At 42.2% G+C, this 251699-nt stretch overlaps 18 protein-coding genes, 1 long non-coding RNA gene and 1 other non-coding gene across 24 annotated transcripts; 11 read left to right on the top strand and 9 right to left on the bottom strand.

Moving 5' to 3' along the window:
- The first annotated feature begins 12266 nt into the window (after positions 1-12266).
- On the top strand, positions 12267-24359 carry mapk6 (mitogen-activated protein kinase 6). The gene is made up of 8 exons (XM_076077747.1): positions 12267-12400; positions 13172-14031; positions 14149-14466; positions 20277-20421; positions 20827-20991; positions 21136-21331; positions 21604-21721; positions 22006-24359. The coding sequence occupies exons 2-8, from the start codon at positions 13795-13797 to the stop codon at positions 23092-23094; spliced, it is 2268 nt and encodes a 755-aa protein (XP_075933862.1). The 5' UTR covers positions 12267-12400; positions 13172-13794; the 3' UTR covers positions 23095-24359.
- On the bottom strand, positions 23548-26800 carry LOC142933599 (uncharacterized). The gene is made up of 2 exons (XR_012947609.1): positions 26759-26800; positions 23548-26007 (listed from the first exon to the last, which is right to left on the bottom strand). It is a non-coding gene; the product is annotated as an uncharacterized LOC142933599 (long non-coding RNA).
- A 5182-nt stretch (positions 26801-31982) lies between these two features.
- LOC142933575 (ubiquitin carboxyl-terminal hydrolase 50-like) lies at positions 31983-35705 on the top strand. Its single transcript, XM_076077712.1, has 6 exons — positions 31983-32245; positions 32335-32530; positions 32620-32847; positions 32974-33116; positions 33660-33795; positions 33935-35705. Exons 1-6 carry the CDS (start codon positions 31983-31985, stop codon positions 34121-34123), a joined length of 1155 nt encoding a protein of 384 aa, XP_075933827.1. The 3' UTR covers positions 34124-35705.
- On the bottom strand, positions 34343-44890 carry usp8 (ubiquitin specific peptidase 8). Its single transcript, XM_076077711.1, has 19 exons — positions 44781-44890; positions 43913-44088; positions 43575-43719; positions 43373-43458; positions 43123-43264; positions 42823-42865; positions 42471-42642; positions 42071-42233; positions 41807-41948; positions 40955-41241; positions 40343-40840; positions 39715-39789; positions 39297-39595; positions 38880-39098; positions 38577-38787; positions 37259-37495; positions 36818-36960; positions 36516-36648; positions 34343-35929 (listed from the first exon to the last, which is right to left on the bottom strand). Exons 2-19 carry the CDS (start codon positions 44014-44016, stop codon positions 35771-35773), a joined length of 3258 nt encoding a protein of 1085 aa, XP_075933826.1. The 5' UTR covers positions 44017-44088; positions 44781-44890; the 3' UTR covers positions 34343-35770.
- Positions 44891-48337: 3447 nt separating this feature from the next.
- On the top strand, positions 48338-52199 carry hdc (histidine decarboxylase). Its single transcript, XM_076077609.1, has 12 exons — positions 48338-48365; positions 48522-48694; positions 48779-48892; positions 49023-49145; positions 49229-49366; positions 49451-49594; positions 50161-50227; positions 50350-50512; positions 50611-50701; positions 50793-50891; positions 51059-51160; positions 51417-52199. Exons 1-12 carry the CDS (start codon positions 48338-48340, stop codon positions 52197-52199), a joined length of 2025 nt encoding a protein of 674 aa, XP_075933724.1.
- A 360-nt stretch (positions 52200-52559) lies between these two features.
- On the bottom strand, positions 52560-56534 carry LOC142933646 (long-chain fatty acid transport protein 2-like). Its single transcript, XM_076077811.1, has 10 exons — positions 56054-56534; positions 55278-55487; positions 55002-55160; positions 54690-54814; positions 54261-54455; positions 53984-54074; positions 53696-53894; positions 53210-53307; positions 52844-52974; positions 52560-52733 (listed from the first exon to the last, which is right to left on the bottom strand). Exons 1-10 carry the CDS (start codon positions 56532-56534, stop codon positions 52560-52562), a joined length of 1863 nt encoding a protein of 620 aa, XP_075933926.1.
- A 4887-nt stretch (positions 56535-61421) lies between these two features.
- LOC142933647 (long-chain fatty acid transport protein 2-like) lies at positions 61422-65379 on the bottom strand. The gene is made up of 10 exons (XM_076077813.1): positions 64899-65379; positions 64123-64332; positions 63846-64004; positions 63534-63658; positions 63124-63318; positions 62847-62937; positions 62558-62756; positions 62072-62169; positions 61706-61836; positions 61422-61595 (listed from the first exon to the last, which is right to left on the bottom strand). Exons 1-10 carry the CDS (start codon positions 65377-65379, stop codon positions 61422-61424), a joined length of 1863 nt encoding a protein of 620 aa, XP_075933928.1.
- Positions 65380-68884: 3505 nt separating this feature from the next.
- On the bottom strand, positions 68885-105497 carry LOC142933543 (long-chain fatty acid transport protein 2). 2 transcript variants are annotated; one of them, XM_076077669.1, is made up of 10 exons: positions 104844-105497; positions 103061-103270; positions 102798-102956; positions 77618-77742; positions 70788-70982; positions 70469-70559; positions 70076-70274; positions 69561-69658; positions 69301-69431; positions 68885-69061 (listed from the first exon to the last, which is right to left on the bottom strand). In XM_076077669.1, the coding sequence occupies exons 1-10, from the start codon at positions 105325-105327 to the stop codon at positions 68885-68887; spliced, it is 1869 nt and encodes a 622-aa protein (XP_075933784.1). In that variant the 5' UTR covers positions 105328-105497. The 2 variants fall into 2 exon arrangements, with proteins under 2 accessions (XP_075933784.1, XP_075933785.1); XM_076077670.1 differs by lacking the exon at positions 102798-102956.
- Positions 105498-107473: 1976 nt separating this feature from the next.
- gatm (glycine amidinotransferase (L-arginine:glycine amidinotransferase)) lies at positions 107474-112099 on the top strand. The gene is made up of 9 exons (XM_076077671.1): positions 107474-107542; positions 108412-108624; positions 108773-108968; positions 109343-109533; positions 109759-109896; positions 110219-110383; positions 110506-110569; positions 110659-110775; positions 110887-112099. The coding sequence occupies exons 1-9, from the start codon at positions 107474-107476 to the stop codon at positions 110997-110999; spliced, it is 1266 nt and encodes a 421-aa protein (XP_075933786.1). The 3' UTR covers positions 111000-112099.
- A 7343-nt stretch (positions 112100-119442) lies between these two features.
- pde8a (phosphodiesterase 8A) lies at positions 119443-160859 on the top strand. Its single transcript, XM_076077965.1, is given in 23 exon segments — positions 119443-120979; positions 139808-139864; positions 142961-143151; positions 144282-144338; positions 144544-144598; positions 144921-145009; positions 145249-145327; positions 145737-145877; positions 146563-146651; positions 146798-146849; positions 146945-146987; positions 148405-148482; positions 148673-148743; positions 149642-149806; positions 153346-153394; positions 153503-153638; positions 153737-153935; positions 155529-155746; positions 156723-156771; positions 156773-156856; positions 157813-157977; positions 158117-158246; positions 158698-160859. Coding segments are annotated over 23 exon segments (2457 nt in total). The 5' UTR covers positions 119443-120826; the 3' UTR covers positions 158805-160859.
- Positions 160860-162457: 1598 nt separating this feature from the next.
- Positions 162458-170488, top strand: LOC142933787 (KH homology domain-containing protein 4-like). The gene is made up of 14 exons (XM_076078008.1): positions 162458-162755; positions 163694-163958; positions 164061-164180; positions 164350-164423; positions 165050-165102; positions 165219-165415; positions 165913-166121; positions 166513-166573; positions 166864-166921; positions 167134-167357; positions 167813-167917; positions 168578-168663; positions 168746-168864; positions 169279-170488. The coding sequence occupies exons 1-14, from the start codon at positions 162727-162729 to the stop codon at positions 169407-169409; spliced, it is 1731 nt and encodes a 576-aa protein (XP_075934123.1). The 5' UTR covers positions 162458-162726; the 3' UTR covers positions 169410-170488.
- Positions 165688-165809, top strand: LOC142933846 (small nucleolar RNA SNORA47). The gene has a single exon (XR_012947627.1). It is a non-coding gene; the product is annotated as a small nucleolar RNA SNORA47 (small nucleolar RNA).
- fsd2 (fibronectin type III and SPRY domain containing 2) lies at positions 170260-178791 on the bottom strand. Of its 3 annotated transcripts, none has more exons than XM_076078005.1 (13): positions 177409-178791; positions 176903-177165; positions 176406-176501; positions 175909-176142; positions 175704-175726; positions 175204-175325; positions 174311-174475; positions 174018-174152; positions 173670-173823; positions 172888-173021; positions 172251-172386; positions 171979-172155; positions 170260-170908 (listed from the first exon to the last, which is right to left on the bottom strand). In XM_076078005.1, the coding sequence occupies exons 2-13, from the start codon at positions 177152-177154 to the stop codon at positions 170659-170661; spliced, it is 1878 nt and encodes a 625-aa protein (XP_075934120.1). In that variant the 5' UTR covers positions 177155-177165; positions 177409-178791; the 3' UTR covers positions 170260-170658. The 3 variants fall into 3 exon arrangements, with proteins under 3 accessions (XP_075934120.1, XP_075934121.1, XP_075934122.1); XM_076078006.1 differs by having other exon boundaries at positions 178116-178791; XM_076078007.1 differs by lacking the exon at positions 177409-178791 and having other exon boundaries at positions 176903-177169.
- whamm (WASP homolog associated with actin, golgi membranes and microtubules) lies at positions 178149-192385 on the top strand. Its single transcript, XM_076078004.1, has 11 exons — positions 178149-178801; positions 180149-180322; positions 182374-182524; positions 183245-183414; positions 185909-186116; positions 187869-188056; positions 188507-188593; positions 188697-188792; positions 189524-189923; positions 190588-190730; positions 191200-192385. Exons 1-11 carry the CDS (start codon positions 178226-178228, stop codon positions 191353-191355), a joined length of 2349 nt encoding a protein of 782 aa, XP_075934119.1. The 5' UTR covers positions 178149-178225; the 3' UTR covers positions 191356-192385.
- A 2186-nt stretch (positions 192386-194571) lies between these two features.
- Positions 194572-215909, bottom strand: homer2 (homer scaffold protein 2). The gene is made up of 9 exons (XM_076077608.1): positions 215836-215909; positions 212312-212468; positions 204244-204375; positions 203871-203963; positions 202938-203077; positions 201424-201580; positions 200721-200831; positions 197872-197952; positions 194572-196381 (listed from the first exon to the last, which is right to left on the bottom strand). The coding sequence occupies exons 1-9, from the start codon at positions 215907-215909 to the stop codon at positions 196193-196195; spliced, it is 1134 nt and encodes a 377-aa protein (XP_075933723.1). The 3' UTR covers positions 194572-196192.
- A 7171-nt stretch (positions 215910-223080) lies between these two features.
- Positions 223081-224722, top strand: LOC142933588 (RNA guanine-N7 methyltransferase activating subunit-like). Its single transcript, XM_076077731.1, has 3 exons — positions 223081-223193; positions 223435-223599; positions 223959-224722. The coding sequence occupies exons 2-3, from the start codon at positions 223436-223438 to the stop codon at positions 224176-224178; spliced, it is 384 nt and encodes a 127-aa protein (XP_075933846.1). The 5' UTR covers positions 223081-223193; position 223435; the 3' UTR covers positions 224179-224722.
- A 5083-nt stretch (positions 224723-229805) lies between these two features.
- LOC142933602 (BTB/POZ domain-containing protein 1-like) lies at positions 229806-235441 on the bottom strand. 2 transcript variants are annotated; one of them, XM_076077749.1, is made up of 8 exons: positions 234823-235441; positions 233853-234009; positions 232614-232719; positions 232330-232527; positions 231975-232167; positions 231791-231878; positions 230802-230948; positions 229806-230681 (listed from the first exon to the last, which is right to left on the bottom strand). In XM_076077749.1, the coding sequence occupies exons 1-8, from the start codon at positions 235248-235250 to the stop codon at positions 230523-230525; spliced, it is 1476 nt and encodes a 491-aa protein (XP_075933864.1). In that variant the 5' UTR covers positions 235251-235441; the 3' UTR covers positions 229806-230522. The 2 variants fall into 2 exon arrangements, with proteins under 2 accessions (XP_075933864.1, XP_075933865.1); XM_076077750.1 differs by having other exon boundaries at positions 231975-232104; positions 234823-235440.
- Positions 235442-236133: 692 nt separating this feature from the next.
- Positions 236134-241403, top strand: LOC142933603 (transmembrane 6 superfamily member 1-like). The gene is made up of 10 exons (XM_076077751.1): positions 236134-236664; positions 236807-236910; positions 237107-237208; positions 237283-237382; positions 237523-237605; positions 237800-237918; positions 238051-238155; positions 238236-238328; positions 238421-238540; positions 240763-241403. Exons 1-10 carry the CDS (start codon positions 236573-236575, stop codon positions 240952-240954), a joined length of 1110 nt encoding a protein of 369 aa, XP_075933866.1. The 5' UTR covers positions 236134-236572; the 3' UTR covers positions 240955-241403.
- A 198-nt stretch (positions 241404-241601) lies between these two features.
- Positions 241602-246092, top strand: zrsr2 (zinc finger (CCCH type), RNA-binding motif and serine/arginine rich 2). Its single transcript, XM_076077661.1, has 11 exons — positions 241602-241857; positions 242293-242366; positions 242458-242548; positions 242694-242802; positions 243109-243195; positions 243629-243667; positions 243831-243961; positions 244115-244328; positions 244673-244728; positions 244829-244938; positions 245035-246092. Exons 1-11 carry the CDS (start codon positions 241817-241819, stop codon positions 245865-245867), a joined length of 1785 nt encoding a protein of 594 aa, XP_075933776.1. The 5' UTR covers positions 241602-241816; the 3' UTR covers positions 245868-246092.
- Positions 246093-246165: 73 nt separating this feature from the next.
- On the bottom strand, positions 246166-251227 carry LOC142933537 (AP-1 complex subunit sigma-2). Its single transcript, XM_076077662.1, has 5 exons — positions 251051-251227; positions 250424-250602; positions 248945-249053; positions 248709-248846; positions 246166-247931 (listed from the first exon to the last, which is right to left on the bottom strand). Exons 2-5 carry the CDS (start codon positions 250600-250602, stop codon positions 247884-247886), a joined length of 474 nt encoding a protein of 157 aa, XP_075933777.1. The 5' UTR covers positions 251051-251227; the 3' UTR covers positions 246166-247883.
- Between the last annotated feature and the right edge of the window lie 472 nt (positions 251228-251699).

Here is a 251699-nt window from a genome sequence, read left to right as displayed (position 1 = left end):
GTTTTGTTGTTGGTCTGATGAAGCTGAGAGGATTACAGCGGGTCTTCACTGAAAATATATAGTTTACCACATTAAAAGAGCAGTGACTGTTGGACACATAGTGAACATACTATGTTCTCGGTGTGAAAATGTGTTGCATCTTTTTGCCTCTGTCCTGTGACAACCACGTATATCTCCCAACAGTTAACCTTTCATGAGATGAGAGAAACAGCCATGACTTTTCAGATCATTTCAAGAAAGATGATTTTCTAAAGTTAAGAAGGAGAACGTAATCCTTGAGTTTATCAAAAACATTTTAAAAATCACCAAATTTGGAGATACATGATTTTCACACGATTTTCACTTTTTTGTTTATAAAACGACAACAACTTCTTTAAACTTGAACAAAATCCAAACCAAACTTTACAAACCGCTGACAGCAAAATACCTGCCTTGGCAGGTATGAGAAAAACACACATTGGTGCAAAAACAGTGTGGGCTGTTTATTTATCTGAAGAAGTTTGACTTGTGTGTCTCATTTATATCAATGTCAGTACACTTTTATAGCTGCAAGCTCGGTGCAGAATATTAGATGTGCACATTTGGGAATATGCCTTGCTCAAAGGCACTATATCTGTTGCCGCTTCTGTTGTTTTGCTCAATTTGACGAGATTACATAAAACATCAGATATGGTGCTGCACCAATAACACAAGGATTGTTCCAGTGAAACCCTCTTTGTGGAAGTCAAACAAGTCGACCAGTCGGCTCTTCAGAAACCTATGGGTGACGTCACGGAGACTACGTTAATTGTTTATACAGTCTATGGTTTTGACCTGCATGATCCCGTCCACGGCCATTGCGACGCCCCGTGATGCCACATTTGAAACAAATTGACACGCAAACGCTGCATGCTGCAGCCATGGGAGCAAGTGAGCTGACTGGATTAATAGAGATAACATTAGCAAAAAAGATTCCCTTTGTAGGATTAATAAAGTACCTATCTATCTTTCTATCTATCTAGATTCTACCCGACCTAAAAGGTCTCTGTATCTTTCTAAAAAGCTACCTGACCAGAGACGTGGTAAAACATGGGTTGGCTGGCTCCAAAATCGAGTTAAGTAAGTAAGTAAGTCAGTGAGATTTAAGTCATTTTAACATTTGAGTACTCATAGTGGAGTAATGTTCTGTCTGTGTTGTTATCTGAGCTTCTCCTTAACATAGCCACTCCGGGCCGCATGTGCTTTTAGTGCATGTTAGTGCATACAATAGTTCCCCACTGGTTAGCTCACGGCCGCCGCTCTGCAATGCTCTCATACGGCTGCAAAAGTCGTCCAGATCAACAGCGTTGTCGCACAAGTGGAGCACCCACCCTCCGGTTCCCCCTCAGGTAAACTCTGTTAGCTCAGTTCACGCTGTTGCCGTGGTTTAAGAGGCAAAAGCAATGCTCCCAATCTCGTATTAAGCACATTTAACGATTTTTCAGTTATCAAGCCATGTCTCCAATGTATACTGTACATGTCAGACAGTTGGTACAGTAGGCCCTGGGAAATGTGCCTGTGGTATGCAGTAAGATGTTGTTGGCCTATCAGAGAACATGACCAAACATATTCACGAGAGAAAAAAAAAGCTATGAAATGATCTGATATTTAATGATACAATGGTACATAAGCCATGTATATGATAGTTTGAGAGGTTGTGTTTCTTTTTAACTACACTTTAAAAGACCTAAACCCGCACAGCATAAATGCATGGATTTATGAAATGCGAGTCTGTGCTGTGTGCTTTGTTTTGATGCTGTTACATTATGTAACTGACCTCTGAGGCATTCAGCACATCTTCAGGACATCACTAAAGGTTTGTCTGTATTGCGTTAAAGGCAGTGTGGATACACGATTGTCTTGTGAGTGTCTGTGTTATGTTTGCGGAGGCCAGTGAGTAGGCACATGTGGATAATACGCAGGCCTACTGTTCTGTCATGCGTGCAGCCTGTTTTTCTATATGTGAGTAACATGTGGGAGATGCTCTGCTTGGTCGCACACACAGACCTGATGAGCATGGAGGATGGCGAGGGCTTATAGAAGCAGATGTTCGACCACTGATGCACACTTTGTGGCTCTGCTTCCTTATCAGTAAGTAGGGCACATTCACTAACTCACTCCCAGTGTGTCTACCTGTAAAGTCCAAAGCCCCACAGCAGAAAGCAAATCAACACACAGGCCAGCCTGGAGGGAGGACTCTGTGTGTCTGCAACACAGACGAGGAAGAAGAAGAAGAAGACGAAAACAGTAGCTGTTGGACCCTCTGTGCTCACCTCAGTCTCTGTTGTCTGTTTCCTCTGTTGGGCCCTTGGGTCTTCATTACATAACAATCATAACACACAAGATCCTGGAGACAACACATTGATGCATGCTGATCCATGTGGACACGTTGCTTGGTCTGTATTTGTGTTATAGTGGAATATAGTACGTTAAAGCACTACCACCATACACAGACAATCTGTGTTAAGCAGGGGTGAAAGCAGCAGAGAAGAAAACTTTTGAACACGTTGTAAACAGATTTCAGTGCACCCTGTAAACACTTCTTTTGCAAACGTATTGTTAGTGATGAGGAGTACATATTGAGATGTGTCCTCCATCAAGTGTGTAAGCAAAACAAGCTGTAAACAAACTATTCAAGTTAAAATGGCAAATGTGTTAGCTAACATTTGCCTTTGCACACGGCCAGCAGGCGGAGGCGCCTTGATATTACTTGAGGCCCTGGGTATACGGACGTTTTGGAGGCCCTTTCCTCTGTTCACAATATGTCACGGCAACTTCAATTCAATTGGACAACAACACATATTAAGTAGAGTGCCCTCCTAATCAGCATATATGTCTTTGTAAGGCATAGATTTGCATATTCTGCATAAAAAAAGTGGATCCATTAAGCCTTTCTAGGCCATTGATGTTCTCTTCTCTCACAAAAAGGATTACTGTGAGGTAATATTTGCTCATGCACAGTCTGCGAGAACAGTGCACACACAGAAGCAGTAGGCTTGCTAACAAAGCCTCCGGCCCTCTCCCAGAAAAGGATCAAAATAGAGTGAGTTTGTGCAGCCTTCAAATTTGAATGCATAAAGACAGCATAACATAGTAGTCTCCTTCTGCAGGGTTTGACGACGCTGTAAGCGCCTGGAAATTTGGATAAGACAAGTATTATCCTGAGATGTCAACAATCTCAGAAACAAAGGGAGAAATAGAGACGAGACACATAGAGAGACAGAGGTCTTCACCGGCCTTATGATGAAACACTGCATCTCAAAGCATCATCCTGTGCCATTTGCACCTGCACCTCAATGTGTAGCAAGTAACCGTCATTCTAGACTTTGAATATTCTCCGTCTGTTTGTGCTTTCTACGTGAAACTCAGCTGCCACTCCACATCCGACACTTGCTCTGCTCCTCTCTGTTGTTTGAAAATGAGTACAGAGTGCAGCTGTTCATGCATGACTAAGACCAGTTATGCAATTAAACAAAACCAGCCATTGATTTCACTCTTATCTTCCCTAATTGGATTCTTAGTAGCTAATCAAGTCTCTTTATTTTGTCATAGGAATCAATGTTGCACCACGTTTTTTTTTCTTCCTAGAAATTAAGTTTATGCAATACTAATTTGCAACTGCAAATACACTTTGATGGAAACATAATGCCAGCCGGATTATGTTTTTTGTCAACACAATGAGAAAACCTGCATTCTCTGCTGGTTGGCTGACTCCCTGTAAAACCACAACTTGATATAGATTAAACAAACATTTGTGAGTTTAAGAGGTCGTAGTCGGATTTTGTTTGGACAGAGCTAGCTGTTTCCCCTTGTTTCCAGAGTTTATGCTAAGCTAAGCTAACCTGTGGCCTTATATGGAATGGACAGTGGTATCTTCTTTTTTTTCTTTGTGAAACTACCTCAGCTGAGCACTACTACAGGTGTGCATACAATAGTTTATGTAGCTGTGATAAAAAAGACAAATCCTTGATTTAAATGCAGAGAAGAAGAAGAGGCAAAACATTTGCATTCTCTCTCATTTAGACGAGATCTTTCATGACATTCCTGAGTGTCTCAGTCTGAGTGGGGATTTAACGGAGGTGTAAAAACAAAACAAAAATCAGTCCTGGCTGCTTTGTCTTGACCTGTCTGTGGCATTGGATTTATCTGAAAGCACACACTCATCCATTCATTACCAACTATAATTAGAACATGCATGTCCACGCGAACACACACCGCACACACTCGTGGCAACGCTGTGACATCACAGGTGGCGTGTTCATTTAGACAGAAAGAGAAATGGTTCAGCGGGATATAGAGGGCTGAGCAGAGGTGGATGCTCCTCTGTCATCTTATGTAACGATTGGAGTATGATACAATCCCTCTATCCTAAATTGTGATGCATTTTTAATGGGATTTTGGGTAAACTCTGCCTCGCCTCAATCTAATCCATCACGATAAGAGGCAGGCTGCAAAGAAGTGTTCCAACAGATGCAAAGGAGAACCCTAATCGCATTTCATTTGCAATTTTTGATTTGATTTTTTAAAATTATGCAAAATATTTATCAGCACTGCAGAGGAGCAGAGTTGAAATGAACTGCAGTGACCCATCCACCAAAAAAGCTCAGATTTATCATCCCACACTAGGGTGTACTGTGGAGCATCTAGTGCAGCTGGAAAAACACACACGCATATAAGCACACACACACACGTCTCCAGATTACCCAATAAACCCACTCCTCAGTTGGTCCGAGGGCTGTAGCGTTCCGTGGTACAGGATTACATGTTGTTGCAAAACAAACCCCAGTTCAGTGTCAGGACGGATGCAGTGCAGCCAACCTGCAATAACAGCAATGTCTTTTTCCACTTCCAGTCCTATCACACCATGCCATAGTAGCACAGGTTAATGATTGATGGTTGACACAGGCCAATCAATAGTCCGGCACAGACCTGCTTGTCGCGTGACTGGAAAAATCCCATTTTAAAAGACATGTTATCTGGTCCCTGGAAAGGAAGCCATATTGACTTTCAAAACCCTGCCATGTCTTTGAAAGATTTGTCTCAGATAAGGATCCTTTTGCGGCAGGTGGCCCGTGATGTCAGCCCAGAGATGTCTAGGTAGCCAATCCAAGCAGAGCATTGTCAATCCCTGTTATCCGATAATTTGTATGCAGGGGTGGGCAGATCGCAGTGACAGCTTGGCTAGGTCAGGCCAAGATTGGCCAGACAGGCTCCCCATTAGACCTGCCACTCTGCAGACACAACTGAACATTGTGTGCTTTTGCCCGCTCTAGTGCTGCATCGATCCAGACACACAGAGCCACTGCAGGGAGGCCAAGGAGGCGGCTGCAGCGCGGTTCACCGACTACTGCCACATTTAAAAGACAGGCCTGAAACCCATGCTGGTAACCTTGATGCCGTTGGCTGGCTGTGTCTTACACGAGCCCATCAATGATACGCATCAATGCACCGTCCACCGCGTGGTCCTCCTGAGTTTAGCTGAAGGGAAACTGCAGAGGGACGGAGGCCAACACGCTGAGCATATCAGTGTGAGTTTCAGGTTTCAGCTGTGATCGGCCTGTGATTAATGGAGAGCGCTGCTGGTCACCGCTTGTGACACACACTCTGAGAGGAGAGGCCGATCAATCCTATACGTACCACTGGTGTGCCCTGACGTGAGATGAGAGGCTGAAGGGGTACCGGAGAGAGAGCTGCTAGAAGTCAAATGGAAATTTGTCTGGGAGGAGAGATAACAGAACTGTTATGCAATTGTTGAATATCTAAGTCACAGGTCCTCTAGATGGGAACGGAGTCATGACCTTGACTCGAATATATACTGTATAAACACAGGTCCACACAGATGTACTATTTGTGTATTTCACAAATAAAACGCCAGTGTTTACAGGCAAACACATGTCATTCACTGACACAACACACATGTAGATCATTAACGCAGGAACATGCACAAAACAGAGACAAAAGTAAAAGCCATGATATATATTCAGACAGCAGAGCGCTGATAATGATGACACAGATCCTTGATCTTATTTGAAACCCAAATATTGTGAGTAATAAGACCTTGTAGACGGTAAGAAGAGAGTGAGAGGGCAGAGGTGCTGCAGTCACATTACCACACATCTAGATAGTAGACATTATACACAGCGTTTTAACCGCTGTTATCAATCTGTCTACCTCTCTCTCTCTCCGTTGTAATGCTTTGGACAGTATGCTCTCTGTCATCAGAGTTTTATGGTCTCTTTCAGGCATTGAGCTGCTTGGGGATTTCCGTCACTACTTTGGAAGATATCACAGGCAGCTTCTGACTTTGACCTTGTTTTTTAATCTTTATGGTTTTTTATTGCCAAAAAAAGAAAAGGTTTCTAGTCAAGTGTGTCATCAAACGTTTGGGAAGTGACTTACCTGGGACTGTAAAAATGTTTTTGTGGAAATTAACCTTGGCTCAGGGTTGCTTACATGTTCGAAACAATAAAAGTTGCTCTTTTGTCTTGGTAATACCTGTCCTGGAGATGATAGCATTTATGGAAGTTAGTTGCCACGATGCATAACAGTCTGTTGCATTTAAGGAATGGTGAGTTAGAAGCACAATATTATACCTGCAGTTATCTAAATGTGTGCGGGCTAAGCTTCTTCTAATTAAGGCAACATGTAAATTTACACCAGATTAATCAATGGCTATGTCATCGAGAAAAAAGAAAAAAAAAAGTCACGGTCTGGAAAACATGACTTTGATAACATGTTTGTTATCTGAACCTGTTGAGTCGTTTTAAACACATGAGCACTTACAGGTGAAAGGTATCCGTTTTCGTCCTGTTAAGAAACCTCCAGATTCCAAAGCTTCTGATCCTCTTACATCACCACCAAACACCCAGTTTTATCTCTGACCCCATACAAACAAATTCAATCACATCAAACGCACAGCACACGCAACACACACAATGTCCCTGCCAGATCACTAAATCATTTCAGAATAACCCTGAAAATGTATGGTGTGTTTTATCATTTGTCTGAGGGCGAGGAGCGGGCACAACAGGTTACATCACATCATTGAGAGGATGGCTCATACACCCAACACACACCCACATACACAGATACACAAACAGAGCCCTGTAGATCCGAGGATGCTCCATTCACATATGGTGAGAGGACAGCAAAGGCAGATGGTCCTCTCCTCTCCTCTCCTCTCCTCTTCTCATTTCGTCTCGTCTCGTCTCCTCTCGTCTCCTCTCCTCTGTTTCCTTAAGTGCTATAATTCAGGAATGCTAGTAAAACGGGTCAAAAATCCAAAATCTGCCGCCATGCTGATAATCAGATTCTTCTTGTTCAAAATATCCCTTTAATGCAAAAACATTTAATTTCGACTTGTTTGCCATATGAAGAGGCTTCATGAACATGACCCTCCCCAATGATGATTCTGAAGTTTCTGTTGTGTTCTTTGCATTACAATGTTCAATTGATAAACCTTTTAACTCTGTAGCTGCTGGTTTCATCTCAGATCTGAAACAAAGTCGTCAACCTGTACTGTCACCCTGAAAAAGAGAAAAAAAAGGCTAATCCCAGGCCAGTGATGGTGGCACTATTGTGCGTTACGTAATCACGTCCCACTAACACTGTACCCTCGGAGTAAATCATTCAAACAGCAGAGTGAGATTCCACCAGGAACCTTGCCTTACCTTTCAGCAGCGTTGTGTGGACATTCTCGGTGCTGACGCAGGAAGAGAAAAACTTCCTGAACAGAAAACAGTGAGATGGGACAGCCAGTTCTCTCCGAGTTAATGGGTACAAGGAGGAGGTTTTCTCCAAAATATTTCCGGCAAAGACCAGAGAGGTTTAGAAATGAAGCGATCATACATGAGTAGGGCAAAAGCAGTTGACTATCTGAGCATTTAACATTTACTTATCAACTTTACTTAACACCAAACCACAAAAAGATGGCATTATGTAAACATTGCTCCCTGCAATGGAGACACAATCACAGTGGTCAATGTGTACCAACGCTTTCTCTGGTGCGGGCCTCTTTCACAATGCTGTGAAATTCCTGAGTTGCGTGGTATCTGACATGAGCGGTGTGTGTGTGGCTAACACAGCTGCTGTGAGGGTCAAACGGCTATTGAAGTTATCCTGGGTGCAAGAACTCATGCCCGCTCTTGATCCGTTCTGCACCTTTGCTTCAGGTCCAGTGAGACAGCCCGTTATACAACAGCAGACAGACACTGCATGGAAAACAGCAGAGATCAGTATGAATCGTTCTGAGTGCCAGTGTTGTAGTGCTTCTGTAAATTGTGTTATGTAATGGTATCTGCCTGCACTTATTCAGGGTAATCAGTGATTCATTAATTAAGGGTGTTGATGAACTGAGTCCATGCAGCGTTGCCCATACAGGCTATTCTTTGAGTTCATTACAGTAGATTCACACATACATACAGATTTACGCTGCAGGCGTCACAGATCGTGAATTAATCTCTTAGCTAGAAGTAAAAAATAAGAGCGTGGTCAGAAAAAAACACATGCAAACAACGTGAAACCCACGGCTTTGCCCTCATTTCCTCACACGTCCATTCAGATATTTTGATAACACACAGCTGGTCCAGACCCCTCAGCAGTCTGGTTTAAATATCAAACAAATACACGCATTTCCTTCCACAGTCCAAACATGCCAGTTTACCAAGACACCCGCATCCTGCCATATGACAAGCAGATGAAGACGGAGGGAGGGAGTGCTTGCCAGCAGCGCCAGTCTCGCAGGCAGAGAGTGGCAGACACCATGTGATGTTGTGAGTAAAGAAAGCAGGGGAAAAAAATGTGATTTGTGAAGCAGGAGGAAAACAGGCAACCATCGTTCTGCAGAGGAGAGATCATCACTCAGCAAAGCAATTAAACACAAACACTTCACTTCAGAGGATGAACTGCAAACACATGAAAGTGCCTTCTGGTACAGACATATATCGCAGGCTCTGTTCTTTGCAAAACGGGGGGAGTAAAGTGACAAAAATCCGCATGAGCATGTATTTTTCATTTAATTCAAAAGTGTTTTGGAGGCTTTTCCTAATCCGAAGAGATGCAGAGCATTCACAGCCCATCAGGAGCATGTAATCCTTTGATTTAAGCTGACAGATAAAAATCATGAATCCCCAAAACTGGATTTGCAAAGGTCTCACCCAGAAAGAGGAATACATTTTTAAAGCAGACCACAAAATATTTGTTTGGTTTCTGCTTAGACTGGACCACAACATGAAGACATGGAATTTAGGAGCACATCTGAAAAAGAGGAAAGGGAAAGAGAGAAGAGTAAGAAAGTAGCAGTGAAAGAGAGAGACAGAGAGAGGTGGTGGCAAACGGACTCTCATGGTGGTGGATCTGACACACTGACAGGCCAAGCCATACACAGAGCAGTCTCCTCCCCTCTCTGGCCTGGCCTATATTAACTCTCCATGGAGCTCCACCTCACAACCAGAGGCACATGGAGTAGGATAACACATCGGCAAAAGCTCTGACAAAAGAGTCACGTACACAGGGAGGCACTAGACTGCGCTCTTCACCTGTCTGCTGGTCAAACTGGCAGTGTTGGATATACAGTTTAAACTCTCCCGGATGGACTGTTAACTTCTGTACCATGTTGCTCGGGTCGTCTCAGGAGAATGTCAGCTCTGGTAAGTGGCAGGAAGGTTGCATACGAAATAAGCGACGTTGAGGAAATTAGTGATGTTGAGGATATTTCTGTTTTTGCCTGGATTCTAAGCAAAAAAACCTCTTCAACAAAGAGAACAGGTGGTGATGTGTTTTGTTATGGTGAGCTAGAGGAGTTATGCAGGAGTTGGGCTTAGACACACTCAGATGCAAGTGAAAGTGTGATTAACAGCAGATTAACGTAGACGGCAACTTCGTCCGTCACACAAGCGATACTCAACAAACAAGTTTGCAACAGTTCAGTGTTTGTTTTGTCTAATGACCACAAAGCATTGTAGCAACATGGCAGCAGCAGTAAGTGGCATTGATAGCCTATGTCATCCCAACTAACTTACAAAGTCAAAGACTTGATGTCAACTCTTTGTCTCATGAACAAGGGGAGTCCTGCTGCAGACTTTGCACTGACTGCGATACAAATAACAGAGGAGGAAGATTATTTTTTGAATCTGTCTTCTCCAAAACAATCAAAAAGTGAGGAAATTATCTTTTGACACCAACAGATAGGGTCAGCTTTACCCTGACCTCTGCTCATTCATCTACCACGGAGGGTAAAGAGCACTCATATGGGCACACAAGTGCCAACACCTTATCTAAAAATCAGAGTTTTAATGACTAATGTAACTTCAATCAGAAGCAATGCAACCATGGTGCCAGAGGCCAGTGGGACGTAATCATATTAGCAAGAAAGATGGTCTGATGAAAGGAAAATGTACGCTGTCTCTCTTTCTGACATGTGGAAGATGTAAAGTGTCTCCTTTACTGAAGTGCCTTCGAGCAAAGACATTGCATTAACTTGACCTCTGACCTTCCAATAGAGGAGGGGCATCAAAACTTGGATCAATAAAGTATCATCTTAGCAGGATTTACTAAATATTCATTGTAAACCTACAATGAAGGAATGAAAAATAGAAACTTCTTCAAACTATCCTTTCTTTTAAAAAATAAATAAATAAAGAGAGATAAACTCAGAGTGGCCTAACTTAGACACATATACTGTATATCAGCAAACCAAATAAGGCTCTAAATTGCATTAATTATACATCCCAATTCTCATCGCTCTTTAAGATCTAGCTAATCTTGTGAGATATTATAATTATATATTATTACTGTATGCCTTTGGGAATGATGCACGAGACAAAGCATCGTTATAAACCACGATCTCACTATCAGCCAAAAATGCAAGAGTAGCTAATAAAAGGTATATAGTGTCTTCTCTCAACATGTCTCTCAGCTGGTCCGACTAATAACCGAAACAAGTCGCTCTCCGAGTCTGTCGCATCCCGCTCAGTCCGCATGCAGTTTCTGTTCTCCATCGCAGAGCCCATCCCGGCCTGTGAGAGGGATCTGCATTCTCGGGCACATGGGTTCCCACATGGTCTGCCTGCGGATGCTGATGCTGCGGCTGTGATGCTGCTTGCTGCCTGCACGCCCATCCGTCTGCCAGTCACAGCATCCACAGTGAGAGAGGACCAGACGCGGTAGACTAGTACAGGACACCAACCGCAGTCGGAATGAGGGATCTGAACGGAGAAAAGTAGCGCCTTCCTTGATCTCCTGACTCTGTTGTGCTCGGGATGTGTAAACTTCGTGGAGATTAGATGTGAGGGCGGACTAACTGACGGAGAAACACCCTGCGCTTCTCGGTGCCAGATGGACTTTTTAAATCCGCAAGCCGCAGTGAGTGAACCGTCGATTTTTCTCACTGACACCATTAATGCATTACGTGCCCTAATCCGAAAACAACGTTAATACCCACCGACGGCAAAAACAAGTAGGGAAAACAATTCGTGGATCACTCCGGAAAACAGCACCATATTTGCAAAGGATTAAAATAGAAAGCAAATAGAAAGAAGGGACAGGTCAGACACGCGATTGTCAGCGTCTGGTCTGCAGCATTTTGTGCACCCACCAGTTTTGGATTTTTTTCATCTCTCCTTTTCGGTAGTAAAATAGGATACAATTATTTATCCTCATCCCTTATCATTGGCCAGTTTGTTCACATTTTACGGAGCGGTAAAAAAATCAAGCAAGCATCTTTCTGTCTTTCTTCATATGTTTGTTTCTACTAGGACCATGCCTATTATAAACAGGACTATGATATATGTTTTTACAGCAGTGGTTTAACTTTATTTTTAATGTGCTATGATGATATGCTACATAGAGATGATCATAGCACTCTTGTTTACTGCAGAATATTATTGGAGTTAGATTTTGAATCCGCCGCTGTCACGTGATCTCACACAAACACATGTTGTTAATGACTCCTGCTGCATTCAAGTACTGCTCGAAGCTCCAATGTGTAATGTAAAAACGACCGTTTAGGCTTGTGTTACTAATATACTCAACAATATCTGATATGTTAAGGTATCTAAGACTTCCACAAATATGCACTGCTACTTACTATGCGCTGCAATTTGCTTTTTGTAACTGTATATTTTTCATATAATAACAAAAATCGGCCAACAATCCTTTAACATTGCCGCAAAATACCACTTCAACTATCACATTGATACTTCACGGTAGTTGAGGTATATCCGACTGTCCTTGAAGGCAGCGTCGTGACGTCACGCTGTCTTCCATCGCTCTGCCCAGCCTCAATGGCGATTGCAATAGATCCGCAGAGCGGCAGCGGAGCTCGGTCAAGCCTCGTCTGGGTTTGATTAAGCACATAACGAATCTAATGCTACGAATACGGACTGTAAGTAATGTACTATATGTCTATTATTGTCACTATTACTTACATTAAATTCCATTTAAATGTAGGTTTGGGTCGTTTTTAACGATTTAAGCGAGGTCGGCTTTGTGCTGCTTAGCGCGAGGAGAGCCGTACCACGTAGTCAGAAGCCTCCGCCAACAACGACTCCTTTGTTCGCTTTGTCGGAGGATTTCTCTTTAACCTCACGTTTACATGTTAATGAAACGGGCATGGTTCGTTGAAATCGTAGTTTCCCGTATAATATGGTGTATGTGGTCATGTTGTGACATATTAAGACCCAGTAGACGGGATGTGTCTCGGTAGCTAGCTTGTCAGCTCGCGTTATGCTTCCATTCCTGACTTTTTCCGCCTGCCAGTCACAGACCCCGTGAAGACCAAGCACATTTAAAGCTCAGAATTAAGACCGTTTTCCTTCAATGTGTGATATGTAATCTTAGCTAATGATCTGTTTGATCTCTTTATATTTCATCGATACCCAGAAACCGGACTAGCAAGCGCCTAAACCGGGCGGGGGAGGTCTAGTTTCCAGTAATGACACCACGTTGAACCTAAAGCCGGTGAACGAGTCGGCTTGTTGTTTGTTGGCTCTTGTGAAATCCCCAACATATTTAGTAAGAGCTAGGTTTGACTACGTTTTCGTGCAATGGTGGAGAAGTACTATTGCAAAACTATGGACTTGTAACCCTTCTATCCTGGCACAACATTGCGTTTTGTTCCTAACCTTCTTTTTGTTGTTGTTCTCTTGTCTTTTAGGTTATACCCAAGTAAAATGGAGGATAGTTTTGATTGCGACTGTGGCGAACTTGAGCCACCTGATCATTGAGAGTAAAACATTATTTTGAAGACTTAAAGGCCAGACTCATTTCAGTTTTATAGATCAGGTGACTTGACTAGTTATAAACAAAAAAAGAAGAAAAAACAACAACACATGAAGCTGCTCAGGACCAGTCAAACACTGAATGTATCCTCACTGTAAGGATGCAACTACATGCTTTTATAGTTTACTTTAGTCTCGGTGCTTTTTAATTGGCCTTAAAGACCATTCCATTGCAGTCTGTCATCATTAGTTTATTTAAACTGTTCACTTAAAGATATCTACACATCCAGGATCGGAAGAGAAATTATATTTCTAATATTATCCCCTTACTCAAGATGGAACAAAGATTGCACCACACATCAGTGCCCCGAATCTGACAGTGACAGATAGACGGGGGGACTCAGTAGTCGTCTATACAGGGGTCAGTCAGCTCAGCCGCTGAAGCAGTGGAGGGATTGTCGGATAAATTCCTCTGTCGGTGATACATTTGGAAACGGGCCAAAGAGACCATACATTAAGAGACAGCAGAAGCTTGGCGTAAAAGCCGAAAACAGTCGTCATGGCAGAGAAGTTTGAGTCACTGATGAACATCCACGGTTTCGACCTGGGTTCTCGCTACATGGACCTGAAGCCGCTGGGCTATGGAGGGAACGGCCTGGTGTTCTCAGCCGTGGACACAGACTGTGACAAGCGTGTAGCCGTGAAGAAAATCATCTTGACGGACCCCCAGAGTGTGAAGCACGCCCTGCGAGAAATCAAGATTATTAGACGCCTTGACCACGACAACATTGTCAAGGTACGTTTGCTCAAAAAAAGCAAAGAGAATTCATCTGATTTTCTGGGGTTGTAAAAAGAGCTTATGTCCAAATTAAAAACTGACTTTCAACACTGACACGTGTTCTTATGTCACCAGGTGTTTGAGACATTGGGCCCCAACGGTCGCAGGTTAACGGAGGATGTGGTGTCCCTGACGGAGGTCAACTCTGTCTACATTGTGCAGGAGTACATGGAGACGGACCTGTGTCAGCTGCTGGAGAGGGGCCTTCTGTCTGAGGACCATGCCAGGCTCTTCATGTACCAGCTCCTCAGGGGCCTTAAGTACATCCACTCTGCCAATGTGCTGCACCGTGACCTCAAGCCTGCCAACCTGTTTGTCAACACAGAGGACCTGGTACTGAAGATCGGGGACTTTGGGCTGGCCCGTATCATGGACCCACACTATTCTCATAAGGTATGGTCAGTCTCTGGGTAGCTGTTGTGTTTCAGGAGAGAATGTTATTTTTTTATTTAATATTTTTAATGGGGCTTTGTGATGACTGTGTGTTGAAATGCTGTTCAAATGAGAGCTTTAAGAAGAGCAGATATAGCAAATGTTTTCCTAAAGATGAGTGCTTTGTTGCTCTGACACATGATGTTTGCTTTATTGCCCAGTAACGTGGTTCCCACCCCCACGGTGACAGTTTCACAGCAGGAAGTAAACAAGACGGGATGTGGTTCCTTGAGGTAACGCCTCTATTTCCTTTGTCAGGAGAAGTGAGGCTGTGGAAAACCCAGCCATGGGAACTTTTTAGGTGAATAAAGTTTGAAGTGAAAAAGGGCTCCATTACATGTCTAAATATACAGATGAGTGAGTTCATGATTTTGTGGTTTAACAAAGATTAAGATAATCCTCGTTCTTAGGTGAGAAAAATACAGCAAATATTCAAATGTAGCATTCCCAAAACGGGCAGGTTCAGCCTTGAGTCTTTGTTAGTTTCTAATGGGAATGTTGAATGCTTGAGGCTGCAGCGGATCAGTTATGGACATTCTGCTTTACAATATATACAGATTTATTTGTATCAGCGTCATTACTTCATTTCCACACCTGTGAGTCAAGCATATTGGGTCTCAGAGAAGGCTGTTTTCTTTGTGTTACCGACCCTTTCCTTATCTCTCATCAGATGCAAACGTAATGTAAACCAGGGCATTAAAAGCCAGATGTTGACACACCCAATCCTAGATGTACATATTTTAATGCTCTCTCTAAACCCAGAGTTGTGTTTGTGAGGCAGTGTAATGGTAGCAGTAGGTTGTGGTTCTCTTTAGTGTGAGAAGAGTGTGGATCATCCTGTCTACTTGTAGACAGGTGGAAGGCCTGCATTGCCCTTGTGTGTTTCTGTCACCTTATGTAGGATGGGGAAATTCCAGTCAAAGGCCATATGGTGGTGTGATGTGAGGAAATGCCCCCCCCCCCCCCCCCCCCCCCCCTCTCTCTCTCTCTAGCTGCTGGATCTCTTTCCGAGCACAGAGGCAGTCAGATACTCACGTGTGTCTCAGATTAGTCATTGGAGGGTCTGAAGTGGGCTCACGTGATGAGATCCCTCTGGCTGGGTCTGCCTCAATCATATCCCTTACACAGCCTGGATTCCTGCTACAGCATACATCACTCTGAGACAATCTTACACACACTTGTTTATCAGAACTGTTCATTTCCAGCACACCACCACCACCACCATGTTTTTGTAGTCTAGTCACATTTTCAGCTCCGATTTCTATATTTCCACATGAGTCATATGTTAAGTGGAGGCAATATCTATCTCTGCAATAGAAAGAGGAAGGCGAGGTCTTGTAGTTGCCGGGAAGAAGTAAGTTTCTCACACAGTTAAGTCACTATAGCCACCCACCCAGCATTACTGCACTTCTCCCTTACAGCAGAGTTTGCCATGTGGGCTGTTTTCCCTCTATACAAGCAGTTTTTCCTGATGCGATTCAATGAAAAGCTGCCTGACTGGGGTCAGCTCTCTTGTGTTTGACTATTGTCTGCCGTAGCACTGCGGCAGACTACCGCTGCTCCGTTTTTGTCAAGAATACAAATGCTGTAGTCATGTAGTCAGACTGACTTTAACGGGCTTTGACCCGGCTCTCGTTTCCAAACCGTGTTGCTGTGTTTCGTCTGTCTCTGCTATGATAACAATGGTGGTGGGGGGAGGGAGAACTGTGAAGTCTCGACCAGCCGCTTTTTCAGGCCACCTATATTCATCTGATTGAGTGTGCGTGTTTGGAGTTTCAGACGAAAATGAGGCTTGTTTGGAAATTAAGCCATCACCCCCAAATGACACTATGGTGCCCAGTGGAGTGTGGAGACGTTGGTTTCAGTGTTGGTAGAACATTATGGCGGAATCACTGGAGGCAAATCTGCTTTCACAACCACCCTCTACTTCTAGTAGACGGGTGAGTCGGGGCAGCTGGGTGACAAGAGTGCATGTTATTTGAAATACGTTGTTTCTAAATAAAGAAGGGTTCGTTGCCAGTGAACCTCACTTTGTGTAGTATCAGTAATGTGTTGTATGGATTTATGCACCAGTGCTATAGGCACAAGGCATTTGTTCCACCTTTATCTCCCACTTTACTATTTTATTTGTATCATTTGGGTTAATAGAAAAACCTCCTCATGATTTCCATCAGCTTTTTATGATCCTTAATGGTTCTGTTCTAAGTATACTGTATGAAGCTTGCCAAGAGTACCTGTGTTTCTGGGATGTCTTTCCTTTGAGAAAGCAGGCTGTTCCTGCCTCTGTGAACCTTAAGGCCAGCCCTCGTGGTGGCCCAGGATCAAGAATGGAAAGAATTCACGTGCCCTCATCCAACTTTCCAACCCTGATTCCCCTCCTTTTCCCAGCCAGCCCTTTGTGCTGCTGTGGGAGCCTTTCTCAAGGCCTTATTTGAAGCTGCCTGTGTTTCCAGTTGTAACCGCCTTTTTTAACAAGAGAAAGAGAGCACTGTGGATATAACACTCACCCATTTAGGTTTAGCATTGGTTGTATTTAAGCAAGACGTTTTGCTTTTACACAAGGTTACTCCAGGATAGTGCAACGCATTTAATATGTACCATAGTTAAGTGATATAACATCTGCTCAGTGTGGCAACATGTGTTTTCGAGGGGACAGCCAGTCTAGTTTTCACAGGTTACATCAGAATGTCTTTATTCGATCTGTTGTAAAGAGATAATAACAGGGACACTTTCAGGAATTTTATAAGAAGAAGGCGGTGGAAGCTTCACAGAGGTATTTTACAAAACCACAGCTGCAAGAACACACACACACACACACACATTTGACCTAAATATTCAGCCAGCAACAGGCCTGTCTGGCACCAGACTTCACAGGATCTAACCGGAAAAATGCTGGGAGGTCGACGAATGGCTTAATGAATATCAGAGACGTGGTTTCACTTATTTTCTCAAGCTTTAAACATATCCTGCAGTTTCTTGCAACTAATGGTTGTTTTTATCAGGGAACCAAAAATAGCAAGAATTATGGTGATCAGACATGGGACAGATCGGACACATGGACCTAATGAATTGATAAACAATGTGGTGAGATGCAGTGAAGCTCCACTTAACCTGCTATTTAGTGCTGGGCGGTATGACCAAAAATGTGTATCACGGTATTTTTTTAAGATTCTGGCGGTTTCACGGTATATATATATATATATATATTTTTTTTTTTTTCCTTGACTGTGTTTTTATATAGGTTTATAGTGGCTTACTCTGTCAGAAGTACATATAATATAAAAACATTTGAATGTCATCATGTATAAAGGCTTTGATTACTATAGGGTTTGCTCGTTTGTTCCTATAATGTTGGGAAAGCAGTTTGGCTGAAGTATTGTCGCCCCGGTAAGACGTACCGTGACTCCAGTGTTTTAATCATTGCTCTGAGCCCGTCTTTCTCGACTGTCTGTAGCGGGACCATGTCCTTGCATAGCTGGATTGTTATTGCGTTCGTAATGTTGCTCCACCGCTTGTTTTTCTTGTCATATGCAGCGCCTCGAGCAAATGCCTCTTCAAGCGATGTCTGACCCTTTGGCGTCACTGTTTCACTCGCGTTAACGTTACTGGTTGACGGCCTCGAATCAGACGGCCGTCATCACACTCTTCGTATTCCAACGCGTGTTTTCTGCTGAGGTGCTGGAGTAAGATGCTCATGTTACCACCAGATGCAACAACAGTGGCTCGACAAACTCGCAAAACGTTGGATTTTTTAAAAACCAAAACACTTCCAAACAGCAGACCCAGCTCCTCTCTTGGGCACAGACTATCGGTGCATCTCTGGTCTGTCTTTGTTCATCCTGCATCGCTCCTTTCTGTTCGTTAATGTAACGTTACTGGAGCGACGGAGCCTCTCGCTGTTAACAGACTGTTGTGCTAGCTGGCTAGCTAGCGAGCTGTACCCAGCATGTGGTTCGGCGGTGACATTTTATAAATGTACAATTATTAGTGTTACAAATTGTTAATTTGTCACAAACTGTTGTGTGGTGGTGTTTTGCCCTGTTAAAGAGCGTTAGTTGTGGGTTATTAATTGTTGTTATAACCGTGATTAGAGGTCTCTCAATACACGTAAGACAAGTAGCTCCGACTGTAGCGCTCATAGCGGCGAACAATATATTTAGCTGCCTGTTGAAGAGTTACAGCAGTTGTTTCGGCTGTGCACCGGCATGACAGTGTGAAAAATTCATATCATACGGGAAATTACAACCGGTATACCGCCCAGCGCTACTGCTATTTAGAGTGGTTTGCCTGTGAAATTATTCACGTGTGGGTGGGTTAAGACTAAAATACATTCAGTGCCAGCAAGGAAATCTTCAGTCACTGGCTTCTGTGAAGCAGCACAGCTTCATCCTGCAATTGGAGGCTGGGCTGGTGGTGATCTCACTGACTCATCACCAACCACCGTTGCTGACATCTGGTCAGACCTGCTGAGGGTTTCTGTGATACACCGCAGCCAGAAACACCGAGGGAGCCTTTTATGAGTCACTAAATGTCAGCCCGGTCTGATCTAGATCAGGCGGTTAAGTTATTCACCAACTGTTGCCAGAGGTATTGAGATGACTGACGCTTTAACTCCTGCCTCCGTGTAGTTGTGGTTAGTGGCTCACTTTCAGATCAGTAAAAGTAAGGGGCGAGCTGGAGTGTTCAGCCAATGCACTGTAATGCCCTCAGCTGGTAGGCAAACTCTAATCTGCTCCTTTTTTTTAGTTCAGAGTTCATCTGACAAAGAATTGTCCTGATGCAGTGACCCAACACTCTCAAGATAACCTAATCTAAATCTGTTGCAATGCTCTGCTAAGCTGGTTGCAGATATTTCTCCACTGTGACCACATTCATGCAGTTTATTGGCTGTTTCTCAGACTGGGTGCTGGACTGCTTTGCAAGTTTCAGTCTTAGGTGTTACCTGCCCTGTAATTCCCCATAAGCTTCATTGTTAAAGCCACTGCTGGACTCTGACATACAGATTAGCTGCTTACCCAAAGACGGGAGTCACATATACAGTCTACATGGCGAGTCATTTATAGCCACATCAAAACAGGAGTGATGCACTCGAGTATAGTGTGACGTAAAGTATTTGCGGCTAACTTAGGGCAGAAACTAAAGCCTGGCTCGGTGGTGAGCCGACCATTTTAGTCTGACCATGGACTGCCACTGCATGGGGGGGGGCAGCACGGGTGTTGTTTTACCTCCTCCCATCCCCCAATGTCCCCGTGTGTGTGGGCACACAGGTCAGTTTCCTTTGTGTTCAGTGTCCTGCTCTGTGTGAGAGTGGAGTGCAGATTGGTGTCACTGGTCAGTGGAGAGTGTGGCAGCGGGGGATTATCCCGCTCTCTCTGACTGCTGACATGTCTGATCTCCCCCCTTTCATCTGTCTTTTCTCTCTGGGGTCTTTGTCTCCATGCTGTGTTGCGTACGTGACCAGCAGAGAGCAGGTCCGCCAAGGAGACTGCACGAGGGGTTATCAAGTTTAGCACGGACCAGCAGGCGTGTTTTGTTCTGGGACTCGTGTTGGCAGCAGTGTTGTGTGGCATACCCGGAGGCACAGGGAAGTCATGTCAACCACATTTTATCTACTACTGAGAGAAATTAGTTTTTAGAGCCTCATTAGCTGTGAACGAACCAGTGGTTTTGGGGGGAAAATCTGTCTGTTATGCTTTCTTGTAACTTAAAAAAAAAAAGTTATTTTCCTCATAAGAGTCCCACTAAATATGCCATGTCCCCTTCTATCACAGGGCCATCTCTCTGAAGGTCTGGTCACCAAGTGGTACAGGTCTCCTCGCCTGCTGCTGTCTCCTAACAACTACACCAAAGCCATCGACATGTGGGCGGCTGGCTGCATCTTTGCAGAGATGCTCACAGGGAAAACCCTCTTTGCAGGTAAATGTCGACTTGGTTTCCTGCCTCTGACTCACTAACGCCTCACACAAACATACCAGCAAGTAGTCTTTAAAACCAGACAGGGTGACTCTGAGGTAAATATGGAGCACAGGTCTGAGGCATATGTTAAGGTCTTTGTTCAGAACTAACGAGAGATTGGCCCAAAGTCGGTTTGCTTTTACTTTCCCTATTGCAGTCTTTTGCACATCCAGCTGGAGCTGTGAGACCGACTCTTCTCATTTGTTCGAAATTGCCTTGAGCTGAACACAAGACAAATAACATCTCTGTTCTCGTGATCTGCTGCGCTCGGCCTAACCCAAAATACACTCACTCAGTCACGCAGTTGTTCAGTGTTGTGTGACCCTTCAGAGAGAGTGTCTCACGTTTGTCTGCCTGGTGTTTCAGGAGCCCACGAGTTGGAGCAGATGCAGCTGATCCTGGAGTCCATCCCTGTGCTGCGGGAGGAAGACCGACAGGAGCTCCACAGCGTCATCCCCGTTTTCATCCGCAACGACATGTCCAAGCCTCACACGCCACTGGCCAAGCTGCTGCCTGACATTAGTCCCCAGGGTGCGTACCACTTCCTTATTCATTCACAGTTGCTCACAAGCTCAACATATTGTCGTGAACACAGACCACAGGCAGGGGTCAGGATCTCATGTCTCATAATTCACATTTCTTACTTGATGATCTCAACGGCCTCCCTCTCTGCAGCCCTGGATTTCCTGGAGAAGATCCTGACCTTTAACCCCATGGATCGTCTCACTGCGGAGGAGGCCCTGGCCCACCCCTATATGGCTGACTACTCCTTCCCCCTCGACGAGCCCGTCTCTCTGCACCCCTTCCACATTGAGGACGAAGTAGATGATATCCTGCTCATGGACCAGAGCCACAGCCACACCTGGGACAGGTATGCTCGCTCTCTCAAACACCTGCTCTCTGTGACCAGGCTCACACATGCAAAGTTGTATATTTCCCATGGTCTGACATTTTGAGCTTTCGTTTCAGTGGGGAATATTTTGCTTTGCTCTCTGCTAACTAAGCAGTAAATATATGAATATGCAGATCACGTGGCCAGAAAAAAAGAACATGCTGTGCTTGCATAGTTGGATCTTGTAATGGAGTTTTGTCATTTTGTGCACGTGTTTGGTTACTGAAGTCTCTCTTTGATACTCTTATCAGGTATCATGAGAGCCAGCTGTCGGAGGCGGACTGGCACTTGCACAGCACCCACGACCCAGATGAAGTCCAGGTCGACCCGAGGGCTCTCTCTGATGTGACGGACGAGGAGGAGGTCCAGGTGTGTTTGAATCTTCATACTCCTGTTAGAACAAGTCCTTTTTATTTCTCTTTACTTTATAAACTTTTAAGAACACATTTGAATGCTTTAGATAACCGTTAGTATGCAAATGTGCTTCCCAAATGTGAGGATGCATAGTGTTGTTCTAAAAAAAGAATACCTACAAAACTGAAAATCCTTTCCAGTGTTGCAATCCAAAGCTTTACAGGGATAACATGGCTGATTTTAAATGGACTTTCTGCTGAGTTTGCTGAGGCTAACTGGTGGCTGTTGTCCGTTTCCAGGTGGATCCTCGTAAATATGCTGATGGAGATCGGGAGAAGTTCTTGGATGAGCCGTCCTTTGACTACTCCACCATGTTCCAGCCAGAGCGATCCTGGCAGGAAGACCACCACGAGAATAAATACTGTGACTTGCAGTGTAGCCACACCTGTAACTACAAGGCCGTGTCGCCCTCTTACCTGGACAACCTCATCTGGAGGGACAGTGAAGTCAACCACTACTACGAGCCCAAGCTCATCATCGACCTCTCCAACTGGAAGGAGCAGCAGAGCAAGGAGAAGGGCAAGGCCAAGAGCAAGTGTGAGAAGAACGGGCTGGTGAAGGCCCAGATCGCGCTGCAGGAGGCCGAGAAGACCCAGAGTCCGGTGGAGAAGGACAGCGAGCAGGAGAAACACCAGACGGAGAAGCCCCAAGGCCAGCAGAACCAAGGCTTTGACTTTGACTCCTTCATTGCCAGCACCATTAAACTGAGCCTGCAGCCAGAGCCCTGTCAGGAGGTGGCCCTCCTCCACGAGGTGGGCCTCCTGAACGAGCTCAACTCTTCCGTTTCCCAGCTGGAGGCTCCACGCTCGGGCTCCATGTCCAAGTCCATAAGTCAGGAGAAGGAGGAGAAGTGCCTGGTCAACCTCGCCCAGTTGGGCGGAGGAGGGTCGGGTGTCGTCGGCGGGGACGGGGCCTGGCCCGCTCAGCCCTGGGAGAGCTTCGGCTGTGGGGAGCGAGTCGGGGAGAACGGCTGTTTGATAGACGAAGCATGCTGGGACATTCACAAAGAGGAGCAGCTCCAGAAGGACAGCACGTACACCAGCTACCTGGACCGCCTGTTCAGCCGGAAGGAAGAGGGGGCCGGAGAGACCGTGGCCAGCTCGGAGACGGAGCCCTCGGAGGGGAGAGAGCTGGACGAGAGCTTCCTCGGTAGGAACACGGAGATTGTCCTTAATGTTCAGCTGGACTCTCTGGCCCTGCCTGGCTTTGACAGCACCGATGACTTGCCTCTAAAATCCATCCAGGCGTCCCTCACCCCCTGCGCTGTCAAATGCTCCCCACAGGTCGCCCACAAAACATACAGCAGCATCTTCAAGCATCTTAATTAAAGAAATATATATCCTCCGACACAAAATCTAGGCAGTTTTTGTTTTTATGTTGTTGTTTTTTTTTTAATAATACGGTATATTATTGAACTTGAATCATTTCATACCTTTTTTTATTATGGTTACTTTTAATTATTGTTTTTTTTTTTTTTAAGAGTTGAGGGGTGATTTATTATATTTAAAGAGTTTGGGTTGTCACTCTGAGCCTTGGTCACCAGGCCTTCATGGGTTAATGTCTGCGTCCTCATTGCTAAACTGGCATGTCACTTGCACACTTAAGTACTGTAGAAGACCGGAAAGCAGGAGAGAAGCAACTAGAAGAAAGATGGATGGTGGTGTGACGTAAGGAAAGGTGCTAGACACCAACATTGCCTTTCCTGGGTGGAGATACCGAGGAAAAAAAGGGGGATTTGGATGTCTTTTTTTTTTATTTTGTTTTCGTTTGACTTCATGACATTTTTCCCTGAAGAAAGCTTCCAAAATATCCCTTTCATACTGTAAATCTGACACATGATGCCAGCAGCAACCATTATCGTAGGCGTTAATGTAAATGTGTTATCTACCTCAAGGTAACAGCCGCGAGAGACACTCGAAGCCGCACTAGTGCTTTACACACATGACCATCGGGGTCGCGTAGATGAAATCTGTCTCACTTTAGCATTTAACATAGTGAGGTGTTTCAGTAATCATTATTTATTTCTAGCAGATGTGCGATATTTATTTTATCAAAATGTGTTATTTCAATGTGATTATTGAAGATCGATGAGTTGGACAGACTTCCATTTTCATTTCGGCACTATATGGGCGTCTAAGTGTTCTTTTGTTTTATGGTAGGATGCAAATTCATCAGTTATGTTCTAAACGAAGTCGAGGCTTTCCATTTTCCACCAATATTATCCAAACGGATATCATTATTCTTGTTCATTTTGTTTTTTTTATTTATAGGTGCGCTCTGTCTTTAATGGAAAAACTGCTTTATGGTTTAAAGAAGCGCCTAAAAGTCTTAATTTTTTTTTTTTTATCTAAATGTAATGTTTAAAAAGAAATGCGTGCATGGAGGCAAGAGAAAGGTACATTAAAGTTAATGGTGAGTATAAAGTATGTCAGTTTTAACTGTACGTTTTTTGTTAAATTTCTATGTACTTTTTCCAGACAAGCATGATAAATTAGGTTAAGGTGTAGCATGTAGAACACTTATGGACTTTCTTTTGTAATCATTGGTTCCCCTGTTCTACAAAATATCTCCAAATAAACTTACTGGCAAAGAGTTTAGCTTGTCTGTCTCCTTTCTGACCCTCTGACCTCACACACTCAGTTAAGTGGTGTTTTTGTAACTTTAATATTGTATGGCCACAAGAGCCTTGTTGGTGGAGAGGAAATGCTGACACCTCTGGACTCAATTTTAATGTCAAAGCAGGCAGACTAAATTACACCGCAAGCGCTCTGGACACGAGCTCTGACTCGGCAGCTAAATGCAGCTCTGGCTCAGTCCGCCATATTTCAGAGCCGTCGACTTGGGACACGGATTCCCACCTGCTCTTAGGTGTGAAGCACTGCAGAGAAACGAGCAGGATTACAGAGCAACGTGTTCACTTTCTGTTATTCAATAGTGACGCATTACCTTACAGTATGACGCCATGTAATGTCCCGTCACAGGCAGCTTTACTTTATGTGTTTCCAAACATCTCTAAAGCTTGAACTGCCTCAGAGAGAACTGACGATCGGACTGCGTGGGAATGACGGGTTCCTGCAGGTTGAGGTGACCTCGTCGAAGTCACCCGATGGTCAGTTCAGGGATCACATGATGGACATTTTTTGAGGGTCATGTTGGTGTCTCTTGGATATTGAGAGTGCTTGATATTTTGGGGTGGAGGTGAATTGTTTCTTCAAAATGTGGCGTATAGGGGGGGTAATAAGTAACGTGTGTCTTTAATAATAGATAAATGTTTAACAAGAGTCAAAACAGGGTGAACGCACAAGAAGTAATTCCAGGCTGTTAACATTCTCAGTAAAATGCGCTGCATTCAAATACTTGAGTATAAAGGTACAAGTACTCTTTATGTAGAACAGCCCCTGTCACTATATTATTGAAATATTCCTATTGGTGCATCAACATGTAAGAAGCCTTAAGATAAGAGAGTCCTTTATTAGTCTCACAAAAAGGGAAACTTTAACCTTTTGTCCACATGATTCAAACAGTTTGAAAACTGGTTCATCATGTGAATAGTTCTCTGACCAGACTCTGGTCATTTAAACAACATCTAACGAGGGAAAAGCTGCAGTCCAAAGGTTGGAGCTGCTTGTCTCAACATAATCAGCTACAGCTGGGCTTGAGTTTTTTTGAGTCGTTCATTCCTGCTGGGAAGAATGAGGCCGGCTCTTTGTTGTTTATCTGCTCTCCTGGTAACGATAGAATCCTCAGAAGAGATTAAACCCTCCCGGAAAACTCTGATGGCAGCTAAAGGTACCTGATTTGTGCCAAGTGACGGAATAAGAGGAGCGCCTTAAGACTAAATGTAGGTCAAAATCAAAATGTGTGCTTTAAACTCCCACCACCTCACATGTCCTCCGTAAACATCTCTTTCCTGCAGCTTCTCAGTCTTTGCTCTCTTTCACAGAACGATGTGATGCTTCTGATTTAATTGTCAGCTGTTCTGCTCAGATGACAACACTCCCATCGACATCAGTCAGGCTTCCTCCTTACCGGCGCCATGAGACAAGCTCCTCCATCCTCCCACTCTGCCGCCACTTCGTCTGCACACTCTTCGTCTGCACACTCTTCGTCTGCACACTCTTCTGCAAGCTGCGACTGTATTCCTCCTCAGTCTTGCACCTACATACCTCACTTTCTCATGTTCCCATCTCCTGACTGCCACTCATCCCTCACCAGCTGAGGTCTCCCCCAGGTCCCCGGGCCTGTCGAGTGTGGTCAGGTTAAAAATGAAATCCAGGAACATCCGGATAAGCAGCGTAACCCCCCCCCCCATCAGATGGCAGAGGTGTAACGCTTTGCCTACTAATTCAAGGTCATGGTCGCTATTCTCTTTTCCTGAAAAGGCCAATTACAACTCAATGTTGGAGATTTCGTCAAGGACCAATGGAGGGAACTGAAATAACCTAGAGGTGATGAGCTGCTTGGCGTACGTCTTGCAGTGAGGTAGAATTCATGTGGAGACAAAGCCTCCGATATTTATCTGCTACGACTTGAGGCTGCTCATACTGCTCATACTGGCACCTCATACTGGCACCTCGGTGCCAGTATGAGGTGCAGCAGTATGCAGCAGCAGCAGCAGCAGCAGTATGTGTGTCCATATTCAGACCAGAGTTGTGCAGAGAGCTGGATACTAAAGCTAGAACACAAAGTACCTTTATAAATAGACATCACCTCTCAGGGCACTTTGAAAGCTTTATTTACTGCCAAACTCACAGTCCAGACCATCAACATCAGATCAGTGCATCATTTTATACCACTTCTAAGCTACGTGCGGTTATGACGTGGGATTTGTTTTTTTTGGCTGCAGCAGGCAGCTGTTCTGTGCAAAACAAGCTCGACAAACTGCTACCTGCTCAGCACCAAACAGACACAGTCTAGCATCAACATGATAATTCCCCCGTGAGTTGATGGAAACCAAAAACAGAGTTGAAAGAGAGTGAAAATTGGACTTACATTCGCCATGTGGCCAGAAACACAAAACCAAGTGAATGAAAATGTTGCTCTGTAACGGCTGGACGTGTGTGTGTGTGGGTGTGTCAATCAGCAAATGGTTTCCTAAGAAGTTTGACATATCACCATAAAAGGAGAGGATTTGTCAATGCTGTGTTCACAACAACTTGTTTCTGCTGCCTTTAAATGGCCAAATATGTTATAGCAGGTTAAAGGATACGTTCACAGCCAGTATAGACTGATCGTCTTCGTAAAGAATATCCTTCTGAAAGCTTATTCGTAGCATAAGGAGTTCCTCGTAAACATTCATTAAGCACACAAGACAAGAAGTTTAGGTGAAGAGTTTCCGCAATAAACATTTCTTCTTTTGTGTGCAAACAAATGGAAGGCCCAAAATATGGTGTTTTTAATTTAGTGCAGTCAAAATATCTTGTGCGTAGAAGTTATCTTCTGTAATATACTGTGACTTTTTTGTGACCTTCAACATTGTATAATATGACTATTTTAGTCATGCTATTTTATTTAAACATACTAAACTTTGACTTCATGATTTTTTTTTTCAACAAACAAAAAATGTTGACGTGCTATACTATGCCTTTTTCTTTTTTTTACTTTTTTAGACAAAGTATACTGTGATTTATTTTGACTTACAATATATTTACTTTTTTTGACAGACTATACTATACTATGACCTTCTGGGGATTCTTCTCAACATACTATACAAGTACTATACTATGACATTTTTACGACATGTGACATACTGTTCTACTGCCATTTTATGATTTGTTTTACTTTTTTAATTTTTAATTTTAATGTTTTTTTCTAAATACTATATAATTACATTTGTATGGATTTTTTGACACCCTACTGTGTCTTTTCATGTATATGTTGTGACAGACTATTTTAATAACAAATTGTTCACTACTTTGACTTTTTAATGACTTTTTACAACATACATTTCAGCATACTATATTATGACTTTTTATATATATTTTCTGACATACTATTAGGCCGTTTAACTGTTTAACCCAAATACTACAGTAAAAAATTTTTCCAACATATTATACTTTGACATTTTAATGACTTTTTGTGACATACTATACTATTACTTTTGTAATACTTGCTATAATATACTATGACTTTAATGGCTTTTTCCACTTACTTTATTATGACATTCATCGACAAACTATGCTGTGATTTTTTTAGTTTATTTTTCGACATTCTAAACTCAAACTGTCTTCTTTCAACATACTATATATACTAAGGCTATTTATTGACTTTTTAACAAAACGTATTATTAAATGTTTTTTGAAATACTATGAAATTACGTTTTTTAACTAAACTATACTATGAATTTTTATAATTTCTTTGACATACTATACACCTCCTTTCTAGTGACCCCCAGTTCTACCAGTACAAGGCCCTGCAGTGCCAAGAGTTGAATCCCGGAGCTATGCCCACACACCCACACACACACACACACACACACACACACACACACACTTGTTTGACCTTTTCCGACATGCTATACTCTGACCACACTCTGTCAAATATTGGGACGAAAATACCAAAGTAACTTACAATTCCATTTGACCCTAAACAGAGGAGTACCTGATCACTGTGACTGATGAAACTGAGGAAAACGTTTCGACAATGACAATGTCCAGCCATAGAAACTGGCCGTCACAGGCAGAACAGACTAATCAGGGAAGTCGGGCTGTTCTCAGGTAAAATATAGTTATTCTGGAATTTGTCATTTAGCTTCGGCAATAATGTAACCTGAACAGCCAATAAAGCTTATTTGAATTGAATTAGAGATAGAGCTATAGAGAGCTAGACAGCTAAAGGTGTGAACACGGCATAAGAAGGAAGGAAGGAAGGAAAGAAAGAAGGAGGGAAGAAAGAAAGAGTGAGGCCAGGTGCTGGAATTGTGTTTTCAGAAGATCATTTGAGTGGTGTTTCACTGCAAAATATCGCCTACATATGTATTACTTGAGACTCCTACATGAAATTAAATCATCACTTGTGTACTTTCTTATCCATTGTGTGGGTGACATGAACTGGCCACTTCACATAAAAGCACATCCAGTAACTGGATATGTTTTCTGTGTGTAAATGACTGGGTCTTAAATTAGGAGGCGCAGAAAGCTCAAAGGGCGTAGTGAAGGAAAGAAGATGGCCTTTGATATTAATGGATTAACATATTTTGAGCTTGAGAGTGGAATTGATTTATGCACAAGAGCTTACAGAACCCTCGAGGTAATTGTGTGATTCTTCCACCCCCGATGACAGAAGGCAGGGTATTGTGCTGCAGCATACCGTGAAAAAAAAAACACTTTCCAAAGACAGCTACCGAGAAACTGTTATTGCTTGTTTATCTACTTGTTTAGTCATTCTTGTGCAGGTCAGAAATGCACAGGGTTAGTGTCATATATCATCTTGAAATGTTACTTCTCTTACGGGTAAAAATAGAAGAGCAGGGTCGTTTTGAAATGAACCTGGACACTTTGTGGACCTGAACTCATTTTGAAACTAATTAAGCAAAACAATGCTGAGAAATACCTTTTGTTTTTGTGTCTTGCATTTCACAGACAACCAGCTAGGAATATTGCAACTGTGCTGAAGCCAAAGCAAAGGCTTACAACAGACCCGTCTGGTCCCGTATGGGGAATTTTAAGAGCTAATCTAGCAGCATAAATGTGTTTTGTCAAAACACAGAATGTTAGCCCAATAACTCGGCTGAAATTGTCCAGACTTAATAAGTTGAACTGATCCTGCCCCAATGGAAAGAGTTCTGTAAAACAAGAACACTATCATTGACTGTAATGCCCATAAAACCAGGAAATTCAAAGCCACAAATAAAACATCTGCACCTCTAGTCCAACCTGCAACACCTATTGAGAAAATAGTAGCAGCAGCAGCGATTTAGACCAACAATTGTAGACATGCTGGTGTGTGTGTGTGTGTGTGTGTGTGCCTTCCACATTCAAGCAAAGTAATAGCTTCTACAATTGTTACACGTGTATTAATGCAGCATTGTTGTTTTTTCTCAAAATATATTCTACAGAGTCCCATCTGAAGGAGTGTATGAAAGTTTAGACCTCAAATAATGACTGACTGTTACACTATGAAGCAAACTGATAACATACAGGGTTCCTATTAGCTTCCCAATGGTCTGCTGAGGACAAGAACATGTCACGAAAGGTGCACTGCGCTTCAAGTGTTGCATTTCCAGGTCGCTAAGACACAGTTGTCTGGCTACAGTGGATCTCTGGGGATTTACCTCAACAGCAGATTCTCCTGAGTGTCACTCATCAACACACACACACTTACATGTACAGCTTGTTCCTCAGGCAGCCTATAGGATAAGAGAAGCACCGCGTTCTGTGTCCTGGATATCTGCTCATTTTGTCATCAAACTAAAACGGGCTACAGGGAGGACTTCAGGCGACAGGTCATAGTGGCTTCAGATCAGAGGTCTCTATTGTGACCAAGCAGAGAGGCTAAGATGAAGGCCAAGGCTTTGTCCGTGAGGGAGTGCACCTGGACGTCAGAGGAGTGCCACCTAGTGGATGAGCTGCATGGAGACTCCCAGAGGGACAGCTTTTGTTTACCAAATATATTCAGGTCCAAAAAAGTGAAGCCGCTCACAAGGATTCAGACTGGACCCACTTACCAGGTGTACCATACAGCCAGAGAGCTCCTGCTTGAAGTGCTGGACAGAGGAGCCATTCGGGAGCTGATCAGGAGAGCCGCTGGAGTGAAGCCAGGGGCGAGACGTCCGTCGTACAACCAGAGCAGAGAGCAGAGTGCAGATCTCTCTGAGGAGGAGTATGCCGAGGCGTTAACATGGTTCTCCATAGTCCTGCGGAGCGGTCTGTCTGTAGGGGAGAACTGCAGCTTTGGCTCCGAGTTGACCCTGAGACTGGATGGATGGCAGGGCGTCCTGAAGAGGAACAGCTTCCAGAACAACCTCCTGTCTCTGACCAGACTGGAGGATGGAGACAAGTTGGAAGCCCTCTCTGCGTTCTGTAGCCACTTAACCAGGCGCTACCAGGCCTTATACACACCTGGCCACAAACTGGCGGTGAAGAAATACAGACTTTCCTACCAGCAGGGTCCTTGCGCTCTCCATCTTGCCCTCCTCTGTGACACCAGCTCCGGGTTCATCTGTAACATGTATCTGTATTGTCCAGAGCGACTCCAGAGGCAGAGCAGGACAACTGTAGTTGAGCAGGTGGTCAGACACCTGCTGAGACCTTTCTGCAGCCACAGACACCTGGTTCAGCTGGACAGCTCTGCTTGGGGGCTCAAAGACATTTTCTCTGGCTTAGGGGTGGATATTAATTTTGCCCCGACTGTTGAAAGATCATCTTCATCTCCACCACTCGTGCCCGATCGGCTCCGATCTGAGGACTCACCGTCTCCACTAGTGGCCCACCTGCAGGGTTGGACTGGACCTGCTCTGTTTCCTTCGTCAGACCTGAAGGGATCAGATGTGTTTCTCCCAGGCCTTTGGGTGACGCTACACGTCATCTGCATCAACACATTTATGCTCCACACTCTGCAGAGGCAGGGCTCAGACAAGCAGGTCCACCTGACAGAGTTCACCAGAACTCTGGCCTCCAAGCTGGCCGTGGACAGCAGCGTCACTGTGCCTGTTCTGCAACGACTAAGCAGCAGCTCATGCCAAGAGACAGGCTTCACAAATCATTCTAAGCAAAGGTCAGTCTTACTCTTACGTTTCTATTCAAGCTAATAATAGCCTTCACAGTATTACATGTTTGAAACAACAAAGAAAAAAGGCAAGCGAGTGATAACTTCTATTTTTGAAAGCATTTGAAGCCTAAAAATATATTTGCATCGAGGCGAGCTGTGGAAGTCTCGGTTATTCTGAATTCAATTCAATTGATTTCAGTGCAACTTCAGCTGAGAATGACTCAATATGACATCGACAACAAACAAAATGTGGAATTACATTTTCTCAGGATAGTGCACAATTTGGGTCATTTAATTAAGACACAGTTGTGCAAGACGTAATGTTTGTGCTATTAGTGTAAACTGGGTTGATCGTTTTAATATGAGGGTGGTGACTTATAATTATTATCAATATTTAAAAATATGCTGGTTGTTTTTTTCAATTAACTGATTATGTTATGAGTTATACATTTCTTCAGTCCAAAATGCAAATATATGAAATTTACAATTATTGAGACTACATCAAATGATGTGCAACGTTGAGGATAATGTTTTGATTTCTGTTCCCTGGTCTTGCAGGACAAATAGCATCAGTCGTGGTCAGGTGGTGGAAAATGAGCAACAAGGCTGCAGCTCTGCAGTGCGGCTGCACGGGTGGAACAGAGCAGGAGTGTGCGGTTTGGACAACTCGGGCAACTCCTGCTACTTAAATGCTGTGTTACAGTGTTTGTGTTCCACTGTGCCCCTCGTGGAGCACCTCCTTAATCAGGACACTCGCAAAGAGCTGGGAAGGTAAGACCCCCCCCCTCTGTCGTCTCTCTCTCTGACTCTCTGACAGAGACTGTCGTGTTTTCCCAGCGGTTTAACCTCTGTCCAAGCAGGTCGAAGTGCCGTGTGGCCGAGATGTTTGTCCGCCTGCTGGAGGAGATGTGGCTGGGAAGCAGCTCCAGCTGTGCCCCTGTGGAGGCTAGGTCTGTGATGTGCTCCATACTCCCCCAGTTCAACAACTACTCCCAACAAGACGCCCAGGAATTGCTGCTCTTTCTCCTCAACGCACTCCACGACGACCTCAAAAAGGTGCGGCGGCACGTCCACGACGCGTACCTCTCTGTGGCCAATCACCACACCTTACAGAATGAGTAGATCTGTGTCTGTTTGTTTACAAGGTTGCAAAGCGCCCGATGCGCTCCTCAATACGACAGTCGAGGCGAGACCAGAACAGAAACTGTGCCACCGCAGCGATGGAGTCCACCACCGTTGTCTCGCGTTTGTTCGAGGGCCAGCTCGGCTACAGGACCCTCTGCATGCACTGCGACCTCCAGACACACAGCACTCAGACCTTCACTGTACTGTCACTACCGATTCCAACAGACATCATTAAGTGCTCCATTCAGGTACCCTTTAACACCTGCAGGTGCCACTTTGCACCAAACGTCCACCAGACTGTATGCATGTCACGTTTTTTAAGATATTGGTGGTCTTGGTGCTTCCCCACTCATGTCTGCCTCTTCGTTGTGCAGGATTGCCTGTCACTGTTCTTCGAGCAGACTATCCTGACCGAGGGAGAGCAGATGCAGTGTTCGGTGTGCGGGGAGAGGAGAGAAACGGCAGTCCTCACTTGTTTGGACAAACCTCCTGAAATCCTCATGTTGCACCTGAAACGGTGGGTGGACACAAAGCACAACCTGTTAAAGGTGGCACTTAACAGTAAGGGCACAAGTTAAATTCATGAACCTTTAGTTATTGTGAAATGCATGAGAATTAAAACTTAAAGTCATCACTGATAAAATAATCTCACCTTAAAGGTCTGCATGATCTTCACAAGCAGATGTTCTTTGCCTAGTTGCCATTTAAGGACTTTTAGTCCATGTTGGTTTAGAAGTTCAGTTTCAAACTTCATTCTTGAGCTTTGACGAACTGGCAAACATGTGGAAGCTGAGAGAAAGACTCCAGATACTAACTTAAGATTTTAAATTCTGGATGATTTAACTGCGAGTGAACATTCCTAACGTTATGGGGCCTGTATCCATATTGAGCAACAGACCATCACAATCAACCGTGTGCATTAGTGAATTGTCTGCATAAAAATGCACTAATTTGAGTAATTATGAAGGGCTACTATGTCTAAATACCCTGGAGATACTGGAGAGATACTGCTGTGGGTATTATTAGCTGTTAATCAATGTGATCCTCATCTCCTCTGCAGGTTTGGTTGTAAGGGGAAGAACCAGGTGAAACTGAGGACTAACGTCGTTTTCTCCTCGAGACTCGATCTCTCCCCGTTTCTATCCAGCTCAGAACAGAACACCTTATACTCTTCATACCGCCTCTATGCTATTGTGGTCAGTGTGTACACACACACACAGAAACCAGAGTATAGTAATATTAGCGTGAAATGATGCATTACGGACAAATGGAGTTTTGACTTTGTCCAAAACTTTTGTCTGTCATATAATTTTCATGTAAATTTCCCTTTTCTAGAACCACACAGGTCACCTGAACATGGGTCACTACACAGCTCTGTGTCACAACGCCTTGACTAGATCCTGGCACTGTTTTGACGACTCAGCGGTCAGAGAGGTACGGGACAGCCTCGTTCAATCTCCGAATGCCTATGTGCTGCTCTACAGCCGCAAGCCCTTTCAAAAGCCAAAGATCCACGGACTCTGAGCTCTCCAACCAGCAGGCCAAATCCACGAGGGGACCGAGTTTCAACTTCCTTGGTCTTGTTTTATCCAAGCTTTTGTTTTTTTAAACTGTTGTTTTTTTCTAATGATCATACACGGTATCGGTATAGCCTCAGGAACGACGAGACTAGAACAGAACAGGAGGGTTTCATTCAGCCGTTAGCCGATTTATCCTAAAAGAAAAGTCACTCGGACACAAACAGTAATTTGAAGCAGTTTTAATAAATAGTCATGAGTTGTAGGAGGTTAATATAATTGTTACATCTGAAAGACCATTAAGAAATAAAATCAACATGTACAAGTAAAAAGAAAACAGATTATGATCTTATGCTTGGCAATAAAACTTTACTCAAGAAGTCAAATCCTGTCGCCTCAGATCTCTGGTCCGTTCAGAAGATACATCGGTACACTTTGTGCTTGCTCATGTCAGTCAGTCAGTCAGTCAGTCAGGCAGTCAGGCAGCAAATGTTGACGCTTCTGTAAGCGAATAAGGTCAATTTCTCAAGTCTTCATATTCTCCCGGGTCAGTACTGAACACAGAAACAAAATAAATCAGATAAATCTAAATTACAGCCTCCTGGAAACTTTCACAACCAGCAGCACTGATGTAAGCCGAGAAGGATGCCAAGTTATCCCAGTAGTTTGTCCTCTAAATAGTTTTTGTGTTTGAATATAATAATGTAAAGAGTTAAGTATGTTTAACAGAGAACACATTTTACAACAACCTTTATAGAAGCAGGTAACAGCAAGACAGCAGAGCTCTCAGCATCAGTATAGTTTTAAAGCGTTCCGAGTGGAGTATTAATGTCTGCTGTTCAACAAAGTGCTCTACATAAACAACTTAAATTGATTGCATAATGTGTGAGTGCAACAATGTGGCTAATATGAACACGCAACACTCTCCGGTCCCTCCTCTCTTAAGGAAGAATGCAAAAGTCAACGCTCACGGTCTCCTCCATCCCCTTTAACATCATGTTAAACACCAGAAGTCTATCGAGTTCAACCCCTAAAACACAGTCTGTCGTTATGAATGTGGTGATACTATGATGGCTGCTACGTTCAAAGAAAAAAACAAAAACTCTAATTTGGTCACTTAACACCTTGCCCTCCAGTATTTACATTTTTGAATGTGCAACATCAGCATCGGTAAGTATGTACATGCCGTCTAACGGTTGACCCCGGTGTAGACACGGTACAAGGAAGCTGATCAAGTTCTGCGATACGGCCGTCCCCGCCGAGTGCAACAGAAATGAGAGCGAAGAGCATCTGAACCAGCTGTCAGCCCTACAACACAACCACCGAGAAGTCAGAGTAAAAGGAGCATCCGTTTAGTCGCTAGATGATCAGTAATATGAACAGACGGCATGTTTTAACAGGTATAAGGTCCTCTAGTAGCTGAAGCATTGTGCTGTCTGCACATTCCTCCGATCTGCCACAGACGGGATCTCGTCGCCACTCGCTCGAGTGCGTCCTCGTGTGCTCATACACGACTATTGAACCTGCAACTACGTGCACCAGGTCCTCAGAGCTGTGATTAAAAAAAGAAGAAAAAAAAAAAAAAAGAATCAACCTCTAGGATTGAGCTCCGCTGCTCTGGTGTAGTTTTCTCTCTTCGTGTCCGACGGCTCCATCACAGGGCGGAGTAAAACAGGATGTAGGCTGCGGAGGACTTGACGGTGGTGGTGGAGATGTCGGTCACCTCGTGGTCATCAAACTTGTACCAGCGCTGTTTGGGCGCGTTCTTACAGTAGGCTGTGTAGTGGCCACCGTCTAAACCCCCGTAGTGGTTCTGGTAGTGGAAAAGAAGAGGGTTAACAGCACATCATTATTAGGATGTGATTGTTTCTCATTTGAATATGAGCTGAAAAGATAAGGTTGGTGATGTTCCTCAGAAACAGCTTTTGTTGTATTTGATGAAATTCTATTTACATCCCGATAGCAACAGATAAATGAAATGCTCTGACAAAGAAAGAGAAAAGGATCCGGTATCTGTGGCAGGACCCGATAAGCCCGCTCAATCATTTTATTTGTCCCGGATGTAATGATGGGAGAGGCGACCATGGTCTCTCAGGATTAACAAACCCTAATGTCACTTTGTCTTGCCGTCACGGGGCCAAAACATTGGTACACAAATTTGTTATTGGCTTTTTTTCAAACTATTTATGGGCTCTACCAACAAGGACTGACCGCTTTATAGGAGATGAACAAGATAACACAATAATACTACATTGCTCTCTGGTGTGCATCTCTTAACCTCTTCTGTAACATATTCATTTTGTTTTACCGTTTGTCCAAATAAAAAACACAAATACATAATTATTAATATTTTTTTTTTAGAAATACACTTCACAACAACCAATTTCACTTTTACTTACAGAAACTCCATAAAGGCAGTATCTCTTCGGTGTCTGATTTGGTCCAATGACGTACTGGGTCAGGTCCAGAGTGTCTAGAGGGAAGTCGACATGAGTCTGCAGCTTCTGCTTCCACCTCCCCTCGTAGGAGAACCTGCAGAAATTACACCCATTAGAGAAAAAGAGTGTCAATGTGGGAACAGTGAGAAAAATGCTGATCTGATTTCCTAAACAGTGAACGTGTGTATTTAGTTGTACTAAGGCAGGGGACAAAGAATTTGGTCTTTGTCTACATTATTTTGAACGCAAACACGACTACGGACCGTTTTAAGTGCACCAGGACGATGGGCGGGACCTTCCAGATCTCCAGTTTCTTGGTGGAATCTCTGTGGGCCTTGCAGTGTCTGCAGAACACCTTGTTGTTGTCGGTCAGCTTCTCTTCCTTGGAGAACAGCCTCAGACAATCCTGCCAAGAAACAGAGAACAAAATCAGTCAAGCACAACAAAGTAGCTTTTATTTTTTTTTGATACATAGAAACTCAGGGAACATTCTAAGCCTCGAAGATGTAGTCAGAAAATGTCTTGTGCGTTTGTCAAGAAAAATACTGTGAAACTCAATAGCACAGCGTAAACAGCTGAAAATGTTGTGTGAAGATGAAACTAACGTGTTTTTACTTTGAGTAGCTATGTGCCTCAATAAAAAGGACAAGCTCTGACAAGCTCCCGACACATGCTGTGATTCACATGTTTAATGTCTGACCGACCTGCAGGGAGCACTTGCTGGTGGAGGCCAGAGGCAGCGACAGGTACATAAAGGTCTCAAATGTCCGTGACTTGCGGTGGCAGGTCAGACACTGCACAGTGGACTTGAACTGCCCCTGGAACAGTGCTACAATGATGGACTCATTGAGCAGCTTGTGTTTGCTCCAGGCCAAGTCGGCTGCCGTCTGATCATCCAGATGGTCGTTTTCCTCCTCCTTGTACCGCTTCCTGTTGTCCGCCTGACACCAGAGAGGGAAACGTGTTGGTACACAAGCACAGCTGCTGCTGTAGGTGTTAGCAAAACCTACCTTCATGACTCATGGCAGATACATGATATACTGGTAATGACTACGATACAGTAAGCGTTGAGAAAACAGAACTAAATATCTAAACGATAAACTTTGTATTCAACACCTATCTAATCTCTTTCAGCTTCATTAGCATGCGTTTCAGCCAAATCACTTAAATTATGACATGTAGGAAGATATGAGAGGCGGGTAAACCCTTTCTAATTAACATCTCATTAATTAGACTGACTGATTTATCATTTAGTGCGGAGAGACACAGTGGACTGAGACGGGGCCAGCCTGATGGCAGACGGGTCTGAACATCACACAAAAGGGGGATGTGATGAAATAGAGTGCGTTGCATGAGAAATGCACATTATCAGCCTTCACCACCTAAATGGCACTTCATCCTTCAAATTTTAAAAGAGTGAATAGCTCGATATTAAATTGTGGTGAATGCATTACTTCAACTCAACCCCAGGTGGAGACAGTTGTCAAAGTATCTCAAAGCTGCCTGTTCTTCTAAGAACCATCTCCGACAGCATGTGGCCTTCACTAGGAAAAAGGAGAATTCACCTCGTCCTTTCCCCATTCAAGTGCACATGAAGCCAGTAAAATCAGTCGATACAGGCAATGAGGCATGTCTTGGGTCTACATGCACAGAGGTTCTGACAGAGCATCAGACCAGACAGATGCAGACACGCCACACACACACACACTGCTGCAGGAGGAGGACCAAGGACACACAGCTATTTACTTACTCTCTAATTTGCCATCAAAATGAAACCAGGTGAAAAAAAAAACAGAAAGAAGGAAAATGACAAAATACTAGTTTTATCGTTAACAGGCATATGTGCAACAACATACAGGGGTTGAAAAAGACAAGCCATAGAAAGCCATGGTTAAAATGAATAAATTACTTATTATTTATTCACTCAAGATTTAATTCAGGGCGAGCACGTTTAGATGCAAGAGCTTTTTAAGACTTTATTAATGCCACACTGATGTTGCATGAAACAGGTGTGTGCGCTACCTTGTTGAGGTCCTCGTGGAGCCCATCCATGAGGAACAGCAGCAGCTCCTGGGAGTCTTGCTGGTCATAGCCCGCAAATTGGTCATTGATCTTGCCTATGGTGATCTTGAAGTCCCGCGGACTGATGCACTTGTACAGACCAGCCCACAGGGCCTTCATGATCACACCAAACTCCTCCGCCACCTCCCCTTTATGGCCCAGTATGTTGTACCTGTCAGAGGAAGAGATCGGAGGTAGAGGTGTTAAATGATTGCCTTTGCATGAATCTTTATGGTCAGTGATTGCACCTATCTGGGCCCCGACCTGTTGATGTCCTCCAGGTAGTAATTGTTGTTGAAGTACTCAGCCATGCCCGTAGTGTTACACAGACACTGCAAGATGGAGTTCATGTAGCAGGTGTTGCCCATGTTACGAAGGCCAGTCAGTGATGGACCCAGACCTCCAAATGAAGGATTCAGGTTGCGAATTTTGGCAGCTGATGGCCGAACAATCTCCACTTTAGAGTAGACTTTACTAGGAGGTCTGAAAGGCAGAGGAGCACAATGAGAGGAAGCCAGACTAGTTTCTGCAGAGATAAGACTAAAGGAAATATAAGTAATATAGTCTAACGAGATACACTGCAGATTAGATTACGACAACTGATACTAGATGCAGGACATTGTCCATTTATCACAGTTCCTGGACTTCCTGGAATTGAATTGAAACATCCGTGTGCCTTACTTTGTCTCTCTGTTGATGGTGGGTATGACAGCAGCAGTGATCGGGGCGGCAGCCTTCTTCTGGGCCTCCTCTCTCAAGTCCTGGCTGATATCAGGGGAGGAGTAGGAGCGTTTCAGTTTAGACTGTTCCCGCTCTTGTTCACTGCTGGTGTCTGGCTCAGCTGCTCGCGGTGGTTTCTGTTTGACTGTTGGCGGCGTGGAGGGTGGGGTCTGGGGAACAGTGACCTCAGGAGGGTAGAGGTGGACACGGTTGGTTGGGGAATGGTAGTATCGGTAGGTCCCTGTCACCGTGTCAAGGAACTAGCCAATAAATGGAGGGGTGAACATAAAAAGAGATAGAACATTAGGGAGAAGAATAATTATTTCATCTCCGACTACTCCAAAAGACTCAACATATTTCAGATTTAAACATCTGGTACCTTCATCCAACCGACTGGAAGGCCTGGTACACTCCTACCCATCTCCTCACTCCTTGCTCGGGTCAGGGGCTCCCTCTGTGGGATAAATACACACACACACACACACACACACACACACACACACACACACACACACACACACACCATCTTCACCTAAAGGTTCTCTACAAAAATAATCACGAGGGACTTTCATGGTGAGGACAAGAGAAATAATAGGTAATTCTGAAGCCCAATGTCACGGACACGTCAGCGTTGTTCAGCATAAAACAATTGACCAAACATTCTTGTTATTGTCTTTTTAAACAAAACAAATTTGAGAATATCTACAACACCAACTTGTGTCTACAGTATTTCTTCTCAACTGACCTAATTGCACATGTATTTGTTTTGTTTTTTATCTATTTACAATCTCCACATCAAACAAACGTCGGCGGTCAGTCTGAATGGAAAGAGCTGGACAGCACGAGCTAGTGGCTGAGCCCGAGAGAGAAACCATACAAATGGAACTAAAAGTGAAACGTAACAGTATTTGGTCATTCTGTCATGTCATTCTGGGTAACTATATAATGTCCAGTCTCTTTCTCAATACTGTCACAAAGAGGCAATAAATGCAAATAAAACAACTCACCTTAATTTCACTAACGATATGGTTGGGAGCAGGAGAGTCCAGAGACATACTCTTGGAGGGAGTGTCAGAGTTCTGCTCCTTACCCCTCCTCTCCTTCCCGACCTGCCCCCTGTTCTCTTCATCTTCCTCTTCTTCAGCCTTCTGCCTTTCCAGTTTCTTTTTCTCCTGAGGTCCAGTCTCCTCATCTTCCGTCTTCCTCTTTTCACTTTGCTCCCTTTCTAGCCTTTCCTTCTGGTCCTTCTCCCGTCTCTCTTCCTCTACACGACGCTCCTGGTTGCGTTTCTCCTGCTCTTGCTTCGCCTTCTCCATCCCTGCCACCGCCTCAGAGTGTATCTGGCTTTGTTCTTCTTTAGACAGAGAAGTGTTGGGGATGAGGGGTGGTTTGACTGAGCGGTCAGGGGCAAGTGGGCCGTTCTGCAAGGAGTCCTTTGCTGACCCGTTCTGGCTGGGCTTGGGATCGTTCGACACCCGGACAGAGGGTTTCTTGGTACGGTCAAACTGGAACAGCAGGATAAGAGAATAAAACAAAGCATGAGCGATGCTTACCACACTAGAGTTCTTAATATTTAGCACTCTCCCAAAGTTTATTAGTTATCAGGGCCGTTACAATACCTGGGGGAAGGCCTTGGTTGTTGCAGGCGACTGACTGGATGTGCCTGCCGCAGGGCCCTTCTGACTAAGGTCTTGCCCAGAATTTGTGGAGCCTGCGACGGCGGAATCGACAGCATCTGGCAGCCTGTCGGTAACCATGGAAGTTTCAGATGTGGGGGGTTCTGCTGGTGGAACCCCGTTCACCAGCACAGGAGCAGAGGGTTCCTGAGGCTTGGGTGTAACCTCAGGCTCTGGTGGAGGTGGGGTCGGAGGCTTTGGTTCCTCGAGGGATGGGTAGCTAAAGTTCACTGTTCAAAACATCAAGAAAGTAAATAAAAAGAGAATCATTTTCTTAGAAAGAGCATCCTTATCTCACTGTATAATGCAATCTCCTCACCGCCAATGTATGTCCACTAAAAGTGCTTGCATTTGTCACCGACAGGTTGAGGTTATTACAAGTGTCTGACAAGTTTGTGGGGAAAAAAACCCGACAGAGATATAAAACATTTTTCTTCCACAACATCACAGCCTGTTTAGCGGTTGCCGTCTGCAGCTTTCTCGCTCAATACCGGACCGATTGTCAATGTGTTGTCCCCATTAGTCAAGGATCAAGTCCAGCAAACACAAGCATAACGTGGGATGCAACGCTCAGAAATGGATTTTGTGGACTCAATAATAATTTTGATTAAAAAAAATAATAAAATCTGAAACAAAATTAAACCTATTTTATTTTACTAATCTTATCAATTTGCTGCTATAATTTCTTTTTTTTAAAAAGCTGCTGCATCAACACAAACAATAAATCAAACCACGTGGTGTGATAAACACAAAGAGCCAAAGCTGTGACTTGCATGCTGTGCTGGTAATACTCACACTGAGGGGTGGTGCTGATGATATTCTGTCTAGGGGCGCGAACTTTAGCGTTGGTCGTGTACATGGGGTAAAACAACAGCCAGTTCTCGTAACCTCCCTCCAGCACCAGCGGCTCACTACGCAGGATGGTGATGCTGTCCCACTGGGCAGTGTGCAAACATATTATTATACTTCACAGGAAAGCTCTGCTGTTGTTATTCACACTTTAGGAGTCACACATAAGCCTGTGCACAAATGGCCACAACCACACACACACTCAGTTACCTTGAAGAGGGCATCTTTGAGGCTCTGCAAGGTGGTGCCAAGAGTCAGGTCAGTGACAGAACTGAACCAATCCAGGAGGACTATATAATCCACAAATCCCCGCCTTCTCCAATGCTCTTTAGACACCTCCGGCAGCTTCGCCTCAATCTGATTCACAGTGATTCTAAAAAGTCATGACATACCAGTTCAGGAGGTCAGGTTTAAGGAATTTGACTTTTTTTAAATCTATCATTGTTTGACGGTTAATGACAAAAAGCAGAGGGAATAAAATAACAAGTTAGCAAAAATAAATAACATAATAGATTCCTTCATATTATGCCTCCAAAACCAGATTACAAATGACACATTCAGTGTCAGATCAAATCAGGTATGAAGCCTGGTCTCATAACCCCTTTCTCACCCTGGACTAATGGCCTCCTCAGGCACACTGACGCAGGTCTGGCCTGGGACCTGAATGCGAGACTCCTCAAAGTTCCTGTGGCTGCGGGCATCCATGACAATTATGGTTATCGTCTGGTCCTTCATCATGTGGAAAAGCCTCTCAGCTGAGATCCCACCAGCTGGCACCACAGCTACCAGATAAAGTCATTCCATCAACACAAAATAAAAAGTAATAACGGACTAAAATTTGCACAAAACTTCATGGGTTTAAGACTAAACATAATGTCAGTAAATGTCTCAGTTCCTAGAATGATTCTCCCCTCAGAAAGGACTACATAGGTTTATCAGACCTCGTTGTGTTAACTGCTTACCTTTTGAGGTTGTGCTCTTGAGTTCATTCTGTTCTCCTTTCACCTGACATACAGACACAACAATCATCTTGTTAATATTTTAATGTTGATTTCCTCTTCCATGAAATAACTCCATTATAAACATACTATTATTTACAACGAGGACATTTATATATTTGTTAATGAAAATAGCAGAGTTGCTGTTATTACTGGTATGATGTGAACTGTAGACGTAAAACTACGTAAATTCAGTGAGTGTATAATTTCCATTGGAATCAAGTGTCTCATGCGAGTATGTTTTAATATGCAGCACATCTCTACCTTTTTGCTGTCCTTCTTGTTTGCTGATGACACTTTTGGAGAGCTTCGAACGCCATCTTTCTCTGTTATTTCCTCCCTCCTTTTCTTCTCCTCTTGTCTCTCCTTCTCCTCAAGTATTTTTCGAACCTCAACTTCCTCATACCTGTTAAAATGTGAAGATTAGCCGAGTAAAATAGAAAAACATTCCTCATATGCTACCTTGCAGCTTATGCATAAATAGCATGTGTACAATCCAAGACAAGTCTCTAACCTGAGTTTAAGGCTTTCAGAGAGCTTCTCGGCTTCTTCGATGGCTTTCTTGAAGCTGTTTGGCCCAAGCATGGTCATGTAATACTCCTTGGACAATGGAATAGAGAAGAATTACATAGAAATACCCAATTCTTGATACATTTCCACAGCAACATCAAAAATACACAGAAAAAAAGACGCAGTTTTACAATTATTAACTATACCGGTTGCTGCATGAAGTCTGGTCTTTTCTTGATAATGTCATATACTGTTAGATACTTCATGTACAGCACATACGCCTTCTCCTCATCTCTGTCCAGACGACACTCCTCTGCCACCTTGAAGAGTTTGCAGGCACTCTGAACATAGCTGCAACACAGCAAATTACAAAAATAATTTAATTAATATCATTGCAATATCCTTGATTTGACTAGGGGCCTTTTTTGGTATGTTATCCCCATCTGGCTGCCCTCACTTAAAGACAGTTACTCTGTGTTATGAGTGTGTTCTTACTGTATGCCATACTGGGTTGACACCAGTAAACAAAAAAGCGTAACGTTACCTTCTGGTGCTCGTCTTGTCTGGCTTAATTTCAGCCTTTTTATTGAGTTCACCCAGAGATGTGGACAGATACAGCTCTCTGACCCCGGTGGAGACTGCAGGCATCTTCGCGGTCGTGTTCAGTCAGAGCTCACAGGCAGGAAAAGAGTGAGTGCTGCACACACGAGCCGAACATACCTGGAATACACGTGAAACTAAATAAACAAAACATCCAACTAGCTAGCCCTGTCCAAATCTATTTTTGAATAGCGTTTGCTCAGAGATAAGTTGCTGTTGGCTTCCAATAGTATCAGTCTCAGCGAGATTACAGTTAAGTTAAACGAATTGAGTTAAAGTCATGAAGCATTTAAAAATGGCCACAATTAGACCGGCTGAAAACATGACATGTCGATGATATTTAACGTTACATCTGACCTCAGCTACCCCAGGCTGTTGTTCTCACTGTTAGCGCATTAGCCAATATTATCTAGCTTGTGGTGTTATTTAGCTGGCTCGGGATATGTCAACATTGACAACAACAAGTAGCTAGCAGTTTCCTGGCTAACATTAGCCTTGACCGGTTGCCCGTTGGACAGCTAACGGGAAACAACATTGGTGTTGTTCAACCTAGATTATACACCAACCATTGCTTTAATACAAACACAATTTAGCTCGCTAATTAAATGTTAACTTAGCGTTGTTACCTTCTCAGCTAGCTACGTTAGTTAGCGAGCTACGCTCAAAGCTCACGCAGCTTGGTCAGCAAAAGTTGTTTAGCTATTTAACTAGCTAGTGTTGCTGCACAGGTATGGTCACATTCAGCAGTAAAAAGACACCCTCTAGTAATAACTGACTGTCTGTTAATAAGATGCTGTTCATTTTAAAATTACCTCTTTCTGATCCGTTGCTTACACTTCAGCTACTTTTTTTTGACAGCTGATTCCTGATTTCTTGTTCCGCCTCCTCCTCTTCTTCTTCTTCTCTGACGTTTTGCGGCAGCTGGTGTCTTTAATGTTGCCGTACTGCCACCTCCTGGAGCAAACTTTCTGCTTCACTGACCACTTTCTCTTGTCCTGTCCCAACTTCTCGGTACTTCAAACTCTCAAATCTCCAAGATCCTTTTCATTCGTGTATAATAGCCCTGTTTTTTGTCAGGGAACATGCCCCCTGTGCCTCTATTGTCACATGAATGTTACAGATTCTTTACATTGTTCACAAAACCAGTCCGATGTGTCCCTGCAATGTGTCCTGTTAAACGTGTTATGTCCTATTGTTAATCATTGCCTTGTACTCTACCCTAAAGTCTACAGTGTCAAACTGAACTGTACATACATTAGCCTAATATGTTTTTTTTTGTATTCTTTTCTATATCTTCCAGTGAATCGATTATCGTTCCCTGCTCAGTGATTATCTAACTTTCAGTTTATTTCCCTTCTTCTACACCCATACTCCTCCTACATATACTTTACCAATCTCAAGTGCCATTGAGCAATACCAGCCGCACTTCTGCATGGCTAAATATGACAAGTCAGGCCTGAGTTTTGTGTAATTAGGTCAGCCTTTTGTGATCACGCCTGGCAAAGCAACGATACAAGCACATACAGTGGCCACCAACCCGTCCAAAGGCCTTCTCACAGGCCACTCAGTAATGAGGGAAGAGCAAGTCTTGCTCTGTCAATATCCACTCTCAGATTTATACTGCTGGTCATAAGAAAAACTATAAAACCTAAGGTGTGTCAGTCATAACTTAACAAAATTGCTGTCACTGTGAAGCAACATTTCTAAACCCACTCTTAGTTTTTCCCCCCTTCATTCACAGATTATTAGCCAGCATGTCTTTTATGCTCCTACTCATTTCAAACTAAATCCTATCTATATGAATTGTTTCTGACTTTTGGTTTGAAATATCAAGCCCAAGGTTTTTTTTTCTTTTTATTTGAATAAAAGCAAAAGAATATGATCCATCAGGATGCACTTTGACTTTGATGTCATGCCAATTGCGCAATTATGGTTAAGCCTGCTTTCATCAGGGTCAGACGTCCAGACGTAAAGGCACACAAAGAGCACAATAGTCACAGTGTGCTCTGCTCTATATCACATAACACTTATTTTTGTGTATTGCACCTCACACACACACACACACACACACACACACACACACACACACACACACACACACACACTTTCCATTACTCTAGTCATTGCCTGCTACCGGGCTTCCTGCCTTCAGTGGGATCAAAAGTCTGTGCAGCAGTTATTGCTCAGATTCAAAGAAGTTGTGAGTCAACTGTCATTCACAGGACTTGTATGAATAAACAGACAAACTTCCATGTTGAAAGTGTCTGTGAAACTGTCCAATGGTAAATCAAAGAGTGACAGAACAGATAACATTAGATATTAAACAAACGGTATTTACAGATGTTGATAGTGACAATGGATCCAGATCTTATTCCAGCAGGATCTTACACATATAGAACCACATGAGAGCTACCACATGTGACCACAATGCACAGTCAACAGCACAGTGTGTGAACAGTCCAGGTGCGACAGAGTTTAACAAGCGCGACTCCTCATCATCTCATCTCATCTTTTTATGTGTGTTCATTCATTGTTCATTTGTTTGTAATGTCCCTATTTTACCTTTCTGTTTGCTCATGAAGAGGCATCATTTAATACAAATATTGATTTGCTCTTACACTCATCTACTGTAATGCGTCCAGGGCGGATGAGAAGAGGAAATGGGAGAGATTACTGTATGAAAGGGCACAATAGTTTTAGAAATGTATGGTGCCAATGTATATATAATCAATCTCTTGAGGAAAAGAAAATAACGTACACGTATTTCTCAAAATATGGAATTGCTCGTTCTACCAAAGAGCGATTTCCCCTCTAAACTTTTCAAACAAGTTCATATAAACAGTTTGAGGCCCAGTGAGGTCATATTATTAACATGTAATATTTCACCAAAAAAGTTTAAAAAAAGAAAAAGAAATTCAAGTCTTTCTTTCCTGCTCCTCAGATTAATCTCCTAACCTCTTGAAGGGGGGCTGAACTCCAGGTTGTTAACTATGTACTGGACTAAACTACCAAACTGTGAATAAAACCAGCTTCACCTCAACCAGCTCCAGCAGTAAAACGATACATGAACATTGATGCATTGGTGGGACTTTTTAAAATCTAAGGGATCGACATATTCTTTGCAAAACATAACCATTTTTTTGTATTATTGTTTACTATATTACAACTAACTAAAAATTATAAATACAAATAAATATTCGATTCAAGTTTATATGGTAAAAATATGGCAATAAACTGAAAGAAATCTGTAACATATATATTATAAAATTGTTTTTAGATGTATGGTTAGATAATATATTTCAGATATATGAAGTATATGTGTATAATATATATATTTGGTATAGCATGTAAAATAATTACACTGTCTAGAAATATGCTAACGGTATTTACAGGCATCAAACGTATAAGTATTATGTGTGTGTGTGTGCTCATTTGCAATAGTGTTGCGTGTGTCATAGAGCAAAGGTTTGAATCTCCGGGTGAGGCACTCACGCGCTCCCCGTACAAAGAGGAAGCTCTGACACGCAGGTGGTTTAGCTTAAAACTTATAACTAGTTGTGTTGTGAATCGGGTTAGTCAGTGGGATATTGTGTAGCAACCTGCAGGAACAGCACCTTCGCTATCCCTGAGACTCCAGGACTCCCACACACACAGTGGCCTCACCCTGGCGTGTCCCTGTGCAAGGTCAAAATAAAGGAGGAGGGAAAGGTTAGAAACAGGGCTCACAAAACACCGAGAGGAGAGATACGTATACGGAGCCCTGACTTTGTGTCTATTGCTAGGGACTTAATCAATTCTTGTGTTTTGTGAAACCATAGATCTATGTTTTTTATGCTTTGATGCTTGACTTAATAAATTGTTAATACTTATAGATCGTCTACCGTCTTCTGTTCATCGAATGTAATTCCAATCAAACGATCTGCGCGGGGTCCTTCTGAAGGTGTAGTCTTTTGGAGTCAGATTATACGGTGGGCTTTTAGCCCGAGGGTAAATCCCCAACAACTGTGACATTTTTCCTCTGGGTAAAGATTATTTGTTCCAGGTGCAGAGGGATTGATGTAAGTTGCAAAATGTTATCTTGACGAACAATTCTACCATTGTTGATATTGTCCCATCACGTTATATACAGTATTGTGTCACTGAGATGTGAATAAATGAATCACTACATGCAGAGGAGGGTAAATATTTAGTGCAAATGTGAACATGTGATGGGCGGTTTGGTGGCTCAAATGCGTCACCAATTTTGGGCGTGTTCTTCACAACAGGGTCTTTATAGTCCTGTGATCTCTGCTTCAGAATAGACAAAGCATCATTGCAGCCACCTGTTACACACAACAAAATAACCCAAAGAGCTCTCATCTGAAAAAAAATGCAGGCTGAGGAATACAATCGCAGAGGTAATGGTAGCTTCCATTTGACTGCATTGACTCATTTTGTCTGTGTTGTTATATTCACTGAAATTAATGATTTGTAAAGAATAGACAAAATAAAGGTGAATTATGAATTTCAATAGGAATATCATTCCAGCTTTGACAGTGTCTGTTACTGCTCAGGTAAGGAGCTGGTGGACTACATCACACAGTACCTGAGCTCCATCAGAGAGAGGAGGGTGATTCCAGACGTGAAGCCAGGTTACATGAAGGAGCTTCTCCCTGACACTGCGCCTATAGAGCCGGAGGACTGGGAGAGTATCTTTCAGGACATCGAGAAAGTCATCATGCCAGGGGTGAGTTCTTAATGTCACCCATTATCATACCAGGGATTTGAAACTACGGCAAGGAAACAAGTATTTCCTCATCTTATCCCCCAGGTGGTTCACTGGCAGAGCCCTCATATGCACGCCTACTACCCCAGTCTGACTTCATGGCCCTCTATGCTTGGGGACATGCTGGCCGATGCCATCAACTGTGTTGGATTCACCTGGGTAAGAGGACAACCTACACTTTTTTTCTCTACTACATTTTCGAGAAACAGCAAAAACAAAAGAAAAACATCACTGAAGCAATGAAGTCATATCCTGATAAATGATGATTGTTCGTGCTGGTTTTGAACAGGCCTCCAGCCCAGCGTGTACAGAATTGGAAATGAATGTGATGGACTGGTTGTGTAAAGCACTGGGGCTCCCATCCTTCTTCCTGCATCATCATCCAGACAGGAGAGGTGGAGGCATCCTGCAGGTTTGCATCAACCTTGATTCGTTTATTTTAAAACCCCAACCTTTCTGTGATCATCGTTCTTTTCCACCTTACTCTTGTGTTAGAGCACAGTCAGTGAGAGTACACTGGTGGCTCTGCTGGCAGCCAGGAAAGACAAAATGTTGCAGCTGCGGCCTGAGCTCGACCAGGACGTGGACGACTCGGTCCTAAATTCAAGACTGGTGGCCTACGCTTCAGATCAGGTCAGTGTCACCACTTCTTCTACAGTGACTTCCTGTCAATCAGATGAATTCAACTGATCATTTTGATCTGATGTGCTTTCACAGGCTCATTCCTCGGTAGAGAAGGCAGGTCTGATCTCTCTGGTGAAGATCAGGTTTCTGCCCACTGATGAGCAGTTGTCTCTGAGAGGAGACACATTAATACAAGCCATACAAGAAGACAGGAGGAGGGGACTGGTCCCTTTCATGGTAGGTACCTGGCACTGAAGTGTTTAGGTGGAGAACTTACAAATCATACCAGTGTTTTTTTGTGTGTTTTAGCTGACTGGTAACTATTTTTGAAAGCATATTGTACAGTAAGATATCCGAGTGATTTTCCACGAATCGCATTGTCTTTTTAGATCATGTCATGTCTTATAAATATATATATATATTGTATAATATATTATAATAAATAATTGCTTGGGGCCAAAGAGGGAAATTCTTCTAATATTTAAAAAATATTCTTTTGTATGACAACTTTGAATTGCTGTTTTTTTGCTGATGATACTTGTGTGATTATTTAAATTGGATTTTGAATGCTTGTAACAGAAACTTATTGACATTAATTGTATTGGTTAAGAAACAACGGTAAAAAATATTTTTTTAAATCAGTGTTATTATTAAGATTTAATTTTACAATACGGCACAATTTGTAGGGCTGAAACATGAACAAATAATGGAAATTTATTTTAAAAGTAAAAAAGAATTACAACAAAATACGGACATTAGATGTCAAATCTCACATGATGTAATTTTGTTTCTCCCCTGTTCAGCTGTGCGCAACGCTGGGAACAACAGGAGTGTGTGCCTTTGACAATCTGCCTGAACTGGGACCAGTCTGTACGTCTTCAAATTCCCTCCCAATGATGTCTGTTTGAACGTCTGTAAAGTCAAAATATTGTGTTGTTCCATTGAGATGCATTCAGAGAATTACCGTACTTGTATTCAAATCTGTTTTTCAGGTGCAGAAGAGGGACTCTGGCTCCATGTCGATGCTGCGTACGCTGGCTCAGCCTACTTCTGTCCTGAGCTGCGCTGGTCCCTGGAGGGCATTGAATTTGCTCACTCTTTTGTTTTCAACCCCTCAAAGTGGATGATGGTCCATTTTGATTGCACAGCTTTCTGGTGAGTAAGAAGACTGAAGCCCGATCTCCCCTGTATAGAAATTAACATTATCAATGAAGCTTGTTGGTTGGTAATATGGTTTTACTTTGTTTTCTCAGGGTTAAGGATAAATATAAGCTCCAACAGACGTTCACTGTTGATCCTGTTTACCTCAGACATGAAAACTCACAGGCAGCCACAGACTTTATGGTATCATACCGTCACGTCTTCACCCAATTAAAGAATCATTTATCATAGTAAATCATTTCAAGCAATGAATCTGCTTTTTTCTGTTGTTCAGCATTGGCAAATTCCCCTCAGCCGGCGCTTCCGTTCTCTAAAGCTCTGGTTTGTTATGCGTTCCTTTGGGCTGAAAAACATCCAGGCTCATATCAGACATGTAAGTGGCACTCAGTTCTCTTCATGCAAATGATCTAAAGAATAAATATCTAATATCATCAGATATGGGACTTGTAAGTGCATCCACGGAAGTCCATGACAAACAACGGAATTGATTCGTTTTTATGTTTCAGAATTTACATGTATATTTCTTTTGTCTTTTTTTAGGGGATTGAGATGGCAAAGCTCTTGGAGTCTCACATAAAAAGTGACCCAAATTTTGAGGTTCCTGCTGAGAGGCACCTCGGCCTGGTGGTGTTCTGTCTGAAAGTATGTGGCACACATTTGTACTACACAGCAACATATCTTTTATTGACTAATCATTGTTGAGATACCTCGTTCAAAGGTGAATTACTGAATAACTTGTTTTCATCAAACACAGGTGAGGCAAGAGCAATACCACAGATCATAAAGAAGAGCTGAAACATTGACTCTGTCGCTGAAAATGCTTACGTTTAGTTTGGAAGCTGATTTTTGGCTCAGCAACGTTTATGAAGATTTAATGTCATTTGTTTTTTTATTCTAGGAAGGAAATGCTTTGACCCAGGAGCTGCTGAGGAGACTGACCCGGTCGGGCACCATGTACCTCATCCCTGCAGACATTCACACAAAGCGCATCATCCGCTTCACGGTGACCTCGCAGTTCAGCACCGCGGAGGACATCCTTAAGGACTGGAGCATCATCTCCAAAACGGCTTCCACTCTGCTGGCTGAGACAAAGGCTCTGAATAACGCAGACCAACCACAATCAGGGAAGGATGAGGTGATACAAGAAAACCAAGACGGCGACTCAGACACCAAGTCTGAGGAGAGAGAGGATGCTGCCTCCAGGCTGGACAAGAATGAAGTGGAGCTGTGGATTGACAAGGCTTGGAATCGATCTCGGAGACCGATGCGATCTCTTAGCTGCAGCAGCGAGCCTCTGCCTTACACTTGTGTCGGTCCACTGTCCTGCTATGACTTTGAAACAAGGCCTAGTCTGAAAGATGCTGCAGGAGCACACCCCAACGTGCCATCAATGGCAGGATCTGGTCCCATGTATAAGATCAGAGAGATGCCTTCAAATCTTCTGGTTAAACATGACCTGAAAAAGCTGACAAAGTTCTACAGCGTACCCATTTTCTGCAACCAGTTGTTGCAGTGTGGCCGCCACCAGCTGTGCTGCCCTGTGAAGGTTTCACAGGCAACTCAAAAACACTTGTCCTCCACCTGCAGACGAATGAACTGTATGTGTTCTTCCCCTGTAGCCAACACAGCTCCCTCTCCTACTCCACTGGAAACTGCCACTGATCCTAAGCTCCTGGAATGATCCTGAAGCAGTGTACAGTAGTTCATAAACGCTCAGTATGATAATTAACCAATTTACTGCGATAGCTGTGTTGGTGCTGAGCAAGCACATTAAGTTCTTGGTAATTTGAAGATCCCTACTGAAGCGTGCCAATGATTTGGGATTGCTTAGCTCATTTACAATCATGTTTTAAGAATATTTTTTATTAAAGTGTTTCAAACAAAATATTTCAGTACACAATATTCCCCAGAAGTAGCTCATGAAATGTGCTGTACATAAATGCTCAATGTGCAGGTCATTAATTAATTTGGCATCTTGTGTCATTTAAATCAAATGTATTATTTTAAGAGTGACAATCCAATAATAAACACTGAATCTCATTCAGAGCCTGAGTCTTCCTTCTGCGATGGAGCTGAATATCTCCTGAGTCATGGGTACGTAGCCCTTGTTGTCCTCCAGGTAGAACAAAGGGTCCCTGATGACGGCGGGGTTGAAGCCCTCCTCTGCCAGCTTCGCCTTCATTTGCTTAAACGTCCCAGTTACTACCAGTACTTCCTGTCAGAGCAACATAAAAGGTTATATCATGGTTGACATTTTTAGTTAAATTCCCGATTTCTTTTTGTTTTTTTATGTGTTATAATATTAATCAGCAAGGCTTTGTTCACCTGTATGCGAATGAAGCGTGGCCGTGCGTAACTGGGGAGGTAGTTCTCGACGTGCTGATACACAACTTTGCCGTCAAAGTCCATGTTTTCTTTGAGCGTCAGTGCTGCCATTCCTATTCTTCCCTCGTTGCCTAATCAGCCATGGTGAAAGTACAAAGAGGACTTATTTCAGAACGTGAGTATGAACAGCCCTTCATATGTTTCAAACTGATCACGATTCATAAGTACAGTGTTAATGATTAATGGGCAGGTGAAAACAAATATAGTGGTCAGATGAAAGGCGTTTACAAAAAAAAAAGTCACATTTTCACCGACGCTATCTAATGTTGACTGTACATATCAAAACATTGCTAACAATGTAATTACCTGGCACCTTCACACCGTAGACATTGGCCTCTTCAACACAGTCCACCGTGAGTAAATGATCAGCCACCTCTGTAGTCGCCACATTTTCTCCTTTCCACCTGTATTGGATGACGAAAGAAAAAACAGAACGTGCCCAACTGAGCTACAATGTTTTCTTTAAGCACTGGGAACAGTTTTGTTACAATTTACATATAAACATAGTCAGGGTAAAGCTTGTTTCTTATTTGCAGGAAACGCTGAAATAACAATTAAAATGAAATGAAGTCAAATGTAATGTTGTGTCCTACACCTAGAATTGTGATGAAATGTATCAGTCATCATCGTATCGTTATTTTGCAATTAACTGACTTCAAAAGTCAAACGTAGCCTGAGTTAATCAAGCAATCATCTAAAAAGGTCAAACCACCTTTACAGTTCAGGCTTTGACATTGTTATCTAACCACTGTGTCTAGATGTGGACTCGTCAGATGTGTTTCACCCACTCACCTGAAAGTGTCTCCAATGCGGTCTTGAAAGAAAATAAATCCCTCGTTGTCCATCTTTAGAAGGTCGCCACTGTTAAAGTAGAGGTCTCCCTTCACAAACACGTCTCTCACCTTCTTCTTCTCTGTCTGCTGATTGTTCTTGGCGTAGCCGGTGAAAGGTGTTCTTTCTCCAATTTTTGTCACGAGCAAACCGGTCTCTCCTGCGGGTGAAAGCAGTGAGCACGGGATACGTGTTAGTAAGAGCGAGAAGGTCAAGCGGGGGCTTTAGTTTTGGAGGAGATGGGCTCACCTCTGGGGACTTCAATACAAAATCCTCTGGAGTCTTTGACTGGCTCCTCTTTCTCTGTGTCGTACCTTATGAGGGCATACGGACATCCCATCTGAAACACAGTTTAAGAATAAATCATAGAAAAGAATTTAGTTATAAATCCAACACTTTGTAATTGTGATAAAGCGAAGTTGTAAAGGTTGCACTAAATAGTCCAGCCAACCCTGCAAGGTTATCCCATGGTGTTAAATGTTACCGTACAAAAAAAACCAACTTATTTGCAAAAGGGAGCTCTTACTTTGTGGAGAAAATGCTCTTTGCCAATAGCTCCAACTTTGCCACAGTAGTTGACAAAGCCAACATTTCCTTCAGTCGCTCCGTAGCATTCACAGATACTAATGTCCCCAAATCGTTGCACGAAATCGGCCCAGATGTCGGCCCTTATCCCGTTCCCTACAGCCAATCGGACTTTATGATCTCGGTCATTGTCTCTCTGGAGGAAAGTGAAGGAGAGGTGAGACCAGGATAAACATCACATCATGCTTATCTTTGGTTTTGAATACAAAGTAGTGTGTCTGACTGCTGCAGGTGTTCGCTGCCCACGCAAATGTCATTAGAACTATTAAAGCTTTGCTTTGTATTCAACAATCAATAATGGTAAAAAAAAAAAAATATATATATATATATATATATATTTAAACATGTTTGTTATGACACTAAGGTTTACCTTTGGGGTGTTGCAGAGGTAGCGCATAATCTCTCCTATGTACTGAAAAACAGTCACGTTGTACTTTCGACAGTCATTCCAAAAGTGGGAGGCAGAGAATTTACGTCTTAAAACAACAGTGATGCCTGAAATGAAGACGCACAGATCTCAGCAACTCAAAATATCACACTGAGAGCACAGTAAGTGTTAGGACTTTGAAATACAAATAGTGGAAATCCGGATCAAACTGTGATCTGAGGTCATATACCTGTTTGTTTAACTTTTAGTAAACTTGTCAAAGTTGTTTTGTAGTACTATGATGCCACGAACTACCTTTTTCTATGGCTCCACAGAGTCCCATCAGAAAGCCAGAACTGTGGTAAAGAGGCAGGTACACGTAGATGATATCATCTGAGCGTACGGCAGCAAGAGACTGGAAAAAAGATGCCATCCATAGTCTCTCATGGTTGATTACAGCGGCCTTGGGAAGCCCTAAAAGGAAATAAAGGTAGCGTTTGTTCTTACAGTCCTAGTTCTGCAGCTCAAGGCCTCATGCGATAAACAGCAACGCAGAATAGAGGCAAAAGTCACATTAGCCCGTAAGTTTACCCGTGGTTCCTGAGGTGTAGATGTACAGCGCCGGACTCTTCATGGTAACGTTGGCCCTCAGCTGAGGTGACAGAGGCTGGTCTGAGGCCTGCCGAATTTTATCAGAGAGGCTTTCAATGCCCTCCACACCGGAGTCCTCGCTGAGGATGAACACACGGACGCCCTGCTGGCTCAAGGTGGGCAACACCTCCTCGACAGCCCCTCGCAGGTCTGAGAGAGACAAAAGAGAGCAAGCAGTGCAGTGACAATAAAAAATGTGAAAACAATCAAAACAGATGTGGAGAATCATGGGAATTAAGCCCATTAAGACCAAACCCTGGGCAGCTCATCTGCTTTGAGGTCATTTAGAAACCGTGTGTCCATCACATGGTTAGTCTGCCAGAGAAAAGTGATTTTTTAAATTGTAAATGTGGTCACATATGTTTTTAAATGTCAGGGTTCCATATCCAGATTGCTTGCTCATGTTTAAAGTAATTCTTTAATTTTTGGTCCGAATATCAGCACTATAAAAAACCCAGTATCGATCAGGCTAGACTTTAAACGCTATGCAAAAAACATATTCACAGCAGGGTACTATATTAAAAAAGAGAGGACAATGTCATTCATTCATTCAAGACTCCTGACAGTTGTTTTGAATGAAACGGCATCTGACATTTAAATGCAGATTATGTGACAATAATAATAATTTGGAATGGGAGGTGTGAATAAATAGTGCAGAAAACCCTGAAAATCATAATCACATAGAGGATGAACTCAGTCTCCTTTCCCCAGCTTACCAGCACCAGCGACCAGAACCTTGGCTTCGCAGCAGGAGAAGCAGTGCAGCAAAGATTTGGATCTGATGTTGTTGTTCAGTAAAGAAGCGGTGCATCCCAGCTTGGTCAGAGCGAGCCAGATCCACACGAACTGAGGCTCGTTGCCCAGGAAGAGGGCCACCGTGTCCCCCTCCTTCAGCTGGGCACACGAGGAGAGAGCTCTGGCCACTTTGCTGCTTTCTTTGTCTGCCTGGCTGTAAGTGTACGAGCTTTCCTCGAAAAGTATGAACTTCTTATGCGGCTGCCTCGCCACTTGATCCAGAAAACGATCCAAAATACTGTAAAAGGGTTTCTGCTTCTTGAATTTACTCATCCATACACCAATTTGAATCATAGAAATCGTGTAACGTAAATCTTGAAAAAAATAAGGGTTTCTCAAGTAAAGCAGTAACGGCAAAATCGCCAAACCTGTCAGAGCGGTGTATATAATGAGTGCAATCATTGTTAATCAGAAGAGCAGTGTCGGTCCGGGCTGCAGAATGAGTGCTGAAACTTTCTAGAGCACACAAAAGCTGAATATACTGCTGACGAATTAGCTTTACGCCTCTTGAACTTTGAGCGTGTGTCCTCCTCAGTGAAGTGCGGTGAGGTTCGTGGCTGGTGAGGCACTGACTCTTTCAGAGTCCGATATATGAACCCAATATAGAGTAGCTTAAATCACCATTCAATTGGGTGGCAGCTTGCACATTGACTACTGGTTGTTTTTCACATGTCATATCAGCATTCTTTAAACACATAGGCAGTGGTGGCTGGTCAATAGAGGGCGCTAGGGCTCCGCCCCACCTTGAGCCACAACAAATAAAATACAATTAATAATAATAAACTATACAAATTGTCAATATTTGTGTTTTTGAAATATGGAATCACACAGTAATATGTGTAAAATATGATATCTGCGCTAAATATCTGCTTTTCCTGCACGTCCTCTCCGCGTGTGCACGTCTCAGCTGGCTGGGGCGCTGGCGAATCTGCCCCAAAGAGGCGGGTCTATGAAGCAGTTTAGCCAATTGCTGGTTAAAGATATAAATGTGTGACATACAATTTAGCCAATCAGCGTCCTCAAATAGATTTCAAAAAGCTGCGCGTTCCCGTCCGGACCAGTCTCTACAGGCCAGCACGAGCGCCAGCGCGAGCACTTCTCCTCCAAGACACGTTTGAGAGGAGAACTTTGAGGTGCAGCCAGGGCCAAGATCCTTCTTGTGGCACTGGCACCTCTGTGGCACTCTGTGGCACTCAGCGGCAGTCAGTGGCATTTCAGCGGCAAGCGTCAGTCAGGTGCCACAACTGTGGCAGGCGAGCGGTACTAGTTAAAAGTATATATATATAAAAAAACGTTTTAAAATTAAAACCCATAAAATGTCCAATCCAAAAATACATGTCTGAAAATATCTTCACTCTTCCTCTGCTTATATGTAGGTGTCAGTAGGTGCCACAAGCTGCCAGTGCCAATAGTTGTCACAGGAGTGCCACCACTAGTCAGAGGGGTGCAGTCAGAGGGTGCCGCAGGGTGCCAGAGAGTGCTGCAGGGTGCCAGAGAGTGCTGCAGGGTGCCAGAGAGTGCCGCAGGGTGCAGAGAGTGCCGCAGGGTGCCAGAGAGTGCTGCAGGGTGCCAGAGGGTGCCGCAGGGTGCAGAGAGTGCCGCAGGGTGCCAGAGGGTGCCGCAGGGTGCAGAGAGTGCCGCAGGGTGCCAGAGAGTGCTGCAGGGTGCCAGAGGGTGCCGCCAGCAGTCAGAGGGATTAGGAATTTTTTGAATATTCTAGAGTCAAACTTTCTATATCTCAATGGCAATAAAACTGAAGTAATTTTATTTGGACCACAGTATTTGACCAACATTATATCTTCTCATCTTGGCCTTTTAACTTCTTCTGTTTTACCAGTCAATTCAGGATTTAAGTGTGACAATTAAATCAATGAAGTAGGTAAATTAGGCTTAGTGTTTGAAAAGAATGAACCAAACGTCTCTTTATTTTTCAATTGTCATTATTTATTGCTTCATGAACTACACATGCTCACTTTTCTATTACATAAAAATAACAAGTAAATACATGATGTATACAACTAGGTTGCAAATTAACCATCAACATCAAATATCAGATGAAATAACCTGCATTAAATACATCTGTATCAATAACCTAGACAATTCTGTCAGATCAGCAACACTGAATATGTTCTACACATACGTGAAATACATTACATATTCTATGGAAAGAAAGGACATATAATACAAGTGTCTACAAATATTACAGTGGTGACAAACAATGAGAAAGCAAAAGGCACGCGCTCAACCCAGTTTGTTAGGGATTGCGCCAGGGGCGTCGTTAGGCCTATTTTAGGGGGGCTGAAGCCCCCTAAAATGTTCTTCAACCCCCCAAATAATTTGCCATTATTGGCTTTAAAAAAAAAAAAATCTTTTTTAAAATTTTTATTTTGGTGATGTCATTAAATTAAACTATTGTTTCTCACATGGACAAGTTATTTATAACTATAACATGCTACATATGTGCGTGCGTTCTGGTTTGTATGTTTTCTCCCCCTTTAAATTACAATCCAATAGCCTATCATCATACTTAACGATATAATCCCCAGGCACTAGGACCTTGGGGAGGCTGCTGCGCTGGCTTTCTCACTCGGCCAAGTAACGTCTCTCGTCAACGACAGCCAGGATTATAGCCAAGGAGTTTAGCTCAAAGTAAATGATGCACGGAGTGAAATTGTGAGTACAGGTAGTTACAGAATGTGGCTATCTGTAGTTGTTAACGATTGTTACCTGCTTAAATTTAGGTTTATTGAGGCAAATTAAAGGGAATATTGTAGTGGGCAGTTAGAAACTGTCTCCAGTGAGCAAGAGTGTGAACGAGCGAATTCGAAATACAAGAAATAACTATCGACATCTCTCTATTCTTTGCATCAATATATCTTTCTAGTATTTCGAAACAATAATATCAGTCCCTATAGAATGTTGTTGTTCATCATCAGTTAATGCTAGTGAAAACTAAATGTTATAGTGTCCCTCATAACGCTATTGTACCGGTATATCATCCAATTCATTGACCAGATTTCTTATTTTTGTTATTCATGTTTTTTTCCCCATTGAATGGTATATTTGACACTGAACTAGTTCATCTTTATCTCAGTGATAGTGTCCAAATGAGCATAAAATATCACTGATATGTAAAAACTACACAGACAACAAAATAGATGTAAATGTTGATCAAAATAGTATTCCCTTCTACTCATAATAAAACAAGTAAACAACTCAAAAGTTCTCTTCATGCAAATGATCTAAAGAATAAATATCTAATATCATCAGATATGGGACTTGTAAGTGCATCCACGGAAGTCCATGACAAACAACGGAATTGATTCGTTTTTATGTTTCAGAATTTACATGTATATTTCTTTTGTCTTTTTTTAGGGGATTGAGATGGCAAAGCTCTTGGAGTCTCACATAAAAAGTGACCCAAATTTTGAGGTTCCTGCCGAGAGGCACCTCGGCCTGGTGGTGTTCTGTCTGAAAGTATGTGGCACACATTTGTACTACACAGCAACATATCTTTTATTGACTAATCATTGTTGAGATACCTCGTTCAAAGGTGAATTACTGAATAACTTGTTTTCATCAAACACGGGTGAGGCAAGAGCAATACCACAGATCATAAAGAAGAGCTGAAACATTGACTCTGTCGCTGAAAATGCTTACGTTTAGTTTGGAAGCTGTTTTTTGGCTCAGCAACGTTTATGAAGATTTAATGTCATTTGTTTTTTTATTCTAGGAAGGAAATGCTTTGACCCAGGAGCTGCTGAGGAGACTGACCCGGTCGGGCACCATGTACCTCATCCCTGCAGACATTCACACAAAGCGCATCATCCGCTTCACGGTGACCTCGCAGTTCAGCACCGCGGAGGACATCCTTAAGGACTGGAGCATCATCTCCAAAACGGCTTCCACTCTGCTGGCTGAGACACAGGCTCTGAATAACGCAGACCAACCACAATCAGGGAAGGATGAGGTGATACAAGAAAACCAAGACGGCGACTCAGACACCAAGTCTGAGGAGAGAGAGGATGCTGCCTCCAGGCTGGACAAGAATGAAGTGGAGCTGTGGATTGACAAGGCTTGGAATCGATCTCGGAGACCCATGCGATCTCTTAGCTGCAGCAGCGAGCCTCTGCCTTACACTTGTGTCGCTCCACTGTCCTGCTATGACTTTGAAACAAGGCCTAGTCTGAAAGATGCTGCAGGCGCACACCCCAACGTGCCATCAATGGCAGGATCTGGTCCCATGTATAAGATCAGAGAGATGCCTTCAAATCTTCTGGTTAAACATGACCTGAAAAAGCTGACAAAGTTCTACAGCGTACCCATTTTCTGCAACCAGTTGTTGCAGTGCGGCCGCCACCAGCTGTGCTGCCCTGTGAAGGTTTCACAGGCAACTCAAAAACACTTGTCCTCCACCTGCAGACGAATGAACTGTATGTGTTCTTCCCCTGTAGCCAACACAGCTCCCTCTCCTACTCCACTGGAAACTGCCACTGATCCTAAGCTCCTGGAATGACACTGAAGCAGTGTACAGTAGTTCATACACGCTCAGTATGATAATTAACCAATTTACTGCGATAGCTGTGTTGGTGCTGAGCAAGCACATTCAGTTCTTGGTAATCAGAATCAGAATCAGAACCGTTTATTGCCAATGTATGTAACATACAAGGAATTTGTCATGGCAGGTGGTGCATAACATTAGACAATCAACAACAATCAACAGTGCAAGGAATAGAAACATATTAAAATGTACAATAGAATTTAAAAGAATATAAAATAAAGTGCACAACAAACAGATAACAGGACCGTAAACAAGTGTAATGTAAAAGTGACAAGTGTATTTAAATATGAAGGGATGTGCAGGGGAGTAGTAGGGAGGGAAGGAATTGTCCTGGGGATGACAGAGTCAGTGGGGGACCCGGGCTCTGTTAATGAGCCCGACTGCGGACGGGAAGAAGCTGTTCGTGTGGCGTGAGGTCTTGGTCCTGATGGACCTCAGCCTCCTGCCAGATGGAAGGGGCACGAACAGTTTTTTTGAAGATCCCTACCGAAGCGTGCCAATGATTTGGGATTGCTTAGCTCATTTACAATCATGTTTTAAGAATATTTTTTATTAAAGTGTTTCAAACAAAATATTTCAGTACACAATATTCCCCAGAAGTAGCTCATGAAATGTGCTGTACATAAATGCTCAATGTGCAGGTCATTAATTAATTTGGCATCTTGTGTCATTTAAATCAAATGTATTATTTTAAGAGTGACAATCCAATAATAAACACTGAATCTCATTCAGAGCCTGAGTCTTCCTTCTGCGATGGAGCTGAATATCTCCTGAGTCATGGGTACGTAGCCCTTGTTGTCCTCCAGGTAGAACAAAGGGTCCCTGATGACGGCGGGGTTGAAGCCCTCCTCTGCCAGCTTCGCCTTCATTTGCTTAAACGTCCCAGTTACTACCAGTACTTCCTGTCAGAGCAACATAAAAGGTTATATCATGGTTGACATTTTTAGTTAAATTCCCGATTTCTTTTTGTTTTTTTATGTGTTATAATATTAATCAGCAAGGCTTTGTTCACCTGTATGCGAATGAAGCGTGGCCGTGCGTAACTGGGGAGGTAGTTCTCGACGTGCTGATACACAGCTTTGCCGTCAAAGTCCATGTTTTCTTTGAGCGTCAGTGCTGCCATTCCTATTCTTCCCTCGTTGCCTAATCAGCCATGGTGAAAGTACAAAGAGGACTTATTTCAGAACGTGAGTATGAACAGCCCTTCATATGTTTCAAACTGATCACGATTCATAAGTACAGTGTTAATGATTAATGGGCAGGTGAAAACAAATATAGTGGTCAGATGAAAGGCGTTTACAAAAAAAAAAGTCACATTTTCACCGACGCTATCTAATGTTGACTGTACATATCAAAACATTGCTAACAATGTAATTACCTGGCACCTTCACACCGTAGACATTGGCCTCTTCAACACAGTCCACCGTGAGTAAATGATCAGCCACCTCTGTAGTCGCCACATTTTCTCCTTTCCACCTGTATTGGATGACGAAAGAAAAAACAGAACGTGCCCAACTGAGCTACAATGTTTTCTTTAAGCACTGGGAACAGTTTTGTTACAATTTACATATAAACATAGTCAGGGTAAAGCTTGTTTCTTATTTGCAGGAAACGCTGAAATAACAATTAAAATGAAATGAAGTCAAATGTAATGTTGTGTCCTACACCTAGAATTGTGATGAAATGTATCAGTCATCATCGTATCGTTATTTTGCAATTAACTGACTTCAAAAGTCAAACGTAGCCTGAGTTAATCAAGCAATCATCTAAAAAGGTCAAACCACCTTTACAGTTCAGGCTTTGACATTGTTATCTAACCACTGTGTCTAGATGTGGACTCGTCAGATGTGTTTCACCCACTCACCTGAAAGTGTCTCCAATGCGGTCTTGAAAGAAAATAAATCCCTCGTTGTCCATCTTTAGAAGGTCGCCACTGTTAAAGTAGAGGTCTCCCTTCACAAACACGTCTCTCACCTTCTTCTTCTCTGTCTGCTGATTGTTCTTGGCGTAGCCGGTGAAAGGTGTTCTTTCTCCAATTTTTGTCACGAGCAAACCGGTCTCTCCTGCGGGTGAAAGCAGTGAGCACGGGATACGTGTTAGTAAGAGCGAGAAGGTCAAGCGGGGGGCTTTAGTTTTGGAGGAGATGGGCTCACCTCTGGGGACTTCAATACAAAATCCTCTGGAGTCTTTGACTGGCTCCTCTTTCTCTGTGTCGTACCTTATGAGGGCATACGGACATCCCATCTGAAACACAGTTTAAGAATAAATCATAGAAAAGAATTTAGTTATAAATCCAACACTTTGTAATTGTGATAAAGCTAAGTTGTAAAGGTTGCACTAAATAGTCCAGCCAACCCTGCAAGGTTATCCCATGGTGTTAAATGTTACCGTACAAAAAAAACCAACTTATTTGCAAAAGGGAGCTCTTACTTTGTGGAGAAAAAGCTCTTTGCCAATAGCTCCAACTTTGCCACAGTAGTTGACAAAGCCAACATTTCCTTCAGTCGCTCCGTAGCATTCACAGATACTAATGTCCCCAAATCGTTGCACGAAATCGGCCCAGATGTCGGCCCTTATCCCGTTCCCTACAGCCAATCGGACTTTATGATCTCGGTCATTGTCTCTCTGGAGGAAAGTGAAGGAGAGGTGAGACCAGGATAAACATCACATCATGCTTATCTTTGGTTTTGAATACAAAGCAGTGTGTCTGACTGCTGCAGGTGTTCGCTGCCCACGCAAATGTCATTAGAACTATTAAAGCTTTGCTTTGTATTCAACAATCAATAATGGTAAAAAATATATATATATATAAACATGTTTGTTATGACACTAAGGTTTACCTTTGGGGTGTTGCAGAGGTAGCGCATAATCTCTCCTATGTACTGAAAAACAGTCACGTTGTACTTTCGACAGTCATTCCAAAAGTGGGAGGCAGAGAATTTACGTCTTAAAACAACAGTGATGCCTGAAATGAAGACGCACAGATCTCAGCAACTCAAAATATCACACTGAGAGCACAGTAAGTGTTAGGACTTTGAAATACAAATAGTGGAAATCCGGATCAAACTGTGATCTGAGGTCATATACCTGTTAGTTTAACTTTTAGTAAACTTGTCAAAGTTGTTTTGTAGTACTATGATGCCACGAACTACCTTTTTCTATGGCTCCACAGAGTCCCATCAGCATGCCAGAACTGTGGTAAAGAGGCAGGTACACGTAGATGATATCATCTGAGCGTACGGCAGCAAGAGACTGGACAAAAGATGCCATCCATAGTCTCTCATGGTTGATTACAGCAGCCTTGGGAAGCCCTTTAAAGGAAATAAAGGTAGCGTTTGTTCTTACAGTCCTAGTTCTGCAGCTCAAGGCCTCATGCGATAAACAGCAATGCAGAATAGAGGCAAAAGTCACATTAGCCCGTAAGTTTACCCGTGGTTCCTGAGGTGTAGATGTACAGCGCAGGACTCTTCATGGTAACGTTGGCCCTCAGCTGAGGTGACAGAGGCTGGTCTGAGGCCTGCCGAATTTTATCAGAGAGGCTTTCAATGCCCTCCACACCGGAGTCCTCGCTGAGGATGAACACACGGACGCCCTGCTGGCTCAAGGTGGGCAACACCTCCTCGACAGCCCCTCGCAGGTCTGAGAGAGACAAAAGAGAGCAAGCAGTGCAGTGACAATAAAAAATGTGAAAACAATCAAAACAGATGTGGAGAATCATGGGAATTAAGCCCATTAAGACCAAACCCTGGGCAGCTCATCTGCTTTGAGGTCATTTAGAAACCGTGTGTCCATCACATGGTTAGTCTGCCAGAGAAAAGTGATTTTTTAAATTGTAAATGTGGTCACATATGTTTTTAAATGTCAGGGTTCCATATCCAGATTGCTTGCTCATGTTTAAAGTAATTCTTTAATTTTTGGTCCGAATATCAGCACTATAAAAAACCCAGTATCGATCAGGCTAGACTTTAAACGCTATGCAAAAAACATATTCACAGCAGGGTACTATATTAAAAAAGAGAGGACAATGTCATTCATTCATTCAAGACTCCTGACAGTTGTTTTGAATGAAACGGCATCTGACATTTAAATGCAGATTATGTGACAATAATAATAATTTGGAATGGGAGGTGTGAATAAATAGTGCAGAAAACCCTGAAAATCATAATCACATAGAGGATGAACTCAGTCTCCTTTCCCCAGCTTACCAGCACCAGCGACCAGAACCTTGGCTTCGCAGCAGGAGAAGCAGTGCAGCAAAGATTTGGATCTGATGTTGTTGTTCAGTAAAGAAGCGGTGCATCCCAGCTTGGTCAGAGCGAGCCAGATCCACACGAACTGAGGCTCGTTGCCCAGGAAGAGGGCCACCGTGTCCCCCTCCTTCAGCTGGGCACACGAGGAGAGAGCTCTGGCCACTTTGCTGCTTTCTTTGTCTGCCTGGCTGTAAGTGTACGAGCTTTCCTCGAAAAGTATGAACTTCTTATGCGGCTGCCTCGCCACTTGATCCAGAAAACGATCCAAAATACTGTAAAAGGGTTTCTGCTTCTTGAATTTACTCATCCATACACCAATTTGAATCATAGAAATCGTGTAACGTAAATCTTGAAAAAAATAAGGGTTTCTCAAGTAAAGCAGTAACGGCAAAATCGCCAAACCTGTCAGAGCGGTGTATATAATGAGTGCAATCATTGTTAATCAGAAGAGCAGTGTCGGTCCGGGCTGCAGAATGAGTGCTGAAACTTTCTAGAGCACACAAAAGCTGAATATACTGCTGACGAATTAGCTTTACGCATCTTGAACTTTGAGCGTGTGTCCTCCTCCTCTGTGGGAGTATACACAAACTCCTCACTCACGGGCGCACGGACTTTGAGGCCCGCGAAGTCCGTGAGGGTTTAGTTCTGTCCCACTGTCAAATCATGGAGTGTTTGAGGGCTCTCTCGCAGACATCTTGAGCCCTTTATGAACCCTTTCCGTAATGGGAATTACCCACAAATCATTGCAATGTGACGTTAAACACGGGGTAACCAGTGGAGGCATGGAGATGTAAAAAAAAGGTAAACAAAGAGGACGGCTCACGTGTGTTCAGCCTGGAATATTAAATGTACACAGAAACATTAAGGGTTAAATATGGAACAAAAAAAAACATGAAATCAGAAGATATTTATTTATTTATTCATCAAATATTTGATTTTGTCATTGAAGCTGTTTTGACAAAAAACGAGTAAATAGATCATCTGAAGTTACCTCTCATCTTGTGAGGAAAGAGCCTGGAAGACGTTCAAATCAGTGAGTAAAAAATATAAAATAAATACCCACAATATTTTTTGACGTTCTTATGTTAACGTGATATGTTGCAGCAAAGTGCTGTCCCATTCGTATTTACACCGTTTCAAGCCCTTCTCTCACACTCAACCATTTACCAGGTGATGTCAGTAAGTCCCTGAGGGTTCAGGGTTTGAGGCCTTCCGGGGGACATTGGGATTGGGCCTAACAAAGTAAATTGTGCAAAGTGGCAATAATGACAAGTAACCTTTAATATTAAACATTAAAAATGTTCACAAAAGTGATTGATACGAAGACTGGTTAAAAATGCAGTTGCATAATAAATGAAAATGGACTCATTGCAACACATCAGTACATTTTTCATTATGCCTGTTACTGACCCCATTGTGACACCAAGAAAGGGCTCCGACAATCATTCCTCATCAATAAGAAATGTAATTTAGACACACATATAGATGATAGAATGATGGCAAACATCAGTATGACCTACAGCCTAAAAGTATTTTTTGTGACAAGGCAGTAACAGTAAAAAAAAAAGAAGCTTGTTGACCTTTACTGAGTTATCAAATCAAAGATCAACTTGCTGTGAATGTCTCCACCTTTTTCCATCTAAAGCAGCAAACTGGTCATAAAAGAATAACAAATGAACATACCAAAAGGCAGCGAGGACGGTAAAGACCCGGTCAAGTTCATGTCGGAGCTGCTGCTGCAGGTGATGGGTCCCGATGTCTTCCCTGCGCCGCCTGAGCTGGAGAGAGCCCACCGGTCCACAACCTTCAGATCTGGCCAAGGAAAATTCCCTCGCACGTTCCTTGTTTGTTTCCACCTGATTTACCCCGCCCGACTACGCGTGATACACGGGGACGACGTGCTCACCTTTGATTCACCTGATGAAGCCCAGAAGTTTTACGATCAGAGGATTGATAAAGAGTAAAATACAAATACGTTTGCCTTGTTCTAGCTTGGAGATGGCAAATTACATGTAAACTGACTTGAAAATGTGAATTATTGCCTTTAAAATCATCCTGCCAACAGCCCTAGGACTCAAGGTATGGTTACTCTCACTAATGTTATTAATGGGCTATTCTTTGTAAAGAAAGTTGTTTTTTTGCCCTGTATTATTATTATTATTGTATCTTGAAGGTGTTAAGCTTGTTATATTCTGTGAATCACTGGGAGCCTTCTTGGCTAGAAGTATATCAAGAGGATGTACTACCAGAAATCTTTAGAAATAGTGTTCAGCCTGCAGCTTGCCTCAGAGAGGAACAATATAGGTTTAGTGGTAGTTTTGTTTGAGTGGGATAGGGTTATGGGATGGTACACCCCTAGATCTTTGCAGCTTGTATCTGCTTTTGCTCTCATTAGAGAGGTCACCCATGGAGCTGTACACTTTGTTGCAACGATTTTTGATTAAAAAAATGACTCTACCTTTTTTGATTAAACATGGAAAAATAACTAATGTGAGAAAGGCTGATGTGCGTTTCATTAGCTGGAATGTAAAAGTCCTTGGGTGGGACATGTGTTCCACTCAAATTTAAATTTAAAAACACATGGGACAGCTATACTGATACACAAAATAATTCAGTTCAGTTATTTAGTTATTAGTTAATATATAGTTAATCTGTTATTTCGGATCCACAGGGACGCTTTGTCATTGTATCAGGGCTCCTTTTCCACAAACCTGCCTACGTAGACACCCCTATCTACATTCATCTGTGTAGTTGGTGTGATTTTTCATTCGTTCCACTTAAAATAAATCTTAGTGCTTATATGGGATGTTGATGTAGGGTACAGTATATCAGTAAACAACTTAACTACTCTGAGGAAAATAATCTCTGGTTGCATGTGCATTTGTCTCCACCTTGTGGTTTTTGCACATCTGTCACTCTCGATATTTAAAAATCAATAAAATCAGAGCAGATGTGCACATGAAAACTAATCCTGGTTTTTCAGTAAGAATCACTTTAATTTTTAGGAAAGCAATTTACATATACAGATATTGGCACAAAAATATAAAATCTGTCATAAATCCTGTATTACATGTATTTTGTAACTTGTGGTGGGAAAAATCCCATACCCGCTTTGCGTGAGTCTTTTACTGGTGAAATAAAGAATCCCGAAAAAAACCAGAGGTTGCCTTTTGAGTATTTATTCTTTGCGCAGAGAAGATTCAATCATCACAACAGAATGCAAACAGTCTCAGTGAGGAAGAACCCCATGTAAAGTGAACGCACTTTCTTTATACAGAAGGAGCAACGGTGGGGGCAATGGTACAGACATTTTGGTCTCAAACTGATAGAAACAACAATGAAAAACAAACGTCCAGCAATCAAAAACAAGCGGTGGGACGACCTTGGTGCTGGAACATTCTCATACAACACAGTTACAGTTATCTTTGTGCGCCGGCAAGGTTGAATTCTTCTTTTGCGCACCAATCAGAAAGATACATCTGGGCATGTACGCCAACACAATGAAGGTCAACTGAGTTCAGAGAAAACTAAGTAGAAATATACACTCAGTAAAAATGTACCATTACAAACTCTCAAACCATTTTACATAATACTCGTGTCTTTCCTATAAGCAAAGTATTCGTTAGTACATCAGATACTACCTGAGAAAAAGTCCAATAGCCGCTGTCTTAAAGTTTGTTCTCCGGAAACATCTCATTAAACACTACATCTGTTTATCGATATATAAAGCAACACTTATAATAACACCATTATTAGACGGAATTAAGCAACAGCAGCATCTCCCGTCTACTACGTGTTATTTATCCATATTACTTTACTACACTCAAATAATATGAGTATTAGTAAAAAATATTTGTTTAGTCGCTGAGCTGAAGGTTTATTATCAAAAGTATTAATGCAGCTGGACTGAAAGCACAGTTTTTTGTACTCTAAGTTCCTACTCATAGTTTGATGTTTCCTGATACGATGGAGCAGTAGACCTGAGCCGTCAGCGGTAGGTAGCTCTTCTCTTTACCATCAAGGATGTAAATAGGGTCCTGGATACGCCCTGGATCGAAACTCTCCTCCACTAACTTCACTTTCATCTGCTTGAAAGTCCCTGTCACCTCCACTGCATTCTAGACAGACGACAGGCACAAAATACTCAGTCAAGTACAGTATCAAAATATCACTACTGCTTCTCATCACATGCTGCAGACACTGTGAGAAACATGCATCGTCCAATATTGACAAGTGATAGAAACATTCCTTTACAACAGAACAATGTTTGTTTTTCAAATATTTTGTATTATTTCAATTTAATATACAGTTTCTACCAAAAGTGAAATGCAGTAAAGTGTGTATGAGATAAACATACCTGTATTCTTATAAAGCGAGGTCGGGCATATGAAGGCAGGTAGTTAACCACATGGTTATATATTCTACTTCCATCAAACTGGGCACCTTCATTCACAGTGACAGCTGCCATCCCTATCCGGCCCTCATGTCCTACATTGCCAGACAAAATTGAAACAGAGAAAGCCTTTCTTTACCAATTCCTTAACAAATCAATGTCTCTCTTCAATGTTCTGCCATTTGTAATGACATGACAAAATGTACAGAGGAAATGACCGCTACCTGGCACTTGGACTCCATAAACGTTGGCCTCTTTGAGACAATCACTGAGCGTCAGGATGTCAGACACCTCGTTTGTGGCCACATTCTCACCTTTCCACCTGTTGAACAAACAAGTTGCAACTCATATCGATTTTGATTTGGTTTATAAAAAGTACAATTGACAAAATACTCGCGTGAGAAACAAACCATAACAATAAGGTTGTACATTAAGTGTTGCAGGACTGTCTCGTAAAAATTCTCCAGTTTAGATAGTTGTGGTAGAAAGAGAGTTGTAATAATAATGGATTGCATCTCAAACGGGAAGTAGATCATCATTTCAATACAAAAGAAAAACAAAAGCACATTTTGGAGAAAAAAAAACGAATAAACCTTGTGTTTTTTTTTATTTAATAATTTTTTTTTTTTCTAAATTTATACAAAAAGTGGCAGAATTTCTCTTAAACCTGCTGCAGCTATATTAACGAGTAAAGAGATTCTACTCTACATTAAAATCACTGTGTACATGAGTTCTGTACCTGAATGTGTCACCTACACGATCCTGAAAGTAAATGAAGTTGTCTTTATCAATCTTCATTAGGTCTCCACTGTTGAAGTAAAGATCTCCCTTCTTGAGAACATTGCGAAGTCTTTTCCTTTCCGTTTGTTCCTCGTTCTGGGCGTATCCCACGAAAGGAGCGATGTCTGTGATCTTCGACACCAGCAGTCCTGTCTCACCTTAAGGAAAAAGACAGCCAGACATGTCTTTTACAGCCGTTGTCTATCAATGGAATACTTTCCCCATCTTCGGGGTCCTAATTTAGTTGGTAAAAAGCCCCTGCTGTCTACAAGATCCAGATGTTATATCGAGGGTCATGGTGCATAAAATAAGCATATGCATATATATCAAGTTTAGGCTGGAGTTTCTTCACCTTTGAGCGACTCCACACAGAGGCCGTTAGCATCTCGAATCGGTTCATCCCGCTCCGTGTCGTACTTAATAAGAGTGAAGGGAAACAGCTTCTACAGGAGTAAAGAAGTAAAGACATTAGAGTTGCTTTATATGCATTATACAGTTGAATAAAAATAATCTATTGACAGACATCACATTCTAATAAATGACATATGTGTGATTCCAACAAATGTATATATATATATACTTACCTACTTTTACACACACACTTATTAATTGGCTGTAATTGATAGCAGGACGAATGTTGACAGAATATTTTTTTATTTTTCCATTCTTACCTGATGAAAAAAGTTAACTCGCCCAATAGCTCCAATTTTCCCGGCGTAGTTGACAAATCCCACATTTCCCTCTGTGGAGGCGTAAAACTCTCGGACCTGAATGTTTCCAAAGCGATTGAGAAACTCCCTCCATATCTCTGCTCTGATCCCGTTGCCAATGGCCATTCTTACTTTATGTTCCTTGTCATTTTCTTTCTGCATTGTCACATAAAAAAAAGAAAATTAATAGATCAAGCATTTTGCAAATATTACAAAAATACATGATTAATAGTTGCTGATAATTGACTGACTGTAAAAATCTTATCAAACATAGAAGAAATAGTGGAGGTGGGGCCAAAAAACACCTGTCAGCAGTTTTTAAGGGGGTTTGTAAAATGTGAGAATGCACTGCTTTTAAACACCAGGGGTGCAAACTCATCAGGGGTGAAAAGGTGGCTAAGAGGCGACCACCCAGAAATATTTTGAACATTGAAGAGAGACATTGATTTGTTAAGGAATTGGTAAAGAAATGCTTTGTTTGTTTCAATTTTGTCTGGCAATGTAGGACATGAGGGCCGGATAGGGATGGCAGCTGTCACTGTGAATGAAGGTGCACTACTGGGCACCTTCATTCACAGTGACAGCTGCCATCCCCATCCCTATGGAAGTAGGATATATAACCATGTGGTTAACTACCTGCCTTCATATGCCCGACCTCGCTTTATAAGAATACAGGTATGTTTATCTCATACACACTTTACTGCATTTCACTTTTGGTAGAAACTGTATATTAAATTGAAATAATACAAAATATTTGAAAAACAAACATTGTTCTGTTGTAAAGGAATGTTTCTATCACTTGTCAATATTGGACGATGCATGTTTCTCACAGTGTCTGCAGCATGTGATGAGAAGCAGTAGTGATATTTTGATACTGTACTTGACTGAGTATTTTGTGCCTGTCGTCTGTCTAGAATGCAGTGGAGGTGACAGGGACTTTCAAGCAGATGAAAGTGAAGTTAGTGGAGGAGAGTTTCGATCCAGGGCGTATCCAGGACCCTATTTACATCCTTGATGGTAAAGAGAAGAGCTACCTACCGCTGACGGCTCAGGTCTACTGCTCCATCGTATCAGGAAACATCAAACTATGAGTAGGAACTTAGAGTACAAAAAACTGTGCTTTCAGTCCAGCTGCATTAATACTTTTGATAATAAACCTTCAGCTCAGCGACTAAACAAATATTTTTTACTAATACTCATATTATTTGAGTGTAGTAAAGTAATATGGATAAATAACACGTAGTAGACGGGAGATGCTGCTGTTGCTTAATTCCGTCTAATAATGGTGTTATTATAAGTGTTGCTTTATATATCGATAAACAGATGTAGTGTTTAATGAGATGTTTCCGGAGAACAAACTTTAAGACATTGGACTTTTTCTCAGGTAGTATCTGATGTACTAACGAATACTTTGCTTATAGGAAAGACACGAGTATCATGTAAAATGGTTTGAGAGTTTGTAATGGTACATTTTTACTGAGTGCATATTTCTACTTAGTTTTCTCTGAACTCAGTTGACCTTCATTGTGTTGGCGTACATGCCCAGATGTATCTTTCTGATTGTTGCGCGAAAGAAGAATTCAACCTTGCCGGCGCGCAAAGATAACTGTAACTGTGTTGTATGAGAATGTTCCAGCACCAAGGTCGTCCCACCGCTTGTTTTTGATTGCTGGACGTTTGTTTTTCATTGTTGTTTCTATCAGTTTGAGACCAAAATGTCTGTACCATTGCCCCCACCGTTGCTCCTTCTGTATAAAGAAAGTGCGTTCACTTTACACGGGGTTCTTCCTCACTGAGACTGTTTGCATTCTGTTGTGATGATTGAATCTTCTCTGCGCAAAGAATAAATACTCAAAAGGCAACCTCTGGTTTTTTTCAGTATTCTATATTTCAGCATTAAAAGACTCACGCAAAGCGGGTATGGGATTTTTCCCACCACAAACTTGGCGTCACAAACAGGATCCCGTGAAAGATCGTCAAGAGCCAACAGAGGTCGGTGAACTGGCCCTTCAGAAGGAGACTCCTTCTGCCTCTACCTCCAAACAAAATTAAGAGAGAGAGGCCCGAACCGGCTCCTGATCGTCTTCACTGGGATCCTGATGGACCTGTTGAGTCCAAATAACTACAAATTCTAATTTGGTGAGTTGCTGAAACTTTGATAATTGATCAAGGAAGACCATATCGTGAGAATGTAAGCAAATCTGTCCGTTATTATTCACATTGGGGTTTTATTTCGTTTTGTGGGTTTATTGTGGATGTTGGTTAACCTCGTATCTTAGCGTTTTTCTGAGCAGTGGCGATTGGGTTACTGGAAAACAGGGGTGAGTGTTTGACAGTCACGTTGAATACCTTAAAGGTTAAATATCTTCTGGGTAGACGTTAAACATTGAAGTCCTTTGACCTAAGAGACTAAAAGTCCGTAGGGATAAATGTTGTCTGGAGAAGGAGGACTGGAAAACGAGGATGAGTGCTTAGTGTTGCATGTTGTAGACCTTAGAGGGAGGTAGACGTTAAGCATTGAAGTCCTTTGGCCTAAGACTGTAACACTAGGGGTGAGTGTTTGGTGTCTTTTTTAAGGGGGTTTGTAAAATGTGAGAATGCACTGCTTTTAAACACCAGGGGTGCAAACTCATCTGGGGTGAAAAGGTGGCAAAGAGGCGACCACCCAGAAATATTTTTCTTTTTAAAATCAGCTTAAAAATATTGATTTTAACATGAAGAAACTGTAATCATTTTACATTAATAAACTTATCGTAGATTACAGTAGGTACACTGTAAAATAGCAGTTTCATGCTGGCAACCAGGACCTCGTAGGCCCCAAATAACTCTACACGTTGATCTACACGACTTACACATTACCTTTTTTGGATTTAAAACGGCGATTTTTGACAAAAGGTGACAAGTTGAAGCCTGAAACACACATACGATAGTGCTTCATAATACAGACATCAGTCATCTAATTAGGCTATTAATTAGGATCATCTCTGATCAAGTGGCTAATCCCTGTCTATGTGTGAGAATTTCCTCTGTACATTTTGTCATGTCATTACAAATGGCAGAACATTGAAGAGAGACATTGATTTGTTAAGGAATTGGTAAAGAAATGCTTTGTTTGTTTCAATTTTGTCTGGCAATGTAGGACATGAGGGCCGGATAGGGATGGCAGCTGTCACTGTGAATGAAGGTGCCCAGTAGTGGAAGTAGGATATATAACCATGTGGTTAACTACCTGCCTTCATATGCCCGACCTCGCTTTATAAGAATACAGGTATGTTTATCTCATACACACTTTACTGCATTTCACTTTTGGTAGAAACTGTATATTAAATTGAAATAATACAAAATATTTGAAAAACAAACATTGTTCTGTTGTAAAGGAATGTTTCTATCACTTGTCAATATTGGACGATGCATGTTTCTCACAGTGTCTGCAGCATGTGATGAGAAGCAGTAGTGATATTTTGATACTGTACTTGACTGAGTATTTTGTGCCTGTCGTCTGTCTAGAATGCAGTGGAGGTGACAGGGACTTTCAAGCAGATGAAAGTGAAGTTAGTGGAGGAGAGTTTCGATCCAGGGCGTATCCAGGACCCTATTTACATCCTTGATGGTAAAGAGAAGAGCTACCTACCGCTGACGGCTCAGGTCTACTGCTCCATCGTATCAGGAAACATCAAACTATGAGTAGGAACTTAGAGTACAAAAAACTGTGCTTTCAGTCCAGCTGCATTAATACTTTTGATAATGAACCTTCAGCTCAGCGACTAAACAAATATTTTTTACTAATACTCATATTATTTGAGTGTAGTAAAGTAATATGGATAAATAACACGTAGTAGACGGGAGATGCTGCTGTTGCTTAATTCCGTCTAATAATGGTGTTATTATAAGTGTTGCTTTATATATCGATAAACAGATGTAGTGTTTAATGAGATGTTTCCGGAGAACAAACTTTAAGACATTGGACTTTTTCTCAGGTAGTATCTGATGTACTAACGAATACTTTGCTTTTAGGAAAGACACGAGTATCATGTAAAATGGTTTGAGAGTTTGTAATGGTACATTTTTACTGAGTGTATATTTCTACTTAGTTTTCTCTGAACTCAGTTGAACTTCATTGTGTTGGCGTACATAAAGGTGCATCAATGTCTGGTACATGTCCTCTGCAATACGGGAAGGCGCCTCATTCTCTGCCGCTGCCCTATATGGCAGGCAGATTCCTTGTCTTATGTTATTGCCCTATATGGAATCGTTTTATGTCACAGCGGGCGCTTTCCTCTTACAGAGACATGTTAGAATATTTTTTACCGTTACATTTGATATGGTCTTCCTAAATTAAGGCCAGCATCTATTCCTAGTGGTGACCAGATACAGACAGGCCCCTCTTCTGACTCGAGGTCAAACGGTAAATCGAGACTGCACTTCATGTGATGCAATTAGATACTCTGAATGGCCATACATGTAGGCAGAATGTGTACAGTTCTCCTAAATACAGTAGATACATCTTTGAGTGATATGAAAAGTATGCAATGCTACTTGAAAAATGTCAGTTTATCATATTAGCACGATGTTAGCATGATATTGACATGCATGCATAGTGTTTCATGCTGTTCAAACCCCTTACACATAATGACGTAGAAGGCTGTAACCCAGGGGTTTCAAACTCAAGGCCCGCGGGCCGAAGACGGCCCGCCACGTCATTTTATGTGGCCCGCGAATCCACCAGCAAAAAAATTTTAAAAAGTTTAAAAAATAAATAAAAATAATAATAATTCTAACAGTTTCAATTGGGCCTTCGCGGCCCGACGTTGTCGGTTGCTCGGGCCCTAATAAAATAACAATTAAAAGTTAGACTTGATAATAAAAATATCCCCATAGTCGGCATTATGAGATAGAAAGTCAAAATGATGATAGAAAGTCATAATTCTGAGATAGAAAGTCGAAGTTATGAGATACTTAAACACACAGTCATAGAAGCAGCTCTTTGGTTACTGTACATTTGACATGGAATGTATTGTGAGTACATTGAAGACTACTTTAAACGTGGCTTTACAACACATGAAATACTTCACGTGAGATTGTGCAAACGCACCCTTGAAAGGATTTTGAGCATTGAACAAAGTTATTATAATAACTTGTTTGATATTTGTCTTTGATATTTTCTTTAATAGTTTGATCTTTGATAGAGTAATGTGGGTTTCTTAACCCTAAATTAAAAGGATTTAAGTTATAATAACGGAAATGTGCTTAAATATATTTTTACATTTATATAACTGCATGTACAATATTTTTACACTTGAATAAACAATAATCAAATGCAGAGACAGTTATTTACCAACATGTTAGGAGTAGTTACATTTAGACCGTCTTACATTTACAACCAGCCCTTTGAGGGCGACCGTGACGCTGATGTGGCCCCAGAGTAAAGATGAGTTTGAGACCCCTGCTGTAACCCGATAGTTGAGATTTAACGATTTCTATTTTTGTAAGCCAGCTGTGCGGCGCTGTGGGAATGTACTGATTTGGAAAGTTATCTCTGACTGGATGTGTCTCAGTGGCAGCTTGCTGCAGCCGGTTCACAGTACTCTGTCTCAGCAGCTGTCTCTATTGAAAGGAGTTTTCCACTAAGACGGAAGAGAGGAGGCATGGTTCTACAGTGCCATGCCAAAGATCTTATGTGGGCTTGTTTGCCTTGCAATCACTCTACTAAATGAAAAACTGGCATTTAATTAAGAGATACATGGTAATTAACAATGGGGCCGGACCAATATTATCAATCCGTCAGCATACGATATATCAAATATGAGACATCAGGTACGACAGTTTACTTATGACATTATGACAGCTCCGTCACAACCACAGATGACTAAAACTGCAATTATATCAATTTTAATCGTCCCTTAAATTGTACATTCTGTCCCACAAATATGTTCCTTTGAAGGCATTTTCTATTTGTCCCTGATTAAGAGGGAGGGAGACCTTTACCTCCTGCCAGCCCTAGAGGAATGCCAGTGGTTTAGGTTTCAGATGACACCTAAACCAGTGTCACATGATCAACTGTCACATGATCAAGACACTGCTGCAGAGGCTTTTCAACATAGAATGACTTATACTTAGAGGCATAAAGAAAACTAAAGGGCAACTTAAAATAGTTACAAAATACTACTATCAGTCTTCAAAATCTGCAAAACAAATATTATTCCTACTTAACCAATGCTGAAACATTGTAACGCTGCTTAGTTTTGCAGTTCTGAGCTCTGCGTGGCTGCAGCAACACTATGTAAAAGGCTGAGAACAGTGAAAATCATTTTATAAAAGGAGTGGACTCCGTTAGCCCTCTCCGGCTGCCTTCCGGGCTACACTGAAGCCCTTACTATCATTGATTTATTTAATCAATTCTCTTTACTATTATTATTATTATTTATTTTGTTTGTTATTGTTATTATTTATTTATGTACGTATTAAACTAACTTATGAATATTATTACCATTTATTTACTTATCTATTTATTTATTTCTCTCTCCTCCTCCTCCTGAAACATACCTGTTATTTAAATATGAATATATGACAAACTTATACAACCCACTTTGATATATGCACACAAACCCAGGCAATACTCCCACTCAAAAAAACAACTAAAAACCTGAACCATGTTTAAATGATGATGTCTTTTTCATACGTCTTGTGTTGATCCCTGAATATTTCGTGACATCTTTGTCCGTCTATTTGTCACCTGTTTGTACTATGTCGCCCTGACGAAGTAAAATAAACGAGAACAATAATAAATTTACCTTTGGTGTACTGCAGAGGTAACGCATCACCTCTCCTATGTACTGCACAACAGTCACACTGTATTTCCTGCAGTCGTCCCAAAACTGAGAGGCAGAGAACTTCCTCTTCAGAATGATAGTTGACCCTTCAGAATAAGACAGCAAAAAAAGAAAATTAGATTATGAGCTAATCAGCATAAAAATGGGATGACAATAGATTCAGATCCATTTTTAAGGCTTTCCTTTCAGCATGTTCTGCACTGTATTTTGACTTGCATTAAAGATGAATTGCTGTACTTTATGTTAAGGTTGAACATTTCCAAAACACTCATGCCAACAATATTAAACTATGTAATTTATCAATTTATTAAGGACGGTGATTGTTCTGCAGCGGTGTTGGATATCTCCTAAGATGTGTGTAACTCAGGCTGCTAACCCAGACATATAGGGATGTGAACTTTAGTCTATTTAGAAATAAGTAGTTAGAAATTAGAGGTAATCTGGTTGTGGTTGACCCAGCTCTGTTCAGATTACCGATTCACAGCGACAAAGGACTCTTTCATTTAGTTTCCCACAGGGACAGAAAAACCAGCGGGAGGAGGAGGAGGATCAGGGGCATCACTTTTTGTGAAGTGTTGAAACGAGTTCAATTCGGTTTACAATTTTGCAGCACTGTAGCCTCATATTTAGGTTGCTGGTGAGAATCCTATAGGGGTCTTGTAACAGAGTGCCATGTGTCTCAAATCTGCATAATAACAAGTGATTCCTCTATACCTAGTCAGGGATCGCAGGTGGGAAGCCAGTGAAGGATCAAATCGTTGTCAAAACAATGAATCATTGTATGTTAACTGTCGTGGTTGTTCTTCGAAAACCATGCATCTCCAAAACGTCAACAAGAGCTAATAACAACAGCTTTGTGACAACACATTTTTCTACTTATCCAATGGCATTTTGAAATGATTTATTGAGCTTAGGAAGTAGAGACCCATGGTTTTCTTAGGACACTGATTATGTCAATGATGTATGACGACAAACTGAACCTGGATCTGCCATAAATCATCCATCGCTTCTCAACAATGTTGCACCTGTGACCTGTTTGCTTTCACACTAGGATGGATAGTTTGACATTCAGCTTGCATTAAAAATAAAAATCACTGGCTTGCAGTTGGAGCCCTTTGGGGTCAACTTGGTGAACTCGAGGACGGATATTGAACCGTGGCAAAGCCTTTGGTGCCGATTTTTAACCCTTGCTGCAGTCTGAATTTGAAACAGTTTGGCCTGAAATAAAATAACTATAGAGTTTTTGTACAGCAAGCCTTGAATGTAAAACAACCTAAAAACTCCATGTTAGCTCAGTAAAGTGAGTATTAATTTGTGTTGGGAACGTAGAGGAGCGTGTTTGGTTATCAGCATCTAAGAAACTAAATTCTTGACATCAATAGAATTATTAATGTCAGTAACAATCATTAATGATTATTAATAATAACGGGGCACCACCCTGCGAACAGGGACCAATAACCAAACAATAAAACTAAGTCTCATAATTAGCGTTCACTCATAATGTCAATAGTCTGAGTACTATTACACATTCAGAGTGAAAGTGAAGGTTTAAGTTCGAGCACAGGCCACTACATCCAGTTATTATTACACACATATGCACAAGTAATCACAGACAACTGCTCTTTAAAATATAACAGAGTTTATTAAATAAAATAATAAATGATCAAATCAAGTAATATCAAAATAAACAAACACTATCATACAATTATATGTCTAATACCTAAAGTCAAATGAATAAAGTGGGGTAAGGATATGTATATAGATATATGTACATGTGTGAGTGTGTGTGTGTGGAAACAAAGGGGGGGGGCCTACTCAAACAGTGATGGTACGTAACCTAAAAAGGGGCGTGTGAGCCTACAAGCAAAGATGGCGGAGTCTATTGACCCGCGACAAGATAGCTGAGAGGTGGCTACGTGTAACCACGTGGGACGGCGCACAATGTGGGTTGGGACAATAGATTACGCGACCACGTGTCTGAGAGGTTCACCCAAAATCAGTGAATCTAACTATGTGTGTGCGGGTTAGTAGGAAGAGAGGGAGAGAGAGAGAGAGAGAGAGAGAGAGAGAGAGAGGAACTCTGAGCGCGGTGCTCAGCGCTGCAGTGAGAATGTGAGGAACAGCTGATCACTCGTAAACTCTGCGGTCGGATTCTGAACCGACCGGTCACGCTTGTACGGTGATAGTTGCGGTTCTAGATCTCACTCACAGAGCCGATTTAAAGAACAGAGAATAAAACCAAACAAAATAAAATAATCCCCAAAACAAAACACATCTTTATCACTGCGGTGAGATGCGAGTATTGCTCTCTTATCACCCCGAAACTCGGTCGGCGAGACGAGGCTTCGCCACCGTGGTTTTGGTCTTTGAAGTGATAAAATCACAACCTCCACATCCACTAGCAGCGACGGATCTAATGCAAACAGTTACGGCAGGAAATACACAATATAACGGGACTCCGTGGTCCGCGATGCTTGCGCAATAACACGTTATAACACGACAGTAACTTAACGTAACAAGACACAGGAATAACAACGACATAACGAATAGGCTAAATTAAGCTAATGCTATGCTAAGCTAAGCTAGGCCCAGATACCAGTAACTCTTACTTGTAGAAGCTTCGTTCGGTAGGGTACGTTTCCCGTGGTGGGGATCACTCGGTCCTCGAGTAGCCGCTGGCTCTCGGTGGCGCGGCCTCGGGGCTGGCTGGCGCAGACTCGGCCTCCTCGCTGCAGAGAGGGGCTTTTTAACTTCGGCTGAGGGACGAGGTTTGGGTCGTCCTTCCCGGAAATCTTCGGCGAGGAAAGATTGTTACCTTCTGCCGGCGGTGTGTACACAAAAAGGGTGGGAGAACGGGGCATAGGAGTTATCCGTTCTCGCACTACAGGATCCAAAACTCAAAATAAAACACAGTCTGTTTGACCAGCGAATGTTGCATGTGACCTGATAGGATTTGATGAGGCCGCGGTTCCTCGTGGATCTTCTTGTCCCCTGGACGAGTCCGGAGTGAAGAGGCCTTGTGGACCTCCTGACACCAGCGCGTGTCCGGGGTGAAGAGAGCCTTGTGGATCTCCTTACACCAGCGGTGTCTGGACGGAAGAGAAAGAATTCTAGCTGTGCTCAGGCTTATAAACCAGGTGGCACAACCAGTGGGGGGCCCTTTCTTGGCCAATGAGGGACCAGCATCAGGTTTCTGCTGTGCTGGGAGGTGTAGTCATTCATCTTGGAGTTTTCCATCAGACGTTGTATGACAGGAAGGAGCATGGGTGCTTCTAGACTAGGGCCAGATCCCAACATCCCCCCTTTGGTCTGAAGAGCGGGGTGCTGGCCACGGTCTTTAGAGCAAACCAAGGGCTGGCACGTGCATCCATGTGGTATCACACTGTCCATGTATTCCGGGAACCTGAAGAGGTTAGACAGTCCAAGTATTCCGGGAACCAAAAGCAGTGGTTAAAACAGTCAGTGTTCAGTGTTCATAGAGTTCATGGAGTTCAGAGTTCATAGGGTTCAGAGTTCATTGGAGTTCAGAGTTCATTGGTATCTGGGCTGATGACTAGGGTGGCATCTGGGCAGATGACTTTAACTACCTCTACCTACATCTACTATCATACACAATTCAAATCATAGGTGAGCAAAAACATTATTCCCAAATAATTCAATCGCTAATCATGATTTTGTGATAATCCTAGCATTGCGGTATAGTGTCAAAGAAAGTAACAACCCAAATAAAACAAAACAAAACACAAAAGAGAGAAGAGTAGAAAGAATAGAAGCAGGTGAGGGGGGAAACAGTGGTTACTGGTTCTACTCCTAGTCGGGACTGGAGTCCGTCGGCGGAGCCGTCGCAGTTTGGTTAAAACGTGGGGTTACGAATAGGAGGGAATCCAGTCTGGTCTGTAGCTTCTGGATGTATTTGTACATAATATGTGCGTTTATCTCTCTCTGATCGGTACAATTAGAGCGAGTTCTATGTCTAAGTTTTAGGATCTATCGCTATTGGAATTGCGCTGCCAAGACTATGGGCCAGAGGTACCTGTGAGGGTTGCATAACAGTAGTGGTAGCAGATTTAAGGATTTTGTTAACACGGTCTAGGGTGACCAGCTAGACTGGGGTTTAGAGCGGCTCAAGCTGTTGACAGATGAGCTGTTCTTTGATGAGGTCCTGCATTAAATCTGACTGCTACGGCATAGGTTATGTCTTCCTTGGTCACTTCTGGTAGAGTCTCTAAAGCATGCAAAGGGTTATTTATGAGAGTGAAGCGTAAGTTTACAGTCACAATGAAAGTTTTTCAGGTCTTGTAAATGTTCTGGTTGAAGTTGGATTTGTTAGCGGTTAGTGCATGCCTACAGGGCGAGTTGAAGCATGCAGTTAAACGTTAGTAGTCAATGGTAAGCCGGATTTTCTGGTTGGTTTCAACACTGGCTAGATTGGCGAGTTGCACTCCCTGCGAAGTGCATCTCTCTAAGTTTCTGTTGTCAGAGCCTTCCCCCCTCAAGCTGTTCAAGTGGCGAGGGTGCATACCACCACGTCACCGCCAGCACTCAGGGAAGCGTCGAGAACGGCTTCATTCTGTAGTGTGTCATGGCGGGTAATGATGACATTTCCCCCGCCCCTCCCCCCTAATTAGAGATGGAGACAGGTCCCCCGCGCAAATCAAGTTCAGTTCCCTAAAGCGGGGCAGGAGCTGGAAGAAAAACCTCGTGCACTAGGCATCTTCTGTCCCCTGCGGCACTGGCGACTTGACACGCCCGGGCGATGACTCGGCTGAAAGAAGGCGGTGGCTTCGTTGAACAAACTGGAGGTGGATCACGCTGACAGAGCAGGATAAACAAGACTTAGCTGACAAAGGATTTTCCGAACTAGGGTGCTGGAAGGGCCTCTAAGGTTGTGGTACCCTAGAGGTGTATGCGAAAGGTGGGGGGGACACATTAGGTTCGTTTCTGACCTGGAATCGAGTAGAGCAAGTGTGTTATGGCCCCCCAGTATGACTGAAATATATATATACACAACGGGCATTGTCTTTGTGAGCAAGGTCGCCCAAGAAGGTTAAAGAACAGGGGGGGGCGCGCAATTGGGAGTGGTCGTTTCAGGGAGTGTGCCGAGTTCTCTTCCCCACCCTACTAAGTAGACTTGAGCAGCAGAGGGGAAGGTCACTTGGCTTAGTCAGGTGGGCTGCGAGTCGGTGTCGGGTTTTCTGACGAGTGCGGTGGCATTACCTGATTTGGACCCTGAGACAGTCATCAATACTCGAGTAGCGAATATTTGGATCGAAGCGCTCTACGTCCTTCGTGTGGGACTCTATGTGATAGGTGCGCAGGCCCTGCGCGCGGAGAGGGCCTAAACCGTCTGAATCGCCATAATTATTAAAATCAAGGGGAGGGTGATCTACCTCTCCCCGCGTGGGAGAGGGCGTTCGTTCTAGGCGTACACTTGACCTATGCGGAATGTCTCGCTCGCCTGTGGAAGTGGGCTCGGACCCACTTAGGTCACTCAGGACCTGGGAGTACTCCCCCCTTCTCCTGTCATCAGAGAGGGCGAGTTTGAGGAGACCAGCAGCTGCATCTTGTGGTGCAGGGTTGTCTGGCTCCTGGTGAGCTTCTGCTCCTAACCTGTACGGTTTTTGACTGCCCATTTTACTTCTTTGTAAATGGCAACAGTGGTTAGAATTCCCTACTGTTAGTAAGAAAAACGGTTAGTGTTTACGGTTAATGCAGGCGCACAGTGAAATGCCTAGTTCTGTGACTTACAATTTCTACTGTTGGACGTCAATTACTGCTCTGAGTTGCACAGTGAAACGCTTAGTTCTGTGACTTACGATTTCTACTGTTGGACGTCAATTACTGCTCTGAGGTGCACAGTGAAATGCCTAGTTCTATGACTTACAATTTCTACTGTTGCTCTGAGGTATTAACTACTGCTTTTCAACTCAAAGGTAGAAAATGCTAATGTGGTTTCAGCACTTCTGGCCTGTGACAGCTGTGTGTAACTTTTCTTTGAGGGATTAAGAAAAACAAAACAAAGTGTTGGTTTTACAAATAAACGATCAAATCTACTAAACACAGCTGACTGTTAGTTTAGGAAATGTAACGAATGATCTAACCTGGAAAGGAAAAGAAGTAACAAATTTCAGAAAGGAAATTAAAATTGAAAATTTAATTAAAATTAAGATTAAAATCAAAATTAAAACTAAATTAAAATAGGAAAATGTTTGAATATCAAAAATCAAACTATTTTGGAAAATAATTTTCAGAAATTTGGATTATTCAAAAAAAATTAATAATTAAACTTTCTAAGGAAAATGTATTATTCAAAATGATTCGAAGGTATACTATGGATTAGTGTGAATACATACTGCAATAAAACTGGAATAACGTAGCCTCACACGGGGCACCATTATGTTGGGAACGTAGAGGAGCGTGTTTGGTTATCAGCATCTAAGAAACTAAATTCTTGACATCAATAGAATTATTAATGTCAGTAACAATCATTAATGATTATTAATAATAACGGGGCACCACCCTGCGAACAGGGACCAATAACCAAACAATAAAACTAAGTCTCATAATTAGCGTTCACTCATAATGTCAATAGTCTGAGTACTATTACACATTCAGAGTGAAAGTGAAGGTTTAAGTTCGAGCACAAGTGATAAAATCACAACCTCCACATCCACTAGCAGCGACGGATCTAATGCAAACAGTTACGGCAGGAAATACACAATATAACGGGACTCCGTGGTCCGCGATGCTTGCGCAATAACACGTTATAACACGACAGTAACTTAACGTAACAAGACACAGGAATAACAACGACATAACGAATAGGCTAAATTAAGCTAATGCTATGCTAAGCTAAGCTAGGCCCAGATACCAGTAACTCTTACTTGTAGAAGCTTCGTTCGGTAGGGTACGTTTCCCGTGGTGGGGATCACTCGGTCCTCGAGTAGCCGCTGGCTCTCGGTGGCGCGGCCTCGGGGCTGGCTGGCGCAGACTCGGCCTCCTCGCTGCAGAGAGGGGCTTTTTAACTTCGGCTGAGGGACGAGGTTTGGGTCGTCCTTCCCGGAAATCTTCGGCGAGGAAAGATTGTTACCTTCTGCCGGCGGTGTGTACACAAAAAGGGTGGGAGAACGGGGCATAGGAGTTATCCGTTCTCGCACTACAGGATCCAAAACTCAAAATAAAACACAGTCTGTTCGACCAGCGAATGTTGCATGTGACCTGATAGGATTTGATGAGGCCGCGGTTCCTCGTGGATCTTCTTGTCCCCTGGACGAGTCCGGAGTGAAGAGGCCTTGTGGACCTCCTGACACCAGCGCGTGTCCGGGGTGAAGAGAGCCTTGTGGATCTCCTTACACCAGCGGTGTCTGGACGGAAGAGAAAGAATTCTAGCTGTGCTCAGGCTTATAAACCAGGTGGCACAACCAGTGGGGGGCCCTTTCTTGGCCAATGAGGGACCAGCATCAGGTTTCTGCTGTGCTGGGAGGTGTAGTCATTCATCTTGGAGTTTTCCATCAGACGTTGTATGACAGGAAGGAGCATGGGTGCTTCTAGACTAGGGCCAGATCCCAACATCCCCCCTTTGGTCTGAAGAGCGGGGTGCTGGCCATGGTCTTTAGAGCAAACCAAGGGCTGGCACGTGCATCCATGTGGTATCACACTGTCCATGTATTCCGGGAACCTGAAGAGGTTAGACAGTCCAAGTATTCCGGGAACCAAAAGCAGTGGTTAAAACAGTCAGTGTTCAGTGTTCATAGAGTTCATGGAGTTCAGAGTTCATAGGGTTCAGAGTTCATTGGAGTTCAGAGTTCATTGGTATCTGGGCTGATGACTAGGGTGGCATCTGGGCAGATGACTTTAACTACCTCTACCTACATCTACTATCATACACAATTCAAATCATAGGTGAGCAAAAACATTATTCCCAAATAATTCAATCGCTAATCATGATTTTGTGATAATCCTAGCATTGCGGTATAGTGTCAAAGAAAGTAACAACCCAAATAAAACAAAACAAAACACAAAAGAGAGAAGAGTAGAAAGAATAGAAGCAGGTGAGGGGGGAAACAGTGGTTACTGGTTCTACTCCTAGTCGGGACTGGAGTCCGTCGGCGGAGCCGTCGCAGTTTGGTTAAAACGTGGGGTTACGAATAGGAGGGAATCCAGTCTGGTCTGTCGCTTCTGGATGTATTTGTACATAATATGTGCGTTTATCTCTCTCTGATCGGTACAATTAGAGCGAGTTCTATGTCTAAGTTTTAGGATCTATCGCTATTGGAATTGCGCTGCCAAGACTATGGGCCAGAGGTACCTGTGAGGGTTGCATAACAGTAGTGGTAGCAGATTTAAGGATTTTGTTAACACGGTCTAGGGTGACCAGCTAGACTGGGGTTTAGAGCGGCTCAAGCTGTTGACAGATGAGCTGTTCTTTGATGAGGTCCTGCATTAAATCTGACTGCTACGGCATAGGTTATGTCTTCCTTGGTCACTTCTGGTAGAGTCTCTAAAGCATGCAAAGGGTTATTTATGAGAGTGAAGCGTAAGTTTACAGTCACAATGAAAGTTTTTCAGGTCTTGTAAATGTTCTGGTTGAAGTTGGATTTGTTAGCGGTTAGTGCATGCCTACAGGGCGAGTTGAAGCATGCAGTTAAACGTTAGTAGTCAATGGTAAGCCGGATTTTCTGGTTGGTTTCAACACTGGCTAGATTGGCGAGTTGCACTCCCTGCGAAGTGCATCTCTCTAAGTTTCTGTTGTCAGAGCCTTCCCCCCTCAAGCTGTTCAAGTGGCGAGGGTGCATACCACCACGTCACCGCCAGCACTCAGGGAAGCGTCGAGAACGGCTTCATTCTGTAGTGTGTCATGGCGGGTAATGATGACATTTCCCCCGCCCCTCCCCCCTAATTAGAGATGGAGACAGGTCCCCCGCGCAAATCAAGTTCAGTTCCCTAAAGCGGGGCAGGAGCTGGAAGAAAAACCTCGTGCACTAGGCATCTTCTGTCCCCTGCGGCACTGGCGACTTGACACGCCCGGGCGATGACTCGGCTGAAAGAAGGCGGTGGCTTCGTTGAACAAACTGGAGGTGGATCACGCTGACAGAGCAGGATAAACAAGACTTAGCTGACAAAGGATTTTCCGAACTAGGGTGCTGGAAGGGCCTCTAAGGTTGTGGTACCCTAGAGGTGTATGCGAAAGGTGGGGGGGACACATTAGGTTCGTTTCTGACCTGGAATCGAGTAGAGCAAGTGTGTTATGGCCCCCCAGTATGACTGAAATATATATATACACAACGGGCATTGTCTTTGTGAGCAAGGTCGCCCAAGAAGGTTAAAGAACAGGGGGGGGCGCGCAATTGGGAGTGGTCGTTTCAGGGAGTGTGCCGAGTTCTCTTCCCCACCCTACTAAGTAGACTTGAGCAGCAGAGGGGAAGGTCACTTGGCTTAGTCAGGTGGGCTGCGAGTCGGTGTCGGGTTTTCTGACGAGTGCGGTGGCATTACCTGATTTGGACCCTGAGACAGTCATCAATACTCGAGTAGCGAATATTTGGATCGAAGCGCTCTACGTCCTTCGTGTGGGACTCTATGTGATAGGTGCGCAGGCCCTGCGCGCGGAGAGGGCCTAAACCGTCTGAATCGCCATAATTATTAAAATCAAGGGGAGGGTGATCTACCTCTCCCCGCGTGGGAGAGGGCGTTCGTTCTAGGCGTACACTTGACCTATGCGGAATGTCTCGCTCGCCTGTGGAAGTGGGCTCGGACCCACTTAGGTCACTCAGGACCTGGGAGTACTCCCCCCTTCTCCTGTCATCAGAGAGGGCGAGTTTGAGGAGACCAGCAGCTGCATCTTGTGGTGCAGGGTTGTCTGGCTCCTGGTGAGCTTCTGCTCCTAACCTGTACGGTTTTTGACTGCCCATTTTACTTCTTTGTAAATGGCAACAGTGGTTAGAATTCCCTACTGTTAGTAAGAAAAACGGTTAGTGTTTACGGTTAATGCAGGCGCACAGTGAAATGCCTAGTTCTGTGACTTACAATTTCTACTGTTGGACGTCAATTACTGCTCTGAGTTGCACAGTGAAACGCTTAGTTCTGTGACTTACGATTTCTACTGTTGGACGTCAATTACTGCTCTGAGGTGCACAGTGAAATGCCTAGTTCTATGACTTACAATTTCTACTGTTGCTCTGAGGTATTAACTACTGCTTTTCAACTCAAAGGTAGAAAATGCTAATGTGGTTTCAGCACTTCTGGCCTGTGACAGCTGTGTGTAACTTTTCTTTGAGGGATTAAGAAAAACAAAACAAAGTGTTGGTTTTACAAATAAACGATCAAATCTACTAAACACAGCTGACTGTTAGTTTAGGAAATGTAACGAATGATCTAACCTGGAAAGGAAAAGAAGTAACAAATTTCAGAAAGGAAATTAAAATTGAAAATTTAATTAAAATTAAGATTAAAATCAAAATTAAAACTAAATTAAAATAGGAAAATGTTTGAATATCAAAAATCAAACTATTTTGGAAAATAATTTTCAGAAATTTGGATTATTCAAAAAAAATTAATAATTAAACTTTCTAAGGAAAATGTATTATTCAAAATGATTCGAAGGTATACTATGGATTAGTGTGAATACATACTGCAATAAAACTGGAATAACGTAGCCTCACACGGGGCACCATTATGTTGGGAACGTAGAGGAGCGTGTTTGGTTATCAGCATCTAAGAAACTAAATTCTTGACATCAATAGAATTATTAATGTCAGTAACAATCATTAATGATTATTAATAATAACGGGGCACCACCCTGCGAACAGGGACCAATAACCAAACAATAAAACTAAGTCTCATAATTAGCGTTCACTCATAATGTCAATAGTCTGAGTACTATTACACATTCAGAGTGAAAGTGAAGGTTTAAGTTCGAGCACAAGTGATAAAATCACAACCTCCACATCCACTAGCAGCGACGGATCTAATGCAAACAGTTACGGCAGGAAATACACAATATAACGGGACTCCGTGGTCCGCGATGCTTGCGCAATAACACGTTATAACACGACAGTAACTTAACGTAACAAGACACAGGAATAACAACGACATAACGAATAGGCTAAATTAAGCTAATGCTATGCTAAGCTAAGCTAGGCCCAGATACCAGTAACTCTTACTTGTAGAAGCTTCGTTCGGTAGGGTACGTTTCCCGTGGTGGGGATCACTCGGTCCTCGAGTAGCCGCTGGCTCTCGGTGGCGCGGCCTCGGGGCTGGCTGGCGCAGACTCGGCCTCCTCGCTGCAGAGAGGGGCTTTTTAACTTCGGCTGAGGGACGAGGTTTGGGTCGTCCTTCCCGGAAATCTTCGGCGAGGAAAGATTGTTACCTTCTGCCGGCGGTGTGTACACAAAAAGGGTGGGAGAACGGGGCATAGGAGTTATCCGTTCTCGCACTACAGGATCCAAAACTCAAAATAAAACACAGTCTGTTCGACCAGCGAATGTTGCATGTGACCTGATAGGATTTGATGAGGCCGCGGTTCCTCGTGGATCTTCTTGTCCCCTGGACGAGTCCGGAGTGAAGAGGCCTTGTGGACCTCCTGACACCAGCGCGTGTCCGGGGTGAAGAGAGCCTTGTGGATCTCCTTACACCAGCGGTGTCTGGACGGAAGAGAAAGAATTCTAGCTGTGCTCAGGCTTATAAACCAGGTGGCACAACCAGTGGGGGGCCCTTTCTTGGCCAATGAGGGACCAGCATCAGGTTTCTGCTGTGCTGGGAGGTGTAGTCATTCATCTTGGAGTTTTCCATCAGACGTTGTATGACAGGAAGGAGCATGGGTGCTTCTAGACTAGGGCCAGATCCCAACATCCCCCCTTTGGTCTGAAGAGCGGGGTGCTGGCCATGGTCTTTAGAGCAAACCAAGGGCTGGCACGTGCATCCATGTGGTATCACACTGTCCATGTATTCCGGGAACCTGAAGAGGTTAGACAGTCCAAGTATTCCGGGAACCAAAAGCAGTGGTTAAAACAGTCAGTGTTCAGTGTTCATAGAGTTCATGGAGTTCAGAGTTCATAGGGTTCAGAGTTCATTGGAGTTCAGAGTTCATTGGTATCTGGGCTGATGACTAGGGTGGCATCTGGGCAGATGACTTTAACTACCTCTACCTACATCTACTATCATACACAATTCAAATCATAGGTGAGCAAAAACATTATTCCCAAATAATTCAATCGCTAATCATGATTTTGTGATAATCCTAGCATTGCGGTATAGTGTCAAAGAAGGTAACAACCCAAATAAAACAAAACAAAACACAAAAGAGAGAAGAGTAGAAAGAATAGAAGCAGGTGAGGGGGGAAACAGTGGTTACTGGTTCTACTCCTAGTCGGGACTGGAGTCCGTCGGCGGAGCCGTCGCAGTTTGGTTAAAACGTGGGGTTACGAATAGGAGGGAATCCAGTCTGGTCTGTCGCTTCTGGATGTATTTGTACATAATATGTGCGTTTATCTCTCTCTGATCGGTACAATTAGAGCGAGTTCTATGTCTAAGTTTTAGGATCTATCGCTATTGGAATTGCGCTGCCAAGACTATGGGCCAGAGGTACCTGTGAGGGTTGCATAACAGTAGTGGTAGCAGATTTAAGGATTTTGTTAACACGGTCTAGGGTGACCAGCTAGACTGGGGTTTAGAGCGGCTCAAGCTGTTGACAGATGAGCTGTTCTTTGATGAGGTCCTGCATTAAATCTGACTGCTACGGCATAGGTTATGTCTTCCTTGGTCACTTCTGGTAGAGTCTCTAAAGCATGCAAAGGGTTATTTATGAGAGTGAAGCGTAAGTTTACAGTCACAATGAAAGTTTTTCAGGTCTTGTAAATGTTCTGGTTGAAGTTGGATTTGTTAGCGGTTAGTGCATGCCTACAGGGCGAGTTGAAGCATGCAGTTAAACGTTAGTAGTCAATGGTAAGCCGGATTTTCTGGTTGGTTTCAACACTGGCTAGATTGGCGAGTTGCACTCCCTGCGAAGTGCATCTCTCTAAGTTTCTGTTGTCAGAGCCTTCCCCCCTCAAGCTGTTCAAGTGGCGAGGGTGCATACCACCACGTCACCGCCAGCACTCAGGGAAGCGTCGAGAACGGCTTCATTCTGTAGTGTGTCATGGCGGGTAATGATGACATTTCCCCCGCCCCTCCCCCCTAATTAGAGATGGAGACAGGTCCCCCGCGCAAATCAAGTTCAGTTCCCTAAAGCGGGGCAGGAGCTGGAAGAAAAACCTCGTGCACTAGGCATCTTCTGTCCCCTGCGGCACTGGCGACTTGACACGCCCGGGCGATGACTCGGCTGAAAGAAGGCGGTGGCTTCGTTGAACAAACTGGAGGTGGATCACGCTGACAGAGCAGGATAAACAAGACTTAGCTGACAAAGGATTTTCCGAACTAGGGTGCTGGAAGGGCCTCTAAGGTTGTGGTACCCTAGAGGTGTATGCGAAAGGTGGGGGGGACACATTAGGTTCGTTTCTGACCTGGAATCGAGTAGAGCAAGTGTGTTATGGCCCCCCAGTATGACTGAAATATATATATACACAACGGGCATTGTCTTTGTGAGCAAGGTCGCCCAAGAAGGTTAAAGAACAGGGGGGGGCGCGCAATTGGGAGTGGTCGTTTCAGGGAGTGTGCCGAGTTCTCTTCCCCACCCTACTAAGTAGACTTGAGCAGCAGAGGGGAAGGTCACTTGGCTTAGTCAGGTGGGCTGCGAGTCGGTGTCGGGTTTTCTGACGAGTGCGGTGGCATTACCTGATTTGGACCCTGAGACAGTCATCAATACTCGAGTAGCGAATATTTGGATCGAAGCGCTCTACGTCCTTCGTGTGGGACTCTATGTGATAGGTGCGCAGGCCCTGCGCGCGGAGAGGGCCTAAACCGTCTGAATCGCCATAATTATTAAAATCAAGGGGAGGGTGATCTACCTCTCCCCGCGTGGGAGAGGGCGTTCGTTCTAGGCGTACACTTGACCTATGCGGAATGTCTCGCTCGCCTGTGGAAGTGGGCTCGGACCCACTTAGGTCACTCAGGACCTGGGAGTACTCCCCCCTTCTCCTGTCATCAGAGAGGGCGAGTTTGAGGAGACCAGCAGCTGCATCTTGTGGTGCAGGGTTGTCTGGCTCCTGGTGAGCTTCTGCTCCTAACCTGTACGGTTTTTGACTGCCCATTTTACTTCTTTGTAAATGGCAACAGTGGTTAGAATTCCCTACTGTTAGTAAGAAAAACGGTTAGTGTTTACGGTTAATGCAGGCGCACAGTGAAATGCCTAGTTCTGTGACTTACAATTTCTACTGTTGGACGTCAATTACTGCTCTGAGTTGCACAGTGAAACGCTTAGTTCTGTGACTTACGATTTCTACTGTTGGACGTCAATTACTGCTCTGAGGTGCACAGTGAAATGCCTAGTTCTATGACTTACAATTTCTACTGTTGCTCTGAGGTATTAACTACTGCTTTTCAACTCAAAGGTAGAAAATGCTAATGTGGTTTCAGCACTTCTGGCCTGTGACAGCTGTGTGTAACTTTTCTTTGAGGGATTAAGAAAAACAAAACAAAGTGTTGGTTTTACAAATAAACGATCAAATCTACTAAACACAGCTGACTGTTAGTTTAGGAAATGTAACGAATGATCTAACCTGGAAAGGAAAAGAAGTAACAAATTTCAGAAAGGAAATTAAAATTGAAAATTTAATTAAAATTAAGATTAAAATCAAAATTAAAACTAAATTAAAATAGGAAAATGTTTGAATATCAAAAATCAAACTATTTTGGAAAATAATTTTCAGAAATTTGGATTATTCAAAAAAAATTAATAATTAAACTTTCTAAGGAAAATGTATTATTCAAAATGATTCGAAGGTATACTATGGATTAGTGTGAATACATACTGCAATAAAACTGGAATAACGTAGCCTCACACGGGGCACCATTATGTTGGGAACGTAGAGGAGCGTGTTTGGTTATCAGCATCTAAGAAACTAAATTCTTGACATCAATAGAATTATTAATGTCAGTAACAATCATTAATGATTATTAATAATAACGGGGCACCACCCTGCGAACAGGGACCAATAACCAAACAATAAAACTAAGTCTCATAATTAGCGTTCACTCATAATGTCAATAGTCTGAGTACTATTACACATTCAGAGTGAAAGTGAAGGTTTAAGTTCGAGCACAAGTGATAAAATCACAACCTCCACATCCACTAGCAGCGACGGATCTAATGCAAACAGTTACGGCAGGAAATACACAATATAACGGGACTCCGTGGTCCGCGATGCTTGCGCAATAACACGTTATAACACGACAGTAACTTAACGTAACAAGACACAGGAATAACAACGACATAACGAATAGGCTAAATTAAGCTAATGCTATGCTAAGCTAAGCTAGGCCCAGATACCAGTAACTCTTACTTGTAGAAGCTTCGTTCGGTAGGGTACGTTTCCCGTGGTGGGGATCACTCGGTCCTCGAGTAGCCGCTGGCTCTCGGTGGCGCGGCCTCGGGGCTGGCTGGCGCAGACTCGGCCTCCTCGCTGCAGAGAGGGGCTTTTTAACTTCGGCTGAGGGACGAGGTTTGGGTCGTCCTTCCCGGAAATCTTCGGCGAGGAAAGATTGTTACCTTCTGCCGGCGGTGTGTACACAAAAAGGGTGGGAGAACGGGGCATAGGAGTTATCCGTTCTCGCACTACAGGATCCAAAACTCAAAATAAAACACAGTCTGTTCGACCAGCGAATGTTGCATGTGACCTGATAGGATTTGATGAGGCCGCGGTTCCTCGTGGATCTTCTTGTCCCCTGGACGAGTCCGGAGTGAAGAGGCCTTGTGGACCTCCTGACACCAGCGCGTGTCCGGGGTGAAGAGAGCCTTGTGGATCTCCTTACACCAGCGGTGTCTGGACGGAAGAGAAAGAATTCTAGCTGTGCTCAGGCTTATAAACCAGGTGGCACAACCAGTGGGGGGCCCTTTCTTGGCCAATGAGGGACCAGCATCAGGTTTCTGCTGTGCTGGGAGGTGTAGTCATTCATCTTGGAGTTTTCCATCAGACGTTGTATGACAGGAAGGAGCATGGGTGCTTCTAGACTAGGGCCAGATCCCAACATCCCCCCTTTGGTCTGAAGAGCGGGGTGCTGGCCATGGTCTTTAGAGCAAACCAAGGGCTGGCACGTGCATCCATGTGGTATCACACTGTCCATGTATTCCGGGAACCTGAAGAGGTTAGACAGTCCAAGTATTCCGGGAACCAAAAGCAGTGGTTAAAACAGTCAGTGTTCAGTGTTCATAGAGTTCATGGAGTTCAGAGTTCATAGGGTTCAGAGTTCATTGGAGTTCAGAGTTCATTGGTATCTGGGCTGATGACTAGGGTGGCATCTGGGCAGATGACTTTAACTACCTCTACCTACATCTACTATCATACACAATTCAAATCATAGGTGAGCAAAAACATTATTCCCAAATAATTCAATCGCTAATCATGATTTTGTGATAATCCTAGCATTGCGGTATAGTGTCAAAGAAAGTAACAACCCAAATAAAACAAAACAAAACACAAAAGAGAGAAGAGTAGAAAGAATAGAAGCAGGTGAGGGGGGAAACAGTGGTTACTGGTTCTACTCCTAGTCGGGACTGGAGTCCGTCGGCGGAGCCGTCGCAGTTTGGTTAAAACGTGGGGTTACGAATAGGAGGGAATCCAGTCTGGTCTGTCGCTTCTGGATGTATTTGTACATAATATGTGCGTTTATCTCTCTCTGATCGGTACAATTAGAGCGAGTTCTATGTCTAAGTTTTAGGATCTATCGCTATTGGAATTGCGCTGCCAAGACTATGGGCCAGAGGTACCTGTGAGGGTTGCATAACAGTAGTGGTAGCAGATTTAAGGATTTTGTTAACACGGTCTAGGGTGACCAGCTAGACTGGGGTTTAGAGCGGCTCAAGCTGTTGACAGATGAGCTGTTCTTTGATGAGGTCCTGCATTAAATCTGACTGCTACGGCATAGGTTATGTCTTCCTTGGTCACTTCTGGTAGAGTCTCTAAAGCATGCAAAGGGTTATTTATGAGAGTGAAGCGTAAGTTTACAGTCACAATGAAAGTTTTTCAGGTCTTGTAAATGTTCTGGTTGAAGTTGGATTTGTTAGCGGTTAGTGCATGCCTACAGGGCGAGTTGAAGCATGCAGTTAAACGTTAGTAGTCAATGGTAAGCCGGATTTTCTGGTTGGTTTCAACACTGGCTAGATTGGCGAGTTGCACTCCCTGCGAAGTGCATCTCTCTAAGTTTCTGTTGTCAGAGCCTTCCCCCCTCAAGCTGTTCAAGTGGCGAGGGTGCATACCACCACGTCACCGCCAGCACTCAGGGAAGCGTCGAGAACGGCTTCATTCTGTAGTGTGTCATGGCGGGTAATGATGACATTTCCCCCGCCCCTCCCCCCTAATTAGAGATGGAGACAGGTCCCCCGCGCAAATCAAGTTCAGTTCCCTAAAGCGGGGCAGGAGCTGGAAGAAAAACCTCGTGCACTAGGCATCTTCTGTCCCCTGCGGCACTGGCGACTTGACACGCCCGGGCGATGACTCGGCTGAAAGAAGGCGGTGGCTTCGTTGAACAAACTGGAGGTGGATCACGCTGACAGAGCAGGATAAACAAGACTTAGCTGACAAAGGATTTTCCGAACTAGGGTGCTGGAAGGGCCTCTAAGGTTGTGGTACCCTAGAGGTGTATGCGAAAGGTGGGGGGGACACATTAGGTTCGTTTCTGACCTGGAATCGAGTAGAGCAAGTGTGTTATGGCCCCCCAGTATGACTGAAATATATATATACACAACGGGCATTGTCTTTGTGAGCAAGGTCGCCCAAGAAGGTTAAAGAACAGGGGGGGGCGCGCAATTGGGAGTGGTCGTTTCAGGGAGTGTGCCGAGTTCTCTTCCCCACCCTACTAAGTAGACTTGAGCAGCAGAGGGGAAGGTCACTTGGCTTAGTCAGGTGGGCTGCGAGTCGGTGTCGGGTTTTCTGACGAGTGCGGTGGCATTACCTGATTTGGACCCTGAGACAGTCATCAATACTCGAGTAGCGAATATTTGGATCGAAGCGCTCTACGTCCTTCGTGTGGGACTCTATGTGATAGGTGCGCAGGCCCTGCGCGCGGAGAGGGCCTAAACCGTCTGAATCGCCATAATTATTAAAATCAAGGGGAGGGTGATCTACCTCTCCCCGCGTGGGAGAGGGCGTTCGTTCTAGGCGTACACTTGACCTATGCGGAATGTCTCGCTCGCCTGTGGAAGTGGGCTCGGACCCACTTAGGTCACTCAGGACCTGGGAGTACTCCCCCCTTCTCCTGTCATCAGAGAGGGCGAGTTTGAGGAGACCAGCAGCTGCATCTTGTGGTGCAGGGTTGTCTGGCTCCTGGTGAGCTTCTGCTCCTAACCTGTACGGTTTTTGACTGCCCATTTTACTTCTTTGTAAATGGCAACAGTGGTTAGAATTCCCTACTGTTAGTAAGAAAAACGGTTAGTGTTTACGGTTAATGCAGGCGCACAGTGAAATGCCTAGTTCTGTGACTTACAATTTCTACTGTTGGACGTCAATTACTGCTCTGAGTTGCACAGTGAAACGCTTAGTTCTGTGACTTACGATTTCTACTGTTGGACGTCAATTACTGCTCTGAGGTGCACAGTGAAATGCCTAGTTCTATGACTTACAATTTCTACTGTTGCTCTGAGGTATTAACTACTGCTTTTCAACTCAAAGGTAGAAAATGCTAATGTGGTTTCAGCACTTCTGGCCTGTGACAGCTGTGTGTAACTTTTCTTTGAGGGATTAAGAAAAACAAAACAAAGTGTTGGTTTTACAAATAAACGATCAAATCTACTAAACACAGCTGACTGTTAGTTTAGGAAATGTAACGAATGATCTAACCTGGAAAGGAAAAGAAGTAACAAATTTCAGAAAGGAAATTAAAATTGAAAATTTAATTAAAATTAAGATTAAAATCAAAATTAAAACTAAATTAAAATAGGAAAATGTTTGAATATCAAAAATCAAACTATTTTGGAAAATAATTTTCAGAAATTTGGATTATTCAAAAAAAATTAATAATTAAACTTTCTAAGGAAAATGTATTATTCAAAATGATTCGAAGGTATACTATGGATTAGTGTGAATACATACTGCAATAAAACTGGAATAACGTAGCCTCACACGGGGCACCATTATGTTGGGAACGTAGAGGAGCGTGTTTGGTTATCAGCATCTAAGAAACTAAATTCTTGACATCAATAGAATTATTAATGTCAGTAACAATCATTAATGATTATTAATAATAACGGGGCACCACCCTGCGAACAGGGACCAATAACCAAACAATAAAACTAAGTCTCATAATTAGCGTTCACTCATAATGTCAATAGTCTGAGTACTATTACACATTCAGAGTGAAAGTGAAGGTTTAAGTTCGAGCACAGGCCACTACATCCAGTTATTATTACACACATATGCACAAGTAATCACAGACGACTGCTCTTTAAAATATAACAGAGTTTATTAAATAAAATAATAAATGATCAAATCAAGTAATATCAAAATAAACAAACACTATCATACAATTATATGTCTAATACCTAAAGTCAAATGAATAAAGTGGGGTAAGGATATGTATATAGATATATGTACATGTGTGAGTGTGTGTGTGTGGAAACAAAGGGGGGGGGCCTACTCAAACAGTGATGGTACGTAACCTAAAAAGGGGCGTGTGAGCCTACAAGCAAAGATGGCGGAGTCTATTGACCCGCGACAAGATAGCTGAGAGGTGGCTACGTGTAACCACGTGAGACGGCGCACAATGTGGGTTGGGACAATAGATTACGCGACCACGTGTCTGAGAGGTTCACCCAAAATCAGTGAATCTAACTATGTGTGTGCGGGTTAGTAGGAAGAGAGGGAGAGAGAGAGAGAGAGAGAGAGAGAGGAGCTCTGAGCGCGGTGCTCAGCGCTGCAGTGAGAATGTGAGGAACAGCTGATCACTCGTAAACTCTGCGGTCGGATTCTGAACCGACCGGTCACGCTTGTACGGTGATAGTTGCGGTTCTAGATCTCACTCACAGAGCCGATTTAAAGAACAGAGAATAAAACCAAACAAAATAAAATAATCCCCAAAACAAAACACATCTTTATCACTGCGGTGAGATGCGAGTATTGCTCTCTTATCACCCCGAAACTCGGTCGGCGAGACGAGGCTTCGCCACCGTGGTTTTGGTCTTTGAAGTGATAAAATCACAACCTCCACATCCACTAGCAGCGACGGATCTAATGCAAACAGTTACGGCAGGAAATACACAATATAACGGGACTCCGTGGTCCGCGATGCTTGCGCAATAACAAGTTATAACACGACAGTAACTTAACGTAACAAGACACAGGAATAACAACGACATAACGAATAGGCTAAATTAAGCTAATGCTATGCTAAGCTAAGCTAGGCCCAGATACCAGTAACTCTTACTTGTAGAAGCTTCGTTCGGTAGGGTACGTTTCCCGTGGTGGGGATCACTCGGTCCTCGAGTAGCCGCTGGCTCTCGGTGGCGCGGCCTCGGGGCTGGCTGGCGCAGACTCGGCCTCCTCGCTGCAGAGAGGGGCTTTTTAACTTCGGCTGAGGGACGAGGTTTGGGTCGTCCTTCCCGGAAATCTTCGGCGAGGAAAGATTGTTACCTTCTGCCGGCGGTGTGTACACAAAAAGGGTGGGAGAACGGGGCATAGGAGTTATCCGTTCTCGCACTACAGGATCCAAAACTCAAAATAAAACACAGTCTGTTCGACCAGCGAATGTTGCATGTGACCTGATAGGATTTGATGAGGCCGCGGTTCCTCGTGGATCTTCTTGTCCCCTGGACGAGTCCGGAGTGAAGAGGCCTTGTGGACCTCCTGACACCAGCGCGTGTCCGGGGTGAAGAGAGCCTTGTGGATCTCCTTACACCAGCGGTGTCTGGACGGAAGAGAAAGAATTCTAGCTGTGCTCAGGCTTATAAACCAGGTGGCACAACCAGTGGGGGGCCCTTTCTTGGCCAATGAGGGACCAGCATCAGGTTTCTGCTGTGCTGGGAGGTGTAGTCATTCATCTTGGAGTTTTCCATCAGACGTTGTATGACAGGAAGGAGCATGGGTGCTTCTAGACTAGGGCCAGATCCCAACATCCCCCCTTTGGTCTGAAGAGCGGGGTGCTGGCCACGGTCTTTAGAGCAAACCAAGGGCTGGCACGTGCATCCATGTGGTATCACACTGTCCATGTATTCCGGGAACCTGAAGAGGTTAGACAGTCCAAGTATTCCGGGAACCAAAAGCAGTGGTTAAAACAGTCAGTGTTCAGTGTTCATAGAGTTCATGGAGTTCAGAGTTCATAGGGTTCAGAGTTCATTGGAGTTCAGAGTTCATTGGTATCTGGGCTGATGACTAGGGTGGCATCTGGGCAGATGACTTTAACTACCTCTACCTACATCTACTATCATACACAATTCAAATCATAGGTGAGCAAAAACATTATTCCCAAATAATTCAATCGCTAATCATGATTTTGTGATAATCCTAGCATTGCGGTATAGTGTCAAAGAAAGTAACAACCCAAATAAAACAAAACAAAACACAAAAGAGAGAAGAGTAGAAAGAATAGAAGCAGGTGAGGGGGGAAACAGTGGTTACTGGTTCTACTCCTAGTCGGGACTGGAGTCCGTCGGCGGAGCCGTCGCAGTTTGGTTAAAACGTGGGGTTACGAATAGGAGGGAATCCAGTCTGGTCTGTAGCTTCTGGATGTATTTGTACATAATATGTGCGTTTATCTCTCTCTGATCGGTACAATTAGAGCGAGTTCTATGTCTAAGTTTTAGGATCTATCGCAATTGGAATTGCGCTGCCAAGACTATGGGCCAGAGGTACCTGTGAGGGTTGCATAACAGTAGTGGTAGCAGATTTAAGGATTTTGTTAACACGGTCTAGGGTGACCAGCTAGGCTGGGGTTTAGAGCGGCTCAAGCTGTTGACAGATGAGCTGTTCTTTGATGAGGTCCTGCATTAAATCTGACTGCTACGGCATAGGTTATGTCTTCCTTGGTCACTTCTGGTAGAGTCTCTAAAGCATGCAACGGGTTATTTATGAGAGTGAAGCGTAAGTTTACAGTCACAATGAAAGTTTTTCAGGTCTTGTAAATGTTCTGGTTGAAGTTGGATTTGTTAGCGGTTAGTGCATGCCTACAGGGCGAGTTGAAGCATGCAGTTAAACGTTAGTAGTCAATGGTAAGCCGGATTTTCTGGTTGGTTTCAACACTGGCTAGATTGGCGAGTTGCACTCCCTGCGAAGTGCATCTCTCTAAGTTTCTGTTGTCAGAGCCTTCCCCCCTCAAGCTGTTCAAGTGGCGAGGGTGCATACCACCACGTCACCGCCAGCACTCAGGGAAGCGTCGAGAACGGCTTCATTCTGTAGTGTGTCATGGCGGGTAATGATGACATTTCCCCCGCCCCTCCCCCCTAATTAGAGATGGAGACAGGTCCCCCGCGCAAATCAAGTTCAGTTCCCTAAAGCGGGGCAGGAGCTGGAAGAAAAACCTCGTGCACTTGGCATCTTCTGTCCCCTGCGGCACTGGCGACTTGACACGCCCGGGCGATGACTCGGCTGAAAGAAGGTGGTGGCTTCGTTGAACAAACTGGAGGTGGATCACGCTGACAGAGCAGGATAAACAAGGCTTAGCTGACAAAGGATTTTCCGAACTAGGGTGCTGGAAGGGCCTCTAAGGTTGTGGTACCCTAGAGGTGTATGCGAAAGGTGGGGGGGACACATTAGGTTCGTTTCTGACCTGGAATCGAGTAGAGCAAGTGTGTTATGGCCCCCCAGAATGACTGAAATATATATATACACAACAGGCATTGTCTTTGTGAGCAAGGTCGCCCAAGAAGGTTAAAGAACAGGGGGGGGGCGCGCAATTGGGAGTGGTCGTTTCAGGGAGTGTGCCGAGTTCTCTTCCCCACCCTACTAAGTAGACTTGAGCAGCAGAGGGGAAGGTCACTTGGCTTAGTCAGGTGGGCTGCGAGTCGGTGTCGGGTTTTCTGACGAGTGCGGTGGCATTACCTGATTTGGACCCTGAGACAGTCATCAATACTCGAGTAGCGAATATTTGGATCGAAGCGCTCTACGTCCTTCGTGTGGGACTCTATGTGATAGGTGCGCAGGCCCTGCGCGCGGAGAGGGCCTAAACCGTCTGAATCGCCATAATTATTAAAATCAAGGGGAGGGTGATCTACCTCTCCCCGCGTGGGAGAGGGCGTTCGTTCTAGGCGTACACTTGACCTATGCGGAATGTCTCGCTCGCCTGTGGAAGTGGGCTCGGACCCACTTAGGTCACTCAGGACCTGGGAGTACTCCCCCCTTCTCCTGTCATCAGAGAGGGCGAGTTTGAGGAGACCAGCAGCTGCATCTTGTGGTGCAGGGTTGTCTGGCTCCTGGTGAGCTTCTGCTCCTAACCTGTACGGTTTTTGACTGCCCATTTTACTTCTTTGTAAATGGCAACAGTGGTTAGAATTCCCTACTGTTAGTAAGAAAAACGGTTAGTGTTTACGGTTAATGCAGGCGCACAGTGAAATGCCTAGTTCTGTGACTTACAATTTCTACTGTTGGACGTCAATTACTGCTCTGAGGTGCACAGTGAAACGCTTAGTTCTGTGACTTACGATTTCTACTGTTGGACGTCAATTACTGCTCTGAGGTGCACAGTGAAATGCCTAGTTCTATGACTTACAATTTCTACTGTTGCTCTGAGGTATTAACTACTGCTTTTCAACTCAAAGGTAGAAAATGCTAATGTGGTTTCAGCACTTCTGGCCTGTGACAGCTGTGTGTAACTTTTCTTTGAGGGATTAAGAAAAACAAAACAAAGTGTTGGTTTTACAAATAAACGATCAAATCTACTAAACACAGCTGACTGTTAGTTTAGGAAATGTAACGAATGATCTAACCTGGAAAGGAAAAGAAGTAACAAATTTCAGAAAGGAAATTAAAATTGAAAATTTAATTAAAATTAAGATTAAAATCAAAATTAAAACTAAATTAAAATAGGAAAATGTTTGAATATCAAAAATCAAACTATTTTGGAAAATAATTTTCAGAAATTTGGATTATTCAAAAAAAATTAATAATTAAACTTTCTAAGGAAAATTTATTATTCAAAATGATTCGAAGGTATACTATGGATTAGTGTGAATACATACTGCAATAAAACTGGAATAACGTAGCCTCACACGGGGCACCATTATGTTGGGAACGTAGAGGAGCGTGTTTGGTTATCAGCATCTAAGAAACTAAATTCTTGACATCAATAGAATTATTAATGTCAGTAACAATCATTAATGATTATTAATAATAACGGGGCACCACCCTGCGAACAGGGACCAATAACCAAACAATAAAACTAAGTCTCATAATTAGCGTTCACTCATAATGTCAATAGTCTGAGTACTATTACACATTCAGAGTGAAAGTGAAGGTTTAAGTTCGAGCACAGGCCACTACATCCAGTTATTATTACACACATATGCACAAGTAATCACAGACGACTGCTCTTTAAAATATAACAGAGTTTATTAAATAAAATAATAAATGATCAAATCAAGTAATATCAAAATAAACAAACACTATCATACAATTATATGTCTAATACCTAAAGTCAAATGAATAAAGTGGGGTAAGGATATGTATATAGATATATGTACATGTGTGAGTGTGTGTGTGTGGAAACAAAGGGGGGGGGCCTACTCAAACAGTGATGGTACGTAACCTAAAAAGGGGCGTGTGAGCCTACAAGCAAAGATGGCGGAGTCTATTGACCCGCGACAAGATAGCTGAGAGGTGGCTACGTGTAACCACGTGGGACGGCGCACAATGTGGGTTGGGACAATAGATTACGCGACCACGTGTCTGAGAGGTTCACCCAAAATCAGTGAATCTAACTATGTGTGTGTGGGTTAGTAGGAAGAGAGGGAGAGAGAGAGAGAGAGAGAGAGAGAGAGAGTGTGGAGCTCAACATTTGTCTGAAAGGAATTTCACACAGCCCTCACAAAGTCGTATTTGATTTACACTCTGTTCTTAGCTCGTCTCACCTGTCTCAATGGCGCCGATAAAGCCTATAATGAATCCAGCTGTGTGGTACAGAGGCAGGTTGAGGTAGATGATATCACTGGACGTTACACCGTTTGAAGATAGAACAGCCAGAGCGGTTAAGAGGCGGTTCTGATTGACCACAGCCGCCTTTGGGAGACCTGGAATACAACAAGACACAAACGGCACAAACCTTGACAACAGAAGAACTAACACGTTCGTCGTGGGAACTGATTATCACATGAGACTGAAGGACAAACCCTACCTGTAGTTCCAGAGGTGTAAATATAAACTGCAGGACTTTTGAATGTGATGTGTGATCTGAGGGATCGAGGGAGCGAAGCGTCTGATGCCTCGTCCACTTTATCGGAGAAGCTCTCGATCCCAGGTGTGTCACAGTGTTTGGTCATCAGGAGGACGGTGACGCCCTGCTCCTTCAGTGAGGGCAGCACATCCTCCACCGCTTCCTTCAGCTCTGGAAAAGGATACAGGACAATCATTACCACTAAAACTATAGTTTCAGGTTAATATGCAGATATTGGCCCACTACTGGCAGTGGAATATGCAACTTTACAAACAAAAACTAATATGATTAAAGCCAACCAAACCCTTGCAAGCTTGGCGTTCACTTTGAGTTGTAAGTGTGGATAACAGTCACTGAGAAGATGGAAGACGGTAGTCAGTGAACTTCGGGGATTAGTTCAGGAGACAAAGAAGATGTGGCTGCAGTATCTTGAGAACAATAATATGGTTTTCTTCCCTGACTCAGTTGAAAGCTGTCCCAGGACCCACAAAGGCAAATGTTGAGACCCCTGAAAAAAGTCTCGTCAAACCACTGAGTGAAATTCTCTATATTATCTCGAAAAAAAAACGTGTCTATATTTTTCACAGAGGCTTGAAATTTAAACTTCAGTCAGATATAAAATAAATTTACAATCACATTGTTTATTAACTGGATCCCCATTAGCCGACGCCTTGGCGCCCGCTAATCCTCCTGGGGTCCACAGAAAGGACAAAACATAATAGATACAATGACGTAAAACAAAGAGTTAAAACAGTACAGTCAGAATAGTTAAAATAGTACCGTCAGATACAAAGTACAGTCAGAGACTAGGATGTATAGTATCAGGACCAACCATATACATTATGCATCCCTAACTTCTTCAAAGAAGGATCAGGAGTCTACAAAGACAATGGAGTTCTAGGAAAAATGGTCAGTGGCCTTAGGTGAGCTTTTAATTGTTTTTTAAATGACAGTTTGTTACTTGTATAAGTTACATGAGGAGGTAGTGAGTTACGAGCTGTTATTGAATCACTGTGCGTTTGAGGAGGTGTGTTCTTGGGGTTGGAGGTGTCCTGAGCTGGCACTCCTTGTGTGATGGTTATGTCTGTTGCATGTGTGTTGTACTTGGTCGAAGAAATATTCAGGTGTCTGATTAAATACTACATTTCTGTAATACGTGAGAAGGCTATAGTGGAATTAACCACGACAGGCGAGAGTGTAAATATGATGATGATGATGATCATCATATATGTTATACAGTATATGATGATGACGACGATGATTGCAGCACGCAATCACTGTTTAATAATGAGGTCAAGTGCCTTCCCCTCCACATGACAGGGTTACATCATTGTGGGAGGGGGTGCATTCAGGATAAAAACCCAAATCCCTTTTCATCTCTGATGAAATATCAACTGTACCAGCCACTTGGCCCAGTGTGATGAAAAAAATACTTCCCTAAACAAAAGTTGAATTGAAACAAAAACTGTACGGCATTCCATAAGCATTTAAATTTGTATATTTATTTCTGCACTTCAGGTTGCAAACCCCATGAGGGCCAACACTTCTAACTCCTTTAAAAAAATTTAAAAAAACAGCTCGAACCTTTAGGCATGACTGAGGTCAAAATAGCTGCAACCACAAACTATATGATTTTGTTTCACAGTCGTTTAAAATGCGAACGTCCAACCTGAATGTACGGCTTGTAAAAGAGCAGGCCTTGCTGCCTTAAAGCAAAGCTTCGCTCATTTACGCGGATGCATACCTGGGGCCGCGATCAACACTTTGGCCTTGCAGCAGTTAAAGCAGTGCAGCAGAGACTTGGTGCGGATGTTGTGATTGAGAAGAGCCACGGGAGAGCCTAATTTAGCCAGGGCCAGCCATGTGAACATGAAGGCGGGCTCGTTCCCCATGAAAAGTGCCACGGTGTCCCCGGCTTCGTACCCCGGGTGAGACCGCAGCGCGTCGGCTGTTTTGTTGCTCCTTTTGTCCGTGTACGTGTACGAGTAGCTTTCATTTTCAAACGCAATAAAGATTTTGTCTGGTTGCGAAGCGGTCTGCTCCAAGAAACGGTCCAAAACAAAGAAGAGAGGTCTCCGTCTTCGCCTCGACACAAACTTCACCAAAATCCGCAGCAGATCCCCGAAATACAGAACATCCATCCAAAGATACGGGGACAAAGTTCTGAGCGCCACCGGTATGATGAGAACACTTGCTAAAACGACTGAAATCAAATAGACCAACATCATGTTTTCTCCCTTAAGAGCCACGGGTTGTGTAAGAAAAGAAAAGAAAAAGAAAAAACAACAACAGTGCAGCTCCGGGCTGCAAAATGGGGAGCGTTGTGCCAATAAGGATTGTGTTCAGTGGGGCGGGGCATTTTCTCAAAAAAGTAGGTTCACTTCATGGAAAAGATCAAATATTTGAATAATCCGGAATACGAATGATTGAAGGGGAAATTGCTCAGCAGCGGCGTGTGTCGCTGTGTTCAAACTTGACGACATAAAGATTGTAAATGAACCCCATTGTGTTTCCTGCAGCACTGTGTGTTCATGCAGTCATTAGTCAGACTCCCTCCTGAGGGTCACAAGACAAATGGAGCTGAGACATGATTAAAGCAGCAACAGTCAGATTTTGCCACACAAATATCCAACAACTCACAGACATATGAAATGACCCAAGGGGGCCCAACACTCACACGATTGGTATGTAGAGGGCCACAAGCCAAACAAGGATTAGGAACCACTGGTTTTGTGTGAACTCAATCTAACTCGTAACTCAAGCTGTCGAATAGATTTAGTGTCGGAAAGTAGTAGTATTTCTTCCTCTGACTTGTAGTGGAGTAGAAGTGGCATAACATGGACATTCTCAAGTACAGTACTTGAGTGAATGGTACTTTCTGCCACCGGTAATGGGACCACCCTTGTGTTTAGAGCACAGATTGGACAATTCAGATGACTGACTGCATATGCATGTGTAGGCCTACACACACGGACACAATAAGACAATAATAATTATGAAGTGTAATCCTCAGGCCCATTTTGTGTCCACACAAAAATATTGGAAACAGGGAAACAGCAGCCCTGGCTCTGTTTAAAGGTGTATATGAAAATCTGCAGCATCTTTTTAGATCACAAAATAACATATTTGATCTTGTTTGTTTAATAACTTTAAAACATATACGTGCAAAACAACAGGTTGCAGTTGAATGGACGGTTATGTGTCTGGCTATTTATTGCACAGAGGAAATAAATTCCTGAACTCATATCAGCCATGCATGTGTCAGCTGGATTGGATGTTGTTCTGCCCTATGACGATGAATTGATTAATGCAGCGTTAGTTATAAGTTAGGCTCACAAAGTTCTCTTTGTGACCGTTGGACCGGTAAATTATGCTATGCAGCTGAAGGTATCTTCGGTGCACAGCCGGTGAACCCTGGGCAGCAGCCTGAGATATATATATATATTTATTTTTTTAGAGGGCGGGATATCAGGGGTCACTGAGGTCTTTGGGTTGTGAAACTCTTGTGTGCACAGTCCAGCAGAGCATGTGGTGACACAGCCGGCGCAGGCTATCTATTTCATTTGATTATGTCTACTCCTTTCTCACCCTTCGCTGTGCTTTGAGTCCTGGTGTGCTTGTTCTAATGTTCCAGAAAGATGTGATGTCATTGTTAAATACTGTTAATGTTATTACACCACATTGGAGTCGAAAGAGTCAAATGAAGAAGCATGACAAACACACACAGATGGTAAAGCCAGTTTTTTAGGAGATTTATTAAATGTGATTGTTTTCCTAATACAATAGACCTGTGGCCTTTTTGTGATTAACACAGGAAACATTAATAAGATAATATTGGAAAAATACATTACTGGTAGACGTGTCTTTAAATTAAATACTGAATAAATGAAATCCCTAAAAATGCTTAATGTGTTCAGCCTTTTTATGCAGTAGCAAACAAGGTGTAGCCTATTCCAATCTTCTTCTTTTTTTAAGTGTTTAAAATGTGTTTAACAGTTGTTTACGGTTCCTTAATAATTTCTTCAGCAGATATAGCATTTCTCAAGTCGCTGGTTTGAAGGAGGAAAAAAAAAATGCTCTGCACAATGAAAATAATTCTTGATACATTTTCAGACGTATAGTCCATGTAAACATTTTAGCGCCTATAGCCCAGTTGATAAGAATATGCTGGCGTCAGGGATTAGGTTTCAGAAATGCTTTTTCGAAAGTCACGTTGACTCACAAGCATGACAGCGACCAATAGTCTAAGAGGCACGTAGACACACCGCTATAAAGTTGGCTTTGGGCTGAGGCGTCTTCATTCATGAGCAAACTGCGAAGTGGATCCTGCGCTGCCGTTTCATTTCACTGACACGTTCACTATTACATTGGACAATGCTGCGAGTTAGGTGTCTGAGAGGAGGTAGCAGGGGGGCCGAGGCGGCCCATCTGATCGGAGCCATGGTTGGTATTGTGATGGTTTTAATGTCTTCTTCTATTTTTTTCCTTCCAAAAATGTTAGAAAAATTAAATGGTGATTGGGGGGGGGGGGGGGGGGGGGGTAAAAAAAAAAGCACATATCAGTAAACGTGAATAAAGAAAATATGTTTTGACATTTTCTTCACTGCGCTACATCTGAGCCGCTTCATTGACTTGGGATCAGTTTCATTCAGTTATTGATTTTTTTTTTGGTGTGTGGGGGTGTGATTGAGCATTTTAGTTGTAAGTAGCTACAATTTGGAGGAAGAAAAAAATAAATAAAAAATCAGAGATTATCTCAAAGAGACCTTCGTCAAAAGATTGATTTGTTTCTAACTGCTGAGAGAGTTTTTTTGGTCCTGGTCCTTGAGTGACAGTGAACGGCTGTTTGCCACAGATGCGCTCCCAGACTCAGTTACACTGTAGCTGATCCTGAGTCAGCAGAGGACTCTCTGTGGAGATAGCGGCTTCTTAATAGCATGTGAACTTTAGCACCAAACAAATAAGCCTTTCTGAAGCAGATATCTTTGTTACTTATCGGCTTCTACTGTTTTACTGTGTTTGAATTGGCTTTGTGCGTGTGTGAGCTGCTAGCCACGTCATTTTGAATTTAACTTAAAACTAAAATTAAATTATAAACAAGCAAACAGCAATGGTAACACACACATTAGTGGTATTACAACTAATATACAGATTGTATCAATATGTGTAATTTATTTTATCTGAAAAGGTTGATTCAATCTTAAAATATGCCTTTCTCAGTATCTGTAGTTTCACAAAACTGAGGGGCTTTTTTTGTGCTGCAGAACATAAAAAAAATCAACAACTTGTGCTTCATTTTGTTCACTCCTCAGCTTGGCCGGGCGGTGACTGGATGGGTGCAGGGGGCCTTCCAGAGCACTTCCAGTGCAGCAGCTGCACAGCCGCACCATGCTGTTGAACATGTTACTGAGCCCCTCCAGCAGGAGTGTCCTGTGTGCAGCTACAATGAATGGGACCCTCTTGAGGAGGTGATCGTGGGTCGTGCCGAAAACGCCTGTGTGCCTCCCTTCACCGTGGAAGTGAAAGTAAGCCATAATGTTAAGATGACTTCTGTGAGCCAGATCTCACAATGCTCACGAGTGGGCCACTGTTGTGCAGGTAAAGAGCTACTAAGGTGTGCACTGTAAGGCAATGAGATTAACTCAGATTGTCATTTTGTGAACCTCTCAACAGGCTAACACATATGAAAAGTATTGGCCCTTCTACCAGCAGTATGGGGGCCAGTGTTTTCCTGCGGACCACTTAAAAAAAGCTGTTGTTGAGATTGAGGAAATGTGCAATATTCTGCGCCACGAGGGCGTCACTGTGAGGAGGCCGGAGCCCCTCAACTGGTCCACGGAATACAAAACTCCAGACTTCACATCATCAGGTAAAGAACGAGACAAAGCAGAAGTATCACTCATTGATTCGGCTTTTAAATATGTTTTCATTCCCCATTCATATCAAAAATATGTCTAAAATGTGTGCGCAAAGAAGTAGTTCACAGCTCAAAGCCAGGAATCCATGAAGACACAAGTACTAGTACAATGTTGAGGTACTTTACTTGAGTATTTCCATTTCCTTTTGACACTTTCACTTGTAGCCTACTCAAGTATTTTTATAATGTAATGCTTTTACTTCAGTAAATGATCTGAATACTTCTTTCACCTGCTGGTCTCTTATTTTTCTGTTATAACGGCGCTCAAATTGTATTTTAGAGAATATTTTATGTAAGCTAATGGTGTATTGCTGAATCTGTTGCAGGCATGTATTCTGCCATGCCCAGAGACATCCTCATGGTTGTGGGGAATGAGATTATCGAGGCTCCTATGGCCTGGAGGGCTCGCTTCTTCGAGTACAGAGCTTACAGACCTTTGATCAAGGAGTACTTCAGAAATGGTGCAAAATGGACCACTGCTCCTAAACCCACTATGGCCGATGAGCTGTATGATCAGGTGAGGCCTTATCTTGTGAGATTAGGACAGCACATGTTAAACGTTTGAAGAGTGGACTGTGTAGGACTAAGGACTAATGCTTTTTGAGGGATTAGCATTTTTTACCTCCATTATAAAGTTAAACCTGTACTAAAACACATTGTTTAGGTTCTCCATATCACCACAGGCCTATAGGCCACACACTGATCAATTGAGTGTAAATGATTACTTTGTGGGGTCTTTCAGGACTACCCCATCCGCACAGTGGAGGACAGAAACAAGCTGGCTGCCGAGGGGAAGTTTGTGACCACAGAGCACGAGCCCTGCTTCGATGCTGCCGACTTTATCCGAGCTGGGAGAGACATTTTCGTCCAGAGGAGTCAGGTATGAAGGCTGTCACACTTGTGAGCACGTCTGCCGTCTGATAGGGAGGGTGACTTTTCTTAAAAGCACCCCAGGTACAAGTACTGACGTCTATAGTGTAGACGTTTTTAATGTGAGTCACGTGCAGAGTGACATGCAACGTGCAGAATGAAAGATTAGATAAAGCAAGGAGTTGCTTCAGCTAAACTCGAGATGACATACAGAGGTCTCTGTGTGCGTGTGAACACCAATTTACCATTTATTCACTCAAAACTAATACAGGTACATACAAGTTTAAGAATATACAGCTCAAACCTCCTCCACTGTTTTGCTTTTTTTGCAGGTTACAAATTACATGGGAATTGAGTGGATGCGCCGCCATCTGGCTCCAGACTACAACATCCACATAATCTCATTCAAGGACCCTAACCCCATGCACATTGATGCAACTTTTAACATCATCGGGCCAGGACTGGTGCTGTCAAACCCTGATCGTCCATGTCGCCAGGTACTGTAGGACAGGAAAGGTGACCTTTCAACTCTCACAGTGTCGTGTGCTGCCCTCTTGTGGACGGATGCTTTAACCTGGAGTGCTCCACGCTCACTACTTCTCTTTGTCCTCTTCCTCAGATCGACATGTTCCAGAAGGCTGGCTGGACTATTGTGAAACCTCCGACGCCTCTCATTCCTGATGGTGTGTACTAAAAGTCATCTTTTCCTACATAAGAAAAACATTTTAAGTTGTTCCTTATAAATATACCTTCCCTCTCCCTTTCTATGTAGACCACCCACTGTGGATGTCCTCCAAATGGCTGTCCATGAACGTGCTGATGTTGGGTGAGAAGCGTGTTATGGTTGACGCCAACGAGAGCACAATTCAAAAAATGTTCGAGAGCCTCGGTGAGTTCCTAAATTAAAGTTGTTCCATCTTTATTTTTGCGGCATTTAAGATTCATTTCAACAGATGTTCTGATCATCTGTATTTGAGGCATGAATGTGTTTTTGTCGCAGGTATCAAGACCATAAAGGTGAATATACGCCATGCCAACTCCCTGGGTGGTGGCTTCCACTGCTGGACAACCGATGTCCGCCGCCGCGGTACCCTGCAGTCCTACTTCAATTAGTCATGCCAGAAATAGGCAGTTTTTATTGAGCTTTGAAGATTAAAGCGTCAGTTTGGAATTTTGCTTCCAAAATTCCTTCTTAATTGTCAGTCAGGTGAGTATGTACACAATAATCACAAATCTACTTCTGGCAAATTTCTTTGAAAAAGTATTTGAAATTTGTGTGTTTGGGTGTCATCCGCTGCAGCTCAAAGTCAAAGCAGTATATCGTTCAAATGTGCCCGGAACAAACTAATAATTGGACAATCTTATCATGACAGGTGGCACCAAAGTTATTTTCTGGAAATGTGTCTTTCTGCCCTTAATGAACATGTATGAATTGTTTTGACTTTGATGTGCATCACAGTGCCTTTGCCAACAGCTTTGTCCTGATATCTATATATCTCTATGTATATACACATGCTCAATAGCAACAAATTAACATAACTTTACTTCAATCAGTAATCTCAATATTAACTGCATTTCTGGCCTGGCTATTGTGAAGCTGAATTGTTTATGGCTCATACATCTAAAAGTCATAACGTTGAGTACAAGGTACAATTTGGTATGTGAAAGTCATCAAACAAGGAGGAGAGAAGCTACCTCCTGGTGGAAAAGTCAAACACCATCTTTTTCCAACGTTTTTATTATTTTTTATCTAAACAAATGTACAAAAGTTGTTAAGTAGGTCATTAAACAATATAAATGTCTTATCTCTAGTATATTGTTTTGTAAAGATTTTAATTGATTTAACAGACAACGTTCTATTTATATTTTTCATACTCTTGATTCGATTATATATTTACTTAAAAAGTTTGCGGTCCATATCAGATGTTGTGTACCTTTTGCTTTTTCTCCTATTGCAAATCTGGGCCAGTTACATGCTACTCGTCATTCTCACTGAACTGGTCGGCTGCTTCTGTGTGCTAAGCAAATATGCCTAAAGAATGGAACATGTTTTGTGGTGAAGATGTTTTCTGATTTCTTTGCTGCCTCGGATATAGGATGTTTAAGTCTTGAGATTTATTTTAATACAATGAATCCAAGGGAAGCTTTGGCTCAGCAGATGAATGCAAGTGATGTTTTGTATTATGCAACACTATTAAATGCAATTAAAAAGAGTTGTGTGTGATTTTATTTTATTATTTGTTAATTTCACACATTCGTGTTTGTTAAGTGTAAACGTATCGCAGCTTTGCATATCTCAAGTGGTGCGAGAAGTACTGAGATATTTGACTGAATCAAAAGTGTAAAGACGCTGAGTTAAAATGACTTCATTACAAGTAAAAGTCCTGCAGTAAAAAGTTTTACCTAACTAAACGTACAGGAGTATTATCAGCATCAATGCACTTTAAGTATCAAAAGGAAAAGTACTCATTACACAGAGTGAGTCCTTTCATAATGTTGTATCTGTTTTGTATATTATTCAAATAGTTATGTGTTAGCAGCATTTAAAATCTCAAAGGGGAGTTATTTAACTGCTTCATATACTGTTAAGCAGTTTTATTTTACAATGCATCATATTTTAGAGGCTGTTCATATATTTTTTTAACTTTTAATCTGAAACATAACTTGTAATTTAAGTAATGCAGAGTATAAAGTAGCATAAAATGGAAAAACCTGAGTGAAGGTACATCATTTGGTAAATATTCTTATACCACACATTTAGCAGAATAGGTCATTGAGGGTCACAGATCTGTGACACCTCTATGTCTGTAAACATTAACCAGGCTGGTCAGTGGGAGAAATATTGCATCATATATCATTATGTAAACCAGATTACTGCAAATACAAATGGAAATGGTGACTTTACTGTAACGATTAAAAAGTTCACTGCTTTATTTTTTTCATTACTTTTTTTTAAGAAGAAGGCAGAGTCTCCAGATTGATTCTATTAAATTGAAGGCCTGTAGTCAGAGGTGCTATTTTCAGTTAATTTATGTGCAAAAACTATAAACGTAGGTGAAATGTGTGATGAACAATTGATGAAGTGACACAGTAAAAGACAAAATAACAGTCTCAAGATCCGCAGTATCAAAATATTGTGGTGTATAAGTGGTACTCATAAATAATCACTCACATTTTACTTAATGTATTTACTGTACCGTCTCATACTGTATTCTGCCATGTATGCACCTCTGAACAAATTCATGTCCTCTTTAGAATAAAAAAGTTAACTTTGATTTTCATTTCATTCTCTGGCACCGTACCGTATGCAGCTTACAGGAGAATACACTTCACGAGAACTATTTATGACTGTCTCGGTATTTTAATGTTCATCTCAATTAGAAATGACAACATGCTGAAAATGTACCAGTTGATGTCTGCATTCTGCTGCCTTTTAGTAGTGGTAACTACGCATAGCACTCCGACGTTTATAGAACAATTCAAATTTGTTTCTGAATGACGCAAAAAACGATGTTGCTGTATCTTAAATTTGAGGTCATAACAGCAAATTCTGTTGTATCTAATGGGAAATGTATTGATATAATATATATATGTAACATTTTAGCATATGAAATGGTTTTCTTCAGTGTGCAACTTATTTAGCAAATTACATTTGCGCCGAAGAGGCAAAGAAGATACAAGACAACGTGTATTATTCTGATCCAGAGCCTAACAAAATCTGCCAACTCAACACTTCCTTCACACTCCAAATGCTTCTACGACTTCACATTAAATCTTAATACTTTGTTTACTCCCTCTCAAACTCTAAAATGCCTCCATCTTTAGCTGTTATTTGATTTATTTTTCAAGACTGTACTGACACCATCTTCATATTCTCTTATGTAAATCTTGCTGCAGCACTCGTTGCTCCTGAGAGCATCACTTTAAACCGAAGCCACATCCTGTGTCCTGTGAAGTGTGAACAAGGGCCTTTAAATAAACAGCTCTGATTCACAGTGGTGGAAAGTAACTAAGTGCATTTACTCAAGTAATGTATTTAAGTTCAATTTTGAGGTACCTTTATTTTACTTGAGTGTTTCCAATTTCAGCTAATTTATAAAAAATAAAAAAACTATTGTATTGTAAATATTGTACTTTTTACTCCACTATATTCATTTGACAACTTTGCAGATTCAGATTAATAACACAAAATATGATCAACACATAAATTATGTCTCGTTAAATGTTAAGATAAGATAAGGTAGTGTAAACATTAATGCATCAATAATTATAATCAAATGATACATTATTCTGTAATGGATATCCTGCATGATGAGTACTTCATACCTTTGGTACTAAAAGTTTTGATGCGAATACTTTTGTCCTTTCACTAAACTAATAATAAGTTAAACTTTGACTGAAGATCTTTTACTTGTAAAAGAGTATTTCTACACTGTAACTAGTATTACTTTGACTTAAGTAAAAGGTCTGAGTATTTCTTCCTGTGCTGCTGATGAGTAAACAACTACTTGAGGATTGATCCTGCAGTCAGGAGTAGCCCACATTTTAGGGGACAGAGTCTGTATTCATAATTTCCTCAATCTGATTGACCTTTTTCAGACCTGACATCATACGCCTTCATTGGGAGCACAACGGCTTGCTGCCAGCAGACGCATCCTGGCTATGTGCGGACCCTCTGACGCTGGGCACAAGCACGCTGCCTATTTAACTGCTTCACCTTTGTCACAATGTGGTCCTGATCCGGCGCTGCAGGGTGAACGCTATGAGGCTACAGCTGTGGCCTGAGACGATCACGATCCTCTAAATCACATTCAGAATCACCCTCTGGATTGAAGGTGACTGTGTGTCAGTGACAGGTTCACTGGAAGCCAAGTCGCTTCTCTTCACAGCTGTTCAGTCTTTTTGTTTTCCCCTGCTTCTATGTAAGCCTAGTCTTCTGCAGATGGATTGCTTGTTTGTACAGCTGCCTAATGACGTAATACTGCGGCTGCCTCAACAACTGCTCTAAAAAGGAGAATTGATTGGGATCTGGTAATGATTAGGCTTAAATGTCTGCGGGAAAGCAGCCGTCATCTTCTCATATTCCCTTGACATGTGTGACTTGACTATGTCTGAATTAGGTCCAGAACAGTCAGCCAGAGAGGAGCCACATGTTCAAATCTGAAGCTTTAGGTGGTCATGTTGTCTCAAAAAAAATGTTTTTCTTTACCCATATTGGGACAAACAATAGTTTGTGGTGGTAATAAAATAGAAAACGTGAGTAATAGAAAAGAAAAATGCTATTGATCCCCTTTCTGGCAGCGGTAAATAACCACATCTTTCAAACGTCATGCCCTGAGTTTGTAACGCAGGATTTCTGTTATGAATTTGTGGACTTCCTTCCAGGACTTGACAGAAAGTCCAAGAAGTTATTTAACAGCTGTTTTCACAGGCTGGCTTGTTCTAACCATGAAGAGTAAAGTGACCTTTAAGTGTAAAAATAGTTGGAGTAACTCTTTCATGTGTTGATTTATATCCAATCATATGTTTGACAAATTAGAATATTTACAAAACAGAAAATAAAAGAATAATGCACGATTTTGTGAGACGAATGTTCAATAAAAGTCCTTGGCCTCCCAGTCTAAATATAGCCTCAAGGTAACAGGAGTCATAACACTATCACCAATATACAGTAGCTAACTCACCATAATATGAGCATGATATCCAATGGGAAGCTTTGCTGTTACACTTTTATGAAAACATTTTGTCAAAATGGCTTATGCGTATCGTTCACACTATTGTCTGCCGTCATATCCAGGCGGTTTTGTAGTCATTTTACAGAACAAGGCAGAAATGTAGACGTCTTGGGCATTAAAAACAAAACGCTGTTTTTGTTTTGTTGTACTATTTGCATTAAAATTGAAATCATTTAATAGTTTACTGCCTTCAGAAGAAAACGTCTAAACACTTTTTAAAATGTTATTATACAACATTTTGTCGCAGTTGACAGTAGAGAGCAACAGAAAACTTTTTTTTAGATTTAGATAACAAGAAAAGATTAAGATGTGTCTTAATTATCAAATAATTGCACTAAACCCCGAAAACTATATGAAGACTTGTGTGGAGAGGTACAAACTTTTTTTTAAAATATATGCTGTATATTCTGTTATGGTAACATGAATAAGTTTAAAGTCACTATTTGTAGAATATGGAAATTCACTCATTTGGCGCCCCCTTGTGGATCAAAAAAGACACTGAAGTACACTTCACTGCACATGTTGGGCAGTTGTCACGCACTTTCCGGAAGTGGTGAAGGGCACAATTTGGTTTAAAATCTGTTGCAAAAACAAACACGGCCAAAGTGGAATATGTTTTCTTGTTGTAGAGTTAATATAGTGAAGGATCTGGTGAGCAAGATAAGTATTTTCGATGAGATAAAACTGCTCATTTGGACTGCGCACACATACTAGCAACTCGCATACTCTTTATTTGTACTTTCAGTACATACTGCAGCTGCCCTAACAAAATACGGACTGTTGCATGCAGTATGCATTTCATTTAATAAAATAACGCCACAATTACGCCTCCAAAATTCCAAAATCGGCCTGAGTACGGCCATAATCATCATACATGCATACCGTAATCATACGGTTAGATTCGACTCTTAAACAGCATTGTTCTCATTCCACCACAATTATGCAGACAAAATGCCAAAACTACTCCAACAGTGGGTAGCCTCTTATGATGATCTACTATCAAGCAATGGAAATGTTGGACAGTATGCCAATAAGATCACAGCATTGCCATGTTCTTAAGAAATGAAATAGAAGTTGTGATCATTTTCTTAAGTAAGCTAATCACTCATAATAAATGTAGGCTTCACAGGCTCAATGACCTTGTTGTTCCACTCAGAGCTATGTGACCGGGATCAATTAAAACTCAAACTGAATCCGATTTTGAAGAGGGATCAGTCATGTCGTCATGCATGATCTGGTGCTTCTTGTTTTATAGTGCTTTACTGTATTAATTGGTGTCTTTTTTTTCTGAAATGTTGTGTTTTTAATGTACGTACCTATTGCAGAGTTAGTGTTTTGCATGTCTCCTCATGTATTTATTGTAGAAGAGAGTGAGAGGAGTCTCAAAAATGCCCCCAAATAACACCTGCATATAACACGGAAACTATAAAATACAACCATTGTTAAGTAGGAAAATATTGTTTTTTCCTAATTTGGTTGACGTTACTCTTTAAAGAAAACTGTCTTCTATCTGTCTGCTATTGTGAAAATGCTGATGTTTACAGCTTCTGGACGATGTGACATCCAGCTGTTTGTTTACTGCCTGAAAAATACCTTTACTGGTTTGGGAATATCAATAACTAAATTAATTTTACCCAGCAAATCCAAGCTAATTCTGATGAAGGTTATGGGAATAATCGCAGTTTATAGGTAGTTCAGCTTTATTAGTTAGAGGGAAACAAAAAAGGTTTTGGCCTGATTGGAGGCTGAATATTAATATTGACATTCAAAGTCTAATATCAGAAATGCAGACGTTTGTTCTACACCGAAAAGCTATTTTTACAACAGAAGACTTTTCAAATATACTGTACAAGCTTAAGTCAATATCGTGCTAATTTTCATATAACAACTCAATGCTGTGATCTTTATTTGGTTTGTGTATTTTAGATGACAAACACTCAACAGTGACATATTCCAAAGGAATTTGATCAGGACAATTGGAAAAGACACGACTGACACAAAAATGAACATATAGTGTACACAAAACCTGCTGCTGACAGTAAACCAAATACACAATGAAACACCTTTCCTACAGTGGCCCAACTAGAGAAGCAGCACAAAGTACGGTGATGATAACTGATAAACACCTAAATGACAGAAGTGCCAAAAAGGCAACAGTAAACATGTCATCCCCTCATGAATAATGCAGCCAGTGAAAGCTTAGAAAGAATTTAACAAGATCTGGATTTGTTTATATGCTGTCATCAGTCATCTCCAACATAGATTTTATTTAACACGTACATTCATTGGATCAAACTGGTGTGTTTTTGTTTTATAAGAGCAATAAAACATTTGAGGCTGTGATTTTGAAGTTGGTTTAAAGTAGTTTGGTTTTTTGTTTGATGCCCGGTCTAAAGAAACTTACCACATCCTCGTATGATTAACTGCTTAAAGCTCAATAAAGCAATTATTATTGAAACTAATATTGAACAGATACATTTACTTTTAAAGGTGAGTTTACTTGTCATCGGGAGCACTACTCTGCCTGAGTCTTAGAAAACACTCCTGGTGATCAGGTTTATCTTAATTTGGCCTTGAAGACTACATGAAAGACAGGTGTGTCTAGAGAGAGGGGGTCTAATGAAAACATGCCATTTGTTGCATTGTGGGAAACATAGGATCCCACATTTTTGGAGCTTATCGGGACTCCAGTCAGGACATCTCTGCCTCTTGGTTTCTGATCATTCCTTCCTTTCCCTCTCCGTCTCTTGCAAGCCAGCTTTATGAAAGGGTAGTACTAAATTGTTGGAGTACTCCTTTAAAATAATCTACACCTTAAATTGTACCTTGTATACTGTAATGCTTTGTATACTGTAATGCACACGCTCCCTCTGTGTTGCACACTCAGTGTCTTCTGTGAATGAGACGCGCCAAGTGACAGAATGCTTTGTGATGCCAGTTCCACATTATGGGCTGATTTTAGCTTCAAAGAAGTGTTAAAAACAGTGTTGCTATCACGTGGTTTGTCCAGCAGAGGGCGATGACAAGTTTATTTTTCAACTATAAAATGTTCTGTTCAGCTCATATCAGACCTAAACAAAACGTCATGTTTACCAGCTGCAACAGCAAGACTGGTATTGTTTTCACCTTGTGAGTCTGTGTGCATCACTAGGGCAAAATGTGCTCCTAGAGACACCTACTGCAACAGGAACTACAGGAGAGGAGGTTCTGAGTACATTGTCTGTCTGTCTGGACAGATATCGTCTCCGCAATAGCATCATAAGCGTGCAAGATGCAGTCACAAAACGTTAAAGGTGTGTAGCTGAGATTTTAAAAAAAAGGCAAGGGGGTTAGAAAGTAGTGTGGGGATTTTATTAATATTGCATGATAGCAAACAAAATGCTTTGGGATTTTAAATATGAGTACTTTTTCATTACAGTGCACTAGATTATTCATGTATATGCCTGTATGTTTTTTGTCAATTAAGGTGCCTTTAAATGGAATTTATTTTGGCCCAGTTGGTTTTCCAAAAAAGCTCTGACATTCGACCAGAGAGGTTTTACTGGGTGTTCAAAAGCGCTTAACTTCCACCGTAAATTGTGTTGCTGTGCCGCAGATATAACCGTGAAAACCCCGCAACAACAAAAAACAGCTTTCGCCCGGTTTACATGTGTGCAAATCTGCAGAAAACGTTGAGACAGCTTATTACCTACAACCAGCTCCGTGTTCGTCTGAGCGAGTCCCTTTTCCTGCTTTCAAAGTTCCCACGGAAAGCGGAGGACCACCCAGCCGAGCCGAGCACGACGCCGATTAGCTGCGCGGAGCTCATTTGCATTAACGTCAGTAAAGGCTGTAGGTCAATCCTTGCGGGTGCTTTTATTGGATGTGCCGCTGTCAAGCAGTGCTGAAGAATTGGAAGGGCAAACGCCAGAAAAGGCAGAGAAAAGACAAACATCAAATCAGCATTATGTAGCTCAGTCCTGCCTTACCTCCGCTCGGTCACCGCGAACAGTCCTGCCGTCCCCGATTTCACATCCGAAACTTGTGGACACGGAGCGGTCCTGTTTTTTTTTAATTTATTTATTTAATTTTTTATTTTTTATTTTTTTATTTTTCTCTGTGTGTCTCAAGCGATTGCATTCTCCAGAGGCAGTACCTCCACATATTTGGCTACAATATGACAGCCTCTACATCCTTTTTTCCCTCCAGAATGAGAGAAAACCGTGGAGCCTGGTGACACTGTAGCCAACTGCGCCCGGGTTTGGACCTCTTACATCAGGCGGATCATCCTCAGCCGGGCAGCGGATGTCTGAATGGATATTTGCAAGCCATCCAGCAAGATTTCCCCGCTTCCTAAATTGGCGAATGTGGGCTGATAAATGGAGTGTTCTGTCGGACTACATAATGGCATTATGTTTGACGGAGGGTGCTTGACATCGGAGCGACCGGCCAGAATAACACCCCGCAGTGTGAATATTTCAGCCTGTTGATGATGAACCGCTCAGGACTGGAGCAAAGTGTCGTGAGAACCGGTTTATGGCCCGTGTCTTGAGCTGAAGTGGCCAACCAGATTGTTTAAGAGAGAGGGCGAGGGGGTGGGCGGGGGGGGGGGGGAGAGAAAGAAGAAAAAAAAAAAAAAAAAAAAGCATATTTTTGATGGCGAGGGGGTGGGGGAGGACGACTACACATAAAACCTTGGACTCAAATTATGGATAAAACTATTGCATGAAGCTGGCGGGGGGGGCTGCGTGGTGTGCTTTTTGAGGCCCAGGCTACTTAGATAACAGTGAAGTTGAGGAGAAATGAGAAAACGGTGATGTGGTACGAAGAAGGAGAGAATAGGAGCCAGAGAGAGGGATACAAATCGCCCAGGGGGATCTGAGCAGCTCAGCTGAAGAATACTGGAATCCAAGTTTCCAAGGATAAGATAGCTGCTTTGATTAAGGACCTCCAATTAACTTCCATGTGAAAGAGAGAGGGAGGAAATCAGCTTCCTGGTCAGGGGGTGGGGGATAGAGAGAGATATTATTCATGCCTTGTGTTGGAGCCATTGGAGAACCGGCTTTGCTGTGGCCTAGATGATGCATATATATGTATTTATATATGTATTAAAATAGTAAACCCTAAGAGGAAGAGTGGACCTTAAAAAACAAAAAGAAAGGGCGGATGACACTCGGGTAGCCTCAAAGTAAAGCACTTGCGCAAAAGGCTGAAGTGGGTTGAAGCATGGGCTGTGCTTCAAGTATTCATATCTCTGATAGGGTGGTCTACCACAGTGGAAAAGAGTCCGAGGATTCCCATTCACCCCAGCAGACTAATACCACTCAGCATCAAGGAAATCCTGCCTCGGGACTACCCCTAAAACCCCCGAGCTGCAAGGTGAGGGAACCTACATTCATTACATTCACAGTGACACAGGAACAAAATGTGTGTGTATGGGGGGGGTCGTTTCCATAATGGAAAATAAATGTATAAATCACATGATAATGATGTTTAGGACACCAAACAACCAGATTTCTAAAACTTCCATCATTTCTTAATGACAATAAATGACCATAAAAAGGGGAAAAACAATAAAGCCACTATACATTTGACTACAACAGGCACAACCTACCTGCATTACTTTTTTTTTTTTAACTCATTCGAAACCATTTCCATTTTTCACATACCGATTTTGCTGCTTTTTTAATTTAGAGGAACTAGGCCATGGTACACACTCAGTTAAAGGTCGTGGGGTCACAGGCCTCCACACTCCCCCGAGTTCTTGTTCTCTTTGTAGTTTTTATGGAAGAGCCACAATAAAGCAAACATTTGTAGCGGTTTTCAGCCGCTTCTTCAGATGTACGCGATCTGCATGATCTCACAGCCGGAATAATGCACTTTATACAACCAGAATCTGACCTCTATAGTCAAACACTGTTCAGTTGACAGAGCTTTGGCCTCGGCTTCACCGTGCTACCAGCTCTTCAAGAGGATGTCCTCTCGTATCGAAGAGGCCTAAAGTTTGTGTTTCAAGCATAAAATGAGACAAGTAGTTTGAAAGTGTAAGGCGGACAGGCATATCTGAATGGAAAGTAGGAGCAGGTATTGAAGGATTGAGTGACAGAACAGCAAAAAGTTTGCCATCAGTGCGTTACATCACCGCAAATAATTACACTAACGGAGGAGAACCAAATGTGCTGAGCCTGCTTTGATGCAGGGACCAAATAGGTGCTTCTAATCAAGATGATGGTGATTATTGTGGTATTTGTGTATTGTGTAAGAGGTCACACGAGTGCAACCTATCACTATTATTCAGACTAACAGGCCGATGTGTGTTTGGAGGTGAGAAAGATGGAATTTGTTGCAGCAGACTAAGACGTCAAGATCCTGGTTTTCAAAAGGCCTCATCCCATTTGTAGAAAAGTGAGTATTCAAGCAATATTGAGTTGAGAACAGTTATTCCATCTCTAAATGAAGAATAATTATGTGCAGGCCTCGAGCAGTTGCACACAGGAAGCTCGTACGGTAACGTTTGCATGTTCATCTGCGGACGTCTGCAAACACAAAAACATCCGTCGAGAAGAAAAAAAAAAAAAAAAGGGAAAAAGTGTGATCTTGTGAATTTAGTAGTGCATAAGTACGTCGGTTGTTGTCATGTGTGCATTTGTCTGACAAACCGCAGGCTATTTGAGGGCCTCTGTCAAGCTGAATTTTGTGGCCAAATGTCACTGCAGGATGCAGTGAGAAGTGAGTGTGACAGATGCGCCCATGTCAAGACGCCCACTGTGCCTTTGATTGAATTAGTCCCCTGATTGAGTTAGACTAATGGTATACAAATCTCCATCGGCTGGAAATGGTTAATCCCTGTTCTGTGAGGTGTCATCTTTAACGTCCTCGCCCCCCAGCGAGGGGCCGGCTTTATTGTTACCATAACGTATAGAAAAGTAAGTTATGGTTGATTTCATAAAAAAAATCAGCTTGCCGTGATTTGCCCAAGGCTCAGTGTGAAACATGCTGCTGCTGCTCGTCATAGCTCTTTTGATTTCTTCTCCCCTTAAGAGATCAATAACGGCCATTGATTGCTCTGGAATTGTGTGTCTTCATGCACCACCTAGATTTAATAAAACCTTTTGCAACACATTGTCATATAAAACACAAATTTCTTGCATATAATCCGGAACACAATGGTGAATGGAGACTTCGAGAGATGTCACTGTTGTATTTGTAACAGTGGAGCCGCACCAGATCCCAACTTGAAGCGATTAGCTGATTAATCGATTAGTTGATTGACAGAAACTGTTTTGATTCGATTCATAAAGACAGCATTCTGTGCTTGAAGCATCTCAGATGAGAGAGAGTTTGCTGCTTTACTTTGTCGTGACTGTAAGCAGGATATCTTTGGGTTTTGGACTGTTGGTCGGATGAAACACACGGTTGTGAGATGTCACATTTGGCTTAAGGAAAATATAATTTTTCACTATTTTCAGATCAAACAATGAGGAAATGATGGGCAGACTAGTCAGTAATGAAAATAATCATTAGTGTTGGCCTTAGTAGAAAGTACATTAGATCAACATCATCTCAAATAGTTGGTGTGTGTATAATTATTATGTGTTTGTGTTGTTCTCTGTGTGCATGTTTGTGCCCTGGCTTGTGTCACTGTGATTCTGAAGAGAGTGCACACGTTGGTCCCCTAAAGGATGATAATCATCATCCACAGCTACACACACAGCTGGCAGTTAGCTACAGTAAAGTGCACAAGTTGAGCGTATTACAAAACTGTATAAAGCAAATGTTTGCTGAGAGAGAGAGAGAGAGAGAGAGAGAGAGAGAGAGAGAGAGAGAGAGAGAGAGAGAGAGAGAGAGAGAGAGAGAGAGAGAGAGAGAGAGAGAGAGAGAGAGAGAGAGAGAGAGAGAGAGAGAGAGAGAGAGAGTCTACAGTGTGAGAAAGATTCAACAGAAGTTTGGGAGTGTGATGTGAGTCTTTGTCAAGGGTACGTTACCATCTGGGCTGCTCTGGCGATGATAAGGCTCAAGTACAAGGTCCTGTGATAGTGGGCTTTTTTTTTTTTGTATGTGTGTACGGCTAAACAGACATAGAAAAACTTCAGCCAAACACAAAACCATTTATCTGGCCTTGACTTGTCCTGTCTGATTGCCCCCATTCAAGGAAATCAAGTTGCCCCCCCCCCGAACAGCAAATGTAGAATCAGTTTTACCGTTACCTCTTACTATAAATGGAAAAAGGGCAATAAAAGGTGCTAAGCTTATAAGTATCTGGAGAGTAATACCATCTCGCTCGCTGCCTGATTCCAGCCTCTGCGTGCATTAACATAAGTGGTGGAATCACTCAGCCGGACCTCAGACTTCCTCCATTAAACCCTCCCATCCCCAGAAGTGACAACGCACACAAGGCTGCTTTTCTAAACCAAAGCGTCGGATGGGGAAGCACTTAACTGTTGCTAGAACTCGCAGCACAGAACTTTGAAAAAAAGTTTTTGAAGCGAACACCTCATATAATATGTCTTACTTTTGAAGATGTGATACACCGATGACCTGGACGGCCTCTCTCCATTTGTCAGTTTTCTCTCCCACTGTTTTTGTGTGTGTGCTCTCGGGTCAGTCTGTGTGTTTAGTCTAAGTTGAGAGTCATTGGGTAATTTATTCCAGAGGAGGGCAAAGGCTCAGCATGGTGATGAATTAATCCACTGTGCTTTTTCTGCTGGCTGAGGAGGGAGACTGATATTGGCTCTTTTTCGTCCTCTCTCTATTTCACTTTCTTTCATTTCGCTATCAAACTTTCTGGAGCCCCCCCCCCCCCCCATCTGTTGCTCCTGCTCTATGAAACGTTTGCTCTTAGATATTACCCTCTAGTTGTCCAAAGTTAATACATTTATCGCCAGCTAACTGACAGCTGTTTGTCATCGTCACAATCACATATATGATTTAATGCACAATAGGAGCAGTCTCTCTGTGCGCTCATAGAAATGCTAACGTTCAGTTGACTTCAATGGCCCCGCTGTTGTCTTTGTCTACACAGCTGCTGATTGGATCAAGTGATGGATTATGCTTATCTATGTCTATCAAGGATGTCATGTGTATATGTACAATGGTCTTTTATAGCTCAGAGCATGGCACAAACCCCTGGTACACTGCCAGAGTTAGCAGTTTGCTTCCCACTTGGGCAACATTTTAGGGCCTTAAGGCCCTTTGGAAAAAAACATCCACCTAAACGGTGCATGTAGGTTAAAGGAATAGTTTGACATTTTTGCTTGTATGCTTATCCTTCTTGCTGAGAGTTAGATGAGAAGATCAATGCCACTCTCTGTACACTAATTGTGTCGCTGGAGTAGCAGCCAGTTAGCTTAGCTTAGCATAAAGACTGGAAACAGGGGGAAACAGCTAGCCTGTCTCTGTCCACAGGTAACAAAATCCAGCAACCAGCACGTCAGCTCATTAAATAGCACATTATTCCTTGCTGTTCTACGAAGTGATATTTGCCCGACTATTTCTTGGCCGGGACGAGATGTTACCAGCCAAAATGTAGTCCCTGCAAAAATGGTGAATTGACATTTTTGTACTATATTTTTTGTACGGATTAAGCCAACAAGACATAACATGTTATTTGTTGAGCTTTAGAGACACTGATAGGCTGACTTTTGTTACCCTTTGGACGGAGTCAGGCTTGCTGTTTCCCCTTCTTTCCAGTCTTATGCGAAGCTAAGCTAACGGGCTCCTGGCAGTATATGCAATGGACAGACATGACAGTGGTATCTATCTTCTAATTGACTCTTGACAAGACGGGGAATACGCATGTTTCCTAAAACTTAGAACTGTTCTTTTTTGACGACAGAGTGATGGCAGTCCAAAAAGAATCTAATGCATGATTTAGGATTTTTCTTTTTCTACGCTAATTCTAGGGTTTGTCCCACTTCTAAATTCCCTTACATCAAAGGAAACATCACAAAAATCATGAATACAGCCTTTAAATAGGACTTTTGCCGTTCATTATGTTTTATTTAAACAAATTATCAGCTGCAGTGTGACCCTGTGTTTCCCTTCCTGTCTGAAGTGTCTGCAGAGGCAGCAAAAGGGGATTTTTTTTTTTGTTGCCATGTCATTTATCTCGACTGGGCCATGAGCAGAAGGAGTTGAGAGGAAGCGAGTCGGGGGCCCATGGAGCACCCCCAGTCCACTGATTAATGTATTGGCAGCTCTAGAGCTTATCACCCTACAAGATGTTTGCATACAGCAGGAGATGTCCAAGAGTTCAGGGTGAAACATGACGTTAGTGCAGTATTTGTTGATTTATTTTCCTAGAACCCATCTAGTATTAAGCAGCTCCAGCACTTGATGTAATGACACCAAAGTCTCCCACTGCTGACAGCCTGAACGTTGATCCTCTGTAGAAATCAAATTAGGATAATATTCTAAATCCCTTTGTCACCTTATAGTGGGTCTCTTCATCTCAGCCTGCTCTCTTATGAGTTGTCAGTTGGGTGCATGTACTTTTGAAACAGAACCTCCCATTGTTTTTGTAATAGTCTTAACAAATAAGGCCACATTCAAAGCTTGTTCTGCTCCCCCTCCAGGTTAAGAATTCAGTATCATAAGGTCAGCATGTGATAGTTCATGAGATTATGGAAATGGTATTCTCCCAAAGCAAGGCACTACAAGTGTTTACTTTGTAGCAGCGCTCTCTGTTCTCTTTCAGAAGCTCACAGGAATGTAGATGTGAGTGGGTCCAGGTCCACTGGTGGCCTTTTCAGCTCCTCCTGGACTGTGTCTCCCCCAATTATTTGGGCTTTGTAAACTGTGAGGATCGGGGGGGGGGGGGGGAGTCACAGGGTCATGCTACCAATGTGTATTTGAAATGTGTCAGTTGAGAGTTGGATGAATGGATTTAAGAGTTCATATAACTTAAATCCATTCATCCAACTCTCAACTGACACATTTCAAATACACATTGGTAGCATGACCCTGATTTGTTCTTGATTGACGCTGTATTACATGAAAAAGAGTTCATATAACTTTTTCATGTAATACAGCGTCAATCAAGAACAAATCACGGCGGAAAACAAATGATTATCTTGAAGTAAAGACCATCTGAGTCAAAAATGATCAGTGCAACGTGCCAGAATTTAAATATTTCCCAGCATATTGCATGTTAAATTTTTACATTCTCCAGAAGTAGACTAAGTATTCATATTGGAAGGCAATGAAATGAATAGTTTGACACTTACCAGCACCTCTAAAATTCACTAATTAAGTTTTTGTGTGAAACCGCCAAGCTGTGGTTGTGTTATGTGCCAGACTATTTCTTTTTCCGAGCGCAGTACTGGAGTGATAACGTTTTGATTAGGCTGATTTTGTGAGCTGTGTACAAAGCCAGGCTATTTGTTCCTGTCTTTATGCTAAGCTAAGCTAACCAGCTGCGGGCTGTAGCTTCATATTTACCGTACAGACATGAGAATGGTATTGATCTTCGCATCTAACTCTTAGCAAGAGAGCATTTCTTAAAATGTCAAACTATTCCTTAATGATTGAGTCACAGCAGTCCAAAAATAATCCGATCATTTCTATACGTCCACGTGAGAAGTTGACTTTCGGTCCTCCATTAGCTTCTCTACTCTTTATGTTTGGCAGTCTTCATGTGAATGTACCCTTCAGATACCACAGAGATGTCATGTGCATACCCTCTATACCAAGATCTCTGGAGGTCTTAATCCCACTAAAGTGTGGTTTTGAAAAGTACACCATGTACAGAACACACCATCATTGTTCCTCCAAAGTTCATCCGAGGGTCATCTCTCTTGCGTCACAGTCTCAGCGTCCATAGGCATTTTTAATCTCCCCTGGAGGAGAGCCTTATGTGGCGATTGTGGACCGCTGCAACCGTGCACAACACACCATGTTAACAAGGCTAACAGTCATGTTAACAGCATCTGGTTACTGGAGTACTTTGACCATTTTCACGCTCCGTCACACCTCTGTCCTTGCAGCCAGAATAAACTAAAGAAAGGTTGTGTACACTGCGCCATATTGAGTCTTCCTGGGGCAAGATTTACAAAGCACCACAAATTGGTAGATTTAGTAATAACTTCTAAACCTGATGTGTATTTCACTGCAAAATTTGGCAGTTGATCTGAAACTATTCTCGAATCAAAATGCTCCAGAGGCTTTTACTTAATTTTCACCAAAGAAGCGCTGAGCAGACAGGAGCCTCGCTGGATTTACGTAAGTGGACAGCCTGCAGCGTATTGGCTGTAGTAAACACGCAAGACACTCATTCACCTGCTGAACACCGCATTAGGCCTTCTTTGTTTTAATGGACGCAGCTATGACGTAAAACTCTCTGGAGTGTGTCCTGCCTTTTGCTCTGAAGATGTACTGTACCCCTCAGTCGCTATATCCCTTACCATTTTGTTACGGGGCAGAGCACAGATGGTGAGCATTGTTCTGGTAGTGTGTGGTTGCAAGGACACATTATGGGGTCATTACAATAATTTAGTCCAAAGCTCAACTTAGGTTTTAACAATATTTATTATATATATGATATTATATCAGTTCCCCTTTCTTCGTCACTTTTTGACTTTTCCTCCTGCAAAGATCAGGGAAATATCAATGGGACCAGAGTTGTATAATCCCAAACCATTTGGCCGTGAGATGCAAATACATTTTGCAACTAAAGTGCAGACAGAGGAAATGAGCCTGTCTGCATTGCTAGATCATTGTATCCAATATAATCTGGTCAGTTAAAGAAAGTCCAGCCTTTTATTTTGGAAACTCATTGCCGCTTCTACAGTGTTCTATTGTACAAAGATTCATGACAGTTGGTGAAAACAGTATTCGACTTCTCTTTCTCTTTTCGAGCCAGTTGCAGTTGTTCCCAAACAACTGTCTGGCCATTGCGGGGTGTGTGATATGTGAAGTAGTAGATCTATAATCTAGATGGTATTTTGAAAGGAGGGCAGGAAATGTTTCAATGGAAACTATGAGAGTACATGCACCATTTTAAAAAGAATTGACATGCACAAAAGAAACTATGTAAGACAATTGAACACACTTGAGTTCGTGGTAGTGCATCAATAGTTTAAACATTCCTTCACGTCTGTCAAAAGCACTTGCGTCATTTATTGTACCTGAACCTGCGTGATTACATTCCTCACAGGCCGTCGGTTAACTGTGTGCAGTGTAACCAGAATAACTTGTAACTATAGGAAAGATAATACAAATGATGTATTTATTTTTTTGGGTTTGCTGATTTTCTCCTTCACATTATTCCTGCTAATGTCTGCAAACAGTCAAAATGGTTGAAAATATCAGGTCCCCCTTTTCCTACCTTCAGCAGAGGTGTTTGCGGCAAATAATTTCTGCACAAAAGCAGATTCCACAAAATGTCTCTGTGTGCCAAATAATCCATAACCGTGAAGCTTTTAATTTGTCTTTGTTTTTATTATATCCATATTGAGTGTTTTCATACGAGTGCTACATCACATCACTCTCTACTGACTGTCAGTCACAGGAAAATTGGAAACTGTTGCCAGAAAATAATCCCTCGAAAATATGTCTCCTCACATCAACTGTCTTTTTGCATTCATGTCCTCTTTATTCAGTATTTAATTAAATGTTAGGTTTGAGATCATACAGTTTTAAAATTTAAAAACAAATACTGGGTAATGTGAGTGACATAAAACCAAGAAGCTTTGCTGTTGAATTGTCAGTTTATCCATAAACCTCAAATAAAGTAAAGATGGAATTACAATTGTTGTATATTTTCCAGTGCTTAGTTTAAATCAGAATTAACTCTGTGATTTTACTGTATTTAATAGAAATAAAGTTGAACATTTAAAAAATATTTAATTTACAGTATAGAAAGTATTTTACATTGAAAACCATCCGTCTGAATCCATGGGGTTTAATTGCCATTTGAAATTTTCAGAATAATTAATTTCAAGTTGTGTAAATGCATGAACTTGATTATTTTTAGCATTCGCAAATTCAGATCATTTTGATTCACTCAAAGAGGGAAGTTCAGTGGTGTTTAGATGTCATCGAGGATTCAGTACGGATTTGATTTCACAATTTGACGTTCAGTTGCTTTTGAAATTCAAACTCTTCGCTTGCTTGAGGTTCTTTTAACATAAGATTCTTATAGTGATAGGACTGGCGACTGTGCAGTAGCAAAGAGAGAAAAACATGATTTAATATATTTTAATGGCAAATATTAAATTTATTCCGACAAGAAAAGCGCTGTCAGCCCGGTGTAACCATTTTTGTTTTTTCACTACTAGGGTTTTTCGTTTACTACCGTAAGCTTTTATTTTCTACCCATAAATATTTTATTTTAATAATGCAGCAGGATATTTTGCTAAACAATCTGGGCTGTATGTGTGCTTACAACCTTCCATGAGTGTCTGTGTTGGCATGCAGTCATTAAATCCTCATTCTCTCTCTCTCTCTGTGTGTGTGTGTGTGTGTGTGTGTGTGTGTGTGTGTGTGTGTGTGTGTGTGTGTGTGTGTGTGTGTGTGTGTGTGTGTGTGTGTGTGTGTGTGTGTGTGTGTGTGTGTGTGTGTGTGTGTGTGTGTGTGTGTGTGTGTGTGTGTGTGTCAATCAAGTGAGGTTTGTGTGCCAAGCCCGGCGCTCCAGCTCGTGTCACTCACTGATCCCTCATGCAACGCTGACATCAGTGCTCCTGTTTTAGCAGGTGAAGAGGAGGGGGAGTCCGGTGATTATCTAATGCTCTCTCAGCCGGCTGAAGAGCTCCGGAGAATCGCTTCTGATATTTTCAATAAACATCTAAGCTGTTGTGGAAAAGTAGAGTCATGCAGAGTTGCAGATAGAGCAGGGTTGGTGTGGCCAACCCTGCCGGCGTATTGCTAATTCTAATCTTCTCTTTAGGCCACAGGACTGTCGAGGTAATTAAGCTTGTACAGTTGGGTATGGCAACAAAGTTACTGTAATGCTAATGATCTCTTCTTCAGGCCCAACGGTCTTCTTGTTCAGTTTGGTTATCTTGTTGTCATGCATTTGGCTGGACTGAGAAGGAGTGGCTGACTGCAATGGAAAGGTTCCTGGTAAGATTACAGTATACTTTAGTGTCACTGGACCAGGCAGTGTCCCACTTAGCCCTACCAAGCTCCCTCAGCTAGTCCTTTTGCTTTATTGGCCTTTGACCTTACCTGGGACGAGCTAAGAGAGGAAGGACAATCAGACTACACGCTGCCTGATCAACAGCTGCCAGTGGTTCCCAGTGCAGTAGAAAAAGTTTTAGCATTTATAGCTAATAAAGGCAGGGGGACACAGTTAAAGAAACATATAAATACATGATCATAAGTATTCTTTGGTGTGTTTATGTACATTAAAGTCGGTGTAAATTTTGATAGTGATTAAGAGGGAAATTGAAACAGTCCAGTACACTGGTCAACAGTGACAGTGGTGTTGAAGGAGGCTGCTGGGGGCAGAGAACGAGGAGGAGGTTTTAGTAAGGGGCTGCCCCAGAGCACTGGATGGCTTAGGATTGTCCAGGTCTTATGGGGATTTCAGGGTAATCTGGATAAGGACAGAAATACCTTGAAGGTGAACATTGGAGAAAGTGCTCAGCTTCTCACGGATCTTTAGTTAATTTACTCACACTGCTTGTAGATACAGAATATATCACTTTTTATATTTCTTTTAAAGGTGCAAGTTAAATTCAAAACATTCAGAAAATGAACTAACATTAACAACAGAATGTGCAGAAGTAACAGTGTTGACGTTGGGTCAAAGACGTCGCTGTGTTGTGTTGCAGAGCTACCTACTGAAATCAGCATGCTAACCAGCTAGCCCCGGCCCGTCCTGTCTTGTAATACCACTTATTCTTTGAGGGGCGATAGTGAATCTCTGTAGTGTTCAGTCTGCCCTCAGTCCAGAGAATGAAGTAGAGCTGCTCCGAAGGCTGGTCAATGATACATTTATGGTCCGTGTACGTTTTGTTGGATTAAATCGAGCAGCCACACACCCTTCTCCCGGCGAAGCAGTCCCCATATCGGTAGGAAGGATCAAATGAAAACACAAGTCAGTCCCTCGTTTCTGCCTCCCCAGACCCAAACCAATGAACAAACTATCAAAGCGTACGTGCACCGTACAGCCCTTTGTTAGCGGCACAAACACACATATGGCTAACCTGAACTATAGGCCAATGCCACTTGTGAAGATTATAGAATAGCAGTGTTATTTTGACCGGATCTCACAGTTTCAGCAGTTTGGTTGAATTTGGCATATTCTTGCCGTGTTGTTAGTTGTAATTGGCTTTCTTTTAATAACGGATGACTGTACATGTAGATTGTATGGACCCAGTAGTAGTGCAATGCTGCCTCCTGTTTCTTTGGAGCATGTGTTTAGGGATAACGCAGTGCACCTTTTAAAGGGGCACTCTATCGATTGTTTTTAACTTGGTTTGGAGACTTTGAATTTAATTGAATAATAGTCAAATAGCACAAATCCTGTGTTACAAGTTGGAGGTGTGCGAGTTGAAACAAGTAGCATTTAGGAGGCAGAGAAGGGTCTAATGAAAGATGCTATTGCATCATGGGAAATGTAGGATGCAGTGGTTTTGGAGCTCGACCCATACGAGTGACCAAAATATTTTTCTTACAAGTCCCCTAACTTTATTCTACTACTACTACTACTGTATAGTTTCTGGAGGCTGCCTTTCTTCACCATACCGGCTCGGGAGATCTCAGATTTAGGATTCAAAAGTTGGATTTTGCTCATATTCCTTAAAATCAGATAATAAAAGCGGTCAGGGTCATAGATTGGACACAACGTTCATACAAGTTATTTGAAAAGATGAAAAGGGGAAAAGTGAGACAAATTTTGGGTCGAGGACATCCCATTAAAATCGTATCTGTCTTTTGAATTGAAACCACAGAAATCCCAGCCTCAGTTTCACCACCATAGTTTGGCAGTTGGCTTACATGCAGCGATGTAGCGAACGGTATTCTCTCTAAGTTTAATGAGTGCGTCTCTCCCCTGTTCCTGCTCGTCTTCACATGTCCCTGTGGGCCAGTGTGTGAGGGCTCTGAGCGCAGTCTCTTACCCTCGTCACTTGGCCTGTCGGCAGGAGCTGCTCCACTGCCAGGCCTCAGTTACTCTCCCTGGCACAGTGACGCACGGATCACATACACACTCGCCCCACGGTGGACGCAAGGCATGCAAGCAGGCCTAGGCAGCGTCACGAGCTGAGGGAATCAATGTACTCTGATGTCACAAACTTGCATAATGTAAACGCGCATTCTGTTTCAGGGAAAAACATGAGCACAGATTTTCTCTGTAGGAGTAGAATAAAACGTTAAATATCCATTTCTCATTATTCTCTGTTGAACTGTAAGAAAAAACAGAGATTGCTTTAACTGCAGCAGTTCACATGTGTTGTACTTTTGTGTGATATTTGAGGCGATGCTTGTAAGGTGTGGAACACCAGTGAGAAACCGGGACAGGTCACCAAGGATGAAGTAACCTATCCATTTTCTGCAAACTCTGTATTTTTAAACCACGGACGTCATTCAAGGGCGTTTGGGACTGAATTCCAGGACAAGTTCAGTCTCCTGTGAGTTACTCGGTGTGTGTGTGTGTGTGTGTGTGTGTGCACGCGTGTGTGTGTGTGTGCACGCGCATGCATTCCCGTATGCTTGAATTTCCGCACTATCTGGTGAGGTAGGAGGGATGTCACTGCAGACAGAATAAAGGTCAGGGCGTACTCTGGAAGCACTGCACAAAAATAATGTGTGTGTGAGTGAGAGTGCACTTTTGACTGATTAGAGATTGCTGTATTTGGGACAGCTCGCGGAAGAATTTCAGTAGCTTATAATACTTCTCTAAGGTTACTTCAGCTTGCTGTGTTGCCCCATGTAACGTGTATTACTTTTCTATGGGTGTATTCTATCTAGTGGCAGAAGCTTGTATTGCCAGCATATAGCCCGTTACTCAAATCATTAACTTACCGTTACTTGACATACCAGAGCTTAAGTCAGCAGCTGCTGGCATCTTTAGGTAACACTGCACACCTGGAACAAAACTCACTTTCTCTGTCCTCTGTGCAATATTCATTTGGAAAGATCCTGGAAATCATAACGCAGCCATAATGGTTCTCTTGTGCGCCTCAGGTCCATCAATGTGAGGATTGGGGACATAAAGCTACAGTTTTCAGTATTTAACATTGCAGGCCATATAGTCACCTGATAAATTGTATGTTTGGGTTTACATGGCGGAACAGGTTGTCAATCGTGTGATATGATATGAAGCTGCAGGGTGGGAAAAAGCTGCAGATTGTTTGTCCTTGTAGGAGATATCCTTGTCGACTGCCATAGGTATAAAAAAAAAAAAAACAGTGTCATTTAGTGTTATTTTGCTGTTCTTACTATCGACATAGTGTGGACTCACTTTTGGGGCAATATGATGATATTATGTCTTATTGCACATTTTTCTATCTGCTCTTTGTTGTGATGCCCAGTAGGATACTTTTCCTGGTAAAAGATTTTCTTTTTTGTTAATTTAAAAATAAATAATTATAAAGCACTTTGCAAATTCTATAGTTGGTGTTTTTTTTAATAAAAAAAATTAAATGCAGCCCAAAGCAGGGCTGAAAGTATTAAGTGATTACTTTATTAGTTGATTGACTGGAAATAGGTCAACAGCTGATTGTTTTTTTAAGTGGTATTTTCAAGGGAAATAGATAAATAGTTCCCTGCCTCTCAAAATATGAGCATTTTGCTGCTTCACTTTGATTTTTATAATGTAAACAAGTTATATACTTTAGGTTTGATGGTATTTTTTCTCTCTGACATTTTATAGACTCAATTATTAATCAGACGGATGAAGTTATTTGTTTTCTTATACATAAGATTGTAAGACCGATAACAAACATTAAATGAGCGTAAAAGAAGATAAAATGTAGATGAGTTCATTTAAGCTGCATGCTTATTTACTGTAGCCGGTTATCATGTCATGTGCACAGTTGAATGATATTGCCGTAGAAAGTGAAAGGAGGTACATTGCTCATCTCATGACATTGCATCTGACACACATTGAATAACAAGAAAAAGCATTGGGAGATATTAGATGAATAATAAATAGAACATTTAGTTTAATCTAGTTTTCACATTGAAATATAAAATATTTCTTTTAGAGCATGTTCTTTACAGGATATTGTAGTTTCTGTTCCAGGAGGTCGGTCTTTCCTCTGTAGTGTGATCAGACAGACAGACGGAGAGAGAGAGCGAGGCAGAGAGGCAGAAATACAGAGAAAGCAAGGATGTTCTGGGACAAACTGATCCACAGTGGCCTAGTTTCCCTCAGCCATGCCAGTGACTCAACTAAAGTCTTCTGCCTGGCTGATTGTGGGCTTGGTCACCATGGATAAGACATGTGGACTGAGCCAGAATACACACGGTTGCAGTTATTTTTCTAAACCGATGAACTGCAATTACATTAACACGTTAGATCATTTTTTTATTTGGGCGGGGAGGGTGTCCTATTTCTTATTTTATTTTACCGCTCTTAGTCTACTTCATTAAAGCAATGCTAAATAATGAGACCAGGTAGAAGTTCCTATTACATGTTTTATTTACAAACAAAATGAAATCCCTTCTGAGAGATTACTAAAAAATACCAACACATTGAGCTCTGAATTCTAGCACTTAATCATCACTTTGCCACTTAATCATCATTGGCTTCACACCGGGCCGAGAACCAAAGGGGGTTTGAAGATTATGAAATAATGGTGCATCTGATTTGTTTATCCTAAAAACCAAACACAAACAAAATGTTGTACTTTTGTAAAGCTTGTATTGCAGAGACAGGTGTCACCCGCTGTATATATCCATCTATATATTTTCTACACCACCATGCTGTGTCCAAAATTGCTCGCTATTCACTATGGTGCACCAGAATGTCTACAGTATATACTGAACTAAAAATGTACCACAATGCACTGACACATGTACACTAACTGAGAGCTACTGTAACTACCACCATAAAAGGAAAGACTTGAATATTTGGAGTGTGTAGTATATATGATTCTTGCAACAAACAAACTTTTTTTTTGTCATTTTGCTGTCAGAAAGTAGGCTAATCTAAAACATGTGTTCCTAATTTAAAAGTTAGTGCAAACTGATTTTACTGGATTTGGTGAGGTGTTTGCCAGGCTGGTCGTTGCTGGTTTGAAACCGCATTGTTATCGATTGTTTCAGCGCAGCTTTATGGGCAGCAAATGTAAGTGGCCACACATGAAAGTGAATTATTCCCTTTGATGTAACTCACACAGCATGGGCAGCTAGCACCACGATCTGAGTGGCTCAGCGTGTGGTGAGGCTGATGTGTCACTCGGTGCCATTTAGCCCGTCACTTAGCTCAGTGTGTGTGAGAGTTACTCTGTCTGTCTGTCTGGTACACAGTGTACGTCCACACCTGTGGCTGGGGCTGCTCCCCTCTAATCAGACCTAATGAAGAACATTGATTCATCTCCATTTGATTCACACTTTTAGACAGGAACACAAACACACGGCAACACGTTGACTTCTTCTAAGGAAGAAATGCTGATCTCGTCTAACAGCGTTGTAGCGTCATCAGCCCTGCATATAATACTCCACTCAACCACATGTGGAGAAGTTTTAAGGAAGAACAAACTGAAGAAGAAGTGCTATCAGAGAGTGGGAGGTGGAGAGAGAGCTCTTTCAAAGCGAGGGATCTGGAGATTGTTAGTGAACCGCCATGCACGTTGTCCTAAGGAGCAGGAGCAGGCATCCCAAGATTCCCTGCATCCTGGTCCCAGCTCTGGGGTGGAGGAAGCTGTTTACTCTTTCTATCTCTCACCGCTGACGTCTGCGCACCGAACAATGTCATCCAATTTCCTGTTTTTCACTTTAGTGGAAAGCCACTCTCCCAGTGTGTATAGTTTGTGTGAGACAGAAAAACGGAGGAGGAGGAGGAGGAGGAGGATATAGGTTCAGAGGCAACTCCGCTATGTAAATACATTAGGTGTATTGAATGAGAGTAGCAGGAGACTGCAGACTGTCCTGAATGCTGCTGGAAATGACTGTAGACACCCAGCAGCTCTGATGTGGTCTCACTGGCCTGAGCGAGGAGCAGCGGTGTAATATCACATGACGTCAGACCGTTTGAAGCTGTCAGCCTGGAAACTGTCACCTCACAGATTGACCTTTTGAGGATATTTTGTATTGGACCACTCGCAAGCTTTTGATTTTTGAATTCCAGTGTTTAAGATACTTGAATGCTCACTGGGTTTACTAACCAGGCAAAGCGGGAACTTGCCCCAGAACCCTCAGAGGGCCCAGCCTCACTGTGTGGAAATTGGCTTGTTGTAATTAGGTTTAGGGATTTAGTCGTTTGTCGGCTTGGTATCAGAACAAATCCTGACCTTATTAAACAAATCACGTTTTGGTGTTGATGTGACCGATGCACCTTATATAAAACACTTATTATTATAACGTTCCTGAAGGTCCGTTTTGTTGCAGGATGGTGGAATTAGACAGCGTTAGTTTTATCTAGGTGTACCTAATAAACTGAATGTACACAGTGCTCAGATGGTGAGAAAACCGGGGAGGTCAACAAGGACCTACAGCTCATTTTTGTCTGGGGGGGGGGGTTGTTATGTGAAGTAAGTTTGACCCTGAAAACTAGAAATTTAACAGATGCAGTAGGGTTTGGCAATTTGAATCAAATAATTGAAATGCGTAATAATTCAATTTCGCTTATTAATTACATATTGCTTTGAATCATTAATTTTTCAACAAACATTTAAAGAACAATAGCACGATTAAATCCAAATTAACTAAATAATCGCGATACTGTACGACTCCACTGAAAGTCAGTTAACAGTGATGTTGATTTATCACAAAGCTTAACTAGAAAACTGTCAGTCAAGACAACCTACAAGGACTACAATGCATTGGATTCAACTCAGAACTGCTTTGTGCCCCGCTGCTCAAAAAAAATCTCGTCTGATTAACAAGTGGCTCATGTGAACAGAGCGAGGGATCCCAGTGCGACTGGTACAACACGGCAGCATATAGCAAGAGGGAGGAACGAGGATTACGTAGGCATACACACCACGTCCGTACTCCTCGCCTGCCTGGCCTACATGCTCACTCACTTCCCCTGCTTTGTTTGCCCCTGGTCGAATGCCAGCATGATGTTTGCGGGATGCAAATGCTTGGCTGAGTGATTCATTGGTGTGTGTGTGTGTGTGTGTGTGTGTGTGTGTGTGTGTGTGTGTGTGTGTGTGTGTGTGTGTGTGTGTGTGTGTGTGTGTGTGTGTGTGTGTGTGTGTGTGTGTGTGTGTGTGTGTGTGTGTGTGTGTGTGTGTGTGTGTGTGTGTGTGTGTGTGTGTGTGTGTGTGTACAAGAGGAGTGCGTAGCCCGAAGAGGCTGGCAGACTGGTTCAGCTGTATGCAAGTTCGTGTGTGTGGCAGGCAGGCTATTCTAGTTACACAACCTCAGCTGCAGTTGTGTCAGTGTCAGTTACAGAAGGAAGTCTCCCTGCGCGGGGACAGACCGCTGCTGTAGCTGGGCCTCAGCTCGCTGGAGGCTCTGTGGCTTTACTCCATACGTCAAGACCCCGACCTCAAACTAGCTCCCCAACAAACGGTATGGCAGTGGCTTCGACTGCAGCCACTATCTGTGACATTTAGCCAGCAGCAGTCCACTAAAGAGTTTTGTTTCACCTCCATTGGAAAATGAATGAATGGATGGTTTGAATCTCGAAACAAAATTAATAAAGCTAACTGAGTTATTTGTTCTGACACAAGTGGTCCGAGTCATTGAAATCACATCTGACAACAGGAAAACTGGGTCTTGCTTGCTCAAACCCTCTCGGAAAAACATGTGGCATTTCCATAAGTTAGTCCCTATTATATGGCCAGACACACACACACACACGCATGCATGCTGTCTCTCAAGTGCACATGAGCCTACCATGTGACCAGTTCCTCGTGTCTGTGAAAGATCAGATGATCACAGAGCATCAGCTTGTAGCCATCCTGATGCCACACTACTTGCTTGCGGACAGCTGCAACAAACGGCCTAGTGTCATGATGACGTCAATTTGGATACAACGGAGGGCTAATCAGCTTCTTCCCCCCCCCCTTTTTGTTGTTTCAATGGAGCTTTCAAAACGGCTTACTATTCAGCAAGAAGTGATTTACTGCTGCTCGGCACGCTCTAAAATTCCTCTCTGTGTTCCTCCTCACATGTGTAGATTGTTTACGTGGAGAAGAGGAATTCTAAAGGGATGGCGGTCCGCGAGGGGCTTGGTTGCTATGGTTACTAACCCCTGAGCTGGGTTCCATTTAGCAGGAAGGAAGCTCAATTATTTGCAGACAGAAAAGAGTGAACTCATGTAGGGGGAAAGTAATGAGTTGAAAACCTCTACTGTACATTTGAATCAGAAATGACATTGCATTTGTTTTTGCTGATTCAGTCAGTGGTGGTATTCAGAAGTTTTCAGATCCTCTTACCATAAAATCAAAATAGATCTTTAGGTTGTGTTATCACTTATTGCACTGGTCGTCACCTGTACGCCAGTATCTTGCCCGACAATGACAAAAAAAGTTCTTGTCTCTGCTTCACCAGCTGCACCGCTGGCTTCAGATCCCGGCTTGTGCATGTGCGGCCTCACATCTGCGACGCAAAGTCCCTCCTTAGCTTACCGTTTTTACGGAAAAATTTTAAGACACTCAGTCCTGCATTGAAAATGTACTGAAAGAATTAAAAAGAAAAGGACTTTACTAAGCACTTTTCTGAAAGCACTCGTTTTTTTTAAATTATCACACGTTTTGTACGTAAAATCTGTAAAGGAACTAGTAACCAAAGCTGTAGAGGTATGGAGTAGAATGAAATGGAAATACACACTGACCCTAATAATATAAGTAACTTCACACATACTGTAGGATAACATACTGTACATTTATTTGTCTGTGAATTGATAAATGTGTTCATTAATAACCCAAATCTCACTTCAATACTTTTGTACACACTGTGTTTTAATGAGGTCAGAAACTGGTTGATTTTGTTATTGTTGATTATCACTATTACACACACAGCAGTGGGGTCTCAACAATGATGAAGCAATGTCAACAAGAACACAAATATGAAATAACTGAGACAATATCACATTTCTGAAATGATTATTTTTCTAATCCTTGTGTTCTTCTTCTTGTCTTTCAGACCACATTAACAGAGGTGCAATTTGGACCAATGAAGTTATTTAAAGACCCACTTCAGGTATCGTAAAACAATGCCGTGTGTGTGTGTGTGTGTGTGTGTGTGTGTGTGTGTGTGTGTGTGTGTGTGTGTGTGTGTGTGTATTAAGGCTTTCCACGGAATAACAGAAGTGCTCCAGTGAAATGTTTATGCTCATGTCATTTAGGGGCTTTTAGCCGAGCTGTGGAGCTAAACTTGGTGTGACTGTCAATATTTGGTAGCATTTCTCCAGTAATAGCATTTCAAAACGTCACCTACTTGTGTTTGCAGTTCAAACTAATCTTGAATTTCTCAAAGATAACACACCTCGCTAAGAGATTAAAGGGAAGAAAAAGTACCCGTGCAAACATTCAAAGAAGAGGAAGAAGAAGAAAAAACTGTTAATGGACGTATTGTGTGCGATGCAGCCTTGGGTTGTCAAGGCAACAAGGCCAAACATTTATGGCCAAGAACATACCATAATGAACAATGCACGTTATGGAGGAACGGCACAGAGGATCCATGGACCATGTTTCGTCACTGCAAAGAGGACATTCTCTGACGTTCAATGGTTCATGATACAGTTTGGTTCTGTTCTTGTTCCTTTGGCATGCGTTGCTGCTTGTTGAGTGAAGAGTTGGAGTCTTCGGAAAGTACGCTTTTTAGGAAGAATAAAATGTATTTTAAGAACGTACAAAATTTACTTTTGGTTTCGTCAGCTATTTTGATAATTGATTAATTGTTTCAGAACATTTTTCAAGCTACAATGCCAAACCTTTGTTGGCCCCAGCTGTCCAAATGTGAAGATTTGCTACTCTTCTTTGTCCGATATTGTAGTTAATTGAACACTTTGGGTTTTGGACTGTTTATGAAACAAAGCAAGACGTGACTGTGGGCTTTGAGAAATTCTGATGGGCATTTTATCACAATTACTTTTTACATTTCACAGACAAAATCACATCATTTATTGAAACACTTGTTAGTTGCAGTCCTAGTCCTTCATTTAAAATGCAAATAACTATTTAAAAAAACAAAACTCTAACCTTAGTGTAACAATGATGATATGAAGTCGGTGAGAGTCAAAATAAAAGCAATACATTAGACGTCCTGTAATTGAATGCCACAGACTCCGCTTTATTGTCTGATGCGCTCCAGTGTGACAACGGTAGGAAAGCGAGGTAGAGAGATATCCCCTTCCTGTTTTTGTCACTCACAGCTGATCCTGTCATGCCCTCCTCCTCTCCACTCCTCCTCTTTTCTCGCGGATCACAGGATCTGGCCCGGGCCCTCATTGTTTTCAACAATGATGTTCTCGAGACAGAGCGATCAGACCCTGCCAAAATGCTCGCAACCCCCTTTCGAGCAACTTGGTTTTTTTTTCCCTCTTTCTGTCTTTGTCTCTCTGCTACTTTCTCTGCCTTTTTCATCTGTTTCTAAACAGCGTGTCCTCACCTAAAAAAAAAAAAACAAGCATTTGTGCTTGAATGTACTTTAAGATTGTTGGTGTGTTATTTCTGAGCGAGGCCTCTGTGTCTGGTCTGAGCACAGGGACCTGAAGAGACCTTATCTCAGCCTATATAACTCCTTTCCTCCACCTCTGCGGGAATGTTGACTTTTCTACCAACATCCCAATGTGGAATTCTGATCTAATTCCCTGTGCGTACCGAACATAGCTGCAGGACTCAGTGGTGATGTATTTATGACCCAGACACTTATTGCCGCTCGTTGGGAAAATGTTCATATGCGGAATATGGTTTGCATTAGCAACACCCCGCACAGGCGTAAGGGCTCTGTGCTTCAGGCCTGAAGCTGCATACGGAAATAAAGCCACACCGATCATCGGATCGGATCAAAAGGACAACTGTCCAAACAACCAATCCTCTATCCCCTCAATTGTGTTGAGGACAGGGGCTCCAGTTTTTTTACCAACAAAGTCGAGGCTTTGTGTCCTAACTCAATTTTACAGGTGGGACGCAAACTCAAGTCTGCAGAACAAACTTTCCCTTCTTTACGTTCGTCCTGCTCCCTGCCAACAGTTGGAGATGACGTCTGTTTGAGAGAGTGACTCATGAATCTACTCTTAGTGCAGCACTGCTCTTGGAGGCGGGCCTAAATCCCTGGTCCAGTATTTACGCAAGTAAGGGGTTATATGAAAGTATGCTGCCAGAGAGAGAGAGAGCGCTCTCAATGGCTGGTTTGACGGTAGCAGCAGCACTTTCTGCCACAGCCTTAGCAGACCGGTGGGAGGGGCCACAGCCAGTCAAGGCCACCTCGGCTAATTGTGTCATAGATCACGGCAGCGGACAATAAAATCTGTGACGCACCAGAGTACGAGCCGAGCCTGATCAATCAGGGCCTGTCCGCTGCAGGCCTGAGGTCACAGTCAAGCCCACGCCGGAGGCTGATTAGGACGACAGGCGCAAATGAGCATGAATGCACCAAGGATGACTTCAGAGCTCTTGATACACTGAGGCATCAAAACCACATTCTCTTGTCTCTTGTTTCTTACTCAACTGATTCTGTAACGCAGGGTGGAGGCTGTTCTTCTGGGATTAGTTACGTCAGTTGTTCGTATCAGATATTGGCTACATATTAATTAGCCCTGTAGCTCTCAAATGTTTTTATCATAGATCATATTTCCATCTCGTTTTAAATTCTGTAGCTTCTGTGTAATAAAAAACAAACAAAGAGACTATGTGCTGTAAATATAGCATTTCTACATCAGGTATAAGTTAGATGTGGACACTAACAATTGACAATATATATTTTTAATCATCTAATTGCTTAAGTTCTTTATCAAACAAACTTCATCTCAGTCTAAGTTTTCAAGACATGCTGAGACCCCTCAGTCTTTGCTGACTTTTTAAGTCTCCTGCCATTAGGACAGTCTCTGGACCACTTTGTAATGCTAGCAAATTCACTGCATCTTCTAAAGCACTTTTTTTCCGTCAGTGTTTTTATCCACTTTTCAATTACACATTAATCTCTTTGAATATGTACTCTCTTTACAAAGCACCCTTTAACTGTATTATGTAAGTTATATGCTTTTGGTGGTAGTAGGAGGACATTGCAAGAGGTCACTTAAAAATACAGATTCCTCAGTTGGATATATGTGCTGAGTCATCTCTCTTTTTGCAGGTACTTTTAGTTTTTGCCAAAGAGGACAGTCAGAGTAATGGCTTCTGCTGGGCATGTGAGAAGGCCAACTTCAGGTGCAGCATGGCACGAACACCCGAGTCGGCTCTTGAATGCTTCTTGGAGAAGCATCATGACCTCGTCATCATTGACCACAGACATTCCAGACACTTTGATGCGGAAGCACTATGCCGGTAGGCCACACCCGTACTCTTCATCCAAGTATATGTAACTACTTTATGTTGTATTTCTACAGTGATGCTATGCAGCAGTTCCCAGCTAGTTTTTTTAATCTGGCGTTCCCCCCCACAGCCCTGTCAGATGAACTCTGTTTAACCTAGTTACACACGTCATGTTCTAATGTGGACATTTCAACAGAGTTAAGATGGTTGCTACTTAAGACTATTGATTTATATACAAGTGGATGTTGTTAAACAATGCTTTCATACTATCAAACTGCCAGTAATGTATAGTCAAGCATTCATACTGCCACTGGAGAGGTTTCAACCATTTATTCACTACTTTCAGCTCACGGTTTTATCCATTTAGCTCATGATTTCAACCATTTATCCAACTTTTAGCAAACTATTTCAACCATTGTTCCTATTTAGGCTTGTCTGCTCGCTTTGTAACTACAGTAGCTTTCACTCTCAATCCCGTCATCCCATCAGGTGTAACAGCTGACTCAATATGTGGATTAAAAGAAACAAAAAATGTATTTTTTAAATTAGTTGAGCTTCACAGTCGTTCTTCGTGCCCCTGGCAGAGAATCACAGTGGACACAGTTGGATTAACTTCTGTTAGTGACATAATCCAGACCAGACGATCTTGATCGGACGGACTCATGTGTTACAGTGCACTCGGTAACACGTGTGGACTCTGCCAGGGGTAAATGGCCAGCTCACTTTGGGCTCACTAGCTTCCATTGCATGCTACCATCATGTCGATGAGAAATGAGCGGTGCCTGTCCATACCACCATCTATCTTTAGCCTCTGCCCAAACCAGAAACACATTTGCAAACATTCATTTGCCCTGCCCAGCGTGTATGTTAACCCCATTCATTTTGGCCAATCCATATGTTCAGTGTACATGCACAGGCTCCGATGGGGAACTAAAGGGCCTTTATGACCGCTGGCTGTGGGAAACCACAGGCGGATGAGTGGCCCTGTACACTGCATTCTTTCAGAGGCCTAGGCCTGCTCGCAGAGCTCCACCACTCAGGTGGATCGGAGCGTGAAAAACTGAAATATACATTGATTTGATGCCATGGGCTTTTCCAACAGCCTGCTCACTGGCTAAAAGGCTCCCTCTGTTTACATCCAGGTCAATTAGAGCGGTCAACTCTTCAGAAAACACTGTGATAGTCGCCGTTGTGAAAAGGTACGTACAACTCGCTGACCCCCTCCCCCCCCCCCCTCCCTCCCTTTCGGCCCTTTCTTGTCATTCTCCCTCTCTGTGTTTATAAGTACCTGATGATTAGGAGTATTGTCAGAATGAAGTAATCTCACTCAGCTGATGTGTTTTAGGCCGTATGAAGCGTTTGTCATAGCGATGTTTGGGTGATAACATGTGTTCTCTTTTTAAGGCCAGACAGAGAGGAAGCCTCTGTGATGCCCCTGATCAATGCCGGCTTTAATAGGGTGAGCGACACTTGAAGTGAACGTGTGTGTGTGTGTGTGTGTGTGTGTGTGTGTGTGTGCGTGCGTAAGCCTTCTGCTGCCTGTGTTTGTATTATTCTTTTTTTAAATATCCCTACTGTCAACACTCACTGTAAGGCAGGAATACAGATTGTAAATCCTCTCTGTTTGCTCAGGAGACGTGTGCATTGAGTTCCCTGTAACTGAATCATTGTTACCCATGGCATCAGCAGCACTAAAACGAATCCTGTAATGGATACATTGACATGAATATGGTTTCATTTCATCTGTCTTTGATTGATTCGTGTTGCCCTCTGACCCTCAGAGATATGTGGAGAATGCCAATATGATGGCCTGCTATAATGAGCTGCTACAGTTGGAGCATGGAGAAGTGCGGGCGCAGTTCAAACTCAGGTGAGTCGTGTCAGTGTTGTACTGACATTTTAGATCAGTTGCATACAGTACTAACTTTATTCAAAGCTGCACTTGGAGCAAAGCCTCACAAAGAGTATCTGCTTTTAACGATTTAACTTTATCATGCCAATTTAAACTCTTTCTTTACAAAGTATAAATGTATATAAATAGAAGCACTCTGCTTCTGGTTGTTGCATATGTTAACAACAATTCTTCTACTGTTGTCTCTTCACCACAAGGGCTGGAAATGCTATTTTCACAGCTCTAGAACAAAGCCAAGAGGCCATCGAGATCACTTCTGAAGATCAAGTAATTCAGGTGGGTTTCTAATAAACTCTAATACTTCTAGTTGCTTTATTGTGAAACCTTCACTGTGCCCTCACTCTTCTCCTCTTTCGTTCTTTCTCTCTCCCTCCTTCTCTGCTGTTTTAAAAGCCTGTTCATGTCTTGTGATCCAAGTTCTTAGTAGTGATAGCAGTCTCTGTCCGTCTGAATGGCTCCTTTTGTTAGCATCAAAGCAGTGCAGCCTGCCGTTGCGTTATTAATTTCACATAAAAAATGCTTCTGAGCTCAATGTAATGAGCAACGAATGTGTCAGCCTCTCTGAATTGTTTTGGTCGGCAAGGTTAATGGAATGCCATCATCGTAACTGTCCGAACTCATTGTGGATTTTATAAACCGTCATCTCAGATCAAGCCTGACCACTGTTGTGTTCTCTCCTTCGCAGTATGTGAACCCTGCCTATGAGTCCATTATGGGCTACCAACGAGGCGAGCTAATAGGAAAGGAAATAATAGAAGTGCCTAAAAGTGAGAAGAATAAGCCTGATCTCCTTGAAACAATAAATTCCTGCATACGGAAAGGAAAGGTAAAATGCATTCATTAATTCAACTACACTATACATTTCAGCACAAACGCAATTTTCAGTGTGGTTTAGTTAATCAAGAACTCATCAGAAATATAAATGATCAGCTTCCCTTGATTGTTGATACTCTCACATGCATAGTTTTGACTATCGCTTCACAATGAGATCACTCTGCAGATATCTGCTCCTGCCTTTGTGCCCGTGCTTGCATGCGTGCGCGTGCATCCATGTGCGCTGTAAGTCTGCCCCACTGGCCATCCAGCAGCTCTGTTTCATGTGCATAAGAACAGCGGTTGATGGCTGTGCTGTAATCTTACTACACAGAGAGCGAAGGTCAGTCTCAGACAGGCTGACAGCGGGACGAGTCTTTTCAAGCTGCCACAGCAGCCTGTAGTTGGGGGGGGGGGGGGACAGACAGACATGAAACAAGCGCGCCGGACTCCAGTAGCGCTCACTCTACCCATTAAAGCACCTTGCTGCTCTCTGAAATACTTTGACCTACCCCACTTCAGCACTTAATCTACACCTTGAACACTGCCATGCTACACCCAGTCCACACCCACTTTTAGGACATTTTCAAATGATTATAGTTATCGTATGTTCTTAGTTGTTACGATGATTGGTTCTGTACATTTCGTGTCAGTATGTTTAATTTCCTCTCTCTCGGTTCTGCCCTGTTATGTTCCAGGAGTGGCAGGGGATTTATTATGCCAAAAAGAAGAATGGAGACAGCATTCAGCAAAATGTGAAGATCACACCTGTAATTGGACAGGGAGGGTGAGTGACAGGATGTTGAGGCCTGGCTCATTCAGTCTTGCGTCATGTAAATTACCTTTCCAGTAACTGAATAACTATACTGGATGATTATGATTGTATCCCATTGTTTTTTTCTGGTGTACTAATTAGCTTTTCTTCATTCACAGAAAAATCAGACACTATGTGTCTATCAACTGGCCTTTAAATGATAATAATAAGGTAAGACGTGTTTCCACTTTTGCCAATTTAAAAATGAATGAAAGGAGCTTTCTGGCCGGCATGCATCAATGTGCTTCTCTATTCTGTCCATGCAGAGTGATAAATCCACTGAACGTGTGCAGGCAGAGTCTCAAACAGGTAAGATCCCTCCTGAAAATGGCCACTGTAGGTGCAAGACTGCTCTTAACTCTGCCCTGTATTGAGGTATCAACCGTAAAGCCAATTCACAGCTGCAACTGATTTCAAAATGCAGCAGCTACGCTCCTGACAGGCCATTAGAAGGTTGACTATGCTTCTAATGTTAAGGTACAACCCTACCAAAGTTTTTAGTCAGCATAGTCATTTGCCATTTAGAAAAATGGCTTAAAAGCGTTTTTCTCTTTGGTCTTTTAAAGTGACAGGTGTTTTTCATTTCTATTGTTTCTTGATTTACTTCTTTGAGTCTTAGGTGTGTTTTATCACATTTAGTGCATTTAGAAATTGCAAAGAAAAATGTAATGTAAATTTTTTTGTCATTTGAATATTATTGAAATACACAGTATGTCCGCCTACTCGGCCGAAGAAAAACAGAAACATTTCCTGCCGACTTCTGTCTTTCTATTACTTTATACTTCGTCCCCACAAAAACAAAATTAAACTGACAAGCTGTCTGCCCGCTTAGCAGAGGCTGAGTGGCGGAGAGGTACAGCAATGTGTGTACTGATAGTTCCGTTAGCCAAACACACCGTCCAAAACAATAATAGTGAGCAAACTGGTTTTACCCGACTGTGTCTCTGGACGCAGTGCATTGGCTGGAGTTCAGCGGCCCCTACCAGCCGGGGCCGGATTAGAGGAGTCAGTGAGGAGTCAGCAGGCAGTCAATCGCTGTATAAAACAGGCAGTAAAAGGTGCTTTGAGAAAGAGTGAGTCACTGCAACCACAAGAGGTCCTTGAGCATGAAACCATAACTGGGCACCCAAAATATTCTTCAGTTTGCTGCAGCAGAATGGGAGATTAGCCATGGACAGACAGAGAGGTGCATAGTAACTCACTCACCCATGCATGATTCTCCTGGCAGGGATAATAACACCAGCCTTTTCCCTTAAATACATAGGACAGATCTGACAATAGAAATAAAATAGATATAATACCTATCTACTATGTTGTATCTATGGATTTGACCTGTGAGGTTGACTTGACAATCCCAATTGTCTGGAGTATTTCCAGTAGCTTTGCAATGGAGAATGTTTATAATAACCAAAAATTATTACATTTCACTCTGTTGGGTAAGTCATAAATCTCACTTTTGCACCTTTAGTTCCCACCTTTGACCAATTATTACACTTTCACTGGATTAAAACTTCAAAATTAAACTTGTGAATAACTACAGAATCAGTCGTGTGAATAAATTGAGTTGGACTGATCAAAAACAAAGTGATTAATTCTGCTTGGACTGATTAAGACATCGCCTCCACTTGCCAAGGATATTGTGATGGGGGGCCTAAGTTTGATTTGTCACTAAACTTACGCCATATTTGTGTTTGAGTGTCAATGTAAGGTGTTATATTTTCCCCAGACATCCAATCCAGTAAGCACAAAGACCGGAGGAAAGGCTCTCTGGACGTAAGATCCACAACGTCTCGGGGGAGCGATGGTGAGAGTGAAGGGAGAGACATGGTGGAAACTCTGGGCGTTACTTGTCAGCTTATGAAACCTTCCCAGTTGTCTTTTTGCATCAAGTGTTGATTGGATACACATGCAAACACACTCGAAAACTACAGCTTAATTTGTTGTTGTATTACAATATGGGTCTTATTCATTTATTTTCTTCTCCATCCTGCCAGGGAGCTCACAGCGAAGGCACTCCTCAATGGCCCGAATCCACTCCATGACAATAGAAGCTCCCATCACCAAGGTGAGTGAGTTCCCATCATCCCTCCCTGCCTCCATCACATGATTTTATTTTGTACTGAAGTTTTTGTATCTCATGACTGAACTCTTGGGTTATAATACTGCCACTAACGCCATGAGCACTTCTTGTACAGATACTAGCATCAAAGGCTAGAGGCCAAGCATACCATGTCAAGTGCAGATGGGCTGATAAAAGGTCACATTTCATGCATAAGACAGGAATTCATGTTAGACCAGGGTGGCCTGCTGTTTTAGTGGTTTATGTATGTCTGCAGCCTGGCTAGTCGGAAACAGAGAAAGTCCCACGGGATGGGTCATATGACACACAGCAGTTCCACTGCTGTATCATTTGACTGTGTAGTCAGTCCCTGTAGGCGTCATCCTCTCCAGAATATAGAACTGCTGGTACTGTGTGTGTGTGTGTGTGTGTGTGCGTGTGCGTGTGAGAGAGTTAGCTAAAACTTGTGTTCTTGCACATGCTTATAGACCTCATCATAGGTGCCCATTGTTAGAACCTCCAAGTTCTGATTTGCTTTCACACTACTGGGCTTTTCTTTTCTTTATCACTTCAGAAATATTTTAGAAATAAGATTTTATTTTATTTTATTATTTTACTATTGTTAGAGACAAAGAGCTTTTTTTCTCATGCAACTGCCTCTTTATTTAATATAATAGTTTTGCTTTTTAGTCAGGGCATATATATCTATTTGAAACTTACTCAGATTTTCCTTACTACTCAGATGTTACTCAGATGTTATGTTATCAGAACTTGCTGTTTCACTCTGGTCCAGTAAATGTATTGTATTACATACTATATGTTTTATTTTTGCTTTTTTGTAGTTGGTTTTTAAAAGAAAAGTGCTTTACCAAAAAAATAAAACCTTACTTATTTCATCATCCAGGTAATCAACATCATCAATGCAGCGCAGGAAAGCAGTCCTATGCCCGTGGCAGAGGCCTTGGATCGGGTACTGGAGATCCTGAGGACAACTGAGCTCTACTCCCCACAGCTGGGCACCAAGGATGAAGACCCCCATACGAATGACCTCGTAGGGGGGCTTATGACGGTAAGCAGAAGGCCTTGTAGAGCACGGGGGTCCTTCGAGAAGTACGAAACACCCAAACAGCTTCCTTCCGCTACGAATGAATCGACTCCCATATGATAACACACGTCAGAGCGTTTGCAGAATTCCACAGTGATAACACGCATGTCTACATGAGTGTTCATTCACCATGAAAGCCCATGATAATGTGTTAGATGAAAGAAACTGAGACTCAGGAGTGTCCACGGACTTTTGTTTTTGTGAGGATCTCTGTACATATTCGGGGAAGAGAGAGACACACAGAGAGAGAGATTAACAGACAGCAATGGTGAAGTACAGAAGTAGAAAGAGTGCCAAGTTGGCAGTCTTGGCAACAACCCCAGAGGAAGTGTTAGATTGTCCTTTGTGCTCCTGTAGGCTGGAGAGGAAAGCCTACCCCGCCCTCTCTTTCTCCCCCCCTCTGCCTCCCCCTCTCTCTCTCACTGCACACTCACATGAACCTCTTCCTCTTGACTCCACAGGCCTGGAAACATCCTGTTCTTTGGATCAGATGAATACGCATGGCTTTACTTATACATGTGCTCTCTGGATACACAGAGGCAGGGAGGCATTACACACAGTCCTTCCCCAGAAAGATTTGTTCTGCATAAGTGATAAAGGTTGATGAAACCAGAAAACCACGAGGTGTGAGTTGAGGTTTAGATCGTTACTTATGTACGATCATATTGGTTTATGAGGTGCCTGGTTGCATATGTGTTTGTTAGGGTGAGGTCTGAACTCAGAGGAGGCGGTGAACATTAAGGGAAGAGCTGTCATCTTTCTGGTGAGAAAGTCTTAAAATAACCAGTGTGTACATGAGACAATGCTCAGGTCAAAGATGAGCCAGACTCCTCTCCATTTTTCACTTGTGAAGTAAACATTTCACTCTGCGACACACACCCATGTACTCACTAACGCCCAATATATATAAATATTAGTGCTGGGCAAGTTAACAAGTTAATTTCGCGTTAAGGCATTCATTAATTAACGCCGACAATTATTTTATCTCGCGTTAATGCATTTTTTTAAATGTATTATTTTATTATTTTTTTTTTATTGAAAGACAAGAGACAATACATATACATAACAACAAGAGGATGACAAGAACAGTGGGATAAAAGCCAGCAAACATCCTATAGTCAGTAATTTTAGTGCACCTATATGCTGAAATTCACGGTAAACGCATTTAAACGGCACAGATCGGGAGCGAGCGAAGGACTTTGAAAGTTAGCGGAAAGATTAACGTGAGACAACATCCGGTTTCTTCAGACGAACATCCGGTTTTCAGAATAAGATGCCAACAAAGTATGAATTATATTCACATTAAGTATAAAGCATGCTACCTGCATCTCGTGAACCAAATGTTATTGCCCTTTTGTTCATATAGCAGTACTTTTAAAATAAAAGTGCGCAATACACTACTTTTGAATTCATTGTTGAACTTTGCAATAATCGCGATTAATCGCAAAAAATCCATGAGATTAATTGCGATTAAATATTTTAATCGTTGCCCAGCACTAATAAATATATATATATTTATATTGCCCCAGAATGACATGATATAGGCCTATCACCCAGATATAGCTGACAAGTGTTATTTGAGAAAAGTGGAGGCCGTAATGTCTGCCATCTTTACTTTTTACGTTTGTTTATGATATTTTCAAATTTAATGACGCACAATAGCCTGAGGGTTTTTACAACACATAACAATATATTTTTGTCCAGAAGGACTTCATTGTAGCTTCTTGTCACAGTAATCCTTTAAGAGACACATTTAAACAATGTTGATGCATTTTATAAACTTTAAAGGATGCAAACTGCTGCAGTGGTTGTTGCTAACATAAAAACACAAGAGCCTACAGTAACGCTAGCTCTGTCAGCTGAATGCTACTGTTAACATGCTCACTGCAGTGACAAGCTAACATGCGGATGTTTAGCAAGTATATCGATTTTCCTCGGTTCACCATCTTACCTTAGCGTGTTTGCATGTTAACATGTGCCAGTTGGCACTAAACACAAAGTACAGCGGAGGCTGATGGCAATGTTGTTAGTTTTGCAGCTATTTGGTCATAAACCAAAGTATATTTTACCTGACGATGGAACTAGAGGAAGAGGGTTAAGGGTTCAACAAAATTTCAGTTCACTCCGCGAGGAACATGAATGTCTGGACCAGATTTAATGCCATGTTGAGATATTTCCCTCAAAACCATAAATGTCTCTTGGTAGCGCTAGAGGAAAAGTCAGGTGATCTCCGTTGTCATTCGGATCCATCCTCGTGGAACAATGAATGTTGATTGGTCAACTGACTGTTATTGTTGTTAGCCACGCCGCTAGTGTGGCTAGAAACTATTTTCACGTAGTTTATTATCCACAAATCACAGTCCTAGAAGACCCGGATCATGATACTTCAAACCACTGAGAAGTCTTTGATTATTTGGGTGATGAAGTATTACCCCACTGATGAGCTCCATTTAGCTTTCACAGCATGCAGCACTGCCCGGAGGAAGACAAATGTCATAATTGAATAGTTTACTGTAAATGATCTGACACGTGTACATGAATTATCACTGCGTCATTTTTGACACAACTATTACAGTTCATAAATATGGTAATGCTTTTCTAAACTGCATATTGGTTTCATTAATAAGCTCAACTTGGCTGCCTCATCCCTCCACTCCCTCTCTAAGCGGGTGGGGGGGGGGGGGGGGGGGGGGGACGATATGAAGTGTCAGCATAACATAGCTTCCAAAATATTGTGTCATGGCACAGATGAAAGCGCACTCATAAAAGTGTTAATATTGAAGAGCCGTATCTTTGTTGGCTCTTATTGTTATACTGTTGTAATCTGTTACGCTCTTGACTTAGTCAAAATGCTTTTCCTTCTGCAACTTCGTCAAAATGCAGCAACAAGACATTCAGTCACATTGACATATGATTAACAAGATGATATTTGTTCTTTTCGCCGGTAAAATCATTGAGCTATTTAGGACCTAGTTATGGATTTTAGTTGGATATAAACCTTGATCTGTCCAAATACTCCGCGTGTTCTGAGGGGTTACAAAAGTTTAACGATTTCTATTCTAATCTATTTTTCTAAGAGGAATTCTGCCCGACTTGTGGCTTTATCCGGGTGTCATTCGTCTTGTTTCGTGGGTCAATGAAATATCAGTGATGGTTGATGATGCGCAAGTCCCAGTAACATGACTGGTCTCAACTAGCTTTCTTTAATCTAAAGTCCAAGCTGATGTTTGTGTCTGTGTTGGTGCTCCTAGCAGCTTAATTTAGCACACATAACTTTTGTATCAGATCTGATGTCAGAGCAAATGTCTCATAGCATCCAAACAATTTCACTGTCCAAATTTATTTTGAAGGCCCTTGCAGTTTTTTGACAGACGTGACGCCAATGCTGTTAACACTTGAGCTGAACTCCTCATGTGGCTGTTCAAAAAGGTTGAATGATGCAGTCAGTTTTTTTAGGTCTTGCTACCTCACTCCCTGACATGTTCTGTCTTTCTTCTTCACAGGATGGTTTACGCAGATTGTCAGGAAATGAATACACCTTGTCCACAAAACGTAAGTTTACGTAAAGCATAAAGGGAGGACGACACAAAGTGCTGTGCTACGTTTTAGCAGCTCTCTTAATCTGAATGCCTCCTCTCTTGTGTCTTCCCTTACTCACAGAGGCCCACCATATCCCCAGTCACCTGACAACTCCTCTGACTTTAAATGATATCCCCCCTCGTATTGCCCAGACCATGGAGAATGAGGACTCATGGGATTTTGACATCGTCAACTTGGAGGCTGCAACCATGAAGCGGTGAGGCAACAACAGAGTTAAAGGGCTATCAGAGGAAAAGTGTCAAATGATTTGGGAAGAGAGTTGTTGCTAAACTACCATGCTGAATCCTCCTACAGGCCTTTGACTTACTTGGGCATGAAGATCTTCTCCCGATTTGGCGTCTGCGAGTTCCTAAACTGCCCTGAGGCCACTTTGCGCTCCTGGCTACAACTGATTGAAGCTAACTACCACTCCAGTAACTCCTACCACAACTCTTCTCATGCAGCTGATGTCCTGCATGCAACGGCGTACTTTCTCTCCAAGGAGAGGGTCAAGGTAAATGTAGTAAGAATTAAGAATTAATAACACCACTTTAAAAATACATGCCAAACTTGCAAAACATATCACAAGTTTTGCTTTCAGAATGTTGCTGCTGGTCCATAGCTATCCAACAAAAATGACAGACTTGGTTCCAGCTTTTGAAATGTGTGCTTTTATTGCCTGTCTTTGTCTTATGTGATACTAAATACACATATTTGTTTGTTTGTTAATTAGTGGACAAAACAAGCACATAAAAGATTTGACCTTGGGTTACCATGTTGTTGTGATTTCCATGTTTCTATTTTCAGTTAATTAATTAATTGAGAAAATTATTGACAAATGAATCGCAAATGAATAGAATCGTTCATTGCAGCACCTTATTATTACCCATTATTAGCTTTTATCAGGGAGGCATTTATTTAATGAAATGTATAAATAAGGTGTCAGTGTTTGGTAAGTAAATGCAAATGCAAAACTTCTTTACAGTTCTTTTGGTTTGCCCACTCTGCCCTTTGAGTGCTGTTCGCAACTGTTACGTCAAAGTCAATGCTACATACAAAAAAACGTATAACCCATATATTTGTTCTTTATATGTTTGCTTTGAGAGAAAAACAAGGTGTCAGAACTTGTAGTTCATGGGTAGATGTGAAGCTACATGGCTGTTCCTGGAAGTCAACATTTTTTAGCATTAGTGTGTGTTACCGCTGCTTTGGTTGTGGGCCCAAACAACTACAGGATCTAGATGTTGGGATTTTCTACTATCAAGCGCAACTCTCGGCTCAGTCTTGAGGGTCAGATGTCCCGTCTGAGCCTGCGTTATCCAAGAGAGTCTTGGTGTTGGCCAAGTGTGTCAGTGGCTCAGTAACTAGTTGAGGCCGTGCACTGGCTAAGCTGATTACCAAACTGTCTATTTCTGATCTCCGTGAAGGGATCTTTCATTGGCTTAGCCAGTGAACTGTGAAGTTACATCACCCAAGGTTAATGAATCCCTGGAGATCTACAGACATGTTAGTAGGTCTGTTGTGTTGCATATTCATTTAGAAATGAGGAATTATTTTGATGGTGTTACATTTTCTATACTTATACGGTCCAATCCATTTTATTAACTATTTCTGTTAATATTGAAGTCAATATTTTGGAAGGGTAGCTTCAAAATTAGGGTCAAAATTTGATTAAAAAAAAACTGCCGTTTTTACACACATTTAACTAAATGATTCTCTGTATTTGCTTGATCTAGCACTTCATTGTAACTGCATAATGCTGTATGTAAATACAGTATATTGACAATAGAAATGTGCACTTTTTACATGCGTTTGGTAGCTCGGGATCATTTAGATGCATTTAAATGAAGGTGAACATTAACTGTTATTATTCTAATTATAAGTCACAACTGCTTTTCACAATGTAGAGCTGCTTCCTGGTTCAACCTGCAGGCTAAACTGGAAGCACGTCACAGCTGTGTTGATAGCGGGATGTGACAATGTAGTAGAAGGTTATGCTGTGCCAGCTTTTAACCTATAGTTGTTCATTCAGAACTATAAACCAAGGTGGTAATATACCAGACTTTTCCTTTTAATGCCCAACAATGTGTCCAATCTGCCCCAACAGCAAAGTTTGGATCCAATCGACGAGGTGGCTGCCCTGATTGCTGCCACTGTGCACGACGTGGACCACCCGGGACGCACCAACAGCTTCCTGTGCAACGCAGGAAGCGAGCTGGCCATCCTCTACAATGACACTGCTGTGCTGGAGAGCCACCACGCAGCGCTGGCCTTCCAGATCACTACCAGAGATGATAAGTGCAACATCTTCAAGAACATTGAAAGGTAGGGGATTCACTACACAAGGAATAGGTCACCCCCAAATAATTAGAGTTGTCATTATCTACTTATGCCCTGGCTGTTCACTGGATCACCAAACGCAAAACTAAACGTAGTCATTCTCCTGAGCTCTTGAAGTTACGTGGATGTAGAAGTATGTCGCTGCAAGTTCTGATAAACCCATCAATACAAAGACCTCAAGTCATCCAACTGTCAATCAAATAAGTGCATTGTGCGCTCAAAAGACCAATGTTTACTGTAACTCAGCGTCTCCAAAAGATGTAAACTGACAGTTTTTACTGACATGTGGTTGAGAGGATGATTACTATATTTCTATTTTGGGCTGAACTATTTCTTTAACTTATTCCAAACTAGATGAATTTGCTGACTTTTGTGTTTAGGCGTATGAAATTATTTTGCAAATTTGGCTACTGTAGAAAGAACATTTGTGTATATCAATATATAAGGTAGAGAAAATGAATATTGTATGTCCTGAAATTCTTATAGAAATAGTTTGTGATACAGACGTCACCTGAGGTATCATAAGGGGATAAATTAAGTCTGCATGTGTGAAGATGAAAGCAGTGCAGTGTGTGTTGACAGCGGCGGGGTATTAATGTGATTTGAGTCCCAAAGCAGAATAGCTCACATGTGCTGGTCCCCTTGGAGGGGGAAGGTGAACAAAGCATCCATTCATCGCCACTGTCACTGCAGTCAGAAGGGGAAAACTGTTCACACGGGTTTCCATGCTATTTACCACACTGTCATCTCACCCGCTCTGATTTCTCTTTTCCTCCTCTCCCTGCCCCCCCCCCCCCCCCCTCCTTCGTCTCTCTCTCTCTCTCTCTCTCTCTCTCTCTCTCTCTCTCTCTCTCTCTCTCTCTCTCTCTCTCTCCCCTCTCTCTCTCTCTCTCTCTCTCTCTCTCTCTCTCTCTCTCTCTCTCTCTCTCTCTTCTCTCTCTCTCTTTCTCTCTCTCTCTAGGAATGAATATCGAACACTTCGACAGGCCATCATTGATATGGTGCTCGCAAACCGAGATGACCAAACACTTCGAACACGTCAACAAATTTGTCAACAGCATCAACAAGCCACTGGCTGCTCTGGAGGAGAACGGGGTGAGATTAGATTTACTGCAACACTTTTAAATGTTTTCATATTTCATAGCTGTGTAAAAAATAATAGTTCTAATTTTGGCATCTTATTTTTATAGATAAATGTTGTGTGTCAGAGCAGGAAGGATACACAGGAGTATTCAGACACTAGATGAACACACAATTATTGTAATCTCATTCTGTGGCAGCACAGTGCAACAGTATGCAAGCAACAATAGATCACGAGCTTGAGAGATGGTGATACTGGTTCAGGGGACCTGTGGCCTGTTGTTGCCTGGGCACTGATATCTTTGTGGGGAGAGAATTTTGCAACTTGGTACCATCTTTCTCGTCTGTGTGTGGAATGCTCAACACAGACATTTAAAAGTTGTCTTGCCCTTTAAAGGCAGGAATGAGCCAAATATATGATTTGATGCCAATCTTTTTTTATACTGAACAAAGCCACTTTCAGAACATGTAAGTGTTTGATGTAAATTGTGATGGAGTTTAAGTTTAGTTAATAAAAGAAAAGGTCTTTGTGTTACATACACATTTTCATTAAGTTAACCTCGAGACTCGGATAAAACAGATCTCCCTCATCTTGGCTTAAATGGACCGTCTGTACTTGTGCTTAACATAATTGTCAGTGAATTAAATCTTAAATCTTGAAACATACAGAGGGCTGCAAATCATGTGACTGCAGGAACCATGCTCTACTCTTTTACATGCAAGTGTTGGGGGAGCCCATAATGAACACGCGCTGAATACAGACTCTCCATAAAGAAAACCTTTATCAGCTGTCAGTGCCATATTTCAACTTCCCGGTTTGGTTCATGTACAGACACAGTCAGTTATTTTTAAAGTTGTGCAGCTGCTGTGTGTGCTATAAGGGGCTGTCTATTGCCACTAATAAGGAGATCTTTAGTTGTCACTGTGCTAATAGTCTGCATCTGTGTTTTTTGTCTTGATTTGTTTTTTAGGGAAACAATGATGAGGAATCTGTAAAAAGCGTTTTGACATCCCCTGAGAATCGCATCCTCGTCAAGCGGATGCTGATTAAGTGTGCAGACATCTCCAATCCATGCAGACCTCAAGAGCTCTGTATAGAATGGGCTGGACGCATCTCAGAGGAGTATTTTGCACAGGTAATTAGAAGGAAAGAAATAACACAGTGCTCATGGCTGGGGAGATGGATCCAGCAAGCAGCAGCTGCAATGTATTTTTTGTTGTAATTTATGCATCCATTGTGCGTGATGATCACTTGTGCTGTCGTCCCTGGTGCAGACGGACGAGGAGAAGAGACAAGGTCTACCGGTGGTTATGCCTGTGTTTGACAGAAACACGTGTAGCATCCCAAAGTCCCAGATTTCCTTCATAGACTACTTCATTACAGACATGTTTGATGCATGGGATGGTAAGACTGCACAGCAAGATGCGACACCCTAGAGATGCATACACTGTTATAAATCTGCGTGATTGGTCGTATAATCTTATTGACAAGTCTAGACACGTAGCATAGACAAACGTACAAATAATACACACAATGGACAGTTATAATGTGAAGAAAACTTCAAAGGTAATGACAAACGTTCTCATAGTGAGTATGTTTAATACAGCAGTCAAATTAGCAACTGAATTAAAATATTATCTTTAAAAAAAACAAAAAAACTTTTAAACCTACACCAATTTCATACCGGACCAGTATCGATACAGATACTGACCGTATATCCTGAGTTGAGTTATAACGGATAAAAAGTCGGATTGGTGCATTCACAAGTCGTTCGTATGAACTAATGAGACAGTGGTGATGATTTGAAAAACAAACTGTCAAAACTGATATTGAACTTCTTTTGTTGTCTCTCCAGCTTTCGCAGACCTCCCCAATCTTATGCAGCACTTGGACAACAACTTCAAGTACTGGAAAGGCCTGGATGAGAGGAAGCTGCACAGCCTGCGACCGCCTCCAGAGTAGGCCGCTGCAGTGTTCAGACCTGGGACTCTGCAGTCCGGGGCAGCCCTCCTCTCTCCTGCTGGGGCGTCTCTCTCCCTGCCAGCCCAGCCAGCCAAAAGGCCTCCTCGCCTTCACTCTCCTGCTTCTGTAGCACGCTGAACGTCCACATATCCGTCCACACAGAAACCACAGAGGGACTTCCTGACAGGCCGTTTGCAGCAGTGACACTGCTGGCTTTACAACCCTGTCAGATGAAAACTGTGACAAACAGACGCGGACACACAGCATCCTTATGAACTTCTCGTGCCTCTCGGCCATTCGCAGTGTAGCTGGTCAAGTGACATGACTGAGAGAAGGTTCTTACAGGCCTCCTGGCATAGCAACCGTCCCCTAATTACCACATAGGCACTCCTTTCTGCCTGTGAAGTTGCTGTTTTGAGTAAAAACTGCTTGTTTACGGAAGGTGCGAGCAACACTGGAGGAGTGGGTGGAAGTGTGACCTGGATATTAAGGTGTCCAATCCACGTCAGGCCATATAGTCACCTTTGACCTCCATCCCTGTGCTCGCAACAAGGCAGGACTGCTCCTTCTGCCCCTGGAGGCCACATCATGGAATAACACTCCACTGCTCTTCTTTTCTTTTCTTTTTTTGGCAATATTTTCATGTGTCCTTCAGAAACGCATCCAAGTTGACACGACGCTGTCATAACAGACATGTGGGAGGGGATGCTTTCTTTATGGGTCAGGGAGTGGGTCTTTACTTTAGGCCACTGCTGAGAGAAAAAAACCTCAACATCATCATCATAGGTAACTAGTTACAGATGATTTGGTTTGTTAATTTTTCTTAGATGTTCCATATTTTCTATATTAAGATTCACAAACGAATGAGTTGATAAATAAATAAGAACAAATTGAATTTCAGAAAGAGAGAGAAAAGCCAAAGCTGATGAAGACAAATACTACTATAGCTCTAAAAATAAATCACAGTTATTGAAGTCATATGAAGCATTACCATAATAAACATTTTTATTTTCTTATCAAAAGTACAGTACCAGTTTGAATGAACACTTTTGTATTGCACTGTAAACAATATTACAAATGTCTACGTCTCAGTGATTTGTCCAGGGATGGGATGTTGCATTGTAGAATAAGCTGTTATTGTTGATCATCAGGAGTTTGTGCGGGTGTGTGTGTGTGTGTGCGCGCGGGGGGCGGGTGTGTGTGTGTGTGTGTGTGTGTATGCGTGGGTGTGTTTGGGTCGTAGGTGTGGGCGCGTGGGTGTATTCATTGTTGCAACAGTCCCTTACTCTTGGTTTAATGCTGTAAACCGCTTGACATTTGACAAATATGTGAAGACATTTTGGACTTGAAAATTTTTTCTCCCAGAAATTTTTGTATCTGGTTTATCCTACTGAAAAGACTGCCTTATTTTATACAATATTTATACAGTACATCCCACTGTGCAACTGCAACGGACATCTGGAGTTTTTATTATGACATAGTCAGAAGGTTATGTTCAAGTAAATCTCAATATTTTTATAGACAATGAATTTTACACTGGATTTGCAGCAAACGAGAACAACCATTATAGCTATCTGAATACCTGTGAATTGGATGGTCACACTCAGCATGTATACAGAGAACTAAATGGTTAAGAAGGATGTGGATCGCAGAGTTGTCTATCACTGTCTTGAAGCAGTCTCCTAGAGGCCAGCTTGCATTGATTTTTTGATCAAACACCATTCTATTTTGGCCACTTGTCCAACATCCTTATGCACAGACCCAGGGAACAGCTTTATGTTCAAGGCTGGTTTCAGATTAGGATACTAATATATGTTAAAGATTGTCGCTTATTAAGAATATTTCCTCTTTAAACAGTATATAAATGCCATAACAGCTAAGCAAATGATGGTTAATGAGATGTTTTGACCACGGTTATCTTTGTTTCTCTCGTATGAAAGAACTGTACACTCAATCAGGGGATTGTTTGTTCCTTCTGATTCACATCTTGGTCTGAAGGCACGGGGGAAAAAAATAGAAACTATTCAATGAAAAATAAAATAATGTCAATTATAAGTTTGCAGTTTATTTCCTGCAATGATTCAACAACCTGTGTCCTCCTTACTTATGTCATCTTTCTCTAGTATTTTTTCTCTCATTCTTTATTAGCCTACAATATGCCTTATAAATGTATTCGATATTTGCACTGAGTCTAGCTATCTAACTACCTCTTTAGGTTTCTTGTTTTACCAGTTTTTAGAGCAATAAGAAAGGACCAAGTTTGAGTTTTTTGAATAGAGGCAGAAGATATATCTCAAACTACATGGTGGCTGGTTCAGACACTTACTGTACATCCCGTAAAATGGACAATAGAGAACAAAACTCTCCTTTTACTGAGATGGCACATTGAACAAATCTGCTTTTCTTCTTCCAGACTGTCTAATGTTAACATTAGAATACCCGATCTCAACAGGTGTAGGAACAAGTAGTATAAACAGCCTTATTTATCTCTTTGGGGTCACTCACTATTTATCATTGAAAAAACGTTTTTTTAAAGACCACATAACTGAATGCTTAGTGTATTGAACTGATCAAGTGTGTGTTTGATTGCCTATGAATTCAACTTTTCATTTGTAACTGTTTGTTTGGTTTCTTTCAAAAGTAAAATATTCTGGCTTTGAGGTTAGGGAATGATCGTGGTTTGGTTTAAAAATACTATTTGATTAAGATAAGGAAATGATTGTGGTCGTGGTTAAAAGAACACTATGTTGGCTGGTAAAAGGAAATGGGAAATAAACAATGGTCTCCCATGTCTAAATCACTTTGTGGACCCATCTATCTACCGCAAACTTCTTTTTCATGGTTTTGCAATACTAAAAACAACGTCATTCAACTTCAAAATGTGTTCCTGGCAAACAAGAGTCGGCAATTCCCACTGCTGCTATAATCCCTTCTGCAGTCAGATAAATGTAGGTTATTTTAAGCATTTGAACAAACGACTGCCTTCTTTTTCACAAATTTATAGTCCGATTTGTGAATAATATGTGTTTGCTCATTCATTATGCACACTTTATGACACACTATGTGCTGGAACAATTTGTTTGATTACACCATTGACATGGAGAGCTTAATGTGTCTGAACTCAGACTGGCTTTCCATTCAACAAAATTGCCCTACATTCAGCCCTGACAAACAGAATGCGATGAAACACCTCTGATGTAGGTAATACATTACAAACTTTACACAAGTCACGCTGCAGTTTGTAGTATGGTGGTGTAATGTTGTACTTATAATGCTCGATTTTCCATTTCCAGACACAGTACATTGGTACCTTTGGCTGCCTGGACATGGGTCCTATTTTTAATATTTCATAATTTCAGACAGTGTAAGCCTGTCTTGATAATTTGATTGCCTTGAAGAAAATCCTGAAAGTTGTTATATTATACATGACAAAGTTTGATATTATGTATTATTAGAATATTGCCAATGAACCAAATCAAACCAAGTAGTAAAGGGGAACTCTGAACTGCGAATCTGCTGGAGCCGACAGGAGTTTGTAAGTGTAATGTGTAGTGTGACTGTAGCTTTAATGGAGGCCCAGATGCTCTTCATGGCCCCACTAGTAGCGTAATCCCGCCATGATCATGACACTCGTCAAAATGGTTGGATTTTTCTATGCTTAGTTATACATTTTAAATCAATTGTATGAAAACCCGGAGCCAATCTCAAACTTTATTTTCTGACGATGTTAATCAATCATCGGACATCGGACATCGTAACAGATTGTGTTACATAACAGGAAAACAGTTTAACTTCCGCCAAGTCAGACTTTGCGACAAGTCGTCAGAAGAAGTCGCCGGCGCCAGAAGGAGCAGACCGATGGCTCCCGTCGTCCAGCGTTAACTTAGTAGAAACTGTTTTAATTTTACAGCCAATTTGTGCTATGGCTTCGGGAATGACTGGACAAACACCGTAAGTTTCCCGAATGGTTTGTTTTTGTATGAATACATTAGGTATCTAGAGTAATATGAGCTAAGAAAAACACTGAATAGTAAGCTAGCGAGCTAGCCAAGCTAAAGCTATCTATCGTGTTAATCCACAAGCTAGCATACATGGTTGTGGCCTGCTAATGACTTCTAGCATGCGTGATATCACTTGTGTAACACGAGGAGGCTGACCAGAGTGCAGCATTCAAAATACTCGAAACGATATTCCCTTAAGTCTTAACTGGATTTGTTGGTAATGCTATTGTCCAACAACAGGCTCGTAACTTACTTTAGCAGGTTAGCTAGCTCAGTGTTAGCTTTAGCATCAGCTAACTTTGGCTGTTGTTAGCTTAGCGGCCAATAAACAGTTAAGATACTACAACGACTGTGTATTTGGCGCTACATTTAAACGGCGGTGTTATCTTCTTCAAAGCCACAAGTGGTTTATTATCAAAAAAGCTTTAAACCTCCCTTAACTTTTAACGCAATTTAAAAACATTACGCGACTGGCTGCAATGAACCGCGATTAACATACGTTAAGATAAGATACTCCTTTATTATTAGCACTGCTGTCTGAAATGTTGTCCTAATGTTGAGCGCTATCCCTTTTTGTGTAGGTATTTTACGAGCAAAAGTATTTATTCACGAACTGCAGACAAATAATGTGTTAACTTAACCCGTGTCCTATCTGACGACTCATTCATCAAACTATAATTATTACATCTAAAAAGTATTTGGGCAAAGGCACAGAAGTTGCCATTTTAATCTTAAAGAGGTTGTTGCCACTCATCTAAGATTCAACACATCTTCAAGATCGAAATGGCAAGTCCATTACCCGGTGACTTTCTTGTAGTAAAAAGTGTTTAGTCAATGTGATTTAGTTTAGCTTATTTAATTGTTTGTATGTTGTTGTTTGTTTTTTAGGTGCCTAACCAGCCGATGGGATAAGACAGCCCAACCTAAACAAAGTGTAGAAGTGAGGCAGCAGAGTAGTGAAAATGCGGCCCACTCGTTATCAGGAGTCGTCGGCGCTGCTGGTTCAAACAGCACAGCTTCCCAGCCGCTACAGACGGGAGAAAAGCCAGCGCCCCAGGGTGGAGTTGAACTGGCCGCGGCCATGGCTGCTAAAATAAATGCCATGTTAATGGCAAAAGGAAAGCTGTTGACTCCTCCACCGTTACTTGCAAAGGTGCACATGATTTAAACAGCTGTTACAAATAACAGTTTGTCTTGTTTTATGGCGTTATTGGTGGGGGCTTACCGTTTCCTTGTCATTTCGCATGTCTTGTAGTCTGCCCCAAATGTTTCCGTGGCATCTGCCACAGAAGAAATGGCGGTCACAGAGGTCGACATAAACGATGTGCCGCTAAATTGCAGGGACCTTCTTACTAAAGGCAAAACACAGGAGGAGGTAAGTGGACCGTGACCATGGTGGTGTTGCATTTGATACACGACGTTAGGTAAAAGCAAATGGGGAATGTGAGAAAAGGATTAAGAAGGCTCTTAAACAGCTTTAAATATCCAGATGAATAATCCCTCTTGTGTTTGAATCAAATTTACTCCTTTTTTTTTTTTTTCAGATTCGACAGTTTAGTGGATCGGTCGTCTCAACGAGAGGTCATTACATGCCTGATGCTGCAAAGAGAAAAGCAGGGTGTGTACTAAAACTAGGGATGTCCTCATCCCAGTGATTTAATACTAATCTCCTTGTTTATTGTTCTATTCTTTACTTGTATTCACCTCAATATGTAAAACATATTCATATCTATTTTGCAGAAGTAGTATTCCATATTTTGATGTTTCATATATAGGGCTAACTTGATAGTGGACTAGACAATATGGTATGTATTTGTTTCAATGAAAAAAATGATGATCTTATCATAGTTTTGACTAGTAGTCAGTCGCAAGCTGCACAAAAATTGCTGTCCTTTTAAACCTTTGCTAATGGGAGGTTTAAGAAGGTGAATCTATTGAAGCGTATGGTTTTCACCGATACCCACCTCCTAAAGTGAAAGTGGTAGCGTGAACCACCTGATCTCCAGAGATAGGTTTTGAGTGCTCTGCACCTACCCACAATGCAACTCTTTGCAATTCTAGTGATAAACTCTTATTTCTTGCTTATTGCTCTCCAAGAACATCTCAACATATTTACCAGGAGTGCAATGTTTATCTAATACAAATGTAAGCAATCAGTTGCCATATAAAATTATTTCTTGAGTAAACAAATGTTCGGAGGAGCTCTGAAGTTATCCATGACATTTCTGATCTGCTTTCTTTTAGACAAAGATCTTTGTATTTACATGTCCAGGGAAAGAACCAGGAGCAGGTCAACAGTAAGTTGCACTTTAAGAAAAAAATCTGCTTAATATGTAGTCTGGCATTGTCTTCATCTAATATTGTTTTACACATGTTGTAAGCTGATGTCCAAACATTGTTGACTGTTAATCAGAGGCTGTGCTGAGGATAAAGGAGCTCATCTCCGAGGACCTGCTGAGGGCCTCGGCCGCATCAGGACAGCAGATGCCCGCTATGCCTCCGCTCACACTCTACCCTCAGCCTCCTCGCCTCGTCAACTCCTCACCCGTGCCACGGATGCCCAACACCAACTCGGTGCCAGGACATCGGCCTGCCGCTCCTCATTCGGGGGTATGAAAGACGTGACGTCTATATCAAAGTGCACCCCTCCACAAGTGGTGGTGACATTCTGTTCCTTGGGATTAATTACTAAAATGTTACCTTTGCAAATATTTCTGCAATGCGCCTCATAGGAGGGATTTACCTTTCCATGGATGAGCAACATTGGCACATGAAATAATTACATGAGAAGTAAAATTTGGGTTATGTTGAATACACTTGATGATACAGCTCAGGTCTTTTTGTGTTGAATATTGCTTGTCTGTGAGTTAGGATTTTACCAGTGGAGGTTAAGAAAGTGAGGCAAATGAAGACCATGTTGCCTTCACTGATACCCACCTCCCAAAGTAAGCAGCAGAGAGAACGTCCCTGGTCTGAAGGGAAAAGCCTCGGACTTCTGCATCTGCTAACACATCTGTTCTGCTTCTAGTCAAACTTATTTTAGATGTCAATATACAACCTAAATATGCAGGTCATTATAATGAGTCACATTTTCCCCCTATCCACAGAGTTTTGTGCACACAAAGATTTTTGTGGGCCTGGACCAGACGTTCCCCTTCTTCAACGTGAACGAAAAGATCGAGGGTCCGGGAGGTTCGTACCTGAGTCACATCCAGACGGAGACGGGGGCTCGAGTCTTTCTCCGGGGAAAAGGTTCCGGCTACATTGAACAAGCATCCAAACGAGAGTCTTTTGAGCCTCTTTATGTCTACATCAGGTATGTTCATTCCAAATGCTCACCGTTGGCACACTTTTTTAAATTTCCTATTGGCAGTAGTTCACCAGAGAGGGAGATCCACGGGTCACCACGAGTTTGCGGTTGAAACAAGACCTGTTTGTATTTAAAAGGAAACCACAAAAAGGGGTTTTGATTTACTGAAACATTTTCCGTAAATCATAACCGGACGTCACTTGACTTACTTGGTGTAAAGAAGTTACTTGTCTGAATTAATGAAGTCAACCCAAGGTTTAAGTTTTGTGTCACTTGTGACACGGCCATCTTGGAGCCCTGCTTCCATATAAATGCTGAACATCTTTACATTTGCTCTGTTACTTCTGTCCCGAGTCTGTTTCACCGTGTTTAACTCGTGGCGCCTCGTGTGTTACAGCCACCCAAATTCCACTGGATTGGAGTCTGCGAAGAAACTCACCGAGAGTCTGCTGGAAACTGTAAGTTCATGATATCGTCGCCACAAATACAGGTGTGAGTTTAAACTGGATTATATGAGGGCCTAATGGGAGGTTTAAGAAGGTGAAACTATTGAAGCGTATGGTTTTCACCGATACCCACCTCCTAAAGTGAAAGTGGTAGCGTGAACCACCTGATCTCCAGAGATAGGTTTTGAGTGCTCTGCACCTACCCACAATGCAACTCGTTAGCTGTCGAAAGCTTATCGGCACACTCTTTGTGGATTGTTATCTAGCTCCTTACATAGTTTTTGTTTTCTCTGGCTCTCCAGGTGAGAGATGAAAACGCCCGTATGGTGACAAACTACACAGCCACCGGCTCAACACAACGTAAGTATTCTTTTATGGCTTGTAACGAATTCCAACAGGGTGACCAAATATCAGGTACTCGTTGACTGCATTCTTCTTGTGGTGATTAATCATCCCACGACGTCTTTAGAGGCTCAACAATAGGTTGAACTAGTACCTCACAGTTGTCAATGCACCGTTATTGATTCATGTAATATATGCTATTAACTCCACGTTCTATACTTTCATTTCAGCATACGCAGCACATGGATTTCCACCTAATAGCAATTACTCTAGCCAGGGGTCCTGGTATAATGGGTATGCTGGCGGCTATTCAGCGTACTCAGGAGCCAGTGGTTATTGGAGTAATGCAAATGGTCCCTCAAGTCATTCTAACATGTCGACAAACCCTCCATCTTCTCAGGCAATGGTTCAGTATCCGGTGTGTCCTAGGAAACCGCATCCCTATCTCGTCCAGGTAAATGCCAAAGATCGAGGCTGCCACTAATGATTGTTTTCAGCGTTCATGTATTAGTTATATTGTTGATTTGATTGAACTTGTAAAATGCTAAAAACATGGTTTTTATTTTGTTGTATAAAGCAAGAACCATGTATCTCTGAAAGTGTGCGGATATCTATTCTACCAGTTTGAGCTTTTTGGTACTTCCCGCCCCTTATAGAAGATGAAGCGGTGGTTATCCTGCAATTATATAAAGCTGGTCAAATATTTTAAATGATGTATTGGTAATTTGCTTTAGTTGGCCCACCAGCTAATACATTGACCAGCTACTAATTTCATCAAGCGTTTTAAATCTGCTCACCACAAACTTCATCTATGTCATATTATGTTGTCGGGACACTTTGAGGAGTTTTAGCTTGCTGCTTCCTGCTGCTGCATTGGTGTGTGTGTGTGTTTGTTTTGCTCTACTTAAGGACCCTGGCAGCAGTGAGACGGTGGAGCCTGAAGGAGCGATAAACACCCCCCCTGACTCGGGAAGTCCCAGGCGTCATTTCCAGGAGGGGGCTAAGGAAGAACAGGTACGCCGTGACACGTGTTCACATCACTGAAAGAGCCTTTTCTTTCTTTTTAATGACTGACCAGTTTGAGCTACTGCTGGCGGTTTAACTGTCCGGTCTTCACCATTCAGAGGAGAAGTGTCAATTATCACTGCAAAATTGTGAAAAATGTAGAATTACACACTTGTATTCCATGAAAAGTATCAAGTCAGTTTGTTTATCCTACATGCACGCTGTCTCTTTAGCTCTCTTGCTTATTTTATTTTTTTGACTAATTGAGTTTGAACATCAAACTACCATCCCTAACACAAATGGCCTTTATACACTTTTTTACCACAGACGAGGATTTAAGCTGCAACACTGTGTTGGTCTGAAAATGTTTACAATGCTGCCCATTTGGAAATTCCTACCATCAACACTTAGGCTCTGTCAAATTCATATTCTTCTCTGTCTTGAGATGCATCTGTAAAGGTTTTAATTAAATTGGGGAAGTTTAGAAAGATGCCTCTGCTCTTTTATGTGACTTCTAACTTTTTTAGAGAATGAAAAAGTTTATTTTTTAAATAAAGCCGTCAGCATTTGGAAAGGTTTGAACATCGGGGGAAACAATTGTTTCCTGCGGGTCAAACCATTTCCTTATAAAGTTTTGAATCGCCTTAAATGTGTACTTTTCTGTTTCAGCCTCCCAGCAGATCTCCAGAGGGTCCTGCTCATCAAGAGTCTGCACTTCCTGCCTCCAGTGTTTGCGAGGAGAAAGTAGTACAAAGGTCTGAATAGATCTTATTTCCCTTGTATATTATTCTTCATGAACATGGTGTGGTGTAGATGCTGATGTTTCTCTCTCTCCAGGATTCTGATGCCTCCTCCGCCGCCTTTCTTTGTGGCTCCTGCCCCCGTTGCCCGCAAAAGGCCAAGACACGCGGTGACAGAAGATCCGGTTGGTGTGCCTGGCATCGCCGCGTCAATGGGTATGCATTTCTTTATCTTCCAATATTCAGAGAGCCTGAGTGCTCAGACATGTCTGTTGCATGAAATGGCATCCCCCCCCCCCCCCCCCCCCCCCCAATGGAGGAGGAGCGGAGACCTGTGTGACTCTCCACTGATAGAACCCACTAACATGCTCTTCTTGTATATGTTTTTTGTCTTTCCCTTGTGTTCTCTCTCTCAACATGTGTCCATGGACCTGCCTGTTATGGATGTGTGCTCTGCTGCCGTTTCATTTGATATCTTCCCTCCCCCCCGGCTGTGGATCAAACGAACTCGAAAACCACCGCTAACATGGGGCTCCTCAATGGGTTTCCTTTTTGTCTCCTCTCGCTTTCTCTCCCCCTCTCCCACCTTCTCTTCTCCATTTTTTTTTTTTCTCATTGTGCTCCTTACAGCTGTTCAGGAGGAGGTGAGCGAGAAGAAGACTAAAGTGGACGAAGATGCATCCGGGCTTGTGCCCTACGGAGGAGATTCCTCCGATGAAGAGGAGGAGAGGACACGCAGCAGTAAGACTGATCACTCATAGCCCCTGCCCCATCCATCCCCACTGTCCAGGATACCCACAGACCCAAAGCCTACTTTCAGTAAAGCAACACGACTCAAACCCCATAAAAGGAAAAATCCACCCTCATATTTTCAAACACTGTTTAAGGACTAAACCAGTGTTTTGCCGTGTTTTAACCCCATTTAGTTCAGAGAACAAATATCTTATTGCTGTCTATTTTCCAAGCATCACCGAAGGGTATTTTGGGACACCTTTTCACAAATGTCTGGTTTCACTTGATGTACTGACAATGTTTAGGACTAAAGACGGGTGACCTCGCTTCATACACTGTCAGGTTGACAATCAATACGAACATTACAGCATCATTGTAAACGGGCAGAAGATGCAAAAAAACACTGGACTAGTCTTTGAATTATCACCAGTTTCTGATGTTTGGTGCTTTCCTGGACTCTTAGGGGAGAAAGGTTTTTATTATTTACTTATTCTGGTGTAGCTTTTGCTTTCTATTCTGTTTATTTTTCTCCCCATGGGAAAATTTAAATCTATGCCCATTTATATAGAGGGCCTGCCAACTAGGCATTGTGCATGAGTGTGTAGCCACATGACTTAAGATGCCGCACAACTTGTGGCTTCCTGCTAATTGGGACATTTTGAGGAACAAATCTTTTTTTACTGTTTTTCTCCCGTGTGTTATTACGGACTTGGTAGAAGCCCTTTTTTATTTTCAGGTTCTGACTCTATAACATGCACTTATTAATGTCTTAAATGCAGAAACATCTTCCGTTAACAAAATATATTTAACTATTCACTTTTAACAGTGTGGCGGTATTCAGGGTGGGTTCTTCCTTTTTAAGATGTGAATACAATTGAATAATGTCTCCAAAGGGATTTTTATTAAAACTTTTTTTTCATTTTCAAAAGCGTCTTTTGTTAATACAAATACAATTCCCTTCTATCCTGTCTGAATTCAAACACTTGGTCTGCTGCAGTTACTGATATTATAAATACATATTGTAAAATTCAGTGAAATGTTTTTCTTATCTTGGAAAATGGTGTCTGCCTGTTCCCATGGAATACTATAATAAAAACACCTGAAAGTCCCTGGTCTTTGGATTCCACACGTACTGTTGAGGGAGTTTGGGTGTTCAGAGAGTTAGTTTTCTTAATTGGGGCTACTACCGAAGAATTTGCTAAGTAATAAAACCAGTTAATTCACTTCCTTCCGGCCGTAGGTTTTATTCCAGGTCAAATGTGGATCTGGTTGCTGGCGTTAGATGAATGAATACTCGGGAGCCTCGATGCGGTTGTGTACAGTGAGAGCTCCGGGGTTATCCAGGCCAAAGCAGGGGTGGACATAATTTTGGAAGTGACATTGGAAGGTGTGCAGGTGTTGTTCCAGATCCACATTAAAAAAGGACAGAGTCCCCCTCTCGTAGTCCAGAGCCACTCCTACCCGCACTGGGTTCACTGTAATCCTCAGGTCAGGACTCCAGCCGTTGTGCAGAAACTCATATTTATGCCTGAACGGAAAGAAGGGCAACATTATGATTGTGTAAAGCAGAGTAGTCCTAAATATAAAGCTCCTTCTCTCATCCTGTCGGGATCATTGTAAAGCAGAGGCTGAATCATGAGCCAACAGGATTTCAAGTGGCTGCGGATTAAAGGAAATGAGAAATGTGGTCGTGTGTAGGCAGAATCACCAAGAAGATGCCCACAAAAGGAACCACATTCAGGGCTGGTGTGTGGCATGCCGCACTGAATGATTTGCTAAATGTGACAATTCAACTGTCCTGCTTTGTTCCCCAAAAAAAGTTGCCATAGCAACACTTATGAAGTAAGAGATTTTGAACTGTGGGCTTTTCTACCTTCAGTCGGCTTAGCGTTGCATAGATGGATACTTTATTTGCTTTGGAAAGGAATATTTCTGGAGGCTAAAAATAAAGTCTTGGCCTAGTTTCCAATAGTATTCCCTCCGGACCAGAATACTTACTGTATCAAATCTGCTTCTACTTGGTCAGTAAAGTGCTTTCAGCATTCTTCCCAGTTTGTACAACATATCAAGTGACTGAGCAGAAAACCATCATTATACAAACCTTTGTGTTTTGGTGAAACTTTGTTTACAATTCATTGTTTGGGATTCAAATGACCCCACTGCTGTTGGTTTAAAATTAATATAATTACAAAATCAATGTTTTAACCGAGTAGGTTTCTCTTCTGACCCTACTGAAAGCATGAAATGTAGTAGATCTAGTAATGTATGTAGGAAAGTGGTAACCCATCCTTCTGCCACAAACTGACATTGATGAAGATGACAAAATATGGGAACAACCATAAAGCAAATATTTCATGTTTAAGTAATAAGCTATGCACAAACATATGTATTACTTTTCTTTACAGTGTCTTAACCTGTGGTGTAACGTTGCTTATGTTTGGGGTCAATTCAGACTTCTAAAAACCCGAAATCTTATAGACTTATTTGGGAGCAGTGGTGCTGCCCTCAAAAGTACTGTCATAACCAATCACAGACATAGAGCACATGAAAATCCGTTGTGTTTTACAGAACATTAAAGTTATTTCTATCCACTGTTACCTGGATGGAGTGAGAATGTGTCTCATACACCAGGAGGTGTTGTTGGCTCCGAGGTACGAGTTCCTCTCTGTGTCCTCGGATGCAACTCCAATCCTAAATTCCGTCCCATCGTCCACCTCAACTTCCCAGTAATGCCGGCCTCTCACTGGGATCATATCCCCCAGGACAGCTACACACCTGAACCCACACATTCTTATTTTACATATCTGTATTCTAACCTTAAAAAGGTTCCTATTATCTCCCGTCACACAAGCAGCCATTGTATGCTTTACCTGGTAAAAGTGTTGTTATCATCTAAGGCCATGGCGCTAATTGGCAGCTCCTCGTCTCCATAAAACACGGTGAAGCCATCTTCAGAGATGGACAGGCAAGGATGGGCGGTGTCCTCCAGGAGGTAGAAGAATGTGCCTGCACATTCGAGGTGAAAAAGCAGTGACTGAGTGCATTTAATAAAGTACTGTACTTAAATACAATTTTGATGCACTTTGTATTTGAGTATTTCTATTCGATGCTACTTTGAACTTCTACTCCACTGCAATTTTTGAACAGCTATATTAAGTTACCTATAAAAAAAACCTGATCAGGGAATAAAAAAATAAAAGTTTAGTATAATGAAAAAGGGCAAAAAACTATGTCAAACAAAATCATAAATTAGTTAAAGTGTATTATGTAGAAAAAGTCATTAAAAATTGTATATTAGGTCGGAAAAAGTCAGAATATGTTGAAAAAAGTTATATGAAAATGACCACCTCAATCACTTACAAGTTACTTCAGTGGTTCCCAACCTGGGAATCAGGACCCACAAAGGGGTTGCCTGACACTATGAAGTACTTTTATTTCAATGCTTTAAGTACATTTTGTTGCTCATACAAAAGTACCATGAAGAGGCTGATCCACAGTGCGTCTCACCTGTTGTGGACACAGTAATAACGTCACTCCTGTCGCCGGGCCCGCCGATGTTGACTGCTCTCACAGAGATGAGGTAACGGCGGCCTGTCTGCAGCTGGATCAGACACTGACAGGTGGGCACGGCTACTACCGACCTGAAGGATTAACCAATGAGACAGAAGGCTGATATCATTTCCTTTTAAAATATACTAAATGGACAATGATGTCAACCTTTTGGATTGTCTTAAATTCCCAGAGTGTAAAGCCTTGAAATAACATCTTGTCTCACAACTTTTGAAATACTCGGAGGATAAATGGGGTGTTTCACTAAGAACTGTGTCATAGTTGGACCACAGACTCATTTCAGTTAATAATGTTTAGCCTCCTCTGTGCAGAAAAACACAGGCTATTCAAACGAATGGGTTTGACTGTTCTCTGAAGTGACGACATGAAAAATGAAAATGACCCCAAATGTGACAACAACAGTGCTGCAGGAGCTGAAGCTAAGAATAGATTTTCTAGGACAGTGTGTCTTGATTCAGCAGCTCTATAGCCATGGGACCTCAAAAACCCCAGGCAAGCACTAACACAGGCCTGTTTATGGATGAAGCAAAAGCCTTATTAAAAGGACAGGCCAGTGAAGATGCATTTTAAAATCCAGTAGAGCTATTTTTAGTTTACCTTTGTGTTCAAACTCTTATAAATAAACATGGCATATTTCAATAAAAGCACAAGTGAAACTTGAGCTGGTTTCTATGTAGAATCTGTCGACTGCATGTGTATGTTAATAACACAGTTCTTACTCAGCAATGCCGCTCTCTGCGCCATCAGTGCCCATCTCACTGAGCTCCACAGTGTAAGAGTCCACAGGGTTGGTGTTCCCCGACTCCCAGCGGATCAGAGCAGCCTCTGGACAGCTAGTGCACTCCCTCTGCTTGATCACTGGAGGCGACGGCACTATGAAGAGAGAGAGAGAGAGAGAGAGAGAGAGAGAGAGAGAGAAATCAACCATTTAGATAGTATTCTCTCGAACATCAATCATGAGAGGCTGGAGTGATTACAAAATAAGAAAACAAACCTGGCGTGAGGGTGACATCCTGAGACAAGTTTAATAACTCCTCATGTATTTGTAGGAGAGCAACATGTATTACCTGTCATGTATAAGGTCTTCTCGCTCGCTGGGCTGATGCCTGTGGTGTTGGTCGCAGTCACCCAGAGTTCATACTGAGCATTCGGCAGCAGATCTGTCACTGCGCAGTGGGTCTCCTTCACTTTTACCTTGCTCACTGAAAAAAAGCAAAAAAATAACAGCAGAGATTTAAATTCTGACTGCTCTGATCAAAACCACGTCCCCAGTATCCTTCAGAGGAATCACAGATTCCCACATCAGCAGATACCATTTCGACAGTAGATGGTGTTACCATGCAATGTGACTGTGTTATACCATGTGGTGCACAGGTGCTGTCTGCTGGCGTGTCCTCCAGCACTGGTCTGTAGTACAGCTCATAGTACTCCACCGTGTCGTCGGAGAACAAGCTCCAGCACACACGCAGGGACGTCTGGGTGGCAGAGTTGGGCATCTGCGGGTTGATGACCGGGGCAGACGGAGCTGTTTTTATATTAGAGAAACATTATTAACTCAGTTCTGTGATCAAGTAAGTGAGATAACGGTACATTAGGATAGTTTAAACACCGACACCTTTGGGTCAGTTCCTACATACACAATTCAGATTTCACCAGATCTGATCAATAATCTTTCTGCTCGCGACTCCTCAGGTCAAACCAGCCTTTAGACCGCTTGTCATTTTAAGCCTGTAATTGTGTGTTTCAGACCTACTATTGTGCAACCCACCACCTCCCCATCACCACAATCACCTCCAGGATGTTCAGGGAGATCCCCATCATCCACCTGCTGGCTTTACACCACACCAGCATCTAGACTCCCATCTCTTATCCTCATGTGGGCCTCTGCTTAGTGAAGATGCTTCAAATCAATGGGGTCTAGTCACCACACTCTCTCTCAATACATATTATACAGACTTACACATGTTCTCTCCTTATTGAACAGTCTTTAAAACACTGTATGTGTGGTAACATCACTTGATTATTGACACACTGGCGGTTACCTTGTGTATAAAAACACATCCCTGGGCAACCACCACACCACAGACTTCTCTGTTTTAACTATAGACTGTCTCAGTTGTCCAGAGCCCAATGTGTCAAAGACAACTCTGAAGATATTGACAAGACAATGAACCTTGACTCTGTGTGCTGTACAGACGCAGTCATTGCTCGATGGGTAACAGGTGAACTGGGGGATCAGTGTGTAAATCAGACCTGGGACAACGTTGATGGAGTCCATCATGGTTTTGACATCTGACAGGTCAGCAAGTGGGGTGTCAAACTCGAGACTTGTAGACAGCGTGAGGTCAACCTGCTCTATGGCAAACTCCTCGATTCTGGTTTAGTACAAGAAAAAAACAAGCTTTGACTAATAAGATGTATTATCTAGGGTAAAGCTGCTTGTGTCATTTGGATCACTCAAAATATAGTTAGTAGTTTGACAAAAAAAATCTCAATGCTGTGCAAAAAGCTAGTACGAGGACCTTGAGCACTGACTTTTATGTCAAACTACTTTTTCCAAGGCCAAGAATTTACTTTCACGCTGAAAATGTGTCTACTTAAATAATATTAGTCTGAAACTTAAGGCAAAAAACACACGGAAACACAGTCTTGGCCCTGCGCCACTAACGGTTAGTCATTTGAAATCACACTGCAGTCACGGCCAGTGCCGGGTCACACCATGTGACATACTCACTGAGCAGCGTCATAATTACCTTTTGATGGTGGGACTAACTGCCTAAAAACGTCAAAGAAAATTTAAGTAAATATAAATGAAGAAATACTCTTCAACATTTCATATCCCAGATCCCAGATCCCATTAGTCGTGTTTTTTGTTTTTGGACTATGACGGCTAAATCCCCGTCTGAAACCATTTATCATCACGTATACGGCTGCACACACGAACACAAGCTAGGACACCTTGAGGAAAGGCCTCTTGTCTTGGCTGCGGTAGACCTCCTGGGCCGTCTCAATCAGCTCCTTGGAGGCATCCATCGCCTGACCACAAGCCAGCAGCTGCTTGTACAGGGCCTCCATCTTGCCTTTCTTCTCCTCCTCCAGTCCAGCCGCCCTGTCGTCGTATTGCTGAGACAACGTCTGTAGCACGTCGTTGTAGTGCTGCTCCAAGTGCTGCTCCTGACGGCCAAAATTCTCCTGCGCATACATTTAGATGATCATAGCAAGAGGTTTGCACATGTGTTATGTATTAAACAAAATGTGGAAGGAAAAGAAAAATGAGGAGAAGATGGAAGATCAAGGGAGGCAATGAATGAAATGTTCAGGCCATTCAGGAGACACATATGGATTTACAAAACTGAAATCTGGAACTGAATTTCTGTCTTTAAATTTAATAAAACAAGTACACATTACAACAAACAGTTTTACTAAACCCAAAGTCTTTTGACAATGACTTTTACCTCCACAGTGAGAAAGATCTCCTCCAGATGACTTGCAAAGTTCTCCATCTCAGCGACCTTCCCTTGCAGATGATTCCTGGTCGTTACGATCTCACTCTGAAAACAGTTGAAAGTCACACTTTCAATTCAAACCAGTAATATGAACCATTTTTCAGCCTCTGCTGTCAGGACTTTCTGCTCACGTCTGTGGTTTGGTAAAAGAAATAGCTTTCATGTGGACAGCTTCATCTTCTGAGAGTTAGCTACAAGGAAATCTGAAATGATACAAGTCCACAGTCCTTAAGGGGAATTTCATTGCCATTTTTAGGGACATTTTAGGATGTAGAGTTGCTAAGAATTGGAGTGTTTTAATGTCACATTTTTTCTAGGGGTGCTGGTTCTGTATTTATGCACCAAGCCCCTCTAGAAAAAGTTATTTAAACCCAAGAAACCTTTGTGGTTGAACAGAAAATGTTTCGTTCATACATCATGGGCCAAAGCCAAGTTAGTGTCCCCACCTCAGTTTCTCCCTCTTTAAACACATCATCATGTCCATCTTGTGCCCCAGTGGGAGACGGAAGGCTGTCCTCCCAGGGTTCAAAGATAAGGGACTCGTTGGTGCCAACAGAAAACCTCTGGAAGGTGGAAACTCCTCGGGTCGCCCTCGCTCCTCCGTCTGCCATGGTGGTCGACTCTCTGCTTAACTCCTGGTGCTCAGCTTCCTCTGCTATCACATCCAGTCTGCCTCCTCTGATCTCATACAGGTCCATGAGGAGAGGGACTGTGGGAGGTTTACAATCCATTTATGATTCAAGTTACTGATAATAAAATCATTTTACTCCAACCCTTCCTGTTCTTACCTATACTCGTCTATAGATCTACATTGAGACCACTATTCTAATGAACACAATATGAAATCTCAAAACTACACTCTTCAAACTTGAACCAAGCAACTTGCATGTGCAGAACAATCAGTTTGTTCTTAAATGATCAATAATGAACGAGCAGCAGAGAGCATATTTACCTCGATACTTCAGCAACCCAGTCTGTTCTAAACAGCCATTTCAGGACAACAGTGGTGTCCCGACAAACCAGCTCAGCAAGCAGCTGTAACCAACTCTCACCCAGAAGCTGTGACAGAAATAGACCGACTCGGATTGCTCAAATGTCACAGGCATGCCAAACATCAATGTTGGAAGTTAGTTATTTATTTATTTAAAAACAAAAAACAAAAACGTAGGCCTACAATTTAAACTAATTATAGGCATCAGTTTTGTTTACACTGTAAATATTGAAACCGGTTTCAGCTTTCATTTAGTGCGATAAGGAGGTGGAATTCCCCCAACATGTGATTTAAAGGTCGAAGTTGAACACAATACAGGGGACATTATGGTGCCTTCAGGGCTCCTCGTAAACTCCCAACTAGGTCATTTAAAGGCTTTTGTGGATCAGAAATATCCGGATGGAGCCCCCGCGTGCTCTTTAGGTACCTCAGTAATCAAAATTCAAAGCTAGCACTTTTTCCATAACTGTTGCTTTGACGTTAGAAATGAAGGAACACTGACCCGCTGAACACGAAAAGCAAGATGAGGCGATACACGTACCGTAACCAACACTAGGAGTGGTGCTGTACTTATGTTTCTTAACTAATATGCGACATTTATCAATAAACGTGACAACAACACTAGATTAATCCATTTGTAAAACCGTTCATGACCAGTTTCTCCATACTTCTGGATATGCCCGAGGTCCCTGAAGGCGGCTTACGTCACGCAAATGGCGGACGTTGTAAACAGAGCCAGCAGCTTCTCGGAGGCCAAAGTGAAAGACTTCTTTTCAAGATGAACAACGTAGAAATCGAGCGGATGGACAGTCTGGAGGGCTGGGTGGCCGTTAAAACTAACATATTTGAAGAAGCCGAGACGTTTAAGCTGGGCTTCATCGTCCAGTGGAATGTCATCGAGTGTAAGTTCGCTGTCACCTGCCACAACAGGACGCTACAGCGGCAGAAACGCAAAGCCGAAGTGGCTCCTGGCGACCCTCAGATGAGCTGGGCTGGACTCTTTTCCGTGTGCGACTTGAGACACATCCACCAGCAGTTTAAATGCGTGGCAGACATCTTGGTAACGTGCTTCCCGGATCTGTCAGAGTTCGAAGACGGCAACATTTGGGACTTGCTCTTCCTGAATCGGAGGTCCGGTCCGGAAGACGATGAGGAGAGGGACTTTGACTCGCCCTGTCGGAAACTCGAGAAATACTTCAGCACAGCCATCGACATCTGCGGACGGAAAATTGTGCTCGAGACGTTGTTCGCGCAGGATGAGCGAGATGTCGATGAGTACTTTGAGAACCTACAGGAGTTCAAGAGGAAGACCATGCAGGAGGAGATGTCGAGGGCGAAGGGCCTCGTGCGACAGGTGAGAGGGGGGTCACATGGGGCCATGATGGGGCCATGCACACTGTATACACACTCCAGTTTATTAGGGACGCCTTGCAGTCTAATACAACAACCCTGCAATAAATACTTTGATACTTGGAGGTGTTTCTAATATTTTGTCAAAATATCAGCGAGGACAGACTAAATATTAGACGCTTCTTAGTGTGACACAATACAATATTCACATTTTGTTGACTTCATTTGTGTCCATGAGGATGGACAACAAATGTACCATTATACCCTTTGAGAAGGTAGCTGCTGTATTAGACTGCAGTAGTTTTATCTGTGTATTATCGACACGTACTGTACTCTAGCACTGAAGGTTCCACAGAACCAAAGATCATGTTTCGTTTTGATGATTGAATATCAATAGATTTATGCTTTTTCCATGTTACCCTCTTCGTCTCTGGCCTCTGTGCATCACAGCCAAAACCATATGACTAAGAATCCTATCTTTTATGCACTCAGACATACACCTGCACAAGCCAGACGAGTACTTTCAGTTTTACTTGAATGAAATAATAAGGATGGAGGATTTAGTTCAGCTTGGGAAACCTCTGTAGCAGGAATAGCACCACACAGTGGTGTTACAAGTCAACTATGACACAGCAAACCTTCTGCTGGCTTGCTGTGTTCAACCAAAGCTGTGGATGTTGCAACAGCGGCAGCATTGTTTGTTTTTCAGTCATTTTTGCCCTACAAAGGAATGTACCTTGACAACCCCATTTGCTTGTTACACAAGTAAATATCATGGTCAGATGCCTTACAGTATGATGACAGCCATCCACTCCACGTTTAAAGCCAAGTGATACGAGACACTGGAGGAGAGTACAGTGTAAACAGCATCAGTACATCACTACAACCGAATGCAATCAGATGCAATAGTGATGCAATAAATACACTTTTAGATCGTGTGATGCTTTTGTTGACACTGCGTCAGAGAGCAGATTTGACACCATAGTTTGTGGCATTATATTTAATTTGTATTAAATCTTACAGCTAAACCTCATTGTTACATTTTAAATACATAACCTCACTCTCCCCTCTACCTGACAGCATTTCAGTTATTGATCAAGCTGACCTAGGTCTGTGGTTTAAAGGTGTCATCACTTGTTTGTTAATAACACGTTAGAGGAGACTTCAGTGGTGAGTGTCAGAGAGATGACTCCAGTAATCCAGTGGTAATGAACCACTGACCTCTCTGGTCAACCCTGAGCCCACCCGGTTCTAAACGTCTTATTCTGAAAGGACTAATATTATCCCTAAGACTCGGCTGTGGGCTCAGAATAAACCCAGGTAATGGTGTGTATGTCTTCCATGTTTTCAGCTTCTGCAGAGTCATGGCAGAGCAGACCGAATGGTCGCGCTGCTCAGCATCTACGAGGAAGAGGACGAGGCCTACCAGGACCTGGCCACCGTGGCCACCACCTTCTTCCAGTACCTGCTGCAGCCTTTCAGGGACATGAGAGAGCTGGCCTGCCTCTACAAGATGGAGATCCTGGTAATTACAGACATGTATTTAGCAGCTGTGGCTTTTTCAGGATATGGGGAATGATTATATACATATTATGCAGCTTGTCTTGGCATCTAAATATTGAATCTATTCTCATCAGGAATTTAAATGTGCCGCTAGTTCTTGTATTATATGCAACAGTCTCTCTTCGACTAAGTATCACTGTGCAACCACTAATAGTCTGCTTTGTTAGTGACAACACAATACTCATACAGCACTAATGGAAGGATTGGCCTGTTTCCTCTCATACCTGTACACACATGATGGTGAAGTGATTGGCACGATTCGATATTTTTATGTCTCATTCAAGCAAAATGTGAGGTCAAATTTGATTTTCTCACTTAAACTTTGACTAAAAGCTGAATGTATAATACAGCGGGTAAAATAAGTATTGAACACGTCACCATTGTTCTCAGTAAATATATTTCTAAAGGTGCTATTGACATGGAATGTTCACCAGATGTTGGTAACAACCCAAGTAATCCACACATACAAAGAAATCCAAACAAATAAGTTCAGAAACTAAGTTATGTGTAATAAAATGGAATGACACAGGGAAAAGGGATTGAACACATGAAGAAAGGGAGGTGCAAAAAGGCATGGAAAGCCAAGACACCAGCTGAAATCTATCAGTAATTAGAAAGCACTCCTGCCCCTTGTCAGTGCAAATTAATATCAGCTGGTTCAGTCCCAACTGATGGCCTTATTACCAAGGTGTCGCACAAGAAACATCTCATGATGTGTAAAAGCATAGAGCTCTCTCAAGACCTTCATAACCTTATTGTTGCAAAACATACTGATGGCATTGGTTACAGAAGGATTTCTAAACTTCTGAATGTTCCAGTGAGCAGTGTTGGGGCCATAATCCGGAAGTGGAAAGAACATCATTTCACCATAAACCGGCCACGACCAGGTGCTCCTCGCAAGGTTTCTGACAGAGGAGAGAAAAGAATTATCAGAAGAGTCGTCCAAGAGCCAAGGACCACTTGTGGAGCGCTTCAGAAAGACCTGGAATTAGCAGGTACAATTGTTTCAAAGAAAACAATAAGTAATGCACTCAACCGCCGTGGCCTGTACGCACGCAAGACTCCACTGCTGAAGAAAAAGCATGTTGAAGCTCGTTGAAAGTTTGCAGCACAACATTTAGAGAAGCCTGTGAAATACTGGGACAATATAGTCTGGTCAGATGAGACGAAAATTGAACTCTTTGGATGCCATAATACACACCATGTTTGGAGGTCAAAAGGCACTGCACATCACCCCAAAAACACCATACCAACAGTGAAGTTTGGAGGTGGGAGCATCATGGTGTGGGGCTGTTTTTCAGCATACGGCACTGGCAAACTTCATATAGTTGAAGGAAGGATGAATGGAAAAATGTATCGAGACATTCTTGCTAAAAATCTGCTGCCATCTACCGGGATGACGACGATGAAACGAGGGTGGACATTTCAGCGAGACAATGATCCCAAACACACAGCCAAGAAAACTCTCAACTGGTTTCAGAGAAAGAAAATAAAGCTGCTAGAATGGCCCAGCCAATCACCGGACTTGAATCCAAAAGAACATCTATGGAAAGAACTAAAGATCAGAGTTCATAGAAGAGGCTCACGGAAACCCTCAAGATTTAAAGACTGTTTGTGTGGAAGAATGGGCCAAAATCACACATGAGCAATGCATGCGACTAGTTTCTCCATGCAGGAGGCATCTTGAAGCTGTCATTACCAACAAAGGCTTTTGTACAAAGTATTAAATACATTTCAGTAAGCGTGTTCAATACTTTTTCCCTGTCATTTTATTACACATAACTTAATTATTTCTGAACTTGTTTTGTTTTCTTTGTATGTGTGGATTACTTTGGTTGTTACCGACATCTGGTAGAAATTTCATATCAATAGCACCTTTAGAAATATATTTACTGAGAGAAATGATGACGTGTTCAATACTTATTTTACCCGCTGTATATGTGGGTTAAGTGTCTGCATTCCATCCCAGAGCCTAAAGTTGTCCACTGTTTTTCTTGCCGTGGGTCTCTGTAGAAGTCTCTGGAGTTTGAGGACTTGGGTCCTAAGAGAATTGCAGCTCTGGAGAAGGAGGCGGAGGAGTGGAGAACGAAAGCAGAAGACGCAGTCGCCTCAATTCAGGACATCACTGTCACCTACTTTGCACAGACTTCAAAGGCTCTGGCTGGTACACGTTGCTGTGTTTATGTCTCTTGTTTGTGTGTGGATGAATTAATGAATGATTTCTATTGCTGTCATTCCTCAGCACTCAGGAAATGAAGTGCAGTAGAGTCACAACTGCAGACAAACAAAATCATATTTATGATATATTTCATATATATATTCAAATCATTAAAAGTCCACAAAATACACTCATTAATCTAAAAGAAATGAGCACTTATATAATAATATACCAGATAATTGTGATTGGGACGTCGTGCTCAAATTAAGCATTTTATATTCTTGTTGGAGGGAGGAAAACGAAGAGAATAAAAAACGATAGGTTTGGCAGCCATTTCTTTATGTGGGCGTTATGTGGATTCCCACCTTGATCGGAGGGGAGATGTTTACAATAAATAAACCTTTTAGATGGACACACTCGTTCTACAATCTATATGGCTGGCAATTGTTGCTGTGTCTAAGTGCCTGTAAACCCAGCATTTACTTAAAGTAACACATCTATGCCTAAAAAGATATGTTGGGGAATAGAGACAAGGGAATCGGTTCGGGAACGTAAATTACAAAACTCACTTAACAGCGTTTTATGAACTCTGACATTCTTTGACCAACTCAAGTTGATTAAGTCCAACTTTGTAAAAGTACCCGTGGGTATTTTGTCCGGGTTAATACATGTGTATTTCTACATACATATATGTGCTTTGTGTGATGCCCTTGTGTGCCTGTTCAGGTATGTTAAAGCAGATGGAGGAGGATAAGTGCCGTTTTGGAGCTGCTGCCTGGGCGTCTGCAGCTCCCAGACTGGAGACACTGCGCTTCCTTTTGGCCAAAGAAACGCTGCAGCATATGAGAGCTGCAGAGATGTGCCTCAACCGCAAGAAAGACGGCATCAGACAAAGGGTGTGTGTCTTACGTTTTTGTTTTTATGAACACAAACCACAGCCTTTCTGGTGGTTCTGTATTTAGTCAGCAGATTCTATAATGGTGTATCGGACTCTCTGGTTTTAAGGCTTTAGTTTAGTAGCTCTTCATCTCTAGTGCCAAGGCCAACGCTGCTTTTGTAGTGGTTGTGAGTGTGTAGAGATGTGACACAGTGAATCTTTCCCTTGGTATTCCAGTCTGATGTAAATATATGGCTGCTTTAGTCCTTTGATCTATTTTTAAAGCCTCTGTAAAAACAGAGAATCCCCAAAACCTGCATGGATGAATAAGGGAGTGCGTCTGTGTCAGTATACATACTCTGAACGTGCCAGCTACTGTAGATGCATACCTCCGAGTACAGGGGTGGGGAGCGTGTATTTTGGGTAAACAGCAGCAGAGTGCTTGTCGTGCTGCACATTTGAGCATTTTGGAAAAATACAGAGAACACCTTCACCTTCATGTGGCTGCATTATTCACCTGATTAAACTCTTAAAAAAATCAGCATGCGTCTGTGGCATCTACCACTGTGAAATCAAAATGAGCCCTAACAGAGGCGGCTGTGTGTGAGCACTGAAAATGAGATCAGTAAGCTACACCTACGCAAAATCTCTGAAAGAGTGCACCAGTATGCTGGCAGACACCTTTACATATATACAAATACATATATATAAATATGTAAAGGTGTCTGCCTTTTATTTATATTTATATATATATACATATATACAAATACATATATATAAATATGTAAAGGTGTCTGCCTTTTATTTATATATATATATATATATATATATATATATATATATATATATCCTGACTGTGTGTGTGTGTATTTATATTTGACATAATTCAAAGAGTTTAAGGACATATATATGCTTTGAATGAGTCAGCTCATTAACTACATATCAGGCATACTTAACATTACTTTCCTACCTGGCGGGTAGCTGTTGGTTTCAGCACATTTCATCAGAGCGTGAAAACAAACTTGCAGAGATCAAACCTGGCTTGAGATGGGTTATCCAGCACAGATCCTTTGTTCTTCACCTGGTAATTGAAAGCAAAGAGATTATTTTGAAAACTCTTTGTTATCACGTTTAAGGACACTTCCAAGCAGTCTCACAAGCAATTGCAAGTGTCAAGAAATCAAACTCGGAAGGCAAGAAATAAGAATTGCAGACGTCATGAAAGGATGCTGTTCCACTAGACATGTTTCAGTTCGACAGCTGACTTTAAGCGCAGATCATTCAAGGAGCTTTTGAACACAACAAGAACAGTCTTTTTTTTTTAACTGCTTGCAACTGCCTCACCATCTCTGAGAGGTTAGTGTATCAAGTTCCTGCAAGTTAATTGCATACTGAAACTAGAAAGGAGCAATCAGTAGAGTGCAGATCGACCACTTGCAGGGTAAACACAGGTGTAATTAATAACATTGTAATTATGGTAAATAGAATGGTGCCATAATTCATTTTATGAATTACACCTGTGTTTACCCTGCTATGTCGTGTCAATTACTGAATGAATACAACCCATACATGGCCAGACACTAATGGGCCGTAAGGCTTTGTACAACACACTTAATTCAAACAACAAGGGGCGATGAATGAAGGCCATCGGCTAGAAGTCGTCGTGTTAGACCACTAAGACTGTGTGGTAGAAGACACGTCTTAAAATCTTAAAAACAAACTTAAACTCACCAGGCTGCCTGAGGTGACGTTACAGCAATGTGTATACTTGTAGTTCCGTTAGCTGTTAGCCAAACACTCAAAACAGTAAAAGAGAGCCGCAGTGCTGCAGCCGAGAGGTAAGCAGCCGCGTGAGCACCGGTAGTTCCGTTACGCTTGCCGTACTGACGCCGGCGCGAGGTGAGCGCACCTGAAAATAATGTTCGAGAGCGAAGGACCCGCAAGTTGGCACTGCGCGTGCGCTCGGGTCTTTCCAGACGAAGTTTACTGATAAAAAAATGAATGACATGTCTGAGGATTTTGCATTCTTAAATCCTTTAGAAATAGGAAGTCTTAAAATTCTACATTTCAGTGAATGTTTTGCTAGTTAAAATTGTTTTCAGGATAGTCAACCTTTGTTTCCTTAAAATAAGTTTAAAACTTGGCTTCTATCGTTATCGGGATTGTAAAAAGGCGAAGTCCATGAGTATGAGATATGAGTTTGTTACAATTCCCCCCTTGGCATTGAGAAGGTTGGTTTATGGTGTGTTGCGTGTACGCGGCATAGAGACATGAAATTATATGTTTGCTGCAGCAGAATGAGTTTAGCCGTGGACAGACACAGAGGTGCACGCGCACTCTCACGGACACACGCGCGACCTGGGGGAAAAAAATAAATAGGAATGGCAGCTAATTCAATCAAAACGTATGGTATTCTCTAGTCTAGAAGAAGGTCAGCCATAAGTATGCACAGGTATGCCCTTATATGCAAAGACGGATATATGATCCTTTGAACTGTTTCTGTTGTGGTGCAGTTGGGCAGCCTGTCTGGCAGAGTCAAGAGCCACAGATCTGATTCCAGGTCTGTGTCTGAGGACGACCAGCAGCAGGACACTGTGGACCAGCTGGAGCTGAAATTCTATGAAACCCAACTTGAGCTGTACGACGCCAAGTTTGAGATCCTGAAGAATGAGGAGCAGCTGCTGGTGGCTCAGATAGAAACGGTGCGACGGCAGATTAAAGGTAGATGACGCATGACAACAAGCGCAGATCTGTGTGCTGCTTCATTTCAAGAGAAAAAATTGAATCACTGTAATCACACTGAATTGGTGTCCTTACACTAAAACACTTAAGCAACATTGATTTGAAGATATATGAATCACTCTGTATTTATTAACACTTCCTTTTGAAGACAGCATAATACCAGAAGCTATAAGTAAATACTGTCACAGACTAGAGAGAAAAGGCTCACGGTCGCCTCACACTGGGAAACTGTTGTTGGAATCCTAACACAAATTGCCATCTTTGCCTGAACACTGTGTTTAAATGAATGCAGTAATGAAGTGAATGACTGCAAACATATTAACACTTGACTTTTGCAGTATAAAAGCCCTGCAATCAATATTAGCTTACCTAAAGGGTCAGGTCACCTTAGCTACAACAGTTCCAGTTTTCACTGTACCCATGGATGTACAGTGGAGCAATACTGGATTATTCTCAGGCAGGTTCTGGAGTTATAAGGAGCATCTCACAGTTTGAAAACCTGTAAAAGGAGGGGCAATGTGTTCTCCCTTTTCTGTTTTATTTTGATGAACTGACCCTTTAGAAATGGTTGCGTGCGTTTTTGTGTGGACTCAGTAAAATGGCCCATTTTTAGGCTGTGTGTTTGTGGTCGTGTTTTATTGGACTGCGTTACATTGTAATGTGTCTCATATATCACCATCCGCTATAACGCTACACTGCACCTTCCTGACACAGTGTCAGTTAAGAGTTAAAAATCACATGTTACACCATGTTTCACATGTTCGTCACACAACCGATGTATTGCATTACGTTCTGATATACAGGCGTTTCTGTTTTTCTGGTCACTCGGTGTCTTGTGCACAGGGTTTACTTTGGGGAAATAGTTTGTGCATGTAGATATTTCCCTAATTGCTCCCCCTGGGACCAGTGATGTTTGCTTCCCAGTGGTGTGTATGTACATGCTGTGTGTCTCTGCGTCTGTTGCTTTGGCTGGTTCCAGGTTTATTTTCCCAACCAAAAAGCAGGAAGGAGTCCTCTACCAGTTGCTGCTCGGTAAAGAAAGCGGGAGGACAGAGAAAAAGAGATGTTTCAAATCAAAGGAGGCTGCTGAGTTTATGAAGCCTTTCAAAAGAGTTTATGCTGTAAATAAAATACAGTGGGCAAGGATTTTCCTAATGGCCTTTATTATTTTATGAGAAATCCCCTTCCTTTTTCACTCATACAACTGACACAGGCTACTATGCAGATCACCTGGTTTCTTCTATGCACCTAAACATATTCACAAAAAAGAGCTGCTCTCGTCAGATGACTCCAACATTTCCAATTTAGATGCAGCTGGTCAATAATGAAATTTCTCCCTTAATACTTACCATACTGCTGCATCAGTACTTGCTCTAAAATGCATCTTTGTCACGCAAAAACCTCTGAGAACCCGGCTAAGTGGCCCTGGAATCTGATAAGGGAAACTAGGTCTCCTGCTGACCACCAAAACAATAATCAGTTCTTTAAAATGCATGTACAGTGTTGCCTGCACAACAAGGCTTGCTTGTCTGTCTATGCATAGTAGTTTACATTCCTAGTACACGTTTGCATAGTTGATTACCAAAATGATACCCGCAGCATCATGTCCTCCCTGTTGAATACAGAATGGAGAGTGATGATGTAAGACTTCCACTTGTTTGAATTGACAGGGCAGCTTTGTGAACGGGTAACGGGGGAGTTTTGAGTGATTGGGCTGCACTTGTGTTGTAGAGCTGAAGGAGGAGGTGGTGTACTACGATGTGTGCGAGGATCCCGAGGAGCTGCAGAGCTTGGTCACACACACGGGTGTTCAGCAAACCGACCCTCCGGCTGTCAGTCAGCTCAAAAGACGCCTGCAGACCTTGGAGACCAAGAGAGGCAACATCTGTGTCCGACGAGCTTATCTCCGCAACAAAAAGGTGTGGGCGACTATACCGCCGACGTTCTCTGCCCCATCGCAAATGATTTTTAGTTCCAAGGGTATACGATTTTGGCATTTTCCTCACTCTATTCCCTTCTTACCTCAAATTGCTGAGTTTAAAATGTTTTTTTTCTACTGTACTGTTTTATTTTTAGCTGACAGACTAATTGAAGTGCAGTTGGCATTTTTTTCTCCTCCTGCTGGCTGCATCTTCATTTGTCTGATTATAGGAAAACATTTTATTGCTCAGATCAAAGTGGTTAGAGGCTCTAAAAATGAGGTAAAAAAAGAGGAACATTAAAAAAACAAAACGCTCTTCAGAGTAACCGAGGCGTTCTTTTTCCTCGTTATCAGTTTCACTGCAAGTTTCTGAACTTTGAAGGACATGCTTGCTAAAGTACTATGGTATTTTGTATGTACAAGTATTGATATCCGTGTCCGTCTTTAGGATCAGTGCGTGGAGGCCAACGAGCAGAAGCAGCTTCCCGCCAAGCAGAGCTTCATGCTCTTCAACCAGCACCATCAGGTCCACCTGGTAGGTCGCCACAGAGATGCTCCCCGACATCCGGCAGAAGCCGCAAATGAAACCGGGTCCGATTCTTTGACTCTTTAATACCCTTCGCTGTCTCCCTCTGCAGAAACGAGAGAAGAGGAAGGAGGACGATCAGAGGAGGAAACAGTGGGTGGACCAGGAGCGAGAGAAGACTCTGAGCAGATTACGATCCTTCAGAGAGGTCAGGCTCTCTCTGCAGCTTCTTCTTCTGTTAATAAAGCCCCAGAGGCTCCCACTTAATTCAATACTTAAAATCCAGTCATTAACTACTTGGCTTGGTAGGCGAGAGGTTACAGCGCACACGCCACATAACCGTAATGTCACTTTTTCAATGAGGACATTTGTTGCCTGTCACATCCCTCTTTCTCTCCCCTGTTTCCTGCCCATCTCTTCACCGTCAAACTCTCCTAAGAAGGCGAAAATGTCCAAAATGAAGACTAACTGCTGTGGTTGTTAGTAGCGAGCTGTCTTACACCAGAGCTTTAAATGGCGCATGGAGGACGAGGGCTTTGCCCGAGAGGAGAGTAAGAGATAAGGGAGTACATTTTGTATAGGAACAGGGCTGTTGGGGTTTGGTGTACAAGCTATTTGGGGCAGAGATGTATTTGGTCAATGCTGATGTCAAACGCTCAACATTTCTAGCAAAATGTCAATTTTAGATTTTCCAACTCGAGCAGATTGGGAGGATTTTATTTTCTCTTTGTGTCAGCATTGTGTGTGTGTGTGTGTGTGTGTTTTGTGCAAAGTCCCTCTGTCACTTGTGGTTAAACTCAATACACTGTGAGACAAAGAACACTAGAGAGTGTGTGAGTGTCGTCTAGTGTCTTTGTCGTCTCTATCTCAGAACGTTGGACAAGATTGATGTCCGTTTTTCTAAAACCATTTTCTGCCTCTTCTACCGTGTTTTTTAAGAGGCGACCGGGCCAGTTCATCCTGAAGACTCCTCAGTCCTGGATGTCTCCTTCAGAAGTGCCGTGTCCCTCCCAGCCGCTGTCCATCATCAGCCTCGGCCCCCCCGAAGGCCCCCCCTCCGTCCGCTCTGCACCCAGACGCAATAAAACAGCCAAGAAACAGCAGCCTAAAGACATCCCTGTCCAAATCTACTCTGCACCGCCACCCCCAACAACAACCTGCCCTACAGCACCTCCTCCTCCCCCTCCCCCACCACCCCCTCCACTTCCCCCACCACTGCCCCCTGGCATGCCTGCCCCACCTGTCCAAGCGTTGCCTTCCTCCAAAGACACACCGATGCCTCTCAGCGAAAAAGAGGACCCTCCTTTTTCAGCCAAGAACATGCTCAAACAAAATATAGGTGAAATACGTGCACTACACGCTAAAAACAGGGATTTTAGTAAATACACACAAGAATGTTTTATTTTTAACAAATCCTCCTGGTGGATTTAGAAGGAATGTGCAAATCTGTCAGACTGCAGGGAAGGTTGTTTGTTTGTTCCAGAGGAAAGTGTGTGTGTGTGTGTGTGTGTGTGTGTGTGTGTGTGTGTGTGTGTGTGTGTGTGTGTGTGTGTGTGTGTGTGTGTGTGTGTGTGTGTGTGTGTGTGTGTGTGTGTGTGTGTGTGTGTGTGTGTGTGTGTGTGAGAGAGATGTGTGTGAGTGTGTGTGTGTGACTGTACATGGTGTTCTGTCCTGAATTCCCATCTTCCCCCATGAGGCCGGAGGAGGCATTTTACCTCAGTTGTGCCCCTGCTGATGATGACTCTCAGCTCCGGGGAGACTGCAACGTCCAATCCCTGACTTGATATTTTCTGAGCTTTTTGTGAAATGGAGGACATTCAAGGGGAAGCTGTTGTTTAAAAAAAGAGGTGGAAACTCTGTGCAGTCTTGCCTTGTGTGGTGAAAATGTTAAGATGCTCCATCAGCAGTGAAACTGCAAAATTACAGACAATGCATTCTTTCTCTCTAGTGCAGCTTCTTCCATCGTTGTAAACGCGTCTTCCTCTACTGTGTTATTACTGTAGGAACAATGGATGAAGTGTTGGCCTCATTGCAACGTGGACAGAGTCAGCTTCGAAAGGCCCCCGCTCCCAGGACAGCGCCCCCTGCTGGGGACACGAGGAGCACTCTGATGTCTGCCATCCGACACGGAGTCACCCTGAAGAAGGTGAGAGGCCGAAGCCTACAGCTAGACTGACAAATTGGCCTGACCAGCGATATCGGCTTACTGCAGATATATTGTATCTGTGCATGTGTCAGCCGATGAGTAAGTTTCAGTCCTGAAATGCCAATTTAGAAGCTGTGTCGCCATTGCAGTTTGTCGATCCGAGAGCACTGACAAGTTGATGTAAATGATGGCATGAACGCATTAGTGTGACAGTTGACCCTTACAGACAGCAGAAGACACAGGTGTTAAGTATTAACATTTACGATGGCTGTAATCCATTTAGCTGCTTCTGTTCCAGGGTCCTTGTATTGTGCATGCTGGCTCACTGTCACGCCTACATGGTACAGAGCCATCGTTAATGTTATTATTAGTTACACCTGTGCTTTCAAGATGAGTCAAAAATATCCGCGTGAATAAATGTTGAACCCGAATGAAAAGTGGTATTGAATCGACTCTCGTCGTGCTGTAGATGGTTCCTGCGCTTGGAGAAGTCCCGAGCAGCGGAAACAACGATCTGGAGCGCAGCATCAAAGCCGCCATGATGAGGATGAAGAAGGTGGCGGCGGATTCTGACGAGGACGACAGAGGAGACGACGAGACGCACAGTGCAGACTGGGACAGCTGAGAAAAAAACACACACACACACACATACCGATGAAGCTGTCCTCTTCCATTACCCCCGCTCTGTTTTCTTCACGGTTCTGAGCTACGGCTTACGTTGCTGCCAAATGTTCACCGAAAAGACACGGCTGGGATTACGCCTCTTCTCGCGTAAACATTGCAGTTTTCAAAATAGCCCTGAGACGTTGTAATACATCCAAATCCAACCAACCGGCTCCACTGGGCGAATGAGGTATTGCGCTCCAACGCTCATGAAGAAGAAAAGTCAAGCAGTAGTGCTGTAGTACAGCGTGTAAATGATTACATTTCTCCCAACTGGCCATTTAAAGGCCTTTTGTGAGACTGTCACACAGCACGGGACGCCTGAGAGACGACCACGCTACACTACTCCACTGTCACGAATACTCATTTTCCCCACATTGCCTAAACTCGGCTGACTTCCGTTATTTTGAATGTAATGAAATCCGATTTCTTTTTTTATTTTACTTGACTTTACCCCAAGAAGGGCTACAGCACACTGAGTTTTGTCATTTTTTGCATTTTATTACCAGACAAAGAGAAGAGTTGTGTCCTGAAGTGCAGCAGTGTTAATTATTTGCAGCCCACATGTTTAAAGTCTACGTCACTGTTTGTATTACAGGTTTGATGCACTGTCCTCCTATCCCTGTTCTTCTCTTTGTGTCGGAAGTGTGTGAATGTGTTTCCAGTGCAATTTATAGGTCATCTGTTGTTTCTTCCTCTGTGGTGCCATGACAAATGAAGTGGCAAGTTAAGAACACTAGATTCATTTTTGTTTTGTGTGACACGGAGCACTTACCTGAAAAGACGAGGCTATAATGTATTATGTACACGAAAATACAATACTGTATACAATACTGGCCAACAGCATTAAACGGTTGGCAGAAGAAAGGATTCATTGCTCAAAGATATGAAACTTGATCCGGTGTGTTGCAGACGAGCTGATGATGGCAGCGGCTGAAACACACTTCAGCTGCTGTGTTTTAATAATAAATGAAGACATGTTGGTTCATAAACACGGTTTGCTGACGATTTCTCTCTGTTGGGCCGGAGATCTTTTCTTGTGGATTGCCCGTGGTGTCCCCGATCGCCACGGGTTCTCTGTACCTTTAAATAAGTCACACAGCATCTCAAGAGGCGTCTCATTAACCTGTGAGAGCGCTCTGGCAGATTCGTCACCCACCTGATGATGATGACGATGATGATGATGAATCATAAATGTGTGCGTGTGAGTGAGAGATTTATCGGTATCCTCCAGGTGATCTGGGGGGGGAATACGAGTCATGCACCTTGGGGAGGACACACACACGTCAGGCATTTAGACGAAACCAGACGACACAGAGCGTCAACATGAAATTCCGCAGCCTGTTACTATGGCAACAGGAAGTCTCGGTGATAGTGGCCTGCCGTTCTCTCTCTCTCTCATAGTCTCTTAATGATGTTTCACCAACTCGCCCACTCATCGCCGGTCACACAATGAGCCTCGCTGAGAGAGTTCGACACAGCCATGAACAGCAGAGATGCTGCTGTTGCTGCATCACCGCTCTGTGTCGATTTGAGTTTGATCGATACTAGCAAGGGTTTATCTTCTTTCACTTATTTTTCATTTAATTAATTCATAATTTAGTCTATAAAAAGTCAGAAAAGTGAAAATAGCCACAGCTCTGTGAGGATGTACATAGCCCAAGTGGTGCTTTAAGCGGAATGCTAAAGTCAGCATGCTCACAATGACAATGTACCATGTTAACTATCCTAGTTGCTCATGGGAATGTTATTAGTTTTGGAGATAAAAAGGACAGGACAGATTTAAAAACTTTGACCTGCTGCTGGCCCAAGAGGAAATGTCATCACCAAAGTCATCACGATGCGTCCTCTGGGGAACATGAATGTTTGTACAAAATTGAATGGCAATCCATCCAATAGTTGAGATATTGAAGTCTGGACCAAAGTGATGGAGCAACAGACATTGCCATCCCTAGGGCTAAGTCCTACAAGTGACAACATCCAGAGCCTGCAGTAACATCATTTTTTTTTTTGTCCAAATTTAAATATCCCGTAAAGGCATTTACAGTTTTGTCCATAAAATGTCACGATATAGTGAAAAAATGCTGATCACAATTACCCATAGTGACGTTCTCACGTTGCGTCTTCTTTTTCGATAAACAGTCTTAAACCTAAAGATATTTAGTTTACTTTCATGTAAGACGGAAACAGAAAATAATGTTTGGACTCTTTGTTTCAAAAGTAACTAAATGATTCATTTGATCATCAAAACAGTCGATTCATCGATTAACAAGAAAGGAATCTAGCGCGCAGTGTTTCAGCTCACAGGATGAGAAGCTTCTCAGAATGATGAAGCATTTTTCTTTTCTTTTTACATTTAAATTGTTTAAATTAATTAGTTGGCTGCAGTCCTACAACAGTTAATTTTCCATCAATTGATTGGTTGATCATTTCAGCCCTAAATGGGTGCTGACTCTGCATATCAAGCAGCTGATCTCTGAAGGGAAAAAACAAAACAAATCAGTTTCTTAGAAAATCAACATCCAAGAGTCTGGCTGACAAAGAGGACCGACTGTCTTGTGTAATTAAAAAGATGAATTGTTGGACGGTTGCATTGGATCTATACTTCTCATTGTCAATCATTCAAACTGTTAAAACAACAAAACAGGAGGGAGTGGGATTAAGTTGCCACAGCAACATGTCCCCTGATGCACCCCTGCAGTTACTTCCTCAGCGCTGCGATGATGTTGGAGTTGAAGGTATTTTCCATCCCTCAAATAAGCTCATGTCTGTGTTGCTTCATTTGTTCTGATCTCTAAAACATGATACGCGTCACTGACTGAATAAATCCCACTTCTTTTGCTGTGGTTATGTGCGTCCGTGTTAGGATTACAGCTATATTTAGTGCTATGTAAATCAACATCAGAGACGAAGACGTGCGGTGGCGGAGCGTCTGTACTCGAGCCGCGATGGGACGCAGCTCTGGCGCTGTAGGTTCATTCCACCTCCTCCTCTGAGCTTCTCATCCAGGAAAGAATGCCTCCAGACTTTAATTGCAGCATATTAGTATAAGCTCAGTTTCCTACACAGAACCCACAATACTGATTTGTGACTAAGTGGGGATTAGGTAAACCTCTCTCGCCAAAATGTGGCGCACTACTTTGAACTTCAAAAGAAGACACCAAACTCAGCGTTGTAATTAAACTAAATTTTAACAATTGTCAGTTCTATTTTACAATATTGAACAGGAGTCACAAAAGTGCACAAGAGGCATTGGTTTTAAAAGGAAGGATCATACGTTGTGTTCCAGGTTCAGGGGACATATTAACAGTGGGGTTAAACAGAGAGAAAGAAGCAAAATGTCCCTTCGTAGATCAAAACAGTGATGAAAAAATATATAGACTTATAACATCATAGTATTACCCCGTAAATATGCCACGACAACATATGCCTTTGATTTCAAATGTACCATGTTTTAAGATGAACTTCCCCAAAAGCAGCTGCGACACCATCCTGCAAACATATCCTCAGTAATTATAAAACCTCTGCATCCTGACAAGTTTGGTATATTTGATATATTATCGTACATCTAAAGACATCACGTGAAGGTTGATTTACTTGGTATGTTCTAGAAACACTAGTTGCAGAGAGGCACCAAAATAAATAAATATGTAAAACACAAACCAAGAATCTGACAGTGCCAAACTAAATGTCATCAGTGAAGTACACTTTCACATTATTCACCCAACGAGAGGCACCAAGTCCCCTCACCCAAAAATAACCACCACCATAACAAAAACTAGTGTGTAAGAAGCACATCAACAGCCGGGGAGACATCTTTGTTCTACACATGGACAAAAATACTATTGCACACACAAAGTCCTCTGAACACTACACTCACGGGAAAAGGGGGCACCCATTGTTATTTTTAGATGTTTCTGAAGGAAAGCTCCTCAAACAAGAGAGCGTTCCTTCTTCATGCAAAATAGAATCAAAAGGAGTGTTTACCGAAAACACCCACAAGAGAGTTGATGACTTCCTGCTGCAGTCGCCTACCTGCATTTTATTCTCATCTCGTTGTATAAGAGGATGTTTGATGTTCATCACATTTCCTGACAAAAATCATCGAGTTAATATTATGGTGATGGTCATCGCTTCTCCTCGCCAGGGAGGTTTACACTCACCTGGAGGCACTTTGTGTCACGGCCGTTTGTCCTGTATGTGCTGTATGATCGAATGAGTACAAACTGTCTTCTGACACACCTGAGATAGACGAGAGGCAACAGCGAGCACAGTCTGTAGAAACATTTCATCTCTCATTCTGTGAGGGGGCCACAAGGATTAACACCAATTATTACTAGAGTGATGCTGATCAGCATCGTCTGTGTGTTTTATTCATTTTAGCCCTTTTAAGTCCCCTCTTCTACTCTAAGCTGCCTGTGAATAAGTGCTGCAGCCTTCAAAAAAAAAAAAAAAAAAAAAAGACAGATGGACAGAATCTAAGAACCCACCACCAGCTTTTTAAAGCCCCCCCCCAACAGAAACAGAAAAGTAAGCTCAAATTGTTACTCTTGATTTAGTTTCAGAAAGCCAGCACACAAAAATGGAGCCATTTGGTGGAGCATGCTGGCCTTCCTCCTGCCAGTCCCTCCGAAAACATCTCTTTCTCACATGGTAGTGTTTATTAGAAGCCAAAGCTGATAGTGTCTGAGTGGGCATCACCTTGGGGGAGTAGGTGCACATAGTTTCTGCCCTGAAGACACACTGTAGTGAATCCTTCGTACCTGACCTCTGACCCTTTCAGCTCAGTGCCATTTTACTCAGTTATCAACACCCAGCTTGGAGAGCCCCTGCCTGAACTCATGCAGCTCGTCTATCTTTCCATCCAGCAGATCCATGAACTTCTTCAGCTCGCCCTTCATGTTGCCCTGCTTTTGTTGACTGTCTTCTATGTCCAGCTGAAGACCCTCTACTCTCCCCTCCAGTTCCTTGTTCTTCGTCTCAGCAGTCTGTGGACGGATATTAAGGGAAAACAAAACAATAGTTACATTACGGCAGATGGTGGATACAGGGAAATCAAGTTCATGTCTTAAGAGGGATGTCAGATGGTATGATCTTTTGGGTGTATCTAAGCTGAGAAGCCAAACCAAAGATGGAGCTTTTTACAGCTACTATCAAAAATGAGATTAAAGCAGTTCAACTCAACATTTAGCTCCTTTGCATTGAGTTAAAGCAAGTGTTTCAGACTAGCAGGCGACACGGCTGACACATTAATGTCAAAAATACTTTTGAAGGGAGGGGTTTTAAATAGGAGTGCTAAATGGGTGTTGCGCCTGCATGACTGTCTCCTCTAGTGAACTCCTGAAACCTGATCTCCATGCGGGGTGTCGTCTTTAAATAGAGAGGAGCCATGACCACGGAGGTTTAGTTCTTTTTTTAAAAGAACTAAACCACAGGAAAAAAAAGACATTTCAACAGTTTTGCGTCACCCATTACCTTTCATCTGAATGGACTGTGGCTACGTTTTTCATTTTGGGCCTCTGGGATAAATGGAGGTATTCGAGAAATCCCATTGTCTATGCTTCTGCTGAGTTTTGGTTGGTTGGCTAGATAAACCCCTGCTTCAGCCGATTCTGTTGTCACTGTCATTCATCCAGCTGGCTGTTGCAGAAACAAACCAAGCGGTCGAGCTTTGTGAAGCACAAGAACTTCAGGCATGCCACTGTTGGTTTTATTCTCCTCCCTGCCCCGGCTTGAAACATAACACATGCATGACAGCTTGGACGATAAAATCCTGCTCTGAGTCAGTCAGAACAGGACGAGATGAGCTCATGTCAGGCTTGGCCCTGATGGGGCGTACAATCATTCAGCAAGCCTGGCACTTCTGGTTTCACAGAAAGTCTGATATTACTCAATGAGGAGTCAGACTTGCTGAACAGGTGCTCTTTGTTACAAGGAAGACAGGACGTGATGGGCGTGAATCTTTATTGTTTTTGGCAACAGAAGATTCTCACACCCAACAACCCACACACCTAGACACCTAGACGTTACCAGACTTGGTCATTAAAGCTCTCAATCTACTTCAGCTGTTTTTGTAGTCAGAAAAACAGATTGTATCCGCACCGCTGGAAAACTAATAAGCCATGCTAGAGATGTAGTATCTCACAGATGAGGAAGAGGAACCCTTTTCAAAGAGGCAATAATCAACTTTGTGTTGTGCCAGGGACAGACCTTTATTAATAGATGCATTAACCACAATGTGTGTTGGTAGACACGTGACGAGAATGTTGTGTCACCAGCCCTCAGACAGAATGGTGAAGAGGAACTCTCGTTCTCTACCTCCGTCTGAAAGCGCGGCTCACGCCTCAGAGCCTGCGCGTTACCTCGCTGTGACAGACATCATGTACTCGCACGTGCTGTGAGCTCGAGCTTTCATACTCTGCTGTAAATCACAACTGAGAGAAAAGTGTTGGGGGATTCCTGGGTGCTTTGAACGTACCTGCAGTTTTGCAGTGATGCTCTCGCACTCCGCCATGAGCTGAGGGATTATCTCTGCCTGCTTCCTCAGGTTCTCCAACTCCTGGGGAAAAATAGATACAGAAAGCGGTTAATCAAAAGCCAACAAAACATCAACATCAGGTTGATTCCCTCTTAAGAACGCAATAGCTTATTTAACAAAAGAAGCCAAACTTTTAAAATGTTGAAGAAACTGTTCAATATTTTGGGAGACTCATTTGCTTTCTTGCAGACTTTGATGAGAATATTGAGACCACTCTCGTATCAGTCTGTTGTGTTTCCAGTCTTTATGCTAAGCTCAATGTCTTCGGCTTCAGCGTACAGAGTGTGGTATCGATTTGCTCATCCAACTCTCAGCAAGAATAAAGGTAATAAGTTAACGTATAACTAATAAGTTTACTTTCCCAAAATGTCAAACTAATCATTGTAACGTTGTGCAGCAGCTCCACAAGAAACTTTGTCTCAATAAAATACTAAATTGATGTTATTATTTCAATCAATCTGTTCAAAAGAGGAAGAAAAGAAGAATACAAGTCGGGCACTGGATTCCAGCTTTTCGATACGCGGTGCTACAGACACATTTCAGGGGGACACAAACAAAGATGGCAGCGGTACAAAGCAGGTCAGGAACAACAGAAAGCAAGGTAAAAGGAAGAAAAACAGACTAGAATGAATACAGAGGCCTTGCTTCTGTTTTTCTGCCTTATGTTTGTTTTCTTCTCAATCAAACACCTATTATTGCTCTGAAAGTTTCATCCCTCTGCTGCTATAAGTAAGACACACACACACACAGTCTTCGTCACACATTCTGCTGCAGCTTTGTTCTGTTAGTTCACGACTGGCCAGCGCTGGGGTCAACACCACAGTGAATGCTTAATAATTCATAGGCTCGTTTTTAATTGGAGGAGTGGAGCGTGTGCATTTCTAGACGGGGGGGGTTTGTCACTCTGCAGATGAGTCTCTGTGGGCCGCCTTCTGGATCAGTGCTCTGCAAACAATGAGACTTCCTTCTGCAGGTCCATCGGTCACTGTTAGGAGCAATATGGCTGATACACAGGACTGTGGAAACACTGAAGCCCCCGAAGGACACGACTCTTTGCTCATAATCTTTCAAAAAAACAAAAATCAGCTCCAGCTCTTTGAACCACTTCCTTCCTGTTGTTGTGTAAGATATACAGCCCTCCAAGGAAAGATGTATATGTTCTATTGATACTCAGGCTGCCAGGCGCTAAACCAGAATATCCCAGACACGCTGTTTACCGCTGAGGATTTAAAAGGGTCTTTACGCAGCAGAGCCTAAACGTCATTATTTTTGCAACACTATTAAACTCTAACTAAAAGATTTGTTGAGCAATTGATTAGACAATTAATGGAGAAATAGGACAATAAAATGAATCCGCAAATAATACCTATTAATCTATTAAGCCGTTAAGTCATTTTTTCCCCGAGGCAAAGATTCCACACATTTGATGCTTCAAGGAACTCAAATGTGAGAACTTCGTTTTAGTAAATTTGTAGAATCAGGAATAAAACGAGGCATTTGATGAAATCAACTTACCGTTTCCTGGTATTTTGAATACAAAACGTATCATCAAGAAAATATTCTGCAGATGAATCGATAATGAAAATGATTGTTAGTTGAAGCCCCGATGAAGATGTCGCCTTGGGCTTCTGGAAATTGGGATGGACTCTTTCTTTCCCCCCCCCCCCCCCCCATTTTAAAAATTTGATTGACACGAACATCATATACATTTTAAGAGAGCGTAAAGCTTCATCTGTAGCAGGGTCCAGGTTTATAACCTGCTGGTCTATGGGTCACTTTTTGAAAATATCTCAAAGAACTTTGCCAGATATCCATTACATACTTCAAAAAATGTTGCTGTAGAAACAGAAATATATAAACGCCTTATCAACTATTTTCCTTATATAGTAACTGAATTAGTTTCGACCGTCTTTCCCTCTGCTACACATCTGATGATTGCGTCTCCCTTTCATGACGTTGATGGGGAGACACAGTCACTATAGAAAAAAGGCAGCCAGACTCAAACATTTCCACAATTTGGTCCTAATCATTTGTCTGCTGAGAGAAACAGCATTTAACCAGCAACGAGCAAAGGTCGAAAGCCTGTGTGGCCGTGCGGGGCTCATCCTCATTAGCAATAACAGCACCATTAGGCTCGCTGAGCTGACAGTCGGCTAGTTTGGATTATAGATGACTGAAGCAGTACACATAGGGCGATGCCGGTAATGGCATTTGTGCCAGAATTCCCTGCTGCTCTGACTACAGACAAAGTCAGTGGATGAATTACATTTCCCCCAGTCGGACTATTTTCACAGTGGAGTTTAAGTGTACCAAAACAGAACAGATATCAAGTAAATTGCTTTGAAAACAAGCAACAGAAGAAGTAAGGGAAAAAGAAATTGAGGGAAAATCGTTGGGCAGTAGAATGGTCTGGGTTCAGCTGGGTAGGCAAAAGTAACAACACCGATCCATACACAACCCAAGATCCCACAACAAGACCTGATTATAGGAGGTATATCACCTCCTGAGGGAGAGGAGTGGTACTGAGTAAGAACAAGAGGTGAAGACCTTGTGTACAGTGAAGAGACACACTGAAATGTTGGAGTCGGGAATAGAAAGTAGATCTGTAACTTCAGGAGACAAAGGGGGGAGTGTTAACATGAAAAGTGTGATTTTTGTGATGAAGGGGTCTGAGTGGATCATACACTTCCAGGGTAAAATACCACCTCTGTCATCTAAACTCTTACAGACACCCCTGCATCCAACAGTGGCCCTGTTGTTGCAAGACGAATGTATTGCAGACGTCTCACCTGCTCCTTTTCGTGCAGCTCAGTCTCTAGCTCCTGCACTCGTACAGACAGTTGGGAGTTTTGCTGTTTCTCCTGATCGGCTTCGTTACACTGAACTTCTAGTTGTGCAATCTGCAAAAAGAACGAAAAAGGAGAAGTTGTTGTGAAAAATCAAGTCAAAAGTAATCAATGTGGACAACGGGTCTTTAACAAATATTGTAGGTAAACAAAATTCGAAATGTTCTAATTTGTATTTAATGAATCCTAAATATGCTGCATAGTATAAGAGATGTCTTGAACACTGACAGTGGCAATTAGACAAAAAAAAAAAAAAAAACTTGCAGCATGTTACAAAATTAATGATTGCAACACCAGCCCAGCTGCAGTAACGGCCCACATTGATTATGAAACTAAAATGATTCTATTTATAGTGGACTCTGGTGCAGGGAACACAGAAACTAATACAATCTACAGTACTTCGCTCACTTAGATTGAAGAAACTGGAGAATTATCAAAACATTTGCTGGTGGATTCACACCTCAAACTCCATCTGTCCTAGTTAGATTAAATCGGTCACTTAAAATTGATAATCTACTCATTTCGTAACAGTTTACGGTGCAGTTTTGTTCCTTATATAAAAGAGGCAGCAGTGTTTCTGACTCGTCACATTGTCTGCCAGCAGGATCCATGTTCTTTGTTTACGTTATTTCCCTCACTGTATTACCTTTTCCCTGAGCGTGTCACTCTCTTCCTTGCAGGCACCAAGTTGTTTCTTCCAGCTCTCTACATTAGCCGAGGACTCCTGCAGTGCGTCCACCAGCCTGGCATTATTTTCTCTTAAAGTCTGCAGCTCTGTTTCCCACTTCTTGGCGTTGGTGTTGCTGTCAGACAGAAGACACCGAGAGAGATCCAGGAGGAGAGTTATTAATGGAAGAAAAATGTAGACAGGTTAGAGCTGAAATGCCTGCGGCTTGTGCCCACCGACATGACACATAATGCTACAAAATCCTTCCAGTCATGACTATTTCATTAGATGTGATGTACATCACACTGTGAAGAGATATTTAAACCATAAAAAAAGAAATAAGTGAGAAAAGTCTCAAAGGTCTAATGAGCTGCTGACATGCTCCAACATACAGTTCGTTATCTTTTTATACCACAGAGTGTGTTTCTAATTGATCAATTAGGGCGAAGAGGTTGTGATGTATATTTAGTATGCATCGCTGTTCCCTTCCTTATGCATGGCTGGTTTGAAGTGTGCTGCTCTCAAATCAAATGTGGACAGACTTGCACAGCAGCATTCTGCAGTCCTCGGCTGTATTACTGCTGTGACACATTTCCAGAAAACAAAATCTGAAGGCCCTGTGAAGGCACGAAAAAAGTGGCAAACACAGCAATGGTGGACAAACTGTGTTTTACAACCAAAAGCTGGAGAAGTTTAAAGATACATGTAAGCTTGATGCACTGGTTTGAAACCAATGTTTGTCTTTTACCAATGTTTTGTTTAGAATCAATGTGCATATATATACATATATATATATACACACACACACATACATACATACATAAATACATATATACATAAATAAATAAGACAGCCCAACAATGTCCAGAGCCTTCTGCATCTCAGAGCAATGATGAATGTATGATTAGGTATCAGTTCCTTTTTGGAAAATTATTTAGAAGTACTGGAAAATAAGTGTGAGTAAAGTCTGAAATATTGTCAGGGAAGGTCTGCTAATTTGTCTCTTTTTTCACCTCAGAGCCTTTTATCCCATCTGGATCAAATATGTCAGTGTTTTGTTTTTTTGTTGCTATCCAGTACTAATTCTGTCTAAATGTACGTACTGTAGTTTCAGTCGACTCTGATGCCCTTGGGTCATTCTAATCCCATCTAGTGTTTCATGCCATTAGTGATTTATACACTCAGCATCTGGATTATGAAGGCCATATAACCAAATGGTAGAGTAGAGCAGCTTCCCTCTTTAGATTAGATCAGATGATGTCTGAGCCCTTAGGAGCCATGAGATCATCCCAGTAGCAAAAAGATGGAGAGGGAGAACATTTGAGCACAGTTTGGTGCAGAGACAAATATAAGTGATGTGATGCCCCTTGAAGGGAGTGTTGCTGTAATGTGAGGTTATGTGGCATGTGATTATACCAGGAAGGTGACAATGCATTTAGATTAATGTCTCCTTCAAGAGGTTGTTCTGAGGTGTCCATGAAAGGAACCCTTACCTCTGTTCTACTGCACTCTTGAGATGTTCTTTCTCCGTCTGCAGCACAGCAGCCTCCGGCTCGACATGAAAGATTTTCTCATCATCTGTCCCATTAATGCTGGACGCCTGGTTGCTTGAGGGCGTCTCACGTCCAGACTCCTGGTAAAGGACAGAGGGGACGTGTTATGGTTCAGGGCAGGTTTTGATTCAATCTACCTGCAGCTTTCTGAAAGGGCCGATGTGTTAAAATCCATAAATGTGTCTCATAAATCGTGCTCCGACTGTGGAAAAAGGTCCTGGGCTTCTTTTGGTGGAACACTGGAAACACCATGGACATGTCAGCTAAGGCAGCAGAAGGGTGGAGCAAACTGATGCCAGTATTTATCATGTCATATGGCCCAGCAGCTTTGTGTGTCTCAGAGCTGAGAATGATTCCTGCAATCTGGTGTCAGTGCAGGCAGGGAACAGGCCAGGCTGCTGGATCGACCTCCAAAATCAATGCTGTTTACTTACTGACAGAATATCAATTGGACATCATGTTTTGAAATAAGAAACTTGTATTGTTTTATGACTCTCACTGGCTTCCTTGTCCTCTTAATTTCTGTGGGGCTTTCCGGGCAGTAAGTACCTTTGACCTCTATTTATGACAATTAACACTGTTACATAAATGATTACTGTTGTATTGACATGTTATATTCAACACAAACTTCATAGGCCCACGTTCATTTAAATATTTGAACTGCCAGAAGCTTTTTCTAAACACAGAATCAGAAACGCACAACAGCTGATGGTGTTTTTTAGGGAAAGTAACCAAAGAGAAATGCTTATTTTCTTCTCAGTGTCACCGGTTTTCTCTCTGTAGAGGCCAACAGTGACTGTAGAGATGACAGTGCAACAACAGAGGTGTTGTACTCAATCAGAATTTCAGACAGCAGAGAGAGATATAATTTACCTGGGAGTGATTACTCAATGTGTCCACCTTGTCTTGAGATTTGTCCCTTGCTAGCTTGGCTGCATCTTTTACCTCCTGGAACTTCTCAGAAAACTGTAAATTTGAGAGAGACGTGAAAGAGCTGTGATGATAATACAAACTGAAATGTCAAACGCATCTGAAAACATTTTGGGAGATCGTGGAGCCAATTATCTAGTGATAGTGGGGATTTAAGATCCAGATACACTCTTAAATACTTTTCTGATTTCCGGTGTCTAAATAACAAAATTGTGCACCATTGTACTCCAGTTTTAGGACAAATACAGAAATCAATTGTCTCCAAACTTTCTGGATACTTTTTGTGATTTCATGCGATGCTGCAGCGTCTTCTCACCTTGGCCAGTTGCTGCTCCGAAGCGAAGCCCAGTCCGAACACAGTGTTGGCCCTGCTGTCCGCCCACTGGCCAAACTTCTGCGACGTCTTGGTGAACGTCATGTTGGGCGTGATGGTGCTGTTGATAATCACCTGTCAGGACAAAATAAGTTACCAATAAGCCCGAGTGGAGATTATTCTGGGAATCAATACAGATGTATAGAATTCCAGCATGGATCTCAGGTCCATCTGACGGGCACAGTCCCCGTCAACAATGCGTGTTGTGAAAATTGTGTGTCTCGTTCAAGACATATTAAAGAAGGAGCTCCAGCATCTGCATTCACATGATGAATAGTACTATGTATTTAGCAAAGGACAATCCCTTATTGTAGCTCCATTCATACCGAGTAAATCTGTAACACCCTGCCGAAGTCTTTCACCATGCCCACACTGACAAGTTGGACTACAATTGCCATATTTATCTTAGAATGATCCACTTCAGAATAGTCCAATGTTTTGCTCTTAGCCATTCTTGGGTGTTTTTAGCTGTGTTTTGGGTCATTATCCTGTTGAAGGACCGACTGAGACCAAGCTTTCTGACACTGGGCAGCACATTTCGCTCCAGAATGCCTTGATAGTCTTGAGATTTAATTGTACCCTGCACAGATTCAAGACATCCTGTGCCAGATGCAGCAAAGCAGCCCCAGAACATAACCGAGCCTCCTCCATGTTTCACAGTAGGTACAGTGTTCTTTTCTTTGAATGCTTCATTTTTGCGTCTGTGAATATAGAGCTGATGTGACTTGCCAAAAAGCTCCGGTTTTGAGACTGAAATTTGCCAAAATGCATATTGACAAGCCACAAAGCTTCTGGGAGAATGTCCTTTGGTCAGATGAGACAAAACTAAACATGAATATTGTGAAGCTTGTCATTTCGTGTGTAACAATGTGCAAAATGTTTGGGATTCTTACGCATGTATACACACACTGTTTGTCTATGCAAAACAATTTAATCATAGCCATCATTTTGTTCCACAATTGCATATAAAGATGTGCGACCCACTAACCTCTAAGTAGTCAAATTACAGTCTCCATATTGGCTACAGTAGACGTTCACCTGTTGTAGCTATGCAGTAAATCAGCTGGTGAAAAACATCGGCTGCATTTCTAAAATTGGAACCAATGCACGAAGCAGCGATGGCAGAAACCAAAATAAATAGTCTGACCAGACGGCCTCAATTTGAGTGCGTTTACTGCCTCACTGTAGATTTAAACACTTCTAATCAATATATGAACAGCTAGATGCAAACACAAGCAGCTTTAATTTACTTCTGGGCATGTACACAAACCCAATCACACTACCAAGATATAAGTCAACTTAAAACACAGCACATGCAAATCACCCCAACAATTAGGAAACAATAGAAGACAGTTTAATCACAGTGCAGCCCTTGTTTCATAGCAACATAGCTCTGATCACAGGATTCAAGAATACAAATTGCTGACAGACTTGGGTCCTTTTCTACGCCCCCACTGTCTCCATCTCCATCTTTTCAGTGGCCGAGGTGTTAAAATACTTTACACTGCATCATTACTAGACACAGAGACCCAAAAAGCAGCGACTGAGCCAACAGAAAACAGAATGAGGACACTAGCAGGCAGTCAATGCCCTCTTGGACATTTATGACCCATCCAGAACAATGCTAATGGCTCCTGATGAGAGAGATAACTGCACATACACAGAAAAAGACCTTTATCAGTGTCATATACCGCCAAGATTACAGCCACAGCCTCTGATTCAGGCTTTATTCCAGCATCAAGGGGTTTTAAGAAGAGATGCCGTTCATCTGATTTTAAAATCACCACTGTTTTCAGAGGCGTTATCAAAACAGAGGTTACCTAAGTGCTCCTGAGAGGGAACCGGAGCAAAGCCTGAACAGTGTGAATATTTAACTGAGCTCATCGTGTTGGCTCAAAGAGAAGTGTTAAGATTAGATGAAACTCTAATGATCATTGTGAAGAAACAAGGCCGTTGCTGCAGAATGAAGCAAAAAAAAAAAAAAAAGGAAACAATGAGGTAACCAGACGGTAAACAAAGATATCGAACCTTCCAAACATAATACGTCAAGAAGAGATATATGACCCTAAATACTTTATCTTTTAAAAAATGTATAATACAGATTACCCTCAGATTTATCCAATGTATCATAAGCCAACTAGAGTCTAAATGTCTTCTCAGTTTCATCTCCATGGTTTGTCAGAGCCTCCTCTACATATCATGTTCAGAACTTCAGTTTGAAGTTGTAACTCTTCAAAGTGACAGCTGACTTGTTAAATTCAACATAACATTGAACTGAGGTAGTTAACCTGTCCCTTGTTTGGCTGATCTGCTAGATTTCATGACGGAAATAAGAATATAAATCGGGCTTTTTTTAAATTACCTTTAGGTGGAAAGGAATAAAAGTAAAGCAACACTGAGTCACTGAGGCTGCTTCTGTTTGTGGCGTGTAACAGGATAACAAGCCACACACACACACACACACACACACACACACACACACACACACACACACACACACACACACACACACACACACACACACACACACACACACACACACACACACACACACACACACACACACACACACACACACACACACACACACACACACACACACACACACACACACACACACACACAATGCCTGAAGCTCACAACTCCAGGCCATAACCCAATCAATGATTGACTTCATTATATCACATTAATTGTAATGAAACGTTTTTATTTTACATATATAAAGAGTTTTGATTGATATAAAGCTGAAACAAATTAAGTCAAGTAATCAACTACTTAAATTACAGAAATGTAGAACCATTTCGATGGACACTTAAACACATTTTTCAAGCAAAAAATACCAAACATCCTCAAGTTCCAGCTTCTTCATTTCTTTGTTTGTGTTTTAGGTTCGTAAACTGATACGCTTTGGCTTTTGGACTCGCTCAGCCTAAACCATAGACGGTATATAAGAAGTGGACGTAGTTATCATGTCAGCCATTGGTTTGTAGACTACAGTTTTGAAGCCTCAAGTTCAGCATTTTGGCCGCAACCATCTTGGTTTTTTGCAACCAGAAGTGATACAAGAGGGTGGAGCTAAGTAGAACTGAATGCTGGATAAGACATTTTAGAAAACCAAAAGGTTACAATAAACATTGTGTGAAAACACACTGAAAGGGTTAAAGTTTTAAGACCAGACAACGCTGTGGTAGCGACCTGTCAATCCCAAGATAGCCCCGCCCTAAAGCATACCCTGCTTTATGTTCTATTTGACTCTAAATGGAACATAATTTACGAAATGAACATCATGCTGTGTTGAAGAAGAATTGAAACTAGCGATTGAGACCATAAACTCATGTTTACGATGTTTACTGAGGTAATAACTCAGGTGAGAAATAGATTAATTTCCTCATAAACTTCTATACAATCAGACTTAATTTGCAACCAGAGATGTTGCTCCTTGATAGCCATTAGAAAGAAGTTTAAGGAAACTCTGCATTGGCTTCACTTTTCATACCTGGAGGTTGCCGCTTGGACAAAACAAGCCATATTGCCAAACCATTAAATTGATTAGTCAATAGTCAAATTTTTTTTTTCAAAGGTTACATATTACATGAATTCAACCACATCGCACAAGCCTAACAAATCTTTAAACAGCGTATTGATCCTGTATTATGCTTGAAGACCGACAGAAGTGTAGGTAGAGGCTATCAACAGAAAAAAGGCATACACAAATGATGTGGAATCCCAACTAATCATCTGTAGGTCAACATACACGACTGCCTGGTTGGCCCCATCTTTGTGGGCCCTGTGACTGTATGCTGTCACGTATGAGTGTACGACTGAGTGAGCAAGCGAGTGAGAGTGGAAGGGTGAGAAAGAGGGAGGTAGAGCGGAGTGACGCTGGCAGCTGTGCCGGTGGTGAGCCGGGTTGCGGATCAAGTGGCACAGGAGGCACAGAGCGAAGCTGGGCTGGCCAATGGCCTGAGGATCAGTTAGAAACGTAAAGACAGCCAGGAGGTTATAGGAGACATCTTCCTCGGGCCGATTCTGCAGACTGCACAGAATCTGCAAAGTCAGTAAAAAAGAAAAAGATGTAGAACGTGGAAGTGGGGTCTCTGGGAGGGAAAGCATTTTGATCACTTGTCAAGCACCAAATGACTTCGTCATAGCTGGAGAAAAGGACACCCTCTACATAGAGCGGGGGCTTTTGTAGGATGGCAGAAACTTAAGTATCTTTGTTATCTGAAGAGCCAAAACCCATGGCTAACTTGTGACTCCACTTCACATATTATAAAAAGGGTTTTGTCTTTAAAAAAAAAACTAAAACATGATATTCTGAAACGTGTTAGTTCTTAAGTAAATGAGTCGGTTTTATTGTGCTTGTTCATAACATTTGAGTAACTCACTATTTTACACACTAATTTGACAACAATTTTAGAGAGTGAGTTGCAGCTGAATGTGTGGCACAGTTTGTGAAGGATATATCAAAATAATGGTGACAAAGGGGCAGCGACGATGGTCATGGTGATGATGAACCGGCGGAACGGGCAGCGGTGTTCTAACTGAGACACAGCCAAAGAAAGACGAGACGACGGTCACCATGTCCTCTCGTCAAAGCAGACAGCAAAATGGAAAACTGTGATTGCTCATCAAGATGAGGTGTGATGTAGATGAAGTGAAATGTTAAATATTTTTGTGCGTCTGCCAACCGCTTCAATGACCCGATGCATTTCATCTCACCATATATTAAGGACTGCAAAAATACGCTGTTTTGGCAATGACGTGGCAATGACGCAGGTTTGGTTTCTGAGGGAGGAGCAGGGTTAACTTGACATCATGTGTGCACGGCCACATTAAAATCGTAAAGTGAAGGCTGTTTTACGCATACACGTGAAGATTTACCGACTAACATATTATGACTGAGCAAGCCCCTTATGCTTTAGTGGGAGCCTAATTTAAAAGTTGCATGATTAAAGCTCTAATTTTGCATTAAACGTAAAATTTTGTTTTATGACTACGGAACTGGAACTTGCTTCTCCAGGCTGCACATAGGTGAACATGCACAGGTAATGTGAATATGAAGGTATTAAAGGTGTCCTGACAGGAAGTTGGATCAATCAAAAAAAAAATGGAGGGTGTGAATGTGATCTATGCTCCCTTTGACACTTGATGGTTGGCTGATGAGGAGCATCCTTTTCATTGGAAGAAGTTAATAAATACATATGCTTTGGATGACATTCATGTTTTGTTTTTTAAATGTTGGGTTTTTTCTGACAACATCCTGATTTGCAATGTTGTTGACAATACTGAACTTCCTGATGTTGAGATTCACTTTAGCTCAGACCAGCTTTGGTGTGAGTGCACTATGATCCTAATGGATGATTGTTTTGGGACTTGTATCAACCCAGTGCATTCTCTCATCATGATGGCTGGGAATACAGTAAAGTACCCAATCTAACTCGATTTTAATGATTCAACCAAACTCCAACTTAAAAGTGTGTGTGTGGGGGGGGGGGGGGGGGGGGGTAATACTGGAGTCTGAAGCAAAGCGGACATGTTCCTTTCATCCCCAGTGGAAATAATGCTTTTACACGGTGGAAACAAAACTTTATGACACACAGGTAGAGAAACTATATGGTGTACTTGGGGTGCAGCCACAATTGTATAGGGGAGCAAGGTGATGATAACATAGGGAAATTGCCTGTAGTTTGTAATATTGGCATATACATTAAACTAGTTATAAACTGACTAGTAAACCTGCCAGCCACAAACACATTTAACAAGCTCCCTTAGAGGAATTTAAATTCTTATTCCTGGCAGAAACATGTCTTCTAGCTCACCAGGTTGTGGTACATGAGCCAAAATGTACATTTTGTAAAATAGCCGAGTAAGAGTAGTAAAAAATTAAAGAAAGATTCGGTAGTTAAAAGGAGACAAGGATGCTGGAGAATTAAATATTACGTTAGCTCGGAAAGTAATCGCACATGGAATGATTTATAAAGTACAACAGGAACCCTTCACTGTGTTGTCATACTGGTGCATCGCTGTATGAGAAGAGCGATTCAGGATGAGCAAGAGTCAAAAGTGCTGATATGCTCCTCTACTTGCAATATCATCATCATCAGCGAGTTGCCCGGCCATCACGGATGGACGAATATAAGCCGACGGTCTGTCACAGTTGGTCTGTGCTGCTGCACAGACTATTCTTCTGGACAGACCTGTCTCCCTCGCAGCTAGTGTATATAACACAAACTATTTTTAACATAAATTTGATACGACTCAACATTTCCTCGCTTTCGGTTACTTTGCTCATACCAACATCACTTTGACTCAGCTCTCTAATTATACTGGCTTAACATTTGATTTAATAGATGTTAATCTTCAGAGCTCACATATAGCTGCTGCATGCAGACATTACACGACACGTACTGCTCTGTTACTCAAGGTGACAGGAGTGTATGTGCCATCAGCACACGCACACTTTCACCAACGCACACAAATGGCGCAACGGTTAATTGTTTTCTGCTATTTCCCTGAATTTATGAATTGAACCTTTTTCTTTATAATCTCATTGCTTCTTCCTGCTTTGGCAAGATTGTCATTGTTACACTCGTATCAATAAATGTTGAATTGAGTAGAGAGACAAGAGAACAGAGAGGATGACAGGAATAGGAGAGCAGAGACAGGACTCCTGGCCTTGACTATATACAAACATATACATGTGTAAGAAAACTGACTTTCTTTTCTTGACTCAACAATGCTATGCAGGAATAGAGAAATAATGCATTTTACTTTATTGTAAAGAATAATTTGCACAGGAAAATGGGTCCCTAATCTAAAACCCCATAAGCTGTTTGCATCCATTTGTCACTGTTAAGAAGTTACGTCCTACGCAACAGCAGAAAATGCTTGCTATGCAAATACTCCACATTCACATATATCTATGTTGAGTTCCTACGAGACCCACCCTTCAGCTGTTGGGTTGGTAATCCCAACACTGAACTCAACAGGCCCTTCACCCAAACAGAGAGGTGCATGGTAAAAAGACAAACAGTGGGAACAGAAACAGAGTAAAACAACCGTCAACCCGTTCCGTCTCTGAAGTGGCTCGGCAGGTAATCTGTGTGATTTGAGATTGTGCGACAATGTCTGCGGAGGGATACCGCTGTCATAACTCTCCTCTGGTTTTCACTCACAGAAGTATCTGATTGCCATGGAAACACATAATCTACTCTTTCAGTTAGCAGAGGAAGAAGGTGTGAATATGGTACATGGGCAGACTCGCATGGTGTCTTGTCCTATGCAGGATCTAACCTCAACATCATTCTCTGGTGAAGACCAATTTTCTTTAAATGAGCTGAATGTTCACATACAGTACATGTTATGTAACCAAGCAAGACACACGGGTGAAACTGAATTCAAAAGAAAAACATCAAATCAGGTTCTGCAGTCCTTAAAGGACGAGTACGGTCAGCCGATCGTTGATGACAGTAAATTACAGATAATTTAGTTTAATTGCTCAACAGGTGTGCAGCTCTTGGCTGTATATTTGTTAAAGGGGAAGTCTGCTCATGCTCAGACTTTTTTTCAACCTACAGGTTACTTTTTTGTGCTGAACTATTAACATATTTGTATAAATAAATACATAACCATCTCAAAAGACACCAATTTAGCAAAGGTAGCAGGCTAAATCACATTTAAAGTGAGGCTGTGCGAGCCTGGACATGAATATGTGTAGTTGTGTTTCAAATCAGAGATCAGAAACTGTATAATATTTGGTGTGTATGCTCTAGTATCTTATTAATATTATTATGATGATAAAGTTGTAGTTGTGCTTGTTATTGCATACAGCAGATGCTCCCAATGCATAACGTATTCTTGTTTTTCAAGTTCTGCTGCTCTGTCACCAATTCTCCTGCTTGGGAACAACTTTTAACATTTATGATAAACATATATATTAGGGTTGAGTGGAATTATCATTCATCTCTTCCTCATATGGTTACACACACACACACACACACACACATACCTTGGATCCATCCACGCTGATGATGCGGTAGCTGTTGCGCGTGCTGTCGTAAAAATAGGAGACGGTGACGGCCTGCTTGCTGGCAGGGACCCAGTTCTTCTTGGTGCTCGGGTCAATTTGGAAGACGTGGGCCCTGGTGGTGTAGATCGGCTGCTCCCTGGAGAGCAGAGGGCAGAGGAGAAGGACGATATGAGAGAAAGACCACTGAAGATAAGATCCATAATATGCAAGTTATGCAACTAAAAAAGGGAAAAGGGACACTGTGCTTTGTCTCCAGAGATGCAGAGTCCCGAGAGTCGGGCGGGCAGGTGACAATAGAACAAACGGCAAACCAAAGCCAGTTGCTCACCAACACGGCGACAGGAACACATATCTAGGTGTTTGTGTGAGAATGTTGCACTTGCGTGTATGCACTCACATCTGTTGTCAAATGGAAGATTTCCCCTGTGCACCAAATACATGCGAGACAATAGTCTATGATAACACAAGTCAAACAAGAGAAGACTCACGGTCGTCTTGTATAAAGAGGAAAACAAACATCTTGAAGTAAAGTCATTCAGAACAATGACACACACACACACACACACACACACACACACACACACACACACACACACACACACACACACACACACACACACACACACACACACACACACACACACACACACACACACACACACACACACACACACACACACACACACACACACACACACACAAAATAATTACTTCACATTGCTTCTCTTCCGTTTAGCCTTAAGCAGTCTGTAAACACATTTGCTCAATTTCTAAAAAATCTTCTGATAACACATCAGCTTTGTTTCAGTACGTTTCATTATTATTTTTTTCTTTGGCTGACACCGATTGTTTTGTGTTTGCCACTCAGGGCTGAGGGCCTGTGGCGACTTCAATCCTTAAATTAAACTTGCGGTGAATCACCATAGAGCAAACAACCTCTATAATTAGGAAACAATGTTCTTCTCACTGATTGCAAATCAGTCCTTTGTACAACAAACTTTTTTTTAAACATTTATTAGAAAAGCTTCAAATCTGGGTATTTTGCCGGCAACTTTACCAAATCCTAAATGGCGTTAGCTTTCAAAGCCCACTCCAACAATGACTGTAATGGGGAAAAGTTCAATATCATGTCATCTGTCTTTGAAAAGGGAGAAGCAGTCTGCCTCTCAGCAATGAGCAGCTCGCTGCCCGAGTGATTCAGAAGAGCATCAACATGGTGATGAAGGAGCAGAAAGCCTGTTCAACTAGAATGACTGCACATAGATACTGAAAAAGATACAGCGAAAATGTTTCTCCTCTTTATGGCATTCACACAGAGAGACACATCTCTCTATATATAACACACACACCACATAACTGGGATGTTGAGTTGAAAGCTGGGAAATATGTTCAGAAAATCCTCCTTTCATCCGTGTTTTCTGTTTAAGGCATTAATATAATATACAGGCATGTTACACTTGCTTAAACTGGTATAGTGTACAATTGTGCAGGTCAGAATATTTATAAACCTACAGATTGTATGACTGGGAAAGCTACACGTTTAATCAAATCTAGAGAAATGCCACAAGCCTGCTCTTCATTCTAGCAATTGGGTTAGTTTGGATCTTTTTTTAAATTGTATTACAGTAGCAAAACATTTGTACGCTTTATTACCATTAGACATTTTGAAGACAAGAATTTACTGTGTCGTACTGTTCTTGCTTTACCAGTTTCAACCTCAGCTCCATCCAAGAATATTTCTAGAACGTTGTCGTGCAGCTTGTGGTAAAACAAATAGTACGCTCATATCGTCAGTTCCATACAAACAGTCTTGGCCCTTGACATTGGAAGAACACCACAGCTGCTAGTGAAAACAAACAGTGGCACCATTTAAATGGTGGTGCTTTACCGGGACCGGACCCAGCACGTTTACATTGTCCACTGGAAGTTCTCATTTTGAAAAGGTGAGTGAAGGTGGTTGTGATGCTCTGGAATAATTAGGTGGAGTGGCTGGATGAGAGGGATCAGAGGACACCTCAAGAACTCAATAATGGATGCAGATGAAGACTATGGGGGAGGCAGATGGGAAGTACTTCTCCTGCTGGAAGTCAAAATGTGAATGTGTGTCTTTCAGACAGGGCAACGTTTACTGGGCACTCACTGCCTCACACTTATCTTTATAGCCTACTTGAAACAGTTAGTATATCACCTCTGTTTCTGTCTCAGTGTTTCTCTCTGTCTTCTTATCCGGTTATATTATATTTTATCAGTTTGTCCCGGCATCTTCTGCCCTCCCAGTCGGCCTGATATCTGCTTTTTCTTGAAAATATGTTCTCGGATGTTCTTCCTAGTCTTCTCCATGGGTCTAACTGCATGGTCACACCAGAAACTGTCATACAAAACGCAAGTAGTGCTGGACGCTTCACCCCGTATTGACTGCATGCACTCGTGATAGCTAACGGGGATGTTTTGATGCGGTCTAAAACAATTGTTTCCTTGGTGTTGACATCCATGTTTGTCCGCTGGCAGCCTTCGTCCTCACTGTGCACTACTACGTCTTTTGGTTCTTTAACCACATCATGTTGAATAGCAGGAAAACGATTGCATGAATGTATATGGCGACACATGTATGCAGATCTATATACAATTTAAAGATGCAACACGGCTAATATGCCAGCTTCCTTCATTATGGACTCTCCCTCTACATTAGTTTACAGAGAAGATTTGTGTGTCAAACTACAGTAAAGTTCTTCCCACTTGGTTACAAACATGGTCCCAGGAGAGAGCTTTTTTAGCTTTTCGTTGTTGAAATCCTAATCCTCTCTCCTCATTCCTCGATTTGCTTTCCCTTCATGGCCTGCCATTTACTTTAACGACATGAAGGATTTCAGTTAAATGTGTGAAGTGGGAACGAGGTTGTTGAACTGGGCACAGCCCCACTTTGCTTGGTGCGGTAAAAAAAAAAAGAAATCAAAATCATTCAGGCACCTCAAAAGCCATTATAAATATTGCATTTTATTTTTTTTTTTAGAGCACAGGGATGTGATTAGAAAAATATGCTTAAAATAAAAAATCACTTCAGAGCATGTTCTTAAAAAGTCAATTCAAATTATTCTTATAAATAATAACAAAAAGCTGCTGAAGCTAGCAGAAGCAGAAGCACATTTCCTGTCAGCCAGACTAGAGGTTTCACTAACAGGGTACAGATGGTGCCATTGTTGTTGTAATGCTATACAGCAACTGGCAAAAGCAAGTTGTCAAGAAGACCTTCAGTGTTACTTTAACGCATTATTATAAAGGTCCCGGTGAATGTCGGGAAAACAGGCAGGCGAGCAGCGATAATTCATGAGCTAATAAAGCTTCTACTTCCACTGGGATTATGGTTCTCACAGAAATGAAAGCCTAATAAATTCACTGTCCTTTTTAAGCCTAATCTCAGTTTTGATCTGCTTTGGGAACAACAAAAACCCATTATACAGATCACTGTTGTCGCTTTTCATACACACAAACACACACACGCTGACCTTTGCAGCGGCGGTGTCTGCAGCCAGCTCACACTGGCAGGGGATGAGAAGGGAAAGGCCACCGTTGAACACATGGATGCACTCAAACAACTGTTGGTGGAATCCAGTGATCTGCTTTTCTGAGATAAAAAGCATTAGCTTGATTGATTTAACTGGATAAAAAAATAAATAAATAAATAAATAAAAAGATGGTGACATTTGGGACTTTGTGACCGCTGGATTTTGTCTCTCGCTGACTGTCGGGTGCTCTGTCCCCATCTGCTGCATTAAATAATTTACAGGTGTGTATGTGTGTGTGTGTGTGTGTGTGTGTGTGTGTGTGTGTGTGTGTGCATGCATGTTTCTGTGTGGGTGAGAGCAGGTTTGAGTAAGTACTGCACCGTCAATGCCTACATACACCTACACACCCACACAGAATAAATTAAAACAAAGGAACGTGCTGATCCAGAAGTGAAACTGTACCACTAAATATGAACATTTCAACATTAATCTATTTCACAAACAAAAGGTATGACACCCAACAACTATAGTTTCAATTCTGAGGAAGAAAAGTGTTGCAAAAGGCTGCCGTGTCTAAATAATTGCACGACAATAACTTTGAGCAGCAATATCGTGAGTGATGCACAACTAAGCCCATCGCCTCTTGTTCTCCTAAATCCTTTTGAATGTTCGCTTTATCAATACCTGTGTTTTACCCAAACCCTGTGCTCTCCAGAGATTAAGTGCAGTTTGCGGAGAGAGGGATAATCCTGCTTAAAGACGACATTTTAAGATGATGCAGGATGACACCGTGCCTGGAGAGAAAGTGTGAATAACTCTTTGACTAAGAGTTTGGATGGTGAGTTTAATGCGAGGGGGTTGTGGTCACGTTGCATTTGTGTTCTGCTACAGATCAGGTACAGCGAGTGAGAAAACCACCTCGTCCAAATTCCTGAGTCTAAGAATTTACTCCGGTCTCATTCCCCAAACAAACTTTCCCCATCAATCACAGGCATCTACCTCTCTGTCCAAATGAAAGTGACACATGTGAGCTGTTTAGATTATTGATTAGTGATTGGGTAGTCTGAGGTCAAACACGGAACAGGCTTTGTAGCCTGTTTGACAGAAATCCGCCCTCTCAGCAGCTTCAGATACGTGCAATGCAACATTCTTCACGTTCCTCAGAGAATGAACTGAGGCAGCACATATAATTAGACGAATGGGGATAAATGAGCGTAGTGAGTAAGTGTAGTTTTTTTCTGGCAGTATTGTTAGAGTTGTCAAGTCCCCCTCTGAATGGGTCAGCAGAGCGATAGCATCGACACACCACGTCTGGGTTTTACACCACGTCTGGAGCGTGAAATGAACCGAGAAGGAATAAACTAGTCAGCTGTACATCCAGGTACGATTGGGTGCAGACCCACAGGCATAAAGATATGAATACGCCTGGAACGTTTTAAAAAGGATTTCTTCATTATCGAGACAACTTTACTCTGCCAGTGGTACTTCATGAGGTCATTGGCCCGTTTATAATCCTCCAGAGGCAAAAAGAAAAAGCTGGACAGACACCATCAGTTAAATGCACCACATTATTGCCGGTGACCTGACGTAAACACACTCTGTGCAGCAAACACCCTCATCAACAAACAGCATGCTGATCCAAAGTACAGGCGGTAAACGCACTTCAGGTGCTTAAGTGTCAAATTCCCGATGGCCAAGTTGTCTCAATAAGACAGACACTAAAGCAGGAAAAAAATCATCAGGCTACTTCAAATACTTCAGATAATATTACTAACAAAATATGTAGAAAATGCCGTCCTTGAATCTAAGTGGTCTGACTAATACAAGGAATTTGCATTTCTGTCTGTTCAAAAGAACTTAAGTGATGAACGCTGCATTACTCACTCGTCACATATCTACATTAGGGCGAGGAACACCGAGTTAGAGCCCGTATTCTTCCTCAATTGCTCTACTAGTGCTGACAGCAATAAACTAAGTTACAATTGGCTTTTTCTGTGGCACCAAGTAATAAAAGAACATCTGTGGCACTCTGAGATTTTCTGAATGAAAAGTGTGTTACAAATAAAATGCATTATTATTATTATTATTATTATCTTCCCCCAAATCTTCTCAGAGGGAGAAAATGAGAAATCTGAAAAACATCTGGGCCACAAGGTGCAAAGATCTGGTGACTCTGGCTATATTAAAATAACAAATTAGTGCAGCATTCATTCGTGACCATAAAAGAAAATGTAATAACTTGGATTCTCATTAGCTGGAGTACCCTTGCTCACATCGGATGAACAGAGTTGAGGCTCACTGTCATTTTTACCTGCGAGGCCTGCTGCAGAGCAGAGCAGCCTTATTAGTGAGAGCCGGGTTTGGTCTGAGCGAATGAGCGAAGTATGCAGGAGAGGAGGAGCTCTGTGGGATCATCACTACAACGCCACGATAACCACAAAGCTCTACTAATGACGTCTGAAAGAGCGGGTTTGCCTGAAGTGCAGTAACGTCAAGATCCCTGCTGAATGAGACGAATACTTAATACTGAGATAGCAGAAAGTGGTTAAAAGAGAACGATGACAGCTCTGCAGAATGTTTTTATCTTCTCCTGACATTTACATAAAAAGGAGCATTTGTCTTAACAGCAACGTGAGGTGAATGTTGTTATTTCATCTATCCAAAGGCTAGTTTAAGGTGTAGTACAGAGAGCAACAAGTGTTGGAAGGGAGGGACAACAAAGAGCATCTTAATACTACGGCATTGTTGTTTGTTTGATGTCTTTCATCATTTTATAACATTGTTTTTTTACTTAAATCTCTGCTGTTACCAGAATTACTGATTTCTAACAAGCTTGGGTAAAATACAAAAACGGCAATAAACAAAATAGGACATATAATCCAAGTGTGTTGGTGACTTGGTATTCATGACCGCTTTTCTTAATGATTTAAAATGTTATCGACAATCTCATTGACAGGTACGTCAGATCAAAAACTCAAAAAACTAATTTTCCCTTTTTGGTTTAGCTTCATTCTGTTTGCAGAAAACTATTTATGGCTTTTTAAATGCGTTTTATTGCATTTCGTTTAGTGCTTGAAAGATTAGCTGATGAATCAATTAGTTGACTGACAAAACATTACATCAACAGTTTTAATTTAAGTTAAGCAATTGATCAAGCCAACAGTTGCTGCTTTAGATATTTTACAGACTAAACCAGCGCTTTCAGCTTGTTGAGAGCTGTGAGCAGTTCAACAGAAAAGTGTTGCTTTTCTTCTCAGATCGTTTTTGAGAAGTAGAAAGTATATCACATGAAAAAGGCTGACACAAATTATGCTTTTTCTTTCTCTAAGGTATTTTATAACTGCTGTTGCTAGATTAATCAATAATGAATCCAGCAATTGAAAAAAGGGAATTAGCCTAATTTCATTGTGATCTTATAATTTTTTACTGTATTGTTATACTTTACATTTGTAAAACGTTTTTAATCTTGCTGTCTCATTCATTATTACTACCTATGTTTTGGCAGCAGACAGTATGCTGAACTGTACTTCGTGCCAGTACAGTTCATTAAACTGACAAAGAGACAGAATCCTATGCAACAAAAGGCAGCAGGCCAGATTCAAACCAGCAACCGCAGCAGGTCCTCCACCACCACACTGAGCCTATAGGGTGCAGAGCGCAACATAATCTGAGAGCTCGGAGAAAGAGGAAGTCTCCACAGAAGCACAGCGTGGCAGCAGATGGCCTCTTAGGCCTGAACCATCTGGTGAAGAGACGTCCAATCCGCCGTCAGTATGTCCCCTTTCATTTACCCATGATTCCTAAACAGCGAGACCTGCTTCTGCTCCTCTACTACACCTCCACAACCCTTCAACCGCAGACAGAGAACACACACTCTGATCGGGTTTACAGTCTACCCTCCTACTCGGGCAGCCAAGAGACCCACGACAAAGTCACACGTCACACAGCCTAATCAATGAGTGTTAAGCCTGTCGCTGTCACTCTCTGGCCAGCCAGCAGATTACCATCTATCCATGCGTTAGGGCTGCTCCCAGCGTGGCTTATATGAAATAGCAATGTGCTGATTGCATTGCTCTCTGTGACACTTTTTATCCATTAAGAATGGGCTTTTGGGCAATCTGAGAAGCAGCACTTAAGCTGGGAAACTGTACTGAAAAATCCCTTTCTTTCCTGCTGTTATCAGCATTTCCTCAAGCTCTTTAAATGCATCAACCTTGAACTACATACTGGGCATGCTGCACATATACAATAGTATCATTTGGGATAATACATACAGTAGGCTATTGTGCTTTACAAATCATGTGGAAATGATGTGATCAATAAGAAATGTGTCAAGGTCAATAGTTGATGGATCACATGACCAAAGACCTATGGTAGGAAGGGGATAAAGGAAGATAGATACTGATGTTGTTAATATGTGTGTGTTGTGCAATTTATAGTTAATCTTTAACTTCATTTAGGACCAAAGAGCAAAACGACACCTAAATCCTGCAAAAACTCACTTTTATCTATGTTGACTTGTCACTTAGACACATTGCATCATTACCAAATGTAAGGATGTAATATATTGCACATTAACTCAGTCTTGATTTTCACTTCTGTTTAAGATAAACTGTTTTTTTAAACAAATTTAGAGATGAAATGATTAGAGATGAAACAATTGATTAGTTGGTTGACAATAATAATTGTCAACTATTTTATGTTGTTTTTCAAGAAAAAAAACACTTGAGTTTCTCAATATTGAGATTGTCTTGCTTTCCTTTGCTTATGCAATGAGAGATTTACTTTTTCTTTACTTTTTTTAAAGATTAAAGAGACCCAACTAACCCATAACTAAAATGATTATTGGTTGCTGCCGTAGAAATGATTAGTTGATTAAATGGTTAGTAATTTCTCAACCACAAATGCCAAACATCTGCTCCAGCTTCAAAGCCTATCAGTTTGTGACCCTGTCACATTAGTGAATAAGTGGCCAGATGAAATTTTCCTGGGAGCCATTTGTGACCGCCTTCCCAAAAATTCAGCTGTAAAATGATACTACTGGTTGGCACTGACTGAAAGCCGGACAAAAGCAAACTTGTTGCCGTGTCTCTGCCGGTAGGTGTGACCTCCTGCCTTGCTGCTGCTGGTCCACTGGGCCAGTTTTCATGACATACCACCACCGACTCCTCTACCCAACAAACCTGCTGGGCGAGGATGCCAAACTCCTGAGTGAAGTCAAGACTGATGAACTGGTTTCTTACATGACAGAAAACAAACATGTCTGCTCTGGAGAAACAAGCTCTGTGGCAATCACTGAACAGTAATGCTGCTGATTACTCACATCTTGTTGTGGGTTTTTCATAAATCAATGTTCCTTAATGTTTACATATATTACTCAGGGACAGGTTTGATTCTGAAATCAAAATTAAATTACACTGAGCCGTTATTATTGCAAGTCAAATAACAGCCATGCAAACAGGAGTAGGTTCTCCAGAAATAAAGAATCTGCACTATATGTAGATGTGAAGCGAGTTAGTGATTACATAACTGTGGCATTGAGCCACAGAGTCAACATTCACACACCACAACAGACTTTGGAGGCAAAATAGTGTACTGTACCCTGTACACAACTGTGGGAGTGCACCAATACCTCCACACACACACACACAGAAGTACCATCGCTCCTTATTAGTGGGCAGTGTTGACTCCTCCGTATCATGACCCTCTCAAAACCATATTCCTAAAGACAGATAAGGAGGAGCTGAAGTATTCAAAGAGGAACTAGACCGCTCCACCTAATGTTGTGCTGGAAAATAATAAACACGACCATCATTAGAAATGTGGCATCAAGCCGTTCACACGTGACATCTAAAAATCTCACAGACCGCAAAGACCAGATGAAGTCACCTATTAAATGACCAACATTGCCTTATAATCCGGCTAATGGCTATATGAGTAAATGGGGCTCTTTCTCTGTTACTACGGCAATGATAATCTAATGTATTCAGAGCTTTACAGGTAAACTACAGTTACTTGTGGACATGTTCTGTCGTATTTGCCGCACAAACACATACACACATATATATATATATATATACACACACACACAATATTACTACACACACACACACACACAATATTACTACGTTATTAGCCCGTGCAGGTGTCACGAGCAGCGCTCTGAAGGGCAGCGCTTTCTGGATCACTCACCCCATTGCCGCGGACTTGAGGAACAACTCCTTTTTAATGATATCGGCTCTATTGGCTGCGGGGTCGAGAGGAAAATTGTTGTTGTTTTTAAAAGCGCAGTCAAAGTCCACCGATGATTAGCGGTCCAAAGAGTCCACCAGCTTCGAACAAGTCCTCTTGCTGAAATATGAGAGCGCTTCTTCGTAAACTCGATTCACCGGGCTCTCTCTCTCTCTCTCTCTCTCTCTCTCTCTCTCTCTCTCTCTCTCTCTCTCTCTCTCTCTCTCTCTCTCTCTCTCTCTCTCTCTCTCTCTCTCTCTCTCTCTCTCTCTCTCTCTCTCTCTCTCTCTCTCTCTCTCTCTCTCTCTCTCTCTCTCTCTCTCTCTCTCTCTCTCACAGAACACCGCTCATTTCAGGAAGTTTTTTCTCTTTGCTTGTTTGGTTTTCCTCTTCAGGTATGCGACAAAATAAATCACACTTCCGAGTGGTTCCTTCCTTGCTGTTGTAACACTCGGCGCTCATGCATTAAGTGCATAAAATGTGCCGCTCGCTCGCTGCGCAGAGTTTCTATCTCCCCACCGGGATTGTGTGTCGTGTGAAGGGCGGCAGCAGCAGCGACACGGAGCGGCTTCCACCTGCTCACTGCCACCCACACTCTTCAGACCTGTGGTATGCAGTTTGTCCAAACTGTGGTCCGAAACCACGAATTAATTCAAACAGAAAATGAATTAATACAACATGCTGTCAATAAAGAACCAACAACGACGGCTGGTTTATTGAATCAAAGTGCACTTACATGTTCTAAGCGACAACGATGGCTTTTTTTTTTAGCAGTTGGCACTTTCTCCTCAATTAAGCGATGTAGCGTTGACAGTTGAAGCTCATTTAAATTAGCGCATTAACATCTTCAGGTCAAAATCTGAAGGTCTTATTATCTTTGTTTTAAGGTCGGCCCGACCGTTGGTATAAAGTAACAGACTTTAAACTATTTGATATTAACCCCTGGTCCTGTTTCTAACGGGCAGGTGACAGCTATCAATCAATCACTGGCTGGTGCGCGCGCTATCGGAACAATGAAAATGTGGTCCTCTCTTTCGGGGAAGCATTTCAGCGACGCACTAGTGCAAGAAGTCGGTTCCGGACATGTTAGTTTGTAGCGACACAAGCAACATTCGAGTCGTGTGAAGGTATGTTTTCCAGCGTTAAAATGTTTTTATTGTGCTTTTGTGCTGTAATAATCTTTAGTTAACGCTAGCTAATCTCATTCAGACCATTTTAGTTTGTATTATTCCGCACGAGGGATTTGTCAAGACACATCAGAACACGCATATCCGCCAGTTAACATATTACAACCTGATGCTAGCCGTGTCGTTAGCATTAGCTGTTGTGATATAAAGTGCTTCTGTAGCGTTTCATCTGTCGTTGCAGTATGGCCGAGACCACGGACAACCAGCAGAAGTACGAGGAGTTGTTTGCCAACAGATTTTCATCGGACGATAAAGAATACCAACAGTATCAGAACCGTCCAGCTGACCCCCCACCCATTGTGGAGAACTGGAGGAGTCGTGGAGGTGGAAACAGAGGCAGGGACAGGTAATGGGACTTTAGCCTTCAAACTTGGCCGAGACACCTACTTCATAATCTGTAATCGCTGTATGCATTATGACAATGACGGTATGGTTTGTGATGCTGATGATGGCATCATTATTGATTGTCGTGTATTGTTTTGTCCACTAGCCTGATTTCTTAATTATCATGTTACGGTGGAATCTGGTGTGCTAAATTTGGATAAGACATTAGGGAAACTCTGTGGTCCCAGCTGGATTTACTCTGCAGATATGTTGGCCATTTAGATGTGTGACAGAGTTCCCTGCTGTCTGGTTCCATGTTCCATGTAATGCAAGTATTAGAACCAGTTTCTGGAGCTCAATTGTTGTCTGGTCTCCATCTAGGTACCAGGACCGACGAGGCCGAGGTTGGGGAGGAGACCGGGGTTGGAGAGGAGACCAGCATGGACAGCAACACTGGCATGACAGAGACAGAGACCGGGACAGGGACAGAGACCGGGACAGGGACAGGCACTCCGGGCAGGGAAGTGGTTATCAATCGGGCCCTCCAGGCTACAACCAAGGATATAAATCTCATCAGAGACCACAATATGACCGCTACTGATCTCTACTCTAATCTCTCAGGTGTTGTCAGTGTTTATAGTATTCACAGTCTTACAACTCTCATTGCGATACCATTATGTGGCAATGTTGACCAATTTACGTTTGTTACGGTCATTGCCATAGTCTCATAAGAAAGGACTGAGGAATATATCAATATTAACATTTATCAGCATTTACAGTCAATCATTGTAATTGTGTGGAACTTTTTTTTAATTTTTTATTATTGTTAAAGCTTTTTGTCTGAATTGAAAATGCAATGCAAATGTGTAGTCGGATGTTTTTTCCAGAATTATTTTTGCAATGTGAAGGCAGAAAAGTACAGATCCTGTTTCCAGTATTTGCTTTGTGTTCAAATAACTTTGTGGCTACATCTATACTTGCTTTGGAATTGTAGTATTACAAATGATACAGTACAGTATTGTTGCGGACTGTGAGTCAGAATTTCCTGAGAAAATCTGTTTGTAATGCAGCTTTACTCTTCTGTGTCCCTTCATGTAAGGATACTGATGAACTGAACTGTTTTCATTAAACATGTATTTTCTTAATTCGTTTTTATTTATTTTTTGAAGATTACGGGGCTCAACATCTAACAAAATTGGACGATGTCAGTCGTAGTCAGCACCACACTGTAATTAAATGTGTTAGAACATGTATGTCTTAGAAGTGAGAATTAAGAGTCCCATTCCAAATGTCCAAATAGAAGAGAAGTCCAGTATCGAAGAGAATAACCTGACCGTTGTGTCATCCAAGTAATTTGAGTTTGGGACCCTCTCCGAATCTTAAACTCATTTAAATCAAAATATCTTTTTTCCTAGACGATGTTATTACGCTTGTTTCAAATCTGCAACTTTAGGCTCAGAAATGAAGAATATACTGAAGTCACCAGTCCCAGCCTTTAATGTTAGTCTAATGAATGGCACATTAAACCAAATGGCCTGAACAACTGCACTGTGTGTAAAGGGAAAGCAGCATTCACAGTAAATGGCTCAGCACAAGCCCCAGACCAATAGTTCACACTGAAAAGCAACTGACTTATTTATATGCATCATTAATACATTATTGCTACATGCATCATTGGCTATGGCATATGTAGCTCATTGCCTAAAGATGTCAGTGTTTGTCAGCGTCAGTCCTTTCACAGCAAATCTTAAATTAAGTAACAAATGGTGACTTTGGTCCACTTCACTGATCCACAACACAAGCAGACCCACTGCTTGTTTTATCGCTGCCTGAATGCAATTCTGTGGTTTCTATTTATGGCTGTGGCGAAGACAGGGTTAACAGTTCATTCAGACTTCAGCAGCTCAATCAGCTGTGATGATAAGGGAGGGAGGAGGTTAGGGAGAAAGTGTGTGTGTGTGTGGGGGATGTGCTAAAACTGGCACACAGCGAGGAAGGCTGTCATCACCACTGTAATCAGTTTAGATTAGAGAGACTTCACCCCAGATTGCTGCGTCTTCACAGAGCAGGGATTTGCTGGACAGAGACGGTTAAAGTGAAACCGATTTATTGGCAAAGAAATATCAAAATGTAACTGTTGTGCTTTGGAGGCACAGAAAATTAATAGATTAGTGTCCAGGAAACAAATACGTGACATGTATTTAATGGATTGTTGTAAAATTTGGTACAGACATTCAAGTCGCCCCACAGGATGAATTGTAACCCCTTTGGTGATTCCCTAACTGTTCATTGAGCACTTTTCATCAAGTCAAACGTTGAATTTTTCCACTTTACTTGGTTTTATGTCCAAATATCTGCAAAAATGATGCAACTCCCACCAGCCTCAGCGGTATTTTTTGTTTAGTGCTAATTGGCAAAGCTGGTTCCTTTGTAAAGTTCACCAAAACTAATCCTGAGGTCGACATGTTAATCTGGTCCTTTAGGGTGCCACAGAGCAGTATGCACTCTTCATTCATTCATCTCGTTAATTAAGCATTTGGATTTGAGGGTAAGTACATTTTGTTATTATCAGCACTACAACATTGTTATACAGTTCAGGGTTCGTTCGACTACCTGCTTTCAGCGCCCCCTATAATCAAATCCATACATTTTAACTACAGTAATAAGCTGTTAATGCAAAGTGAGGCGGGGAGAGCGTCAGAGATGAAAAACAATAGAGAGAGCCACAGTGAGGGACCAGAGTCTCCTCGGTCTGCTCTGCCGGGCTGTCAGGCTTCATGTGGCCTGTTTGGGACGATGCAATGTGACAGCAATGGGGACAGAGTGCTGGGGGCCATGTCCTTGATGATGAACTCATCCACTACAATCATCACTCTATCTCCCCCCCTTTTGTGTGTGCATATAGAAACACCACAACCTCCCCACCAACACACACACAAACACACACCACATCCCTCCCAGCCCCTGCAGCACTCGGCGACCTACATCTGGTGTTGGAGAGTGCATGGGGCTAAGGTTGGCCCAGGCCAGACAGTGGGGAGTGTTCACGTAGCGTGTGACGTGTGTGAACGGCGGAGAAGTCTTTCTGTTGAAATAAACGCCCCCAGCTTTGTACCGTACAGAGCTCTGCACAGTTGCGCCCCGTCACATGAACACACACGTGCGGATATAGAGAGCAAGCGCTGATAACATGCACTTAGACCTTAATGATTGTTGCTGCAGATTAGGTTTGATGGAAACTTGTCCCTTGCTCATCCAACTGCGTGCTCTATAAGTTAATCATGCAGCTGCTCAGGTCATCCATTTAAAGACAGTGGACTCTGCTGCCGAGGGAAGCTTGTTAGTCTGATTAAATCTCGTGCTATCTCCACAGAAGGAAGTATTCAGATCCTTTTCTTAAGGACAAGTACCGATACAACAACGGGAAAAAATACTGTATTGCAAGTAGGAGTGTACTCAGAGTCATATTTATATAAAAGTACAAGTATTATCCATAAAAATGTGCTTAAATTATCAAAAATAAAAGTATCCGTAATCGTTTTAACTACTTTATTAACAGGTAGTTACGTCCAGTGGTCACCAAACTGGGGGTCAGGCCCCTTGAAAGGGTCACAAGACACCTGAGGGGTTGTGAGATAATTATAATGGGAGAGGAAATAAGAAAAACAAAGTTCTGCTACACAAATTTGATTACTCTTGTGCCTTAAACAGTTATTTAAATGAAACCATGTGTTTAGCGGACAAATCACTTTTTGGTGGAACTGCTAGCATTATGGAAATGTAGTTTCCATTCTTCAGACTGCTCTGTGCCTATTGCCAACAAGGCTGCAATTAGGACTTCCGGATGACGAGCATCAACCCCCTGCAGAGCATTCCCTTTGAATAGAACAATTGTTCCTTTTTAATTAAAACTACTGGCTCAAAATAGGTAACTCAAGGAATAATGTTCATGTTACCATGGTGTCTCAGGTAAGTAAACCACCTGATCATACCTTCCTTTGTGCTAAAGGAGGTCTGAACTTAGACTGACTTTACTCAGTCTTAATAATGAAAAGAAAAACATTTACCCACTATCTCATTATTTTGATGTATCTCATCATAATATTTTTTATTTATTTTTTATTATCCGAGCGTAAACGGGATCAAAAAGTATTAAATAGAAAAATGAAAAAAAAAATAATGAACAGACAGATAAGTAACTTCAACACTGCAAAAGTTCAAATTGAGGAGGGTTGACAATGTTCTGACATATAGACAATCGATCTCTTATAACCTCAAAGGAAAATAGATTATTCAAAAAATAGATATTTTTCAAAAGAGTAGTAGTAGATGACAATTTTATCAATTAACATTTAGGAAATATGTAAATTGTATAACAAGCTATGTTGTGTATTCAATTTCTGTCTACCAGGTGTACATAGTGTACATTTCATCATCCTGCTGTCGCTATAATCATATTGCCATGTCTCCTCTATCAGCACCAAGAAAGACAAACTTTCTGAATGGAAATGATCAGTTTCAGTTGACTTCAACCAAAGCTCAACACCCAATGTTTCAGTGGCTTGGGGGTCATATACTATATACAGTATGTACATAGTAATTAGTTACGAAACAGTCTTATATCATTGGAATACAGATTGCATAACTCCCACCAGCTGGACAAGTATCGACACCCACACACACACACATACACACACACACATACACACACACACACACACACACACACAGAAAACCACACATAACTGTCGTGGATTTGTAATCTAATAGCTGTAAGAAACGCTTGAGTTTTACCCCATAAGCTTCACATTTGCCTCTTTAATGCATCCGGAAACTCTTCCCTCTGATTACAAGGAGCTCTCGTGAATCTTGCTTTTTGACACATCACACAGGTGTGAGCTGAGGAATGTGTAGTCCTCCTGGTTTCTTGAGCGTTTTGTGTCTGGTGGGTGGTGAAAACCTATCTCAAACCAATTTTCTTGCTGCTTTTTTTCTATTATGAAGGCTGTCTAAGTGGGCAGCCAGCTGGGAAAAGCTCTCAGGTCTCGGTGACTCACCTGACAGCCTCCGTGGATCACTCTCCTCATCAAGGCCCACTCACAGCCTTCTAAAGTGAACTTGTCTCTACCGGCGTTCTCATACAGGCGTACAGATTATGAAATTCAAGAGCATTTCATCTCTGGGCTGTAGACTTGGCGTTCAGCAGACAGCACTGATTTATTTCATTTTTACTGGCCGCATAAGAACCGAGCACATTTAATAAGAAATAATCTGGTATTATTGAGATTTGCGTCAGGATTTAGGCGGAAACAACTGAGTCTAAAATGACGATGCTATTTTCTTACAGTAGTTCTAGTCTCATTTGAGGGACATGATACTTTTCTTTTGGCATCTTACCTACAGCTTGTCTTCGCATTATGCATTTCTAGTGTTGGAAAGTACTTTGCTTCAATACAGTTTTGAGGTTGTGCTTGACTTGAGTTTTTCCATGCAATTTCTTATGTCTCTGTGTAAAAAGAGACATACAATGTACTCCACTTCATGTATTTTCCAGCTATAGTTACCTTTTAGATTCATATTTTAAATAAAACACATATAAGCTTATGAAATACAACACGTTGAAGATTCCCAACATGTTTGGCTTGTGGCCTGTTTGAATAAATCAGTGTCTAGTTGGGGTCGCTTGTCACGTTTCAGATGTCACTAGTTAAAGAGACAGCTCCCCTCTAAACGTCTCAGATGGTTTCATTTTAATAACTGTTATGGAGGTAAAATTATTCAATATTTCATTAAATGTGCTTAGTTTTGTAGATTTCTTTTAAATGAATTAAAATGAATCATCTTACTACACCTCACATTTATCTTGTGACCCTTCACTGGACTGAACTGCCTGATCTGCTACAACAGTAAAATACTTCACACGTCCATAATCCATATTATTAACACAAGTAATATAATGTTATGCCAGTCAATGGCAATTTTTCTGTCAAACCCTCCCTCTTGTTATATTCTAATAATTAAAGGCCTGAGGATAAAACTTATATGTTTGTTTAGCAAAGGTTTAGACTTTCCTCTCCCCTTCATCATGTCACAAGCCCTCAGATTTAACTGCCATGCTGGGAACCAGTGATAAATCCTTCCTACACTCAGATATTAATATGTTTAGGCGTCTGATAGCTGGCTGTATGGAGCATTTGGCATCACCTAGTGACAGAAAGAGGAATGATACATGAATCAAAGACCAACTTTATACAGAGTCTATCAAAGGAAACAATTTTACAACATTTTAATGCCAAAAAGCTAAAAAATTGACTTTTGTTCATTTACTTCACCATTAAAGTCCTGGAGCTTTTCTTCTTTACATTTTAATGTAGTGCTAGGCAAACATGAAGTCATAAATTACAGCATGTACCACTGGCGAAGTTACATAACACACATGGATCCTTAATACAATGCAAAAACAAAGTACTTGAAGACACCTGCTGAATAAATGAGAACAGTGCACAATAAAAAATATGCAAACATTATACTTTCGGTAAATGCATCGGCAAAAACTGAGACAATAGAATGAAATGGCGCCAACCAACAAATGGCAGCTGTCTCTAGTTTCACTCGTGCAGCATTAACTCCTGCAGTGACAGCTTACTGACAACAACACACAGACAGGACATCAGTATTAAGATCATTTATAACTGATGATACAATTTATGCCCAAAAAGCTTCTCCCCCCCCCACAAATCTGCTTGTTTCCACATTCCCGATCATGTCTGTACACCAGTATTGTATAGACCGATACGCATACACACACACTCTCTCTCTCTCTCTCTCTCACACACTCTTTATTCCAAGGGATTATGAGGCACTACATTTATCTCCAGCAGTCTAGTCTTCCCAGCAGTCTGGGGTCTCCCTGGTTCAGTGTACCAGCATGACACCGTGTTAAGTCTAGGTGTAGTAGATTATCTCAGGGATCTGGCCGTCCTCCACTGATGTACCGTTGTTATTTCCTGGTGAGCTAAAAAACAAAAACGTCGTCTTGGTCCCCATCGCTGATTCCTGGGTCAATTTCTTCAACCCCTTTGTGCCATAGTGGGAGTCTGGGCCCTGAGGTGTAAAATGACAAAGCAGATAATATGTTTAATCCTACTCAGGTGGGTTAAAAAAAAAACAACATGTTCATTTTTGCAGTAATACATATTTTAAATACAACAAGTTGAGACTGACCTTTAAGGTGGCACATGCAGTGTAGCTGACATTGGGTTGGATTTCCACAGGCTCTTTGAACATCACTCTGAACGTGTTTGCTGTGCCGTCACAGTTGAAACCGGTGTCGTTCTGCCCCAGTGTAATGCGTTTGTCGCTCTCTAAGATCTGCAGAACAGGACAATGTCTTTAGTGTATGAACAACAATGTGCAAAAAAATATATATATACTTTATGATAATTATATCGAACTGAAAATGTTAAAAACACAGCTGGCAGGTTACTCTGTTTCTGGGTTCATCTGTTTGGTGATGTATTTCTCTGGTTGGTAACTGTAAGTATTGGCTGTGACCAAAATAATTGAATATCAACAAAACATTCCTAGTACTGTGACATTTAAGGCTTTCAATTAAAAAGAGTTGTACCTGTAACTTTACAAAGTGTTTTAACAATCACGCAGGGAAGAATCCACTGAGAAAGAGGCAGAGATACCGATCTCTCTATCCGCAGCGTTCTCTGCAGATCACAATGTAAAGCGGATACAAGACAACGGTGTCTTGCTTCGTCACCGTACACACTTGTTCTCCAAGGTAGTACAAATCAGCTCTAACTGGAGAGGAATTACGAAACATACAGGATGGAGGGTAAGTGGGCTCGCTACACGTAGGGCTGGCTATAAAGCTTTAAAAGGTATCTGAATGAAAAGTATCAAAGACTGTCAAGTAGTAGCACTGATGTGAAATGTATCCTCTGATTTGTACTTCTTATATTTAGCTTTTTTTTTAAAAACCCTTTAAGTTATTGCATTGCTGCTTATGTTAAGACAACATTGTACTTTTGAGAAGATTGGCTTTTTTGTAAAATTAAAAAAAAAAAAATCTGTTAATCTTCCTCAAAGACACCCTGAATAAAAATATCGGTTGTGAAGCTGGTGTAATGTATCGGTACTAATATGAAAAACAACGCACCTCCCTTAACATAACATCACTATGCCTCAATGGCAGTAGTTACCTGTATGTTGACCTGATAGTCAGTGGGTCCATGTATTGAACCATACAAGCCAAAACCCACTATGGATATTCTTTTGTTAACATTGAATCTGCAGAAGGAGAAAGGCAGACAGAGAAAACAAATTAGACCAAAAGAACTCAGTTTGTTGAGATGAACAACTGACCACCGATGTTGGTCATCTCACCTGATTCTGTCGCTGGTACCACTGTACCCCCATCGACTCTCAACCTGCTGGAATCTATTAATGCTGCACTCCTCCCCCCTGAGGCAGCAGCGGGGCCTGTCGATGTAGTCGACCCGTGGTTTGGGGTTTACTGTAAAGTGTAAAAACAGATTTACCACCTCCCGATCGAACAATATTCCAGACTGGGCAGGCCCTGTTGCACAAGAAAGAATATCAAGCTGGTTTCTGTGGTTTGAGCTGTATGGACAAATCAGGAACATGATGAATATGTTTGGCTGAAATGGTTAGTATAGTGTTGGGGAAAAAAAAAAAAAAAAAAAAAAAACTATTGCAGGAAGAGAAACAAGTTCTATACCTGCAGCAAACTCCTCAACGGTCATGAGCGGGAAGCGGATGAGTGGGAGGGCTTTGCCCAGAACCTTCTGTTTGTTCTCAGAGGTCGGGGGAAGCTGTTGTCTGTAACACTCGGCCTCTGCCCAGCGTACCACCGCCCCAAACAAGCGGTTCTCCCTGATGCTGAGTGTGTCTCTTTGTAGCACTGCACATAAGGTGTCTGCGCATGCAAATACACAGAGTGGTCATCAGTTTACATCCAAAGAAGAAAAAAGAAAATCAGTTTGTGAAGAAAGACTCGCATACCAAGGTCGATATCTGTAAAACCCTCTGCGTTTATTGCGTCCGCAGTGCTTTTGTCTATAGTGTCCAAGCAGAGACTGGCAAGTTGAGGCTCATCGAATAACCTTGCCTGTAATGAAAGCACAACATAAGCCACATTAGTATCCATTAGGTACTGGTCAATTACCTTTCATGCACCAAAGGATTTTTAAAAAGCTGAGAAAATGTAAGAGTCTCCTTTATAGATTAAATATTGTGTAAGATTAACTAAAAGATGTTGGGGGAAATAAAGCAGTCAGTAGATTCTAACACCACCTCATTTTGCAAATCCAATATTCAAGTCTGATAAAAACATCACTCAAACTTTATGAAATGTTAATGAACTTAAAATGAGTAACCAAGCAATGACACTGGGAATTAAGCGTACACCGCTGGAGATGCGTCTCTTTTGTTGCCGTGTTGGAAAAAAATAAATAAATAAAAAGGAGTGTTTTTTGATAAGCGGCTGAGCATGCAGCCTGATGGCGTAGAAGCCAGCATCAGACAAAATGCTGAACCCAAACAAACGGCAGCATGAACCAAAAATAGCACAAACTAATGTCGTAAAAACTCAACCATCGATGGCTGCAAGATGGTCCTGTGGGGATACACAGAAAGAAAAATGGCTTCACCCTCCACTGAAAGAGCCGCTGTCTGACAGTTTCCAGCAGATGGAATGAACAAGGCAAAATTGTTATTACATGGTTTCATATTTTTCCCCAGGAGACATCCTTAAAAATCTGATCACGCTGTTATTGAAACCTTCTGCTCTGCTTTAAAATGTATTTTTGTGCTTTACGTCTTATGAGGGTGGATTCACCGAAAATACTGTGAACATATTTTCTCACTTTCTCCTGGTGGTTTCTGACCAAGCAGTTTCCACAGCCACTGTCATTAAATGGGAGGTTCAATGGGAATTAAATTGTGCTGCCCAAAGCATCTAAATAGTACATGTGCAACACTCAACAGCAATGTGTGTGTTTCCAGAAATAATGTCCCAGTTGATACCACCATTTCTGGAAAGACGTGTTGCTGTCAAATGTCACTTTTCAACACTTTTGAGCACCTCAAAATGAAATCTCAGAGACAGAAAACTAAAAATATAATAAATATAATATGTGATATATCTGGGGCTAACGAGATAAATATCAAGGTGTCAAACCAAAGGTTAATGCGAGAGAGTTTAGGGGTCTATATGTACTACACAGTAGCTGTGACAATAACCTGAGTGAGGAGCATGAACGCGTTGTCGGCTCTGAGGTGCTTGGTGAGGAACTCCACACAGCGACTCTCCAGAGCAGGGACCGCGTACTTCTTGGCCGTATACAGAGTCGTCATCACAGTCTCAGGACCAATGTGGACCTCATCGGAATACAAGAACCTGTGCAGAGGAAACGGGCAACAGAACATTGTTTATGGTCAGGTATTCATGACGTTATCCACCGAAGAATTCAAAAAATGTATCACATTTTAGCCTGAAAAATCTTGACTAGAAATACATTTGCAGTATGTAGATGGTGTCCAACCAGATAGTGTTCCTTAAAAAAGCACTACGGCCGAGTAACAAACCTCAGTACTTCTTTGCTAGCAGCAGAAATCTATCCGAATCCAAAGACCGTCCAAGAGATGGCATCAAGTGTCAAATTTATAGTCTCTTATTAGACAGAACCTGATGTAAATCATAATTTTGCCAATTTTAGACTGTATATGTTTTTTAGGGGGGGTGGGGGAATACTCTTGTACAGCAGCTGGTCTTTGCAATACTTGATGTTTTACTTACTAACTTAATTAAATGGGGAAAAGGGTTTGTAGGAAATAAAAAGTTATAATATCAGAAAGTAAGGAATCTATTAAAGCATTGTATCTGAAACCAGGCACTTATAACTGCATAAAAACCTGTCTGTTATAGTTTCTATAACTATCTAAGAGATAGTTGACATATGGACCTATGTCTCTACAGTACACTAGACTTTGCAATGTTGTTCTACCTCGGCTAATGATCTGAGAGTTATACTATCATATTTACACACTGCTCCTGTCATGGTGTTCCCATTTAGCTCTTCCCAGTGTGCAGTGCAATCACTATATCAGGCCTACATCCTCCTTTAAATGTAACTGAAGCTGAACGTTGCTGGACGGACAGATAAATTACTAAGTGGGCTTTACTTTGGTGCATGGTGATCACCTGGCCTACCTGAGCAGGGCGAGGAAGGCTGCCGGTTCCACATCAGGCAGCTCTATCTCAGTCGAGGTTGTGGCCATCCCACCGTTGAACATGGCATCAAAAACGGCACTGCCGGCGGCCAGGACGAACTTATGGGCCGGTATCCTCTGGGCCTGTCTGCCCTTCCCCACGATGAACCTGACGTCGCTGAGCAGCTCGTTGTTGAAGAGGAAGGCGAAGCGCTCCTTCAGGGAGCTCTTCGTCGCCTGCCAGTTGTACATGGGCTCCCGGTGAAGGCCGAGGACAGGCGGGGAGGCGGACCGGGCAGAACCGGAGGAGGCTGGCATGTTGGCGAGCACCGCCGCGGCTCCAGACTGAACCGAGTTAAATGCTGCCTCCTGGCCGCCATGGTTTGACGCTAAGCCGACACCAATGCTGCCGCCGCTCCCGGTCGCCATAACGACACGTTTTAAATGTTTTATTCAATGTCCCGAAAGCACCGTTAATGTCACAGGAAAATGCACCGACCGTACCGTGTGTGTTGTTTTTTATTTACGTGGTATCCATCGCGGCGGACGCCATCATTCTTTGATGTTTAGCTAGCTAACGGTATCTGCTAGCTTGCGTTCCTCCAGAAATGACGCAGACGGACACTTCCTTCAAAACACTTTTTTTTTTTTTCCATTAAACTTTATTGCTGTGTTCAAGAGAAACAAACAATCAAGTGAAGAGAAAGGGAGCAAAAAGTACAATGTATTAATATTAACACGAAATTAGTATTGAAAACAAAAGACAAATTAATAAAACAAAATGTTCTCGCTATGTATACATAATTTAATGTGATATATTAACGTTACCAATACAGTTGCTGATAAAGCAATGTTTGTGTTTGTTAGTAAATTAACATTTGTTAATAGACAATTTTTCCCCAATAAATTTGATTTATGAAGGAGGATAAACAGTAGTAATACATTCAAACATTTTTAAATCAGCAATTGCATTTTTGGTGACCACCATATAAATCCTGTTTTTTAGTCAGAGGTTTATTTTAATTATTATTTATAAATCAGATAACAAACATATTAATACATATATTACCATACATATCAATTGTAAACGTTGTTTACATTTATAAACAAACCCATTTATATATATGTATATATATATATATATATGTATTTGTATACTTTTCTTTTTAATTTACAATCGACCACTAGATGTCAGAGTCTGCTCCTTTACTTAAATAACATTAACAAACCTTCACAGCTTTTTAATGGCAATGATGAAAAATAAACTAATTAGAGTTTTTCTGCTAATAACGCATGCTTTTATATTGAATAAAGCTGCAATATTCAGTAAAATCATTCTCTTTCACGGTGATGTGAACCGCTGTCTCTCTCGCTCTCTATCTCACTCTCTCTCTCTATCTCTATCTTTGTGCGTGTGTGTGTGTGTGTGTGTGTGTGTGTGTGTGCGTGTGTGCGTGTGTGCGTGTGTGTGTGTGTGTGTGTGTGTGTGTGTGTGTGTGTGGTATGAGAGAGAGAGATAGAGAGAGAGAGAGGGAGAAGGAATGAAAACGAGAAAGACCAGAAACACATGACAGAGCATGCACGCAGGAGCTGGATTGGAAGTTTGTGCGTTGTTTACAGTTTGTCACATCGGGACTTTCCCCCAATTCCTTGAGATATGACTCGCAGACTAAACAGGGGAGTCTAAGCGGCAGAGTTATTTTAAATTCTCAATTTTCCCACAAGATACAATTGCTCAACCCTGGTCCGCAATGAGCGCGTCTGCAGGGACGGGAGTGTTTGTGCTCTCCTTGATGTCCATCCCCATCTGCTATTTATTTAATTCCCTCATTTACAACAACAGGTGAGTGAGAAGAAGCCTTTTTAATTTGAGTTACCTCTATTTTCTCTGCTGATTAAGAGACTGTTGCCAGTGCAGCACTAATTAGCATAATTTGAAAATGATTTGTCATATCTTTTAAAACTACACATATCTCTGCATTTAGTGCTGAAGCTTTCTTCTTCGCTGGCTGTTCAACAGTCCTCATCCTGTCCATTTCAACCCATTTTATGCTCAAGAAGAAGGCTCCAGTTGATCCTCTTTTCTATGGTATGAATTATGAAATGCACGTTTCTTGTCGGGACCAAGACATTTTTAAATGTTTGTAGTATTTGGAGAGAAATATTGATTTAACAACAAGTCATGTGAAAGGAATCATAAGCTTCTCTCTGACTTACATGAAAATAGAGGGAGTTATTGGGGAGTAAACCTGCAGTAAACCTTAAGTATGCATCTATCTGTCCAGTGTTTGCAGTGTATGCATTCTTCTGTGTGGTGAATCTGATCATCGGGCTGGAGCAAGACAACATCATTGATGGATTCGTGGCGTTTTACCTCAGAGAGGCAAGTGTTGTGTTGTGAGTCCTGTTTGTGAGCTGTCTCTTTGTACTTACTGATAGATCCACCCTGTGTTTTAGGCAGATCCACATATTAATACAGCACATGGGCACATGATCTCCTATTGGGACGGCTGTGTGCACTATCTCATGTATCTGGTCATGATTGCGGCGATTACTTGGGGGTAAGAACGGTCTGTCTGTAAGATCTACCCATCTGTTTGTCTATCTATCTATCCATCCATCTATCCATCCGAGTCTCTTGGAAGTATAATGTAATCATTTGAATTTGACAATAGTGGTGTTTCGTGGTTTGCACATGCAGGGACAGTTACCGAGCCATAGGACTCTACTGGATGGGATCTTTTCTCACGCGTGCCATAGTCTACATTCTTGGGAATGCTGTGGGTAAGTACACTAAAAATAATGGCATGCTTTTAGACGGCTAGTGTAGGGTAGCCTGTAACCCCCTGCAGACACCTCCCCTGAGAATTTTACAATGTAATTAAAAAAGATGCCCATTTTACTGTGTATACTGCTATGTTCAGTGTTTTGGTCTGTATCTTTCCCATGGTGATATATTATCTTTGTCTGTCTCTAAGGTAAATATGGGACCCAAGTTAGCCCTCTCTTCCTCCTCCACATGCTATATATTTCTGTGTCTGTCTGGGCCTGCTTACGCATCTTCAGCCAGCCCTCCACACGGGAAGTTCAGTTGACAGTAAGTCAGCATCAAAACTGGACATTATTACAATAAAGCATATTATTGGAAGATTCCCTTCATATACTGTATACTATATTGTGTGTGTGACAGAGAGCCCTGTATTAACATCCTGTTGTTGCTTTCTCTCAGAGCGTCCAGGAGGCTGAAAGAAAAAGTTTACTCCACAGACCTCTGGACCTACTGTTCATCATCTACCTCATTCCTGCTTTTGCTTTCTGCGTCTTCAGAGGCCTGGTGAGAAACCGTCAGATGATCACCTGCCAGTGCTCACACACACCGTGGTGGAATAATAATAATCTTTATGTGTCTGTTAGGTTGTTCTGGACTGTTCCGGCGAATGGTGTCAAGCCTACACACGACAGTATGAGCCTTACCTCAAAGACCCTTCAGCCTATCCTAAAATACAGGTAACTCAGTAAAGCTATGAACACCACACGCTCATCCTGATACTGTCATTGCACTTGTTTCTAAAGAAGTAAACTGTGTCTGTGTTTGCCAGATGCTGGTGAGCCTGCTGTACTCTGGACCATACTACATCATTACTCTCTATGGGCTGATGGTCCCAGGATGTGAGTGGATGACTGATCTGACTCTAGTGCACTCCGGAGCACTGGCCCAGGTACGCCCTTGCTGTTTATTCCTCGCTCACCAGCAAAGGAATAACTCGGCCTTTGCAGGTAAAGATCCTGCACTAGCACATGTGTTTTTACTTAATCTGGCTGTCTAGACTGCAACAGGTGCTACACTTATACGAGGGTTAAAGATATGTCTATAGAAACTTTTCCCAGCAGCCATGTCCCAGCAGGGTAAACACAGGTGTTTTTGAATTGATCAAATCAATAATGGTCCCATTCTTTTTAGTGTGTCACAGGCATTCCAGCGAGACAGCATGCACAATACCAAGGCCCTGGTTCACATTGAACAAGGTCATAATTAATGTTATTGATTGCACCTGTGTTTACCCTACAATGACATGTCAAAGAGATCTGCTGTGAGAAGGGCCTAACAAGTCAAGAGAAGAGGTCTACATCTGTGTTCATGTCATATTGGAGCTATCGTAATTACAAGTTTATAACTTGTAAATAGTGTTCACATCAACATCCAGTAGTTATGACTGGGACAGGCGTACTTTTCTGAACGCTCCAATATATCTGACTTTACAAGACTGAGGTTCCTAAAAAGTAAACATGGACACCTCTCCAAACCCAAATTTAATGAATATAGTGCCATGTAATGTCAATTTAAATTAATAATTTGAACAATAATTTCCACGGTAAATTACCCAGACCTTGTAGTGGTCTTTATCATTTACAGTCACACAAAGGTGGTCCGTATGAAAGAGCAAACTCTTTTCCCACATGACATCATCATTCCAGGTAGATGAGGCAATGCTGTGGGAGCAACTTGTGTGCCAATCACATCGCAACAAGACAAAGCAGCTATTGTATTTGAGCTGCAGGCTGGGGCGTCACTCATCAGCGGGATAAGGGGGGAAGCTGACTTCAGACCAAGAGGAATGGAGGTATTGGTGGTGTTCACTTAAATGTCAGCTGTTTGACCCGGCTATATATAGGAAAGCTGAGGCTTTGACAGCCGTGGTTGCTGTTGAGTCCAGAACCTCTCTCTGAACTATGGAAGGCCGCACGTCTCCCGCTGCTGCTATCTTTCGTCAGCAGAGTCGTACCAAAAATCTGCTGGATCCGGTTTATAATCAAAAAAGTATTTAATAATTGACAGAAGCTAAAACAGTTACAAACTGAATTACACTATCAATAACATAATATTTCATGAAATTGAGGCCCAATCCGGGCCGATGGCCGGATTGGGCCTCCAGATTGGCCCCCAGAGGATCTCAAGAAGTCCGACAATTCACTGTCCTATTGTGTCCTGAGTGTCTCTGAGATGTCCCGTATCAGCTCAGTGATTGGCTGAAATCCAATAAGCTCCTCCTGGCCTTTGACCCGATGGTCAGTCCTCTTCCTTCCTTAAAGCAGCATACACCATATCCTCGCTCGGCCATCCTTCGTTGCAGCAGACTCTACTCATGTCCTTGAATGGTTGCGACCTGAAATTCCCTCACTCACCTAACATCAATCTAATCTCTTTCACAGTTCAATAATTCAAGTTTCTTGACTATACTGACAGTGTTCAATACATAGAGTGACTATACTTTTTAGTTTAATACATTCAATGATTATGCTTTTATGGTTTAACACTTCTATAAGTAAATATACTGTAAACATACAATATCCACCACGAGGGGTGCTATTAAACATGCTTAGAATGCTTTTAATACTTAAATTCCTCACATTGCTGTGAGACGTGTCGTGTGTCTTTTTTCAGTGAATTTCTATGAAAAGGTAACTGGCAGGAGTCTGTTAGATTGAAAATATATTTTAAGTATCAGAATCTGTCCACGTTTTATGGTCATCAGTCCATTAAATGAATAATCCACCATAAAACAATTGCTCCCTGAATTTATCTTGTTATTTTACCTATGTTTTCTTTTAAATATTCCTCGATATGAACTGTAAAATGTAGACAATGTGATGTCTTGTAAAGATATGAGAGGATTTCCTTCTATATTCACAATTTTGCACTGATGTTTAACACAATGATCAAAGAAAAAAGGAGAAATGGAAGGTTTAGGAGGAGATATCAGTCAGACATCTTCATGCAATTGTTTAATCAGGCGCACAAGATATTTTTAAAAAACAACTGACTCTTTATAAGCAAGTAATATAAGAAAACAGTGTTCCTGTTAGTGTGACTCGACTGACTGTGAAGCTTTTAGTCATCACTGTCATTTTCCCATTTCTCCCTCCCTGCTTCAATTCGCAGGCCCAGTTCGCTCATATTGGTGCGTCACTTCACACACGGACGCCGTTCTCCTACAGAGTGCCTGCTGCCGGCCAGCTTGTCTTCTTGCTGGTCAATATCCTGTACGCTCTGGTGCCTCAGGCTCTGTGCTACCGCTGCTGCAGCAGGCCTGCCCTCTTCCTCAGGCCAATGCCAGACAAGAAGACTGAATGACAGAGAGAGAGAGAGAGAGAGAGAGAGAGAGAGAGAGAGAGAGAGAGAGAGAGAGAGACAAGGATGTCGAGGATGCCTAAATAAAAGGATGAAGTAGTTGTAAAAGACCGCTCTGTGTTTGCAGTTATTAGAAGTTGCTGTTTTTGGAGGGGAAGAACTTTAACTTTAATGAGGGCTAAGTGGAGGTATTGGAGACATGACAAAATACTCCAGTGCCAAACAGAGTTTGTGTCATCTAGCATTTATGTTTGTTTGCTTATTTTGAAAATGTGAACATACATTTTTACAAAATAAGTGTGTTTTTATACACACAGTCTCACAGCACAGATACTAATGCTGTTAGACCTGTGTTTGGGATTCAAACTACTTAAAAATAATTATTGTTCTTAATTATTTTTGGTAGTTCTTTTTACAAAAACTGCTTTCTTGTTGACACTGAGGTTTCTGTGCAGTGCCTTTTTTCTAATAAATTGGCAAATAAAGAAATTATTCACACCTGTCTATGCTTTTAATACTATATAGTGTGATTTATACATGGATAAGTACATAGATATTCAACCATTTAAGGGCATTTGACAAAAATGTTAAATGTATTTTAACAGTATTTTATTTGGATTGTTTAAACCGGAAGTACTTTGTGTCCACACTACCTCTTCCGGACAAACAAATCCGCATGTAGCTAACTAGCTAAAGTTTACAACAAAGAGAAATGATTCAGTCATATCACTTCTCTGATGAAACAAATCCACGTTGGAAATAACCCGTCCAGCCAGAGAACATTTAGACTAATGTGGGGTTTTTTTTCAACTAAACGCGGATGAAAAGAAACAACTTGCACTAACTTTAGCTTCTGCTAGCTGTGATGGCAGCACCAACACCTATGATTTCTGCTGCTGTGTTAAGGTCGGTGCCTCTCTTTAAATGTATCTCTAAATGTTTGAGTGGTGGACCAAAATAAAATAAAAAAGTAACGATGTAAACGGCATTATAATGTTGAAAAGTCAGCAGTCATGCCGTTATTACTAGCGCGAGCGTTACCTTTTTCAAAGCCTGACGTGTTGTTTCATTCTTTTCAATTTGAGACCATATTACTATTTGTACCTTGCATTATTGCCCTAGTAGTACTAACGTTACTCAATTACACTTGTTAGCTGAATCAACCCCGCTGTGATACATCTACTAACACCACTATTAATACTAATAACGTGTAGTAACAGTAATAGTGCACATACACTGCATGTCTGTATTTGTAACGTCTTTGCACCCACCAGTAGCATGTGGTTTATCTTTTCTAGTCCTCACATCTGATCATTGTTTCAAATGTCATCTTGTCTCTAGTCAAAAGCAACGCAGAGCTGCTCTGAGGAAAGAGAGGAGAAAACGGAAACGACAAGCTCTCGCCCAAGAATGTGGTACGAAGATAGCTGCTCTGTTTTACATTTTATTTCTACAGTTGTTGCCGCACCATTAGCCAGATCAACCACAACGTCTACTCTGTTACAGGTTTGAAAAATGTGCCAAGCTTCACACCTGAAGAAGGAGAAGAAATACATGATGAAGAGGATGACGATGACGATGTTGCAGAGGAGGAAAGGTAGGTCAATACTGACGTCACTCCTCTGTCCTGCAGCTGCACATTCAGTCACATTCAATGATGCACAGCAGCACATATACCTTCATTTACCATTTAAAAAATATAATCTTCATTGTGTTTGATCTGTGTTTACTTGTTTTTTTAGACTGCGGCTGCATGAAGAGTGGTTGGAAAAAGAAAGGTTTGCCCAGGAGGAGTTCAGGCTGAGGGCTGAGAGGGAGGAGGCTGCAAGGAAAAGAAAAGAGGAGGAGGAGGTAATCTACTGTTTGTATTCCTCATTCCTCATGAACATAAAAACACCCTGTGGAAACATATTTATTCTGCATATGGTCTTTAGTATGTTGTCCAATTGTGAACTAATCTAATGGAGTGACCAGAACCAACATGAATCGCGACAACCGTAATAACTTGCCCTCAAATAGTATGAATAACTGGAGCCTGACACCGGAGATTATTGATTAACTGGCTAATTGATTAGCCCAAGTGAGCCTGATTGACCTGTCCTTCTAAATAGAATATTAATAATTACTGTCTTTATGTCTTTCTTTTTTTGTTCCCAGCGGATGATAAAGGAGGAATGGGAGGCCCAGCAGAAGAAGGAACAGGAAGAAAAAGAGCAGAAGCAGCAGGACAAGCGGGACAGAGAGGTGAAACGGGCCCCAGGAGGATAGAAACAAAAAGAAATATATCCTCTTCTACTTAATCATGAGTGTTTATGTTATCCATCCAAAAGGGAAGATTCAGATAATCCTACAGTAATCATGTCTCTTTTGTAAAATGTGTTTTTGCGTTGTACATGGTTGTTTTTAAAAATTTCCTTGACTGAGTGGCACAAGCAACCGTCCAACTCCTCAACTAAGATACACATAAAGAGAAAAAACCCTAACAGCAGCTTCAGCTCTCACAAGGATGTATCTTTTACTTTGTGTGAAAACAGTGTGTGACATTGCTTTCCAACAAGTCCAGAAATGTTGAAATGCCAGTCCCCTCTGAGTGTGGTCTTAACACACAGTAACAGATCTGCTGCAGTATGTTGACCGCTACACATTTTCACCAGCCGTGTCTTTACACCATTTGTAGGAGGCCGTTCAGAAAATGTTGGATGAAGCTGAAAATCAGGTACAAACACATGAAATCCTATTATTAGTGTCACTAGTGAACATTTAGTTCAAAGGCTTTTATGTATGTATTTATTATATATATATATATATATATATATATTTGCACAACATCTCATTCTAGTTTAAAAGTAAACTATACAAAATATACATTTTTGTTCCAGCTGGAGAACGGACAGCCGTGGATGAATCCCGAGGCTCCCGCGACGAAGAACTGCGACAACTTTGGAACGGAGCGCGACGTTGCCAACTGTCCGTTCTTCCTGAAGACCGGTGCGTGTCGATTCGGAGACAGGTACTATTTCGTTCTCTTCTGACGTGACTCGCTACGTTAAATTCACAAACACATTATTTCAGTGGCGATTTGAATGGATGCACAGGCGCATTGACGAAGTCTTTCCTCATATTTCTGTATATTCTCCCCTCTTCTCTGTCTTTTTGATCCCAGATGCTCCCGGAAGCACGTTTATCCCGCAGCCAGCCCGACCCTGATGATCCGTGGTATGTTTACAACGTTTGGCTTGGAGCAGTCACGCCGCGATGATTACGACATCGACGCTTGTCTGGAACACAGCGAGGAGGAGCTGCAGGAGACTTTCCTCGAGTTCTACCATGACGTCCTGCCGGAGTTAAAGAGCGTCGGCAAGGTGGTGCAGTTCAAGGTAAGACGACGTTAGGACAGTCGGTGTGTTAAGCATGCACTCAAGTACCCAAATTACAGTCAGCTTTCTGAAGTAATCCATCTTGTTAAACTAATATACTTAAATAAGTAAGACATTAGAGATTTCACAATGCAGTCAGTGTAGAGGAGAAGTCTGGTCCACCACTTATTTAAGATGCTTAATCTGTTCAATAAAGTCAATATGAAGTAATATTTGTTTTTCTTTTACCAGGAAATGAAATAGTATAAATGTGTCAATGGATCTCTTACTGATGCCTGAAAGAATCTACTGTTGCATGATCAAATGATTACCACTAAAAATACACATCTGGCGTCTTCTTTTAGGTCAGCTGCAATTATGAACCTCACCTGAGAGGAAATGTTTACATTCAGTTTGACACGTAAGTTTTCGCACAACCGCTCCACGACCTTTTCCCAAATATAGGAAACTGTACGGTGTTTGAAAACTCTGCGTTGTGTTCCTCTTGTCCGTCTGTCCAGAGAGGAGCAGTGTACAGAGGCCATCATCAAGTTCAACGGGAGGTGGTACGCAGGCCGGCAGCTTCATTGTGAGATGTGTCCTGTTACCCGGTGGAAGAATGCCATCTGTGGTGAGTTATTCTTACCGATGCGAGAGCGGCACTTTCACTTTCACAGCAGAGATACAAGATTCAGTCCGTCTTCTATCTCGTTTGTGTCTTCCCCAGGATTGTTCGACAGACAGAAGTGCCCCAAAGGGAAGCACTGCAACTTCCTGCACGTGTTCCGGAACCCTGGCAATGAATTCTGGGAGGCCGACAGGGACCTGCACCTGTCGCCAGACCGCAGCGTCAGGGGGAGTCGCAGAGAAGGGTGGCATTCGGAGCGATACGGAGAGCGATCGTGGCGGCAGCGTCAGTGCAGCAGGAGCCCGCCGAGGTCCGAGAGATCCCACAGCAGACGGGACGACGACAGGCGGAGGAGCAGAGAGAGGAGGGCCTCCCAGCGGTCATCCAGACACAGTGACAGGACCAACGATTGGTGTCTGAGCAGGAGCAGAGACAGGTCGAGGAGCCGGAGTAGAGACAGGGAGCAAGACAGGCCGAGAAACAGGAGTAGAGATAAAGACAGGGAGCACAAGTATAGGAATAGAAGTGAAGAGAGAGACAAAGATACAGACACGAGAGACAGGTCGAGAAGCACAAGCAGAGAAAGGAAGAAAGAAAGTAGAGAAAGGAGACCCAAGAAACCAGAGAATATAGAGAAACTCCTTAATGAGGATACCAACACACGCCGGCGCCACAAACAATCCAAAAAGAGCAAGAAGAAGAGTAAGAAGAAGCACAAGAAGAAAAGCCATTCGCCTGAAGGGACGGCCTCATCTGGAGAGTCCGAAAAGGAGAAAGAGTCGGAGGAAGAGACGTCGGCAAATCTCACTGCAACGAGTCCCGGTCAGGAGGTAAAGGAAACGGAGCTAATTCAGAAAAACAATGACTTGGATGAGAGTCCGTGTGTTGACAGTGAGAAGTTTAGTCCCGAGGTGGAAACTGAAAAGTCTTAAACAGAAACACCCGGTGAGCCTGCTGGGAAAGGTGACACGAGTCGGTCTGAGTGGCTCCTACATTTCAAAAAGCTGTGAATTTGCTCTGGCTTTTCTCTTTTTAACTTTAACTGTGTGAGTGTTTGGAGCCTTGATGCAGTGAGATAGCACCCGTCAGTGTGTACATATGTGAATATTTAGCTTTTGGAAAACGTTGCTTTAATAATTAAACATGTGATCACTGGAGCTGAGCTGCTGCACTACTTGGTTATTGTTGCTGAGTAAAAGCTATATAAAAACAAAAGAGCAACAAATGGGGTTTCTTTTTTTAATACATTTATTGTTAATAACTTTCAAATATAAGGAAAAAAAGTTGGCAAATGTGTTGGCAGTGGTTAATACAAAAAGTGATCTCTTTTGCACAAATCAAAGATGAACTTGTTCCATAATTACTTATGAATGTTCAACAAAAACACTTTGTGGTTTTAAGAATGCAGATAAAAAGTTTGGATGAGCTTCTGTTCATCACTTGTTGGGCTCGTTTTCCTGCTGACAAGTGAACGAGCCGACAGTGATGAATATTAATGACCTACCCTGATATGTGCAGTTCGTATTCTTTTGTTCCGACTCCATAAAGAAACTGGAGATGGACCTGTCTCCTAACAGATAGGAATAATTACATAATACTGGTATATTGTGGCCGAGTAATCCCCACGTTTTGTCAAACACCCTGCGGTTCTAAATCCCTTTTTCTGCCATGTTAGCTTTCCATAGACACCATAGAGCCGGTAAAACACAGTGTTCTTTGGTCATGTGTTAGTCTTTAAGCCTAAGTATCACAATACATAAAATAGTTTTTGTTTTGATCACTACCTATTCCTGACTTAACACCAAGCGGGTTTATTTTTTTCCCAGGACAATAAGTCAATTGACAGAAAATTTTACGACACGATGACAATCTCAACAAACGTGACACTAGTGACAAACAGCTCACGTTTACCCAAAGGTAAACATTTTAGTTTAGAAAAAGAAATGGTTAATTTCTGGAGAGGAATCACCAAAACCTACAGAACATGTACGCTGATACTGATCATGGGTAATTGTTTCATTTCACTTCGGTGGTGGGTTGAGTTGACCCGTGTCACTATGTGATAGTGTGATAGTGATTGTAAACGTGTCAGTGAAGCTGGTGCTTCTCATGTATTACCGTTACACGAGTCACGACTGACAAAAAATAAATATACAATGACCGTTTGAAACAAAACAAAAACAGGTCATTTAGTAACACTTGCTGCTGTTCTGAAGGTATTTCTAGAGTCCTCAAAGACTCTTAAGCGTCTGGATGAAAAAAATATTCCATCCACCGCATGATAAATACAAAACTCATTTCCCAAACTCTGCCTCTCCCCTAATCCAAAACAGTCCGAAATGACATATGCTCTTGCTCATATTGTCAATGAACCAAACTTAAACCTTTTATTAGTTATCCTGTTAACTACTGATGGTTCTTTGCCGGATTTATATTTAATGAAATAATATTTTGCTCTTGAGAAACGAGGTAAAAACCTGTTTGTTGTGTGTGCAGAGGACATAATCAGTTTAGAATGATGATTCGGACGCTTAGCTCCAAGACTCAAATGTGAAGGTTATACATACAGAAGAAGCACCTTTAAAAAGTCCCCTTAAGCCAAACAGCACATGCAAGCCTGCAATCGGCGGTGATGGATCTCTTAATATGATGCTGCAGTTTTCATGTCGTCGCTACATTGTACTGTGTGGAGTTTTAAGAAGTGACGTTATGCTAACAGTACTGCAGAATACAGCGAGGGAGATTGTACATAGGAGACACATTCAAACCACAGTTGGCACCACATTAAAAAGGGCATTACTGGATAGTACAGAACAGAGCAATACAGCACATAGGTGGTGATTATATACACACAACACTGACACGGGGGGGGGACAACAGGAGAAGACGGGATAGAGGCGTGGAGGGGTTGCCAGATCTGCAGCCGGGAGGAGGAACAGCATGATGACTTATGTGAGCCCAATTTCTTCTAAAACGCTCCGTGGTGCCTCGGCCTCCTGCAGACGAAGAACAGAAAGAGAAATGTTCTTTGCTGTCGTACATTTTGTAGTGCACCTACAAAGTCAAAATTCAAAGCACACGAGTCCTAATGTGTGACGGGAACAGGGAGCCCTTTTCCAGTGAGCCGTGCAGTTATAACAACAGTACTGCATGCCTTACTATAAATAAATCATTCATTCTGCCGACCGCAAATGACTACAGCAAGACAGAAACGCAAACATGCAGGACTGCACTTGCTTTAGCTCACGGACTCAAGGGAGAGGTATTAATCAAGCGCTGCAGGCTCAGAATAAACGGGTGGAGTCAGGTGTAGAGGGCAGCGGGGTGAAAGAAGCAATCCAACATTTATGATCTGCCCTTCTGTGTTCCACGTTAGGATCCCTGAGAGAAGTTAATTCTTCATTTAGACCAAGTTAGAGGTGCAACGGTTACTTGATCGACATAAAATGTATCGGCAGCAATTTTGACAAACGAGTTGTTTAAATAATCTTTGAAGCTAAAATGTCATAAATTTGTCAAGATTTGCTGATTTTCTTTGTCTTAAATGACAGTAAAGTGAATACTTATCTGGGGTTTGGAGTGTTGGACGACCAAAAACAAGTAATTTGAAGACATCACCCTGGGCTCTGGAAGCTCGTGATGGCCATTTTTCCTCAATTGTGAGACATTTAACAGACCAAAGGCAGCAGGTTGATTGACAGATACTGGTCTCCTGAGACCAGGTTGGTCTGTCTAGTGGGTTCAACCATCTGCTGATGAAGAAGTGTGCGTACCTCCTGCAGCAGGTCGGCCTGCTCGATGGCCTTCAGCACGTTCTTCTTGGACGTCTCCTGGGCCTCTCCGCCCAGCAGGAACTCATCCAGGATGAAGTAGGCCTTCTCAAAGTTGAAGATGATATCCAACTCGCACACCTGTGAGGCCACAAACAGCAGCGGATCAGAGGAGATCCTCACCCGATTCTTGCAGCACTATCAATCAGCACGGTACATGTGGTGTTTGAGAGACTCACGCTGCCAAAATATTTGTCCAGCAGCTCCACGTATCGATGGATGATCTCCAGGGTGATCAGCTCATTATCCTGATCCTCGACCGCACAGCAGAAATACAGGCTCGCGTATCTACAGCATAAAGCGAGGAGATGAAAGATTACCGCGGCGGTGATGTGGACAGATATTAGTGCTTCAGCTCTTCAGAAATGCAACATATCAGTGTGTTTAATTTAGTTAGTGGTAATTTAGCTGTGATCACTGTCCAGAATGTATGTATGTATGTATGTATGTATGTATGTATGTATGTATGTATGTGTGTATGTGTGGTCTTTAAAGAGGGAAAATATTTCTGCATTCAGGTGTTTGGTGCTGTTCTGTATCACAGAAAGTCACATTAGATAAAAAAAAATAAAAAAAATGCTTTTCCATATTGTTTATTTTCCATGTAAGACACCTGTAAATCCCAAATATAAATGCAAAACAGCTTTAAAATCCCTTATATTTACTTTGAATGACAAGTATATCTTAAAGGTTTTATGGCTATGTCATTGTGTAAATTTGCATAAATAAACCAATAAAACCATCAGTTTTTAAACAAGTCTGCCACTCATACCATCACATCAATTAGACTTAAAATAAATAAGTTTGCTTGTTTGTCTTTGTTGATGAGTCTTTTGTTTATCATATTGGACACATGGCGATGTATTGTATTTTCTAATCAGGCACTCCTCCTGTGTTTGAATCAGTCCTCCGTTGTTTGGCAGTCGTTATTAGAGAGGGGGCGTTTCTGGCTTTCATCACACACCAGAAGGTGAGATCTAAATGCCACAAATCTCAGTGCAAAATAATCACTGAAACATTGGTTTTCACAAACACCCCCAACAAGCCACCGCAGATGGCCAACAATGAACACGTCCTATTGCTAAGATCATCCTTAAGACATGCCTGGCATAAGACATTTTACATTAAAAGTTTAACAAAATAATGAAGGACCTTAAGGCCCACTTGCTACCTTTCAACGATATCTCACAGTCTTCATCAATCAACAGAGGAACCCCATCTGTGCAGTACCTCCCCCAGATACCACCACCTGTTATCATGTCGCTGAAGATCTATCCATAAGTCACATTCATATTATAACAACTAAACCATCTCCACAAATACTTCGCAAACTCCCATGAAGACCATGAGATGCAGATGAAAGCTCTGGAAGACGGTAGTAAGTAGACCTGGAGTTGAAATTAATATTTCCATAGTCAGGAATGAACTTTAACGCCCAGCATGTTAAAGGTAGCTGCAATATCTCATGATAAGCAACTCTTAACTGCCGTTAAGAAGGGAGTTTCATAGTAAAGTCACAGATGAGAGGAGTAACAACCCTGAAAACAACCAGAGAGATCCAAGCTTGTGTTGACAGCCTCATTCAGATGATCTCTGCTTGCCCACGTGTTCACTGCATGTACTTCCAGACAGAATGTAAACTTCTCTTACTCACTTACCTCTTGTACACAATCTTGAGGTCCCTCCACTCCAAGAAGCTGCACATCTTGGGCTTCCTGGCCAGTATGGTCTGGACCAGGTCTCTGGAGATCTTCTTCCTCTCCTTGTCAGACAGGGGCACGTACCATTTCTGTAAGCGCAGCTTTCCCTGCCGGCTGAACAACAGCATGAACTGCATCTGAGAGAGGAAGTTCGATTTAAAGTTATCCATGGTCGAGATGAGATAACGATACATTGTTTGTAGAGAAGGAAGGAGAAGATAAAGCTATAGAGGTAGAGGGACGGAGGGGTCGGTGGTCCGTCATCAGCCATCGTGACATGTATGGTGTGTTTTTATATTACAAGAAAGTTAATCCAGCACATCTAAGTTAACAGAAGAATGAACAAGTAACGGCCCAACAGGAAATACAAGCATTAGTGGATGATACGAACTAGTCGCCTGGTCAAATTTATTTTATATTTGCTCAATTTTACGTCCAGGAGACTTTGGCACAAACTTCCATTAGCTTGTGTTAGCTATCCTAACCGTGCTAAACGGCCACATATCAACATCATTAACACGTTACTGTGCGCCCCCTCCCGCGACGCCCAGCTAGCGAACACGAGAAATAAACACGACTCTTTACCTTCGACCGGGCCTTCGATTTAGTCACTTGGACGACTGTTAACTTCAGTAAATTCAAGAGCAATACATAACCAAAGAGAGTGCAGTAAACAGATGTTCCGGTGTCTCTGTAGCTTAGCTTCTCCTCCAGACTGACGCTAAACTAGCTAGCGGATGGTCGTTGCTGGTGAGACAACGATGAAGTCAGCAGCGCTGTGATTGGCCGAAAAAGCCACAGCTCTGGGATTTGATTGGCTTAAAGATTCCGTTATTCGATCCGATATTCCTCCACACAGCTTTGCCTTCCTGTGGCAGAAAGTCATTTTCACTTCTCTTCGGTAATAATTATCTGAAAATGTTTTGAGTGAATCGGAATTTAATGCTACTTTATATGGTCGTGTTGAACTCTATTGCATTTATTTAACAGCTGGATAGTTTGCATGTGAATAAAAAATTTTTAAACCATAAGATATGATGCATTGCTGTACAATTAATAAAGAGACAGCGAGAGTAACTACTGATAGTGGCTGCCGAGCTGAGCCGAGCCGCATCTCCTGAGAACACCCATTGTTGTTACGACAGGTCAGCTGCCGTAAATTAGTTTTATGATTTTAGTTGAGTCGCCTGAGCCCCCCGTTCTCTGTATGCATCCTTAGAGTAACCACGTTGTA

This window comes from Anarhichas minor, unplaced genomic scaffold (genome assembly GCF_050575085.1).
Source record: "Anarhichas minor isolate MPS153535 unplaced genomic scaffold, ASM5057508v1 ptg000062l, whole genome shotgun sequence".
NCBI classification, from domain to species: domain Eukaryota; kingdom Metazoa; phylum Chordata; class Actinopteri; order Perciformes; family Anarhichadidae; genus Anarhichas; species Anarhichas minor.
The sequence above is the reverse complement of the archived record's forward strand: the minus strand, read 5'-3'. Positions and strand labels throughout refer to the sequence as shown.

Bases quoted from the DNA above. Each gene is read 5' to 3' on its own strand.
- zrsr2 (XM_076077661.1), top strand. From the start codon at position 241,817: ATGGCAGCACCAACACCTATGATTTCTGCTGCTGTGTTAAG. The intron at 242,549-242,693 runs GTAGGTCAATAC...TTGTTTTTTTAG, and splicing joins GATGTTGCAGAGGAGGAAAG to ACTGCGGCTGCATGAAGAGT. The intron at 244,329-244,672 runs GTAAGACGACGT...GTCTTCTTTTAG, and splicing joins GCAAGGTGGTGCAGTTCAAG to GTCAGCTGCAATTATGAACC.
- whamm (XM_076078004.1), top strand. From the start codon at position 178,226: ATGAACAACGTAGAAATCGAGCGGATGGACAGTCTGGAGGGCTGGGTG. The intron at 180,323-182,373 runs GTAATTACAGAC...GGGTCTCTGTAG, and splicing joins TCTACAAGATGGAGATCCTG to AAGTCTCTGGAGTTTGAGGA. The intron at 189,924-190,587 runs GTGAAATACGTG...TTATTACTGTAG, and splicing joins CATGCTCAAACAAAATATAG to GAACAATGGATGAAGTGTTG.
- LOC142933575 (XM_076077712.1), top strand. From the start codon at position 31,983: ATGTGCAACGTTGAGGATAATGTTTTGATTTCTGTTCCCTGGTCTTGC. The intron at 32,531-32,619 runs GTGCGGCGGCAC...TTTGTTTACAAG, and splicing joins TCCACGACGACCTCAAAAAG to GTTGCAAAGCGCCCGATGCG. The intron at 33,117-33,659 runs GTGGGTGGACAC...TCTCCTCTGCAG, and splicing joins CTCATGTTGCACCTGAAACG to GTTTGGTTGTAAGGGGAAGA.
- LOC142933646 (XM_076077811.1), bottom strand. From the start codon at position 56,534: ATGATTGCACTCATTATATACACCGCTCTGACAGGTTTGGCGATTTTG. The intron at 53,308-53,695 runs GTGAGTGGGTGA...CATCCAATACAG, and splicing joins CGCATTGGAGACACTTTCAG to GTGGAAAGGAGAAAATGTGG. The intron at 52,975-53,209 runs GTAATTACATTG...ATGGCTGATTAG, and splicing joins CTACGGTGTGAAGGTGCCAG to GCAACGAGGGAAGAATAGGA.
- LOC142933602 (XM_076077749.1), bottom strand. From the start codon at position 235,250: ATGGCGACCGGGAGCGGCGGCAGCATTGGTGTCGGCTTAGCGTCAAAC. The intron at 232,168-232,329 runs GTATAGAACTTG...CTTGTGCAACAG, and splicing joins CGTTGAGGAGTTTGCTGCAG to GGCCTGCCCAGTCTGGAATA. The intron at 231,879-231,974 runs GTGAGATGACCA...CTCCTTCTGCAG, and splicing joins GGTACCAGCGACAGAATCAG to ATTCAATGTTAACAAAAGAA.
- LOC142933603 (XM_076077751.1), top strand. From the start codon at position 236,573: ATGAGCGCGTCTGCAGGGACGGGAGTGTTTGTGCTCTCCTTGATGTCC. The intron at 238,156-238,235 runs GTGAGAAACCGT...TGTGTCTGTTAG, and splicing joins TCTGCGTCTTCAGAGGCCTG to GTTGTTCTGGACTGTTCCGG. The intron at 238,541-240,762 runs GTACGCCCTTGC...TTCAATTCGCAG, and splicing joins ACTCCGGAGCACTGGCCCAG to GCCCAGTTCGCTCATATTGG.
- LOC142933787 (XM_076078008.1), top strand. From the start codon at position 162,727: ATGGCTTCGGGAATGACTGGACAAACACC. The intron at 164,424-165,049 runs GTGTGTACTAAA...GCTTTCTTTTAG, and splicing joins GCTGCAAAGAGAAAAGCAGG to ACAAAGATCTTTGTATTTAC. The intron at 168,865-169,278 runs GTATGCATTTCT...TGCTCCTTACAG, and splicing joins TGGCATCGCCGCGTCAATGG to CTGTTCAGGAGGAGGTGAGC.
- LOC142933588 (XM_076077731.1), top strand. From the start codon at position 223,436: ATGGCCGAGACCACGGACAACCAGCAGAAGTACGAGGAGTTGTTTGCC. The intron at 223,600-223,958 runs GTAATGGGACTT...GTCTCCATCTAG, and splicing joins GGAAACAGAGGCAGGGACAG to GTACCAGGACCGACGAGGCC.
- LOC142933543 (XM_076077669.1), bottom strand. From the start codon at position 105,327: ATGATGTTGGTCTATTTGATTTCAGTCGTTTTAGCAAGTGTTCTCATC. The intron at 103,271-104,843 runs GTATGCATCCGC...ATCCTTTTCCAG, and splicing joins AGTGTTGATCGCGGCCCCAG to AGCTGAAGGAAGCGGTGGAG. The intron at 69,659-70,075 runs GTACAGAACTCA...TTTGTTCAACAG, and splicing joins CGTGTAGGTGACACATTCAG to GTGGAAAGGTGAGAATGTGG.
- usp8 (XM_076077711.1), bottom strand. From the start codon at position 44,016: ATGCCTGCAGTCTCCACCGGGGTCAGAGAGCTGTATCTGTCCACATCT. The intron at 43,459-43,574 runs GTATAGTTAATA...CCATTGTCCAAG, and splicing joins CAGACTTCATGCAGCAACCG to GAGTATTACATGACCATGCT. The intron at 42,866-43,122 runs GTAGAGATGTGC...TCTGTATGTCAG, and splicing joins ACAAGAAGGACAGCAAAAAG to GTGAAAGGAGAACAGAATGA.
- mapk6 (XM_076077747.1), top strand. From the start codon at position 13,795: ATGGCAGAGAAGTTTGAGTCACTGATGAACATCCACGGTTTCGACCTG. The intron at 14,467-20,276 runs GTATGGTCAGTC...CTTCTATCACAG, and splicing joins ACCCACACTATTCTCATAAG to GGCCATCTCTCTGAAGGTCT. The intron at 21,722-22,005 runs GTGTGTTTGAAT...GTCCGTTTCCAG, and splicing joins CGGACGAGGAGGAGGTCCAG to GTGGATCCTCGTAAATATGC.
- hdc (XM_076077609.1), top strand. From the start codon at position 48,338: ATGCAGGCTGAGGAATACAATCGCAGAG. The intron at 48,893-49,022 runs GTAAGAGGACAA...GGTTTTGAACAG, and splicing joins ACTGTGTTGGATTCACCTGG to GCCTCCAGCCCAGCGTGTAC. The intron at 49,146-49,228 runs GTTTGCATCAAC...CTCTTGTGTTAG, and splicing joins GAGGTGGAGGCATCCTGCAG to AGCACAGTCAGTGAGAGTAC.
- homer2 (XM_076077608.1), bottom strand. From the start codon at position 215,909: ATGTGTTCAACGGTGGCCTTTCCCTTCTCATCCCCTGCCAGTGTGAGC. The intron at 204,376-212,311 runs GTATGTGTGTGT...TTGTCCTGACAG, and splicing joins TCAGCGTGGATGGATCCAAG to GTGATTATCAACAGCACCAT. The intron at 200,832-201,423 runs GTAATACAGTGA...TTCTTTTTGCAG, and splicing joins GTGACACGCTCAGGGAAAAG to ATTGCACAACTAGAAGTTCA.
- LOC142933537 (XM_076077662.1), bottom strand. From the start codon at position 250,602: ATGCAGTTCATGCTGTTGTTCAGCCGGCAGGGAAAGCTGCGCTTACAG. The intron at 249,054-250,423 runs GTAAGTGAGTAA...TTTATGCTGTAG, and splicing joins CTCAAGATTGTGTACAAGAG to ATACGCGAGCCTGTATTTCT. The intron at 247,932-248,708 runs GTACGCACACTT...CTTCGTCTGCAG, and splicing joins AGGCCGACCTGCTGCAGGAG to GAGGCCGAGGCACCACGGAG.
- fsd2 (XM_076078005.1), bottom strand. From the start codon at position 177,154: ATGGACCTGTATGAGATCAGAGGAGGCAGACTGGATGTGATAGCAGAG. The intron at 176,143-176,405 runs GTAAAAGTCATT...ATGTATGCGCAG, and splicing joins AGATCTTTCTCACTGTGGAG to GAGAATTTTGGCCGTCAGGA. The intron at 175,727-175,908 runs GTGTCCTAGCTT...TGACGTTTTTAG, and splicing joins ACAAGAGGCCTTTCCTCAAG to GCAGTTAGTCCCACCATCAA.
- gatm (XM_076077671.1), top strand. From the start codon at position 107,474: ATGCTGCGAGTTAGGTGTCTGAGAGGAGGTAGCAGGGGGGCCGAGGCG. The intron at 110,384-110,505 runs GTACTGTAGGAC...CCTCTTCCTCAG, and splicing joins CTGATCGTCCATGTCGCCAG to ATCGACATGTTCCAGAAGGC. The intron at 110,776-110,886 runs GTGAGTTCCTAA...TTTTTGTCGCAG, and splicing joins AAAAATGTTCGAGAGCCTCG to GTATCAAGACCATAAAGGTG.
- LOC142933647 (XM_076077813.1), bottom strand. From the start codon at position 65,379: ATGATTGCACTCATTATATACACCGCTCTGACAGGTTTGGCGATTTTG. The intron at 62,938-63,123 runs GTAAGAGCTCCC...ACTGTGTTTCAG, and splicing joins AAGAGCTTTTTCTCCACAAA to ATGGGATGTCCGTATGCCCT. The intron at 61,596-61,705 runs GTGAACAAAGCC...TTGCTCTGACAG, and splicing joins CACGCTTCATTCGCATACAG to GAAGTACTGGTAGTAACTGG.